The following is a 259,184-nucleotide window of genomic DNA, read 5'->3' as shown; positions in this document are numbered from 1 at the left end:
CTACTCAATCTATCATCATAAGGTAACCCCCTCATCTCCGGAATCAGCCTAGTGAATCATCTCAGTACCCCTTCCAAAGCTAGTATACCCTTCCTTAAGTAAGGTGACCAAAACTGTACGCAGTACTCCAGGTGCGGTCTCACCAATACCCTCTACAGTTGCAGCAGGACCTCCTTGCTTTTGTACTCCATCCCTCTCGCAATGAAGGCCAACATTCCATTTGCCTTCCTGATTACCTGCTGCACCTGCAAACTAACTTTTTGGGATTCATGCACAAGGGGAGTCGCTCGACCCGCAGAAACACAAACAAATATTTATGACACTGTAGATGCTGGGCCGGGGGGTGGCAGCGGGGAGTGGGAGGAACACCCACCCTCGCCCCTTACTTTGGAGCTGGTGCACTTGGGGAGCCTGGGGATTTCCTATGGCCGGGTCTCTCCTTGTTCCCCGGTTCCTGGGGCGGAGGGGGAACCCCTTCCGCTGTCATTTCCCGACCCAGCACCATTTTTAAAAGAGCCCAGTGGGGACTCCTCTGCCGACGATCCTGGGGGTGGGACCGGGGCAGTGCCAGGGCCGGTTGGAGCGGCCGGTTCATTTGCCGTACCTTGTGCGGTCGATGGGCCGGCTGCTGGCGGCCACCTCCCGGAGGAGGACGGGGACTCGGTGGGGGACGCGGGTGAAGACCTAGAGACCACCGCCAGCGAGGCGGTGGATCTGCTCGCGGCCGCCGCCGAGACCATCCTCATTCCTGCAAAGGAACTCCGGGACTTTTTGGCCCAGAGCCGGGGTCGCTGCAACCAAGCCCGACTGGCCCTGGAAAAATGGTCCGAGCCAGAGCTGATCGAGGCGTCCGTCCGCGCCGCCGTCAAAACCTTGGCCGCGGGCGGGCCTTTGACAAAGGCGCAACACCTTGAGCTGCGCGAGCTCGAGGGACTCCTCGCTGGGCTGCGGAGGGAGCGGAGTTCAACAAAAGACTCCGCTCCCTCCCCCACAATAGGTTAAGGTAGAGGTTGCACTATGCTTTTGCCATGAAGATAACCATAGCCAGCCTCAACATCAACGGCGGCAGAGGGGCACGCCGTAGATTTGACAATTTTTCGCTCCTGCGGGAGGGGAAATATGCGGTGTGCTTCCTGCAAGAAACCCACACCGTTCCGGGAGACGAAGCCACGTGGCTCCTGGAGTGGCAAGGAGAGGTCCGCATGAGCCACCTCACCGCCATTTCTAGTGGGGTGGCCATCTTGCTGGGCCCGCATTTTCAGCCGGAGATCTTGGGGGTCGAGGAGCCCGTGCCAGGCCGCTTGCTGCACGTAACGGTTCGCCTGGGGGACGTGCCGCTCCATCTCGTGAACGTGTACGCCCCTCAGCCCGGCCCGCAGCAGACGCGCTTCTTTGAAGAGGTGTCCGCTCTTCTTGGCTCCGTCGACGTCGGCGACTGCATTGTCCTCGGGGGGGATTTTAACTGCACCCTCGAGGCGAGGGACCGCTCCGGTGCCCCGCAGTGCATGACGGCGATGGAGAAGTTGAGGGACCTGGTCGGGTCCTTCGACTTGGTGGACGTTTGGCGAAATCTCCACCCCGACTCCAGCGCCTTTACTTGGGTGAGGCCTGGAGTTGGATGGTCTAGAGTCGACCGCCTTTACGTGTCTCGGGCGTACGTTTCCTGCGTCCCGGCGGCCTCCATGCGGCCGGTGCCGTGTTCGGACCACCACCTGGTGTGGGCGGAGCTCGCTTCGCTCCGCGCGAGGACGGGGTCCGCGTACTGGCACTTTAACAACCGGCTGCTGGAGGACGTGCGGTTCCAGGACTCGTTCCGTCGATTCTGGTCCGACTGGAGAAGGAAGCAGGGGGGCTTCCCCTCCTTGAGGCTATGGTGGGACGTGGGCAAGGCTCACGTTCGCGTCTTCTGTCAAGAGTACGCGAGGGGGTCGACCAAGAGGCGGGCGGCCAGAGTCGGGCGCCTAGAAAAAGAGGTGCTCGACCTGGAAGCCCGTCTCGGTCAAGTCGTCCAGGACCCGGCCCTGCGGACGGTGTACGAAGCGAAGAAGGCCGCGCTGAAGGACCTGCAGCTCGTCGGGTCCCGAGGCGCGTTCGTGAGGTCGCGGATCCGGTTCCTGCGGGATCTGGACCGCGGCTCCCCCTTCTTCTACTCGCTGGAAAAAAGGCAGAGTGTCCGTAAGCAGCTCTTGACGCTGCTGGCCGACGACGGCTCTCTCGTCTCGGATCCGGAGGGCGTCAACAACAGGGCCCGTGAATATTACGGGGCTCTGTTCTCTCCGGATCCGTCCAGCGAGGAAGCGCGTAGAGTTTTGTGGGAGGACCTGCCGAAGGTCAGCCCGGAGGGCGCCGAAAATCTGGAAGCTCCGCTAAGCCTGGCGGAGCTGACCGGTGCCCTCGCCCGGCTCTCGAGGGGAAAATCCCCGGGGCTGGACGGGCTGACCGTGGAGTTCCACAGGGCGTTCTGGGACGTCCTGGGGAGCGACTACGCGCGGGTCCTGGGGGAAAGTCTGGCGACCGGGGAGATGCCCCTCTCTTGGCGCAGGGCAGTCATCGTCCTGCTGCCTAAGAAGGGCGATCTCCGCCTCCTTAAGAACTGGCGCCCGGTCTCCCTCCTCAGCATGGACTACAAAATCTTCGCCAGGGCGATGTCTGCTCGCCTTGGTGCCGTGCTGGACCACATGATCCACCCCGACCAATCCTACACGGTCCCGGGCCGGACAATCCACGATAACATCCATCTGGTCCGGGACCTCATCCATTGTTCCCAGGAGGCTGGTCTGTCGGTCGCCTTCCTATCCCTCGACCAAGAGAAGGCGTTCGACAGGGTGGATCACGACTATCTGCTCGGAACTCTGCGCGCTTTCGGGTTCGGGACGCATTTCGTCGCCCGGATCCGACTTCTGTACGCCGCCGCGGAGTGTCTGATTAAGGATAACGGGTCCTTGACGGCGCCCCTTCGCTTTAGGAGAGGGGTGCGCCAGGGATGCCCCATGTCCGGCCAGTTATACGGCGTTTGCGTGGAGCCTTTCCTGCATCTCTTGCGGACGAGGTTGACGGGACTGGCTCTGCAAGGGCCGGGCGTGGAGGTCGTCCTCTCGGCTTACGCCGATGACGTGCTCCTCGCGGTAGAGGATCCCGCTGACCTGCGGAGGATGCGTGAGTGCCAGGAGATTTACTCGGCCGCGTCCTCCGCCAGGAAAACTGGGAGAAATGTTCCGGACTCCTGGTGGGTCAGTGGCGGGTGGACTCCCTGCCGGAGGAGCTCAGGCCTTTTGCCTGGAGCACGACCCATCTCCTCTATCTGGGAGTCTACCTTAGCCCCGACGAGGGAGCCTGGCCGGCGAACTGGCAGGAGCTGGAGGCCAAGGTCGCCGCTCGCCTAGGGTGCTGGACAGGACTGCTCCGAGTGCTGTCCTACAGGGGTCGAGCGCTAGTCATAAACCAGCTGGTGGCCGCAATGTTGTGGTACCGGCTGGTCACTTTGACCCCTCCCCCTGCGTTTGTCGCCAAGATACAGAAGAAGCTGGTGGACTTCTTCTGGAACAACAGGAAGCACTGGGTCTCTGCTGCGGTCTTGAGTCTCCCGCTTGAGGAGGGCGGTCAGTCGTTGGTGTGCGTCAGCGCCCAGCTCGCGACTTTCCGTCTTCAGACCCTGCAGAGATACCTTTACGTCGAGCCCCCTCCTAGGTGGTGTGCTCTGGCGAGGTATTTCTTCCGCCAGCAGCTCGACCTCAATTATGACACGCAGCTCCTGTTTGTGAACTTGGGGGGTGCCAGGACCGCCCTCCGGGAGCTGCCTGTCTTTTACAGGGAACTCATCAGGGTCTGGAACAAAGTCTCCACCAAGCGCAGCTCTCCGCCGGCTGGAGTGGCGGCCGTCCTGCAGGAGCCGCTGCTCGGGAATCCGTACCTCCACGGCCGAGGTTTCATGTGGCGGTCGGAAGAGAGGGCTGTGGCTGGTGAGGTGACCAGGGTCAGGGACCTGCTCGATGGCGGAGGAGCGGGCTGGATGGCGCCAGACACGTTGGCGCGGCGCCTAAACTCTGCCAACGTCCGCCACGCGGCCGATGCCATCGAGTCGCTAAAAACAGCTCTGGGCCCTGACTCCGTTCGGTGCATCGAGGAGGCTCAAGCACGTGGGGAGATCCCGTCCGAACTGACCCCCGTCCGGACGGAATTCCTCATCGGCGCCAAACCCCGGAACCTCCCTCGGGGGCCGGCGCCTCACAACTTGAGCCGCCTCGGGGAAATCCCCTCCGTGCCTTTCAGTTCCGCGCGGAGGGGTTTCCTGTACGGGCTGCTCCTGCACACCCTCAACTTTGCCATCCTCGCCGGCCGTCCGGACACGCCATGGCGTACCATCTTGCCGTCCGGAGGAGGCGGGGGTCCCCGATGGAGGGCACTCTACGCAGGGGTCCTCCCACTATTCATCGGGGACTTGGCCTGGAGGGTGGTGCACGGAGCAGTGCCGTGCAACAAATTTTTAAGCCGGTTCACGGACTCCCAGGCCGCCTGCAATTTCTGCGGTCTGGAAGAGTCCGTGTTCCATGTTTTTATGGAATGCACGAGGTTGCAGCCCCTGTTTTATTATTTGAAGGGGCTGCTCCTGAAATTCTGGCTGCACTTCAGTCCCACTCTCCTGATCTTTGGGCACCCTGTGCGGAGGGGAGCGGGTAGGTCCGAAGGCCTCCTCGTAGGACTGCTCCTGGGCACGGCCAAGGGTGCCATCAGCCGGTCCAGGCAGCGGGCGGTCGAGGGGGTCGTTCAACCTGACTGCCTGCCTCTCTTCCGCTCTTACATCCGGTCCAGGGTGTCCTTGGAGATGGAGCACGCGGTGTCCACCGGTACGCTCGCGGCCTTCCGCGAGAGGTGGGCACCGGAGGGACTGGAGTGCATCATCACGCCCGGCAACCAAATTTTAATTTGATTTTACGTTTTAAAGTTTATTTTGTTTTAATTGCCGGTGCTTTTAGTGTCCCCCTCTCCTTTTATAGGGGGCACTGGAAAAAAAGGAAAATTTGATTTTAGTGCCCAAAAAAAAACCCCAAAAAAAACAAAAAAAAAGCAAAAAAAAAAACAAAAAAGGAAAAAAAAGGGCCTTGTAAATGTCTGCTGTGTCACCCAGGCGGGTGGCATGGTTTTAATGTTTTTGTTTTTGCAGGTAAACTCAAAAGAGTTTCATGCACAAGGACCCCAGGTCCCGCTGCACTGCAGCATGTTGTAATTTCTCCCCATTCAAATAATCTTCACTTTTACTGGTTTTTTTCCCAAGGTGGATGACCTCACATTTTCCGACATTGTATTCCATCTGCCAAACCTTAGCCCATTCGCTTAACCTATCTAAATCTCTTTGCAGCCTCTCTGTGTCCTCTACACAACCCGCTTTCCCACTAATCTTTGTGTCATCTGCAAATTTTGTTACACTACACTCTGTCCCCTCTTCCAGGTCATCTATGTATATTATAAACAGTGGTGGTCCCAGCACCGATCCCTGTGGCACACCACTAACCACCGATTTCCAACCCAAAAAGGACCCATTTATCCTGACTCTCTGCTTTCTGTTAGCCAGCCAATTCTCGATCCATGCTAATACATTTCCTCTGACTCCACGTACCTTTATCTTCTGCAGTAACCTTTTGTGTGGCACCTTATCGAATGCCTTTTGGAAATCTAAATACACCACATCCATCGGTACACCTCTATCCACCATGCTCGTTATATCCTCAAAGAATTCCAGTAAATTAGTTACACACGATTTCCCCTTCATGAATCCATGTTGCGTCTGCTTGATTGCACTATTCCTATCCAGATGTACCGCTATTTCTTCCTTAATGATAGCTTCAAGCATTTTCCCCACTACAGATGTTAAACTAACCGGCCTATAGTTACCTGCCTTTTGTCTGCCTCCTTTTTTAAACAGAGGCGTTACATTAGCTGCTTTCCAATCCGATGGCACCTCCTCAGAGTCCAGAGAATTTTGGTAGATTATAACGAATACATCTGCTATAACTTCTGCCATCTCTTTTAATACCCTGGGATGCATTTCATCAGGACCAGGGGACTTGTCTACCTTGAGCCCCATTAGCCTGTCCAGCACTACCCCCCTAGTGATGGTGATTGTCTCAAGGTCCTCCCTTCCCACATTCCCGTGACCAGCAATTTTTGGCATGGTTTTTATGTCTTCCACTGTGAAGGCCGAAGCAAAATAATTGTTTAAGGTCTCAGTCAAAACCACATTTCCCATTATTAAATCCCCCTTCTCATCTTCTAAGGGACCAACATTTACTTTCGTCACTCTTTTCCGTTTTATATATTGGTAAAAGCTTTTACTATCTGTTTTTATGTTTTGCGCAAGTTTACATTCGTAATCTATCTTCCCCTTCTTTATTGCTTTCTTAGTCATTCTTTGCTGTCGTTTAAAATTTTCCCAATCTTCTAGTTTCCCACTAACCTTGGCCACCTTACACGCATTGGTTGTTAATTTGATACTCTCCTTTATTTCCTTGGTTATCCACGGCTGATTATCCCTTCTCTTACTGCCCTTCTTTTTCACTGCAATATATTTTTGTTGAGCACTATGAAAGAGCTCCTTAAAAGTCCTCCACTGTTCCTCAATTGTGCCACCATTTAGTCTGTGTTCCCAGTCTACTTTAGCCAACTCTGCCCTCATCCCACTGTAGTCCCCTTTGTTTAAGCATAGTATGCTCGTTTGAGACACTACTTCCTCACCCTCAATCTGTATTACAAATTCAACCATACTGTGATCACTCATTCCAAGAGGATCTTTTACTAGGAGATCGTTTATTATTCCTGTCTCATTACACACGACCAGATCTAAGATAGCTTGCTCCCTTGTAAGTTCTGTAACATACTGCTCTAAGAAACAATCCCGTATGCGTTCTATGAATTCCTCCTCAAGGCTACTCCGTGCGATTTGATTTGACCAATTGATATGTAGGTTAAAATTCCCCATGATTACTGCCATTCCTTTTTCGCATGCCTCCATTATTCCCTTGATTATTGTCCGCCCCACCGTGAAGTTATTATTTGGGGGCCTATAAACTACGTCCACCAGTGACTTTTTCCCCTTACTATCTCTAATCTCCACCCACAATGATTCAACATTTTGTTCATTAGAGCCAATATCGTCTCTCACAACTGCCCTGATATCATCCTTTATTAACACCTCCTTTCCCTTCTTGTCTAACTTTACGAATTGTCAGATACCCCTGTATGTTTAATTCCCAGTCTTGGCCACCCTGCAACCACGTTTCTGTAATGGCCACCAAACCAAATCATACCCATTTGTAATGATTTGTGCCGTCAACTCATTTACTTTATTTCGAATGCTGCGTGCGTTTAGGTAGAGTGTTTTAATACTAGTTTTTAAACCATGATTTTTAGTTTTGACCCCTCCTGCAGCCCCTTTATATTCATGCATATTGTCCCTTCCTATCACCTTGTGGTTTACACTTACCCCAGTGCTACTCTGCTCTGTTGCCTCCTGCCTTTTGCATTCTTTCTTGGGGTTCTGTTCATCTGAGCTTTCACCCACTCTAACTAGCTCAGAGCCCTCTCCTGGGTTCCCATCCCCTTGCCAAGCTAGTTTCAAGCCCTCCCAACTGTACTATCAAAACCACCCGCGAGAACATTGGTCCCGTCTCTGTTGAGGTGTAACCTGTCTGACTTGTACAGGTCCCACCTTCCCCAGAAGCGGTCCCAATTGTTCAGGAAACGAAAGCCCTCCCTCCTACACCAACGGGAGAGTGGAGAGCACCAGTTCCAACTGTCGCAGGAGAGAGAGTGGGGAGCACCAGCTGCAACTGTTGCAGGACGGGAGAGTGGAGAGCAGCAGTTCCAACTGTCGCAGGAGAGAGAGTGGAGAGCACCAGCTCCAACTGTCACAGGACAGAGAGTGGAGAGCACCAGTTCAAACTGTCACAGGACGGGAGAATGGAGAGCACCAATTTCAACTGTCACAGGAGAGAGAGTGGAGAGCACAAGTTTCAACTGTCACAGGACGGGAGAGTGGAGAGCACCAGTTCAAACTGTCTCAGGACAGGAGAGTGGAGAGCACCAGTTCCCACTGTCACAGGAGAGGTTGAACAGGTTCCTATTGGTTCTATAGTTTAGTTCCACTTGAGCGGGGAGCTTGTTGAGAGTGAGGTGGAGCATTGCAGCAAGGAAGATCGAGAAGAGCATTGGCGCGATGACGCAGCCTTACTTGACCCCGGTCCGGATGTGGATTGGGTCTGTGGTGGATCCGTTGGTCAGGATCATGGCTTGCATGTTGTCGTGGAGCAGGTGGAGGATGGTGACAAACTTTTGGGGGCAGCCGAAACAGAGGAGGACGCTCCATAGTCAAAGGCCTTTGTAAAGTCAAAGAAGGCCATGTACAAAGGTTGGTGCTGCTGCCTGCATTTCTCTTGTAGTTGTCGCGCAGTGAAGATCATGTCTGTTGTACCTCTTAGTGGATGGAATCCACATTGTGACTCTGGGAGGAGCTCTTCAGCCACAGGGAGAAGACAGTTGAGAAGGATTCTAGCGATGACTTTCCCAGTGGCCGACAGCAGGGAGATTCCTCTGTAGTTGCCGCAGTCAGACTTGTTCCCTTTTTTGAAGATGGTCACGATTACGGCATCTCTGAGATCTCCTGGCATGCTCTCTGCCTTCCAGATAAGAGAGATGAGGTCGTGCATTCGCGCCAATAGTGCTTCTCCGCCATACTTTAGTGCCTCAGTGTGGATTCCATCTGCTCCTGATACCTTGTTGTTTTTGAGCTGATGGATGGCCTTTTCTACCTTGTGCAGGGCTGGGTTTTTTTTGAGATGGTGGTGGGTAGCATGCTGCAGGATGGAGTCGAGGTCACTCGTATCGAAGGCAGAGTCTCGGTTGAGGAGATCTTCGGAGTGCTCCTTCCAGCGGGCCCTGACTGCCTCGGTGTCCTTAATGAGTACCTCTCCATTCCTGACATGAGACTCCCTAAGCAAGTGCTCTATTCGGAACTCCTACATGGCAAGCGAGCCCCAGGTGGGCAGAGGAAATGCTTCATGGACATCCTCAAAGCCTCCTTGATAAAGTGTAACATCCCCACCGACACCTGAGAGTCCCTGGCCCAAGACCACCCAAAGTGAAGGAAGAGCATCCGGGAGGGCGCTGAGCACCTCAAGTCTCGTCGCCGAGAGCATGCAGAAACGAAGCGCAGACAGTGGAAGGAGCATGCGGCAAACAAGGCTCCCCACCCACTCTTTCCTCCAACCACTCTCTGCCCCACCTGTTACAGAGACTGTAATTCCTGCATTGGACTGTACAACCACCTGAGAACTCATTTTTAGAGTGGAAACAAGTCTTCCTCGATTCTGAGGGACTGCCTATGATGATGATGATGAGGGATAAATTTTGGCCTAAGTCCACAGTTTTTGTACGGTGAAGTTGTGCAGGGTACAGAGGCTGCAACTGCACTTGATGCATGATCTGCAGCATAGAGCAAAATCCCTCCTGACTGGTTTGGGCAGTGGAAGTATCCCTTTAACACTCCAATGCTCCTTTCAGTGAGCACTCTTGAAGAGACATGTGCCTTGCTGTAGTGGTCCTCCTGCTGGTATTGTGACTTGTGTTACTGGGCCATTGTCCATGGGAGCAGGGCGAAAGCATGGTCACCCACAGGCCATCCGTTGACCTAGTTTCCTTCATCTAAAGAAGTCAGGGAGGATGACTGTTATATATTCACAGAACATAGCACACACAGCTCCTAACATGGAAGGCATCTGTCGGAAGCCTCCAGAAATCAGCCTGGTTCTTTTTAATTATTAACTGTGCAATTGCAGTACACAATACGTCCACATCCATAGTGTGGAGCTACAAACATTACAAGCTTACAGACATTACACTTCTCCCTCCTTAATGAAGAAGTTATTACAACAAACATCATACATAGCTTTCATATTTATACATAACACAGGATATAAACTTATTTTTTTCCATATTTACAAATGTAACTTTACCATTTGTTTTCTGTTTCGAAGAGGATACCTTCACTCTCGAACAGAACCTTCCAAACTTGGTGTCAATTTCACACTCATTCGAGGCTCATCCTGAGGAATGTTTTCCTCCACGGAATTTCCCTGATTTTCATTTGAACTCACTCTAACTTCAGGCTCTTTGTTTTCTTGACTCGGACTCAGACTTTCATTCTGATTCTCTCCTGGATTTGTTTCCAGTACATTGGATTTAGGATTTGCTGCTGGTGTATCAAAACTATCTGATGAGTCAGAAATAATTGAATCATTCCCACCTTCAACTCCTTCCATGTCTGTAGGTAAAATATGATCAATATGAACAAACCTAACCTGTCCATTATCAAACATCTGTATCAAATATGTGCGAGGACCACATATCTTCACCACTCTTCCTGGTAACCACTTTTACCATTTATGGTGATGGTTCTTCACTCTCACCTTCTGGTTTAATTTCACACTTCTCTCTTTTACTCTACCTCTATCATGATTCTCTTTTTGTCTTAATTGTGTCTCTTCTACGGACTGTGCCAAATTTGGTTTTAACAACGAGAATCTGGTTCGAGGCTGTTGTTTGAGAAACAACTCTGCTGGTGTTCTCCCAGTAGTTGTATGAAGAGTATTTTGATATGTAATCAAAAAATTAGCCAATTTGTGATCCAATGACACTGTCGTTTCCTTGGATTTGGATCTAACATTTATTTTATGAGGGCACGTTTTACAATTTGTACAGTGCGCTCTGCTGCACCATTTGAAGCAGGATGGTATGGTGGAACCTTGGTATGTTTCACACCATTTTTGCTCGTGAATTGTGCAAATTCTTCTGAACGAAATTGTGGTCCATTATCCGAAACAATTTCTTCAGGGAGGCCAAATGAAGAAAATAATTTTCGTAAAATGTCCAATGTTTTACTTGTTGTTATTTTCCACATTGAAAACATCTCAACCCACTTCGAATGGCTATCAATCACAATGAACAATTGTTGTCCTTCTAACTCAGCAAAATCAATATATAGCCTTTGCCACACCGTGGGATGCCATTTCCATGGCTGTAATGGTACTGGTGGTGGTTGCTTGCTTACCGATTGACATGTTGTTCACTGACTCACGATGTACTCTATATCTTTATCAAGTCCTGGCCACCATAAATAACTGCGTGCAAAACTCTTGGTCAAGCACATTCCCAGGTGCTGGTCATGGAGGTCTCCTAATAATTTGGACCTGAATTTATTTGGTATAACCACTCTTGCACTCCACATGATACAATCTTTATCTACTGATAATTCATTCCTACGAATGAAGAATGGATATGTATCTTTGTCTGTTATCTGGTTTGACCATTCATTTGCAATATACTCATACACCTTTGACATCACTGGGTCACGTTTGGTTGCTCTACCAATCTCTTCAGCTATGACTGGCAATTCATCAATGTATGAAAAATAAAACACTTCTTCACTATCGGGTGTAACTTATGATGGGGAATGCAATCTAGACATTGCATCAGCATTACTGTGATCGTTTATATTCAATATCATATATATATGCTGACAAAATCAAAGCCCATCTCTGCATTCGGGCTGCAGCTAATGTTGGAACTGGGGACTTTGAATGGAGGATTGCTGTCAGGGGCTTATGGTCCATAACGATGGTAAACTTACGACCATACAAGTATTTGTGAAACTTCTTGACCCCAAAAATTAATGCCAAAGCTTCCCTTTCAATTTGCGCATAATTACTCTCACTGGCACTGAGAGTGCGTGAAGCAAAAGCAATTGATCTCTCCTCCCCACTACTTAATACATGAGAGATTACTGCCCCAACTCCATATGGAGAGGCATCACATGCTAGCTTAATCTCCTTAGATATGTCATAGTGAACTAACATGGCGCTCTCTACCAATTTGCTTTTACACTCCTTGAATGCTGTATCGCATTCTTTTGACCACTTCCAATGGACCTGTTTTTTCAAAAGTTCATTCAGTGGATGTAATACTGTAGCCAAATTTGGTAGGAACTTCCCATAATAGTTCAAAAGACCCAGGAGTGTACGAAGTTCAGTGACATTCCTGGGAGTGGGTGCATTTCTAATTGCATCCAATTTTGCCATGGTTGGATGTAAACCATCTTTGTCTACTCTGTACCGTAAGTACTCCACTGAGTTTTTAAATAACTCACACTTACGAGCAGACACTCGTACTCTGTGCTTCTCTAGCTGTTTGAGGACTTCATTCAATATGTTATTATGAATTTGCCTATTTAGTGCTGAAATTAGTATGTCATCCAAATAACATACTACCCCTTCAATACCTTGCAAAATCTGGTTCATCACCCCTTGGAATATGGCAGGGGCGGAAGACACTCCAAACAGTAGCCTATTAAATTGATATAGGCCTAGATGAGTATTTATAGTCAAACATGACTTGGTCTCCTCATCTAGTTCAAGCTGTAAGTAGGCATTCGTAAGATCCAGTTTTGAGAAGATCTGACCACCTGTCAGTGTTGTGAACAAATCTTCTATATTCGGCAATGTATTGGGGACATTACCCTATAGAACGTGGTTTACGGTTACTTTATAATCACCACACAATCTTACCTTACCATCGGAGTTAGGTACAACAACAATGGGCGTAGCCCAATTACATCGATCTATCTTACAAATAATGTACTCAGACTCTAGTCTTTTGAGTTCTTGCTCAACTTTCTCCTTGAATGCATATGGTACAGAACGTGGCTTGTAGTAAACTGATCTAGCGTCCTTCTGTACCCTTACACTCGCCTTGAAGCCTTGGATCGGACTGCCCGTTTCGCAGAACACCTTCGGATATTTCTTGATAACCTCATCCGTTGATGAAAATCTCACTTCCACACAGAAAATCTTACTCCAATCCAGCTTCAGTGAGCTCAACCAATTTCTTCCTTGTCTCCTTTCACTACTATTAGAGGCAAGTTCTGAAATTGATCTTTATATTTCACCAGTACGACCTACCACAGGAATTTTCTCTCCCGAGTAGCCTCGCAGCTCTATCTTGGATTTCTCCAGTTGGAAATCACGCAATTTGTCGCGATATAGTGACTCCGGTACTACACTCATGGATGCACCCATGTCAATTTCCATTGGTATCTTGAATCCCGCAACATCTATGTGGATTTTGATGCTTTCCGAATCGCTGTCCGTTAACCTCGTGCTCCTGATGACGTGTAACTCTAACATCTCCTCGTCATGTTGTTGTTCTTCCATGCTATGTAGTCTCTTGGGATTTCTACTCATAGCTTTGAACGCTGGACTCATAGCTTTAAAAGCTGGTTTATCCTTCAGTCGGCATGCCTTCACAAGATGCCCAGTCTTTCTGAAGAAGATACACTCTGCCTTCACGTATGAACAACTTTGAGCAATGTGTTGTCCCAGGCACCTACAGCATGACTTCGACGCTCTGTTAGAATTTCCAGTCTCTGAGACTTTGGGCCCCCACCATCTTTTACTTTGAACCTGCAGGTGATTTACCTCAGTTGACTGACGACCGTAATTATTATTTAATTCTCGGGAATATTGTTCAGCCATGTCATAGAAACATAGAAACATAGAAAAAAGGTGCAGGAGTAGGCTGTTCAGCCCTTCGAGCCTGCATCGCCATTCAATGAGTTCATGGCTGAACATGCAACCCTATTCCTGCTTTCTCGCCATACCACTTGATCCCCCTAGTAGTAAGGACTACATCTAACTCCTTTTTGAATATATTTAGTGAATTGGCCTCAACAATTTTCTGTGGTAGAGAATTCCACAGGTCACCACTCTCTGAGTGAAGAAGTTTCTCCTCATCTCGGTCCTAAATGGCTTACCCCTTATCCTTAGTCCTTTGACCTCGCTGTCTGACAAGCAATCTCAAATGTGAAGTCATCCGTCATCAATAACTTCCTTCTGATCGCATCATTTTTCACCCCACAAAAAAAAACGATCTCGTAATGCTCGGTTTTGAAAGTTTCCAAAATTACAGTGCAGCGATAGCTTTTTTAATGCTACGATGTAATCACTGGTACTTTCATCAGCCTTTTGATTCCGAATCCCGAAACAATAGCTTTCAGCGATTTCTAACGGTTAAAATCTCTTTAAGCGTTGTGTCCTTTTGTTCATCAGGCACAAGCAGATTTACAAGGATTTCATACAATGCTGGACCCGCCTCCGATAAGAAGATCGCTCTCTTACATTCCAACACAGCCGGTTCTGGACTGCATAGTCTGGAACTTCGATTTTGTTATTTGCAGTGAAATACATTTCTAGCCGATCCACATCTGCTTTAAAACATTCCCGGTCGTGTCTATGTTCCCCCAAATGTCCCAATGCACCTGCGGGTGCCTCCATTTTAATCTCTAGCTGTTCACACCATGTGCTGTATTTTACCTCGGATTTTGTAGCTTTTTCCAAAGACAGAAACTTCCAAAGTCTCTGTGTTGGCTGGCTGAATCCTTCACCAACAAAATTTAAGCTTTAAATCATCCAAAAAAAATCCCAGCTCTCGCACAGCACAGCACACACAGCTCCTAACATGGAAGGCAGCTCTGTCAGAAGCCTCCGGAAATCTGCCTGGTTCTGTTTAATTATTAACTGTGCAATTGCAGTACACAATACGGCCACATCCATAGTGTGGAGCTACAAATATTACAAGCTTATAGACATTACAGTGACACTATCCAGCATGTCTCGTGTTGATGTGCAGGAACCTTTTGTCATCTGCAATCTTTACATTGAGGGCATGGAAGCCCTTCCTGTGGAGATGGTTGAGACTGTTTTCTGCATTAAGAAATAAAGAAAAACTTGCATTTATATAGCACTTTTCACAATCTCAGGACATCCCAAAATGCTTTACAGACAATTAAATACTTTTCGATTTTAGTCACTGTTGTAATGTAGGAAATGCGGCAGTCAAATTGCACACAGCAAGGTCCCAAAGCAGCACGGGTGCCCTGGACCTTTGGGAAGCCAGCTCCCTGTAAAACTGGGTAGCCCCATGCCACTGCTGATTTGCTGTGATGTGAAGTGTGTCAGTCACCTGATGGATGCATCTACTGCAGCCTGGCTGATATTACAGAGATCCCCAGTTGCTACCTGAAATTAGCCCATGCAATAAAAGTGGTCATCACCTTCATAGCCACAGAGAGAGCAGTGCGGGCAGATGAGATGGACTCCAGGTCCTCATGCAGTAGGAGGCAGGGTTGCCCTGTTGCCTCTTTGGTGAAGTGCACTCTTATTACACACATCTATTTAGTAAGACCCTTCTCTGACCTTTGCTACCTGTATATTTTATGGGCAGGGCGGATGGGGGATGGGGTTGTAATATCTGATGGACTACATTCTTCTTGAATGCTGCCTGAGTCTCATTTGCTCCATCCTGTGCCACTCCGTTCCATTGCCCATGATAATGGTATGCCCATAGGGAATGCCATATCTGCTCCTGAGAAGCCGTCACTGTGGGAGGAATGTGGTGGTGGAGAGAGTGAACTCACACTGTCAGAAATAGAGAAGCAAGTCCAGGTCTGTGACAGCAACATGTCAGAAGAATTGTTGCAAGGAGTCATTCACAGCTGCAGAAATTAATACCGAAACTCGTTACACCCTTCACGCTCAGAAACTTCTCACTTCCGCCTGTCGCAGACAATCCGAGCAACAGCTGTGCCCTTTCATTCTAACTTACCCCGAGGGCTTGGCGAGTCCAAAAGCAGAAAATTGGGAAGTGCAGTGCCACTGATGCCCTCCCCCCACCCACGCACCCTGACCCCACCCCTCCCACTACAATATAGTGACTTCAGCTCACTCAGGACTTGGTGGGCGGATCGCAGGAAGTGGCTAAAAAGCACTAGGGAATTTGCGTTGATTTTGGGGTGAAAAACAGATGTATACGACTTTCGTTCCATTGTGCTTTCACGAAAGGTTACTGGCCTCAACTTAGAAACTTTTGGACTCTTGAGGAATCAAAGGATATGGGAGAGGGCAGGAAAGTGGAGTTGAGGTCGAAGATCAGCCACAATCTTATTGAATGGTGGAGCAGGCTCGAGAGGCCATGTGGCCTATTCCTGCTCCCAATTCTTAAGTTCTTATGTTCTTAATGTCCAATCAACAACTTCGAGGACAGTGTACCCAATGGCTTATCTCCCCCATCAATGACAGGGCATGATAAAAAGCAAAAACAGATGCCACAACTCAGGTTGAGGTGTGCCACCAAGAGGTGAGCAACATGCAATGTCTGGAAAGATCTTACATTTTGGTTACTGTTATAAATGTAAACCTGTAAATACCATGTTTAACCACCAGAGGGCTCATCCCCTGGAGTCCCAAGGGATCCCACAATCCCTTGGGAGCACCTGTATATAAGGAGGCTTCACAGGCTGGAGAGGCACTCTGGAGACCTGTAATAAAGGACTACGGTCACACCTTACTTTGAGCTCACAGTATCTGGTCAGATTTTATATTCAATACAAAGCAGTTACAATTCAACAAAAAGTAATTAAGAGTGTTTTGCATATCACCTTTCCACAGAAATGTTTCAGGAGGAATCCAAAACCAATTCTCAGAACGTTGGTGAGGAGGAAGCGTGGGCCCTTCTGGACGAAGTGGAGAGGAGGAGTGAGCAGCTGCTGGGGACCACGAGAGCGAGTGTTCCCCGCAACATCAGTATAGTGTTGTGGATGAAGGTGGCGGAGACCCCCACTGCAACCTCCAGGGTCCCTCAGATAGAGGCCTAATGCAGAAAAAAGTACTCATGCGAGGAGTCGGCAACACGCGAGGCAGTACATATCCAGCAAATTCAAAACGAACAAAAAACAAGGAGGGAAAAATTCGGTACCTCAACGCCTCCCATTAGCGCCAGCAGATGGCGCTAATGGGGCGCGAGAGCATTATCGCCGAGGCGAGGTGAATCAACGCCGCACACCAAATGCCGCCCCTCCTGCAGCGCTGCTGCTAACAGTTATCGTCAGGAGCCTCAATGCCAGGTGGATTGTGACATCACTGAGAATGCAACGCTCCCAGACCGCCCGATTTGCAAAATTGGTTGTCGCCACCTACCTTAGCGCCTAGGGAAAACAGTGACTGGGAGAGCTGGCGTAAAGCACCAGGAAGCCGGTTCCAGGGACATTGTTTAAAGGAATCATCAGCAATAAGTTGCAGCTGTAGGTTAGTGGAGTTTCAGTGCTTTCTTGTCCGTTTCACATAGTGCTACAGTCTCATGCCGTATTTTAAACCTTATTTAGTTTCAGGAGTGTTGTGACAAGTAAAAAGTAGTTACATTTACTCTTTAAAAAAATCAAACTGCTACACTTGGTTACATTAATCGGGGCTGCACAGGCAATCGACCTTGCCCTCCAGGATCTACAGCGGAGGGAGCGGAGGCAGCGAGAAAGACTGGAACATGTGGCCAGAGGGAGGAGGAGGGACATCAGGGTTCTCAACAGGAGGCCTTACCCTTCGAGGGTATTCCGAGAGAACTTCTCCTACCTTCAATTAAGTGAAGAGCAGTACATTAGAAGGGTCCGATTCATCAAGGAGGTGGTCACAGAACTCTGCTACCTCCTGCAACCAGACCTCCAGCCTCAGATCAGGGTGACCATGGCTCCCTCAGTGGCAGTCAAGGTCACCGTCGCCCTCAACTTCTTTGCCAGCGGTTCCTTCCAGTCTGCAACAGGAGACATAGCTAACATCTCTCAGTTCACCATCCATCACTACATCCGGGAGGTCACAGAGGCCCTCTACAGTAGGAGAAGGGATTACATTTCCTTCCGCATCACCGGAGAGAAGCTGGATGAGTGTGCATGTGGCTTTGCCAGGATAGCGGGATTCCTCATGGTGCAGGGCGCCATTGGTTGCACCCACGTGGCTTTGGGGGGCACCGCATAACAATCCTGAGATCTTCCCTAACTGCAAAGGCCACCACTCATTTAATGTGCAGTTGGTGTGCGAACACAGACAACGAATTCTCAATCCTTGCAGCAGTCATGATGCCTTCATCGTGTGCCAGACCAGTGTGTCAGCACTCTTCCAGACACCACATCAAGCTCGCAGCTGGCTGGTCAGAGACAAGAGCTATCCGCTCTCTACCTGGCTCATGACACCCTTCTGAAACCCCAACACACCTGCCCAACACTCATATAATGAGAGTCATGCTGCCACCAGGAACATCATCGAGAAGACCATCTCCGAGAAGACGATTCTGCTACATTGACCGCTCAGGAAAAGCCCCCCCCAGTATTCGGCTGAGTGGGTGTCCCATTTCGTGGTTGTCTGCTGCATGCTCCATAACTTGGCCATCATGAGGGCCCAACGCTTGCTACTAGGGATTGCGGGTCCACCTTAGGAAGAGGAAGAGGAAAAGGGAGAGGAGGAGGAGGATGAGGAGGACGAGGAGGCAGAGGAAGATGTGGAAGATGAGGAGGATGACGAGGAGGAGGAACAGGAGCGAGGAGGAGGCAGCCATTCAATTGGTCTTCCGGAAGGGCAGTCCGTGACCACCTTATCAGACTGCGGTTCAAATGAATTAAACCTCAGATTCCATTGGCTCACCACATCCACATCATGCATCCCTGCCGGAGGCCATATCAGCGCAAAGCTGAAATGAGACACAGCACAAAAGAATCCAAACTGAATCAATAAATTTATTAAAAATCAATGAACACATATTTACAACAAAAATATTAACTATTTACCCTTGTGCAATGCCTTAGAGCCTCTTGTTCCTGTGCATTTGCCTACTCTAGTGCTCCTACGCAGTGTTGCCCAGTGGCTGCAGCAGGGCTGGTGGAAGGCTGCCGAGTGTCCATGCAGGAGACTTCAGACGACTAACTCTGGGCCTGGAAGGCCCGGCTGTAGAGGGCACCACCTCAGCAGCTGGGCTGGCTGGATAATAGGCAGTGATAAGGGCAATGGCAGAGTGGCAGTGGTGGCAGCACCTCAGCATCCCTAGCAATCTGTTGGTGCACAGATTGCTGGCCTGCTGCGACGCCGTGAAAACCCCGATCGATGGTGGTAGACCCAGTCACGATTGGCAGCAGTCAGAGCTTGCGTGGCATCAAACTGAGACTGCATGTGAGCAGTCTGAGATCGGGTGCCACCAAGCATAGATTACATTATAGCACTAAGACGTTGCGTCGTTTCCGCCTGTGCGACAATGGAAGCTGCCAGATCGCCCATCATACACAGCATCGGGTCTGGGTCACCACAGTCTCTCTGGGAGTCTAGTATCCTTTGCAGACTAGAAATGATGGGTGCCATGGTGTGTGCAGAGCTCTGTGCAATGTTAGAGGCGGACTCCTCCAAGCTCTTTACCATTGCTGAGAGGCTCGCGGGCATCCTTGTCATTGCACCTATCATCTCCGTGTGCATGCTCATCACCCTTCTTCTAAACACCTCCCTATTGAGGTCCTCATCTGAGTCCTGTGCAGCAACACTCACGCGCGAACTCGCCATCCGGGGAGCTGACCCCCAAGCAACCCTTTTCCCCTGGCCTTGCTGCAGCCCACTTGTCCCCAGTGCCTCACCCTGTGCAGTTTCTGCTACTATAATAGCCTCTAAAGAATGCGTAATGGCAATATCTGGGCTGGAACCTGGGGATGCGACATGCAGTGACACGGTGTGTCCTTCCTCCTCCTCATCTCCCCCCTCGCTCTCTACAGTGCCCTCAGGGACAGGCTGCTCAGGTGCTTGCTCACTATCAAAGCATAAAGGCACAAGAGTCGGGTTAAGATGAGAGGAGGGGGATAGGAAGGGAGAAATGCATGCATTCTGCTTGATTATCGGGAAAGTGCAAAAGGCTTGTGGGGGCGAGAGGGAAGTGGGATGTGAGAACAAGGAGTAGGGATGAACATACTGTTGTTGTCCCCTAGGGGGTCAATTTTACCGGTGGCCACAGCGCCCACTACCTGTCACCTAATAATCTGCAGCACTTTATTTTCCAGCTCAGACAGTGCTTGGGTGTCGACTTATCCTCCACCTGTGCGCTCCTGCTCCCTCCTGTTGTGAGCACCTTGGCCTGCAAGAGAAAGGAAAGTGTGTGAGTGAGTGTGGAGCAAAGTGTTCAGATGATGTGACTGTCAATAGTTGAATAGTTGTCATTGTGAGCAAGGTGTGAGATGTGGTGTTAGTGTTGCTAGGTTGAGATTGTTGGTGGGTGAGTGCTGGTGGTGTGGTGCATTGAGCAGTGTATGGTTCAGATGGTGGTGTGTATTATTTGTAGAAGCATTCACTCGAGTGACATTGTTAAATTCCTTCCTGCACTGTGTGTGGGTCCTGGAGACCGCAGTTCTGCGCTCCTTCCCTCCTCATGGGCTTCCTGCCATTTGCCGGGTAGAGCACTGGCCTCCTCCTCTCCATAGCAAAGGCCAACGCTTCTAATGCTTGATCGCTCTGTCCCTGGGGCGTGGATCTGGCATGAGTACAGCTGCTTCAGTCCTCCGGCTCTATCTCCTTGTTCTGCTGCTGCTTGCTGAGGCAGCTGCACAGCCAGCAATGCTGAGAATGAACCACCCCTTTAAGAACTGAAAAAAGCCTGTGGCAATGATGAGTTGCGATTAGACTGCACCTGATATTGCTCCACCCTTTGGCCCCAAGTTTCCACACGATAAAAAACGGGCGCCCCTCTGAGCTGGGCACCCGTTTTTCGCGCCGAAAACGACGGCGGAAAAAAACCGCGCGATTCTGGAGCGCCCTGCAGCTCCATGTCTGCTTGGCGCGGCGCCCAGGGGGGGGCAGAGCCTACCACTCGCGCCGATTTTGTAAGTGGGAGGGGGCGGGTACCATTTAAATTAGTTTTTTTCCTGCCGGCAACCCTGCGCGTGCGCGTTGGAGCGTTCGCGCATGCGCAGTGTGAAGGAAACATTGCCACTCGGCCATTTTTGTAGTTCTTTGTAGCTGTTTAATTTTTGAACATTTTTTAATAAAAGCACATTGCCATCAGCACATCAGCACTGAGGCTTCTTGCAGCAGTGAGAAGGCTGCAGGAAGCCTCAGAAGTTGAGGCAGCCGTTTACCGACGGCCTCCACCCCCTGCCGTCGGGAAATGGCTGCTGAACTTGTGAGGCTTCCTGCAGCCTTCTCACTGTCTCCTTCCCCCCCCCCCGCCGCCGTCGGGAACGGCTTCCCCCCCCCCCCACCGCGGGAACGAACGGCTGCCTCCTTCTCCCCCCCCCCCGCGGGAACGAACGGCTGCCTCCTCCCCCCCCCCCACCGCGGGAACGAACGGCTGCCTCCTTCTCCCCCCCCCCCGCGGGAACGAACGGCTGCCTCCTTCTCCCCCCCCCCCCGCGGGAACGAACGGCTGCCTCCTTCCCCCCCCCCCCCCCGCGGGAACGGCTGCCTCAACTTGTGAGGCTTCCTGCAGCATTTTCCCTGGCTGAAGCACTTTCACACAGGTAGGAAGATGGTTTATTTAATCTTTTCTTTGCTTTTAAATTTTTATTCAGGTTGGATTTATTTGTATAATATTTGTATAAGTATAAATAAGGATTTATTATAGAATTTAATGACTTCCCTTCCCCCCCCTCCCCCCATCCCCCCTCGTTCTGGACACTAATTTGTAACCTGCGCCTGACATTTTAATGTGTAGACAAGGTTTTTTCAGTTCTACAAAAATCTTCACTTGCTCCATTCTAAGTTAGTTTGGAGTACGTTTTCACTGTGGAAACTTTCAAATCAGGCGTCAGTGGCCAGACACGCCCCCTTTTGAAGAAAACATTCTGTTCCAAAGTGAAACTGTTCTAACTGACTAGAACTGCAGAAAAAAAAATGTGGAGAATTGCGATTTCTAAGATAGTCCGTTCTCCACCAGTTGCTCCTAAAAACAGGCGCAAATCATGTGGAAACTTGGGCCCTTTGAGTGTAACGCCAATGTGCTTGGGCTTTAAGACTTGAATTAGCGCTCCAATAATTTATTCCAGCAGTGAGTACGAATTTTGTGTGCAGTCTAGAGCATTAGTGCCTGCCGCTAATTCTCCAACTTTTCTAATTATACCACCCATTCCTGGGCTGTAATGAATTTCTAGCCCAAGGAGTGATGTCACAGGACAGCAAGTAGGGGATTGGTAGATGAGTATTAACTTTTTTTTCCCCTCTAACTTAACTAGATAAACTAATTAATATAACGATAAATAATCGTTTGAATAAAGACTTTAACTAAGAGAGCGAGAGAAGCGGCTGGAGGTAAAGGTAGGCTCGACTTTTAAGACTCCATCTTAAGTTTATTACTGTAAGTTAGTTAACAGTTGTTGTCTGCTGAAGGGAACTCTAGCTGCATGTTTCAGACTGAGGCAGCTGCACAGCTAGCAATTCTGAGCAGCTGGCATCACTGTGGTGCAATAGTGAGGCTGCGAGCTACGTGGATAGCACGTTTCAGGAAGAGGTCACGCCACAGCGTAAGAATGTGCAGGCAAAGATGGAATGGGTGATGCCAGATAGACAAGGAGGACCAGGCAGGTAGTGCAGGTGTCCCCTGAGTGCATCGCACTCTTTAACTGGTATTTACTGATGAGAGCGGTGGTTCCTCTGGGCAGTATAGCCAGAGCAAAGTCCATGGCACCATGGGTGAGTCAGCTGTATGGGAGCGGAGGCGAAGTGTGGGGTGAGGAGGAGGAAGATTGGGAAAGCTATAGTGGTGGGGAATTCGATAATTAGGGGAACAGAAGGTGTTTCTCCGGCCGCAGATGTGACTCCAGGATGGTATGTTGCCTCCCTGGTGCCAGGCCAAGGATGTCACCGAGTGGCTGCAGGCATTCTGAGAGGGGAAGATAAGCAGCCAGAGGCCATGGTCCATATCGGTACCACGACATATGTAGAAAGAGAGATGAGGTCCTGCAGACAGATTTTAGGGAGCTATGAAAGAGATTAAAAAGCAGGATTTCAAAGATAGTAATCTCCGGATTACTCCTGGTGCCACGAGCTAGTGAGTATAGAAATAGGAGGATAGAACAGATGAATGTGTGGCTGGGGAGATGGTGCAGGAGGAAGGGCTTTAGATTCCTGAGGCATTGGGACCGGTTCTGAGAGAGGTGAGACCTCTACAGGCCAGACGGGATGCACCTCAACAGAGCCAGAACCAATGTCCTCGTAGTGTGGGGGGTAGGGTTCTAGTGCTGTTTGGGAAGGATTTAAACTAATTTGGCAGGGGGATGGGCACCAGGATACAGCATTAGAAAGGAGAAATATGGTGCACAAAAGAGTGGGAGATGCAGATAACACAAGAGTAAATGATAGTACGGTATTAGGTGGGGTCAGACTAAGAGAGAACACAGCATGGTCTAAGATAGGTTTACAGTGTATGCGTGTAAATGAACAAAGTGTGGTAAATAAGGTTGGTGAACTGTAGGTCCAAATAGCCACATGGGAATATGATGTCGTGGCAATAACGGAGACCTGGCTCAAAAAAGGGCAGGATTGGTTACTAAATTCCTGGATATAAGGTGTTCAGGAAAGATAGGGAAGGAAAGAAAGGAGGTGTGGTGGCAGTATTGATTAAGGAAAATATTACAGTGTCGGAGAGAGAGAATGTCATGGCGCAGTCAAGGACAGAATCTATTAGATTCTTAAGAATCTTAAGAAATAATAGAGGTATATAAAGGAGCAAATTTGTAGGGAAATTACAGAGAGGTGCAAGAACTATAGAATCGTGAAAATGGGGGATTTCAACTATCCTAATATAGATTAGGATAGTAATTGTGTAAAGGGCAGAGAAAGGGAAGAATTTCTGAAGTGTTTTAAGGAGAACTTTCTTGATCGGTACATTTCCGGCCCAATGAGGAAGGAGGCATAGCTGGATTTGATTCTGGGAAATGAGGTGGGTGAAGTTTCAGTAGGGGAACATTTAGGGAACAGTGATCATAAGGTTTAGATTAGCTATGGAAAAGGACAGGGACAAAGAACTTGATTGTGTATTTTAATGAGATAATAGAGCAGGTTGATGAGGGCGATGCGGTTGATGGGCTGTTGATGGACTTCCAAAAGTGCCAATTTCAATGGGTTGAGAACAGATCTGGCCCAGGTAAATTGGAATCAAAGATTGGCAGGCAAAACTGGAATCAAACAATGGACTGTCTTTAAAGAAGAGATGGTTCGGGTACAGTCGAGGTACATTCCCACGAGGGGGAAAGGTAGAGCAACTAAAGTCAGAGCTTCCTGGATGGCAAAAGAGATAGTGAGTAAGATGAAGTGGAAAAAGGGGATGTATGACAGATGTCAGGTTGAGAATACAAGTGAGAATCAGGCTGAATATAGAAAACTCAGAGGGGAAATGAAAAAGAAAATAATCCTCCTTAGATACAGGGGTGGTGACAGAGGACTGGAGAATTGCAAATATCACAACCTTGTTCAAAAAAGAGTGCAAGGATAAATGCAGCAACTACAGAAGAGTCAGTTTAACCCAAATAGTGGGGAAGCTTTCAGAAATGATAATCAGGGACAAAATTAACAGTCACTTGGACAAGTGTGGATTAATTAAGGAAAGTCAGCATGGATTTGTTAGAAGAAAATCGCACTTAACTAACTTGATTGTGTTTTTTGATGAGGTAACAGAGCGGGTTGATGAGGGTAATGCGGTTGATGTGGTGTACATGGACTTCCAAAAGTGCCACATAATAGGCTTGCTAATAAAGTTGAAGCCCATGGAATAAAAGGGACAGTGGCAGCATGGATCCGAAATTTGCTAAGTGACAGGAAACTGGAGGAAGGTACACAGTGATGTTCCTCAGGGGCCGATAGTAGGACTACTGCTTTTCTTGATATATATTAATGACTTGCACCTGTGTAACATAGAAACATAGAAAATATGTGCAGGAGTAGGCTATTCGGCCCTTCGAGCCTGCACCACCATTCAATAAGATCATGGCTGATCATTGTGCAGGGCACAATTTCAAAATTTGCAGATGACACAAAACAACAGCGAAGTGATACATTTTGGTAGGAAGAATGAGGAGAGACAATATAAACTAAAGTGTACAATCCTAAAGGGGTGCATGAACAGAGAGACCTGGGGGTATATCTGCACAAATCATTGAAGGTGCTGGGGAAGGTAGAGAAAGCAGGTAAAAAAGCATTCGGCATCCTGGGCTTCATAAATAAAGGCTATGGGCAAGAATACCGTTTGGGCGATAATCTTTGCGGGATTACAAAGGTATCGCCAAGTGCTACACAATTCCAGCGCACACGAACTCCCGGTTTAGCACTCCAGGAGGGAATGGAGCACTAAATCAAGTGCTATCACCTCCCTTGGAGTGCTAAATGGAGCAAAAAGGGCAGTAGCAGCAAAGCACTGCACAATGGCCTTCCCTCCTAATATGTCCTTACTATACAGTATAACTGCACACGAGGCCCATATTAGAGAGAAGGCCACTCTGTGACCAGTGACCTTTATTTGCCAGCACTGAAGTGGAGAAGATGGGTGTAGCTTCCCCTTTTATACCTGATAGTCCAGGTTAGGAGTGTCTCCCACAAGTTCACCACCTAGTGGTCAGTGTTCTCACGGTGTACAACTTAGGTCAGTTTATCCATGGATTACAATGACAGTAGAATACATGACCCCAAAGTCTTATTGGGATCACAGATTAAGACTCTCTGGTGGTTTACGCTCCCTTGTAGAGTGCCTGAGTTGGGGCTCCGGTTGTTGGGCGCTGGCCTGAGTGTCTGCTGTTTGCGGTGCCTCAGGCCTGTCTGGACTGCCCACAGTGACTGGGCTCTCCTGCACTTGGTTCCGGTGTTCGGTCACCTGTGGTGGAGTGAAATCTACATTGTGTTCTTCCTCTGTTTCTTCTGTGGGGTTGCTGAACCTCGTTTTTGTTTGATCCACGTGTTTGCGGCAGATTTGTCCATTGGTAAGTTTAACTACCAGAATCCTATTCCCCTCTTTGGCAATCACAGTGCCTGCAAGCCATTTGGGCCCTGCAGCGTAGTTGAGGACAAAGCCAGGGTCATTGACATCAATACATCACGCCCTCGCATTTCCGTCATGGTAGTCACATTGTGACCGGCGCCTGCTCTCAACAATTTCTTTCATGGTGGGGTGTATAAGGGATAACCTGGTTTTGAGCATCCTTTTCATTAGCAGCTCTGCGGGTGGAACCCCTGTGAGTGAGTGGGGTTGGGATCTATTGGCCAATAGGAGGCATGATAAGCAGCTTTGTAGGGAATCCCCTTCTGAGCATCCCCTGTTTGATTATCTGCACTGCTCGTTCTGCCTGGCCGTTTGAGGCCGGCTTGAACGGTGCCGTTCTGACATGGTTTATTCCATTGCCTGCCATGAAGTCCTGGAATTCAATGCTTGTAAAGCATGGGCCATTGTCACTGACCAAGACGTCCGGTAGACCATGGGCGGCGAACATTGCCCGTAGATTTTCTACCGTGGCAGAGGATGTGCTTGAATTGAGAATGTCACACTCGTTCCATTTGGAGTAGGCGTCTACTACAACCAAAAACATTTTTCCCATGAAAGGACCTACGTAATCCACATGGATGCGTGACCATGGCTTGGCAGGCCAGGAGCTAAGCGGGGCTTCCCTGGGCACATTGCCCAGCTGGGCACACGTGTTGCACCTGCGAACACAAAATTCCAGGTTTGCATCTATCCCTGGCCACCAAACGTGTGACCTGGCAATTGCCTTCATCATGACAATGCCCAGGTGCTCATTGTGTAGTTCTCGGATGAACGCCTCTCTGCCCATCTGGGGCATGACTACTCAGTTTCCCCATAGTAGGCAATCGGTCTAAATCGAGAGTTCATCCTTGCACCCGTGAAATGGTTTAAATTCCTCAGGACATGCCCCGTACATGGCTGCCCAGTCCCCATTCAGGACACTTTTCTTGGCTAAAGACAGTAGCGGGTCTCTATTTGTCCAGACTTTGTGATCTGACGGGCTGTCACGGGTAAGCCTTCGCTTTCGAAAGCTTCAACAGCCATGACCATCTCAGCAGCATGCTCGGTTGCCCCCTCGGTGGTGGCTAGTGGGAGCCTGCTGAGTGCATCGGCGCACTTTTCAGTGCCCGGTCTGTGCCGAATTGTATAGTCATAGGCGGCTAACGTGAGTGCCCACCTCTGTATGCGGGCCGACGCATTTGCATTTATGGCCATGTTGTCAGCCAAAAGGGACATTAGGGGTTTGTGATCTGTCTCCAGCTCAAATTTCCTGCCAAACAGGTACTGGTACATTTTTTTTACTGCATATACACATGCAAGCGCTTCCTTTTCTACCATCCCGTAACCCCTTTCTGCCTGGGACAGACTTCTGGAGGCATATGCTACCGCTGTAACTGACCCTTGGCATTAACATGCTGCAACACACACCCGACCCCATAGGACGACGCATCGCACATTAACACAAGTTTCTTACATGGGTCATATAGCGTTAACAGATTTTTGGAGCATAACAAATTGCGTGCTCTATCAAAAGCCCTTTCCTGGCTGTCCCCCAGATCCATTCATGACCTTTGCGTAGGAGCACGTGTAGCGGCTCTAACAGCGTGCTCAACTTGGGAAGAAAGTTACCAAAATAGTTCAGGAGCCCCAGGAACGAACGCAGCTCCGTTGTGTTATGGGGTCTGGGTGCTCTCTGGATCGCTTCCGTTTTGGACGCAGTAGGTCTGATCCCGTCTGCTGCTACCCTCATCCCCAGGAATTCTACCTCTGGAGCTAGGAAGACGCACTTCGCCTTTTTCAGTCGCAGACCTACCCGGTCCAGTCTGCGTAGCACCTCCTCCAGGTTGTGGAGGGGTTCTTCAGTATCGCAACCCGTGGTGAGGATGTTGTCTTGAAAAACCACCGTCCTTGGAATCGACTTGAGGAGACGTTCCATGTTTCGTTGAAAGATCGCGGCGGGCGAGCGAATCCCGAACGGACATCTGTTATACTCAAACAACCCCTTGTGTGTTGTGATGGTGGTCAGCTTCTTTGACTCACTCACCAGCTCCTGGGTCATGTAAGCTGAAGTCAGGTCCAATTTTGAAAAATGTTTGCCACCGGATAGCGTCGCAAAGAGATCCTCCGCTCTCGGTCGCGGGTACTGGTCTTGGAGTGACACCTGTTTGATGGTGGCCTTGTAATCACCACATATCCTGACCGAACCATCTGCCTTGAGCACCGGTACAATCGGGCTCGCCCAGTCACTGAATTCGGCTGGCGAGATGATGCCTTCCCTCAGCAGGTGGTCCAATTCGCCTTCTATCTTTTCCCGCATCATGTACAGCACCGCTCTGGCCTTGTGGTGTACTGGCCTGTTGTCCAGGTTTATGTGAATCATTACCTTGGTCCCCATGAAAGTGCCAATGCCGGGTTGAAATAGTGAGTCAAATTTGTCCAGGACCTGTGAACATGATATACGCTCCACAGAAGAAATTGCATTGACATCGTCCGATTTCCAGTTCATGACAGCAAGCCAACTCCTCCCAGCAGTGCGGGACCGTCCCCCGGGACAATCCAGAGTGGCAACCTGTTCTCCGAATCTTTGTGGGTCACGAGTACCGTGGCACTGCCTAGCACCGGAATGATCTCCTTTGTATATGTCCGTAGCTGTGCGTCAATCGGCAATAATTTTGGCCTCCTGGCCTTGGACGCCCACAAATTGTCGAACCGTTTGATATTCATCAGGGATTGGCTGGCCCCTCTGTCCAGCTCCATTTATACTGGGATGCCATTGAGGAGCACTTTCATCATTATCGGTGGCGTACTGGTATATGAACTGTATATATGCTCCACATGAACTCGCTGAACTTCAGCTTCCAGCGATTTCCCCCAGTGTTCATTTGGCCTCGTAGGGCTTACATCAGGCCTGTCCTCCTCGTACATCAACCTGGCTGCAGGCTTCCTGCACATACGTGCCAAGTGACCGCTGACGTTGCAGTTTCTGCAGGTATATTGCTGATACCTGCAAGCTCTGGCTGTGTGTTTGCCTCCACACCTCCAACATGAGCCATTGTTGGAAACAAAAGGTCCATTACCAGTCGATCATCTCTGACTGTCTCTGTAACTGTCCTTAAACACACCATTGACAGGTGTTGATGGCCCCATTACTGGCTGCATTGTCCCTTACGATGGCATGAATCGCCGTTCAGCTAGCCATTGTCTCTGTTGAATTCCCACTTTGGGTTCGACTACATGCTTGGGCATGTCCGATTGCCTCTGCCTACCTGGAGAATTGTGTGCCGCGTTAACAATGTTGACTCCCTGTCCATTTGCTGCATTTAAACCAAGATTTTTGTCAAACATCATTCTGGTCTCTTCCTCCCCTGAGATAAATGTCTGGGCCATCAAAGCCGCCGTTTCCAGGGTCAAGTCTTTGGTCTTAATCAGTTTCCTGAAAACCCCAGCATGCCCGATGCCCTCAATAAGAAAGTCTCGCAACATCTCCGCTCTGGGAACTTACATAGGCTCGCCAGTCGCTGGAGGTCTGCCACGAAGTCTGGAACGCTTTGCCCTTCTCGCCGCTGGTGCTTGTAAAACCGGTGTCTCACCATGTGCATGCTGCTCGCCGGTTTAAAGTATTCCCCGATCAACTTACTGAGCTCTTCAAAAGTCTTGTCCGCTGGCTTCTCTGGCGCTAGAAGGTCCTTCATCAGGGAGTACGTTCTGGATCCACAAGCCATCAGGAGATGAGCCCTGCGTTTGTCGGCCGAATCCTGTCCCAACCATTCCTTGGTGACGAAACTTTGCTGTAGTCTCTCAATAAAATCGTCCCAATCATCACCAACACAGTACCTCTCATCTGTGCTGCTAGTGGCCATGCTCGCGTGGTTTAAATCCCAGTTTCTCGTCAATAATATGTCCTTACTATACAGTATAAATGCACACGAGGCCCATACTAGAGAGAAGGTCACTCTGTGACCAGTGACCTTTATTTGCCAGCACTGAAGTGGAGAAGATGGGTGGAGCTTTCCCTTTTATACCTGATAGTCCAGGCTAGGAGTATCTCCCACAAGTTCACCACCTAGTGGTCAGTGTTCTCACGGTGTACAACTTAGGTCAGTTTATACATGGGTTACAATGACAGTAGAATACATGACATCTCCCTTAAAGGGAAGAGCCAACGCTGACGTGATTTGAAGGTATGCTGGTACTGGTGGGTGACGGGACCTGTGATCTACAATGTGCGGCCCCAAGCTCTGTATAAGAGTGCAGTGCTGCTCAAGCGCACTATGGGAAAATTCAAAAAGCAGCAGATAGGGGTCAGTAAATATTTTTGGCCTACCTGACCAGCAATGCCTTTACTTACCATTCCCCAAGTGGCCAGCCGGCCTCATAACGCCTCCTGTAGCTGCAGTTGTTGATGCCCGGCAATGCTGCAGGGAGCGGAAGTGAATTTAAGATCTGGGGCGATAACGAGGTGCTGTACACCGAATGACGTCACACTCTCCGGGACGCAGGAGATCGGGGGGTTAAGATGTAGCGCCAGCACTAACCCGCCATGCAAGTTCGTGGGCATCGGTAATTTCGCAACGCCCGGTCGATAAGCTGTTAATGCCCCGTTATCACCCCCCGCCCTGCCCCCCGAGATGCTAACGGGAAGCGCAAAAGAGGCCAATTGATCCCACATAGAGTATAAAAGCAAAGAAGTTATGATGACACTTTATCAAACACTGGTTTGGCCCCAACTGGAGTATTGTGTCCAATTCTAGGCACCACACTTTAGGAAAGATGTGAAGGCCTTAGAGAGGGTGCAAAAAAGATTTACAAGAATGGTACGAGGAATGAGGGACTTCAGTTACGTAGATAGACTGGAGAAGCTGGGGTTGTTCTCCTTAGAACAGAGATGGTTGAGAGGAGATTTGATAGAGGTGTTCAAAATCATGAGGGGTCTGGACAGTAGATAGAGAAACTGTTCCCATTGGAGGAAGGGTCGAGGACAGAGCACACAGATTTAAGGTGATTGGCAAAAGAACCAAAGGCAATATGAGGAAAAACCTTTTTTCGCAGTGAGTGGTTAGGATCTGGAATGCACTGCCTGAAAGGGTGGTGGAGGCAGACTCAATTGTGGCTTTCAAAAGGGAATTGGATAAGTACCTGAATGAAAAAGATTTGCTGGGCTATGGGGAAAGGGCAAGGGAGTGGGACTAACTGAAGTGCTCTTGCAGAGAGCTGGCACAGGCTCAATGGGCTGAATGGCCTCCTTCTGTTCTGCAACCATTCAATGGGCCCAAGTTTCTGGCCGCGCCTAAAACGGCGCAGCCCGGACCTGGACGCCCGTTTTTCGCGCCACAAAGTGTGCCTAAAAAAAACTTACCTATTCTCCGGCTCCCTGCAGGTCCTCTGGAGTCGGGTGTGGCGCAGCACGAGCTGTGGGGGGCGGATCCAGGTCCCTGCGCTGAAAACAGTGCCGGGACCTCTGCACATGCCGCTACAGTGGGCGCGGATGTGCAGTAGCTCCAGGCGCCCAAAACTGTGGGAGGGGCCCGAAGCACGCAGCCCCTAGCCCTGACTGAATGGCCTCAGTGGGGCTGCGTGGATAAGGCTCCTCCCACCTGACCGGACCCCTGCTCTCAGCACCCCCCCCCCCCCCGGACCTCCGCGACTCGACCTCTGCTCCCCCTCCCCAGCGACCAGACCCCCGCCACCCCCCCCCCCCCGGCGGACGCGACCTCCGCTCTCCCCCCCCCCCCCACGGACCTCCGCCACTCTCCCCCCCCCCCCCCCCCGGACCTCTGCGACTCTCCCCCCCCACCCCCGCGACTCTTCCCACCCCACCGTGACTCTCCCCCCCCCCAGTCCTCCGTGACTTTCCCCCGCCCCCCCGAGACCCGACGCCACCTACCTGTAAATCCAGCCCGAAGTCTTGAGCCCGGCCGATCATCCTTCTTCTCTCCCTTCCCCCCATCCCCCCCCTCTCTCCTTCCCTCCCTCCTCTCTCCTTCCCTCCCTCCCTCCTCTCTCTTTCCCTCCCTCCTCTCTCCTTCCCTCCCTCCCTCCTCTCTCCTTCCCTCCCTCCCTCCTCTCTCCTTCCCTCCCTCCCTCCTCTCTCCTTCCCTCCCTCCCTCCTCCCTCCTTCCCTCCCTCCATCCTCTCTCCCTTCTCCTCCTCCCCCCACCCCATCCCCACCCCACCCCACCCCCCTCTACCTCCCCCCTCCTTCCTCCCCCCTTCCCCCCTCCCCCCTTCCCCCCTCCCCCCTTCCCCCCCCTCCCCCTCCCCCCACCCCCCTTCTCCACCCCCACCACCCTTCTCCCCCCCCACCCCCTTCTCCCCCTCCCCCTCCCACCCCCCTTCTCCCCTCCCCCTCCCACCCCCCTTCTCCCCCTCCCCCTCCCACCCCCCTTCTCCCCCTCCCCCTCTCACCCCCCTTCTTCCCCTCCCACCCCCCTTCTCCTCCTCCCATCCCCCTTCTCCCCCTCCCCTCGCTGTCAGAAACACAGACACTGACAGACAGAGAGTGAGAGACACACACACAGACAGACAGAGAGATAGAGACACTGACAGAGACACACTAGGGGGGCCGTCCCAGCACGCTGTTGGAGGACTCCCGGTGCTGCAGTCGGTAAGTAGAAAATGTTTTATTTATTGATTTTTAAAATTTTTTAAAATTTATTTATTGGTTGATTTATTGATGTATTTATCATTTATTATTGATGATGGCTCTTTATTTTTAAAACTGAAGTGTTTAATATTTGTAAACTTCCCTTTAAACCACCCCGCCCCCCCCCCATTCCCTACGCCTGATTTGTAACCTACGCCTGATTTTCTAAAGTGTAGACAAGGTTTTTTTGAACATACAAAAATCTTCACTTACTCCATTCTAAGTTAGTTTGGAGTAAGTTTTCACTGCCTAAACTTTGAAAACAGGCGTAAGTGGCCGGACACGCCCCTTTTTGAAAAAAAATTCTGTTCCAAAGGGAAACTGTTCTAACTGACTAGAACTGGAGCAAACTAAATGCCGAGAATTCAAATTTCTAAGATATTCCATTTTAAACCAGTTGCTCCAAAAAAACAGGAGCAACTCAGGCCAAAACTTGGCCCCTATGTTTCTATTCTATGATTTTATGACCTGACCACCACAGGCAAGGTAAGCATTTTCAGAGCCTCCATCAGAACTCACTATTGAAAGTACAAAAGTTGTCTGCTTTTCTAGAGTGGGAGTAGGTTAGTTGGCTATTGTTTGTCTGTTCACATGGAACCTAAAGGCAAGTACGTTGTAAGCGTCAGTTGCTGTGGGAGACAGCTTTACCACAGTAATGAATTTGATAAAAAAATTTCTGCTGAAGGGAAAATTCTAAGGCTTGAAAATAACTCCTCCCACACTAACCAGCCCATGTGATGCTGTCTCTGTTATGTCCCCACAGGGTAAGTTGGGGACACAATGTGCGTGAGACGGGACATAGTCCAGAGGGCAGAATCCCCTTCTTTCATTGGTTCTGTGTCACGAGGTTAGGGCTCTGCTGCTCTAAGTCTTCCACAGTGCAGCAACTGTGCTTCATGTGGACGTTTGAGCCGTTTGGCTAGGTGGCTGTCAAAGCCCCTTGCTTTGCTTTTGGCCAAGAGCCACCCTAGGATGAGAGGAAAGACTGTTGAGATTTGTGAAAAGCAGGTATTCCACGGCCTGCATGTTGAAAACCTGTTTTGTGGCTGCAGGGTGGGAAAGGGAAATGAGAGTGGGAGGCTGATTGTGCAACATGTGAGCACTGGCACACACAGCTTGGGGCTAAGTGCCTTTTTCCATGTTGCTCATTGAATGTGAAGGGCTGGGAGTTGGCGTGATGTGTCAAACAAATATGCTACACGATTGTAACATTTTGTTCTTCTGTTCCACAACCCAACGAGACAGGGGCTGCACAGGGCGCTGAGGCAGGGAGACTGAGCGGAATGAGGAGGATTGGGGGACCAGGAGGAAGAAGAGTAGTGGGGAGGGGGGTGGGCGGGGAGAGGGCAGGTGAAATGGGGTCTGCACTAGTGTCCCCACTCTGCTGGTGTGGGGTGGGACGCTTGGCCACAGCTAACTTCTCCACAACCCTCTTGGGATCCCAGGCTCCTCTCTAACTCCCAGCCCTTCTGGTACTGCACAAGGCACACCCACCACACACGCTCACAGGTTTCAGTGGGTATACCTTGTCTGCTGAAATGCCTCCAACTCCTTGTCCTTCCCTGCTGATCAAGTCATGGATGTTGGAGTGACAAAGAATGAAGGTCTCATGGCCACTTCCCCGATGCTCTGCATTAACATGCAGGATGCGCAGTTGGGCATCGCAGACTATCATAACATACAAGGACTGGTAACCCTGCTTAATAATGAACCTGACAGGTTCATCAAGTGGAGCCTTCACCAGATCCCATCAACGGCCCCCTGAACTCTGGGGAAGCTAACAATTCGATGGGAGCTTCTGCTCTCCTCCCTTTGCTGCCCTGGGGCATGTTATACTTGATGAAGTCGGATGGACCTGTGGAGTAGGCCATCTGTGACTTGGTGAATGCAGGTCCTCATGTCATCTTGGGTAATGTGGCAGAGGAACTGCATGCGTAGCAATTGAGGGCCGTTGTCTACTTCATGGCCACTGACAAGGCCCTGTGGGATGTAGACCGCAGCTTCAGGTCCTCATTTAGCATTTCACAGATGTCATGTATGTAACCTTTATGTAACAACACTGCAATACTGTATAGACGTAAGAAATGCACACCTTGACCACAGGGGATGAACTTGTGGGAGACACTCCTCACCTGGTCACCCAGGTATATAAAGGGAGGTCCCACGCAGGGTCATCACTTCTTGATCCTGTGAATAAAGGTTCAGGTCGTGGAGTGACCTTGTCTATAGAATGTGCCTCATATGGATTTGTGGTATTGTGTAAGGACTTTACATTGGCGACGAGAAATGGGAATCAACGACCCACGAGAATGGCCACCGGTAGCACGGATGAACGGTACTGTGTTGGTGAGGACTGGGATGATTTCATTGAGAGGCTCCAGCTGAGTTTTGTCATGAAGGACTGGCTGGGAGACGCAGCGGCCGACAAGCGAAGGGCTCATCTGCTGACCAGCTGTGGACCTAAGACTTACGTGCTCATGAAAGACCTGCTAGCACCCGAGAAGCCGGTGGACAAAACCTTTGAAGAGCTCAGCAAACTAATCGGTGAGCACCTCAAACCAGCGAGCAGCATACACATGGCCCGACACAGATTCTATACACACCGACGTCGGGAAGGACAGAGCATACCGGATTTCGTTGCGGACCTCCGGCGCTTGGCCAGCCTCTGTAAGTTCATAGATGCCTGCAGGGGGGAGATGCTAAGGGATTTCTTTATTGAGGACATCGGTCATACTGGGATTTTCAGAAAGCTAATTGAGACCAAGAACTTGATCTTGGAAGCGGCGGCGTTGATGGCTCAGACTTTTATGGCGGGGGAGGAGGAAACCAAGAAAATATATGTGCGCAATTCTGCCTCCAATGTGGCGATGGATCAGGGAGTCAATATCATAAAGGCGACACAGAGCCCCCCCAGGCAGGCAAGGGCAATTCGACACACCCCAGGCAGCAATAGACCCAAGAGTAAGTCTCCAACAGAGACAATGGCAGGCTGAACGGACATTTACACCTCCCCAGTGGACAATGCGGCCCGGGATGGGGCCATTGACACCCACTAACAGGGTGCTCAAGAGCAGTCAAAGGGACAATTAGCGAGGAATGCCTTGTAACAGCTCTTTTGTTCACAACAATGGGAATCTCAGTTCATGCTGGGGCTGTGGGGGCAGACATGCTGCCAGGACTTGCAGGTTTCAACAGTTCGTCTGCAGAAATTGTAACCTCAGTGACCATTTAGCCAGAATGTGCAGAAAGCCTGTAACCAGGCTAATATACGAGGCAGATGAACCAGATGAGGGGTCTGCGAGGCAAGATGACGCTTGGGACAAATCAATGGACGCTGAAGTTCAGCGGGTTCATGTGGCAAACATTCACAGCTCATATACCAAGACGCCACCTATGATGATGAAAGTCCTATTAAACGGCATCCCTGTACGCATGGAGCTGGACACAGGGGCCAGCCAGTCACTCATGAGTGTTCAACAATTCGAAAAGCTGTGGCCACTCAAAGCCAGCAGACCCAAACTAGAACGCATTGAGACGCAATTACGGACATACACCAAATAAATCATTCCAGTGCTAGGCAGTGCAATGTTGGCGGTCACACACAATGGATCGGTGAACCGGCTGCCGTTCTGGATTGTCCCGAGCAATGGTCCCGCACTGTTGGGGAGGAGCTGGGCTGAGATGAACTGGAAATGGGGGGATGTGCACGCAATGTCATCTGTGGAGCGAAATTCATGCTCACAGGTCCTACAGCAATTTGAGTCACTATTTCAACCTGGCGTCGGGACGTTCAAAGGTACCAAAGTAGTGATACGCATCACCCCGGACGCCAGATCAGTGCACCACAAAGGCAGAGCGGTGCCGTATGTGAAGCGGGAGATAATTGAGAGCGAGTTGGGCCGGTTGCTGAGAGAGGGCATAATCTCGCCCATTGAATTCAGCAACTGAGCGAGCCCCATCGTTCCTGTCCTAAAAGCGGATGGCTCAGTCAGGATCTGTGGTGACTGCAAGGCCACTATCAACCAGGTGTCCCTACAAGACCAATATCCACTCCCGAGAGTGGAGGACCTTTTTGCCACGCTGGCAGGTGGCAAACTGTTCACCAAGTTGGACCTCACTTCAGCCTACATGACCCAAGAACTGGCCAACGAATCTAAACTACTGACCACCATCACCACGCACAAGGGACTGTTCGTTTACAACAGGTGTCCGTTTGGCATTCGATCAGCGGCCGCGATTTTTCAAAGAAACATGGAAAGCCTGTTCAAATCCATTCCTGGAATAATCGTATTTCAGGACGACATCCTCATCACCGGTCGTGACACCGAGGAACACCTCCACAACCTGGAGGAGGCGCTACGCCGACTGGACCGGGTAGGCCTGCGACTCAAGAAGTCTAAATGTGTGTTTTTGGTTCCCGAGGTCGAGTTTCTGGGCAGGAGGGTTGCTGCAGACGGGATCCGGCCTACTGAATCCAAAATGGAGGCGATTCGACGAGCGCCCAGGCCCTGCAACACATCGGAGTTGCGTTCATTTCTGGGACTCTTGAACTATTTCGGGAACTTTCTGCCGAACTTAAGCACATTGTTGGAGCCGCTACACATGCTCCTGTGTAAGGGTTGTGATTGGTTTTGGGGGGACTGTCAGTAACGGGCTTTCAATCGGGCGCGGAACCTACTTTGTTCAAATAAGTTGTTGACCCAGTACGACCCCCGTAAGAAATTGGATCTGACATGTGATGCATCGTCCTATGGGGTTGGGTGTGTGTTGCAGCAGGGTAATGCTAAGGGCCAACTACAACCTGTGGTTATGCCTTCAGGTCGCTCTCTCAAGCTGAATGGGGTTATGGGATGCTTGAGAAGGAAGCACTCGCATGTGGCTATGGGGTGAAAAAGATGCATCAGTACCTTTTTGGCAGGATGTTTGAATTAGAAACGGACCACAAGCCGTTAACATCCCTGCTGTCAGACAGCAAGGCTGTCAATGCCAATGCGTCAGCTCGGATACAGCGATGGGCTCTCACGCTCGCTGCGTATGACTACACCATACGACACCAGCCCGGCACCGAAAATTGCGCTGACGCGCTCAGCAGGCTTCCACTGGCCACCACTGAGGGGGTAGCGGAGCAAAGAGCTGAGATGGTCATGGCTGTCGATGCCTTTGACAGCGCAGGCTCCCCCATCACAGCCCGCCAAATCAAAATCTGAACCAACAGAGATCCCCTCCTATTCCTGATTAAGAAATGTGTCCTGACTGGGGATTGGGCGCCCGCACACGGAGCATGCCCTGAGGAGGTCAGACCGTTTCACAGGCGGATGGATGAGCTCTCCATCCAAGCTGACTGCCATGCCCCAGAGGGGCAGGGAAGCATTCATCAGGGAACTCCACAGCGAGCACCCAGGCATCGTGCTGATGAAGGCCATTGCCCGGTCACATGTTTGCTGGCCAGGAATTGATTCAGACCTGGAACTCTGTGTTCGCAGATGCCCAGCTAGGTAATGCCCCCAGGGAGGCCCTGCTCAGCCTGTGGCCCTGGCCCACCAGGCCATGGTCACGTATTCATGTAGACTACGCGGGCCCGTTCATGGGAAAAATGTTTCTCATTGCAGTTGATGCGTACTCGAAACGGATCGAGTGCATCATTTTGAATTTGTGCACGACATCCACCACTGTGGAGAGTCTGCGCGCGGTCTTTGCGACCCACGGCTTGCCGGACATCCTTGTTAGCGATAATGGCCCATGTTTCACAAGCTACGAATTCTGGGAGTTTATGTCGGGTAATGGCATTAAACATGTCAGGACAGCACCATTCAAGCAGGGCCGCCAATGGCCAGGTGGATCGTGCAGTCCAAATCATAAAGCAAGGCATGCTCCGGATTCAAGGACCCTCCCTTCAATGCCGCCTATCGCGCCTCCTGCTGGCCTATAGGTCCCAACCGCACTCGCTCACAGGGGTCCTGCCCGCGGAGCTACTCATGAAATTAACACTCAAAAACTCGGCTGCCCCTCATTCATCCAGTCCTGTCCGATATTGTTGAGGGCAAGCACCAGTCCCAAAACAAGTACCATGACCGAAATTCAAGGGGGGATGATGTATAGAAATTGATGACCCCGTATTTGTTCTCAATCACACTTTGGGGCCCAAATGGCTTGAGGGTACTGTAATAGACAAAGAGGGGAATAGGGTCATAGTGGTCAGACTAAACAATGGGCAGATATGCCGCAAGCATCTGGACCAAGTAAAAAAAAGGTTCAGCATGGACAATGAGGAACCTGAGGAAGATCATGAGATGATATTCACACCACCGCCAGTGAACGAGCAACAAGAACATTCAGCAGCATGCACAGTCCCGGCGGTCAGCCCGGACAGGCCGGAATCACCACAGGTGACAGACACGCATACCAAGGCTCAACAACCAGAGCCCCAACTGCGGCGCTCCACGAGAGAGCACAGACCACCCGAGTGACTTAACCTATGGTCTCAATAAGATGTAGAGGGGGAGGTGATGTCATGTATGTAACCTTTATATAACAACACTGCAATACTGTATATACGTAAGAAATGCACACCTTGACCACAGAGGGTGAACTTGTGGGAAACACTCCTCACCTGGTCATCCAGGTATATAAAGGGAGGTCCCATGCAGGGTCATCACTTCTTGATCCTGTGAATAAAGGTTCAGGTCATGGAGTGACCTTGTCCATACAATATGCCTCGTGTGGATTTTTGGTATTGTGTAAGGACATTACAACAGAGGTGGCCGATTGTCTCCTTGCTGAAACACAGTCTGTACATGCAGAGCTCCTCCGACATTATCTCAAAGGACATTCCCTCCCCGTACATTCTCTGGGGGGTGGGTAGTGGTGACATCTGTGTAGCCTCTGACCATGGTGCTTCGCTTACCAGGCTTGCTCCCTCTGCTTGTCTTCCAGGTTGCCCATCCTGATCAGGAACAGTAGGACACCCAGTGGATAGGCCATTCCGTTGCTTTGACTCTCTTTTTGAGTATCAAAACAGCTTTGGCTCCTGAAAAGGATTGACTTCCAATACTAACAGGAGTGTGGTTGGCAATACGAGCATGAAAAGACTGCCAAGACAGATAAAAACATTTTTGAAATCTCTAGGAACAATTCACTATCTTCTGGAGTGAGATTCCACAGCTGCACTGGTCCCTTTGTCAACCTCCAACATTGAATATCATGTGAGGACCATAAATCACATCGTTACTAGGAGTATCCACGGTATTGATTTCTAACCCGGAATGGCTGTGGTGGGATTAGTTTGTATTAATGTCGTAAATCCAGCAATTTCAGGATTTCCATTAAGTTTAACGGGGTGCCTTACAGTGAGAACAGACCTTTCTTGGCTTTGTTGAGACTAACGGTGGAGCGGCACAAATCCTCCAGCAATTAGTGGAGGATCGGAACTCATGACGTATCTCAATTGCTCTGAAAATTGCTGGATTTTTTTAACAAATGAATAATAGCGTATGAGGATAACGTGTCATACTTATGGCGTAACTATCCAGCAATTTCTGGCCTAATTGTGTTATCAGCAGACCTTGATCTATGCAGTTTGGTGCTTGACAATATAAAAACCTGGGGAAGGTGTGAGTGTTTTGCAACAGTCACAGTCTGATGTCAATGTGGTTATGTTAACCTCAGTGGTCTATAAATGTTGGATAAGAGTCACGCAAAGTTGGGCACTCTTGAAACTGAACTTCCTCCATCTTCTGCTATCCTTTATTCCAGTTCTATGAGCACGGTCTTGAGTGAGCGACACTAACAACAAAGTGAAAGACACATATATTTAAAGAGTTGGACAGCGATTCCCCAATCAGACAGCATTACTATTGAGAGTAGCTGAATCAAAGAGAAAACCCAAGAGCTTCTTTTGACAGTGGACCATATTTTTCTTTTACCTTCTGCCATCTTACTTTTCTGGGTGCGGGCATTAACACTGGGAGGAGGGGTGACATCACCTGCAGTCACAATACTTGCTACAAGAATGATGTGAGGAAGATGGCGTGTATTGTGTTGTCTCAAATTATAACAGACATCCGAGCAGTTCAGTAGTTTCTGGATGTGACACTGGCAACAGTAAGTAGGTAGTAGTATCAGGCTTAAGATAGAAGCAAGGGGTGTCAATAGTGCATTTCCTCTCTTGTAGCAGAACCTATGAAAAATGGAATAGATTTAAAATTTAGCAGCATTTACTTAATCTCTTCACTGTCACCTATTTTCAAATCGAATAGAAACCCATCCTCCACTTGTACCTCCTCTTCACGAACAATTCTGTAATGTTTCTTCCTCCTTTTTGTGAGAATTTATATTGTGGTTTAACCCTGAGACTGATGGTTATCTACATACACAAATACCCAGTGCAATGTATAGTGCTGAATGCTAAATCTGTCCTCTTCTGCCTTTCCTGTCTCATGCATATCAAACTAACAACAGCTTCAAAGAAGCTGACACTGCCCCCAAAAAGCAGATTGCTCTAATTTCACAACTTATCATGCATGAAAATCAGAGCCTTAAACTTCTGGACCGTTTTGGGCATCCAATCTAGGCTGGGGATGAGAGGAGGAATTTGGGAAGGAACCTGATTTCACCAGGTTGCCTTTACCTACCTTGAGAAATTCCAATGTGGGGCACGGGGGGTGAACCAGCACTTTGTTTACCCGCCCTCCCTCCCTCCTGATGCCATAGTTGGACGCAGAATGGTGGCGATGCCAGGCTCCCTGGGAAATTGCACCAGTCTTCCTGTGCATACAGCCAACAGGAATTGATGCAGGCATACTGTTATGTCTTTAGATGCTCTGATAATGACTCCATGAGGCAATGTATTGCACTTGAACTGTAGTGAACTTAGTCCATTAATATAATTCCTGAGTGATCTTCACTCATGGTGGCCTGCCTTTTATACTAGGCCTGGCATATCTGTACAGGTAACCTACAAGTCTCCCACTGTAGTGCCTTCTGGTGGCACACCTTAGTGACCACACAGCTGGTGTACAAGTTTCCCATAGTAGTGCCCTCTGGTGGCACATCATATGTAATAGTACAAGCAGTAAACATGTCTGGATACATGACATATACGCTCCATTCAATGGCTATAAGTGGAAAGCACAATGTCATTTTCCAATGGTAATTGATAGATTGTTTGATTGTCGTTAGGAGAAGCATCACAATAACCATGGAGCAGACAGAAGGTAAAAATGGTTCACTTGGGAGATTATGGCCCAGACTGACCTGTCACCCCCTCACCCCGGATGAAGCATCGAGGTGCTGTTCCAAAATCCTGGTCTCCCGTGTGGCTGGTGCCCCAGTTGTGCTGTACATGGTGTGGGCACCTATTCCTTTTAAGGAACTGACTCTGACCCCCACGATTTGGTATGGGGGGCATCACTGGGGCAGACTGGGGGGTGGGGGGCGGCAGTGGGGGGTAGAGGTCCAGCTCAATCGCATTTATCGAGGCGCAGGTGCTATTTCTGAGCTATGTCTGGGAGTTACACTGAAAGTGAAATGGGACACAACATTGTCTGCAGGTATACCCAACACTCTGACAGTTTATTGTAGTGGGAAAAACTAAAATACACAAAACCACAGTTTGAAGCATTAATGTATTTAGAAGTTATTGACAGGGGATCTGGATGCTGAAGGTACAAAAAGTATTTTCTGGGGAGGAGTCAGGGGAGATGCCCCAACCTCCCCCAGAAAATGTAGATTTTTAATTTTCCTAACTGGTGCATTTCCAAACCTTTTAGAGTCTGCTATAATTTTACCTTTTAAGACAATATGGGGAGAAATTCGGCTGCTGGGTGCCTCTCATTAGTGCCTGGGAGGGGGGTGCGCTAACGGGGCGCTCAGGCAATAGCGCCGCGGCGGGATGAATCCTGCACCGCACATCACATTCACCGGGGCTGTAGCGCCGACGATAGCGGTTCACATCTTTCACCATGCAGGTCGTGACATCAGCAAGCGTGCTGCACTGATTCTGCGTCTTTCTTTAGTTTCCCTCCTATCTCCCCTCGTACCCTCGCCAAGCTCACCTTGTCCTTGATAGCCCTGCTCCCTTGACTCATTCCCACTAAATGGCTGACCACCCAACAGTGGAGTGAATTCTTGTCAAGTCAGAATAATATAAGTTACTTATGGAGCTGTGAAGGTCGTCATGCTTTAGTGCATATCCATGACATTGTGAAGCTCCTATATGTTTTGCTCTGTAGAAAACTGTAAATCTCTAATGCCTTTTTCTACATCTATCTGGTACAACCAAATTCTTACCCTGTAGGTAAAAGAAAAAGACTTGGATTTCTATAACGCCTTTCATGACTACCGGGCATCTCAAAGTGCTTTATAGCCAATAAAGTACTTTTGGAGTGTAGTCACTGTTGCAATGTATGTTGGAACATGGAGGTCCTTTCACACTATGTCCTCTTCATGTATTACTTCCACCTTCAGACACTAAGGAGTGGTAAAGTTGTAATGTGTGTACTCAAGCCCACTATAAACTGGATTGAGATGTCCAAATTCATTTAACTTATTAATCTTATAGGCATGCACAGAGCAAAAGAGAGAGATGAGGCTTTCATCTGTCTAAGTTTGACTTAAGCAGGAAAATCATCAACAGCACTGTCCGTGCAGGAATGTGAACCTTCCTAGCTCAGCTATCAGCTTACAGATTCTGCCACAGAGGCATTAGTCAGTTTCAATCACCGACTGCATCATGTTGGAGGTAATTTGGCCCCAAAGAGGCTTTGCTCTCACCCCCACTCCTCTGGCCGAGATTATCCATTATCAGTCAGTTAGTAGAACCAAACAAGTGCAGAGTTTAGCCCTATCTAGACAACCGATAACAGGATTTCCTCCTCGCCATTCTCTTGACCACATAGTCGATGCACACCACATCTCATCGAACTGCGCTCCCGCCAGTCAGAGCACAGGACCAGGACAGCAGCTGCTTGCCTCTTTTTAAAAATATTTGTTCATCGCCAGCATTTATTGCCCATCCCTAATTGCCCTTGAGAAGGTGGTGGCAAGCCACCTTCTTGAACTGCAGAGGGCAATTAAGAGTCAACCACATTGCTGTGGGTCTGGAGTCACATATAGGCAAAACGAGGTAAGGATGGCAGATTCCCTTTCTTAAAGTGAACCAGATGGGTTTTTACAACAATTTGGTAGTTTCATGGGGCCCAAGTTTCGGCCTCAGTTGCTCCTGATTTTTTGGAGCAACTGGTGCAGAACGGAGTATCTTAGAAATTCAAATTCTCGGCATTTAGTTTGCTCCAGTTCTAGCCAGTTAGAACAATTTCACTTTGGAACAGAATTTATTTTTCAAAAGGGGGCGTGTCCGGCCACTTACGCCTGTTTTCAAAGTTTCGGCAGTGAAAACTTACTCCAAACTAACTTAGAATGGAGTAAGTGAAGATTTTTGTACGCTCGAAAAAACCTTGTCTACACTTTAGAAAATCAGGCGTAGGTTACAAATCAGGCGTAGGGAATGGCGGAGGGGGGGGGTGTTTAAAGGGAAGTTTACAAACATTAAACACTTCAGTTTTACAAATAAAGAGCCATCATCAATAATAAATGATAAAAACATCAATAAATCAACCAATAAATCAATCAAAAAAAATTAATAAGAAATCATTTTTTTTTTAAATCAATAAATAAAAAATTTTCTACTTACCGACTGCAGCACCGGGAGCCCTCCAACAGCGTGCTGGGATGCCCCCCCCCCAGTGTGTCTCTGTCAGTGTCTCTATGTCTCTGTCTGTCTGTCTGTGTGTGTCTCTCACTCTCTGCCTGTCAGTGTCTGTGTTTCTGACAGCGAGGGGAGGGGGAGAAGGGGGGTAGAGGAAGAGAGGGGGGGCAGGGGGAGGGGAGGGAGGGAGGCAGAGGGGGAGGGAGGGAAGGGGGAGGGATGGGGGAGAAGGGGGGGAGGAGAAGGGGAAGGGGGGGAGGAGAAGGGGAAGGGATGGAGGAGGAGAAGGGGAAGGGGGGAGGAGGAGAAGGGGAAGGGGGGGGAGAGGAGAAGGGGAGAGGGGGGAGAGGAGAAGGGGAAAGAGAAGGGGGGAAGGAGAAGGGGGGAAGAGGAAGGGGGAAGGGGAAGGAGGGTGGGGGGAAAGGAGAAGGGGGGAAAGGAGAAGAGGGGGGAGGCTGAACGGGCCGGGCCCGGCCGGGTCCAAGACTTCGGGCAGGGCCCGTCCCCAGCACCAGGTTTACAGGTAGGTGGCATTGGGTCGGTCCGGGGTCCGGGGCCGGGAGCGCAGGTCGGGTCGGGGGGAGCGCGGGTCGGGTCGGGTCGGTTCGGTTCGGGTCGGGGTAGGGGGCGGGAGGGAGGGAGGGAGAGGGAGGTCAGGTCGGATGGGGGGGGGGGGAGGAGTGCGAGTCGGGTCCAGTCCGGGGGCGGGGGGGGGGAGCGGGAGTCAGGTCGGTGTCAGGGTCGGGTCCGGGGGCGGGGGGGAAGCGGGAGTCGAGTCGGGTCGGGAGGAAGCAGGAGCTGGGCGTGGGAGGCAGTCTTATTCACACAGCCCCAGTGAGGCCATTCGGCAAGGGCTAGGGGCTGCGTGCTTCGGGCCCCTCCCACATAGTTTTGGGTACCTGGAGCTACTGCACATGCGCGCCCACTGTAGCGTGCATGTGCAGAGGTCCCGGCACTGTTTTCAGTGCAGGTCCCTGGCTCCGCCCCCTACAGCTCGTGCTGCGCTGCGTCTGACTCAAGAGGACCAGCAGGGAGCCGGAGAATCTGTAAGGTTTTTTTAGGCACACTTTGTGGCGCGAAAAACGGGCGTCCAGGTCGGGGCTGCACCATTCTAGGTGCGGCCCGAAACTTGGGCCCATGGTCACCATTACTGATACTAACTTTTTATTCTGGATTCATTTAATTAACTGAATTTAAATTCCCCAGCTGCCCTGGTGGAATTTAAGGTTACCACTATGCTACGAGACCCCATATAGTATGCACTGAAACTTGGATTTATGAACAGATGGCCCCATATCCAGCCTCCATGTAACTCATTTTATGCAACCAATTAAATAATTTTTAACTTAAGAGTTTAAAGATAACAGATATGTGTGGGGTGCTTTATTCCAAAAGGAAACTTGTAAAATGTTTTGTGAGAAACAGACAGACACAGAGAGATAAAATCAGGTCTTTGTCAGATTACAGCCAACATTCTTTTGTGGCTGCTATCAAAACACAGCGATAGTGAGCAATCAACATTTTAACCAAATCTTTCCTGTTTAACAGTAAACATATTTCTTGCTTTAATAAGCACATCTGATCTAATGGGCTCAGTTTTGCCCAAGCCCATTTTCTGTTGTATTGTCAGAGTTACGCCTGTTTTTCTAGGCCAGAAATGAGCCGGAAATAATTTGCCAAAGTTTCCCCGATCTATAATTCAAATTTGGTGCCGCGCAGAGTGTTCAGTCACCTCGAGGGGGTGAAGCCTGCTGTTTGCGCCAAAAAAACGATGCTGCATCTTCTGCGCATGCGCAGGAAAAAAAAGTTACGTTTCTCACGTTGTTGCAATGGACACACAAGCTCAGTACAGCTCTGAGTTGCCAATCGGCCATTTTTAAAGAGCCAGTTGTGTGTGTGAGAAGGAGTGCTGTGTGAGAGCATTGGAAAAATCGCAGCTGCAGCAATACAAGATGCAACACGGCGCAAGGATGAAGAATTTCTTACACGATGAAGTGGAGGCACTAGTTACTGTGATTGAGAACAAATGGCAGGAGCTGGACACCAGCAGAGGTCACATAAAAGATTCACCCAAAGAAATGAAGAAACACTGGGACAAAGTTGCAGAAGAATATTACGCAATGGTGACCACCCCGAGGTCTGGAGGCCAGTGTAAAAAGAAGTGGCAGGACCTTGGTCAAGTAGTTAGTGTAAGTAATATTTTCATTTATTCACTGAATTGCAATTGTAAATGTAACCATTTGTATGTCCCACCCAGCAGAAAGACACCCTCTCTAAAAAGTTAGGTTTTCATCTTTGCAGAGGAAGGTGGCACATAATAAAAGGGAAAGAACTCGAACAGGAGGAGGCCTGGAAAATCTGCACCCACTGACACACTTGGAAGAGAGGGTCGCTGCTATGATGGGTCCTGCCTGGAGAAAAGCAACCACCGCTGCACAAGCTGGGCCCACACTCGAGGGAGAGGGTAACTCCTGCAAATTCATTGTGGTCCTTTAAATCAGCCTGCCGCCTTTCCTGTGCTGTGTGAGCCTACTCATGCCATCCACCCTGCCCCCTCCTCTGCTGCTAACCATTGGTCTGTTCTGTTATATTTTGCAGAACTTGAGGCATACCCTGATGATGCAGAAGAAGATTCAGACGCGGACGAGCCTGAAGAGAACATCTTCCAATCTAACCCTCCAGACCAAAAACATGGGGGTGAGGGGGAGGGGATGGAGCTGGATGAAGCCATCATTGTTTTACTGACTTTGGAGGAGGTGCCGCTCATTGTGGTGATAGCCCCTTCCGTGACTAGTGGTTTGAATGCTGGTGGGACATTCCATGGTTTCCCACCTTCTGAGGTTGTGCGTCCCAGTGGTGGGGTGCAGCGAGGCACACTCAGGGCCCCACCTTCCAAGGTTGCAGGTCCCAGTGTGTGGTGCAGCAAGGCACACCCGGGCCCCACCGCCCCAGGCTGAGGTGCAGGATCAAACAGATGTGGTTCAGATGATGTCATTGAGTACGGAGAGCATTGACCTTACCCAATCACTCCTGGACACCATCAGTGGGGAGAATAATGAGGGAGCCGGACTGTCGGGAGAAGTAACAGCAATGACACAAGAAATGAGAACGATGTCCGGGACCATCAGTGAGGGAATAGTGGCCATGAGGGAGGGAATGTCAGAGGTAGCTGATGCGCTGTCAGTGACCATCAGGGAGGGAATGCCAGAGATAGTTGCAGGTCATTGAGGCAGTTTTGCTCAACATGAGGGAGGGAATGTTGGAAGTCATTGAGGCATTCAGGGAGTATGAGGGACGGCATGTTGGAGTTAGCTGCTGCAATAAGGGAACAAGCCCAGACCCAGTGCCCAATGACAGAATCAACTGCTACTCCCACTCCAATCCCCACACCAGCCTCTGAAGAGCCCAAAGCCGGGATGTCCACATTGCCACCTGGGCCCCCCAACTTGCCGCCTGACGCCGACGCCCCACCTCCCTCCCCGCCCCACAACAGGTGCGCAGTACCCGCGATGTTAGAAAGAATAAGCTTGATACCAAGCCCAGAAACACTGCGAAACCGCCTGCGGGCAGGGATGGTGGAATGCCAAGACCAAGCGCAATGGGCGGTCTTAGAATAAGGGGGAGGAACGATGGGTGGTTGCAGCCTTTCTTTGCTGTTGTTGTTATTATTATTGTTGTTACTGTTGCAACTGTTCTCAAATTAAAAGTTTTTTGTAAGTTATGTAAATTTACAAGTTTAAAAGTTTGTAAGTGATCGTAAGTTTTTAAGTGATCTTAAAGAGCGATCGTAAAGTAAAGTTTGATACGAGAATAATTTTATTAAAATTAAGTTAATGTACAAAAGAACTGTTTGTTAAACTTTTGAATAAAATATATTTTACATTAAAACTGAATCATTTCCACTTTTTGTTTCTCTCTCCCTCCCCTTAACTAATTGCAGTCTTGTGACTTCTCCCCTTCTCTTCCCCCCCACCCACTCATTGCCGTCTGCATAAGCCTTCCGATCGGTACCTCGTTCCCTGGGCTCAAAGCCTTCCAATTGGCACCTCGCTCTTTCTCTCCTCCCCTCCCCCCCCGCCCCCCCCATACAATTTGTTTTCTAGCCGACCCCCGAGCCCCTGTGTCCGGGCACGGAACCGATTCTACCGGCCAAACCTACGACACTCCAGCTCTGCTTCAAGATGTTTGTTGGTGGCGTGTGAGTGAGTAAAAAAAAAAAGAAAACTTCTGAAACCCAACAACTTCCATTTACAACGTTAACAGGTAAAAAAAGTTGAACTTTATTATTGATTTTGACAGCGTTCTTGACTCCTTCCAAAATCTTCAAATTAAAAACAATGGTGTCTTTCAGCGTAGAGTTGTCCATGTGTGCTGGGTTTTTTAAGTGCCCAGAAGGTTTTTTGGGAGTGACCAGATACGCCGACCGAGGAGGAAAAAATGTTGGCAAAACTGCGAAAAATTATAAAAACCGGCGCAGACATGAGGAACGTCAAAGAAAACTGGCCTAGAAAAATCGTAACTAAGTCAGTTACACCGGCGAAGATCGCGGGGGAAACCCTGAAAATAAATACGCCAAAAAAACGACGCACGACAAAAAAACGGCGCAAATGACCCGGGAATATTGAGCCCAATGAATGCAACAAGAAGTCTATATCCCAGAAAAATAAATTGATTAATCTGTTTGACATTAAAATAATTTGTCTCAGAGCTCCCTTTACAGACTTGGTGGGTAACGATAGCATTTAGAAACATAGAAACATAGAAAAATAGGTGCAGGAGTAGGCCATTCGGCCCTTCGAGCCTGCACCGCCATTCAATAAGATCATGGCTGATCATTCACCTCAGTACCCCTTTCCTGCTTTCTCTCCATACCCCTTGATCCCCTTAACCGTAAGAGCCATATCTAGCTCCCTCTTGAATATATCCAGTGAACTGGCATCAACAAGTCTCTGCAGCAGGGAATTCCACAGGTTAACAACTCTCTGAGTGAAGAAGTTTCTCCTCATCTCAGTCCTAAATGGCCTACCCCTTATCCTAATACTGTGTCCCCTGGTTCTGGACTTTCCCAACATTGGGAACATTCTTCCCGCATCTAACCTGTCCAGTCCCGTCAGAATCTTATATGTTTCTATGAGATCCCCTCTCATCCTTCTAAACTCCAGTGAATAAAGGCCCAGTTGATCCAGTCTCTCCTCATATGACAGCCCAGCCATCCCTGGAATCAGTCTGGTGAACCTTCGCTGCACTCCCTCAATAGCAAAAACGTCCTTCCTCAGACTAGGAGACCAAAACTGAACACAATATTCCAAGTGAGGCCTCACTAAGGCCCTGTACAACTGCAGTAAGACCTCCCTGCTTCTATATTCAAATCCCCTAGCTATGAAGGCCAACATACCATTTGCCTTCTTTACCGCCTGCTGTACCTGCGTGCCCACTTTCAGTGACTGATGAACCATGGCACCCAGGTCTCGTTGCACCTCCCCTTTTCCTAATCTGCCGCCATTCAGATAATATTCTGCCTTCGTGTTTTTGCCCCCAAAATGGATAACCTCACATTTATCCACATTATACTGCATCTGCCATGCATTTGCCCACTCACCTAACCTGTCCAAGTCACCCTGCAGCCTCTTAGCGTCCACCTCACAGCTCACTCCACCACCCAGTTTAGTGTCATCTGCAAACTTGGAGATATTACACTCTATTCCTTCATCCAAATTGTTAATGTATATTGTAAAGAGCTGGGGTCCCAGCACTGAGCCCTGCGGCACCCCACTAGTCACTGCCTGCCATTCTGAAAAGGACCCGTTTATCCCGAATCTCTGCTTCCTGTCTGCCAACCAGTTCCCTTTCCACTTCAGTATATTACCCCCAATACCATGTGCTTTGATTTTGCACAACAATCCCTTGTGCGGGACCTTGTCAAAAGCCTTTTGAAAGTCCAAATACACCACATCCACTGGTTCTCCCTTGCCCACTCGGTTAGTTACATCCTCAAAAAATTCCAGAAGATTCGTCAAGCATGATTTCCCTTTCATAAATCCATGCTGACTTGATCCGATCCTGTCACCGCTTTCCAAATGCGCTGCTATTTCGTCCTTCATGATCGATTCCAACATTTTCCCCACTACTGATGTCAAGCTAACCGGTCTATAATTACCTGTTTTCTCTCTCCCTCCTTTTTAAAAAAGTGGTGTTACATTAGCTACCCTCCAGTCCACGAGAACTGATCCAGAGTCGATCGACTGTTGGAAAATGATCACCAATGCATCCACTATTTCTAGGGCCACTTCCTTGAGCACTCTGGGATGCAGACTATCAGGCCCCGGGGATTTATCGGCCTTCAATCCCATCAATTTCCCTAACACAATTTCCCACCTAATAAGGATATTCTTCAGTTCCTCCTTCTCATTAGACCCACTGTCCCCTAGTACCTTCGGAAGGTTATTCGTGTCTTCCTTCGTGAAGACAGAACTGAAGTATTCGTTCGACTGGTCTGCCATTTCTTTGTTCTCCATTATAATTTCACCTGAATCCGACTGCAAGGTACCTACATTTGTCTTTACTAATCTTTTTCTCTTTTGCAGTCAGTTTTTAGATTCCCTGCAAGCTTCCTCTCGTATTCTATTTTTCCCCTTTTAATTAAACCCTTAGTCCTCCTCTGTTGAATTCTAAATTTCTCCCAGTCCTCAGGTTTGTTGCTTTCTCTAGCCAAATTATATGCCTCTTCCTTGGCTTTAACACTATCCTGAATTTCCTTTGTTAGCCATGGTTGAGCCATCTTCCCAGTTTTATTTTTACCCCAGACAGGGATGTACATTTGCTGAAGTTCATCCATGTGATCTTTAAATGTTTGCCATTGCCTATCCACCATCAACTCTTTAAGTATCATTCGCCAGTCTATTCTAGCCAATTCACGCCTCATATCATCGAAGTTACCTTTCCTTAAGTTCAGGACCCTAGTTTCCGAGTTAACTTTGTCACTCTCCATCTTAATAAGGAATTCTACCATATTATGGTCACTTTTCCCCAAGGGGCTTCGCACAACAAGATTGCTGATTAGTCCCTTCTCATTACACAATACCCAGTCTAGGATGGCCAGCTCCCTGGTTGGTTCCTCGACATATTGGTCTAGAAAGCCATCCCTAATACACTCCAGGAAATCCTCCTCCACCGCATTGCTACCCGTTAGGTTAGCCCAATCAATGTGTAGATTAAAGTCGCCCATGATTACTGCTGTACCTTTATTGCACACATCCCTTATTTCTTGTTTGATGCTGTCCCCGACCTCACTACTACTATTTGGTGGTCTATACACAACACCCACTAGTGTTTTCTGCCCTTTGGAATTCCACAGCTCCACCCATACAGATTCCACATCATCCAGGCTAATGTCCTTCCTTACAATTGCATTGATTTCATCTTTAACCAGCAACGCCACCCCGCCTCCTTTTCCTTTCTGTCTATCCTTCCTAAATGCTGAATACCCTTGGATGTTGAGTTCCCAGCCTTGGTCACCCTGGAGCCATGTCTCCGTGATGCCAATCACATCGTATCCGTTAACTGCTATCTGCGCAGTTAATTCATCCACCTTATTCCGAATAATCCTCACGTTGAGGCACAGAGCCTTCAGGCTTGTTTTTTTTAAACACACTTTGCCCCTTTAGAATTTTGCTGTAATGTGGCCCTTTTTGTTTTTTGCCTTGGGTTTCTCTGCCCTCCACTTTGACTATTCTCCTTTCTATATTTTGCTTCTGCCTCCTTTTTATTTCCCTCTGTCTCCCTGCATAGGTTCCCATCCCCCTGCCATATTAGTTTAACTCCTCCCCAACAGCATTAGCAAAAACTCCCCCTAGGATATTGGTTCCGGTCCTGCCCAGGTGCAGACCGTCTGGTTTGTACTGGTCCCACCTCCCCCAGAACCGGTTCCAATGTCCCAGGAATTTGAATCCGTCCATTCTGCACCACTCTTCAAGCCACGTATTCATCTGAGCTATCGTGCGATTCCTACTCTGACTAGCACATGGCACTGGTAGCAATCCTGAGATTACTACTTTTGAGGTCCTACTTTTTAATTTAGCTCCTAGCTCCCTAAATTCGCCTCGTAGGACCTCATCCCATGTTTTTACCTATGTCATTGGTACCTATATGCACCACGGCAACTGGTTGTTCACCCTCCCTTTTCAGAATGTCCGCTCTGAGACATCCTTGGCCCTTGCACTAGGGAGGCAACATACCATCCTGGGGTCTCGGTTGCGGTCTATCTATTCCCCTCACCATTGAATCCCCTATCACTATCGCTCTCCCACTCTTTTTCCTGCCCTCCTGTGCAGCAGAGCCAGCCATGGTGCCATGAACTTGGCTGCTGCTGCCCTCCCCTGATGAGTCATCCCCCTCAACAGTACTCAAAGCGGTGTATCTGTTTTGCAGGGGGATAACCGCAGGGGATCCCTGCACTACCTTCCTTCCACTGCTCTTCCTGTTGGTCTTCCATTCCCTAGCAGCCTGTGTACCCTTTCCCTGCGGTAAGACCAACTCACTAAACATGCTATTCATGTCATTCTCAGCATCGTGCATGCTCCAGAGTGAATCCACCCTCAGCTCCAGTTCCACAACACAGTTCGTCAGGAGCCGGAGGCAGGTACACTTCCCGCACACGTAGTCGTCAGGGACACCGGAGGCGACCCTGATTTCCCACATGGTACAGGAGCATAACACGTGTCCGAGCTCTCCTGCCATGACTTAACCCTTAGATACACTTAAATTGGCAACAACAATGCTAAATATTACTCACTGATATAGAAAAGAAAAAAGAAAAGCTATTTACCAATCACCAGCCAATCACTTACCCCCTTGGCTGTGATGTCATCTTTCTATTTCTTTCTACTTCTTTTTTGCCTTCGCCCTGCAGCTGCACCGACTGGACTTTATAGGCCTCTGCCGATCTCCAGGCTCACACCTCAGCGACCACGAACACCCGCTGCCTCTTGCAGCCTTTATAGGCCTCTGCCGAACCTGGACTCCCGCCTCAGCAACCGCAGACTCCCGCTGCCTCTCACGGCCTTTATAGGCCTCTGCCGATCCCCGGACTCCCGCCTCAGCGACCACGAAATCCTGCTGCCTCTCGCGGCCTTTATAGGCCTCTGCCGAACCTGGACTCCCGCCTCAGCGACCGCGGACTCCCGCTGCCTCTCGCGGCCTTTATAGGCCTCTGTCGATCCCCGGACTCCCGCCTCAGTGACCATGAACTCCCGTTGCCTCTCGCGGCCTTTATAGGCCTCTGCTGATCCCCGGTCTCACGAACTCCCGCTGCCTCTTGCGGCCTTTATAGGCCTCTGCCGAACCTGGACTCCCGCCTCAGTGACCACAAACTCCCGATGCCTCTTGTGGCCTTTAGCGCAGTACTGACAGAAAGCAGTAGGGTCCATCTATGTAAGGAGTTCCCTGATCTCAGCTGAGGCAGCAGTTGGGGTGTTATTTCACAGCCCGTAGGTTAGAAGGGGGAACATTATTCAGGGTTGTGCTCTGGATTGCTATCCTGCCCATCCTGCAAAGTGGGCAAGTGTGGTCAATTGGACAAAGGCAGGAGCAGAAAATGCTGGAAATCTCAGTGAACAGAAACAGAGTTTACGTTTCATGCCTGTGACCCTTCGTCAGAACTGGCAAAAATTCAAAATTAACAGATTCTTAAAGAAGTGCAAGGGACACTGAAAGGGGGAGGGGAGGAAAGAACAACAGGGAAGGTCTGTGATAGGGTGGAAGGCAGGAGAGACTTGAGAGACAAAAGGGATGATGGACCAAATTGAGATGGGAATGCCGCAAGTTAGGAAACATAAGATGAGTCTAGATAGGGTGTTAATGGCGGAATAATTACCAGCTGCCATGGGAAACAGAGAAAAAATAAAAAAATAAAAATAAAAAGGTGGCGGGTTGCTTTGTTAAAAAAAAGGATTCTTTAAGAATCAGTTAAGTTTGAACTTTTGCCAGTTCTGACGAAGGGTCATCGACCTGAAACGTTAACTCTGTTTCTCTTTCCACAGATGCTTGCCTAACCTGCTGAGATTTCTAGCATTTTCTGTTTTTATTTCAGATTTCAACCTCCGCAGTATTTTGCTTTTGTATGAAGGCAGGAGCAGACTTTGCTTAGTTTTTTTTAATTGTTCTTGGGATATGGGCAATGCTGGCAGGGCCACATTTATTGCTGATCCCTAGTTGCCCTGAGAAGGTAGTGATGGGTCTTCTCCTGGAACCGCTGCCGTCCATGTGTTGATGGTGCTCCCCTTCGATGGCCTACTGGTATTTAATGCGTAGACTGACCTCTGGGCCTGCTACCAGCCATTGAACCATTAAGGGGAGGAGAAGAGAGAAAATGTGCTTCAAAGTGGTTTGATACTGTAGAGAAGAGCAAGTGAGAATGCCAGAAGTTAGGATAAATCACCTGGCATTTCTTTTATTCCCTTCTCCTCAACACCCGGTGCAACCTAATCATCTTACCACTGAGAACCAAGGATGTCTTCCCTTTAGCAATAAAGGGCAGAAATTACTGTAGCAAGAACAGTGAATGAAAACTTAACAAACGACATTCATCTGTCCACTATTTTAACACAGGTATTTATCTTAAATGGGTTAACATATTTGCTAAAGTAGGAGCGAGAGTAATAATATATCAATGTGTCAAGCATTTTCTGCTAATATTACCAACAGCAGTTTCTTGATTTAAAGCAGAATGATACCAGGGATGAGGGACTTCATTATGTGGAAAGACTAGAGAAGCTGCGATGTTTCTCCTTAGAGCAAAAAAGGTTGAATGGAGATTTAATAGAGGTTTTCAAAATTATGCTTTGGTGGAGTAAATAAAAAGAAACTGTTTCCACAGGGAGGACTGATACCCAGAGGACACAAACTAAAATAATTGGCAAAAGAACCAGAGATAAGATTAGGTGACATTTTACTATGCAGCGAGTTGTTATGATCTGGAATGCAATGTCTGAAAGGGTAGTGGAAGCTGATTCAATAATAACTTTAAAAGGAAATTGGATAAATACTTGAAAAGGAAACATTTGCAGGGTTATGAGGAAAGAGCGAGGCAAGGAGATTAATTTAACAACTCTTTCAAAGAGCTGGCACAGGCTTGATGGGTCAAAATGGCCTCATTCTGGGCTGTACGATATTACGGCCCAGAATTTGCGGTCAGCAGTGAAGCAAAGGGGTTCACCATTAGCCCCAAAGAAAGTTGCCCATGGAGATCTCATGAAATTTGACACTCCACAAAATTAAAATTAGATTTTCACGGCCATACCCTTTGTTTTAGCTGTTAAAACCCCAGTTACACCTAGTCCAACAAGACCCAACATTTAATGGAGTGTTTAACAACGATATTACTGTGGAAAAGCCCACGTTTTTGCCAGTTTCACTGATTTCGCTGAGTGCCGGCTATGGGGACGGGATGGACCACAGCGCAGCCTGTGTTGGAGCAATGAATGACTGACTACAACTTCAGGATTTCCACGTTTAGATACACATGCAATACATCTTGAAGTTTCGTCAGTGTCAAAGGATTAATAACAGGGTCTAATGAGGGTGAGGAACTTAATGTCATTAATATGAGTAGAGAAAAAGTACTAGTGAAACTAATGGGACTAAAAGCCGACAAATCCCCAGGACCTGACGGCCTACATCCTTGGGTTCTAAAAGAAATGGCTGTAGAGATAGTGGATGCATTGGTTTTGATCTTCCAAATTCCCTCGATTCTAGAACGCTCCCAGTGGATTGGAAGGTAGAAAATGTAACATCTCTATTCAAGAAAGGAAGGAGAGAAAACAGGGAACTATGGGCCAGTTAGCATGACAGGTGAAGTGCTCTCAGACGGCACAACCACGGCCCCATTTTCCATCTCAAATGGAGTGAAACAAGGTTGTGTACTCGCTCCAGTTCTGTTCAACCTATTCTTTACCTGTGTCTTGAACTATGCCATAAAAGACTTGGAGTTTGGGGTCTACCTGAAATATCGATTAGATGGTTCACTGTTCGACTTCCGCCGCCTTGCTGCAAAGACCAAAGTACAGAAACGACTCAGCCTAGAGGCACTCTTTGCTGACGACTGCGCCCTTATGGCACACAAGGAGAGTGACCTACAATTCAAACTCAGCAAATTTGCTGAGGCAACAGAATTGTTTGGCCTAACCATCAGCCTTAGTAAAACCGAGGTTCTCTATCAGCCTGCCCCTGGCACCACAGCATCTGCTCCCACAGTCTTCATCAGCAGTATACAGCTAAAGTCAGTGGACAGCTTCACGTACCTTGGCAGCACCATATCAAGTGATGGGTCCTTGGACAAGGAGATTGATGCAAGGATCTGTAAAGCCAGCCAGGCGCTTGCTCGCTTGCGCACTAAGGTGTTGAGTCACCACCACATCCGACTGTCAACTGTTGGTGTATAGAGCAGTCGTTCTCTCATCTCTCCTTTATGGATATGAGACCTGGACACCCTACAAGCGTCACATCAAAAAGTTGGAAGCTTTCCATATGCGCAGTCTCAGATCTATACTCCACATACGCTGGCAAGACTGGGTGTCAAACTTTGAGGTTCTGGAGAGAGCACAATCAACTAGCATCGAGGCGATGATCATGCGAGCCCAGTTCCGATGGGCTGGACATGTCATCCGCATGGATGAGTCAAGGATCCCTCGTCAGCTTCTTCACGGCGAGCTCTGTGAAGGTCAAAGACACCAGGGGCACCCCCGCAAGCGCTACAAAGATTGCATCAAGGCTAACCTCCAGTACTGTGGCATCTGACCAAAGGACCTCGAGAATACAGCAGCTAATAAAATCCAGTGGCAAACCCTCATGAGGACTGCCTGCCAGACCTTCGAAGAAAGCCGATGTCAACGCCTGCGGGACACTAGAGATAGACGACATCAGGTGGCAGTACTGTCAGCATCAGGCACATCGAACTTCCCTTGACTGACGTGCAAGAGACTATGTGCATCCAGAATTGGCCTGTACAGCCACTTGAAGACACATGCCATTGATGATTAGCACATCAACGTCTTTGTTGGATACGACAGACTACCACGAAGTCGTCAGGAAAATACTGGAATCCATTGTTAAGGAAGTGGTAACAGGGCACTTAGAAAATCATAAGATAATTAGGCATGGTTTTATGAAAGGGAAATCGTGTTTGACAACTTTATTAGAGTTGTTTGAGGATGCAACTAGCAGGGTAGATAAAGGGGAACCAGTGGATGTAATATATTTGGATTTCCAAAAAGGCATTCGATAAGGTGTCACATAAAAGATTATTACACAAGATAACAGCTCATGGGATTGAAGATAATGTATTAGCATGGATTGAGGATTGGTTAATGGACAGAAAACAGAGAGTAGCGATAGACAGGTCTTTTCAGATTGGCAGGCTATAACTAGTGGGGTGCTGTAAGGATCAGTGGTGGGGCCTCAGCTGTTTACAATCTATATTAATGACCTAGATGAAGGGATTGAGTGTAATGTATTCAAGTTTGCTGACGATGCAAAGCTAGGTGGGACAGTAAGCTGTGAGGAGAATAAAAAGCATTTCCAAAGGGATATAGACCGACTAAGTGAGTGGCCAGTATAATATAGGGAAATGTGAGGTTATTCACTTTGGTAGGAAGAATAGAAAAACTGAATATTTTTTAAATGGTGAGAAACTTTTAAATGTTGGCGTTCAGAGAGATTTGGGTGTCCTCATGCAAGAAACACAGACGGCAAGCAATAAGGAAGGCAAATGGCATGTTATCCTTTATTGCAAGGGGGTTATTATATAAGAGTAAGGAAGCTTTTCTACAATTGTAGAGGGCCTTGGTGAGACCACACCTGCAGTACAGTGCACACTTTTGGTCTCCTTATGTAAGGAAGGATATACTTGCCTTGGAGGTGGTGCAACGAAGGTTCACTAGATTGATTTCTGGGATGAGAGGGCTGTCTTATGCTGAGAGATTGTGTAGAATGTGTCTATTCTCACTTTAGAAGAATGAGAGATGATCTCATTGAAACATACAAGATTCTGAAGGGGATTGACAGGGTAGATGCTGAGAGGTTGTTTCCCCTGGCTGGAGTGTCTAGAACCAGGGGGCACAGTCTCAGGATAAGGGGTCGGCCATTTAAGACAGAGATGAGGAGGAATTTCTTCACTCAGAAGGTTGTGAATCTTTGGAAGTATCTGCCCCAGAGGGCTGTGGATGCTGAGTCTTTGAATACATTCAAGGCTGAGATAGATAGCTGTTTGGAGTTTGGGGAATCAAGGAATATGGAGATCAGGCAGGAAAGTGGAGTTGAGGTCAATGATCAGCCATGATCTTATTGAATGGTTCCTATTTCTTATGTTCTTGTGTTCTTCACAGCAAATGCCATGAGTTCGCCATTATTATCCACTGCAAATTCCTGCCCGATTATTCTAAATCTACCATGTCCCAGCATAGGAGGGCCTTTCCTTCATTCTAGAATTCCACACAGTTGCAAATGGCAGATACAAATGCACAGATATTTACAGGGAGCCGGGGAGGGAGCGGGGGCACCTGACAGAGGCCGGGAAACACGGAAATTCCGGGAACACGGAGATCCTGCCAAATTTTAACGGTGGACGCTCATTAGCATTTTCAAGACCCATTTCCCACCCAACAGCTGGCTCGATTGACTCCATCTACCCGCCTTGGTTCCACAACCCTTAATACCCTGAGGGTCGGCAAGGGGGCTCGGAACGCGGGGGAAGCGGATTGCGAGGCGGGAAGAGATTGGGGGAGTGGGAAGCATAATTGCGAACACTATATCCTACCTACTGGCAAGGAACCAGCAATAACTGCATAAAGCCCGCTGTGTAGATATCTGCAACAGCCATGTTGTATTGTGCCGTAACCTTGGAAAGCGTAAAAACATTTGTATAATATAAAGATAACAAAATAATTTGAAATAAGAAGCAGTAGAGCAGCGGGGTGAGAATTTGTTGTAGGTTTGCTTGAGGGGCCATGTGGAAGCCACCTTGCTTCTCCTGGACCACAAGCAATGCTGGAAAAACACTTACCTACTGCCTCCATGTCTCACTGGGTAGCACGCTCTAAGTGGGAGGGGCTAGGACTGAGCAGGTGCTGCTGAATACTGCAGGAGTGGGAGTGAGTTGGTAAAAAGTTGGTGGTGTTTTTTTTTCAAATTTTAGGACCTTTCTGGCCCATAAACATCAGCCAGATGGCTGCGGAGGGGCCTGTAGTGCCGGGCCCCTCAGAAGACAATGCTCCCAATGTGAATTTAATCAGGGGAGAGAATGTCTTGAGAAGGGAGAATAAATGGCCCAAAGATTTGGGCCGAGCCCCCAGGAGTTTTGGAAAAGAAAACACGGTGGTGGTTCACTGCCTGGATAAGGAGATGCGAGCTTGGGATATCATCCAGGCAGTGCATGAGGACTGCGGTGAGGGAAGTTGCTTTGCTTGCCGACCAAAGCTGAATTTCAATTCGAAGTGACGGTTAGTGCCGAGAGGAGGTGGAAAGACTTTTACTCAGCCTGAAAGTTGGTGAGAAGTACTTGGATATATCTTTGCTGTATTCCGAAGAGGTGGTAGTTTCATTCGTAAACCTGCTGGTTTATGTTGAGGACGATGTGCTGATAAAAAAGTTGGAGTCGTGGGACATTAAACTTTGCTCAGTAATAAAGAGGAGCTACTATCCTGGAACGCGGGTAACCGATGGAACCCGTTATGTAAAAGTACGGTTCCCAGAGGGGGTGAAGTCATTACCCTACAGCATGAAATTCGAGACAATGGAAGGAGTGCAGTACTTCCGGGTTCTGCATGATAACCAAGTGAAGGTTTGCTATTACTGTCTTGGACATGACCATTTAGTAAGAAGCTGTCCCAACCCGTACTGTTATAACTGTGGCAAGTCTGGACACATTGCTCGGAACTGCAAGGCAGAGAGCTGTGCGGTGTGTCACAAAGGCCCCACCCGCTGTGAGTGTGAGGCAGAAGGAAGCCCCTTGAGCGACGAGGAGATGGGAGAAGGAGCAGGAGGTGTGAGTGGAGTGGCCAGAAGAGCGGAGCAGGCAGAGGACACAGCCGCGAAACGGAATGTGGAAAGAGCACAAGAAGAGGCAGAAAATTGCGGAGCAGAAAACAGGATGGGGATAGTGGAAAACACACCAAGTATAGTGGAAAAGGACAAAGTCAGCGGAGAACATCACGGGTCAGGGACAGAGACGAGCCTTAATATGGCTCACCTTCAGGTGTCCGTGGGGGGAGCAGAGGCGGGTGTGGGGTGTGGGGTAAGTGTAAGTACTCCAAAGAGAGACGGGGAGTTGTACATCTTGGGGAGCAGGAAGGTGCAAGACCAGGAGAGGGTGCAAGAGGAAGGAGCCTTAAAGGGGCAGCAGGACGGGAGTGGGGAGACAAAGACATCAAAAGGGAGCAAGATAGGTGGAGACGCGCCATTGTCCCAGAGAGAGAAGAAATGGGGAGCAAGGGTCAGTGGTGGAGGTGAGGCCGAAGGGAGTGGCATTGTTGGAGAAACCATGTTAGAAGGAGGACCCTCTAAGGGAGATTCTGTATCTGACAGGGAACAGGGACGGGAAATTACAAAAGAGGTCGAGCGTGATGGAGTCAGAGGAGGAAGGAGACATGGAATTGGGAGATGGGGGGGCATCATGTGGAAAGGGAAATGTTAGTGAGGGGAAGAAGGAGGGAGCAGGGGCAGTTCCGTGGCCTAAATTTAATGTAAGGAAGAGGCTGAAACTGCAGGGGAAGGTCAAACGGGAGGTGAAAAAGAGCTAGAGGCTGCAGGAGAAAGCAACAGCTGCTCAAAAGGTTGGGAAGGAGCATGAGAGGAGGGAAGGGCCAGAGATTAAATGATGATGGGGGGATTATCAGGCACACTTCTTTTATTAGGAGCAATGATTACATTGGTCTCGATTAATGTGAACGGACTGAGGGGGGGGGGAGAAGAAATTGCGGCAATTGTTGCAGTGTTTTAAAGGCACTGACCTGTTGAGGATGAGGATATCCTAGAAAGAGTTCGGAAGGTTTGGAAGGGAGAAGTGTTTGCAAATAATAACTGTAGAGGGGTGACTGTTTTAGTGAGTTTGTCCATAAAAGAGAACATTGCATTGGTGGACAAGGACACTGAGGGGAGATTTTTACAGCTAAAGGTGCAAATGGATGAATTGAATTGTGATCTCTTTAATAGCTATGTGCCGAATAACCATTGCAAGCATCATGAGTTTTTTAGGTGGTTATTCACAGAAGTGGCAGAGGTGGAAAACCCTTGTATAGTGGGGATTTTAATGTATTTTTATCTCAGATGGACATTTCAGCCCAGATGACCTTTAAGGATGATAACTCCAGAGAGATGATTGTAAAAATGATGGCAAATTTAAATTTCAGAGATTATGGAGGGATCGGAACTCCATAAAAAGGGAGTTCTCCAGAAGAGATTGTGTGAGTGATGTTTTATAACAAAGCCGAATAGCTTTTGTGTTAATTCAGGAAGTTTTAAGTTCTGAGGTGATGGAGATTTATTATAAAAAAGTATTTTTTAGTGACCCTTCTGCTTTGGTTCTTAAAATTAGGAACAGCAGAGTTAAGATCGGTCCAGGGGTGTGGGTTAAACAATCAGTACCTGAAAGAAATTGCTTTTAAAGAAGGGATTTTAAATATAATAAAGAATGCTCAAAGGAACCTTTATTCTTGAAAGAAGAAAGAGTTTGGTGGGACAATTTCAAATATGAGGTCAAAGTTTTTTCAGAAAGAAAGAGCAACAGCAAACCGGCGTCAACGAGAGAATATAAACACAATGTTTACAGATATCTGTAAAGCAGTTGACGGAGGGGATAAGGGAGCAGAGACTAAGTGGAAGGTTTTAAAGGAAGAGTGGGAATTATTGCAAGCTGAAAAATGCAAGGGAGCCATTCTCCGCGCAAAGGCTAATGATGCATTGGAGGGAGAAAGATGCACTAGATATTTTCTAGAGCAAGAGAAGTTGCGATAAAGGTTATCATTAATTGGAGAGTTGAAGGTTGGGGAAAAGATCATTAATGAAAGTGGGGAGATTATGGAGGTGACTGGTAGTCTTTTATCAAGAGGTATATACAAAAGAAGACATTTCCAAATTGGCGATGTTAGTGCTTTTATCGAAGAGGGTTTAAAGGAGGATGAGAGAAGCATGTGTGACAAAGAAGTAGAATTAGCGGAAATAAAAATAGCAATAAGTGGAATGAAGCTGGGGAAAGCCCAGAGTCTGATGGACTAAGTGCAGAATTTTATAAAGAATTTTTTAGAGATTTTAAGTCCATTGGTCGTAGAGGTTTTTAAGGAGATTAAAACTGAGGGAAGCCTGGCCCCATCTATGAGGCGAGATATCATAAGCTTAGCTTATAAAAAATAAGGGGGATAGAAAGGATCTGAAAAATTGGAGGCCCATCACATTATTAAATGTGGACTATAAGATCTTGGCGAGGGATATGGCAAAGCGTATGAAGGAGGTGATGCCACAGATCATTTCACCCTCTCAGTCCTATGGAGACATAGGCCGGAACATCGCTGACTTTGTGGTCTCAATTCGAGATGCGATAGAACTCATGGAAGAGAGTGGGAGGGAAGCTTATGTGCTAAAGGTGGATCAAGAGAAAGCCTTTGATAGAGTCTCTCATAAGTTTTTATTGATGGCTTTGGAAGCATTTGGTTTTCGGAAAGATTTCGTTGAGTGGATAAGGATTTTTTATTCAAACACATTTAGCTGTGTTAAAAGTAATGTTTTTTTTAATCCAAGTATTTTCCAATACAGAGATCAGTGAGACAGGGTTGTCTCCTGTCTCCATTGTTGTACACATTGGTAGCAGAACCATTAGGTTACATGATGCGAAAGGAACAAGGCACAGTCGGGATTGCGGTTCCCAGTTCCGGGCAGGTGTCGGGATGACACGACCGTAACGTTGAGAGATGGGGAATCAGTGAGGAAAGAAATGGGAGTAGTGGAGGAGTATTGTAGAGCTTGAGGAGCCAGAGTAAATTATACTAAGTCCAAATGCCTGGTTGTGGGAAGGAGTAGGGGGGAATGGTTGGAGGAAAGCCCTTTTAAGATGGTGGAGGTTTTAGAAGTTCTGGGAGTGCATATGGGGTGCAAGAAGGATAGGGATGAAGTGGGTCGACTAAATTGGGAACCAAAGGTTATGAAAATTAAAAAGATTTTGGGAAGATGGGAAAGAAGGTGTTTGAAAGTGCAAGGAAGAGCGACAGTGGTGTCAACTCTCCTGCTATCTAAACTATGGTACTTATTGATGGTGGAAGATATTCCTGAGTGGGTGGAAAAGTCTATCCGAGAGGCTTGTGTAAAGTTTTTATGGGAAGGAAACTAGCCTTGGTTGCTTACAATACCATAATTGAACAGCGAAATCATGGTTTGGGAGGAGGATCAGGAGGTCGAGGAAAAAGCAATTAAGATCACGTATGAGAAGATTGTGAGGGCAATGCCACAGGATTGGATGGAAGAAATAAATACACAGATCTCCAAAGGAGGTATAATGCGTTCCCGCATTTCCAAGCTTTCGACTGGAGCAAGGGAAGGAGTTGGTCCAAGTTGACAACTGTAATACTCGAGATTTCTATGGGGTATTTAGAGAATGGAGATTTAAGACACCTGCTGGTCAGCAGTTTTAGCAGAATATATATCGTTTTAGCAGAATATATATCTACAGCTGGACTTCAAACAGGATTTGGAAGGGAGTGTGGGAGAATTTTAAATGTCCAGAGTGGATTGAACTGGATTTCAAATTGGCTCATAACTGGATTTTTACCATGATAGTCTTATGTTTGATTGGGCGAGTAGAGGTGGCAACTTACCCAGTGTGTGGGACGCGGGATGAGACTCTGTCACATTTGCTGGTGTTATGTCCGCAGTTAAAGAATTTTAAGTGCTATGTTCGACAGTTGTGTGAGGTTTTCTTGCTGGGTGAGGACCGAAGAACAAGAATGGGAATCCCTTGGGACTTAATTTTGAGATGGGGATTGCAAGAGAGTCTGCCCGAGTCTAGCGGAGCGGCAATTAATGTAATGTTTAGTTTGGCTAGATTTGTGATTATGCAAAGAAGGGATGCTGTTTTTTTAAGGGGAGGAGAATAAACCTAAAAGAGTATATTAAATATAAACTAAACGATCATTATAAAGCTCTGTAAATGTTTTATTCAGAAAAGACTTTAAAGATAGTATTTTAGTACAATAGATTATTATATGTTACAGGAGACAAATTAAACTTCAGCTTTTGATGTTAATATGTGTTGGAGGAACAGCTGTGCAGAGGGGCAACATGGATTTGTATGATACAATGGAATGATCACGATGTTGTAAATGTTCTTAATGTTCAATAAATATATATATTTTTTTAAGTGGGTAGCACTCTCGCCTCTGAGTCAGAAGGTTGTGGGCTCAAGTCCCACTCCAGGGACTTGATCACAAAAAATCTGGGCTGACACTCCAGTGCAGGACTGAGGGAGTACAGCACTGTCGGAGGTGCCGTTTTACAAATGAGACATTAAACTGAGATCCCGTCTGCCTTCTCATGTGGATGTAAAGGATCCCATGGCACTATTTTGAAGAAGAGTAGGGGAGTTATCCCCAGTTCCGTGGCCAATATTTATCCTCAATCAACATAACAAAAACAGATTATCTGGTCATTATCACATTGCTGTCTGTGGGAGCTTGCTTGTGTGCAAATTGCCTGCTGCGTTTCCTACATTACAACAGTGACTGCACTCCAAAAGTACTTCATTGGCTGTAAAGCGCTTTGGGATGTCCGGTGGTTGTGAAAGGCGCTATATAAATGCAAGTCTTTCTTTTCTTCCTTCTTCTTCTTCTCCGCCTCCCTTCAGCGTCCGGGTTTCTCGAACCCCGGGAAAACTGTCCTGCAGCCGTTAAATCAAAATTGCTAGCAATTATAATTATATTATAATTATGGACCTGCCTCTGCAGAATGTGTTGCTCAGCCGACCCCAAAACCGCCACGGTCAAACCGGCCGTTGCAGGTTGGGATCAGGTTTTCATATTTTCTTCAAATTTAACTACCACCCCTGCTGTATTTCTACTAGAAATATTTATTACCAAAATTTATCTTGGATATTTAGGTATTAGACTTTTGTGACTAACTAGAAATTTAGTTGCCTTCAAATGGTTAGCAACCAGAGCGATGGCCCAAGGAATTTCTAAAATGTTGATGAGGGGGCCCTCCAGTGGCTAGCAAGGCTTTAACATTAACATTCCATCTGCAGCCCAGAAAATAGACGGTGCAGATAGCTTGATTTCCTGAAGTTCAGAAAGAGACTTAGATGTAATTTTTGACCAATTGCATAGTATATATTTACTATTTTATGCCTAATTCCACAGGTTAAGTTATTTTATGTTATTTCAGTTCTACTGCTTTTTATTTTAAATTATTTTATTATGTTTGAATTGTACAAAAGTTTCCACTCTCTCAGAGGTTATAGTACAACACAGAGTAACAATACATGGCCGTTGCAGATACTGACACTGAGAGGCTTATGAAGCCATTGCTGGTTCCTTGCCAGCAGATAGAATCTAATGTTTGCAAATGCTGTCACTATTTGACATACTTTTATTGTAAGTTCGCTATAGCTAGTGTGCTGTTGACTTCCACATCTACCTAGTTTGTGTTTACATGCAGGTATGTGTGTGTATGAGGAGTGGGGGACAGGTGGGGAGTGGGGGACAGGTGGCTATGTTCCCTGTCATTTTTTTTTGTCCCTCGCGGTACCTTTCAGGACGACATATCCGCGGTTTAACTAAGACTGTCTATTTCCATCTCCTGGTGAAGCCCTCATCCATGCCTTTGTTACCTCTACATTTGACTATTCCAACGCACTCCTGGCTGGCCTCCCACATTCTACCCTACGTAAACTAGAGGTGATCCAAAAACTCTACTGCCCTTGTCCTAACTCGTACCAAGTCCCGCTCACCCATCACTCCTGTGCTCGCTGATCTACATTGGCTCCCGGTTAAGCAACACCTCAATTTCAAAATTCTCATCCTTAGTTTTAAATCCCTCCATGGCCTCACCCCTCCCTATCTCTGTAATCTCCTCCAGCACCCCCCCTCCCCCGAGATGTCTGCGCTCCTCTAATTCTGCCCACCTGAGCATCCCTGATTATAATCGCTTAACCATTGGTGGCCGTGCCTTCAGCTGCCTAGGCCCCAACCTCTGGAACTCCCTGCCTAAACCTCTCCCCCTCTCTACCTCGCTTTCCTCCTTCAAGACACTCCTTAAAACCTACCTCTTTGACCAAGTCACCTGCGCTAATTTCTACTTATGCAGCTCGGTGTCAAATTTAATGCATAATACTCCTGTGAATTGCCTTGGGACGTTTCACTACAGTAAAGGCGCTATATAAATACAAGTTGTTGTTGTTGTTTTGTGAGCCATTCAAAATAGCGCGCATGCGCGGTTTTTACATTGAGATGCCGGCAAGACGGCTGCACCGGATCCCTGTAACAGTGTGTGGCCACGCATCTTATAGGGAACACTGGCGGCGGGTTCCTCTGTTTTCTCTTGGTCTTTTCTGCTTGAGCGCTGCTGCCCTAGAGTTGAATTTCCTCAGTGAGGTTTGGTTTCCTTTCTGTATCTTCATATTTGAGGTTTCAGTTTGTGCCTCAGGAACAGTGGCCCCAAGTTTCCACATGATTTGCTCCTGATTTTTAGGAGCAACTGGTGTAGAACGGAGTATCTTAGAATTCGGAATTCTCGTCATTTAGTTTGCTCCAGTTCTAATCAGTTAGAACAGTTTCACTTTGGAACAGAATTTTATTTACAAAAGGGGGCGTGTCCGGCCACTTACGCCTGTTTTCAAAGTTTCGGCAGTGAAAACTTACTCCAAACTAACTTAGAATGGAGTAAGTGAAGATTTTTGTACGCTGGAAAAAACCTTGTCTACACTTTAGAAAATCAGGCGTAGGTTACAAATCAGGCGTAGGGAATGGGGGGGGGGGGGTTTAAAGGGAAGTTTATAAACATTAAACACTTCAGTTTTACAAATAAAGAGCCATCATCAATAATAAATGATAAATACATCAATAAATCAACCAATAAATCAATCAAAAAAAAATAATAAGAATATATATTTTTTTAAATCAATAAATAAAACATTTTCTACTTACCAACTGCAGCACCAGGAGCCCTCCAACAGCGTGCTAGGATGCCCCCCCCCCAGTGTGTCTCTGTCAGTGTCTCTCACTCTCTGTCTGTCAGTGTCTGTGTTTCTGACAGCGAGGGGAGGGGGAGGAGGGGGGTAGAGGGAGAGAGGGGGGAGCAGAGGGAGGGAAGGGGGAGAAGGGGGAGGGATGGGGGAGAAGGGGGAGGGGGGGAGAAGGGGAGGGGGGAGTAGGGGGAGGGGGGAGAAGGGGATAAAGGGGAGAAGGGGATAAAGGGGAGAAGGGGATAAAGGAGAGAAGGGGGAGAAAGGAGATGGGGGGAAAGGAGATGGGGGGAAAGGAGATGGGGGGGAAAGGAGATGGGGGAAAGGAGATGGGGGAAAGGAGATGGGGGGAAAGGAGATGGGGGGGAAAGGAGATGGGGGGGAAAGGAGATGGGGGGGAAAGGAGATGGGGGGGAAAGGAGATGGGGGGAAAGGAGATGGGGGGGAAAGGAGATGGGGGGGAAGGAGATGGGGGGGAAGGAGATGGGGGGAAAGGAGATGGGTGGGGGGGAAAGAGATGGGGGAAGGAGGGGAAGGAGATGGGGGGAAGGAGATGGGGGAAGGAGATTGGGGGGGAAGGAGATTGGGGGGGGAGGAGATTGTGGGGGGGGCGAAGGAGATTGGGGGGGGGAAGGAGATTGGGGGGGGGGGAAGGGGGAGGGAGGCTGAACGGGCTGGGCCCGAGACTTCGGGCAGGGCCCGTCCCCAGCACCAGATTTACAGGTAGGTGGTGTTGGGTCGGGTCGCGGGGAGCGCGGGTCGGGGAGGTGGTGGGAGGGAGGTCGGTTCGGGTTGGGGGGAGGGAGGGAGAGGGAGGTCAGGTCGGGGGAGGGAGGTCAGGTCGGATCCAGTCTGGGGGAGGGGGGCGGGGAAGCGGGAGTCGGGTCGGGTACGGTCCGGGGGCGGGGGGGGGGGGGGGGGAAGTCGAGTCGGGTCGGGAGGAAGCAGGAGCTGGCCGTGGGAGGAGCCTTATTCACGCAGCCCCAGTGAGGCCATTCGGCCAGGGCTAGGGGCTGCGTGCTTCGGGCCCCTCCCACACAGTTTCGGTCGCCTGGAGCTACTGCACTTGCGCGCCCACTGTAGCGTGCATGTGCAGAGGTCCCGGCACTGTTTTCAGCGCAGGGACCTGGCTCCGCCCCCTACAGCTCGTGCTGCGCTGCGCCGAGGGCCAGAAGACCTGCAGGGAGGTGGAGATTCTGGAGGGTTTTTTTAGGCGCACTTTGTGGCGCGAAAAACGGGCGTCTAGGTCAGGACTGCGCCGTTCTAAGCACGGCTCGAAACTTGGGCCCATAGGAACCAGAAGTAGGCTGTTCTGCCTCTCCTCGAGCCTGTTCCGTCAATCAATTAGATCATGGGCGATCTGTACCTTAACTCCATCGAGCCGCCTTGGTTGCGTAACCTTTAGTACCCTTACCCAATAAAAATCCATCACGCACAGTTTTGAAATTTTCAATTGGCACAGCAGCTTTTTGGGTGAGAGAGTTCCAGATTTCCACGACTTTATGTGAACAAATGCTTTTAGACATCACCCTTGAGCGGCCTAGCTCTAATCATTGGACCTTGTGGACCACTGGACCTTCTTGGACCCTTTTGAAGTGAGTATGGAATATTTTGTGACGTTGTGAGGGAAGTAACAGCATGCGCGGCTCTACCATTGAATATATGCAGCCTCTGCACGTGTCAGAGCACACATGCCATGCGCCTCATTGTCTCTGAAGCCGGGCGGACAGTGACAAATAGTATAACTTGGGTCTGCTGCCTCCATGTTGTGTTGTACAGAGAGTATTCTGAGCGCAGTAGCTGTGGTGCAAGAGGCTAATGTCAACAGATTCTCGGATCACAATGCTGGTGAAAGAAGGAACAAACGAGTGAGGATTGAAAGCCCCAAAATGTTTCCTCTCCACATTCATTATACTCGCTTTGGTTAAATGGATCATTTTAACTGAAAATTCCTGGGGTTTTTTATTCAGATTATTCATTTTACTCTTCTCTCCGACGGGATTTCCGTTTGTCTCTTTGACCTTGTTCACCTTCATTGCTTTCTGTTTCCCTTCTCGTGTTCGATCAGGAATCTACCTAAACTCGCTTTCACAGCCACACCTTTTCCCTCAGCAACTGACTCGGGCTCCGGCTTATTCCACGTGGATTCCAACTGAAATTCTACCCTTCAAGTTTTGGATCCACCCAGGATTACGGATATCTCTGAGATATTCAGCGCTCCTCGAACCACTGCTCTCACTGCCTCCTAAGATCCCGCTCAACGATATACGCTGCCACATGTATGCTCTCAACTTCGCTCTTCAACAGCGCCGACTCACTCTGTCTCAAAGCTGTCCTGGTCCGCAGTTCCATTACATCCTTCGCCTCATCCGGAGCTTTAACAAAATACTTTTTTTCTTCCTTTCAGGTGTCCAGGATCGTAAACTTCAACAACTTCAACAGCCCTCTGGATCCTTCTTCCCCTTCACTTTCCCTCTGATCCCATCCCTCCTTCCAATTCCACCCCTTGATTTGTTTACACTCTCTCTTCTGACCTTTCCCTCTCTGACCTCGAATGATCAGTCCTCAGCAATGGCCTGAGCTTCATCCCCTTACGCCCCCACCTCAATGGAATTTGTGCTCAGCATGATACTGAGTTCTTCCATCACCTTCGCCTCCATGCCCACTTCTTTGGCCAGGTGTCTTCCCCCCGCATAGCGGACCCTTTCTCCCACCTTCAAAACTCTTGTTCCACCTGGACCCCTCCCTCTGGCCTCTAACCTTTTCACTAGGAACTGCCGGCGTAATATCGGCTGTCTCAATGTTTGTATTCCACTCACTCACTCTAACCTATGTCCCTCTGAACTTGCAGCACTCTGTTCTCCCCGGTCCAACCCCAACATTGTCACTAAATCTGCTGGCAGGGGTGGCACTATTGTTGTTTGGCAAACCGACCTCTACATTCCGGAGGCTGAATGCCAACTCTCCGACACCTCCTCCTACCTCCCCTTGGACCATGACCACAATACCGAACATCAAACCATCATTTCCCAGCCTCTCACTGACCTCACCTTCTCTGGAGAGCTTTGTTCTACGGCCATTAACTTCATCGTTCCCCAGCCCACTCCTACCTTCTTCCCAAGATCCACAAACAGGAACCCTGGTAGACCCATAATTTCAGCCTGTTCTTGCCCCACAGATCTTACTTCTTTCTATATCAACTGTATTTTTTCTCCCCTTTTCCAGTCTCTTCCCACCTACATCCGCGATTCTTCTGACACCCTCCTCCACTTTAACAGTTTCCAGGTTCCTGGCCCCAACCATCTCCTTTTCACCATGGATGTCCAATCCTTCTGCACCTCCATCCCCCACCAGGGCAGTCTGAGGGGGCTCTGATTCTTCATCAAACAGAGATGCAACCAGTCCCCATCCACCACCGCCCTCCTCCGTTTGCCTGAACTTGTTCTTAAATTGAACAACTTCTCCTTTGACACACTCACTTCTTCCAAATAAAAGGTATTGCTATGGAAACCCATATGGGTCCTAGCAATGCCTGCCTTGTCATGCAACATTCTTTGTTCCAGTCCTACTCCAGTTCCTCCCGCATCTCTTCTTCTGATACATTGATGAATCTATCGCTGCCGCTTTCTGCTCTTGCCCCAAAATGGAAAATATAATTCACTTTGCTTTCAATTTCCACCCTTCCCTCGCCTGCTCATGATCGATCTCCGACTCTTTTATTCCCTTCCTCGACTTCTCTATCTCCATTTCTAGGGTTAGGCTGTCGACCAATTTCTTCTATAATCCCACTAACTTCCTCAGCTATCTTGATTACACTTCCTTCCACCCCACTTCCTGCAAGGACTCCATTCCATTATCCCAGTTTCTCCGTCACTGTCACATCTGATCTGATGATGCCACCTTCCATACCAGTGCTTCTGATAGGTCTGTCTTTTTCCTCAGCCGAGGATTCCTTCCATCGTGGTTGACAAAGCCCTCAACTGTGTCCATTCAATTTCCTGCACTTCTGCTCTCACAGGACTATATGCATGCTAAAAAACAGAAGCAGTATGCTATAGACAGAGCTAAGCAACCTCACAACCAACTGATCAGATCAAAACTCTGCGAAAGGAGATGAGGAAAAGTGGAGGGCAGAGAAACCCAAGGCAAAGAACAAAAAGGGCCATTGTACAGCAAAATTCTAAAAGGACAGAGGGTGTTAAAAAAACAAGCCTAAAGGCTTTGTGTCTTAATGCAAGGAGTATTCGCAATAAGGTGGATGAATTAACTGTGCAAATAGATGTTAACAAATATGATGTGATTGGGATTACGGAGACGTGGCTCCAGGATGATCAGGGCTGGGAACTCAACATCCAGGGGTATTCAACATTCAGGAAGGATAGAATAAAAGGAAAAGGAGGTGGGGTAGCATTGCTGGTTAAGGAGGAGATTAAGGCAATAGTTAGGAAGGACATTAGCTTGGATGATGTGGAATCTATATGGGTAGAGCTGCAGAACACCAAAGGGCAAAAAACGTTAGTGGGAGTTGTGTGCAGACCTCCAAACAGTAGTAGTGATGTTGGGGAGGGCATCAAACAGGAAATTAGGGGTGCGTGCAATAAAGGTGCAGCAGTTATAATGGGTGACTTTAATATGCACATAGATTGGGCTAACCAAACTGGAAGCAATACGGTGGAGGAGGATTTTCTGGAGTGCATAAGGGATGGTTTTTTAGACCAATATGTCGAGGAACCAACTAGGGGGGAGGCCATCTTAGACTGGGTGTTATGTAATGAGAGAGGATTAATTAGCAATCTCATTGTGCGAGGCCCCTTGGGGAAGAGTGACCATAATATGGTGGAATTCTGCATTGGGATGGAGAATGAAACAGTTAATTCAGAGACCATGGTCCAGAACTTAAAGAAGGCTAACTTTGAAAGTATGAGGCGTGAATTGGCTGGGATGGATTGGCGAATGATACTTAAGGGGTTGACTGTGGATGGGCAATGGCAGACATTTAGAGACCGCATGGATGAACTACAACAATTGTACATTCCTGTCTGGCATAAAAATAAAAAAGGGAAGGTGGCTCAACCATGGCTATCAAGGGAAATCAGGGATAGTATTAAAGCCAAGGAAGTGGCATACAAATTGGCCAGAAATAGCAGCGAACCTGGGGACTGGGAGAAATTTAGAACTCAGCAGAGGAGGACAAAGGGTTTGATTAGGGCAGGGAAAATGGAGTATGAGAAGAAGCTTGCAGGGAACATTAAGACGGATTGCAAAAGTTTCTATAGATATGTAAAGAGAAAAAGGTTAGTAAAGACAAACGTAGGTCCTCTGCAGTCAGAATCAGGGGAAGTCATAACGGGGAACAAAGAAATGGCGGACCAATTGAACAAGTACTTTGGTTCGGTATTCACGAAGGAGGACACGAACAACCTTCCGGTTATAAAAGGGGTCGGGGGGTCTAGTAAGGAGGAGGAACTGAGGGAAATCCTTATTAGTCAGGAAATTGTGTTGGGGAAATTGATGGGATTGAAGGCCGATAAATCCCCAGGGCCTGATGGACTGCATCCCAGAGTACTTAAGGAGGTGGCCTTGGAAATAGTGGATGCGTTGACAGTCATTTTCCAACATTCCATTGACTCTGGATCAGTTCCTATGGAGTGGAGGGTAGCCAATGTAACCCCACTTTTTAAAAAAGGAGGGAGAGAGAAAACAGGGAATTATAGACCGGTCAGCCTGACATCGGTAGTGGGTAAAATGATGGAATCAATTATTAAGGATGTCATAGCAGTGCATTTGGAAAGAGGTGACATGATAGGTCCAAGTCAGCATGGATTTGTGAAAGGGAAATCATGCTTGACAAATCTTCTGGAATTTTTTGAGGATGTTTCCAGTAGAGTGGATAAGGGAGAACCAGTTGATGTGGTATATTTGGACTTTCAGAAGGCGTTCGACAAGGTCCCACACAAGAGATTGATGTGCAAAGTTAGAGCACATGGGATTGGGGGTAGTGTACTGACATGGATTGAGAACTGGTTGTCAGACAGGAAGCAAAGAGTAGGAGTAAATGGGTACTTTTCAGAATGGCAGGCAGTGACTAGTGGGGTACCGCAAGGTTCTGTGCTGGGGCCCCAGCTGTTTACACTGTACATTAATGATTTAGATGAGGGGATTAAATGTAGTATCTTCAAATTTGGGGATGACACTAAGTTGGGTGGCAGTGTGAGCTGCGAGGAGGATGCTGTGAGGCTGCAGAGCGACTTGGATAGGTTAGGTGAGTGGGCAAATGCATGGCAGATGAAGTATAATGTGGATAAATGTGAGGTTATCCACTTTGGTGGTAAAAACAGAGAGACAGACTATTATCTGAATGGTGACAGATTAGGAAAAGGGGAGGTGCAAAGAGACCTGGGTGTCATGGTACATCAGTCATTGAAGGTTGGCATGCAGGTGCAGCAGGCGGTTAAGAAAGCAAATGGCATGTTGGCCTTCATAGCAAGGGGATTTGAGTACAGGGGCAGGGAGGTGTTGCTACAGTTGTACAGGGCATTGGTGAGGCCACACCTGGAGTATTGTGTACAGTTTTGGTCTCCTAACCTGAGGAAGGACATTCTTGCTATTGAGGGAGTGCAGCGAAGGTTCACCAGACTGATTCCCGGGATGGCGGGACTGACCTATCAAGAAAGACTGGATCAACTGGGCTTGTATTCACTGGAGTTCAGAAGAATGAGAGGGGACCTCATAGAAACATGTAAAATTCTGACGGGGTTAGACAGGATAGATGCAGGAAGAATGTTCCCAATGTTGGGGAAGTCCAGAACCAGAGGTCACAGTCTAAGGATAAGGGGTAAACCATTTAGGACCGAGATGCGGAGGAACTTCTTCACCCAGAGAGTGGTGAACCTGTGGAATTCTCTACCACAGAAAGTTGTTGAGGCCAATTCACTAAATATATTCAAAAAGGAGTTAGATGAGGTCCTTACTACTAGGGGGATCAAGGGGTATGGCGAGAAAGCAGGAATGGGGTACTGAAGTTGAATGTTCAGCCATGAACTCATTGAATGGCGGTGCAGGCTAGAAGGGCCGAATGGCCTACTCCTGCACCTATTTTCTATGTTTCTATGTTTCTATGTTTCTATCCTGTGAATGGTGGTGGACAATTAAACAACGGGAGGAGGGGGCTCCTTGAATATCCCCACCCTCCATGATGGTGAAGCACAATACAAGCAGCTTGTTGGAGCATAAAATGTTTCTGGCTTTCTCAAAAGCAATTACTTGACTTTTTTCCCCATACCCAGTTCTCACCTTTATGCAATAACATACTTCTCATACCCCGGTAGGAAGTTACCAAAATAGTTGAGGAGTCCCAGGAACGACTGCAGCTCCGTGACGTTCTGTGGCCTGGGCGCGTTCCTGATAGCATCTGTCTTGGCGTCTGTGGGCCGAATGCCATCCGCCGTGATCTTTCTCCCCAAAATCTCCACTTCTATTGCCATGAAGACGCATTTTGACCTCTTCAGCCGCAGCCCTTTGCGATCCAGTCGCTGGAGGATCTCCTCCAGGTTTTGTAGGTGCTCAATGGTGTCCCGACCCATGACCAATATGTCGTCCTGAAAAACCACCGTGCATGATACCGACTTGAGTAGGCTCTCCATGTTTCTCTGGAAGATCGCTGCAGCTGACCGAATTCCAAATGGGCATCTGTTGTAAATGAACAGTCCCTTGTGCGTGTTGATGTAGGTGAGGCCCTTCAAAGACTCTTCCAGCTCCTGCGTCATGTAGGCCGAAGTCAGGTCAAGCTTGGTGAACGTCTTGCCTCCTGCCAGCACCGCAAATAGATCGTCTGCCTTAGGTAGCGGGTATTGATCCTGCAGCAAGAAAAGATTAATAATTACTTTATAATCGCCGCAAATCCTGACCATGCCATCACTTTTGAGTACTGGAACAATCGTTGAATTCCACTGGGGAGATGATGCCCTCACGTTACAGCCTGTCCAGCTCGATTTCCACTCTCTCCCTCATCATGTGAGGTACCGCTCGCGCCTTGTGGTGAATGGTCGTGCCTCTGGTACCAGGTGGATCCGCACCCTCGCCCCAGAAAAGTTTCCAATGCCTGACTCAAAAAGGGAAGGAAATTTGTTAAGAACCTGGGTACATGAGGCCTCATTGACATGTGATAGCGCTCGGATGTCATCCCAGTTCCAGCGGATTTTGCCCAGACAGCTCCTTCCAAGCAGTGCGAGGCCATCACCCAGGACAATCCAGAGTGGCAGTTCATGCACCGAGCCCTCGTAAGTGACCTTGACCATGGCGCTGCCCAGGACAGTGATAAGCTCTTTGGTGTACGTTCTCAGTTTCGTGTGGATGGGGCTCAGGGCTGGTTTGAGTGCCTTGTTGCACCACAGTCTCTCAAACATCTATTACTCATGATGGATTGGCTAGCGCCAGTGTCCAGTTCCATGGCTACGGGTAAGCCATTCAATTTTACGTTGAGCATTATAGGTGGACATTTTGTTGAAAATGTGTGCACCCCGTGTACTTCAGCATCTGCCTCCTCTCTCTGAGGCTCGAAATTGCTTTGGTCCACCATGGACCGATCTTCCTCTGCCACGTGGTGATTAGCAGGTTTTGCAGAGCTTGCAACTCGTCTGCAAGCTCGTTGGAGGTGCCCCATTGTTCCACAGCTCTTGCAAACATACCCTTTGAAGCAGCATGACTAGGCTGAATGGAAGCCTCCACAACGCCAACAAGGTGTGAATTGCCTTGCATTCATTCTTTGTTGCAGATTCTGAGTCATCTGGGTCACCTGAGGCCTGCTGGCAGTTGCAGACTCGTGGGTTCTGCCCTGTACATTTCTGCTCGCAAACACAGTTCCAGTTAATTTATGAACATTGCTAGCACTTGTGTGCTGAGAGATTTGTTTGGTGTTATCACTGGTGGACATAAACATCTGTGCTATCGCAATGGCCTTACTGAGGGTCGGTGTCTCTACAGTCAAAAGTTTTCGTAGGATGGTCTCGTGGCCAATGCCCAGTACAAAAAAGTCTCTGAGCATTTGCTCCAGGTAGCCATCAAACTCACATTGTCCTGCAAGTCGCCTTCGCTCGGCCACGTAGCTCATCACTTCCTGACCTTCAGATCGCTGGCATGTGTAGAACCGATACCTCGCCATCAGCACGCTCTCTCTCGGGTTAAGATGCTCCCAAACCAGTGTACACAGCTCCTCATATGACTTATCTGTGGGTTTCACCGGAGCCAGAAGATTCTTCATGAGGCTGTAGGTCGGTGCCCCGCAGACCGTGAGGAGGACCGCTCTCCTTTTTGCAGCGCGTCCTTCTCCACCCAGCTCATTGGCTACAAAGTACTGGTCTAACCATTCGACATAGGCTTCCCAGTCCTCACCCTCCGAGAACTTCTCCAGGATACCCACAATTTGCTGCATCTTTTGCGTTGGATTCATGTACTCGTCGCCAGTTGTTTTGTTCCTAACATAGATGAGACTGCACACAGGGAGGTTAAGGTAACAGTGATCTCAGTCTTTAATAAGACACTCCAGAGTGAGTAACAGGCCTTAGGGGCCGGCTTATATACAGTGCTCCCAAGGGATGCTGGGATCCCTTGGGACCTCAGGAGATACACTCCGTGGTGGCGGAACATGGGAGTGCATGCTTTACAGATACACAACACCTTGTCCTCACCTTCCACCCCATCAGCCTCCACATTCAAAGGATCATCCTCCGCCATTTTCATCACCTCCAGCATGATGCCACCACCAAACACCTCTTCTCCTTCCCTCCCCTTTCAGCATTTTGAAGGGACCATTCGCTCTGTGACACCCTGATCTACTCTTGAATCACCCCCAAAACCAGCTCCCCTTCCCACGGCACCTTCCCATGCAAACACAAGAGATGCAACACACAACCCTTTTGCCTCCTTCCTTCCCAATGTTCAGGACCCCAACTACTCCTTCCAGGTGAAACAGCGATTTACTTGTACTTTTTTCAATTTAATATACTGTATTTGCTGCTCACGATGCAGTCTCCTCTACATTGGGGAGATTAAGCACTTGACTGAACACCACTGTTCAGTCTGCAAGAGTAACCCTGAGCGTTCGGTCGCCTGTCATTTTAAGTTTCTGCCCCATTCCCGTTCTGACCTCTCTGACCTCGGCCTCCTGCACTGTTCTAATGAAGCTCAATGAAAGCTCGAGGAATAGCACCTCATCTTCCAAGTAGGCACTTTACAGCCTTTCAGACTCAACTTCAACAATTTCAGATCACTGCAGTTATTGGTAATGATTCTGCTGTTGTCATTTACACCTCCTCTAGACCCATCTTTTGTTTCTTGTCCCATTATCACCCCCTTTTTCCTTGCCCCTTTTGTCATTTAATCACTTCTGCCTTCCACCCTATCACAGACCTTACATTTTGTTCTTTCCTCCCCTCCCCTTTTCCCTGTCTCTGTATTTGCTTAAAACCTGTTACAACTCTAACCTTTGCCAGTTCTGACGAAAAGTCATCGACTTGGAACATTAACTCTGTTTCTCTCTCCACCAGATGTTGCCTGCTTGCTGAACATTTGCTGTTTTTGTTATACATTTTACTATATTTCCTCCCCAAGTTATGCAGTCACCTTGTGTAGAAATTTCTGCAAATTTGTCCATTGTCTTGTTTGAGTACAAACACCGTACTCCCTTCTTTAGCTATCAATGTGCCCGCGATCCACTTGAAACCATGTCCATAGTTTAGCACATATACAGGGTCATTCAGATCAATTTCCCGTGACACAGTGGTGCGACCATCGTTTACATTTTGTTGCTGCCGCCTGCTCTCTACCTGATCATGCAGGTTGGGGTGAACCAGCGAGAGTCTGGTTTTAAGTGTCCTTTTCATGAGTAGCTCAGCCGGGGACAACCCTGTGAGCGAGTGGGGTCTCGTGCGGTAGCTGAGCAGTGCTCGGGACAGGTGGGTTTGGAGTGAGACTTCTGTGACTCATTTGAAGCTCTGTTTGATTGGTTGCACTGCCCATTGGAGGCTGGTTTAAATGGGGCCGAGGTGACGTGTTTGATCCCATTGTGGGTCATGAATTCTTTAAATTCGGCACTGGTGAAACATGGCCCGTTGTCACTGACCAGTATGTCAGGCAGGCCGTGGTTGGCAAACATGACCCTCAGGCTTTCAATAGTGGCGGTGGCGGTGCTTCCCGACATTATTTCACATTCAATCCATTTTGAAAAAGCATCCACCACCACCAGGAACATTTTACCGAGAAACCGGCCCGCATAGTCGACATGGATCCTCGACCATGGTCTGGAGGGCCAGGATCACAAACTTAGTGGTGCCTCTCTGGGCGCGTTGCTCAACTGAGCACACACGCTGCATTGCCGTACACAGGACTCTAAGTCAGAGTCTATACCGGGCCACCACACGTGGGATCTGGCTATCGCTTTCATCATTACTATACCTGGGTGTGTGCTGTGGAGATCCGAGATGAATGTCTCCCTGCCCTTTTTGGGTAGCACTGCGCGGTTACCCCACAACAGGCAGTCTGCCTGAATGGACAACTCGTCCTTTTACAGCTGGAACGGCTTGATTAGCTCTTGCATTTCAATGGAGATGCTGGCCCAGCTCCCATGCAGTACACAGTTTTTTACTAGGGACAGCAGAGGATCTTGACTGGTCCAAGTCCTAATCTGGTGGGCCGTGACAGGTGATTTATCATTTTCAAACCCTTCCATGACCATCAACAAGTTTGCAGGCTGTGCCATTTCCACCCCCGTGGTGGGCAATGGTAGCCGACTGAGAGCATCCGCACAGTTCTCGGTGCCTGGCCTGTGGCAGATGGTATAGTTATACGCTGATAGCACGAGTGCCCACCTTTGTATGCAGGCTGAGGCATTAGTATTTATCCCCTTGTTTTCAGCGAACAGGGATGTGAGGGGCTTGTGATCGGTTTCCAGCTCAAATTTGAGGCCAAACAGGTACTGATGCATTTTCTTTACCTTGAACACACACGCTAATGCCTCTTTCTCAATCATGCTGCAGGCCCTCTCGACCTTAAACAAACTCCTGGAAGCATAGGCGACTGATTGCAACTTCCCCGCAACGTTAGCTTGTTGTAATACACACCCGACTCTGTACGACGACGCATCACATGCTAGCACAAGTCTTTTACACGGGTTATACAATACAAGCAGCTTGTTGGAGCATAAAATGTTTCTGGCTTTCTCAAAAGCAATTACTTGATTTTTTTCCCCATACCCAGTTCTCACCTTTATGCAATAACACATGTAGGGGCTCTAAGAGCGTGCTTAACGGTAGGAAGTTACCAAAATAGTTGAGGAGTCCCAGGAACGACTGCAGCTCCACGACGTTCTGTGGCCTGGGCGCGTTGCTCATAGCCTCTGTCTTGGCGTCTGTGGGCCGAATGCCATCCGCCGCGATCTTTCTCCCCAAAATCTCCACTTCTATTGCCATGAAGACGCATTTTGACCTCTTCAGCCGCAGCCCTTTGCGATCCAGTCGCTGGAGGATCTCCTCCAGGTTTTGTAGGTGCTCAATGGTGTCCCGACCCATGACCAATATGTCGTCCTGAAAAACCACCGTGCGTGATACCGACTTGAGTAGGCTCTCCATGTTTCTCTGGAAGATCGCTGCAGCTGACCGAATTCCAAATGGGCATCTGTTGTAAATGAACAGTCCCTTGTGCATGTTGGTGCAAGTGAGGCCCTTCAAAGACTCTTCCAGCTCCTGTGTCATGTAGGCCGAAGTCAGGTCAAGCTTGGTGAACGTCTTGCCTCCTGCCAGTGCCGCAAATAGGTCGTCTGCCTTAGGTAGCGGGTATTGGTCCTGCAGCAAGAAAAGATTAATAATTACTTTATAATCGCCGCAAATCCTGACCGTGCCATCACTTTTGAGTACTGGAACAATCGTTGAATTCCACTGGGGAGATGATGCCCTCACGTTGCAGCCTGTCCAGCTCGATTTTTAGATGAGGGGATTAAATGTAGTATCTCCAAATTTGTGGATGACACTAAGTTGGGTGGCAGTGTGAGCTGCGAGGAGGATGCTATGAGGCTGCAGAGTGACTTGGATAGGTTAGGTGAGTGGGCAAATGCATGGCAGATGAAGTATAATGTGGATAAATGTGAGGTTATCCACTTTGGTGGTAAAAACAGAGAGACAGACTATTATCTGAATGGTGACAGATTAGGAAAAGGGGAGGTGCAACGAGACCTGGGTGTCATGGTACATCAGTCATTGAAGGTTGGCATGCAGGTACAGCAGGCGGTTAAGAAAGCAAATGGCATGTTGGCCTTCATAGCGAGGGGATTTGAGTACAGGGGCAGGGAGGTGTTGCTACAGTTGTACAGGGCCTTGGTGAGGCCACACCTGGAGTATTGTGTACAGTTTTGGTCTCCTAACTTGAGGAAGGACATTCTTGCTATTGAGGGAGTGCAGCGAAGATTCACCAGACTGATTCCCGGGATGGTGGGACTGACCTATCAAGAAAGACTGGATCAACTGGGCTTGTATTCACTGGAGTTCAGAAGAATGAGAGGGGACCTCATAGAAACGTTTAAAATTCTGACGGGTTTAGACAGGTTAGATGCAGGAAGAATGTTCCCAATGTTGGGGAAGTCCAGAACCAGGGGTCACAGTCTAAGGATAAGGGGTAAGCCATTTAGGACCGAGATGAGGAAAAACTTCTTCACCCAGAGAGTGGTGAACCTATGGAATTCTCTACCACAGGAAGTAGTTGAGGCCAATTCACTAAATATATTCAAAAGGGAGTTAGATGAAGTCCTTACTACTCAGGGGATCAAGGGGTATGGCGAGAAAGCAGGAAGGGGGTACTGAAGTTGTATGTTCAGCCATGAACTCATTGAATGGCGGTGCAGGTTGGAAGGGCTGAATGGCCAACTCCTGTACCTATTTTCTATGTTTCTATGTTTCTATGATTTCCACTCTCTCCCTCATCATGTGAGGTACCACTCGCGCCTTGTGGTGAATGGGTCGTGCCTCTGGTACCAGGTGGATCCGCACCCTCGCCCCAGAAAAGTTTCCAATGCCTGACTCAAAAAGGGAAGGAAATTTGTTAAGAACCTGGGTACATGAGGCCTCATTGACATGTGATAGCGCTCGGATGTCATCCCAGTTCCAGTGGATTTTGCCCAGACAGCTCCTTCCAAGCAGTGTGGGGCCATCACCCAGGACAATCCAGAGTGGCAGTTCGTGCACCGAGCCCTCGTAAGTGACCTTGACCATGGCGCTGCCCAGGGCAGTGATAAGCTCTTTGGTGTACGTTCTCAGTTTCGTGTGGATGGGGCTCAGGGCTGGTCTGAGTGCCTTGTTGCACCACAGTCTCTCAAACATCTTTTACTCATGATGGATTGGCTAGCGCCAGTGTCCAGTTCCATGGCTACGGGTAAGCCATTCAATTTTATGTTTAGCATTATAGATGGACATTTCGTTGAAAATGTGTGCACCCCGTGTACTTCAGCATCTGCCTCCTCTCTCTGAGGCTCGAAATTGCTTTGGTCCACCATGGACCGATCTTCCTCTGCCACGTGGTGACTAGCAGGCTTTGCAGAGCTTGCAACTCGTCTGCAAGCTCGTTGGAGGTGCCCCATTGTTCCACAGCTCTTGCAAACATACCCTTTGAAGCAGCATGACTAGGCTGAATGGAAGCCTCCACAACGCCAACAAGGTGTGAATTGCCTTGCATTCATTCTTTGTTGCAGATTCTGAGTCATCTGGGTCACCTGAGGCCTGCTGGCAGTTGCAGACTCGTGGGTTCTGCCCTGTACATTTCTGCTCGCAAACACAGTTCCAGTTAATTTATGAACATTGCTAGCACTTGTGTGCTGAGAGATTTGTTTGGTGTTATCACTGGTGGACATAAACATCTGTGCTATCGCAATGGCCTTACTGAGGGTCGGTGTCTCTACAGTCAAAAGTTTTCGTAGGATGGTCTTGTGGCCAATGCCCAGTGCAAAAAAGTTTCTGAGCATTTGCTCCAGGTAGCCATCAAACTCACATTGTCCTGCAAGTCGCCTTCGCTCGGCCACGTAGCTCACCACTTCCTGACCTTTAGATCGCTGGCACGTATAGAACCAATACCTCGCCATCAGCACGCTCTCTCTCGGGTTAAGATGCTCCCAAACCAGTGTACACAGCTCCTCATATGACTTATCTGTGGGTTTCACCAGAGCCAGAAGATTCTTCATGAGGCTGTAGGTCGGTGCCCCACAGACCGTGAGGAGGACCGCTCTCCTTTTTGCAGCGCGTCCTTCTCCACCCAGCTCATTGGCTACAAAGTACTGGTCTAACCATTCGACATAGGCTTCCCAGTCATCACCCTCCGAGAACTTCTCCAGGATGCCCACAATTTGCTGCATCTTTTGTGTTGGATTCATGTACTCGTCGCCAGTTGTTTTGTTCCTAACATAGATGAGACTGCACACAGGGAGGTTAAGGTAACAGTGACCTCAGTCTTTAATAAGACACTCCAGAGTGAGTAACAGGCCTTAGGGGCCGGCTTATATACAGTGCTCCCAAGGGATGCTGGGATCCCTTGGGACCTCAGGGGATGCGCTCCGTGGTGGCGGAACATGGGAGTGCATGCTTTACAGATACACAACACCTTGTCCTCACCTTCCATCCCATCAGCCTCCACATTCAAAGGATCATCCTCCGCCATTTTCATCACCTCCAGCATGATGCCACCACCAAACACCTCTTCCCCTTCCCTCCCGTTTCAGCATTTTGAAGGGACCATTCGCTCTGTGACACCCTGATCTACTCTTGAATCACCCCCAAAACCAGCTCCCCTTCCCACGGCATCTTCCCATGCAAACACAAGAGATGCAACACACAACCCTTTTACCTCCTTCCTTCCCAATGTTCAGGACCCCAACTACTCCTTCCAGGTGAAACAGCGATTTACTTGTACTTTTTTCAATTTAATATACTGTATTTGCTGCTCACGATGCAGTCTCCTCTACATTGGGGAGATTAAGCACTTGACTGAACACCACTGTTCAGTCTGCAAGAGTAACCCTGAGCGTTCGGTCGCCTGTCATTTTAAGTTTCTGCCCCATTCCCGTTCTGACCTCTCTGACCTCGGCCTCCTGCACTGTTCTAATGAAGCTCAATGAAAGCTCGAGGAATAGCACCTCATCTTCCAAGTAGGCACTTTACAGCCTTTCAGACTCAACTTCAACAATTTCAGATCACTGCAGCTATTGGTAATGATTCTGCTGTTGTCATTTACACCTCCTCTAGACCCATCTTTTGTTTCTTGTCCCATTATCACCCCCTTTTTCCTTGCCCCTTTTGTCATTTAATCACTTCTGCCTTCCACCCTATCACAGACCTTCCATTTTGTTCTTTCCTCCCCTCCCCTTTTCCCTGTCTCTGTATTTGCTTAAAACCTGTTACAACTCTAACCTTTGCCAGTTCTGACGAAAAGTCATCGACTTGGAACATTAACTCTGTTTCTCTCTCCACCAGATGTTGCCTGCTTGCTGAACATTTGCTGTTTTTGTTATACATTTTACTATATTTCCTCCCAAAGTTATGCAGTCACCTTGTGTAGAAATTTCTGCAAATTTGTCCATTGTCTTGTTTGAGTACAAACACCCTACTCCCTTCTTTAGCTATCAATGTGCCCGCGATTCACTTGAAACCATGTCCATAGTTTAGCACATATACAGGGTCATTCAGATCAATTTCCCGTGACACAGTGGTGCGACCATCGTTTACATTTTGTTGCTGCCGCCTGCTCTCTACCTGATCATGCAGGTTGGGGTGAACCAGCGAGAGTCTGGTTTTAAGTGTCCTTTTCATGAGTAGCTCAGCCGGGGACAACCCTGTGAGCGAGTGGGGTCTCGTGCGGTAGCTGAGCAGTGCTCGGGACAGGTGGGTTTGGAGTGAGACTTCTGTGACTCATTTGAAGCTCTGTTTGATTGGTTGCACTGCCCATTGGAGGCTGGTTTAAATGGGGCCGAGGTGACGTGTTTGATCCCATTGTGGGTCATGAATTCTTTAAATTCGGCACTGGTAAAACATGGCCCGTTGTCACTGACCAGTATGTCAGGCAGGCCGTGGGTGGCAAACATGACCCTCAGGCTTTCAATGGTGGCGGTGGAGGTGCTTCCCGACATTATTTCACATTCAATCCATTTTGAAAAAGCATCCACCACCACCAGGAACATTTTACCGAGAAACCGGCCCGCATAGTCGACATGGATCCTCGACCATGGTCTGGAGAGCCAGGATCACAAACTTAGTGGTGCCTCTCTGGGCGCGTTGCTCAACTGAGCACACACGCTGCATTGCCGTACATAGAAACATAGAAACATAGAAAATAGGTGCAGGAGTAGGCCATTCGGCCCTTCTAGCCTGCACCGCCATTCAATGAGTTCATGGCTGAACATTCAACTTCAGTACCCCATTCCTGCTTTCTCGCCATACCCCTTGATCCCCCTAGCAGTAAGGACCTCATCTAACTCCTTTTTGAATATATTTAGTGAATTGGCCTCAACAACTTTCTGTGGTAGAGAATTCCACAGGTTCACCACTCTCTGGGTGAAGAAGTTCCTCCGCATCTCGGTCCTAAATGGCTTACCCCTTATCCTTAGACTGTGACCCCTGGTTCTGGACTTCCCCAACATTGGGAACATTCTTCCTGCATCTAACCTGTCTAACCCCGTCAGAATTTTATATGTTTCTATGAGGTCCCCTCTCATTCTTCTGAACTCCAGTGAATACAAGCCCAGTTGATCCAGTCTTTCTTGATAGGTCAGTCCCGCCATCCCGGGAATCAGTCTGGTGAACCTTCGCTGCACTCCCTCAATAGCAAGAATGTCCTTCCTCAGGTTAGGAGACCAAAACTGTACACAATACTCCAGGTGTGGCCTCACCAATGCCCTGTACAACTGTAGCAACACCTCCCTGCCCCTGTACTCAAATCCCCTTGCTATGAAGGCCAACATGCCATTTGCTTTCTTAACCGCCTGCTGCACCTGCATGCCAACCTTCAATGACTGATGTACCATGACACCCAGGTCTCTTTGCACCTCCCCTTTTCCTAATCTGTCACCATTCAGATAATAGTCTGTCTCTCTGTTTTTACCACCAAAGTGGATAACCTCACATTTATCCACATTATACTTCATCTGCCATGCATTTGCCCACTCACCTAACCTATCCAAGTCGCTCTGCAGCCTCACAGCATCCTCCTCGCAGCTCACACTGCCACCCAACTTAGTGTCATCCGCAAACTTGGAGATACTACACTCAATCCCCTCATCTAAATCATTAATGTACAGTGTAAACAGCTGGGGCCCCAGCACAGAACCCTGCGGTACCCCACTAGTCACTGCCTGCCATTCTGAAAAGTACCCATTTACTCCTACTCTTTGCTTCCTGTCTGACAACCAGTTCTCAATCCATGTCAGTACACTACCCCCAATCCCATGTGCTCTAACTTTGCACATCAATCTCTTGTGTGGGACCTTGTCGAACGCCTTCTGAAAGTCCAAATATACCACATCAACTGGTTCTCCCTTATCCACTCTACTGGAAACATCCTCAAAAAATTCCAGAAGATTTGTCAAGCATGATTTCCCTTTCACAAATCCATGCTGACTTGGACCTATCATGTCACCTCTTTCCAAATGCACTGCTATGACATCCTTAATAATTGATTCCATCATTTTACCCACTACCGATGTCAGGCTGACCGGTCTATAATTCCCTGTTTTCTCTCTCCCTCCTTTTTTAAAAAGTGGGGTTACATTGGCTACCCTCCACTCCATAGGAACTGATCCAGAGTCAATGGAATGTTGGAAAATGACTGTCAACGCATCCACTATTTCCAAGGCCACCTCCTTAAGTACTCTGGGATGCAGTCCATCAGGCCCTGGGGATTTATCGGCCTTCAATCCCATCAATTTCCCCAACACAATTTCCCGGCTAATAAGGATTTCCCTCAGTTCCTCCTCCTTACTAGACCCCCCGACCCCTTTTATAACCGGAAGGTTGTTCGTGTCCTCCTTCGTGAATACCGAACCAAAGTACTTGTTCAATTGGTCCGCCATTTCTTTGTTCCCCGTTATGACTTCCCCTGATTCTGACTGCAGGGGACCTACGTTTGTCTTTACTAACCTTTTTCTCTTTACATATCTATAGAAACTTTTGCAATCCGTCTTAATGTTCCCTGCAAGCTTCTTCTCATACTCCATTTTCCCTGCCCTAATCAAACCCTTTGTCCTCCTCTGCTGAGTTCTAAATTTCTCCCAGTCCCCAGGTTCGCTGCTATTTCTGGCCAATTTGTATGCCACTTCCTTGGCTTTAATACTATCCCTGATTTCCCTTGATAGCCACGGTTGAGCCACCTTCCCTTTTTTATTTCTATGCCAGACAGGAATGTACAATTGTTGTAGTTCATCCATGCGGTCTCTAAATGTCTGCCATTGCCCATCCACAGTCAACCCCTTAAGTATCATTCGCCAATCCATCTCAGCCAATTCACGCCTCATACCTTCAAAGTTAGCCTTCTTTAAGTTCTGGACCATGGTCTCTGAATTAACTGTTTCATTCTCCATCCTAATGCAGAATTCCACCATATTATGGTCACTCTTCCCCAAGGGGCCTCGCACAACGAGATTGCTAATTAATCCTTTCTCATTACATAACACCCAGTCTAAGATGGCCTCCCCCCTAAGTCAGAGTCTATACCGGGCCACCACACGTGGGATCTGGCTATCGCTTTCATCATTACTATACCTGGGTGTGTGCTGTGGAGATCCGAGATGAATGTCTCCCTGCCCTTTTTGGGTAGCACTGCGCGGTTACCCCACAACAGGCAGTCTGCCTAAATGGACAACTCGTCCTTTTACAGCTGGAACGACTTGATTAGCTCTTGCATTTCAATGGAGATGCTGGCCCAGCTCCCATGCAGTACACAGTTTTTTACTAGGGACAGCAGAGGATCTTGACTGGTCCAAGTCCTAATCTGGTGGGCCGTGACAGGTGATTTATCATTTTCAAACCCTTCCATGACCATTAACAAGTCTGCGGGCTGCGCCATTTCCACCCCCGTGGTGGGAAATGGTAGCCGACTGAGAGCATCCGCACAGTTCTCGGTGCCTGGCCTGTGGCAGATGGTATAGTTATATGCTGATAGCGCGAGTGCTCACCTTTGTATGCAGGCTGAGGCATTAGTATTTATCCCCTTGTTTTCAGCGAACAGGGATGTGAGGGGCTTGTGATCGGTTTCCAGCTCAAATTTGAGGCCAAACAGGTACTGATGCATTTTCTTTACCCCGAACACACACGCTAATGCCTCTTTCTCAATCATGCTGCAGGCCCTCTCGACCTTAAACAAGCTCCTGGAAGCATAGGCAACTGATTGCAACTTCCCCGCAACGTTAGCTTGTTGTAGTACACACCCGACTCTGTACGACGACGCATCACATGCTAGCACAAGTCTTCTGCACGGGTTATACAATACAAGCAGCTTGTTGGAGCATAAAATGTTTCTGGCTTTCTCAAAAGCAATTACTTGATTTTTTCCCCATACCCAGTTCTCACCTTTATGCAATAACACATGTAGGGGCTCTAAGAGCGTGCTTAACGGTAGGAAGTTACCAAAATAGTTGAGGAGTCCCAGGAACGACTGCAGCTCCACGACGTTCTGTGGCCTGGGCGCGTTCCTGATAGCCTCTGTCTTGGCGTCTGTGGGCCGAATGCCATCCGCCGCGATCTTTCTCCCCAAAATCTCCACTTCCATTGCCATGAAGACGCATTTTGACCTCTTCAGCCGCAGCCCTTTGCGATCCAGTCGCTGGAGGATCTCCTCCAGGTTTTGTAGGTGCTCAATGGTGTCCCGACCCATGACCAATATGTCGTCCTGAAAAACCACCGTGCGTGATACCGACTTGAGTAGGCTCTCCATGTTTCTCTGGAAGATCGCTGCAGCTGACCGAATTCCAAATGGGCATCTGTTGTAAATGAACAGTCCCTTGTGCGTGTTGATGCAGGTGAGGCCCTTCAAAGACTCTTCCAGCTCCTGCGTCATGTAAGCCGAAGTCAGGTCAAGCTTGGTGAACGTCTTGCCTCCTGCCAGCACCGCAAATAGATCGTCTGCCTTAGGTAGCGGGTATTGATCCTGCAGCAAGAAAAGATTAATAATTACTTTATAATCGCCGCAAATCCTGACCGTGCCATCACTTTTGAGTACTGGAACAATCGTTGAATTCCACTGGGGAGATGATGCCCTCACGTTGCAGCCTGTCCAGCTCAATTTTTAGACGAGGGCATTAAATGTAGTATCTCCAAATTTGCGGATGACACTAAGTTGGGTGGCAGTGTGAGCTGCGAGGAGGATGCTATGAGGCTGCAGATTGACTTGGATAGGTTAGGTGAGTGGGCAAATGCATGGCAGATGAAGTATAATGTGGATAAATGTGAGGTTATCCACTTTGGTGGTAAAAACAGAGAGACAGACTATTATCTGAATGGTGACAGATTAGGAAAAGGGGAGGTGCAACGAGACCTGGGTGTCATGGTACATCAGTCATTGAAAGTTGGCATGCAGGTACAGCAGGCGGTTAAGAAAGCAAATGGCATGTTGGCCTTCATAGCGAGGGGATTTGAGTACAGGGGCAGGGAGGTGTTGCTACAGTTCTACAGGGCCTTGGTGAGGCCACACCTGGAGTATTGTGTACAGTTTTGGTCTCCTAACTTGAGGAAGGACATTCTTGCTATTGAGGGAGTGCAGCGAAGATTCACCAGACTGATTCCTGGGATGGTGGGACTGACCTATCAAGAAAGACTGGATCAACTGGGCTTGTATTCACTGGAGTTCAGAAGAATGAGAGGGGACCTCATAGAAACGTTTAAAATTCTGACGGGTTTAGACAGGTTAGATGCAGGAAGAATGTTCCCAATGTTGGGGAAGTCCAGAACCAGGGGTCACAGCCTAAGGATAAGGGGTAAGCCATTTAGGACCGAGATGAGGAAAAACTTCTTCACCCAGAGAGTGGTGAACCTGTGGAATTCTCTACCACAGAAAGTAGTTGAGGCCAATTCACTAAATATATTCAAAAGGGAGTTAGATGAAGTCCTTACTACTCGGGGGATCAAGGGGTATGGCGAGAAAGCAGGAAGGGGGTACTGAAGTTGTATGTTCAGCCATGAACTCATTGAATGGCGGTGCAGGTTAGAAGGGCTGAATGGCCAACTCCTGTACCTATTTTCTATGTTTCTATGTTTCTAATATTTCCACTCTCTCCCTCATCATGTGAGGTACCGCTCGCGCCTTGTGGTGAATGGGTCGTGCCTCTGGTACCAGGTGGATCCGCACCCTCACCCCAGAAAAGTTTCCAATGCCTGACTCAAAAAGGGAAGGAAATTTGTTAAGAACCTGGGTACATGAGGCCTCATTGACATGTGATAGCGCTCGGATGTCATCCCAGTTCCAGCGGATTTTGCCCAGACAGCTCCTTCCAAGCAGTGTGGGGCCATCACCCAGGACAATCCAGAGTGGCAGTTCGTGCACCGAGCCCTCGTAAGTGACCTTGACCATGGCGCTGCCCAGGGCAGTGATAAGCTCTTTGGTGTACGTTCTCAGTTTCGTGTGGATGGGGCTCAGGGCTGGTCTGAGTGCCTTGTTGCACCACAGTCTCTCAAACATCTATTACTCATGATGGATTGGCTAGCGCCAGTGTCCAGTTCCATGGCTACGGGTAAGCCATTCAATTTTACGTTTAGCATTATAGGTGGACATTTCGTTGAAAATGCGTGCACCCCGTGTACTTCAGCATCTGCCTCCTCTCTCTGAGGCTCGAAATTGCTTTGGTCCACCATGGACCGATCTTCCTCTGCAACGTGGTGATTAGCAAGTTTTGCAGAGCTTGCAAATCGTCTGCAAGCTCGTTGGAGGTGCCCCATTGTTCCACATCTTGCAAACATACCCTTTGAAGCAGCATGACTAGGCTGAATGGAAGCCTCCACAATGCCAACAAGGTGTGAATTGCCTTGCATTCATCCTTTGTTGCAGATTCTGAGTCATCTGGGTCACCTGAGGCCTGCTGGCAGTTGCAGACACGTGGGTTCTGCCCTGTACATTTCTGCTCGCAAACACAGTTCCAGTTAATTTATGAACATTGCTAGCACTTGTGTGCTGAGAGATTTGTTTGGTGTTATCACTGGAGGACATAAACGTCTGTGCTATCGCAATGGCCTTACTGAGGGTCGGTGTCTTTACAGTCAAAAGTTTTCGTAGGATGGTCTTGTGGCCAATGCCCAGTACAAAAAAGTCTCTGAGCATTTGCTCCAGGTAGCCATCAAACTCACATTGTCCTGCAAGTCGCCTTCGCTCGGCCACGTAGCTCACCACTTCCTGACCTTCAGATCGCTGGCATGTATAGAACCGATACCTCGCCATCAGCACGCTCTCTCTCGGGTTAAGATGCTCCCAAACCAGTGTACACAGCTCCTCATATGACTTATCTGTGGGTTTCACCAGAGCCAGAAGATTCTTCTTGAGGCTGTAGGTCGGTGCCCCGCAGACCGTGAGGAGGACTGCTCTCCTTTTTGCAGTGCTTCCTTCTCCACCCAGCTCATTGGCTACAAAGTACTGGTCTAACCATTCGACATAGGCTTCCCAGTCCTCACCCTCCGAGAACTTCTCCAGGATGCCCACAATTTGCTGCATCTTTTGCGTTGGATTCATGTACTCGTCGCCAGTTGTTATGTTCCTAACATAGATGAGACTGCACACAGGGAGGTTAAGGTAACAGTGACCTCAGTCTTTAATAAGACACTCCAGAGTGAGTAACAGGCCTTAGGGGCCGGCTTATATACAGTGATCCCAAGGGATGCTGGGATCCCTTGGGACCTCAGGGGATGCACTCCCTGGTGGCGGAACATGGGAGTGCATGCTTTACAGATACACAACACCCTTGTCCTCACCTTCCGCCCCATCAGCCTCCACATTCAAAGGATCATCCTCCGCCATTTTCATCACCTCCAGCATGATGCCACCACCAAACACCTCTTCCCCTTCCCTCCCCTTTCAGCATTTTGAAGGGACCATTCGCTCTGTGACACCCTGATCTACTCTTGAATCACCCCCAAAACCAGCTCCCCTTCCCACGGCACCTTCCCATGCAAACACAAGAGATGCAACACACAACCCTTTTACCTCCTTCCTTCCCAATGTCCAGGACCCCAACTACTCCTTCCAGGTGAAACAGTGATTTACTTGTACTTTTTTCAATTTAATATACTGTATTTGCTGCTCACGATGCAGTCTCCTCTACATTGGGGAGACCAAGCACTTGACTGAACACCACTGTTCAGTCTGCAAGAGTAACCCTGAGCGTTCGGTCGCCTGTCATTTTAAGTTTCTGCCCCATTCCCATTCTGACCTCTCTGACCTCGGCCTCCTGCACTGTTCTAATGAAGCTCAATGAAAGCTCGAGGAATAGCACCTCATCTTCCAAGTAGGCACTTTACAGCCTTTCAGACTCAACTTCAACAATTTCAGATCACTGCAGCTATTGGTAATGATTCTGCTGTTGTCATTTACACCTCCTCTAGACCCATCTTTTGTTTCTTGTCCCATTATCACCCCCTTTTTCCTTGCCCCTTTTGTCATTTAATCACTTCTGCCTTCCACCCTATCACAGACCTTCCATTTTGTTCTTTCCTCCCCTCCCCTTTTCCCTGTCTCTGTATTTGCTTAAAACCTGTTACAACGCTAACCTTTGCCAGTTCTGACGAAAAGTCATCGACTTGGAACATTAACTCTGTTTCTCTCTCCACCAGATGTTGCCTGCTTGCTGAACATTTGCTGTTTTTGTTATACATTTTACTTTTTTTCCTCCCCAAGTTATGCAGTCACCTTGTGTAGAAATTTCATGAGGGGATGTGAGCAGGGAAAAATTTCACTGGTGCCACTGGGCGAGAAACAGGGCCTTAGTAACGCTAAAATGGTGGGGGACAAGCTTACCACTGTGGTCCCGCTCCCGATCTGGTGGACATCACCTTGGGAAGGGCCTGCTACTGGGCGGACGTAGCACCTGCCTGATTCAACCCTTTTACTACGCAAATCGGGGCCCTATGATGTTCAGGATCACCTGCCGGTCCAGTCAAAGGGGAGCCAAAAGAGGTAAGATTTTAATTATTTTTGTAGGACCAGGAGCAGCAGGGGTCATCTTCTGGGAACCAAAAAATGTGGGAGGTTGCCGGACCATTTCCACCCTCCCAGGATAGCCACCTGGACTGAACTAGGGTGTTCAACATTGTGCCGGCCTGGAGCCGGTGAGCTACATTAGGCACATGGGCCACTCATTTGGTGCCTGCAGCTCACTCCAGGTGTTTTTTTTCCCTCCCAAATGCAAAAATTTTCTTCCACCCACAAGCCCTCACTCCCTCTGAACTGAAATGTGATCATTCGCATGAAGTAATCCAGTGTCACATGCCCCAGGCGAACAATGAATCCTTTTTGTTCATTGTTACTGGATAGCAAGTAGGAGTTTCACCATGTCTCGCATCACTTCGGAAGGCAGTTAATATCAGCCATGCCAGACATGTCTCTAACGAGCTAAATTATTAAACAGCTTCAGCCGTGAATAGGTTTTTACAGATGCCAGATGGCTGTCACCAAAAGAAGAAATCTTGGTCGACATGGACCCAAGTGCAAATTTGAGTCTATATTATATAATGTAAGTGAATGCAGGTAAGGTTAGCTAGCAACTAATCGTGAAATTGAACAAATATTGAAGATTATTCAACACAGAGAACGATAGATTTTTGGATACTAAGCTAATCAAGGGATATGGGGGTAATGTGGGAAGGTCGAATTGAGATAGAAGATCAGCCATGATCTTATTGAGTGATGTTAGCTGATATTGTTAATGGTTCTCTCTCCTCAGGTACTGTCCCCCTCTTCTTCAAATCTGTCGTTATCACACTTTTCCTCAAACCACCCCCCCACCCCTTGATTTGACCTCTCCATTCTTGCAAACTATCGCCCCTGTTATGTATGCACGCCTACAATGTTATGATGTGCTGTAACTCTGAATGTACCTTCACCCTGTACATACCTTACCTGTACACCAGAGGGTGCTGCTGCTGGAGACCTAAGGGTTACCTGCACACTGCAGGTAACCCAGTATAAAAGGGAGCTCACCTCTTGGTGCTCTCACTCTAGGAGCTGCAATAAAGGACTACAGTCTTCACAGTTTAAGTACCATACCCTTGCCTCATGGAGTCATTAACAGAGTGCCTATATAATAACTGGCGACGAGGTCACGAACTACACGTACAACATGTCGAATCTCAGCAACTTTCAACAATTCATCGAGGGGGAAGATGTGGATGCCTTCATGGAAAGGTTGGAACACTTCTTCATAGCCAACGACCTGGATGGGGACACACCGAACAAGCGCAGGGCCATCCTGCTTAGTAGTTGTGGGCCAACTATCCATGGCCTCATCAGGGACTTGCTAGCCCCAGAGAAGACAATAACCAAGCGCTATGGCGAACTTGTAACCTTAATACAGGAGCAACTAAAACCCAAAGAAAGCATCCTCACAGCCAGGCACCGGTTCTATACTCACCGGCAACCCAAAGGCCAAGAAATTGCTAAGTATGCTGCAGATTTAAGAAGATTGGCTGCACCGTGTGATTTTGGCAACCACCTTAACGACGCACTAAGGGACATATTTGTTATCGGAATCGGCCACGCGGGCCTCCTCCACAAACTGCTCTCTGCGGACATCACAGTCACCCTGCAGAAGGCAATTAAAGTGAGCCAGGCCTACATGATTTCAGTCGGCGACTCCAAGCGAATGATGACCCACACCCAGGACTCTAAACTGACGAATGCAGTGAACCGAATGGCTACTTCTAAAGGCAGAAAGGCTGCCCCGAGTTCCGCAACCCTGAGTCCGCCACATGGGGCCAACCGGCTAGCCCCGTGCTGGCGCTGTGGAGGAAACCACAGGGCCCACCAGTGCCATTACAAAGACTACACCTGCAAAGGCTGCAATGCGAAAAGGCACCTTCAGAGAATGTGCAGAAAAAACTTTTACTCACCGCGTCGCTGAAGAGTTGGCTCATCACCTGGGCTCCGACACAGATGAAGACGAAGCTGCTCAACCCCTGGAAGAAGAGTATGGAATTTATACCTGCTCCACTGAAAGTTCCCCGTGGAAGATGGAAGTACACATTAACAGAGTTCCAGTTTCGATGGATATCGACACAGGGGTGAGCCAGTCTTTGATGAGCCAGACGACCTTTGAGAAACTTTGGATCAATCCCGCCAAACGACCAAAACTGTCTCCTGTCCAGGCAAAGCTGCTCACCTACACCAAAGGCAAAATCCCAGTCGTTGGCAGCACGGACTTCCAGGTCTCCCAGGGTGGCATGATGAACAAACTCCCCCTGTGGATCGTTGCCGGCGATGGTCCGACGCTGCTGGGAAGAAGTTGGATGAAGCAGGTCCAAGTCGGTCGAAGTGACGACGGCCTCTGGGCTCCAGAAATCCACATACCACGCAGTCCCGAACTTGGATCCATCGCTGCATCTAGAAATCTTACCGTCCAGCTCGACTGCGCGGCGATGACTTCACAACACTGTGGCGAAATTACCAGAACCGAACGTCCAGACTTCACCTTCCGGGCCGTGGCAGAATTCCAAGGGAAGAAAATCGTCGAAAAAAGTGGATTCCCGAGTCTGTGGCTGAACCTGAGAAGGAATAGATCATCACAGCCTACCTGGAGGATAGCGAGAAGATGGCGGCCACACCACGAAGCGAAGAACCTAAAATCAAAATGGCCGTGATCAGACCACGAGGGGCAGCGTTGGAGGATTGACACGTGGCACCAAGCGGCGAACCGGATTGGAAGGCCCCCTTAAAGGAGCCCGGTAACCCAAAGAATTTAAAGGGACAGTTTCACTCAAAAGATGACAAGGACTTTAAAGTTAAAAATGCAGTTAGCAAATGCAGGTATGATAATGTAACGTTGAATTGTGATGCCGGATTAACTGACGCGAAAAATATAATGAATGTTTGTGTAAGTGATGTTAAGAACAAGTTTATAATGCTTAATGATGATGATAGAGATTTAAAATGACTAATGCAACCATGTATGGAAGACCGAGATGCAAGAAAGTGATGTAAATGCTGTAAGTAACAATGTAAAGAGAGATAATAGTGTAGACTCGACTATGTATGTCGGAGCCAATGTGTCATGTATACAGGAAGTAGACTGTTAAAGGACACTGGATTCTACAGGGACAATGTAAATGCCAGAGGAATCCCCCTGTGGGAGACCCCCAGGTCCAGCAGGCTATCTGACCATGTAGCCTGGACTTTGGGACAAATGTGATGCCCCAGGAAAGGCTCACACACACCCAGTGGGAGCAAACCCACTTCAGGGACAGTGGTCAATGGGCAGCACAGCCACCACCACTGGCAACCTGCCCCAGATCGGCTCTACACCCCTGGCCACCAGGGCCAGCACCAGAAGCGAGAGGCCAGTACCCTCCAGCTTTCCTGGCAGACCCTGGGATGACCCAGACTTTCATCACAAATGGAGGACAAGGAGCCCACACAGTTCTGTGGCCCTACCCACCACCACACACTTACCCACACCACAAAGTATGTACCCTACCCACTGCTGCACTGGCTCCCCCACTGAGGGATCCCACAACAGTGACGCCCACATGGTCTGTGTGAGAGTGGGGGGGGGTGCAAAATGTTTGAGGCCAGCCTCAAGCACATGGATCACACCTGGCACCCACACAACCCTCACCACAACCTCCCATAGCCCATTACTGATCACCTCCCCAGGTCATGGCAATAAGGACTTGAAAAATGCTTAGGGGGGTGTGTTGTTATGTATGCATGTCTACAATATTGAGGTGCTGCAACTCTGAATGTACCTTCACCCTGTACACACCTTACCCATACACCAGAGGAGGCTGCTGCTGGAGACCAGTATAAAAGGGAGCTCACCTCTTGGTCTCCTCATTCTAGGAGCTGCAATAAAGGACTACAGTCTTCACAGTTTAAGTACCATACCCCTGCCTCGTGGAGTCATTAACAGAGTGCCTAAGTCTACAATAGGCCCCATCTCTGAACTCCCTTTCCTCTCCAAAGTTCTTGAACGTGCTGTCACCTCCCAAATTCCTGCCCATCTTTCCCGGAACTCTTTTTTTGAATCCCTCCAATCAGGCTTCTCCACCTGCCACAGTACGGAAATGGTTCTTACCAAGATCACAAATTACATCCTAATTGACTGTGACAAATGTAACCTGACCCTCCTCATCCTTTTCAACCTCTCTACAGCCTCTGACGCAGTTGACCACACAATTCTGCTCCAACGCCTCTCCACCATTGTGAAGCTGGATGGGACTGCACTTGCCTGGTTGCATTCCTGTCTTTCCAGCTGTAGCCATAGGGCGATTTCCAGCTGTAGTTATAGGGCAATTTCCAGCTGTCGCCATAGGGCAATTTCCAGCTGTAGCCATAGGGCGATTTCCAGCTGTAGCCATAGGGCGATTTCCAGCTGTAGCCATAGGGCGATTTCCAGCTGTAATTATAGGGCGATTTCCAGCTGTAGCCATAGGGCTATTTCCAGCTGTAGCCATAGGGCGATTTCCAGCTGTAGCCATAGGGCGATTTCCAGCTGTAGCCATAGGGCGATTTCCAGCTGTCGCCATAGGGCGATTTCCAGCTGTCGCCATAGGGCGATTTCCAGCTGTAGCCATAGGGCGATTTCCAGCTGTAGCCATAGGGCGATTTCCAGCTGTCGCCATAGGGCGATTTCCAGCTGTAGTTATAAGGCGATTTCCAGCTGTAGTTATAAGGCGATTTCCAGCTGTAGTTATAGGGCGATTTCCAGCTGTCGCCATAGGGCGATTTCCAGCTGTAGCCATAGGGCGATTTCCAGCTGTAGTTATAAGGCGATTTCCAGCTGTAGCCATAGGGCGATTTCCAGCTGTAGTCATAGGGCGATTTCCAGCTGTAGTTATAAGGCGATTTCCAGCTGTAGTTATAAGGCGATTTCCAGCTGTAGTTATAGGGCGATTTCCAGCTGTAGTTATAAGGCGATTTCCAGCTGTAGTTATAAGGCGATTTCCAGCTGTAGTTATAAGGCGATTTCCAGCTGTAGTTATAGGGCGATTTCCAGCTGTAGTTATAAGGCGATTTCCAGCTGTAGTTATAAGGCAATTTCCAGCTGTCGCCATAGGGCGATTTCCAGCTGTAGCCATAGGGCGATTTCCAGCTGTAGTTATAAGGCGATTTCCAGCTGTAGCCATAGGACGATTTCCAGCTGTAGCCATAGGGCGATTTCCAGCTGTAGTTATAAGGCGATTTCCAGCTGTAGCCATAGGGCGATTTCCAGCTGTAGCCATAGGGCGATTTCCAGCTGTAGTTATAGGGCGATTTCCAGCTGTAGCCATAGGGCGATTTCCAGCTGTAGCCATAGGGCGATTTCCAGCTGTAGCCATAGGGCGATTTCCAGCTGTAGTTATAGGGCGATTTCCAGCTGTAGTTATAGGGCAATTTTAATCTTCATATTGATTGGACAAATCAAATTAGCTAAGGTCGCATTGAGGAAGAATTCATAGAGTGTATCCGAGATGGTTTCCTTGAACAGTACATTGTGGAACTAACCAGGGAACAGTCTATCTTGGATCCGGTACTGTGTAATGAGACAGGATTAATAAATTATCTCATAGTAAAGGATCCTCTAGGAAAGAATGACCATAGCATGGTTGAATTTCAAATTCAGTTGGAGGGTGAGAAAGTTGGATCTCAAACCAGTGTCCTGATCTTAAATAAAGGCGATTACAAAGGTTTCATTTCTTCGGCAGTCCCTAGAAATCGAGGAAGACATGCTTCCACTCTAAAAGTGAGTTCTTAGGTGACTGACCAGTCCAATATGGGAATTACAGTCTCTGTCACAGGTGGAACAGACAGTCGTTGAAGGAAAGAGTGGGTGGGGAGTCTGGTTTGCCGCACGCTCCTTCCGCTGCCTGCGCTTGTTTTCTGCATGCTCTCGGTGACGAGGTGCTCAGCGCCCTCCCGAATGCCCATCCTCCACTTAGGGCGATCTCTGGCCAGGGACTCCGAGACGTCGATGGGGATGTTGCATTTTATCAAGGAGGCTTTGAGGGTGTCCTTGAAATGTTTCCTCTGCCCGCCTTGGGCTCACTTGCCGTGTAGGCGTTCCAAACAGAGTGCCTGCTTTGGAAGTCTTGTATCAGGCATGCGAACAATGTGGCCCGCCCAACGGAGCTGGTCGAGTGTGGTCAGTGCTCTGATGCTGGGGATGTTGGCCTGATCGAGGACACTAATGTTGGTTCATCTGTCCTCCCAGGGAATTTGCAGGATCCTGCAGAGATAATGCTAGTATTATTTCTCCAGCGATTTGAAGTGTCTGCTGTATATGGTCCACATCTCTGAGCCATACAGGAGGGCGGGTATCACTACAGCCCTATAGACCATAAGCTTGGTGCCAGATTTGAGGGCGTGATCTTTGAACACTCTCTTCCTCAGGCGGCCAAAGGCTGCACTGGCGCACTGAAGGCGGTGTTGAACCTCGTTGTCGATGGCTGCCCTTGCTGATAATGGGCTCCCGAGGTATGGAAAGTGGTCCACATTGTCCAGGACCGCGCCGTGGATCTTGACGATTGGGGGGTAGTGTTGTATGGCGGGGTCAGGTTGGTGGAGGACCTTTGTCTAACGGATGTTTAGTGTAAGGCCCATGCTTTCGTACACCTCGATGAAGATGTTGACTATGACTTGGAGTTCAGCCTCTGAATGTGTGCAGACGCAAGCATCGTCTGTGTACTGTAGCTCGACGACAGAGGATGGGACGGTCTTGGATCTGACCTGAAGGCATCGAAGGTTGAACAGGTTCCCACTGCTTCTATAGTTTAGTTCCACTCCAGCAGGGAGCTTGTTGAGTGTGAGGTGGAGCATTGCAGTGAGGAAGATCAAGAAGAGGGTCGGCGTGATGACATAACCCTGCTTCATACAAAGCTATGAAGGCAGAGTTGGCTAAAGTGGACTGGGAGGTCACAGACACATCAGCTGTCTTTGGGCCTGCCCAACACTAGGAGTAACAGCAAGAGCCCTGAGCTCCGGCAACTCGAGCAAAATGAGCTCACCTCGCCCACAAACCCACCAGCATGGGATGCTGCACCGCCACCAGACGACCCGGATCTCATCCGGCCGTGCTGGAACTAGACTGTCCTTGTGTACCTGTACTGATATACCTGTACTGATCATGTAAATGTACCACACAAAAAGAAAAGCAACTGTAATCCACCCAACAAATGTACCAAGATGTAAATGTAAAACCCATGTGATGAACTTGAATGCAACTTGCATGTAACGGACCATTAGCCTGATCTCTGTGTGGGGGGGAGAATGGAGTAGTCATGGACTCACAACCAGAAATCACTGGGACCTCCACTGGCAACAAATCTCACTACCAACCCACCCAAGCTAGAAGCGACCCTCCAAAAGAAGAGCAAAGCCCAGGTCATCGTCAATGTACAAGTCAATTTGCATTAAAGACTTGGGGGGGAAGTGATGTCATGTATATAGACCATGTATACTAACTGTATAGTCATATAAGGTGTGCCACCAGAGGGCACTGTGGTGGGAGACCTGAGGGTCACCTGCATAGGTGTGCAGGGCCAGTATAAAAGGCTACCCACCATGCTTGTGCCTCATTCTGGAGTTAAATGGGACACAGGCCACAATTGCTCAAGTACAATACTAGACTTCGTGGAGTCATTCATAAGAGTATTAAAGACATAACAATCACCATTTAAATAATACTTTGTCTTTATGTTTTTCCTACCAAAGTGGATAACTTCACAATTATCCACGTTATACTGCATTTGCCATGTGTTTGCCCACTCACTCAACCTATCCTAAATCACCTTGCAGCGTCTTTGCACCCTCCTCATAACTCACAATCCCACCTATTTTTCTGTAGTCAGCAAACTTGGAAATATTACATTTGCTTCACTCATCCAAATCATTTATATATATTGTGAATAGCTGGGGCTCAAGCACTGATCCCTGTGGTACCACACTAGTCACTGCCCGCCACCCCAGAGACGAGGGGGTTGACTTATGAAGAAAGAATGAGCAGGTTGGGCCTATACTCATTGGAGTTTGGAAGAATGGGAGGTGATCTTATTGAAACAACTAAGATATTGAGGGGTCTCGACAAGGTGGATGCAGAGAGGATGTTTCCACTTGTGGGGGAATCCAGGACTAGGGGGCATAGTTTAAGAATAAGGAGTCGCCCATTTAGAACTGAGATGACAAGGAATTTCTTCTCTCAGAGAGTCATGAATCTGTGGAATTCTCTGCCCCAGAGAGCTGTGGAGGCTGGATCATTGAACATATTTAAGGTGGAGATAGACAGATTTTTGAGCGATAAGGGAGTGAAGGGTTATGGGGAGTGGGCAGGGAATTGGAGCTGAGCCCAAGATCAGATCAGACATGATATTAAATGGCAGATCAGGCTCGAGGGGTCAAATGGCCTACTCCTGCTCCAAATTCTTATGTTCTTACGTAATTGCATGCAATGACTTCTCTTCCACTCCCGTTCTGTTACCTCTCATGTCCCTCAAGGATCTATTCTTGTCTCCCTCCTATTTCACATCACATGCTGCCCCTCGGTGCCATCATCTGATGACACAGCGTGAATTTTCACATGTACGCTGATGGTACCCAGCTCGACCTCTCCTCCACCTCTCTCGAACTGTTTCTATACTGTCAGACTGCTTATCCGACATCCAGCCCCAGATGAGCAGAAATGTCCTCCAAATAAATGTCGGGAAGACCAAAGCCATTGTCTTCGTTCCATGCCACAAATCCATTCCCTTGCCACTGATTCCATCCCTCTCGCTGGCAACTGTCCGAAGCTGACCCAGTCTGCTCGCAACCTTAGTGTTATATTTGATCACGTGTTGAGCTTCTACCTCATCACTCCGCTCCATCACTAAGACCATCCATTTCCACCTCCGTAACATCGCCCGTCTCCATCTTTGCCTCAGCTTATCTGTAGCCAAAACCCTCATCCATGCCTTTGTTACCTCTAGACTTGACTATTCCAATGCACTCCTGGCCGGCCTCCCTAGTTCTACCCTCCATAAACTTGAGGTCATCCAAAACTCAGCTGACCATGTCCTAACTCGCAACAAGCCCCGTTCACCCATCACCCCTGTGCTCGCTGACCTACATTGCTCCCAGTTAAGCTACAACTCGATTTTAAAATTCTCATCCTTGTTTTAAAATCTTCCATGGTCTCGCCACTCACTATCTCTGTAATCTCCTCCAGTTCTACAATCTCCCGAGATCTCTGCACTCCACCAATTTGGCTTCTTGAACATCACCGATTCTAATCGCTCCATCATTGGCCGTGCATTCAGCTGCCTAGGTCCTAAGCTTTGGAATATCTTCCCAGCCCTCTCCACCTTTCTACTTCTCTTTCCTCCTTTAAGACGCTCCTTAAAACATACCTCTTTGAGCAAGCTTTTGGTCATCTGCCCGAACATCTCCTTATATGGCTCGGCATCAAATTTTGTTTTTTGATAACATTCCTGTGATGCGTCTTGGGATGGTTAGAGGTGCTATATAAATGTAAGTTATTATTGTTATTGTTGTTGAATAGCGGAGAAGGCTTGAAGGTCCACATGGCCTACTCCTGCACCTATTTCTGTGCAGGAGAGTTATCCCCAGTGTCCTGGACAATATTTATTCCTCAATCAACATAACAAAACCAAGTGATCTAGTCATTATCACATTGCTGTTTGTGGGAACTTGCTGTGCGCAAGTTAGCTGCCGCATTTCTCACATTACAAAAGTGACTGCACTCCAAAAGTACTTAATTGGCTGTAAAGTGCTTTGAGACATCTGGTAGTCGTGAAAGGCACTATATAAATTAAAGTCTTTCTTTCTTTTTCTTATTAGTCAAACTCAGTGACATCCTATTTTTGGGGTTCAAACTAATTGAGAATCATATTCAGAGTGCGACACTATCTGAATTGAATAGCTTCACACGGGTGTCTTACGACTTGAATATCATTTGAACAAATAAATGATTTTTGATGTGGCGGGAACTTATATGCAGCTAGTATCTGCTGCCTCTACACCAAAGGCTAATGCCTTTATCATTTAAATTACAACATTCACAAGGTCTTGAAAAGCCATTTTCTACCACATTCTCAAATTGCCCAGTTGATATCAAAACCTGGCTGAACTTCCAGCTGAATTATCGCAAAACTGAAGCTGTGCTTTTTGGCTCCCAAGCAAACTTGCCTCAAGTCAGCAACCTCCCCAAATGCCATGTTAAGCTGAGCTAGGAAGTGCAGAGCCTTGGTGGCCAGTTCAATCCAAGCTCAGCTTTTTCTCCTACCCCCACTCTGTTAACAAAGTCATGAAGCCCTGTGTTACAATTCAAGCTCTACACTATTGCTTTCTCTCCCCATCTGCTGCTGAAGCCTTAGTTCATGCCTCCATCACCATTTCTAGTTATCCTTATCTAAAACACCACAGCCCTCATCCCCAGCCACGCAGAGTCCCATTTTCCCACCACCCCTGCCTCCCTGTGTCTCAACATATCCATTAAAAAAAATCTTGTATTTGTTTTTAAGTCTCTCAATGCTTTCATCCTACTTTTCTTTAATAATTTTTCCTTGCCTTATGCCCCTGGATGTACCCTCCTTGTCTCCACTATTGGATATTTCCTCATTTCTCACTCCCTCCGTTCCATCATTGTTTATCCACTGCGCTCCTGCTCTTTGAAATTCTCTGCTCAGTTTCCTCCATGTTGCCTCCATCCTTGAGATCCCATTCTAGCCACTCCATTCCTGCCCCTTTCCCTATGCTCAAAATCCACTATACTCCTTCCTTCCAAATTGTAACGCACTCTAACATGTCTTCCTGCAGCGTTACATGATTTCCTGTCCTCCAAATAGGTGAGCTCTCATTGATAGCTGTTTATTGTACCTGGAGTTCACCTGTCTTATTATGATTAGGTGCATCTTAGATATCGGTGTCACCACACTAAAGTCAGTTCAAGCACCGCACAAGCCCGGTCATGTTTACATCCAATTGGAGCATTATAGAAGTGTTAGAAGCATTATAGCATTATTAATTTGATCTTAATTAATTGCTTCTGTTATCTTTTAAATTCAAGAAATCCTCATGTGAACTGCATTTTAAGATGTTTCAGGGAAAATGGATTTGTACATCTTGTGAAAACTGATCAAAACAGAATAAAGGGGAAGGTCAGTCTAAGGGTAAGTACAATAGTGAATAGCTTTGGCTGCCTGAGAAAAAGAGTGTTCGAAGTTCAGGCCCTCAAATCTGCCACCAAGCTCATGGTCTACAGGGCTGTAGTGATACCTACCCTCCTGTATGGCTCAGAGACATGGACCATATACAATAGACACCTCAAATCGCTGGAGAAATACCACCAACGATGTCTCCGCAAGATCCTTCCAAATCGCCTGGGAGGACAGACGCACCAATGTTAGCGTCCTCGATCAGGCCAACATCCCCAGCATCGAAGCACTGACCACACTCGACCAGCTCCGTTGGGCGGGCCATATTGTTCGCATGCCTGACACAAGACTCCCAAAGCAAGTGTTCTACACGGAACTCCTACACGGCAAGCGAGCCCCAGGTGGGCAGAGGAAGTCTTTCAAGGACACCCTCAAAGCCTCCTTGATAAAATGCAACATCCCCACCAACACCTGGGAGTCCCTAGCCAAAGACCGTCCTAAATGGAGAAAGTGCATCTGGGAGGGCGCTGAGCATCTCAAGTCTCATCGCTGAGAGCATGCAGAAACCAAACGCAGGCAGCGGAAAGAGCGTGCAGCAAACCAGTTGCACCCACCCTTTCCTTGAATGACTGTCTGGCCCACCTGTGACAGAGACTGTACTTCCCCTTTGGACTGTTTAGTCACCTAAGAACTCATTTTTAGAGTGGAAGCAAGTCTTCCTCGATTTTGAGGGACTGCGTCGAGCTTTGCCGTCATAAATCATTATGGTTATATTTGTTTTGTTTCTTTAATTAAAAACAATAGAAAATCCAAAGCAAGAAATTTGGCTCTTTAAACCTAACGTATTCAGAGCCTCTGTATAATTGTTCTGTCGACAGTTGCTCTGATTTAGGGCACTATTGGTTGGTTTGACAATCTTATTTATGAGGCTTCCCTGTATTAAAAGTCTAGTATACAATAGACCAACAGAGGGAGCAATACACTGATCATCAGTAAAGGGGGAACTGTGCACCATTACTTGTACTTTTCCATACACTGCGGTTCCCTTTCAACGATTCACTAAAGGTCAGCTGTAACACATGCTAAGTAGTTAGATTGGTATCTGCGTGCCATAACATGACCTAGAATCTGCCAGAAATGCAAACTATTTTCTGATCAAGCCTCTGGGTAGCATTACAGTAGGGAAAATCAAAACCAGATGTTGCCAACTCAGTATAAAGGGTCTCATTTGTGGCAGGCAGTATTTCTGACATGCAACGTTTCATGTATATTTTAAAGAAAGCGCCAGGGTAGAGCCCTCCAATTGTCTTACCCTCAAGTGTTTGTCAGCTCCTACCCGTAGCATTTAATTTTGTTTCAAAACTTTGAACTTAGGTCAAAATAGCAGGCTTCCTGCTTGGATGCATTATTTTTGCACTGTTCCTGAGGCTGGAACGCTTCCCGTTCCATTGAATAGATTGAGAGTCAAGGGTTCCTCGCAGTTCAGGCGAGTGTCAACATGTCTTCTTTCAGTGCCCAAGCCTTGGAAGTGATGCCAGCAGCAATTGAAACAACTCTATTCCATATGTGTATAATAGTTAACAGGAATAATCCGCATAATCAGTTAGAGAAGCTGGGATTGTTCTCATTAGAGCAGAGATGGTTCAGGGGAGATATATTAGGGATGTTCACAATTATGATGGGTTTTGATAGCGAGAAACTGTATTCACTGGCAGGAGGGTCGGTAACCAGAGGACACAGATTTAAGATAATTGGCAAAAAGTTAAGAGTGGTGGGTGGGGGGAGGGGATGGGGGAGGAATGAGCAGACATTTATTTTTACGCAGCAAGTTGTTATGATCTCGAATGCAATAACTGAAAGCGTGGTGAAGCAAATTCAATAATAACTCTCAAAAGTGAATTGGATATATAGTTGAAAAGGTGCAATATGCAGGGCTCTGGGGCAAGAGCAGGGGAGTGGAACAAATTGGACAGTTCTTTCTCAGAGCCGGCACAGACACGATAGGCTGAATGGCCTCTTTCTATGCTGTGTTATTTTATGATTAAGAAACACTGTTAAAGAAACACTAGACTGGGTGTTGTGTAATGAGAGAGGATTAATTAGCAATCTTGTGGTGCGAGGCCCCTTGGGGAAGAGTGACCATATGGTAGAATTCTTCATTAAGATGGAGAGTGACACAGTTAATTCAGTGACTAGGGTCCTGAACTTAAAGAAAGGTAACGTCGATGGTATGAGACGTGAATTGGCTAGGATGTAACTAATAGAGTGGACAAGGGAGAACCAGTGGATGTGGTGTATTTTGACTTTCAAAAGGCTTTTGACAAGGTCCCACACAAGAGATTGGTGTGCAAAATTAAAGCACATGGTATTGGGGTAATGTATTGACATGGATAGAGAATTGGCTGGCAGACAGAAAGCAAAGATTAGGAATAAATGGGTCCTTTTCAGAATGGCAGGCAGTGACTAGTGGGGTACCGCAAGGTTCAGTGCTGGGACCCAGCTATTTACAATATACATTAATGATTTAGACGAAGGAATTGAATGTAATATCTCCAAGTTTGCAGATGACACTAAGCTGGGTGGCAGTGTGAGCTGTGAGGAGGATGCTAAGAGGTTGCAGGGTGACTTGGACAGGTTAGGTGAGTGGGCAAATGCATGGCAGATGCAGTATAATGTAGATAAATGTGAGGTTATTCACTTTGGTGGTAAAAACAGGAAGGCAGAATATTATCTGAATGGTGACAGATTAGGAAAAGGGGAGGTGCAACGAGACCTGGGTGTCATGTTACATCAGTCAGTGAAAGTTGACATGTAGGTACAGCAGGCAGTGAAGGCGGCAAATGGCATGTTAGCCTTTATAGCGAGAGGATTTGAGTATAGGAGCAGGGAGGTCTTACTGCAGTTGTGCAGGGCCTTAGTGAGGCCACACCTTGAATATTGTGTACAGTTTTGGTCTCCTAATCTGAGGAAGGACATTCTTGCTGTTGAGTGAGTGCAGCAAAGGTTCATCAGACTGATTCCCGGGATGATAGGACTGACATATGAAGAAAGACTGGATCGACTAGGCTTATATTCACTGGAATTTAAAAGAATGAGAGGGGATCTCATAGAAACATATAAAATTCTGAGGGGATTGGGCAGGTTAGATGCAGGAAGAATTTTCCCGACGTTGGGGAAGTCCAGAATCAAAGGTGACAGTGTAAGGTTAAGGCGTAAGCCATTTAGGACCGAGATGAGGAGAAACTTCTTCACTCAGAGAATTGTGAACCTGTGGAATTCTCTACCACAGAAAGTTGTTGAGGCCAGTTCGTTAGATATATTTAAAAGGGATGTGGGGCCCTTACAGCTAAAAGGATCAAGAGGTATGGAGAGAAAACAGGAATGGGGTACTGGAGTTGCATGATCAGCCATGATCATATTGAATGGTGGCGCAGGCTCGAAGGGCCGAATGGCCTACTCCTGCACCTATTTTCTATGTAAACAGCCCCGTTGTGCCTTTCTTGTGTGCTTGTTTACCTACCCTAGTGCTGCAGGAGGTGTATCCCCAGTGGCTACAGCTTGGGAGGTGGAAGGCGGCTGAGCTTTCATTCAGGACACTTCAGGCAGCTGTGGATGGTCCAGGGCAGTCAATAGCATATTTAACCTTTGAAAATATGATCATCATTAAACCAGTATTACTTGTTCAGGGAAAGTGCTGCCATTCAATAGAATCCAGCTAACTTGGTAATATATCCTTCACACTGTACCACATTAGTCCATACCATAAAACTTTTTTTCTTGTATACCAGAGATTGAAACCAAGATTGGTGAATAAAATGACTTGGGGTGTTGTAATTGTCAATGACATATCACTAGGTTATTTACAGTCCAGTACCCGAGTCAGGGTTTTTTCCAGGGTAAGCATGGGGATGTGACTATGGTGTGTGGATTGGCAATGAGTTCAGCAGTACAAAAGAAAATCTTACGAAGAGACAGAATTGGTGGGCAGGAAAAGACCAGCTCGTCCATCAAGCCTTCCCCACACCATGACAGCTGGAGCATCATGTCTAAACATTAACTCCTTAATTACGGGTGACGTTGGGCTATGGGGAGACAATATCTCAGAAGGCATGCAAATCCATTGGATTGCAAAAGGTAGTGAGGTCTGCCGAAACTGTGATAAAGACTTCCAAAACTCTGGCGTGATTCATGCCAAGGAAGGATGTTGCCAAAACTGCTCAAAGTCCTTCTTCACACGAGTGCTCCCGTGTGGAGCGAACATGGCTGTTATTCACCTTCAAACAATAGAGTGTATACTGCTTTGCTTGCAAGTTCACAGCACGAACAAGTAGCCACTTTACTCATTTCACGAAAACAGCCACCAGCATAGAGACGCCATGGTAGTAATGTGCACTAGACAAGCAGGCACTGGCTGTATGGATGGTCATATTGTCTTCCAGTTTGAAAATGAACGGCAACACTGGTGCAAGGTGCTAGAGTGGGCTGTCTGTGTGATAACGTTTCTCTGCGAACAAGGTCTTTCATTGCGAGGCAGAGACAAAATCATTGGGTCTCCAAGTAATGGTAATTAGCTGTAAATCTCAGTGGGTCAGGCAGCATCTGTGGAAAGAAAAACGGTTAACGTTTCAGGTCGATGATCCTTCGTCAGAACAGGTCATTGACCTGAAACGTTAACTCTGTTTTCTCTCCACAGATGCTGCCTGACCTGCTGAGATTTCCAGCATTTTCTGTTTTTATTTGATTCCAGCATCCGCAGTATTTTGCTTTTGTATGGTAATTATCTGTGTATGTTGGAGGTTCTCGCAAACTATGATGCATTTCTTGAACACATCAAGCAGTTCGCCAACAAAGGCAACGGGCATACTTCAAACTCGTTTTCCACCACTTGTAAACAACTGATTTGTCTGATAGGTGGCAAGGTACTTAGGCGATTATCCAGAAATTGAAATCAGCAAAGTTCTATTCAATATCTGTTGATTCAACACCAGATGTCACAGATCAGCTGACATTTGTCGTCTGCTATGTTCTACCAACTGGTCCGGAAGAAAGGTTCCTAAAGTTCTTGCCAATAATTGGTCATACTGGTCAAGAAATAGCAGAAATAATACTGGCCTTTCTGGATGAGAATGGGATCAACATGCAAAATTGTCATGGACAATCTTATGATAATGCTTCAAATATGAGTGGGAAATACATTGGTGTCCAAACTATCAAAGAGCAATGCCCATTTGCAACGTACATACCATGCACAGTGCATTCACTCAACCTTGTGGGGAAAAACAGTGCCGAATGCAGCCCAGGATTATCAGATTTTTTGACATTGTACAAAAGTTGTACACTTTTCCTTCTGCATCGACATATCGCTGGCGACTGCTTTGTGAAAAACTAAAGCCTTTAGTCTGTCGTCAAACAGCTTTCTGCTACTCGATGGTCAGCCCTGCTCAAAGGTTACACTCCTATATGCGAAGTGTTGGAATCCCTGGCAACTGACGTGGAACAGAATGTTGAATGCCGATCCTTGACAAACTGGGCGATCTGGATTCAGCTATTCTCATTGTTATTTGGAACACAGTCTTGAAGCGCTTTCATCTGACCAATCTCTCGCTTCAAGAGACTGGCTTGAATCTGAATGTCATGGTGTCCATACTCGAGTCTCTTGTCGATTTTGTCAAGTCTCAGTGGAGAGGGTTTGAAGACTTCGAAGACTGAGGGATTAAACTGTGTGGCCATAAGTACAATGCAGCTCAAAGGCGCATCTGGGTATGCAACTGTCGCTATGACGATGGAGATGCTGAAAACACTGTGCTGTCACCTAACGAAAAATTGAAAACTGAAGTGGTCCTTGTCATCATTGATCAACTAATCAGTACCTTGAAACACCACCTTGAAGCATTCAAGCAAATCAACCGTAAGTTTGGATTCCTGTCCGAACTAGCTGTTCTCTCGACTCATGAGATCAAGCAAGCCACAGCAAACCTTGCCCGCTCCTATCCCAAAGATCTGGAACCTATGATTGAAAGTGAATTCATCCAGTTTTCTAGCTTGGTGGCATCCTCAACAGAGCTTCAAATCTCAATTTGTGTAAAACAAACTATGTCAGCAGAGCTGAGAATGTATCAATTTACTCCATACACATGCCCTCACCCACACCTTTTCTAACATTGAAATAGCTCTTCGAATGCAGTGGTGAGCGGTCCTTCTCAAAACTAAAATGCATCAAGGATGAGGTCAGGTACCGAATGGGACAAGATGGATTTAATAGTCTTTCAATCAAGCGCATTGAGAGCAAAATACTGAGAGGACTTGACTTCTCGAAAATCATTGACGAATTTAACTGGCAAAAATCTAGAAAAAGACCAATGTAATGTTATACTTGTAATTGCCTCTGTGGAGAAAATGGATGCAAATGACAAATGATGGTCTTCCAAAAAAATTATCGATTTAGTTTCAAAATGTAAGGATTTTTTTTTTTATTAAAGCATTGTTATTTACTGTTCATACAGGGTTTCATCAATGTCTCCGTTTGATTGGAAACATAATAAAATATTAAGTGAGTGTCGTCATAGTATCAATGAGAACATAACCCGAGATATAGACCTGACCTAACCTTGACCTGACGTATACGCAGTATAATGCCCTGTGACTTAGCTCACTAATGCAATTTACTGCAGGATATGAATGGGAATAGGGGACCCATGGCCGGGGTACCGCTCGGGGCCCGAGGCACCCTTAATCCATCCCTGCTTTCATGACCATCAGATATTTCAAAGCGCTTTACAGCCAATGAAGTACTTTTTGAAGTGTAGTCACTGTTTTAATGTGGAAAATGCAGCAGCCAATTTGTGCACAGCAAACTCTCACAAACAGCAATGTGATGATAACCCTAAATCAACATAACAAAAACAGATTATCTGGTTAAGTAATGGGCAGGATATTGGGGATAACTCCCCCGCTCTTCTTCGAAATAGCGCCATGGGATCTTTTATGCCCACCTGATAGGGCAGATATGGCCTTGATTTAACGTCTCATCCGAAAGACGGCATCTCCGACAGTGCAGCTGGGTAATATACACTGGGCAGAATTTAAGCTGTGGTACCACAGAAATTTGGCACCAGCACAAATGTATTTCTGGGGCTAGCTCTGCCAGATTCTGTCTCCTTGCGAATATCAATGCCATGGAATAAGTGAGATTAGCAGAGTAGATCCATATGAGGATCAATCGCTTTATACACCTTTTTCAGTTCTCTGCTGTGCTGCAAGTTGTGGAGGATACGCTTCTTCAATTTTAAAAAGTGATTTTTTTTGTGCTCTAGGTTGTTCATGCCAAGGACAGACCATTTTCCAATGTTTTGAACTCCATGTCAACATTGATGAGGCCACACCTGGAATACTGTGTGCAGTTTTGGTTTCCATATTTACGAAAGGATATACTTACTTTGGAGGCAGTTCAAAGAAGGTTCACTAGGTTGATTAAGGAAATGAGGGGGTTGACTTATGTGGAAAGGTGAGTAGGTTGGGCCTCTACTCATTGAAATTCAGAAGAATAAGATCACCTCTCATCGAACCATATGAGATTATGGGGGGGCTTGACAAGGTGGATGCAGAGAGGATGTTTCCACTTATAGGGGAGACTAGAACTAGAGTGCATAGTATTAGAATAAAGGGCCACCCATTTAAACTGAGATGAGGAGAAATTTCTTCTCTGAGGGTTGTGGATCTGTGTAATTTGCTGCCTCAGAGAGCTATGGAAGCTGGGACATTGAATACATTTTAGATAGAAATAGAGTTTCTTAAACAATAAGGGAATAAGGGGTTATGGAGAGCAGGCAGGGAAGTGGACCGGAGTCCATGATCGGATCAGCCATGATTGTATTGAATGGAGGAATGTGCTCGAGGGGTTTTATGCTCTTCTCCTGCACCTATTTCTGAAATTGTTAAAGTGCTCCCAGCTTAGAGAAAACACAGAATTGATGCACTATCAAACTGCTTTGTTCCAGCAGTATGTTTTGACCACCTCAGAAGACCACGTACCAATGTAACCTCACCATTGCCCACAACAATTTTGGCTATATTCAAAGCCATGGTACAGAGCTTAAAGGGATCCATCTGCCCACCAACATTGCACCAAATAGTGAATCAATGTACTTGTAAGATCAGGTGAATTGCAATAAGATGAAATAAACACAATCTTGATTAGGCCAACACATACGATACAATACTTTGTTAAAAATCAGCACTTTACTGAAAATTCTATCATTAACATCTGGTAAGTGTCTTCACACAGTATTAATGGAAGACATTTGGAAAAAGGTGCAGCAACAGCAATTTTCAGTTAGACCTAATCGCATTGGTTTAGTCCAGTTATCAAGCATGTGTCCCCTCTTTACACATTAAAGCATTGATCTATATTTGCCACTAGTTCTCCTGGGGTTACATTCATCTCTAAGGATGTGTGCTGGGGTAAGCAACCTCCAAATAAGGAAAACAGAGAGAGATGATCAAGGATTACATGAATATAATGTGTAAAATGATCAGGAAACTCTGATCAATCTGACACCCCATGCCCTAATAACTAGTGTAATATTGTTGAAGTTGCTTTAACAAACGGTAATGGATTTATTGCCATTAAAATGTAGCACACAGTAAATAACATTGGAAATACAAATAGTCAAAGTTTTGCAGCAATAGTGGTTTGGTCCAATTTGCACAAGGAATCTGAATAAAGCAATTACAACTTCATAAAGAGAGACTATTTGTAGACTTAAAATTCAATGTTAAAACTCAGGTGTGAACAACCACATAGTTTAGATGGACACATGTAAACTTTACACATTTGTACAGTAATATTTGTCTTATCTTGCAGCATTCTTTACTATAAGAAAACACTGGCAAATAAATTCTAATGGACACAAATGTACAACGCTCAACTTATACCACACACACACTGTATGGGGCACATGTGGGTTTTCTAGTTCAATTCTGACCTCTCTGAGTTCTTGTGACCCAAGTCTTGTACGACTCCCAGATATGACTCAATCCAAAATGGAAACTGGAGTTTATCAAATGATGCTTGGGAAAAATGTTGAAAACTTAAGATTGTTTTCACTCCCAGGTATGTACAATCATGAAGAAACTCAAACCATATTAAATCCTCATATCTCTAACTAAAGGTGTTTTTGCAATGCAATGTTTCATGGGCCACAATCTTAGCAACACCCAACATAAACTTGATGTGGGTCACCACATCAAAGTCCTGGAGTGCACAGCTCTCTGCATCTACAGAAGCAAGTAGCCCCACCTAGAATTCAACAAAAGCTCTAACTTGGCTAAGCACTTCAATTATGCAAGCAGAAATGTTTTCAAATTCCTACATGGCCTCGCTGGTGCCCATCTCTGCCGCCAGCCCTACAACCCTCCGAGATCTTTGTGCTCCTCCAATTCTGGCCTCTTGCGCATCCCCAATAAATCGCTCCACCAGTGGCAGCCATGCTTTCAACTACCTTGGAATTCCCTCCCGAAACACCTCTCTCCTCCTTTAAGATGCTCCTTAAAACCTGTCTCTTTGACCAAGCTTTTGGTCATCTGTCCCAATATCTCATGTGGCTCGGTGTCAATTTTGTTAGATAGACTTGCATTTATATAGCGCCTTTCATCCCAAAGTGCTTTACAGCCAGCGAAGTACTTTTTGAAGTGTAGTAATGTAGGAAATGCTCCTGTGAAACTCCTTGGGATATTTTAATACCTTAAAAGGCACTATATAAATGCAAGTTGTTATTGTTAATTGCATATTATGCAGTCATATCTCTAGTAATGAAAAATATGGTGGTGTATCAATCACATCTGCTGTGCTCTGCACCTGCAGAACAATGCACATGATCTATTAATTATTACTAAAGCTTTATTAGATTATTGACACCCAAGGTGGCCAAGTCAGTTGGAAAACCACCCTTTGGTCTCTGGGAAGCGGTTTCGGAATCCAACTCGGGCTAATGGAATCCAAGTATCCTCGCTGCCAGCTGTTTAACGTGTAACAAAAAATGCATGAATGATACTATTGGAGAGAGTAAGCACAAAGATGAACAAATTCAAACTATGCTGTGGAGATTGTGGACATTGTCATCCAAAGGATGCGACTGACTCCTGTTGACTAATATGGGCCGGAAGGGTGGACTGATATCCTGGAGCGGGCTACAGAAAAAGTTCACGAAGGATTATGTTGCGGAGGATTTCTGTCTGGTTGTCATCAACGGTCGAGTCGAATCCATGATGGGACAAATAGTCAACTAGCACCTTTTCTTATTCGACCTGAAACGTTAACTTGGTTTCTTTTCCCACAGTTGGAGTATTTCAAGCATTTTCTGTCTTTATTTCAGATTTCCAGCATCCGCAGTATTTTTGCTTTTACCTTTTCTTATTCAATATTTTATTATTTTATGAGTCAGGGCAAGTTCATTCCATCTCAGAGTGTGATAAGTCCACAGCAAAACATTGCACATAATTAGGGATTAATTGGCAGTACAGCTAAGAGGGTCCACAAGGATGGAACATTACACTATGAGTAAGGGGCATTGCTCTGAGTTTGGGATTGAAACAGGTTATGGAATCATGCTGAGGGAATTTTACCTGGTTCCCAAATCTGTTTGATACTGTCCTGGGAATGTTTCATGCTGATGAAATATAAAAAGTAGAGGGAGGGGGAGGAAGTTCAATACCAAATACTGATACCCCCAACTTAAAAAGGCACAAAATCAGTTCAGTGCTTGGTTATATGGCAGGTTCAGTTGCAGTTTTAAAACAATAGATAAACCAACAATACTTTGACACAATATGCTTATATGATTTTATTATACAACCATTCTAATATTTGAACATATGTAATATTATTCAAGCAATACTACAACATCTGAATTATGCCAATTACCCTCATAATATACAAATTTTGATTCAATGAATTTACCCAAAATGCCCTTTGACAACAGCTTCCAAGTAATTATAAAGCACAATGATTGAAATGTGCTCACACTCGGTCTGTGTGTGTGTGGGGAGAGGTGGCGGGAGGAAGGTAATTTAAAGTGACAGAGCAAGACAACACGATTTCCCTCAGTACACAAGCTACACATAGCAGAGTTCAGTTCCTATTCAGTGATTGCACAATGCATCTAAATCTGCTTCCAAACGAGTCGGGTTGAGAGAAGCAGCTCCACTGACCTTTGTGGAGCTGCATAGTAGCAGTTCTCTTCAGTAAACACTTCAACCATTCCTGTTTTTAAGCCATGAATGTAAAAGGCATCAATTCGAAAATACTCGCGCGGCTGCTGTCTATGTTTATTCGGAATGATTTTGTTTCTTCTTTCCCTCTTCAGTCTCTCTGTGCAACTCGTCCAGAGAACAACTGGGAGACCTCTGCCAATGCTCCTTTACAGCAGAGTGCTGGGAAAGGTGCTAACTGTTTCAGCTGTGATGGCTCCTTTAACTTTCCCTCCTTCATTATGTGGAACAACTGGGCTGTGTCAGGTGGTACATCTGGAGATCAGGAACTGGCCACTGCAGGGCACTGGATGATGCAACAGTTCAGGGTTTCAGTGTGTGTCACTGTTAGAACACACAGCCAGCAAACACATCTGTTTTTGTCTTCACTTGCAGGATTGGCGCAACAGCTGTTTGGGATCCTTCCGCATGGGCAGAAAATCAGCTGCTGCTGGACAAAAGCCGGAGATGGGAAAAGCAGAGAATCCCTGCAGCAGAGTTCCTCCTCACTTCAGTCACTCACCAGAAAGGTGTCATTTAACTGAAGGGAAGATTGAAAGGGGGCACAGAGACAAACTAATAGGAAAATAGAAACCCACAATATTTAGCTTTTCTTCTGCCAATTAAAAAAAAATAGAAGTCACCAAACGCAGCATCAGGTTTGTGAAGTGCTAACTAATATCTCGGGAGGAAGTGATTCAGAAAGATTGGTGCCAAACTTACGATGCTCCTGCGATTTACCTCTGCCTTCAGTTTACGGACAAAAATCTATCCACACAAAACATCAAACACAAAATAAAGCAAAAAACAGCATATTTTCATTTTCTTTTTCTTTAAAAAAGGATGCAAAAGAGGCCACTCACAAAAAACGCGTCTTTTTTTTTTTAAATGGCAAGTGGTGAAGCGGTAGCCTTCACAGAAGGGGAAATTAGGCAGATATCAAAACATGTATTTTTTGCAATGCAAGGTAGCTTAAAATAACTTTTTTTCCTTTTTTAAATACAAAACAAAGCCATGCTGCCTCTGCTTTGACCAAAAGGGCTGGAAAAAAATAAGATAACCCGAGATGAGGTTTGCACTTAAAATAGATTTCACAACTCCTTAATCCAGGAACCACAGGGGATGGGGACGGTGGCGGGGGGGGGGAGGAATAAACTCTTTTAAACGTAAGTAATTTACAGTTAACTGCTGAACATGTTTGAAATGTTTACAAGATAATTCCTCTCCAGCACAAAACTTGTACAATATCGTAACAGGCTAAAATAGATTAGTAAATGCACTTGACAATAGAATTGGCCCTATGTTTACTAATGCAACTTCTCCGGAGTCCCATAGGCAGGATTATATGGTGGCTGTGCGGCGGGATTGTATGGTGGCTGTGCAGCGGGATTGTAGGCAGGCTGTGCGGCGGGATTGTAGGCAGGCTGTGCGGCGGGATTGTAGGCAGGCTGTGCGGCGGGATAAGGTGGTTGTCCCGCTGGATAAGGTACGCCTGCACCAGCTGAAATGAAAATGGAAGAGAACATCAGTGCTCAATGTAATTAAGTTTACACACATCTTTCAAAATTAAAGCACAGAGAAACGTCATTCAGTCCAGCCGGTTTGTGTTGGTGTTTACCCTCATACCCAGTCACATATGCCCACTCTGTTCCCACAATCCTTCCTTCAACCACTTATCTAAAAATGGCCTCTTGCTTTAACGGAGTGACTGCTGCCTACGAACGGGAAGCTACCGGAAGCTGTGCAGGTCCCAAATTTAAAAAAACGAATGTTCACCACAACAGACGAAAGATCCGAGAAGCGCTGAAGCACATCACCAATAAAGTCTCATTTAATGTTAGGGATTCCCAATCTACTGTCCCTATGACTGGTTACAGGAATCTCCGAATGCTACTAGTCTCGGAACAGTAAATCGCAAAATATCAACAAACCCAACTACCCGTAGGCCAAACTATCCCTCACCTGAAAACTGGTGACTGTGACCAACCACAATTTAGTGCACAAACGAGTGGCTCATACCTGAATTAATTCTACAATTCACACAATTAATAAATGAAACTACAACTGAACAAGATTTCTTTTTTAATCTGCTACTTCATTCCCCATTGAGAAGTCCGGGGACAACGAATAAAACCACTGGAACTGCGCACGTGTAACCACTTCTGGTTCATTGGCAGCAGTCGCCTCCTATCCTAAATTTATTCTGTTACTTTCGTAGGTGGTACCATTATTTTCACATCTGATTGGCAGTTACTCATTTCCATCCTCGGTAGTCATGTTGAACCGCGCCCCCCCTCCTCGCATTTATTTAACAAATGCAAGAGCTATACGAGAGAACACGGAGTTTTGAGGCTGCTGACTTGCTGATTCCTTCCAGGTTCTCACTCGCAGTTCCACATCAAATCGTCATCATGCAGGTTTTAAAAAAAATATTAACGGCAACTTACTCAGCTGCCTCAAAACATCGTGCTCAAGAACAGTTAGTGGGGAACAGGCAGCAAGAAGTCATAGGAAGAAATAAACCTGAAAGAATTCTCAATAAAGCCCCAACCCAGAACAGTTTAACCATTAATGGAACTTGCAGTATGAGGGCGAAATACATCAGACATACTGGTGCAAGAGCAGCAGTCAAATGTTTGTTCCATTATTGATGTGAGAATACAGTAAGTGTACAGGCTGTTACTGGACTCATAATCCAGAAGTCTGGACTAATAATCCAGAGAATGTCAATTCAAATCTCACCGTGGCAGTTTGAGAATTTGAATTCAGTTTAAAAAGAAACCTGGAAATAAAAAAGCGGGTATCGGAAAAAGGGACCATGAAGCTGTCGGATTATCCTAAAAACCCAACTGGTTCACTAATGTCCTTTAGGGAAGGAAACCTGCTGTCCTTACCCAGTCGGGCAGACCACCCGGCATCCACATCAGCACCAGTTACGGACGTAACAATGGCACACCCATCCCAGTCAACCCTGCAAAGTCCGCCTCACCAACATCTGGAGACTTGTGCCAAAATTGGGAGAGCTGTCCCACAGACTAGTCAAGCAACAGCCTGACATAGTCACATTATACCTTTCAGCCAATTTCCCAGACTCCTCCATCACCATCCCTGGGTATGTCCTGGCCCACCGGCAGGACAGACCCACCAGAGGTGGCGGCACAGCGGTATACAGTCGGGAGGGAGTGACCCTGGGAGTACTCAACATTGACTCCAGACCCTATGAAGTTTCATGGCTTCGGGTCAAGCATGGGCAGGAAACTGCCTGCTGATTACCACCTACTGCCCTCCCTCAGGTGATGAATCAGTACTCCTCCATGTTGAACACTGCTTGGAAGCAGCACAGAGTGGCAAGGGCACAGAATGTACTCTGGATGGGGGACTTCAATGTCCATCACCAAGAGTAGCTCGGTAGCACCATTACTGACCAAGCTCTGAAGGACATAGCTGCTAGACTGGGCCTGCGGCAGGTGGTGAGAGAACCAACATAAGGTGGAAGCAGCATGCTATAGACAAGGCCTACTTGACCTAGTCCTCACCAATCTACCCATCGCACATGCATCTGTCCATTGGTAGCAGCGACCACCACACAGTCCATGTGGAGACGAAGTCCTGGCTTCACACTGAGGACACCCTCCATCGTGTTGTGTGGCATTACCACCGTACTAAATGGGATAGATTTAGAACAGATCTAGCAGCTCAAAACTGGGCATCCATGAGGCGCTGTGAGCCATCAGCAGCAACAGAATTGTATTCCACCACAATGTGTAATCTCATGGCCCGGCATATCCCTCACTCTACCATTACCATCAAGCCAGGAGACAAACCCTGGTTCAATGAGGAACGTAGAAGAGCAACCAGGAGCAGCAGCAGGTGTACCTAAAAATGAGATGCTAACCTGGGGAAGCTGCAACACAGGACTACATGCAGGCTTATTCACAAAAGCAGCATGCTATAAACAAGGCTAAGCGATCCACAATCAATGGATCAGATTAAAGCTCTGCAGTCCTGCCACATCCGGTCATGAATGGTAGTGGACCACTAAACAACTAACAGGAGGAGGCGGCTCCATGAATATCCCCATCCTCCATGAAGGCAGAGCCCAGCACGCGAGTGCAAAAGACAAGGCTGAAGCGTATGCAACCAGCTTCAGCCAGAAGTGCCGAGTGGATGATCCATCCTCCTCCTGAGGCCCCCCACCATCACAGAAGCCAGTCTTCATCCAATTCAATTCACTCCATGTGATATCAAGAAAGGTTGAGCGCACTGGATACAGCAAAGGCTATGGGCCCTGACAACATCCTGGCTGACGTGCTGAAGACTGGTGCTCCAGAACTAGCTGCGCCTTTAGCCAAGGTGTTCCAGTACAGCTACAACACTGGCATCTATCCACAAAAAGCAGGACAAATCCAATTCGGCCAATTACCGCCCCATCAGTCTACTCTCAATCAGCAGCAAAGTGATGGAAGGTATCGTCGACAGTGCTATCAAGCGAAGCTTGCTCACTAATAACCTGCTCACCGAAGCTCGGTTTGGGTTCCGCCAGGACCATTTAGCTACAGACTTCATTACAGCCTTGGTCCAAACATGGACAAAAGAGCTGAATTCCAGAGGTTAGGCGAGAGTGACTGCCCTTGATATCAAGGCAGCATTTCACCGAGTGTGGCACCAAGGAACCCTAATAAAATTGAATTCCATGGAAATCAAGGGGAAAACTCTCCACTGGCTGGAGTCATACCTAGCACAAAGGAAGACAGTTGTGGTGGTTGGAGGTCAATCATCTCAGCCCCAGGACATCGCTACAGGAATTCCTCAGGGCAGTGTCCTAGGCCCAACCATCTTCAGCTGCTTCATCAATGACCTTCCCTCATCATAAGGTCAAACGTGGGGATGTTCACTGATGACTGCAGTGCTCAGTGCCATTTGCAACTCCTCAGATAATGAAGCAGTCCATGCAGCAAGACCTGGATGACATTCAGGCTGATAAGTGGCAAGCAACATACACGCCACATAAGTGGCATCCAATGACTATCTCCAACAAGCGAGAGTGTAACCACCGCCATTTGACTTTCAACAGCATTACCATCGCTGAATCCCTCACCATCAACATTCTGGGGGTCACCATTGACCAGGAACTTAACTGGACCAGCCACATAAATACTGTGGCTATAAAACCAGATCAGAGGCTGGGTATCCTGCGGCAAGTGACTCACCTCCTGACTCCCCAAAGCCTTTCCACCAGCTACAAGGCACAAGTCAGGATTGCGATGGAATACTCTCCACTTGCCTGAATGAGTGCAACTCCAACATCACTCAAGAAGCTCGACACCATCCAGGACAAAGCAGGCCGCTTCATCGGCACCCCATCCACCACCATAAACATTCACTTTCTCCACCATTGGCACGCTGTGGCTCCAGTGTGTACCATCTACAAGATGCATTGCAGCAACTCGCCAAGACTTCTTCGGCAGCACCTCCCGAACCCATGGCCTCTACCACCTAGAAGGACCAGGGTAGCAGGTGTATGGGAGCACCATCACCTGCAAGTTCCCCTCCAAGTTACACACCATCCTGACTTGGAAGTATATCGGCGTTCCTTTATCGTCACTGGGTCAGAATCCTGGAACTCCCTCGCCAACAGCACTGTGGGAGTAAATTCACTACATGGACTGCCATGTATAATGTAAGTCTCGGCACTGTTTAGTAACTTGTAAAGAAACGTAAATGTATTCTCATCCGTTCCGTGTACTGTTTTCATCTGCAAAGTGCTAAATGTAACGTGATTCGTAACCGGTATTGAAATTATCCTGGAATGTAATGTAAACCTGCTCCCATCTGCTCCATGTAATACTCTTATTTGCACAGTACTACATGTAACGTGATTTAAGGATTGTACTAAACTTTACATTGAAATGAAATGCACGCTAGTGCATTGTATGGAGCTGCTGTCAGCATCCAAACGAATTGTCTGGAATAGCTGGCCGCAAGGTACTGAAATATTTTCCAATGTACTGTGAAAATTTTATATGAATAAAGTATATTTTTGGAAAAAAAACATGGACTGCAGTGGTCGATGGCAGCGGCTCACCACCACCTTCTCAATAATTGTTGAAGTTGCCAGCGCTGCCCACATTCTGAGAACAAACGAAAGAAAATTTCCTGTTTTGTTAGCATTTGAATGTTTCAGATACAGGAAGTTAAGTTAAGTGCTTTTTTACTGCTTTATAGATTTGAAAGCCTTTGCTCATAGATGAATGCTTTCAATACACCCTATAATCTCGTTACTGAGCTGTTAAGGCAGCAGGATTATTCATTGTTGACTGTTGAAGCTCTGTTTTGGAAACTTTTGCTACATTGTGCAATTTAATCATATTATACTGTTTAAAAGACATAAATATCTTTAATTGAATTGGTGTGCTTACTGCTCTAAACTGTAGGTTGTACAACATGACAATTTTGTATTTTATGATGGTTCTGAAACTAGGTGAACTATAATTACAAGACTGGCACTGATAAATCAGGAATTGACAAAGGCTAAATGAGTAATAAAGACTTTAAAATTACAGTTGATAACAGCATGTGAAGATATTCATATGAAACACCATGGGGGCGAAATTGGCCTGCGCCCCGATTGTGGGCGGCAACCTGCTGGGGCCAGGACTTCCTGCGCCCGGCGCAGAAGTTTGCCCCCGTTGCTGAATTGGGCTTACCGCCCCCTCAAAAGGAAGCAGAGCGCAATCTCACACATTCAATTTGGTTTAGGGGTGGGTTCCCGGGCGCTACAGGGGCTAGGATACGGATGCTCCACGTAGCGCTGACGTGCTTCAACGCTTAAAGGAGAGGGCCGTTGTGCACTCTGCAAAGCCTCTGATAGTCTCCATTAGGCCACCAGGGCAACGTGGGATTGGGCCTGCAGCCCGGCACCCAAAATGGAGTGGCGGACTGCACAATAGCAGCCTGGACCATGTTAGGGATGAGTTTCTCCAGCCGACCAGAGAGTTGGCACAACAATTAAGATGGCGCTGCAGAATGCTGACAACCTCCCCTGTAACTTCCGCCCTGTGGATGTCGGCCATCCCTGCGGGCCCACGGGCCATTTCCCCCGCGGGGCGGAAAGAGATCGGCGCACGGCGCTGAGGAGTTGCGCGCCGGCCTGGGGCGCACATTGCCGTGGGAGCGCATCCGCAAACTCCCGAGCAATTTCCAAAGAGCTCGTAGCGCGCCCCCCTGCGCCCACCCCCCCCACGCAAAAAGTGTCCTCCGCCCAGTTAGCGCCTCCCGGAGGGCCTCTAAAATAGGGACAATTTCTCCCCTCTTGTCCCTATTTTAGTGAGGACGTTAACTCTTAAATAAAACTGTTAATGCCTCCACTAAAATAATGGACAAGAGAATTGCGTACAAATGCCTCAAGTCTTCATGCACGGTCACAATGCAATTCCCAGGCCAAAACAGTATCTATTAAAGCAATTATAACTAGTATCAGAATTCGCACACATACATTTGGAGGTTTACTCTCTCTTACCTGTATTCCAATTGATAGGCCATCCACTGACTGAGATATTTTAGAATTATCCCCTACTTTCTGGCTTTTGAAAATCAGTTGACACCTATTATGGAAGTGTTTATGACCAGCCTGATTATGACAACAGACTGACATGTCGAAACATTAAATATTTTTAAAGTCATATTTGGTTTCTTGCTTCTTCCTTCAAATGTATACTTCTGTACCAATCTGTTAACAATCTTGCTTATTGAGTGCATTGTATTTTAAATATGTTCATGGCACAACAACAAAAATCAATAAAACACTTCATCACTGTCCAATTATGTTATTATCTCACCACATCACACTCAAACATCTAACGTATCTTCTGGCTCACTGTCAACAATGTCCTAGTTTTATCAAATTTTCTTCTGAAGTGCAGCGATATTCTACTCCGACACACAACCCACACATCTGCATCTCATAACTAGATCATGTTATTCACAGCCTGGTACTGATTGGCGTCGTGCACATAGTTAATGAGCAGATTCCAGAGTACTGTGTGCTACTTTAAGCTTACTTACTTGCCACAGTATCTTGATACGAAGGAGGTTGTCCAGAATATGGAGTTGGATATGGTGGTGGATAGGGACCACTTGCAGGATAGGGACCAGTTGCAGGATAGGGACCTACAGGTGCTGCTGGCTGCATTGGCATAGGAGTATATCCTTGGTACGGAACAAAACCTTGTGCTGGTACTTGTGGTTGCTGTGGATACGCAGATTGGACCACTGTAGTTGTAGTTGAACTTGTAACAACAGCTAAAGAGAATGATAGACAAAATCATCAGTTAGCTCATTAAAAACTAAAATTAAGCTTTTTTCATCAAATTTATTTAGAAATCATTACGATGGAGTGAAGAATAGAACTTTGAATGTAAAATACTTGCCCCAAAAGAAGAGAGGGGTTGGGAACTAGACTGCTGTTCAGCCAACCCAAGTTACAATATCTTCTTTTAAATCTGCTATACAAGAGGAGGAACAGCAACTAAGGTAGGTTGAAGAGCAGTTTATATCATCTACATTAGATGTTCTGACTTGAATGGACTTGCTCATGTCTTACCCGCTGAATTTTGCTCTCTCCAGCTTTTATTGGCCCGAAATGAGCTTTCGACCACATATCTGCAGCATAACTAAGACCACCTATTTCCACCTCTAACATCGCCCGTCTCCGCCCTTGCCTCAGCTCATCCGATGCGGAGGCCCTCATCCATGCCTTTGACATAGATAGAAAGAGGGATGAGGTCCTGCAGGCAGAGTTCAGGGAGCTAGGAGATTAAAAAGCAGGACCTCAAAAGGTAGTAATCTCCGGATTACTCCCGGTGCCATGAGCTAGTGAGTACAGAAATAGGAGGATAGAGCAGATGAATGAGTGGCTGGAGAGATGGTGCAGGAGGGAGGGCTTTATATTACTGAGGCATTGGGACCACTTCTGGGGGAGATGGGACCTGTACAAGCCGGACGGATTGAACCTCAACAGAGCTGGGACCAATATCCTCATGGGGCGGGCAGGCCAGGGGTTGGGGGGGGAAGGTTTAAACTAGCTTAGCAGGAGGATGGGAACCTGAGAATAGATTCAGTAGGGTGGGGAGTAAAGCTGGAATTGGAAAGCAAAAATTTAGAAAGTGAATTTGAAAGACAGAGGAAACAAGGGCTAGAAAGTAGGCAACATGGAGGTCTGGCTATACTAAATAGCATATACTACAATGCAAAGAGGAGAGCAAATAAGGCAGATGAGCTGAGAGCACTGGTAGACACTTGGGAGTATATTATAGCTATTACAGAGACATGGCTAAAAGAGCAGGTATGGCAACTCAACATTCCTGGTTACAGGATTTTCAGATGGGATAGCGAGGGGGGGAGGGGCTTGCTGTATTGATTAAAGCAACTATTACAGCTGTGAGGAGAGATAATGTGTTAGAGGGATCATCAAACAAGGCAACATGGGTCGAACTGAAAAACAAAGAAGGGGCGATCACACTGCTGGGAGTGTACTATAAACCCCCAAGCAGTGAGAGGGAGATAGAAGAGCAAATATGTGGGCAAATTTCTGAGAAGTGCAAAAACTATCGGGCAGCAATAGTAGGGGATTTCAACTAGCTGAATATTAACTGGGACAACATTAGTGTGAAGGCTATCGAGTACGGAATTCCTAAAATGCATGCAAGAGAAATTTTTAGCCAGCATGTAGCAAGCCCAACACGGGAGGGGGCGATTCTGGATTTAGTTTTTGGGAGTGAAGCTGGGCAGGTGGAAGGGGCATCAGTGGGAGAGCATTTAGGTGCCAGTGATCATAATTCAGTTAGATTCAAGATAGTTATGGAAAAGGTCAAGGTTAGACCAGGAATAAAAGTTCTAAATTGCAGAAAAACAACTTTGCTAAGTTGAGAGATGATTTAGCCATAGTGGATTGGAAACAGCTACTTGAAGGTAAATCAGAGTCAGAGCAGTGGGAGGCATTCAAGGAAAAAGGGTGGATTAACAAATCTAGAGCGCACAAATCTAGAGACATGCAGGGTAGAAGGCAGTGCTTTGGAGGCAGTTCAGAGAAGGTTCACTAGGTTGATTCCGGAGATGAAGGGGTTGACTTATGAGGAAAGGTTAAGTAGGTTGGGCCTCTACTCATTGGAATTACTGAATAGTAGTAGTGAGGTTGGGGACAGCATCAAACAAGAAATAAGGGATGTGTGCAATAAAGGTACAGCAGTAATCATGGGCAACTTTTTGATTGGGCCAATCTAACTGGTAGCAATGCGGTGGAGGAGGATTTCCTGGAGTGAGATGGTTTTCTAGACCAATATGTTGAGGAACCAACCAGAGAGCTGGCCATCCTAGACTGGGTGATGTGTAATGAGAAGGGACTAATTAGCAATCTTGTTGTGCAAGGCCCCTTGGGGAAGAATAATCATAATATGGTAGAATTCTTTATTAAGATGGAGTGACACAGTTAATTCGGAAACTAGGGTCCTGAACATAAGGAAAGGTAACTTTGACGGTATGAGGTGCGAATTGGCTAGATTAGACTGGCGAATGATACTTAAAGGGTTGATGGTGGATAGGCAATGGCAAACCTTTAAGATCATATGGATGAACTTCAATAATTGTACATCCCTGTCTGGAGTAAAAAATAAAACGGGGAAGGTGGCTCAACCATGGCATAACAAGGGAAATTAAGGATAGTGTTAAATCCAAGGAAGAGGCATATAAATTAGCCAGAAAAAGCAGCAAACCGGAGGACTGGGAGAAGTGTAGAATTCAGCAGAGGAGGACAAAGGGTTTAATTAAGAAGGGGAAAATAGAGTACGAGAGGAAGCTTGCCAGAAACGTAAAAACTGACTGCAAAAGCTTCTATAGATATGTGAAGAGAGAAAGATTAGTGAAGACAAACATAGGTCGGATTCGGGTGAACTTATAATGGGGAACAAAGAAATGGCAGACCAATTGAACAAGTACTTTGGTTCTGTCTTCACAAAGGAAGACACAAATAACCTTCTGGATGTACTAGGGGACCGAGGGTCTTGTGAGAAGAAGGAACTGAAGGATATCCTTATTAGGCGGGAAATTGTGTTGGGGAAATTGATCGGATTGATGGCCGATAAATCCCCAGAGCCTGATAGGCTACATCCCAGAGTACTTAAGGAAGTGACCCTAGAAATAGTGGATGCATTGGTGATAATTTTCCAGCAGTCTATCGACTCAGGATCAGTTCCGATGGACTGGAGGGTAGCTAATGTAACACCACTTTTTAAAAAAGGAGAGAGAAAACGGGTAATTATAGATCAGTTAGCCTGACATCAGTAGTGGGGAAAATGTTGGAATCAATCATTAAGGATGAAATAGCAGCGCATTTGGAAAGCAGTGACAGGACCGGTCCAAGTCAGCATGGATTTATGAAAGGAAAATCATGCTTGACGAATCTTCTGGAATTTTTTTGAGGATGTAACTAGTAGAATGGACAAGGGAGAACCAGTGGATGTGGTGTATTTGGACTTTCAAAAGGCTTTTGACAAGGTCCCACACAAGAGATTGGTGTGCAAAATCGAAGCACATGGTATTGGGGGTAATGTACTGACGTGGATAGAGAACAGGTTGGCAGACAGGAAGCAGAGAATCGGGATAAACGGGTCCTTTTCGGCAGGCAGTGGTTAGTGGAGTACCTCAGGGCTCAGTGCTGGGACCCCAGCTCTTTACAATATATATTAATGATTTAGATGATGGAATTGAGTGTAATATCTCCAAGTTTGCTGATGACACTAAACTGGGTGGCGTTGTGAGCTGTGAGGAGCACGCTAAGAGGCTGCAGGGTGATTGGACAGGTTAGGCGAGTGGGCAAATACATGGCAGATGTAGAATAATGTGAATAAATGTGAGGTTATCCACTTTGGGGGCAAAAACACGAAGGCAGATTATCTGATTGGTGGCAGATTAGGAAAAGGGGAGGTGCAACGAGACCTGGGTGTCATGGTTCATCAGTCACTGAAAGTGGGCATACAGGTACAGCAGATGGTGAAGGCAGCAAATGATATGTTGGCCTTCATAGCTAGGGGATTTGAATACAGGAGCAGGGAGGTCTTACTGCAGTTGTACAGGGCCTTAGTGAGGCCTCACCTGGAATATTGTGTTCAGTTTTGGTCTCCTAATCTGAGGAAGGACATTCTTGCTATTGAGGGAGTGCAACGAAGGATCACCAGACTGACTCCAGGGATGGCTGGACTGTCATATGAGGAGAGACTGGATCAACTGGGCCTTTATTCACTGGAGTTCAGAAGAATGAGAGGGGATCTCATAGAAACGTATAAGATTCTGAAAGGGCTGGACAGGTTAGATGCGGGAAGGTGGTTTCCGATGTTGGGGAAGTCCAGAACCAGGGGACATAGTCTTAGGATAAGGGGTAGGCCATTTAGGGCTGAGATGAGGAGAAACTTCTTCACTCAGAGAGTTGTTAACCTATGGAATTCCCTGCCGCAGAGAGTTGTTGATGCCAGTTCATTGGATATATTCAAGAGGGATTTAGATATGGCCCTTACGGCTAAGGGGATCAAGGGGTATGGAGAGAAAGCAGGAAAGGAATGATCAGCCATGATCTTATTGAATGGTGGTGCAGGCTCGAAGGGCCTACTCCTGCACCTATTTTCTATGTTTCTATGAATTCAGAAGAATGAGAGGTGATCTTATCGAAACGTATAAGATTATGTGGGGGCTTGACAAGGTGGATGCAGAGAGGATGTTTCCACTGATGGGGGAGACTAGAACTAGAGGGCATAATCTTAGAATAAGGGGCTGCCCATTTAAAACGGAGATGAGGAGAAATTTCTTCTGAGGGTTGTGGATCTGTGGAATTTGCTGCCTCAGAAAGCTGTGGGAGCTGGGACACTGAATACATTTAAGACAGAAATAGACAGTTTCTTAAACGATAAAGGAATAAGGGGTTATGGAGAGAGCAGGCGGGGAAGTGGACCTGAGTCCATGATCGGATCAGCCATGATCATATTAAATGGCGGAGCAGGCTCGAGGAGCCATATGTATGGCCTACTCCTGCTCCTATTTCTTATGTACTTATGTTCTTATAAACAAAAAATGGGAAACTTATGACAGATGTTGAGGGCTAAATACTGCAGAATCTCGCGAGGAATACAGAACGTCCAGGGGTGAGATCAAAAGGGATATTAGGAAAGCAAAGAGAGCATGAAAAATTCTTGGCAAGTAAAATCAAGGAAAATCCAAAGATGTTTTATAAATATATTAAGAGCAAGAGGATGACTAAAGAAAGGGGAGGACTTATTAGAGACCATGAGAATAATCTGTGTGTGGAGGCAGAAGATGTGGGTATGGTTCTTAACGAATACTTTGTGTCTGTTTTCACAAAACAGAGGGGCGATGCAGACACTGTTATCGAGGAGGAGGAGTGTGAAATATTAGATGAAATAAACATCATGAGAGAGGAGGTATTAAGGGGTTTAGCAGCTTTGAAAGTGGATAAGTCCCTAGGCCCGGATGAAATGTATCCCAGGCTGTTAAGTGAGGCAAAAAGAGAAAATAGCAGAGGCTTTGGCCATCATTTTCCAATCCTCTCTGGCTTCAGGTGTGGTGCCAGAGGACTGCTAATGTGGTACCTTTGTTTAAGAAGGGAGAAAGAGATAGACCGAGTAATTACAGGCCAGTCAGCCTAACCTCAGTTGTGGAAAAATTATTGGAAAAAATCCTGAAGAACAGGATGAATCTACATTTAGAAAGACACTGATTAATCAAGGACCGTCAGCACGGATTTATTAAGGGACGACCGTGTCTGACTAACTTGATTGACTCTCCTGGTTACCTTCTCGAAAAATTCAATGAGGGTAGTGCGTTTGATGTACTGTATATGGATTTTAGCAAAGCTTTCAATAAGGTCTCAAATGAGAGACTGGTGACGAAAGTGAAATCCCATGAGATCCAGGGCAAAGTGGCAAGTTGGATCCAAAATTGGCTCAGAGGCAGGAAGCAGAGGGTAATGGTTGGTAGGTGTTTTTCTGACTGGAAGAATGTTTCCAGTGGGGTTCCGCAGGGCTCATTACTCTGTCCCTTGCTTTTTGTGGTATACATCGATGATCTAGACTTGAATGTACCGGGTATGATTAAGAAGTTTGCAGATGATATAAAAATAGGCTGATAATGAAGAAGAAAGCTACGAACTGCAGAAAGATATCAATCAACTGGTCAGGTGGACAGGACAGTGGCAATGGAATTTAATCCAAAGAAGTGTGAGGTAATGCATTTGGGGAGGGCTAACAAAGAAAGGGAATACACGTTAAATGGTAGGACATTGAGAAGTGTAGCGGAACAAAGGGACCTTGGAGTGCATGTCCACAGATCCCCGATGGTAGCAGGCCAGGTGGATAAGGTGGTTAAGATTCTTCCCTTTATTAGCTGAAGCATAGAATACAAGAGCAGGTGGGTTATGTTTGAACTGTATAAAACACTGGTTAGGCCACAGCTGGAGTACTGCGCGCAGTTCTGGTCACCACATTACAGGAAGGACGTTTTTGCACTGGAGAGGGTACAGAGGAGATTTACGAGGATATTGCCAGGAGTGGAGAATCTTAGCTATGAGGACAGATTGGATAGGCTGGGTTTGTTTTCCTTGGAACAGAGGAGGCTGAGGGGAGACCTCATTGAGGTGTATAAAATTAAGAGTGGCCTAGATATAGTGGATAGAAAGGGCCTATTTCCCTTGGCAGAGGGGGGTAACAACCAGGGGGCATAAATTTAAAGTAATTTGTAGAAGGTTTAGAGGGGATTTGAGGGGAAATTCCTTCGCAGAGGATTGTGGTGGTCTGGAATTCATTGCCTGAACAGGTGGTAGTGGCAGAAATCCTCGCCATATTTTTAAAAAGTATTTTGATGTGCAGTTGATGTGCCATAACCTGCAGAGCTGAAAAGTGGAATTAGGCTGGATAGCTTCTTGTTGGCCGGCGCAGACACGATGGGCCGAAATGGCCTCCTTCCATGTGTAAACTTCTATGATTTTTTGTTATCTCTGGACTTGACTATTCCAACCCACTCCTGGCTGGCCTCCCATATTCTAGTCTACGTAAATTAGGTGTGATCCAAAATTCGGCTGCCCATGTCCTAACTCGCACCAAGTCTCGCTCATCCATCACCCCTGTGCTCGCTGACCTACATTGGCTTCCGGTTAAGCAACGCCTCGATTTCAAAATTCTCATCTTATTTTTAAATCCCTCCATGGCCTAGCCCCTCCCTATCTCTGTAATCTCCTCCAGCCCCACAACCCTCCCGGATTGTCTGCACTCCTCTAATTCGGCTGTCCTGAGCATCCGGGATTATAAATCGCCATACCAGGAATTCATAGAATGCATACGGGATTGTTTCTTAGAACAGTATGTTACAGAACCTACAAGGGAGCAAGCTATCTTAGATCTGGTCCTGTGTAATGAGACAGGAAAAATAAATGATCTCCAAGTAAAAGATCCTCTCGGAATGAGTGATCACAGGATGGTTGAATTTGTAATCCAGATTGAGGGTGAGGAAGTTGTGTCAGAAACGAGCGTATTATGCTTAAACAAAGGGGACTATAGTGGGATGAGGGTAGAGTTGGCTAAAGTAGACTGGAAACACAGACTAAACGGTGGCACAATTGAGGAACAGTGGAGGACTTTTAAGGAGCTCTTTCATAGTGCGCAACAAAAATATATTCCAGTGAAAAAGAAGGGCGGTAAGAGAAGGAATAACCAGCCGTGGATAACCAAGGAAATAAAGGAGAGTATCAAATCAAAGACCAATGCGTATAAGGTGGCCAAGGTTAGTGGGAAACTAGAGGATTGGGAAAAGAATGACTAAAAAAGCATTAAAGAAAGGAAAGATAGATTTCGAAGGTAAACTTGCGCAAAACATAAAAACAGATAGTAAAAGCTTTTACAGATATATAAAACGGAAAAGAGTGACTAAAGTAAATGTTGGTCCCTTAGAAAATGAGAAGGGGGATTTAATAATGGGAAATGTGGAAATGGCTGAGACCTTAAACAATTATTTTGCTTCGGTCTTCACAGTGGAAGACACAAAAACCATGCCAAAAATTGCTGGTCATGGAAATGTGGGAAGGGAGGACCTTGAGACAATCACTATCACTAGCGGGGTAGTGCTGGTCAGGCTAATGGGACTCAAGGTAGACAAGTCCCCTGGTCCTGATGAAATGCATCCCAGGGTATTAAAAGAGATGGCGGAGGTTATAGCAGATGCATTCGTTATAATCTACCAAATTTTTCTGGACTCTGGGGAGGTACCAGCAGATTGGAAAGCAGCTAATGTAACGCCTCTGTTTAAAAAAGGGGGCAGACAAAAGGCAGGTAACTATAGGCCGGTTAGTTTAACATCTATAGTGGGGAAAATGCTTGAAACTATTATTAAGGAAGAAATAGCGGGACATCTAGATAGGAATAGTGCAATCAAGCAGACGCAGCATGGATTCATGAAGGGGAAATCATGTTTAACTAATTTACTAGAATTCTTTGAGGATATAACGAGCATGGTGGATAGATGTGTACCGATGGATGTGGTGTATTTAGATTTCCAAAAGGCATTCGATAAGGTGCTACACAAAAGGTTACTGCAGAAGATAGAGGTACGCGGAGTCAGAGGAAATGTATTAGCATGGATAGAGAATTGGCTGGTGAACAGAAAGCAGAGAGTCAGGATAAATGGGTCCTTTTTGGGTTGGAAATCGGTGGTTAGTGGTGTGCCACAGGAATCGGTGCTTGGACCACAACTGTTTACAATATACATAGATGACCTGGAAGAGGGGACAGAGTGTAGTGTAACAAAATTTGCAGATGACACTAAGATTAGTGGGAAAGCGGGTTGTGTAGAGGACACAGAGAGGCTGCAAAGAGATTTGGATAGGTTAAGCGAATGGGCGAAGGTTTGGCAGATGGAATACAATGTCGGAAAGTGTGAGGTCATCCACCTTGGGAAATAAAACAGTAAAAGGTAATATTATTTGAATGGGGAGAAATTACAACATGCTGAGGTGCAGAGGGACCTGGGGGTCCTTGTGCATGAATCCCAAAAAGTTAGTTTGCAGGTGCAGCAGGTAATCAGGAAGGCGAATGGAATGTTGGCCTTCATTGCGAGAGTGATGGAGTACAAAAGCAGGGAGGTCCTGCTGCAACTGTATAGGGTATTGGTAAGGCCGCACCTGGAATACTGCGTGCAGTTTTGGTCACCTTACTTAAGGAAGGATATACTGGCTTTGGAGGGGGTACAGAGACGATTCACTCGGCTGATTCCGGAGATGAGGGGGTTACCTTATGATAGATTGAATAGACTGGGTCTTTACTCGTTGGAGTTCAGAAGGATGAGGGGTGATCTTATAGAAACATTTAAAATCATGAAAGGGAGAGACAAGATAGAGGCAGAGAGGTTGTTCCCACTGGTCGGGGAGACTAGAACTAGGGGGCACAGCCTCAAAATACGGGGGAGCCAATTTAAAACCGAGTTGAGCAGGAATTTCTTCTCCCAGAGGGTTGTGAATCTGTGGAATTCTCTGCCCAGGGAAGCAGTTGAGGCTAGCTCATTGAATGTATTCAAATCACAGATAGATTTTTAACCAATAAGGGAATTAAGGGTTACGGGGAGCGGGCGGGTAAGTGGAGCTGAGTCCACGGCCAGATCAGCCATGATCTTGTTGAATGGCGGAGCAGGCTCGAGGGGCTAGATGGCCTACTCCTGTTCCTAATTCTTATGTTCTTATGTTCTTATTTAAAATGCTCCTTAAAACATACCTCTTTGGCCAAGTTTTTGGTCATCTGCACTAACTTCTACTTGTGCGGCTCGGTGTCATTTTTATTGCATAATATTCCTGTGAAGCGCCTTGGGACGTTTCACTACATTAAAGACGCTATATATAAATAAAAGTTGTTATTGGATTGCTAGTATCTGCCAGCTTGCTTAAACTTGTTCTTTGACACTGCTGAAGAAAGAAACTTTTGCAGCTTCAGGGTGTCCCAAAGCACTTCACAGCTAAAGAAGTACCTTTGAAGTGTAGTCACTGTGGTAACACAGCAGCCAATTTGCACACAAGGTCCCACAAACAGCAATCCGATAAATAACCAGATAATTTATTTTCAGTCGGGTGAGGTAGGGAGAGAGGCAGGTAACATTTTGAAGGTGGAAGCAGGTTCTGTCACCAAGACCCATGATTCCACCGTAAAATTTTATTTGCCCCTCTCTCTACCTCCCCCGACTCCGCTGAAGCTCTTGTGCACCTCTGTCACCTGCACATTTGGCTTTTCCAGTGCGCTCTTAGCTGGCTTCCCAAGCTCCAATCTCCATTAATTCCACTCCTGTCGACCTCCACTCGCCATATCCTATCCCATACAATGTCCTACCTACCCATCAGTCCTGTACTGGTTGACCTCCATTGGCTTCCTGTATCTCCGTGCAATAGCTTCAAAATCCTTGTCTTCATCTATATATCCATCTGTAGCCTTGCTCCTCCCTACTTCACATGTCTTGAGGCCTACATCCCTGCCTGCACCCTCTACTTTGTGTGCTTCTCTCTCTATCTTCCTCCTCTCCACCATAGCATTGGTGGAATAATGTTCATCCATCTCACCCCCACACTTTTTAACTAAGCAACTTGCACTCACTGGATACCTAACTCGTGCAGTAACAACTGTCTACTTGAAAAGAAGTTTGACTTGATGGGAGGGAAAAATCCTGTGTACGTTTCGGTGGATTAAAATGTCATTGTATGCACCAGCCACAATGGAGCTATTTTCTATTTTAGTGAAAGGGTGTGTACATATTTTATGTTGTACACTTTATCATGTAACTAGTAGGTCCAGTGATATTACATTATCAAGGTATATCAGCTTGGTAAACATAATGAAGGCCTATGAAGGTTACTCCCGGTTGCTGTGATTGTAATGGTCATTGTGACACCATAAACTTAGCAAATGAACGTAACAACTATGCTGTTAAGTTAGCAGTTTCATAAAAGGCAGGTTTTTGCACTATTTTTAAGTATTCTCTGGTCTGGATGGCATGCGTTCAAAATGGACACTTCCTCACCGTTTTCAATTACTAACATGAACTTTGAACTCATGAGTATTTACCATGTACCATTCACTGCTGTAGCCACTGAATATAATGAAGGGAAGCAGAAAGGTGCCAATCCCCATTCAACAACAACAATTGTATTTATATAGTGCCTTTAACATAGTGAAACATCCCAAGGGGCTTCACAGGAGTATTGAGAGTATTTAAAAAATTGACAGCGAGACACATAATTAGAAATTAACACAGGTGACCAAAAGCTTGGTCAAAGAGGCATGTTTTAAGGAGCGTCTTGAAGGAGGAAAGCGAGGTAGAGAGGCAGGGGAGGTTTAGGCAGGGAGTTCCAGAGCCTGGGGCCTAGGCAGCTTGAAGGCACAGCCACCAATGGTTAACATAAGAATTAGGAACAGGAGTAGGGCATCTAGCCCCTCGAGCCTGCTCCGCCATTCAATAAGATCATGGCTGATCTGGCCGTGGACTCAGCTCCACTTACCCGCCCTCTCCCCGTAACCCTTAATTCCCTTATTAGTTAAAAATCTATCTATCTGTGACTTGAATACATTCAATGAGCTAGCCTCAACTGCTTCCTTGGGCAGAGAATTCCACAGATTCACAACCCGCTTTCCCACTAATCTGTGTGTCATCTGCAAATTTTGTACACTACACTCTGTCCCCTCTTCCAGGTCATCTATGTATATTGTAAACAGTTGTGGTCCCAGCACCGATCCCTGTGGCACACCACTAACCACCGATTTCCAACCCGAAAAGGACCCATTTATCCCAACTCTCTGCTTTGTTAGCCAGCCAATTCTCTATCCATGCTAATACATTTCCTCTGACTCCGTGTACCTTTATCTTCTGCAGTAACTTTTTGTGTGGCACCTTATCGAATGCCTTTTGGAAATCTAAATACACCACATCCATCGATACACCTCTATCCACCATGCTCGTTATATCCTCAAAGAATTCCAGTAAATTAGTTAAACATGATTTCCCCTTCATGAATCCATGTTGCGTCTGCTTGATTTCACTATTCCTATCTAGATGTCCCGCTATTTCTTCTTTAATGATAGCTTCAAGCATTTTCCCCACTACAAATGTTAAACTAACCGGCCTATAGGAGGAAAGAGAGGTAGAGAGGCAGAGAGGTTTAGGCAGGGAGTTCCAGAGCTTCGGGCCTAGGCAACAGAAGGCACGGCCACCAATGGTTGAGCGATTATAATCAATGCTTGAAAAACAATTCCATCTTAAAACATGTACCACAATTTTAACTAATGTTACCAATAAAGAGCAGGCAAATAGTTTAAGTTTAGTTACTGAGTATACTTTGAAGAATTGTATATATCTCAGCTTCTTACATTCAATTTGATTAAATAATTCAAATGGGTTAATGGGATGGAATGTTGTTTCTGAAAAAGGTTGCAAATAGAAATGTTCTCACAGGCTGCTACTTCCAGTAATAAAGTGAAATATGTTCCTCTTTGCCCCATGTGATGCAGCACATGTAGAGTCAGCTGAATGAGTCATCTATGACAAATGCACCAATGGGAAGGAGGCCACTACACCAGTGACAGAAAAATAACCATTTTCCCATGAGTACTGCCCAGAACATTTAGAGATACAGAAAGCTAAAGTTTAAAAAGAAACAGCTTGTTTGTTTAAAAGAGGCGTAAAACAGGGTTCCATAGACCAAGAACACGGATTTCTCCTGTTACACTTATATAAACAGAGGCCATGGTATTTTCTTTTACAATCGTTATTTAAAGTTAAATGTTTACTATTCAGCATGCCCACACAATTTCTGACTCTACTGGTGCCAGTTGAATTTCCACCCAGTACACATGGGAATTGATGGCATAGACCTGTAACCCGACCCTTATGTAAACCGCTTCCTCTGTACAAGCACTGAAATCTATTGACCATATTCAGCATCACAAACAGGAAATAAGCTCCCTTGGAAGCCTGCACTTTAGATGAATATTGTTTATAAAATATTTTAATTTCTTGACTTCATCAGTGACCCAAGGGGATGTGAAAGGGGACAGTTCCTTTTGCTAATGATCCTGAATTGATTCAATTTTTTGTAAGAATTGTATTGTTCCCATCTTCTATGAAAAACCTGCATAGTTGGTATGAGATGTAGCTTCAGTCACCAAGTGCAGCAAAAAAAAGACAAACGATATAAAAAAAGCCCATATTCTGCACTCATACTGCCAGTTTTGCATCAGTGCAAAGTAGGGTTTGCCAACCCTCCAGGATTGTCCTGGAGGCCCCAGGAATGAAAGATTAATTACTTGGGAGAAAAATTATAGTCCCATTTTAAAAAAATCTATTTTTTACATTTTCTTTTGAACACTTTCATTTATTAGAAATTGGGAGAAGAAAGGCTGTTTGATTGGTGGAGGGGGCGGAGGGGGAGACAGGTTGAGGTGGGTGGTCATGTGATGAAACCTCCAGCAATATGTCCAATCAGTGTTGTCAACCCTAGTGCAAAATGGTTTCCACTTCACAGCGATGCGTTGGTGACAGTGTAACTCTGGAGTGCGGTCCTAAGCTAACTTAGGAGTGAGAAAGTGCTCAAAAAGGTTCTCCTCGGACCTCTGGGTACTTTAACATAATTGGGGGTGGCAATGTTTTTGGAGAGTGGGCAATATCACCCACATTCTCACAGTACATGAAGCTTACTGGTTGGTCCAGAGAGTCCAATTCAGAGCCAGCCAGGATAAATCAGGTAGTACCAGGCTAGAATCAATTCTGTAGCTACCGGTAAAAGGTCAGCCCAAGAACCACTTTCTTTTTTGTACCTTTATTGCACAGGGCATTGTTTTTCTTTAAATTGATCACCATGGTACACATTCTCAGTTGTATTTACAGTTCACAGAGTTGGGTTCAGTTTCCCCACTCGCTACCTTTGATGTTCTTGCTTCCCTGCACAAGAGGTTGAATTGCAGACAGATGTGCAATTAGGGGGCACCCACTATAGCTTAGTAGAAATTCTGGAAATTGTGCAGTAAAGCCCCAAAGCAGCTATATAAAAATGTAAAATTTTAGATAAAATGTTTATGTGCAAGGGGTCAACTATATATAGCCATCAAGATGATCCATACGGACTGTGGTGCGCCCTACGATATGGTGCACCGCGACTTCCAAAAGGCTGAGAAACTCAACACAAAGTGGTCAAGTTTGGAGATGATACCAAACTAGAGGGACAATGGAATCGAAAAAGGCACCTCAATGTACAGAATGAGTTGGACAAGATATACAAGGGCGGAAAACAATGGCAGACGACATTTAATGCAGACAAATGTAGAGTGCTACACATAGCAAGAACAGGTGGCATACATACTCCATAAATGGTGCTGGAATGGCTAAGGATGAAGCTGAAAGAGACCCAAGAGTCTTAGTACAGGCAACGCTAAACATGTCCAACCAATGCAGAGCAGGAATCAAGAAAGCCAATATGTTGTTGAATTATATAACCAAAACACCACAATATGTCACAGGAGGTAATGATCACATTTTATGATGTTCTGATCAGACTGGACCTTGAATACTATGCCCAGTTCTGGTCACCAAAAAATAAGACACATTCTAGCATGGGAGGCACTGCAAAAGAGCAATGAGGCTTATCCTCAGTGTCAGGAATCTGAGTTATGAGGAAAGACTGGAGAAACTTGGGATTTTCAGTTCAGAAAGGAGGCATCCAAGTGGTAATCTTATAGACGTGTTTAATAGTTATGGGCATAGAAAAGTATACCTAGAATATTACTTTAAGTTGAACTGCGAGTAGAATTAAGAGACACAGATTTAAACTAGAGAAGGGTATGTTTGGGACAGATATCAGGAAATTCTTCACACCAAGACTGATCAATATGTGGAATAAGCTTCCAGATAAAGTAGTGGAGCCAAAAACCCTGGAATAAGAATAGAAGAAATGAGTGCAGGAGTAGGCCATTCGGTCCCTCGAGCCTGCTCTGCCATTCAATAAAATCATGGCTCATTTTCTACCTCAGCTCCACTTTCCTGCCCTATCCCCATAGCCCTGGATTACCTCAGTATCCAAAAATCGGTCTTGAATATAGTCAGTGACTGAGCAACCACAGCCCTCTGTTCCAAAGATTCACATCACTTTGGGTCAAGGCATTTTTCCTCATCTCAGTCCTAATATTGAAGGTCTACTTTTTCGATACCCAAAACATTATCAAAACAATTGGATGGTACAACAGAAGAGGAGGGGCAGGGTAACATCTCTCTGAATGGATGAATTAAATGGTCCGAATAACCTTCTTAATCCATTATTATTTTGTGCTCAACATTACTCCAAGCAGAAATATGTTATTCTGTGAACAGCGGAATGAGAGAACATATAGCAAGTCCAGGACTTCACTGTATCTGTATATATTTCTAGCTACACATTTTATTTGGTGAAAAGCACACCAGTACAAATGTTCAGTTCTATGCAACCACTAAAATTACATAATAAAAGGACCGAGAAACTTCCTTTAACCAGAAGGCTGAGCTACTTACGCTGGCGTCCTCTTCGTGCCATCTTGTACAAAAGACAACAAGGGCAGCATAAACAGATCACAAGTGAGAAAAGGAAAATCCCAAAGAAGCTCACTCCGATTGCAACGACGGAGCCAAAACTGAAATAAAAGCAAAACAACAGAGGTTAGCAAATGAATTGTGGTGGGTCATCGCAGCGAGGAAATTGCCATAAAGCACAGTATAGTACACACATATCTCTAGCATATTCACTATTAAAGATGTATTAAAAAAGGGTATAACTGTTGAATATTTACAAATTTAGAACATCTGTATGGTATAAACAAGCTGGAGACATTGCTTCCAGCAGCACACACATAATCTACATTGTCAGAGACTATCTGAACTACCTAGTCTTCTAAAAAGGTAAAATTACCAGAGAGGAAACTGTGAAGTAACATTTTTCAATTCTGAACATGTACATCCCACAGACAACCTTTATGTGCTCCCACCAGCAACATGTACTATATTGATCCATAGGATATTTTACCCTCGATGTCTATACCACCACTGCATATTCAATATTTTTTTTTAAAGCTGTTGATCACAATACAAAATGCTTGACTTGATGGAAGTTTGCTTTACTTACTGACTACTAGGGAGTGGAGGGGAAGGGGTCGAGTAAAATTCTCACTTCTACGTGCCTTCTGACTCATCTACATTCAAAACAATCACCAGAGTCTATAACTCCTAGGATTCAATGTTATTACAAAGGTCAGGCATACAATATTCTAACTACATGGCTTCACCAATGAATTGTCAGGGTTAATCCATTTCGTGACAATCCAGCAGCCACAAGATTCATCTTTTATTGATTCAATAGATGATAACCACATTCGCCATTGCTGATCAACATCCAGTCTTTAAAGTTTTTTGTTCCTTGCCGCCCTCTACTCCCGCCCCACTTTGTTTTTGCTAATCTAGTTCATAGGATGAACTAAATGAGGGGACCTCATGGTGCATCTGATACTGGACCTGGTTATGTCTGCCATCCACAGGTCTATGATGAGTAGGATTGCCAGGCAGGGCTCCCATTACTATAAGAGAGGAGGAGCAGACATTGCAATCAGGGAGGAGGAGTGTGAAATATTAGATGAAATAAACAGTGAGAGAAGAAGTATTAAGGGATTTAGCAGCTTTGAAAGTGGATAAATCCCCAGGCCCAGATGAAATGTATCCCAGGCTGTTAAGCGAAATAAGAGAGGAAATAGCAGAGGCCCTGACCATCATTTTCCAATCTGCTCTGGCTACAGATGTGATGCTGGAGGACTGGAGGACTGCTAATGTGGTACCTTTGTTTAAAAATGGAGAAAGGGATAGACAGAGTAATTACAGGCCAATCAGCCTAACCTCAGTGGAGGAAAAATTATTGGAAAGAATTCTGAGGGACAGGATAAATCTTCATTTAGAAAGACACTGATTAATCAAGGATAGTCAGCACTGATTTGTTAAGGGAAGGTTGTGTCTAACAAACTTGATTTAATTTTTTGAGCAGGTAACAAGGAGCGTAGATGAGGGTAGTGCGTTTGATACAGTGTACATGGATTTTAGCAAGGCTTTTGATAAGGTTCCACATGGCAGACTGGTCACAAAAGTAAAAGCCCATGGGATTCAGAGCAAAGTGGCAAGTTCGATCCAAAATTGGTTCACAGGCAGGAAGCAAAGGGTAACGATTGATGCGCGTTTGTGTGACTGGAAGGCTGTTTCCAGTGGGGTTCCACAGGGCTCAGAACTAGGTCCCTTGCTTTTTGTGGTGTATATCAATGATCTAGATTTGAATGTAGGGGGTACGATTAAGAAGTTTGCAAATTATACTAAAATTGGCTGTGTGGTTGATAATGAAGAAAGCTGTAGACTGCAGGAAGATATTAATAAACAGGTCAGGTGGGCAGACCAGTGGCAAATGGAATTAAATCCGGAGAAGTGTGATTTCATGCATTTGGGGAGGGCTAACAAGGAAGGGGAATACACATTAAATGGTAGAACACTGACGTGTAGAGGAACAAAGGGATCTTGGAGTGCAGGTCCAAAGATCCCTGAAGATAGCAGAGCAGGTAGATAAGGTGGTTAAGAAGGTTTACGGAATGCTTGCCTTTATTAGCTGAGGCACAGAATACAAGAGCAGGGGCTGTTATGCTTGAACTGTAAAAACACTAGCTGGGTCACAGCTAGAGTACTGCGTACAGTTCTGGTCACCACATTACAGGAAAGATGTGATTGCACTAGAGAGGGTACAGAGGAGATTTATGAGGCTGTTGCCGGGAGTAGAGAATCTTGGCTATGAGGAAAGATTGGATTGGTAGGTTTGTTTTCCTTGGAACAGAAGAGGCTAAGGGGAGACCTTATTGAGGTGTATAAAATTATGAGGGGCCTAGATATAGTGGATAGAAAGGACCTATTTCCCTTAGCAGAACAAAACCAGGGGGCATGGATTTAAGAAATTGGTAGAAGGTTTAGAGGGGCTTTGAGAGGAAATTTCTTCACCCAGAGAGTTGTGCGGGTCTGGAACTCACTGCCTGAAAGGGTGGTGGAGGCAGAAACCCTCACCACATTTAAAAAGTACTTGCAATTGAAGTGCCGTAACCTACAGGGCTACGGACCAAGAGCTGGAAAGTGGGATTAGGCGGGATAGCTCTGTCAGCCGGCACAGACACGAGGGGCTAAAATGGCCTCCTTCCAAGCTGTAACTTTCTATGATTACAGGTTGCCACAGCTTATAACTAACGTTAGCACCTGGATAAACCCTGAATACCAACAGCCTGTGTCTGCCAGTTGACTGAATATCTCCTATGACTGATGGGCAAGGCTTGATTTGTTTTGCATAATTTTCATTGATATTACTGTTTTAATTTGACATTTGTTATTTTTTTCTTGTTTATACCATCATGTTGGATGTGCCAACCCCTGCACACATTATTAGTCGTGTCAATCCTTTATGGGAAGGCAACTGATGTATCCCATGGGACTGACCTTCACCCAATACCATAACCACTGGCCAATGCAAATTAGACCCCAAATTAATTCATGAGAAACATAAAACATTTATACTTATTGATTACTTTGCATTTATCACACTAAATACCACTTGTGACTCCTTATCTCATTCACTTAAAAGGTGTAGATCCCTTTTGTTTACAAAGGTTGAAGTGCATCAAACGGAACGTAGTCTAGAATCCCAAACTGTTGCAGCTAGGACAACACAATGCTCCTGCGCAGACTTCAGTTACCATCAACCAAGGCCAACTACTTTTGCTTTGATTGTACCTGTAGTTCAACACATATTCTACAGCGTTAATCCTAAGTGCATAGGAACACAACATTAAAATAAAATTTGTGTCAAGTCATGGCTCAGTGGGTGGCACTCTCGCCTCTGAGTCAGAAGGTTGTGGGTTCAAGACCCACTCCAGAGACTTGTGCACAAAAATCCAGACTGACGCTCCAGTGCAGTATTGAGGGAGTGCTGCACTGTCGGAGGTGCCGTCTTTCAGATGAAACGTTAAACCGAGGCCCCAGCTGGCCTCTCATGTGGACGTAAAAGATCCCATGGCACTATTTCGAAAAAGAGTAGAGAAGTTATCCCCGGTGTCCTGGCCAACATCTATCCCTCAATCAACATCACGAAAAAACAGATTATCTGGTCATTGCTGTTTGCGGGAGCTTGCTATGCAGAAATTGGCGGCTGCGTTTCCTATATTACAACAGTGACTGCACTTCAAAAAAGTACTTTATTGGCTGTAAATCACTTTGGGACATACGGAGGTCGTGAAAGGTGCTATATAAATGCAAGTCTTTCTTTCTAGATATAGCAGGTACACATGTCTCACTGCGCACAATTATGCAATTGGAGTCAAATTCACACCTCCCTTCACTGTACACAAAGCAATATTTTGTACATCTGTTGGTGTAGTCATATCGTGGAGCAATGTGGTGGCACTCTAGACTCTGTCCCATTTACATTGCTGGGCAAACTTCAGAATATCAGCAACAAAAAGGGAAATACACACACAATTCAGTACTTCACAAATCATGACCACAACCTTTTGACTGTGTGGACTTCCCTGATGTTAGGGGAAGGCAACCATTTCTGCCTAACCCGTGGGCCTGTTGTTCCTGGAATATCATGTGGGACAAAGTCCACCTCTAAACCCAAGCTGTGGCGGTCGCTAGTGACATGCTGTAGTGCAGGCATGGCCGACCTTAACCATGTTAAAATTCTCCATACAATCACTGTGTTTGCTAACCAAATCATAGTGCTGCAATGTAGATTTAGACGCGAAGTGAGAAGCACATGAAATCCTTTATGTATTATAGTGCTTAGTCATCGGCATAAGGCAAACAGCTAACCCATTTTCTCAAACACAGCAACACGACACTTATCTAGAAACATAGATTTTGAAAACGTGATTATAAATGGTTTCTGTTAAATAAGGTCCCGGAGGATGTTGAAAACACAAATGTTGCCAGATCTTCACCACAATTTCTGAAATGTCGAAATTATCACCAAAAATAAAGCTGCGAATAATTCCTGTTGAAAGTGCTGCCAACATTATCTCCACCATGGGGACACTGGCAACAGGGCTGCCTCCACCCCGGGCGTCAATGGCTATGTCGCTGCTCCAACCTTTATTGCAACTACTGATGATTCAATCTGTAGAAATGTAGCTCTTGTAACCATTTGTACAATAGTTACCACGTATGTGAACCATTCAAATGATCTAAGTTGAATTTGTACAGCTATGAGCTTTACAGTAGTTTATAATATTGCACCATTACAGCTATGGTCACCGCAGCAATTCAAACCATTCATTTCTCTGCCAACTGCGTCAGACTGTCAGCTGAATAGGGCGGGGGAGGGGAAAGGAAAAGAAGGAACTCTTATCCATTATATCTCATTAAAAGGAGCTGAATCATGCTATTGGACGGAGTGAGAATCTCGCATTGGGTAGTTACACAAGGATGCACAAAAACGACTAGAAACAGGAAGGAAGACAAGGAATTAACTAAACTCAAAATCATGATCAAACATAACTAGCTGATGCCTTGTTCCATCATAAAAGTTTGAAACAATACATATTTTTAAATCAGTTAAAACATGCTGACAAGCCATCGACCTCGATTTAAAATAGTCTTGATTCCCTGGGTAGCCATATTTTCACTATGCATACGTGACCAAGTTCAAAGTCTGTTTATAGATGATGCATGTCGTAGAGAGAAGGTATACAATACAGAAACCCTGATTTACAAGAAATCCCAGCAGTGTTTTCTATGTTGAATGCCATGATCTCGAATACCCTCCCTAAACCTCTCCATCTCTCTACCTCTCTCTCCTCCTTAAAAATCTACCGATTTCACCAAGTTTTTGGTCACCTGCTCTACTATCACCTTCTGTGGCTCAGTGTCCAAATTTGTTTGATAATGGTCCTGTGACATGACTTGGGATGTTTTACTACGTTAAAGGTATGATATAAATGTTGATCACACCAACTACATTGAATATTACTGCAGTGTAAACAAAGGATTAGATGTGCCCTCACCAGCACTGTGGGTTGGGGACACAGCACTCTCTGATAATGGGGACATGGACACAACACTCTCTGATAATGGGGACATGACCACCTCAGTCTTTGATCACATCCAAGACTACTATAGACACTCAGGATCTACAGTAATAGCAGAAGCATTAATCTGATTGATCGTTCCTTTAGATTGGAAAATTGCGCCTGTCACTCCGCTATTTAAGAATGGTGAGAGGGGAAAACCAGGGAATTATAGACGAGTTAGCTTAACATCTATTGTCAGAAAATTGCTAGTGTGTAATTAAGGATAGGCTGACTGAACACCTCAAAAAATTTCAGTTGATCAGAGAGAGCCAGCACGGATTTGTTAAAGGTAGCTCATGCCTGACAAACCTGATTGAATTTTTTGAAGAGGCGACTAAAGTAGTGGACTGGGGAATTATCTATAGATGTTATTTATATGGACTTCCAGAAGGTATTTGATAAAGTCCCACATGAGAGAGTGTTAACTAAAGTAGAAGCCCACGGAATTAAGGGCAAATTATTGACCTGGTTAGGAAATTGGCTGAGCGGTAGGAGAGAGAGAATAGAGATAAACATAAAATCATAAGAAATAGGAACAGGAGTAGGCCATACGGCCCCTCGAGCCTGCTCCACCGTTCAATATCATGGCTGATCTGATCATGGACTCAGCTTTACTTCCCCACCCGCTCCCCATAACCCTTATCGTTTCAGAGACTGTTTACTTCTGTCTTAAATTTATTCAATGTCCCAGATTCCACAACTCTCTGAGGCAGTGAATTCCACAGATTTACAACCCTCAGAAGAAATTTCTCCTCATCTCGGTTTTAAATGGGCAGACCCTTATTCTAAGATCTGGCCTCTATAGTTCTAGTCTCCCCCATCAGTGGAAACATCCTCTCTGCATCCACCTTGTCAAACCCCCTCATAATCTTATACGTTTCTATAAGATCACCTCTCATTCTTCTGAATTCCAATGAGTAGAGGCCCAACCTACTCAACCTTTCCTCATAAGTCAACCCCCTCATCCCCGGAATCAACCTGGTGAACCTTTTCTGAACTGCCTTCAAATCAAGTATATCCTTTCGTAAATATGGAAACCAAAACTGCACGCAGTATTCCAGGTGTGGCCTCACCAATACCTTATATAGCTGTAGCAAGATTTCCCTGCTTTTATACTCCAACCCCTTTGCAATAAAGGCCAAGATATCATGGGCCTTCCTGATCACTTGCTGTACCTGCATACTATCCTTTTGTGTTTCATGCACAAGTATCCCCAGGTCCCGCTGTACTGTGGCACTTTGCAATCTTTCTTCATTTAAATAACTTGCTCTTTGATTTTTTTCTGCCAAAGTGCATGACCTCACACTTTCCAACATTATACTCCATCTGCCAAATTTCTGCCCACTCACTCAGTCTGTTTATGTCCTTTTGCAGATTTCTTGTGCCCTCCTCACACATTGCTTTTCCTCCCATATTTGTATCAGCAGCAAACTTGGCTATGTTATACTTGGTTCTTTCCTCCAATCGTTAATAAAAATTGTAAATAGTTGGGGTCCCAGCACTGGTCCCTACGGCACCCCACTAGTTACTGGTTGCCAACCAGAGAATGAACCATTTATCCCGACCCTCTCTTCTCTGTTAGTTAGCCAATCCTCTATCCATGCTAATATATTACCCCCAGCCCCATGAACTTTTATCTTGTGCAGTAACCTTTTGTGTGGCACCTTGTCAAATGCCTTCTGGAAGTTCACATCCACTGGTTCTCCTTTATTTACCCTATTCGTTACATCCTCAAAGAACTCCAGCAAACTTGTCAAACATGACTTCCCCTTCATAAATCCATGCTGACTCTGCCTGACCGAATTTTGCTTTTCCAAATGTCTTTAATAATGGACTCCAACATTTTCCCAACCACAAATGTTAGGCTAACTGGTCTATAGTTTCCTGTTTTTTGTCTGCCTCCTTTTTTAAATAGGGGCGTTACATTTGCAGTTTTCCAATAATGGGCAGGTACTCAAACTGGTAGGATGTGGCTAGTGGTGTCCCACAGGGATCTGTGTTTGGGCCTCAACTATTCACAGTATTAACGACTTAGATGATGGCATAGAAAGTCATTTATCGAAATTTAGCGATGACATAATGATAGGTGGCATTGTAGGTGGCGTAGATGGAAGCATAAAATTACAAAGGGATATTGACAGATTAAGTGAATGGGCAAAACTGTAGCAAATGGATTTCAATGTAGGCAAATGTGAGGTCATCCACGTCGGACCTAAAAAGGATAGAACAGGGTACTTTCTAAATGGTGAAAGGCTACAACAGTGGAGGTCCAAAGAGACTTGGGGGTCCAGGTACATAGATTAAAAATGTAATGAGCAGGCGCAGAAAACAATCAAAAAGGCTAATGGAATGCTGGCCGTTATATCGAGAGGACTAGAATACAAGGGGGTAGAAATTATGCTGCAGTTATACAAAACCCTGGTTAGATCACACCTGGAGTACTATGAGCAGTTCTGGGCACCACACCTTAGGAAGGATATAGTAGCCTTGGAGGAAGTGCAGTGTAGGTTTACCAGAATGATACCTGGACTTCAAGGGTTAAGTTATGAGGAGAGATTACACAAATTAGGGTTGTATGTGTTATGTATGTAACCCTTGGCAACCTGTATCACACAACCACCAGAGGGCATACCTGTTGGAGTCCCAACGGATCCCAGCATCTCTTGGGAGCACTGTATATAAGCAGTCCTCCCACGCTGTACCAGCACTCTGGAGTTTAATTAAAGGAGCCAAGGTCACACTTACTCATTGCATACAGTACTCAGTTGTATCCTTTATTATGAGCTTAATAATTGGCGGCGAGGTAACGAACAACCACGCAAAAATGCAAAGAACTGTTGGTATCCAGGAGAAATTCACAGAAGGGGATGATTGGGAGGCCTTCGTGGAGCGACTCAGCCAATACTTCGTGGCCAATGAGCTGGAAGGGGACGAGTACGCTGCCAAATGAAGGGCGATCCTCCTTACCGTCTGTGGGGCAATATGAAGAATCTTTTAGCTCCGGTGAAACCAACAACCAAATCCTATGAAGAATTGTGTACGCTGGTCCAGGAGCACCTAAATCCGAAGGAAAGTATTTTGATGGCGAGGTATCGGTTCTACACGTGACAACGGTCGCAAGGCCAGGAAGTGGCGAGCTACGTCGCCGAACTAAGGCACCTTGCAGGACATTGCGAATTCGATGGATTACTTGAATAAATACTAAGAGACTTTTTTGTGCTTGGCATTGGCCATGAGGTTATCCTTTGCAAACTATTAACTGTTGAAACACCGAATCTGAGCAAAGGCATAACGATAGCCCAGGCATTTATGTCCACTAGCGATAACACCAAATAAATGTCGCAGCATAAAGATGTTTCGGCAGCTACTGTACACAAAGTAACGTTGTTTCCAAGCAGGAATGGATCAGGCAGAACGTACACGCTGGCAGCTGCACGACCTCAGTTGACCCAGAATCCGCCATCAATCGTTAATGCGAGGCAGTTAACACCTTGTTGGTGCTGTGGAGGTGATCATTGGGCCCATCAATGCCGCTTCAAACACTATGCGTGCAAAGGCTGTAGAACAATGGGACACCTCCAGCGAATGTGCAGACGAGCTGCAAACCCTGCAAGCCACCACGTTGCAGAGGAAGATCGATCCATGGTGGATCAGGCTGAACTAGAGACTCGAACAGAAGAGGCAGAAGTGTATGGGGTACAAACCTTCACCATGAAATGTCCACCGATCATGTTAAAAGTTGAACTGAATGGAATTCCAGTATCCATGGAACTGGGCACAGGTGCGAGCCAGTCTATAATGAGCAAAAAGGCCTTCGACAGGCTGTGGAGCAATAAGGCACACAGGCCCAAGCTTAGCCCTATTCACACCAAGCTAAGAACTTACACCAAAGAGCTGGTCCCTGTTATTGACAGCGCAGAAGTAAAAGCTTCCCATGATGGAGCAGTGTACGAACTCCCACTATGGATTGTACCAGGAGATGGCCCCACACTGTTCGGCAGAAGCTGGCTGGGAAAAATTCACTGGAATTGGGACGACATCCGAGTGCTTTCGTCCATCGACGACGCCTCGTGTGCCCAGGTTCTGAGCAGATTCCCGTCGTTGTTTGAGCCAGGCATTGGAAGCTTCTTGGGGGCGGAGGTGCAGATCCACTTGGTTCCCAGTACATGACCCGTCCACCACAAGGCACGGGAGGTACCGTATATGATGTGAGAGAAAGTGGATATTGAGCTGGACAGGCTGCAGCGAGAAGGCATCATCGCGCTGGTGGAGTTCAACGAGTGGGCCAGTCCAATTGTCCCTGTTCTCAAAAGCGACGGCACGGTCAGAATTTGTGGGGACTATAAAGTAACAATTAACTGTTTTTTTGCTACAGGACCAGTACCCTCTAGCCAAGGCAGACGACCTATTTGTGACCCTGGCTGGAGGGAAGACGTTCACAAAGTTGGACCTGACCTCGGCCTACATGACGCAGGAGCTGGAGGAATCTTAGAAAGCCCTCACCTGCATCAACACACAAAGGTCTGTTCATCTATAACAGATTGCCGTTTGGGATTCGTTCGGCTGCGGCAATTTTCCAACGGAACATGGAGAGCCTGCTAAAGTCAGTTCCACACACCGTGGTTTTCCAGGACAACATACTGGTAACAGGTCGGGACACAATCGAACACTTGAAGAATCTGGAAGAGGTTCTTAGTCAGCTAGATCGCATGGGGCTCAGGTTGAAATGCTCGAAGTGTGTTTGCCTGACGCCTGAGGTCGAGGTCTTAGGAAGAAGAAATGCGGCAGACGGTATCAGACTCACCGACGCCAAGATGGAGGCCATCAAGAATGCGCCGAGACCACAGAACATGATGGAGCTGCGGTCGTTCCTGGGACTCAACTATTTCGGTAATTTCTTACCCGGTTAGGCAAGGGAGAAATGGGGGAAATCACAAGAGGCTGCTTTTGAGAAAGCCAGAAATCTGTTATGTTCCAACAAACTGCTTGTTCTGTATAACCATGTAAACAATTAGTGCTAGCTTGCGATGCATCATCATACGGAGTCGGGTGTGTGTTACAACAGGCTAACGAATCGGGAACATTGCAACTGGTCGCCTATGCATCCAGGAGTTTGTCCAAGGCCGAAAGGGCTTACAGCATGATTGAAAAAGAAGCTCTGGTGTGTGTTTTACGGGGTGAAAAAAATGCACCAGTATCTGTTTGGTCTCAAGTTTGAGCGAGAAACTGACCCTAAGCCGCTCATATCGCTATTCTCAAAGAGCAAGGGAATTAATACCAATGCCTCTGCCCGCATCCAAAGATGGGCGCTCACGCTGTCGGCATACAATTATGTAATCCGCCACAGATCAGGCACAGAGAACTGCTCTGATGCTCTGTCGGCTACCACTGCCCACCACCGGGGAGACTTGCTCTTGGTGATGGATGCATTCGAAAACGAAAAGTCACGTGTTATGGCCTGTCAGATCAGAACCTGGACCAGTCAGGATCCTTTGCTGTCCCTGGTAAAAAAAAACTATGTCCTCCATGGGAGCTGGTCCAGCGTCCCAGCGGAGATGCAGGAAGAGATCAAGCCGCTCCAGAGGTGCAAAGACGAAATGTCCTTACAGACGGACTGTCTTTTGTGGGGTAATTGCGTGGTTTTGCCCAAGAAAGGCAGGGAAACATTCATACGCGACCTACACAGTACCCATCCAGACATAGTAATGATTAAAGCCATAGCCAGATCCCATGTGTGGTGGCCCGGCATCAACTCAGACTTACAGTCATGCATGCGCTAATGTAATACTTGCTCTCAACTGAGCAATTTCTTCTTATATTAGTCAGTAACTTTTAACATTGTTGTTGCCAATTTAAGTGCATCTAAGGGTTAAGTCATGGCAGGAGAGCTCGGTCGGGTGTTATGCTCCTCCTGTACCATGTGGGAACTCAGGGACACTTCCGGTGTCCCTGGCGACTACGTGTGCAGGAAGTGTATCAACCTCGAGCTCCTGACGGTCCGCGTTGCGGAATTGGAGCTGAGGGTGGATTCACTCTGGAGCATCCACGATGCTGAGAATGACGTGAGTAGCACGTGTAGTGAGTTGGTCTTACCGCAGGGAAAGGGTCCACAGCCAGATAGGGAATGGAAGACCAGCAGGAAGAGTAGTGCAAGTAAGGTAGTGCAGGGGTCCCCTGTGGTCATCCCCCTGCAAAACAGATACACCGCTTTGAGTACTGTTGGGGGGGGATGACTCATCAGGGGAGGGCAGCAGCAGCCAAGTTCATGGCACCGTGGCTGGCTCTGCTGCACATGAGGGCAAGAAAAAGAGTGGGAGCGCGATAGTGATAGGGGATTCAATGGTGAGGGGAATAGATAGGCGTTTCTGCGGCCGCGACCGAGGCTCCAGGATGGTATGTTGCCTCCCTGGTGCAAGGGTCAAGGATGTCTCGGAGCGGATGCAGGACATTCTGAAATGGGAGGGAGAACAGTCAGTTGTCGTGGTGCACATTGGTACCAACGACATAGGTTAAAAAAAGGGATGAGGTCCTACGAAACGAATTTAAGGAGCTAGGAGCTAAATTAAAAAGTAGGACCTCAAAAGTAGTAATCTCGGGATTGCTACCAGTGCCACGTGATAGTCAGAGTAGGAATCGCAGGATAGCGCAGATGAATACGTGGCTTGAGCAATGGTGCAGCAGGGAGCGATTCAAATTCCTGGGGCATTGGAACCGGTTCTGGGGGAGGTGGGACCAGTACAAACTGGACGGTCTGCACCTGGGCAGGACCGGAACCAATGTCCTAGGGGGAGTGTTTGCTAGTGCTGTTGGGGAGGATTTAAACTAATATGGCAGGGGGATGGGAACCAATGCAGGGAGACAGAGGGAAATAAAAAGGAGGCAAAAGCAAAAGACAGAAAGGAGATGAGGAAAAGTGGAGGGCAGAGAAACCCAAGGCAAAGAACAAAAAGGGCCACTGTACAGCAAAATTCTAAAAGGACAAAGGGTGTTAAAAAAAACAAGCCTGAAGGCTTTGTGTCTTAATGCAAGGAGTATCCGCAATAAGGTGGATGAATTAACTGTGCAAATAGATGTTAACAAATATGATGTGATTGGGATTACGGAGACGTGGCTCCAGGATGATCAGGGCTGGGAACTCAACATCCAGGGGTATTCAACATTCAGGAAAGATAGAATAAAAGGAAAAGGAGGTGGGGTAGCATTGCTGGTTAAAGAGGAGATTAATGCAATAGTTAGGAAAGACATTAGCTTGGATGATGTGGAATCTATATGGGTAGAGCTGCAGAACACCAAAGGGCAAAAAACGTTAGTAAGGGTTGTGTACAGACCTCCAAACAGTAGTAGGGATGTTGGGGAGGGCATCAAACAGGAAATTAGGAGTGCATGCAATAAAGGTGTAGCAGTTATAATGGGTGACTTTAATATGCACATAGATTGGGCTAGCCAAACTGGAAGCAATACGGTGGAGGAGGATTTCCTGGAGTGCATAAGGGATGGTTTTCTAGACCAATATGTCGAGGAACCAACTAGGGGGCAGGCCATCTTAGACTGGGTGTTGTGTAATGAGAGAGGATTAATTAGCAATCTCATTGTGCGAGGCCCCTTGGGGAAGAGTGACCATAATATGGTGGAATTCTGCATTAGGATGGAGAATGAAACAGTTAATTCAGAGACCATTGTCCAGAACTTAAAGAAGGGTAACTTTGAAGGTATGAGGCGTGAATTGGCTAGGATAGATTGGCGAATGATACTTAGGGGGTTGACTGTGGATGGGCAATGGCAGACATTTAGAGACCGCATGGATGAATTACAACAATTGTACATTCCTGTCTGGCGTAAAAATAAAAAAGGGAAGGTGGCTCAACCGTGGCTATCAAGGGAAATCAGGGATAGTATTAAAGCCAAGGAAGTGGCATACAAATTGGCCAGAAATAGCAGCGAACCCGGGGACTGGGAGAAATTTAGAACTCAGCAGAGGAGGACAAAGGGTTTGATTAGGGCAGGGAAAATGGAGTACGAGAAGAAGCTTACAGGGAACATTAAGGCGGATTGCAAAAGTTTCTATAGGTATGTAAAGAGAAAAAGGTTAGTAAAGACAAACGTAGGTCCCCTGCAGTCAGAATCAGGGGAAGTCATAACGGGGAACAAAGAAATGGCAGACCAATTGAACAAGTACTTTGGTTCGGTATTCACTAAGGAGGATACAAACAACCTTCCGGATATAAAAGGAGTCAGAGGGTCTAGTAAGGAGGGGGAACTGAGGGAAATCTTTATTAGTCGGGAAATTGTGTTGGGGAAATTGATGGGATTGAAGGCCGATAAATCCCCAGGGCCTGATGGACTGCATCCCAGAGTACTTAAGGAGGTGGCCTTGGAAATAGCGGATGCATTGACAGTCATTTTCCAACATTCCATTGACTCTGGATCAGTTCCTATCGAGTGGAGGGTAGCCAATGTAACCCCACTTTTTAAAAAAAGGAGGGAGAGAAAACAGGGAATTATAGACCGGTCAGCCTGACCTCAGTAGTGGGTAAAATGATGGAATCAATTATTAAGGATGTCATAGCAGCGCATTTGGAAAATGGTGACATGATAGGTCCAAGTCAGCATGGATTTGTGAAAGGGAAATCATGCTTGACAAATCTTCTGGAATTTTTTGGGGATGTTTCCAGTAAAGTGGACAAAGGAGAACCAGTTGATGTGGTATATTTGGACTTTCAGAAGGCTTTCGACAAGGTCCCACACAAGAGATTAATGTGCAAAGTTAAAGCACATGGGATTGGGGCTAGTGTGCTGACGTGGATTGAGAACTGGTTGTCAGACAGGAAGCCAAGAGTAGGAGTAAACGGGTACTTTTCAGAATGGCAGGCACTGACTAGTGGGGTGCCGCAAGGTTCTGTGCTGGGGCCCCAGCTGTTTACATTGTACATTAATGATTTAGACGAGGGGATTAAATGCAGTATCTCCAAATTTGCGGATGACATTAAGTTGGGTGGCAGTGTGAGCTGCGAGGAGGATGCTATTAGGCTGCAGAGTGACTTGGATAGGTTAGGTGAGTGGGCAAATGCATGGCAAATGAAGTATAATGTGGATAAATGTGAGGTTATCCACTTTGGTGGTAAAAACAGAGAGACAGACTATTATCTGAATGGTGACAGATTAGGAAAAGGGAAGGTGCAACGAGACTTGGGTGTCATGGTACATCAGTCATTGAAGGTTGGCATGCAGGTACAGCAGGCGGTTAAGAAAGCAAATGGCATGTTGGCCTTCATAGCGAGGGGATTTGAGTACAGGGGCAGGGAGGTGTTGCTACAGTTGTACAGGGCCTTGGTGAGGCCACACCTGGAGTATTGTGTACAGTTTTGGTCTCCTAACTTGAGGAAGGACATTCTTGCTATTGAGGGAGTGCAGCGAAGATTCACCAGACTGATTCCCGGAATGGTGGGACTGACCTATCAAGAAAGACTGGATCAACTGGGCTTGTATTCACTGGAGTTCAGAAGAGTGAGAGGGGACCTCATGGAAACGTTTAAAATTCTGACGGGTTTAGTCAGGTTAGATGCAGGAAGAATGTTCCCAATGCTGGGGAAGTCCAGAACCAGGGGTCACAGTCTGAGGATAAGGGGTAAGCCATTTAGGACCGAGATGAGGAGAAACTTCTTCACCCAGAGAGTGGTGAACCTGTGGAATTCTCGAGCACAGAAAGTAGTTGAGGCCAATTCACTAAATATATTCAAAAGGGAGTTAGATGAAGTCCTTACTACTCGGGGGATCAAGGGTTATGGCGAGACAGCAGGAAGGGGGTACTGAAGTTTCATGTTCAGCCATGAACTCATTGAATGGCGGTGCAAGCTCGAAGGGCTGAATGGCCTGCTCCTGCACCTATTTTCTATGTTTCTATGTTTCTAATGCACCCAGAGAGGCACTGCGAAGTTTGTGGTCGTGGCCCTCCAAACCGTGGTCTAGGATCCACGTTGACTTTGCGGGCCCATTTCTAGGCAAAATGCTTTTGGTTGTTGTGAATGCTTATTCAAAATGAATTGAATGTGTAATAATGTCTGTAAGCACATCCACCACCACCACCATCGAAAGCCTACGAGCCATGTTTGCCACACGCGGCCTGCTGAATGTCCTTGTCAGCGCATATGGGCCGTGTTTCACCAGTGCTGAATTCAAGGAATTCATGACCCGCAATGGCATCAAGCACGTCACATCTGCCCCGTTCAAGCCTGCATCCAACAGCCAGACAGAACGGGCAGTTCAAACCATCAAGCAAAGCTTGAAACATATGTCGGAAGGCTCCCTGCAGACCCGACTGTCCCGCGTACTGGTCAGCTACTGCACCAGACTCAACTCGCTCACCGGGGATCCCCCAGCCGAGCTGCTCATGAAAAGGGTGCTCAAAACAATGCTCTCTCTTGCCCACCCTGATCTCCATGATCATGTCGAGGGCAGGCGGCATCAACAAAGCATGTACCATGATTGCGCAAACTTGTCACGCGATATTGAAGTCATTGACCCTGTATTTGTACTCAACTATGGACATGGTCCCAAATGGCTTGCTGGCACGGTCATAACCAAAGAAGGGAGTAGGGTGTTTCAGGTCAAATTGGCCAACGGACTAACGTGCAGAAAGCATTTGGACCAAACCAAATTGTGGTTCACAAACATCCACGAGCAACCCGAGGAGGATACCACCAACTTCGACCCCCCAACACACATACACAAGTGGCAACCGATATCACGGTTGACCACAAAGCCGAACTCACCATCTCCAGCAGCCCAGCAAGGCCAGCTGCCCAGCGAAGAACCAACTAACTCACCCGCATTTGTATGAGACGATCGACAAGAGAGTAAGAAGCCCAGATCGTCTCACCCTGTAAATAAGTGTACTACTGACTTTGGGAGGGAGTGATGTGATGTATGTAACTTGACAACCTGTATCACACCACCACTAGAGGACCTACCTGTTGGGAGTCCCAAGGGATCCCAGCATCTCTTGGGAGCACTGTATATAAGCAGTCCTCCCACGCTGTACCAGCACTCTGGAGTTTAATTAAAAGAATGAAGGTCACACTTATTCAGTGCATACAGTACTCAGTTATATCCTTTATTATGAGCGCAACAGTATTCCCTAGAATTTAGAGGGCGAAGGGGTGATCAGATCGAAATTTTCAAGATATTCACGGGAACAGATAGGGTAGATAGAGAAAAACTATTTCTACTGGTTGGGGATTCGAGGACTAGGGGACATAGTCTAAAAATTAGAGCCACACCTTTCAGGAGTGAAATTAGGAAACACTTCTACACACAAAGGGTGGTAGAAGTTTGAATTTTCTTCTGCAAACAGCAGTTGACGCTAGATCAATTGTTAATTTTAAATTGGAGATTGATAGCTTTTTGTTAACCAAAGGTATTAAGGGTTATGGGCTAAAAGCGGGTATACAGAGTTAGGTCGCAGATCAGCCATATGGGCTCATTGAATGCTGGAGCAGACTTGAGGGACCGAATGGTCTACACCTGTTCCTATATTCCTAACACCTACTGAAGCACTTCGAATACTTAATAATGACAGTGTGCAGGTCAGGAAAAAATGCATCTTGATCAGAGCAGGATGATGCACAAGCCTATTTGAGTTCGTACCAAACAAGAGAACCACTGAGATGGCTAAGTTCTTCAACAAATGGAAACCATAAGGCTTTTAGAAGGAAAGACAGAACCACGACCAAAGCTAGAATCAAAACCTTAAGTCTGCGTTTGGTTGTAAAAGTGCATCTCAACTTATATTCCCATCTCCATCCAGGATGGAGAAAAATTGTTAAATAGAAGTTATCGTTTTTGGCTTGGTACCAAGGTATATTGGTTTCAAAAATGGTCAATATTTTGATATTTTCAGTGCAAGTGTGTATCTGCTTATACTAGTCAATTCAAGTTTGTTTCAGCAACTGGACTCTAATTTGGGGAAAGTTATTTCATGGGCAACTGAAGACAATGCTGGAAAATGTTAAACAGGGAAAAAGGCAAACAGACCCTGAACAAAAACAAACTCCAGCAGCACAGTGCTAGCACAGGACTGTCCAAACATTTTGTCTGTGCGTGCTGCATGGGCAGGTACCATAGGACAACAGGAGGAATTCCAAATGGAACTTTACTAATTTTTGTTATTTGAGATATATGCAAATTAATGGGAATGGGAACTTAAAAGGCACTTTTGAACCTCATTCCCAGTAACTTACTTACATCTCAACTTCCTGTGCTAACGGTCCTTGGCGTTCCCTATCAAATGAGGCAATGGCGCAAAGAACATCCTTTTTTGGATGTTCAGACCCACAAATTTCAAAACAGGCCAAACCAGCAAATAAGAAATATAAACACAAATCGCCTGGGCTTTGAGATCCAGATTGCCAGGGCTTGTGGACTGCATATGGTCCCCAGGCTGCAGTTGTGACACCCCGGTCTGGTATAATTGTGGTTTTGAATATCTTTGGTTGCAATTTCCTCTACCCTTGACTAAATAGGAATACAGAGGCTGTCTGTGTGCACTATTTTGTGCATCTTGCGACAGTGCAAAAACTGGTTCTCCCGACTGTTCACTGCTGTCAGGCCCGAGCGCTCCATGATTCTGCAGCTGTGGGAGTTTCCCTGTCGCTGGACTGCCTGACCAGCAGCAGGAGAGCAGGCAAGACCAGGAGACAATCAGCCTTCAGAGTAACTGTTAACAGAAGTGGGTGCAAGACTTTGATATTTATAGTGTTTACTGAAAAAGCCCGCACAAATTAGAATTTACAGTACAGAAACAGGCCATTCAGCCCAACAACAATGTTGTTGTGCGAGGCCCCATGGGGAAGAGTGACCATAATATGGTACAATTTTTTATTAAGATGGAGAGTGACAGTTAATTCAGAGACTAGGGTCCTGAACTTAAGGAAAGGTAATTTCGATGGTATGAGACGTGAATTGGCTAAAATAGACTGGCGAATGATACTTAAAAGGTTGACGGTGGATAGGCAATGGCTATCATTTAAAGAACACATGGATGAACTTCAACAATTGTGCATCCCTATCTGGAGTAAAAATAAAATGGGGAAGGTGGCTCAATCGTGGCTAACAAAGGAAATTAAGGATCGTGTTAAATCCAAGGAAGAGTCATATAAACTGGCCAGAAAAAGCAGCAAACCTGAGGACTGGGGGAATTTTATAATTCAGCAGAGGAGGACAAAGGGTTTAATTAGGAGGGGGGAAATAGAGTACGAGAGTAAGCTTGCTGGGAACATAATAACTGACTGCAAAAGCTTCTATAGATATGTGAAGAGAAAAAGATTAGTGAAGACAAACGTAGGTCCATTGCAGTCAGATTCAGGTGAATGGGGAACAAAGAAATGGCGGACCAGTTGAACAAATATTTTGTCTCTTCCTTCGTGAAGACAGAACCAAATAACTGTCCGAAAATACGAGGGAACCGAGGCTCTAGAGAGGAGGAGGAACTGAAGGATATCCTTATTAGGCGGGAAATTGTGTTAGGGAAATTGATGGGATTGAAGGCCGATAAATCCCTGGGGCCTGATAGTCTGCATCCAAGAGTACTTAAGGAAGTGGCCTTAGAAATAGTGGATGCATTGGTGATCATTTTCCAACAGTCTATTGACTCCGGATCAGTTCTTATGGACTGGAGGGTAGCTAATGTAACACCACTTTTTAAGAAAGGAGGAAGAGAGAAAACGGGGAATGATAGACCGGTTAACCTGACATCAATAGTGGGGAAAATGTTGGAATCAATTATTAAAGATGAAATAGCAGCACATTTGGAAAGCAGTGACAGGATCGGTCCAAGTCAGCATGGATTTATGAAAGGGAAATCAAGCTTGATAAATCTTCTAGAATTTTTTGAGGATGTAACTGGTAGAGTGGACAAGGGAGAACCAGTGGATGTGGTGTATTTGTATTTCAAAAGGCTTTTGACAAGGTCCCACACAAGGGATTGGTGTGCAAAATTAAAGCACATGGTATTGAGGGTAATGTACTGACGTGGATAGAGAACTGGTTGGCAGATAGGAAGCAAAGCGTCGGGATAAATGGGTCCTTTTCAGAATGGCAGGCAGTGACTAGTGGGGTGCCGCAGGACTCAGTGCTGGGACCCCAGGTATTTACAATATACATCAATGATTTAGATGAAAGAATTGAGTGTAATACATCCAAGTTTGCAGACGATACTAAGCTGGGTGGTGGTGTGAGCTGTGAGGAGAATGCTAAGAGGCTGCAGGGTGCCTTGGACAGGTTAGATGAGTGGGCAAACGTATGGCAGAGGCAGTACAATGTGGATAAATGTGAGGTTATCCACTTTGGGGGCAAAAACACGAAGGCAGAATATTATCAGAATGGCGGCAGATTAGGAAAAGGGGAGGTGCAATGAGACCTGGATGTCATGGTACATCAGTCATTGAAAGTTGGCATGCAGGTACAGCAGGTGGTGAAGAAGGCAAATGGTATTTTGGCCTTCATAGCTAGGGGATTTGAGTATAGGAGCAGGGAGGTTTTACTGCAGTTGTACAGGGCCTTGGTGAGTTTGGAATATTGTGTTCAATTTTGGTCTGCTAATCTGAGGAAGGATATTCTTGCTATTGAGCGAGTGCAGCGAAGGTTCACCAGACTGATTCCCGGGATGGCAGGACTGACATATGAGGAAAGACTGGATCGACTGGGCCTGTATTCACTGGAGTTTAGAAGGATGAGAGGGGATCTCATAGAAACATATAAAATTCTGACAGGATTGGACAGGTAAGATGCAGAAATGTTGGGGAAGTCCAGAACCAGGGGACATAGTCTAAGGATAAGGGGTAAGCCATTTAGGGCTGAGATGAGGAGAAACTTCTTCACTCAGAGGAGTTGTTAACCTGTGGAATTCCCTACCGCAGAGAGTTGTTGATGCCAGTTCATTGGATATATTCAAGAGAGAGTTAGATATTCTTTTTATTGTTATTACCAATTTAAGGGTATCTAAGGTTAAGACATGGCAGGAGAGCTCGGCCATGTGATATGCTCCTCCTGTACCATGTGGGAACTCGGGGACACTTCCGGTGTCCCTGGGCGCTACGTGTGTGGGAAGTGTATCCGCCTCGAGCTCTTGACGGTCCGCGTTGCGGAATTGGAGCTGAGGGTGGATTCACTCTAGAGCATCCACGATGCTGAGAATGACGTGAGTATCACGTGTAGTGAGTTGGTCTTACCGCAGAAGGGTCCACAGCTAGATAGGGAATGGAAGACCAGCAGGAAGAGCAGTGCAAGAAAGATAGTGCAGGGGTCCCCTGTGGTCATCCCCCTGCAAAACAGATACACTGCTTTGAGTACTGTTGGGGAGGATGACTCATCAGGGGAGGGCAGCAGCAGCCAAGTTCATGGCACCGTAGGTGGCTCTGCTGCAAAGGAGGGCAGGAAAAAGAGTGGGAGCGCGATAGTGATAGGGGATTCAATGGTGAGGGGAATAGATAGGCGTTTCTGCGGACGCAACCGAGACTCCAGGATGGTATGTTGCCTCCCTGGTGCAAGGGTCAAGGATGTCTCGGAGCGGGTGCAGGACATTCTGAAATGGGAGGGAGAACAGCCAGTTGTCGTGGTGCACATTGGTACCAACGACATAGGTAAAAAAAGGGATGAGGTCCTACGAAAAGAATTTAAGGAGCTAGGAGCTAAATTAAAAAGTAGGACCTCAAAAGTAGTAATCTCGGGATTGCTACCAGTGTCACGTGCTAGTCAGAGTAGGAATCGCAGGATAGCGCAGATGAATACATGGCTTGAGCAGTGGTGCAGCAGGGAGGGATTCAAATTCTTGGGGCATTGGAACCGGTTCTGGGGGAGGTGGGACCAGTACAAACCGGACGGTCTGCGCCTGGGCAGGTCCGGAACCAATGTCCTAGGGGGAGTGTTTGCTAGTGCTGTTGGGGAGGAGTTAAACTAATATTGTAGGGGGATGGGAACCTATACAGGGAGACAGAGGGAGACAAAAATGAGGCAAAAGCAAAAGACAGAAAGGAGATGAGGAAAAGTGGAGGGCAGAGAAACCCAAGGCAAAGAACAAAAAGGGCCACTGTACAGCAAAATTCTAGAAGGACAAAGGGTGTTAAAAAAGCAAGCCTGAAGGCTTTGTGTCTTAATGCAAGGAGTATCCGCAATAAGGTGGATGAATTAACTGTGCAAATAGATGTTAACAAATATGATGTGATTGGGATTACGGAGACGTGGCTCCAGGATGATCAGGGCTGGGAACTCAACATCCAGGGGTATTCAACATTCAGGAAGGATAGAATAAAAGGAAAAGGAGGTGAGGTAGCATTGCTGGTTAAAGAGGAGATTAATGCAATAGTTAGGAAAGACATTAGCTTGGATGATGTGGAATCTATATGGGTAGAGCTGCAGAACACTAAAGGGCAAAACTCGTTAGTGGGAGTTGTGTACAGACCTCCAAGCAGTAGTAGTGATGTTGGGGAGGGCATCAAACAGGAAATTAGGAGTGCATGCAATAAAGGTGCAGCAGTTATAATGGGTGACTTTAATATGCACATAGATTGGGCTAGCCAAACTGGAAGCAATACGGTGGAGGAGGATTTCCTGGAATGCATAAGGGATGGTTTTCTAGACCAATATGTCGAGGAACCAACTAGGGGGGAGGCCATCTTAGACTGGGTGTTGTGTAATGAGAGAGGATTAATTAGCAATCTCATTGTGCGAGGCCCCTTGGGGAAGAGTGACCATAATATGGTGGAATTCTGCATTAGGATGGAGAATGAAACAGTTAATTCAGAGACCATGGTCCAGAACTTAAAGAAGGGTAACTTTGAAGGTATGAGGCGTGAATTAGCTAGGATAGATTGGCGAATGATACTTAGGGGGTTGACTGTGGATGGGCAATGGCAGACATTTAGAGACCGCATGGATGAATTACAACAATTGTACATTCCTGTCTGGCGTAAAAATAAAAAAGGGAAGGTGGCTCAACCGTGGCTATCAAGGGAAATCAGGGATAGTATTAAAGCCAAGAAAGTGGCATACAAATTGGCCAGAAATAGCAGCAAACCCGGGGACTGGGAGAAATTTAGAACTCAGCAGAGGAGGACAAAGGGTTTGATTAGGGCAGGGAAAATGGAGTACGAGAAGAAGCTTGCAGGGAACATTAAGGCGGATTGCAAAAGTTTCTATAGGTATGTAAAGAGAAAAAGGTTAGTAAAGACAAACGTAGGTCCCCTGCAGTCAGAATCAGGGGAAGTCATAACGGGGAACAAAGAAATGGCAGACCAATTGAACAAGTACTTTGGTTCGGTATTCACTAAGGAGGATACAAACAACCTTCCGGATATAAAAGGGGTCAGAGGGTCTAGTAAGGAGGGGGAACTGAGGGAAATCTTTGTTAGTCGGGAAATTGTGTTGGGGAAATTGATGGGATTGAAGGCCGTTAAATCCCCAGGGCCTGATGGACTGCATCCCAGAGTACTTAAGGAGGTGGCCTTGGAAATAGTGGATGCATTGACAGTCATTTTCCAACATTCCATTGACTCTGGATCAGTTCCTATCGAGTGGAGGGTAGCCAATGTAACCCCACTTTTTAAAAAAGGAGGGAGAGAGAAAACAGGGAATTATAGACCGGTCAGCCTGACCTCAGTAGTGGGTAAAATGATGGAATCAATTATTAAGGATGTCATAGCAGCGCATTTGGAAAATGGTGACATGATAGGTCCAAGTCAGCATGGATTTGTGAAAGGGAGATCATGCTTGACAAATCTTCTGGAATTTTTTGAGGATGTTTCTAATAAAGTGGACAAAGGAGTACCAGTTGATGTGGTATATTTGGACTTTCAGAAGGCTTTCGACAAGGTCCCACACAGGAGATTAATGTGCAAAGTTAAAGCACATGGGATTGGGGGTAGTGTGCTGACGTGGATTGAGAACTGGTTGTCAGACAGGAAGCAAAGAGTAGGAGTAAATGGGTACTTTTCGGAATGGCAGGCGGTGACTGGTGGGGTACCGCAGGGTTCTGTGCTGGGGCCCCAGCTGTTTACATTGTACATTAATGATTTAGACGAGGGGATTAAATGTAGTATCTCCAAATTTGCAGATGACACTAAGTTGGGTGGCAGTGTGAGCTGCGAGGAGGATGCTGTGAGGCTGCGGAGTGACTTGGATAGGTTGGGTGAGTGGGCAAATGCATGGCAGATGAAGTATAATGTGGATAAATGTGAGGTTATCCACTTTGGTGGTAAAAACAGAGAGACAGACTATTATCTGAATGGTGACAGATTAGGAAAAGGGAAGGTGCAACGAGACCTGGGTGTCATGGTACATTAGTTATTGAAGGTTAGCATGCAGGTACAGCAGGCGGTTAAGAAAGCAAATGGCATGTTGGCCTTCATAGCGAGGGGATTTGAGTACAGGGGCAAGGAGGTGTTGCTACAGTTGTACAGGGCCTTGGTGAGGCCACACCTGGAGTATTGTGTACAGTTTTGGTCTCCTAACTTGAGGAAGGACATTCTTGCTATTGAGGGAGTGCAGCGAAGGTTCACCAGACTGATTCCCGGGATGGTGGGACTGACCTATCAAGAAAGACTGGATCAACTGGGCTTGTATTCACTGGAGTTCAGAAGAGTGAGAGGGGACCTCATAGAAACGTTTAAAATTCTGACGGGTTTGGACAGGTTGGATGCAGGAAGAATGTTCCCAATGTTGGGGAAGTCCAGAACCAGGGGTCACAGTCTAAGGATAAGGGGTAAGCCATTTAGGACCGAGATAAGGAGAAACTTCTTCACCCAGAGAGTGGTGAACCTGTGGAATTCTCTACCACAGGAAGTAGTTGAGGCCAATTCACTAAATATATTCAAAAGGGAGTTAGATGAAGTCCTTACTGCTCGGGGGATCAAGGGGTATGGCGTGAAAGCAGGAAGTGGGTACTGAAGTTTCATGTTCAGCCATGAACTCATTGAATGGCGATGCAGGCTAGAAGGGCTGAATGGCCTGCTCCTGCACCTATTTTCTATGTTTCTATGTTTCTATATGGCCCTTACGGCTAAAGGGATCAATGGGTATGGAGAGAAAGCAGGAAAGGGGTACTGAGGTGAATAATCAGCCATGATCTTATTGAATGGTGGTGCAGGTTCGAAGGGCCGAATGGCCTACTTCTGCATCTATTTTCTATGTTTCCATGTAATATTTATGCTCCACTCAAGCCTCCTCCCACCCTACTTCATCTCACCCCATCAGCACATCTTGGTTCTGTAGTGTATGAATGAAGAGGCTGACCAGATACTGTGAGCTCAAAGTAAAGTGGAACCATAATCTTTAATTGCAGGTCTCCAGAGTGCTTCTCCAGCCTGTGAGGCCTCCTTAAGTACAGGTGCTCCCAAGGGATTGTGGGATCCCTTGCGACTCCAGGGGACGAGCCCTTTGGTGGTTAACCAAGTTATTTACAGGTTTACATATATAACAGGCTTCATTCCTCGTTTATGTTCAGTTAGCTGATTTTAGCCAGGTCAGCAATTAGGACACCATAATCAGCCTCAGTTCACCGAGGCTACGGCCAAAAAATATATATAAGTTCGCCAGGGCTTCTCCCATTCCCAATTACTATCATGTGAGCTTCTGCAGGAAACGTGCATGTGCAATCGTTCGGTGAGAGACGGACTAGAATTGGTTGCGATGCCCTGCGCTTGGAATAGCCAGACTCACACATAAAGTATGGTCACTTGGGCAAGACACTAGAGGGCTGCTCATGGATTCATATCCCAGCAAGAATCAGCACGTTCAGGAGAGGAGAGGGTAAAATTATTGGGGGGGGGGGCAGGGGAAAAGAAAAGAGAAATGAAAAATGAGACCCTTTAAAGCAAAAATGACCTAGAAAAATAAAAGTTAAATAAAAATAAACTGAACATTGAAAGCAAGAGAAATAATAAATAAATGCACAAGAATAAGCAATAGCCACAGAAAGTTTAGAAAAAAAGTTCGAAAATTGTGTTTTCTTTTATCAAATAGTTTTCTGATAAATTGTTGTGTTCACTAAGGTCGGCCACCGATGGGGAATTAAATAGATGTCGCACAGCAGCAAGTGTTTCCGGGTCAGGTACGACGTGCCAGTAAAGTTCCTGCTACTCTGCCGCAACCTCCTCTGCTGCACGTCATATTTTCCATTTCCCACACCAGCTTGGTGTCTTTAAGAGAGACTGCCAATTTGTGCAACTTGAAGTAATTATCGACAATTGTGTGCCGTGGACTCAAGCCCATACACAAATTTGGTTTCATTCCCCAAACTTATTTCATCTATAACAGGCCGACGAATAAGTTCTTTAATGGGGAAAAGAGAAACTAAAGTAGGGTGATTTTTTTTAAAGAAGTTTTTAAATTTAAGAGCATGTTCTGTGCATTGCTGATGCTACGTATTATAAAGTGGAATTTAAGAAGTACACAGAGGAACCACATTAAAAAAAAATCTTTATTTTCAGTGTTTTCTAATTGCCATTAAATCTTTATAGTAGAAACTATGGCCCCAAGTTTCCACATGATCTGCTCCTGATTTTTAGGAGCAACTGGTGGAGAACGGAGTATCTTAGAAATCGGAATTCTCCACATTTAGTTTGCTCCAGTTCTAGTCAGTTAGAACAGTTTCACTTTGGAACAGAATTTTTTTTTCAAAAGGGGGCGTGTCCGGCCACTTACGCCTAATTTCAAAGTTTCGTGAGTGAAAACTTACTCCAAACTAACTTAGAATGGAGTAAGTGAAGATTTTTGTACGCTTGAAGAAACCTTGTCTACACTTTAGAAAATCAGGCGTAGGTTACAAATTAGGCGTAGGGAACGAGGTGGGGGGTGGGGGGGGGGGGGGGGAGGGCGGGGGGGGAAGGGAAGTCATTAAATTCTACAATCAATCCTTAGTTATACTTATACAAATATTATACAAATAAATCCAACCTGAATAAAAATTTATAAGCAAAGAAAAGATTAAATAAACCATGTTCCTACCTGTGTGAAAGTGCTTCAGGCAGGCCTTTCATGTTGGAGACAGGCAGCGGTGTGGCGTCAGTGTCTCGACGGCAGCGGCAGCAAGCTTCGAGCTGAGCTGCGGTGCTTGAGGCAGGCCTTCATTCTCTTCGTGGCTGGCCGCGAAGAAGCAGCACTGGACGGACCAGAGGCCATTCGGCCATGAGATATCAGCGGCGTCAGTGGCTGGCCGGCAGCCGAAGATACAGCAGCAGCCTTCGAGCTGTGAGGGGGACGGAGGCCATTTGGACAGGGAGAGGCAGCCACATCGACAGTTTTATATTTAAATTTGCAGAATGGGTGCTGCATTGTCAACACCACGTATTATTGCAAAGTTGAATTGGCACTCTTATTTCTCCAAACACACAGTCCTTAATTTGCATGCACCAATGCAGCACCGGTTCTGCAAGTTTAGCAGTGAAAAGCTGAACTCACTGATTTCAGCAGGTGATTTATTCAGCAGTGCTGCTAAAAGCACTCCCTCACACACAGAAATATCAAAAAAAATTAAATTACAAGCCTTTGCAGGGGTCCAAGAAACAAATCTTCACTTTTTCTGCAGTATTTTTCAAAATGGCCGAGTGCCAATGTTTGTGTGAGACTGCGCATGCGCGCACGCTCCAACGCGCACGCGCAGGGTTGACGGCACCACGAAGGCCAATTTAAATTGTACCCGCCCCCTGCTACTTAGAAAATCGGCGCGAGTGTTAGGCTCCGCCCCCTGCTGCGAAGAGCGCGCCGCGCCAATCAGACATCAAGCTCCAAGGAGCTCGAGAATATCGGACTTTTTTTTAGGCGCAGTTTTCAGCGCGAAAAACAGGCGCCCAGCTTGGAGGTGCGCCGTTTTCGCCGCGGCACAAAATTTGGGGCCTATATAACCAGTCACAAGATGTGCACACTTTGCAGCAAAGTTGTTTCCCTGTATAAACTGTTTTCCTATTGTTTTAATAGGAAAATAACATTACAACAAAACTAGTTACACCAAAGTGACAGCTATTAAAGACCCAAAGGCGCACACTCGCTCAGTGAGACAAATTTTAGTTGTTCTCAGATACTCAGGGCTGTCTGTTGAAAGCACCATTGAATGGAGTATTTGTTTACTATGCAGCAGCTGGGAACGTCCTCCTGAGCATCAGGTGGGCAGATTAGAGGCAATAGCAAAGTACTGTGAAAAGTAAAAGAAGAGAGCAGACTTGCATTCACATAGCATCTTGTCACGTCCTTAGGACGTTCCAAAGTGTCGCACAACAAATCAATTTATTTTGAAGTACAGAACTGTTACGTAGGTAAATAATTTGTGCACAGAAATCAAATGAGTTTAACCGTCAGATACTCGGTTTTTAGTCTTCTTGATCAGGGAGCAATGTTAGCCAGGAAAGCAGGAGAACTCCATACTCCTATGGGGCATTTACAACCATCTAAACACCTCCAAAAATAAAGTAACCTGAATTAGCAAAGATTGCATCTAAGTTAATAATGTTTTTGGCTACAGCAACTTGATTATAAAGCAGTTTACAATGTATGTAATCACTGAACAGTTAAAGTGACCATTAAAGAGCACGTTATAGCACTTCAATGTAACATCTCGGACGCTGCTCGAGATTTATATCCCTTTAATTTTCTTTGAAGGTTGCTTTTCCACATATTTGCCACCCCTTAAAGAATAAAAGGGAAGAACTTGGATGTTACTTATTCATATAAATTCTGCTAAATATATTAAGGATATTTTTACTGACCTTGTGGGGAAACTACCACTCGTATTTGAAGGTTTTTTTTACAAAAACTTTAATTCAGGCATTTTCCTTCTGCCCCAAATACAATTAGTTACATTGTACACACTTTTCCTTCCTTTTACAAAACAGCCACTTTTAGAGAAGCAGAACAATGCCACGGATCTCCGAACCAGATGAAATTTGATGTGGAAAGTGACTCACTTGCATCATCCCGACTATTACAGTAAGTCACATTGTTTAGCAGAGCTAATTAGACAGCAGTAATGTAGGGACACAAGGAAGTTGCAGACCTATTTGGTTTCTGATCAATGGAAGCACACAAAAATTACACCACTTTTTACCAAAAAATAGAAATGAAACTGCGAGGGAGTGCAGCACTGGTTGGAGAACGGAGAGATTAAAAGCTGGAGGGAATCATCTTGAGCCACATTCTTGTGGTCAGCTTAAAGAGTGATAGTGAAGGTGTAGGAACCAACCCTGGGCCTGCCCTCTCAGCCAGAGATTGGCCAAAGACGAGGGACAGGTGGTCTACTTGTCTCCTCAGCCAATAAATGGTGGGAGGCAACACATACAGGTGCAACGTCGAGAAACTGGAGTTCCAGAATCCGGAATGTTCCCAAAATCCGAACCGATCGGTGGCAGAGTCGTCCGGAATCCGTAAAATATTCTGGAATCCGGACCAGACGATCCTGCCAACATCGGGCCTCACCGCTGCCCGACCCTCGGGCCTTGCCTTGCCGCTCTCATCTCGGGGCCTTCCTCACCGGCCTGCCCGAACACCACCTCAGCGGGGTCTGCCCGCCAACCTGCTTGGCGGGGCCCACCTGACAACATCCTCCTCGGCTAGGCCAGACGGCCCGAACAGTTCTTCGGCAGGAACCCTTCCCCTCCCCCCTTTCTGATGTTCCGAAATCCAGAAATACCCAAACCTGGGCTCGGGTGTTTCCGGATTCGTGGCGTCAGAAAACAAATCGAAAGTCCGGAAAAGCCCAGAATGTGGAACGATCTCAGTCCCGGATTTTAGGCGCAGCACCTGTACTAAAAAGAAATGATTTGGAAACAGATTGCAATTGTAACTCGATAAATCTTCAATTTCATAACAGCAACTGGTGTAGAACATGACATTTATCAGATTTTGCATTGGATTATCTCTTCAGACCTGTCTCAGTGAGGAGCTGCTCAACTGCGGACATATGCTACATCACACAGCAAGATTTCAATCTAAGAAAGAATCCCAAAGGGCTACCTGCACACTGCATCTTGGTTGCGAAGTAAATTCAGTGGTTGCTTTTAAATACAGAACCCATCGTTACAAGTGATCCTTGCTATCTGCCTTCTGCAATAATTCGGTGAGCAATTAGCAGGATTTTTTGTCAGCGTTATCAGATAGATTATGTTATATATGTAAACTTGTATTTACTCTGTACAGCCACCAGAGGGCTCATCCCCTGGAGTCCCAAGGGATTATGGGATTAAGGGAGCACAGGTATTTAAGGAGGCTTCACAGGTTGGAGAGGCACTCTGGAGACCTGCAATAAAAGACTAAGGTCACACTTTACTTTGAGCTCACAGTGTTCAGTCTGACTCTTTCTCCATACACAACAACTGGCGATGAGATACAGATAGCGAACCCAAAGGTGCAGAGAACAATGGGCATCCTGGAGAAATTCTGAGAGAAAGATGATTGGGAAACTTTTGTGGAGTGACTCAACCGATACTTCGTGGCCAACGAGCTAGATGGGGAAGAGAGTGTTGCCAAACGAAGGGCGATCCTCCTCACCGTCTGTGGGGCACCAACATATGGCCTCATGAAGAATCTGTTCACTCCAGCGAAACCCACGGAGAAATCGTACGATGATTTATGCACACTGGTCCGAGAGCGTTTGAACCTGAAGGAAAGCGTTCTGATGGCGAGGTACCGGTTCTACACCTACTAAAGGTCTGAAGGCCAGGAAGTGGCAAGTTATGTCATCGAGTTAAGATGCCTTGCAGGACATTGCGAATTTGAAGGACATTTGGAGCACATGCTCAGAGACTTTTTCATACTCGACATTGGCCACGAAACCATACTTCGCAAACTTTTGACTGTAGAGACCCCAACCTTGAGTAAGGCCATAGCGATAGCCCAGGCGATCATTGCCACCAGTGAGAATACGAAGCAAATCTCTCAGCATACAAGTGCTGCTACAAGAACTGTGATCAAAGTGATGTTATTTTTGAATTGTAACGTACAGGACAGGTCACACATACCTGCAGCTACACGTCTGCAGATGTCTTAAGAGTCCACCATCAAGGGTGATGAATGCAAGGCCATTAACACCTTGTTGGCGCTGCAGGGGGTGATCATCATTTCCATTCATGCCGATTCAAAGAGTACGTTTGTAAGGGCTGTGGGACAATGGGATACCTCAGAGTGTGCAGGCAAGCGGAAAAGCCTGTTAAACCTGCAAACTACCATGTTGCAGAGGACCACCGATCCACGGCAGATCACGATGAACCAGAGCCTCACATCGAGGAGGCAGAGGTACATGGGGTGCACACATTCATCATAAATTGTTCCCCGATAATGCTGAATGTTGAACTAAATGGACTCCGTGTCAATGGAGCTGGACACGAGCGCAAGCCAGTCCATCAAGGGCAAAAAGGCTTTCGAAAGGTTGTGGTGCAACAAGGCCTCAAGGCCAGTCTTAACTCCAGTTCACACGAAACTAAGAACTTACACGAAAGAATTGATTCCTGTAATCGGCAGTGCTACCGTTAAGGTCTCCTACGATGGAGCGGTACACAAGCTACCACTCTGGGTGGTACCGGGCGATGGTCCCACGCTGCTTGGCAGGAGTTGGCTGGGAAAGATACGCTGGAACTGGGACGACGTCAGAGCGCTATCGCCTGCTGACGACACTTTGTGTGCCCAGGTCTTAAACAAATTTCCTTCGCTGTTTGAACCAGGCATCGGGAAATTCCAAGGAGCAAAAGTGCAGATCCACCTAATTCTGGGGGCGCGACCCATCCATCACAAGGCGAGAGCAGTACCGTACATGATGAGAGAAAGGGCAGAGATCGAGCTAGACCGGCTGCAAAGAGAGGGCATCATTTCCCCGATCGAGTTCAATGAGTGGGCCAGTCCTATCATCCCAGTCCTCAAAGGAGACAGCACCGTCAGAATCTGTGGCGATTACAAAGTAACTATCAATCCTTTCTCCCCGCAGGACCAATACCCACTACCAAAGGCTGACGACCGCTTTTCAATGCTGGCGGGAGGAAAGATGTTCACGAAACTGGATCTGACTTCGACGTACATGATGCAGGAACTGGAGGAACCATCGAAGGCCCTCACCTGCATCAACACGCACAAAGGTCTTTTTGGAATCCGATCAGCGGTGGCGATATTCCAGAGAAACATGGAAAGTTTACTGAAGTCAGTCCCACACACCGTGGTCTTCCAGGACGACATCTTGGTCACAGGTTGAAACACAGTCGAGCATCTGCAGAACCTGGAAGAGGTTCTTAGTCAACTCAACCGCGTGGGGCTCAGGTTAAAATGCGCCAAGTGCGTTTTCCTGGTGCCTGAAGTGGAGTTCCTGGGAAGGAGGATTGTGGCGGACGGCATCGGGCCCACCAACGCGAAGACGGAAGCAATCAAGAACACATCGTGGCCACAGAACGTGACGGCGTTGCGGTCCTTTCTGGGACTCCTGAACTACTTTGATAACTTCTTACCGGGTCTCAGCACACTGCTAGAACTACTCCATGTCTTCCTATGAAAAGGGGACAAATGGGGTTTGGGGCAAAAGCCAAGAAAATGCCTTTGTAAAAGCGAGAAAATTGTTATGCTCAAACAAATTGCTTGTGTTTTATGATCCATGAAAGCGTTTGGTACTAGCTTGTGATGCGTCGTCACATGGAGTCGGGTGTGTATTGCAACAAGCTAATGATTTGGGGAAACTGCAACCGGTTGCTTATGCATCCAGGAGTCTGTCTAAGGCTGAGAGAGCCTAAGCGTTAGCATTAGTATGGGGTAAAGAAAATGCATCAATACCTGTTTGGGCTAAAATTCAAATTGGAAACTGACCATAAGCCACTTAAAGCCCTGATCTCCGAGTGTAAAGGGATACATACCAACACATCGGCCTGCATCCAGAGATGGACGCTCACGTTGTCTGCATACAGCTACACCATCCGCCACAGGCCAGGCACAGAAAACTGCGCCGATGCTCTCAGTAGGCTGCCATTGCCCACCACAGGGGTGGAAATGGTGCAGCCCGCAGATCTAGCCATGGTTATGGAAGCATTTGAGAGTGAGCAATCACCATCAGTGCTCAACAGATCAAAACCTGGACAAGCCAGGACCCCTTATTATCTCCAGTCAAAAGCTGTGTGCTTCACGGGAGCTGGTCCAGTGTCCCAGTGGAAATGCAGGAAGAGATAAAGCCGTTCCAGCGACGCAAAGATGAAATGTCTATATAGGCAGACTGCCTTCTATGGGGCAATCGAGCAGTGGTCCCCAAGAAGGGCAGAGACACCTTCATCAATGATCTCCACAATACCCACCCTGGCATCGTAATGATGAAAGCGATAACCAAATCTCATGTGTGGTGGCCCAGTATCGATGCGGACTTCGACTCCTGCATTCACAGATGTAATACATGCTCGCAGTTAAGCAATGTACCTAGGGAGGCGCCGCTAAGTTTATGGTCTTGGCCCTCCAAACCGTGGTCCAGGGTACACGTCGACTATGCAGGCCCGTTCTTGGGTAAAATTTTCCTTGTGGCTGTAGACGCGTACTCCAAGTGGATTGTATGTGAGATAATGTCGACTAGCACATCGGCTGTCACTATTGAAAGCCTGCCGGCCATGTTTTACCAGTACTGAGTTCAAAGAATTCATGACCCATAACGAGATCAAACATGTCACATCTGCCCCGTTTAAACTAGCGTCCAATGGTCAGGCAGAGAGAGCAGTGCAAACCATCAAGCAAGGCTTGAAGACGGTAACTGAAGACTCACTACAGACTCACCTATCCCGAGTCCTGCTTAGCTACCGCACGAGACCCCACTCACTCACTGGGATCCCACGTGCTGAACTGCTCATGAAAAACGCTCTTAAGACAAGGCTCTCGTTAGTTCACCCTGATCTACATGAATAGGTAGAGAGCAGGCGGCTTCAACAAAGTGCATACCATGATAGCGCAAATGTGTCACACGAGATTGTAATCAACGATCTTGTATTTGTATTAAATTATGGACAAGGTCCCAAGTGGCTTCCCGGCACTGTTGTGGCCAAAGAGGGGAACAGGGTGTTTTGGGTCAAACTTTCAAATGGACTCATTCACCGGAAACACTTGGACTAAATCAGACTCAGATTCATGGACTATCCTGAGCAACCCACCTTGGACCCTACCTTTTTTGATCCCCCAACATACACACCAGTGGCAATCGGCACCACGGTTGACCACGAAGCAGAACCCATCATCCACAGCAGCCCAGCAGGAGCCAACAAATGATTCAATACCAGCTTTCACACCGAGATGATTAACCAGGACAAGAAGGGCCCCAGATTGACTCACATTGTAAATAGTTACACTATTGACTTGGCAGGTGGGGGGTGGGTGTTGTTATATATGTAAGCTTGTATTTACTCTGTACAGCCACCAGAGGGCTCATCCACTGGAGTCCCAAGGGATCCCATAATCCCTTGGGAGCACAGGTATTTAAGGAGGCTTCACAGGTTGGATATATATTTTATTTATAGATATAGATCACTTTGGGATCACTACTTACAATGGGGATCTAATGTTGCTTAGATAAACTACACAAATACAATTACTAAAGCTTTGCTATAAATATTGAATGCTAATAATTTTAGCCAATCAGGTTCAGAACAGTTCATGAAACAACAGCCAAGACGGAGCAGTGCATGACTAGTGATAGTCATTTGTTACCCAGGATGCTTTGCCCAAGGGAGAAAAACAAATCCCTCAGTCGAAGGTCAGTGTCAAGCGGTGTACATGCCTGCTTCAAAACAGCCAGACTAGAGTGCATCCATGATGCCCCTGCATTCTTGAACTTTCGTTTCAAATCCCTGCTTTGCTACCTCACTTTCCATTTTCCAAAGCTTTATCAAAACCCAGCATTTTGACTGCACCTTCAGTAACCTTATCAAAATCTCCTCTCAGCTTAGTATTTAACTTCACCCCACCCCTCTTGCTGAAACACTTTGGGATGTTTCCTTACATTAGAGGTGCAGTATAAATGCAAATTGGTCTCGAGTACCGACAGAAATGAGGGAAGCAGTAGAGTGTGTGTGGTGGTAATTTTGTGAAACTTATTGGATACAAAGGTAGTATCACAACACCAGTCAGTTGATGGGATTCCAATCTTCAAATAAAGGTCAGGAACATAATCCTGATAATTATTGACTTGTTAAATTGATGTCCATGGTGGGGGAAATGTAATTTTCTTATAAAGGAATCGATCAAAGAACACCCGGCAAGAATCAAAGTAACATTGACTGACGTTGAAACTTACTGAAATTCACAGAGACAGAGTTGTCAGTTTATATTCTTGCAATTAAGCTTCATTCTAATAACCTGCAGTTGAAGGATTCAGCACTAAACACCATTACATCGTCTTTGAGCAGTGGAGTACTCCAAATTCACAGCATGAAAATGATAATTAAGATAAGTGGTCAGCAATTTGGAAAACAAAACCACCAATTAAAAAAAGTGTAAACTTACAAATGCAAGAAGAAATCCATTAGCAAACATAGTCAGACTCACAAATAAGCCTTGAAAAAAAATTCTCCTAGGTAATTTATTGAACTGAACTGGGCAAATAAATGCATGACAACTGTACTCAGCATGAAAAGGAATGCAATGCGTGTTGGTGCTAAAAATAAAGACAATACACAGTGAGGCATGTGTGGTTATATAAGGTGCTTCTTGGCATGCTAGTTGACAGTTAAAATGCAACATCCCACCAACACCTGGGAGTCCCTGGCCAAAGACCACTCTAAGTGTAGGAAGTGTATCTGGGAGGGCACTGAGCGGCGAGTCTCATCGCCGAGAGCATGCAGAAGACAAGCGCAGGCAGCGGAATGAATGTGTGGCAAACCTATCCCACCCGCCCTTCCCCTCAATGGCTGGCTGTTCCACCTATGGCAGGGACTGTGGCTCTCGTATTGGACTGTTCAACCACCTAAGGATTCATTCTAAGAGTGGAAGCAAGACTTCCTCGATTCCGAGGGATTGCCTATGATGAGTTGACAAAAGGTTAAAGGTGTCAACATTACATTGTAGCAAATGCCAAAACAAATTACATTAGGATGTATTTACACATCTCCCAACTGGAATCCTAAGGAGATACTCCTGACATTGTGAGACACTGATGAGACCATGTTCGACAACTTGGAGAGTTATATGTTAGACATCTTGGAGAGTTACAGGTTAATATTCAAATTGCCTTGTATCTTTCTCGTAGAAAACCCATTGCAGTAAGAAAAACAATGGGGTGCCTCAGCAAGGAAGTAAGTGGCTGGGACAACATTGACCATGAGTGATTAAATTATAACTTTATTGACTATTGTAATAAACATAGGCAGAGGGGTCAGTTAACTATAGTATAGAATCATAGAAATTTCTGGCACAGGAGGTCATTCGGCCCATCGTGTCTGTGCCAGCCGAAAGAGAGCTATCCAGCCTAGTCCCACTTTCCAGCTCTTGGTCTGTAGCCTTGTAGGTTGCGGCACTTCAAGTGCACATCCAAACACTTTTTAAATGCGATGAGGGTTTCTGCCTCTATCACCCTTTTAGGCAGCGTGTTCCAGACCCCCACCACCCTCTGAGTGAAAAAAGTTCTCCTCAACTCCTCTCTAATCCTTCTACCAATTACTTTAAATTCATGGCCCCTGGTTATTGAGCTCTCTGATGAGGGAAATAGGTCCTTCCTATCCACTCTACCTAGGCTCGGAAAGAATGCTTAGGAAGATAATATAAAGCTGTTAATAAAACTATTCCTCAAAGGATTTAAGAACACATAGATCAGGAAGTCTAGTTTGAGAAAAATATCTGAAGTAATCAACTAAGACGAACCAATATATCATGAAGTCTTATGTCACACTTTGATGTAGGCAAAATATGATTTATAAAGGAGCATGGTTTTCAGCAGTCAGTTGGAGAGAAAAGACGACTTGGATTTATATAGCCCTTTCACAACCACCAGACATCTCAAAGCACTTTATAGCCAATTAAGTACTTTTGGAGTGTAGTCACCATTGTAATGTAGGAAATGCGGCAGCCAATTTGCATACAAGCAAGCTCCCACAAACAGCAATGACCAGATAATCAGTTTTTTTGTTAACTCGAAAGATACAAAAAACAAAAGCTTCTCTGTGTATGTATAGATTGATCAACTATACTGCATATGAATAAAGTCTGTTGCATATACTCCACCCATCAAGTGTCTCATGCTTACTCGAAACACGTCATTGTGAATCATAGAAGGAAGGAGATTGACTAACAGTTGATCCAACAGACCACACAAAGCACCATGCAGAGTCTTGGCCCAGTTCTTTTGAAAGACACAAAGGGGTCACTTTAACTTTGGGTGACCGTGTAAAATGGGCGATATCGAACTGGCCGCCTAATTTTCCCTTCTATTGACTTCAATGGGAAGAAAAATCTGATGTGGTGTGTAATGGCCAGAAAATTCAATATCGCCCAGTTTGCACCATCGCTGAATGTTAAAGTTACCCTGAAAGACATTGGATAGAGTTCAATGAAGGCCAACAAGGCTGGTACTGGCTCCCACTTTAAAAAGGCAACTTAGTGGAGTTGTAGCAAAGTTCAAGTTTGTTTATTTAATTTATTTAAAGATCAGATTGTTTTTTTGATGAAAAGATGAAACTGGCTCATGTCCATGATTCCAATTACAACGTTCCTTTCAAATAAAGAAAATTGCTTTGTTGAATTGTGACTATTTTGACATATATGGTATTCATATCTTCCTGGATTTTCACCATTGTAATTTTATCTGCTCACTATTATTAATTGTATGGTTGTGTATGTATGTAGTACTGATGAGCTGGTCTGGTAACCTTAGGATCAAGCAGTTATATAAATATTAGATGTTTTTTGACCCATTATGGACATTCTTAAACATATCTTTGAGTCTTCCACTTTTTTGTTTACTACTATTTATTTGTAAGTAAAAGGTATTTATTATTTTAGTCTGTGCACATCTGGTCTATGTTAATGTGTGCCATATTGAAGCAAATTTAGTAGTGATATGCAAATCTATTTTAAATCCAGTAAGCAGATTATTGCAGTAGAATCAAAGAAAACCCAAAGATGTTTTATAATGATATAAAGAGCAAGAGGATGACTAAGTAAAGAGCAGGGCCTATTAGAGACCAAAATGATGATCTATGTGTGGAGGCAGAGGATATGGGTGAGTTACTAAATGAATACTTTGTGGTTGTCTCCACAAAAGAGCAGGACGATGCTGACGTTGAAGTTAAGGAGGAAGTGTGTGAAATATTAGATGGGATAAACACAGTGAGAGAGGAAGTATTAAGGGGTTTAGCATCTTTGAAAGTAGATAAATCACCAGGACCGGATGAAATGTCCTAGGTTATTAAAAGAAGCAAGGGAGGAAATTGCGGAGGCTCTGACCATCATTTTCCAATCCTCGCTGGCTACAGGAGTGGTGCCAGAGGAGTGGAGAACTGATAACGTTGTACCATTGTTTAAAAAGGGAGGAAGGGATAAACCAAATAATTATAAGCCAGTTAGTTTAACCTCAGTGGTGGGAAAATTATTGGAATCAATTCTGAGGGACAGTATAAACCTTCATTTAGAAAGACACAGATTAATCTGTACAAACACATTAATCACTACAAAGAAGTATCACCATACAGACTGCAGCTGTTCAAGGCGGCGGCTTACTACCACCTTCTCGAGCGCAAGTAGGGATGGGCAATAAATGCCGGCCTTGCCAGTGACATCCACATCCCATGAACAAATAAACAAAAAAAAAATCAAGAACAGTCAGCATAGATTTGTTAAGGGAAGGTTGTGTCTGACTAACTTGATTGAATTTTTAAAAGGAGGTAACAAGGAGGGTCGATGAGTGCAGTGTGTTTGATGTAGTCTACATGGATTTTAGCAAGGCTTTTGATAAGGTCCCACATGGCAGGCTGATCAAAAAAGTAAAAGCCCATGAGAGAGTGGCAAATTGGATCCAAAGTTGGCTCAGTGGCAGGAAGCAAAGGGTAATGGTTGACAGGTGTTTTTGCAATGGGGTATATATTAATGATTTAGACTTAAATGTAGGGGGCAGGATAACGAAGTTTGCAGATGATACAAAAATTGGCCATGCGGCTGACAGTGAGGAGGAAAGATTTAGACTGCAGGAAGATATCAATGAACTGGTCAGTTGGGCAGAAAGTGGAAAATGGAATTCAATCCGGAGAAGTGTGAGGTAATGCATTTGGGGAGGTGCAACAAGACAAGGGAATACACAATAAATGGGAGGATACGAAGAGGTGTGGAGGATGTTGCCATGACTGGAAAATGTTTACTATGAGGAAAGATTGGACAGAGGAGGCTGAGGAGAGAATTAATTGTGATGTATAAAATTATGAGGGGCCTGGATAGAGTGGATAAGGAGGACCTATTTCCCTTAGCAGAGGAGTCAAGAACCAGGGGGCATAGATTTAAAGTAGTTGGTAAAAGGATTAAGAGGGGAGATGAGGAAAATAATTTTCACGCAGAGAGCGCTGGGGGTCTGGAACATTCTGCCTGAAAGGATAGTAGAGGCAGAAACCCTCACCACATTTAAAAAATACTTGGATGTGCAGTTAAAGAGCCGTAACCTACAGGGCTTTGGACCAAGTGCTGGAAGATGGGATTAGGTTGGATAGCTCTTTTTTGACTGGCAGGGACATGATGGGCCGAATGGCCTCCTTCTATGTCGTAATTTTTCTATGATTCTATTCTATGGGGTTAATTTTTAGAACCTCAGGTATACAGTTCTACTAGGGGAGCATAGGGGTAAAAATCCACTTACAAGAACTGGTGTTATATCGTTCTTTAGTAAGCATGTATTAACTTCCCTCACCCAAAATTATATTTTCTTGTTCATAGCTTCTTGTGCTTTAATGTTCAGACAATACCAGTCTTCACATAACATCACATCCAGTTACTTAGCTCTACATGAGTGATGCTGGTAATGGTCCAGTGAGGCTCTGCTGGAGCAGTGACCGTCCTATCTTCAATTAAGATATTAAGGGAGGCTGAATAGTGATTGATATAACCCATCATTTCTCATTTACTCAAAGCTTTTATAATATGAAGTTCAGATTGGTATACTAAACACAAAAAAAATACACGCTGGCATTTGCCTATAGTGCTACTTGCAGCAAATCCTCCTTTATTTGTACGATTATCCACCAACGATTTTCACAAGACCAATCTTTGCGCAAGTTATCGCCTCATTGCACAATGTTCTGCTATTTGTTCTTTTAACTCCTTTTCTTCAGGAATAAAAATGTTTCTTCTGTCTTTAGTACTATGCTCGTCTCCCTTCCTTTCCTGTGCCTGGACTATTGTCGAACCACATGAGCATGACCAACGTTTGAGGGCTATTGATCAATTTCCATGTTCCTACCAGGCACATAATGGAGATTCCACCATGGTCTGCTCAATTTTAATATCCGCTTTCAAAAAGGAGAATCAGTCCTTTAACAAGTTCAAGGCCATCATAATTAACACAATACGTTCTCTGCTTAGCAACAAGCCTTCCTATTGAGTAGCAGTAGGCAAGCTGGTTTTTCCAGTTACGTTGTTGCAGAGGAAGATGATGGACAGATATGGAAAGCACGAAGACACAAAAAGCAACACAAATATTTGTAGAACTCTCCACATTTTTAACGATGGCGATGTATATCCCGATAAATAGTTAAAAACCATGTAGAATACTGTTTTATGTTCTCTGCGCTTTACTTAGATCTCCGTGTTATACATCATATAGTGGGTAGGAGAAAAGACAACAAGTGACCATGCTCGCGGGCCTCTATCAAAGTATGTAACTAGGTACTGGACAATGCAGGCCATGCCCAGGGTAACTCAACCAAGTCTACTTAGCTCCACTTGGGGAAACACTTTCCACCTCTTCCTAGAAAATATCAGAACTCCTGCAAACCAGTTTCCACAAGAAAGAAACTGAATCCACATCTTTACCTCATCATTAGACTTTTGTTGCTCTTTTAAACTAAATGGACGACAGTATATATTAGCCAGAAGCTCATCACTACATAAGAACATAAGAAATAGCAGGAGTAGGCCATTTGGCCCCTCGAGCCTGCTCCGCCATTCAATATCATGGCTGATCTGATCTTGGGCTCAGCTCCACTTCCCTGCCCGCTCCCCATAACCCTTTACTCCCTTATTACATCAAAAATCTGTCCATCTCTGCCTCAAATATATTCAATGACCTAGCCCCCACAGTTCTTTGGGGCAGAGAATTCGATAGATTTACAACCCAGAGAAGAAATTCCTCCTCATCTCAGTTTTAAATGGGCGACCCCTTATTCTGAGACTATGTCCCCTAATTTTAGTTTCCCCTATGACTGGAAATATCCTTTCTGCAACCACCTCATTATCTTATATGTTTCAATCAGATCACCTCTCATTCTTCTGAACTCCAATATGTGTAGGCCCAACCTATCTTCATAAATCAACCCCATTATCTCTGGAATCAACCTAGTTAACCTTCTTTGAACAGCCTCCAATGCAAGTATATCTTTCCTTAAATACAGAGACCAAAACTGTACGCAGTACTCAAGATGTGGCCTCACCTCATTAAGTCTTGAATGAGTCACATCTTCCTCCAACTGTTAGTTAGCCAATTCTCTATCCAGGCTAATATATTACCCCCAACCCTGTGAATTTTTATCTTGTGCAGTAACCTTTTATGTGGCACAACTGTTCAGGGTATTGGTAAGTAACAGGGCTTCTCTGCTTTTATACTCTAGCCCCCTTGCAATAAAGGCCAACATTTCATTTGCCTTCCTGATTACTTGCTGTACCAGCATACTCACATTTTGTGTTTCATTGTACAAGGACCCCCAGGTGCCTCTGTACTGCAGCACTTTGCAATTTTTCTCCATTTAAATTATAATTTGCTTTTCTATTTTTCTGCCAAAGTGGATAACCTCACAGTTTCCCACATTATACTCCATCTGCCAAAGTGGATAACCTCACAGTTTCCCACATTATACTCCATCTGCCACTCACTTAGCCTGTCTATATCCCTTTGCAGATTTTTTGTGCCCTCCTCAAAATTTGCTTTCCCATCCATCTTTGTATCGGCAGCAACCTTGGCTATATTGCACTTGGTCCCTTCATCCAAGTTATTAATATAGATTGCAAATAGTTGAGGACCCAGCACTGATCCCTACAGCACCCCACTAATAACTGTTTACCAACCGGAAAATGGCCCATTTATCTCAACTCTCTGTATTCTGTTAGTTAGACAATCCTCTATCCATGCTAATATATTACCCCCAACCCCGTGAGCTTTTATCTTGTGCAGTAACCTCTTATATGGCACCTTATCGAATGCCTTCTGATAATCCAAATACACCACATCCACTGGTTTCCTCTTATCCATCCTGCTCATTACATCCTCAAAGAACTCCAGCAATTTGTCAAACATGATTTCCCTTTCATAAAACCATGCTGACTCTACTTGACTGTATTATGGCTTTTCCAATGGCCCACTACTGCTTCCTTAATAATGGACTCCAGCATTTTCCCAACGACAGATGTTAGGCTAACTGGTCTATAGTTGCCCGCTTTTCGTTGGCCTTCTTTTAAAAAAAAATAGCGGTGTTATATTTGCGGTTTTCCAATCTGCTGGGACCGCCCCAGAATCCAGGGAATTTTGGTAGATTACAACCAATGCATCCACTATCTCTGCAGCCACTTCTTTTAAGACCCTAGGTTGTAAGCCATTAGGTCCAGGGGACTTGTCCGTCTTTAGTCCCATTATTTTACCAAGTACTACTTCATTAGTGATAGTGACTGTATTAAGTTCTTCCCTCTCTATGGCCCCTAAATGGGTATATGTTGTGCACAGTGTGACATAAGAGGATGATAATAATGATACAGAAGTCGAATTTAAAAAGGCATGTGTTATACCATTTCCTTTCATTCTTATGTCATAATGTGTGATTTCAATCAACGATCATAGTGGGAAAGCCTTCCATTATCCCAGGTACTTCCACTCACCTTATCTGCAATCATAAAATCAAATCCTACATTACAACAGTGACTACATTTCAAAAATACTTCATTGGCTGCAAAGCACTTTGGGACATCCTGAGGTTGTGAAAGGTGCTATATAAATGCAAGTCTTTTTTCTATTTTAAATCATCTTCCCCCAAGCACAAAATCTCAATTGTAAAACATTCTTTACAGGAAAAATATCTAGAGAACTGCTTCAGTTGTCAGGAAAGGAAATAGGAAAAAAAATTGTATTTCTATAGCATCTCACATCCTCAGGACCTGCCGAAGCACCAATGAATTACTTTTGAAGTACAGACACTTGGTGCAATTAGATCTTATCTAAAAGACGGCACTTTTGTCAAGGCAGCACTACCTCAATACTGCACTAAAAGGTGAACCTTATTTGTGCATTCAACTTCATAATGAGGCTCGAACCTACAACGTTCTGGCTAAAGCTTTGCAACTGCAGTGGACCGTACTGGGTGAATGAAGTCTATTCTCTGTCCCATATTTTAACAGCATTATAGTATCCCAAAACAAAAGAACACAACACAGTAGGAGCAAGGGTAGGCCATATGTCCCCTTGAGCCTTTTCCGCCATTCAATAGGGTCATGGCTGATGATCTACTTCAACTTCACTTTCCCGCCCTATTCCTATAGCCCTTGACTTCCTTAGTGCACAAAAATCTATCAATCACAGCCTTGAATATACTCAATGACTGAGCATCCACAGCCCTTTGAGGTAAAGAATTCCAAAGATTCACAACCCTGAGTGAAGAAATTTCTCTCTTCTCAGTCTTAAATGGCCAACACCCTATCCCGAGACTGTGACCCCTGGTTCTAGACTCTATCCAGGAGAAACAGCCTCATTATCTACACAATCAAGTCCAGGGAGAGAGATTTATGGGAGCGTAATCAAGTTCTTAAAATAGTTTCACACAAATACATTTACACATGTACTCAGATTCTAAATACAACTACAGCAAGGAAAATAAAAGTTTTCAAGCCAAATTACATTAATAGCCATCAATGTTGTGCCAAGACATGTTCTTTCAACCCTTCCCTCACATTTTTGGATACATAATCAAGTTACTATTTCTGTAGATACATAAAAATTGAGACATGCTTTTTTATCAAGGTGTTCCTTAAAAAGTATTCCAACTTGGATGTAGAGAAGGATATCACATCAATAGCACTCTGTGTTCTAATCATAATGATCGTATTTGAGCAGACATTTTTTCCAACTGAATATTGGGAAGACCGAAGCCATTTTCGGTCCCTGCCACAAACTCTGTTCCCTAGCCACTGACTCCACCCCTCTCCCCAATTTCTGTCTGAGGTTGAACCACACTGTTTGCAACCTTGGTGTCATATTTGAGCCTGAAATGAGCTTTCGACCACATATCTGCAACATAAATATGACCGCCTATTTCCACCTCCGTAACATTGCCCATCTCTGCCCTTGCATCAGCTCATCCGCTGCTGAAGCCCTCATCCATGCTCGTTACCTCTAGACTATTGACTATTCCAACACACTCCTGGCTGGCCTCCCACATCCTACCCTACATAAACTAGAGGTGATCCAAAACTCACACCAAGCCCCATTCACCCATCACCCCTGTGCTCGCTGATCTACATTGGCTTCTGCTTAAGCAATGCCTCAATTTAAAAATTCTCATCCTTGTTTTCAAATCCCTTCATGGCCTCACCCCTCCCTATCTCTGCAATCTCCTCCAGACACACAACCCCGCCCCCCCCCCCCCCCACCCCAGAGATGTCTGCGCTCCTCTAATTCTGCTCTGCTGAGCATCCCTGATTTTAATTGCTCATCAATCGGTGTCCATGCCATTGTTGCCTAGGCCCCAAGCTCTGGAATTCCTTGCCTAAACCCCTCTGCCTCTCTACCCTCCTTAAACCTACCTCTGAACAAGCTTTTGGTCACCTGCCCTAATTTCTTCTCATGCAGCTTAGTGTCAAATTTTTTAATCTCATAATACTCCTGTGAAGCATCTTGGGACATTTCACTACTTTAAAAGGTGCTATATAAATACAAGTTGTTGTTGTTGTAGTAAACTGGAAGACAGACAGTCTTGGATTTATAAAGTGCCTTTCACGACGATAGGACGTCTCATAAGAATTAGGAGGAGTATTAGGCCATATGGCCCTTCAAGCTTGCTTTGTCATTCAATAAGAGCATGGCTGATCATCGTCCTCAATGCCACTTTCGTGCCCGATCTCCATATCCCTTGATTCGCTAGACCCCCAAAATCTATCAATCTCAGCCTTGAATATATTCAAAGACTCAGCATCTACAACCCTCTGGGGCAGAGAATTCCAAAGATTCACAACCCTCAGTGAAGAAATTCCTCCTCATCGCAGTCTTAAATGGCCCACCCATTACCTATAGAGAATGTGTACACTCGACACTCCAGCCAGGTGAAACAACCCCTGTCAATCCCCTTCAGAATCTTGTATATTTCAGAGAGATCATCTCTCATTCTTCTAAACTCTAGACTATAGAGCATTCTACCAAATCTCTCATCATCGGACAGCCCTCTCATCCCAGGAATCAATCTAGTGAACCTTTGTTGCACCGCCTCCAAGGCAAGTATATCCTTCCTTAGATAAGGAGACCAAAACCAAGGTGCACAGTACTATTGGTGTGGTCTCACCAAGGCCCTGTACAATTGTAGCAATACTTCCTCACTCTTATACGCCAACCCCCTTGCGCTAAAGGACAACATGCCATTTGCCTTCCTTATTGCTTGCTATATCTGCATACTAGCTTTCAGTGTTTCTTGCATGAGGACACCCAAATCTCTCTGAACACTAACATTTAAAAGTTTCTCACCATTTAAAAAATATTGTGTTTTTCTATTCTTCCTACCAAAGTGACTATCCTGACATTTCCCTACATTATACTCCATCTGCCACCTTACTGCCCACTCACTTAGTCTGTCTATATCACTTTGAAGACGCTTTGTGTTCTCCTCACAGCTTACTGTCCCACCTAGCTTTGTATCTTCAGAAAACTTGGATACATTACACTCAGTCCCTTCATCTAGGTCATTAATATACATTGTAAACAACTGAGGCCCCAGCACTGATCCTTGTCGCACCCCACTAGTTACAGCCTGCCAACCTGAAAAGGACCCATTTATCGCTACTCTGCCTTCTGTCCATGAACCAATCCTCTATCCATGCTAATACATTACCTCCAATCCCATGAGCCCTTATCTTGTGTAATAATCTTTTATGTGGTACCTTATCGAATGACTTTTGGAAATCCAAATATATTACATCCACTGGTTCCCCTTTATCAACCCTGCTAGTTGCATCCTCAAAAAACTAATAAATTTGTCAATCACAATTTCCCTTTCATAAAACCATGTTGACTCTGCCTAATCATGTTATAATTTTCTAAGTACCCTGTTACCATTTCCTTAACAATGGATTCCAGCATTCTCCCGACGACTGGTGCCAGGCTAATTGGTCTGTAGTTTCCCGTTTTCTCTCTCCCTCCTTTCTTGAATAGTGGTGTTACATTTGCTACTTTCCAATCCACTGGGACCGTTCTAGAATCTAGGGAATTTTGAAAGACCAAAACCAATGCATCCACTATCTCTGCAGACACCTCTTTTAGAATTCTAGAATGTAGACCATCAGGTCCAGGGGATTTGTCGGCTTTTAGTCCCATTAGTTTCTCTCGTACTTTTTCTCTACTTATAAGAATTACATTAAGTTCCTCACCCTCATTAGACCCTTTGTTCCTCACCATTTTAGGTAAGCTTTTTGCATCTTCTACTGTTAAGACAGATACAAAATATTATCTCAAAGCGCTCTACAGCCAATGAAGTACTTTTGGAATGTAATCACTGTTGCAATGTAGAAACGGTTCTGCTACATACTTATCTGGCAAACTCACTTTTTTTTTGTTTTGCATCACTTTCTAATATCCAGTAAAGCTTCACTTCCATTCATACATAACCAAAAGCAACTGAAGTTGAGCTCACTCTGGTTACTGGGTGAATGAAATCTGCACTTCATCCCCACATTCATAGTATCCAAAAGCAACAGGGAGATTTACTGGAGCATGATCAAGTTTTTAAAATAATAATCAATAGCGTGGATATAGGGATGCATTTTATGTGGAAAAACAAAGCAAAAGGCAGCAATGTAATCTGAAGAAGCTATCATTTAAAATTTAAGGACAACAAGGATTACCATTTAAAGGCAGTGCTCCCAACTGTTGTGCAAGATTTGCTTCATCAATGCCTTCTACCATTGCACAAAACAAACCACACATCTATGTATCTCACTAGTCTTTAAATCAAAAATACAATAATGTTCCCCCCCCCCTTTTTCTCCTTGTCTCTAATGGCAGTTGGTCATTATCCCACCATTCACACCCTATCTTGACTAATGTTTTTCTAACTCCTGGCATTACCATTTGAATTTGGGCCATCATCCCTTTTGTCTCTCTAATCTCCCAACCTATCACAGACCTTCCCCTCCCCCTTTTAGTGCACGTGAAGAATCTGTTCTGACGAAGGGTCATCGACCCGAAACGGTAACTCTGCTTTCTCTCCACAGATGCTGCCTGACCTGCCGAGATTTCCAGCATTTTCTGTTTTTAATTCCAGATTCCAGCATCTGCAGTATTTTGTTTTTGTGACAATAATGTTTGCGATCACTTTGTTTCATTTTTAGGTTCCCTCTGTCTCACATTTCCCAACTGGAAGGGCAGGCAAGTTTCTAGGGCCCAGATTCTATGTTTCCAAACTTCCTCTGAAGAAATACCTGTATCAACTTGTACTTTGCCTCCTCCGATGACTCGAGATAAAGAGGAGACTACATGGGATTTACGAGGATGTTACCGGGACAGGCGAATTTTAGCTATAAGGAAGATTGGATAGGCTGGGTTATTTCTTTGGAACAGAAGCGGCTGGGGGGAGATTTAATTGAGGTGTATAGAATTATGAGGGGCCTAGATAGAGTGGATAGGAAGGACCTATTTCTCTTAGCAGAGGGGTTAACAAGCAGGGGACATAGAGTTAAAGTAATTGTGGGGAGATTTGGAGGGGATATAAGGGGAAATTTCTTCACCCAGAGGGTGGTGGGGGTCTGGAACTTACTTTCTGAAAGGGTGGTAGAGGCAGAAACCCTCACCACATTTAAAAAGTATTTGAATGTGCACTTGAAGTGCCGTAACCTACAGGGCTATGGACCAAGAGCTGCAAAGTGGGAATAGGCTGGATAGCTCTTTGTTGGCCGGCACGGACAGTGGGCCGAAAGGCCTCCTTCCGTGCTGTAAATTTCTATGTTTCTATAATTCTATGAAAAATATGGAGCCAAAATGCATCTTTATACTCAGATTTTCCAATGCGGGAGAATGACCCGTGCTGCTCTCCGCCAGTGTAGGTTTGTTGTTGGATGTCAATCTTTGTGTAACATTGACTGCAGAGAGTCGGTGTTCAAGATCAGCTCCCTACATTTTAACGTATAATGAACGAGAAGTTGTTTCTTCAAATGGCTGATTCATAGACCTATATTCTTAAAGGTCCACAATGCTATAGTCTTCTGCAGATGGGGTCATTTATACTGAGGAGTGCAGTTAACACATCAGCCTGCTGCACTTCTCCAGTGTAAAACTGTCTAAATTCTCCCCCCACACTGTGATGGAAACAGATACCAACACTTCCACACAGCGTCACAGATCAGTGATTACTCTCATTTGACTCTGTTGTTTTGGTTGCAGAGCTGGTGGAAGGGACCACTGCACTGAACTGGGAGGACGCAAAACAAACTTTTACCCTCAAGTAGATGGTTGACAGTAATTGTCAGTATACGAAAAGGACAGGACAAGACAAGACCATCAGGCCAATCAAATCCATCCCTTGCCTTTGAGGGAGTGCAATGAAGATTCACGAGACTGGTTCCTGGGATGAGGGGATTACCCTATGGAGGAGGGATCGAGTAGACTTGGCCTATATTCCCTAAAGTTCAGAAGAATGAGGGGTGATCTAATTGAAACATATAAAATTCTTAAGGGGCTTGACAGGGTTAATGCTGAGATAATGTTTGCCCTGGCTGGAGAATCTAGGACACGGGGTCACACTCTCAGAATAAGGGGTCAGCCATTTAGGACTGAGATGAGCAGAAATGTCTTCATTCAAAGAGTTGCAAATTTTTTGAATTCCCTACCCCAGAGAGCTGTGGATGCTCAGTCGTTGAGTATATTCAAGGCAGAGGTCGATAGATTTGGGAGAACTAGGGGAATTAAGGGATATGGGGATAGTGCAGGAAGGTGGAGTTAAGGTCAAATCAGCCATGATCTTGCTAAATAGTGGAACAGGCTCGAAGGGCCAAATGGCCTACTCTAACTCTTATTTCTTATGTTCTTATATGTTCATATACATATTACACCATCATGTGTACCATTTACTAAGCTGACCTAAGCAATCGCCTGGGAGAAGCAACGAGAGAGTAAAATCTATGGCTAATTTGGGGAAAAACTGGAAAATTATTCTCTAACTCCCTAAAGCAATTAAGCAACGCTCCAGGAGACCATAATAGCCCATTCCTCGTCATCCCAGATAACTAACTATAACTGCCAATGTCCTCATTACTCAGGAACTTGTCGAGTTCTCCTTTAAAAGATTACCCAATTGAGAAGGAAATAATGACATCATACTTACATAGTAATGTATTACAGCTCAGAAATATCCAAAAGCACGTTATGTATAATGAATTACTTCTGAGGTGCACTATTGCTATGTATGCAAAGACAGCATTCAATTTGTGCACAGCATAATCCCACAATTAAATTACATAGGATATACGGCACAGAAACTGGCCGTTCGGCCCAACCAGTCCATGCCGCATTTATGATCCACTCGGGTCTCCTCCTGTTTTTCATCATCTAAATCTATCAGTGTAACCCTCTATTCCCTTCTCCCTCATACAATTGTCTAGCCTCCCCTTAAATGCATCGATACTATTTGCTTTAACCAATCCCTGGGGTAGCGAGTTCCACATTCTCACCACTCTTTGGGTAAATACTTCTCTTCTGAATTCCCAATTGAATTTCTTGGTGACTAACTTATATTGATGGCCTCTAGTTATGCTCTTCCCCAAAAGTGGAAACATTGGACCCAAGTTTCCACATGATAAAAAACAGACGCCTAAAATAGCACCTAAAAAAAACTCGCGATTCTGGAGCGTTCTGCAGCTCCTTGTCTGCCTGGCGTGGCGCCCAGGGGGGCGGAGCCTACACTCGCGCCGATTTTGTAAGTGGGAGGGGGCGGGTACTATTTAAATTAGTTTTTTTCCTGCCGGCAACGCTGCGCGTGCGCGTTGGAGCGTTCGCGCACGCGCAGTGTGAAAAAAACATTGGCACTCGGCCATTTTTGTAGTTCTTTGTAGCTGTTTAATTTTTGAACATTTTTTTAATAAAAGCACATTGCGATCAGCACATCAGCACTTGCAGCCTTCTCACTGTCTCCTTCCCCCCCCCTCCCCGCGGGAAGAACGGGCACCTCCTCCTCCCCCCCGCGGGAAAGAACGGGTGCCTCCTCCTCCCCCCCCGCGGGAAAGAACGGGCGACTCCTCCCCCCGGGAAGAACGGGCGCCTCAGGCTGACTGCAGCATTCTCTGTGCCTGAAGCACTTTCACACAGGTAAGAAGATGGTTTATTTAATCTTTTCTTTGCTTTTAAATTTTTATTCAGGTTGGATTTATTTGTATAATATTTGTAGAAGTATAAATAAGGATTTATTGTAGAATTTAATGAGTTCCCTTCCCCCCCCACCTCGTTCTGGACACCTAATTTGTAACCTGCGCCTGATTTTTTAATGTGTAGAACAGGTTTTTTCAGTTCTACAAAAATCTTCACTTGCTCCATTCTAACTTAGTTTGGAGTACGTTTTCACTGTGGAAACTTTGAAATCAGGCGTCAGTGGCCGGACACGCCCCCTTTTGAAGAAAAAATTCTGTTCCAAAGTAGAACTGTTCTACCTGACTAGAACTGCAGAAAAGAAAATGTGGAGAATTGCGATTTCTAAGATAGTCCGTTTTCCACCAGTTGCTCCTAAAAATCAGGCGCAAATCATGTGGAAACTTGGGCCCTTTCTCTCTGTATCTATACTATCCATGCTATCAAAATCTTTCATAATTTTAAAGACCTCTATTAGGTCACCCCTTAGCCATCTTTTTTTGAGAGAGAGAAAAGAGATCCAGCCTGTTCATTCTTCCCGATATGTATACCCTCGCAGTTCTCATCATCCTTTTAAATCTTCTCTGCACTCTCTCCAGTGCCCCTATATGCTTTTTCTAATGTGGCAACCAGAACTGTACATAGTACTCTAAAGTGTGGTCTAACCAAGGTACGATACAGTTTTAGCAGAACTTCCCTAATTTTCAATTCAAATAAATCCTAGTGCTTGGTTTGCTTTTTTTTTTAAACGGCCTAGCTAATATGTATCGCAACTTTTAGTGATAACACTAAATGAATGACCAGTTATTTTGGTTTTGGTGGCATTGGTTTGAGGGATAAATATTGGCCAAGAAAATCCGTGAAACTACCCAGAAACCATTTCAAACATCCTGATCCTCAACTATTTATAATTTGCAGCACCAGTCAGATACATTCGGGAGATGATTTCCTCTGTGCACCATGGATAATGAAATCGTAAACACGTTTATGAACAAACATATGTATGGTTATAGTACAAAGGAAAGCTTCTCTCTTGTTTGCCAGAGGGTTAGGGTTTGGCTTAGGCTACAGAAGGACGGCAGGAAGCATCAACTGAACTTGGACACTAAAACAATGGGACTTTTCCATTTCGATCTACTGTCTTTGAAATTCTAAAGTAGGGGAAACATTGCCAAATACAGTCAATTTTATTTTCCTTCTCTGCCTAGCCTGGAGGCGTGTTATGTAAGCACTGGTTGGTACAAGAGTGGAAAAGTATTCAGTTTCCCAGCCCTGACATCTACCTGAAACACAAAAATTCACCCAAACAAGTACATAGAACGAGAAACCCTGAAGTAAGGGAGTAAAGAAAAATATTAACAAGTGCAGCTTAGACATGTGCTTCCTGATAAAGGTTTGAGCTACTATAGTGGTGATCTTTTATCGCAGGAAGTCACACACAGAATGCCTCCTGCTTTGTTCCAAGCTCGCTCCACATTACTCTTAAAGACTGTCACCTCTTTGTCAAACAACAACATGTTGCTGCAAACTACATGCAGGACACAAAGGGCGAGACACGAGGAACGTTCAAACTTACCTAAAGCTCATCTTGAATCCAAATTAAAACAAGCAGAGTACAGGATCTGAAATCCTTTTGTGCTCACGGCAGTTGTTCAGGGCTCTCTGGTGTGCAGACAGAGCTCATTACAATGCGGCAGCATCGGTGATTCAACTCAGCACGCCCTTTTCTGGTACAAATCATCCAGACTATTTGCCTTAAAGATAATGAGCGTTCATGGTGTCCTTAAGCATTAACAGCACAGAGCAGCACAGACACAAGGTCCGTTGCTACGTTGGCAGCATACAAATGACAGGGTTAGCCACGCCTGCTGCAACACACTTGGGTATCAGCCAGTTAAAGTCAGGCAGCCCTTTCTCGCATTCATAAAAAAACAATGTCACTGGCTCAGAGATGAAATTACTGCTATCAGCTTTGAGAAACCACTATTTACTGCCTGCTAAAACAAAAATACACCATTTTAGAAAACTACAGTTGAATCAGAGGCAAGAATGTGAAATCCTCCTTCAGAAAGTGCAAATCAATTAACACTGCCCCCCCACCCCACCAATCCCCTCCCTGCCCCACTTGTAGCTCAACAGCTCCTCAAACTGCAGTGAAATTTGTAGTCTTAAGAGCAACAAATCCATCTTTCAAGCAGAGAAACTTTTCGATTCATCACCCGGAATCAACTCTGCAATCACTCCTCTGCATATTTCTGGTCTTGCCAACAAAACCACGGCAACAGCAGATTTGGGCATTCCTTGCTGTTTGAATGCGTGTGCAGTGGGGAGGAGAGCAGCAGAAAGAGCCTGCCTTATGATTCCATGATGTTTAGCCCCTGTTTCTTAAATCACAGACAGATGAGATGGTAAAGAACCAGATGGGGCTCACAGTAACATCTGGCTGTTTTGTTTTTGGCACAACATACTGCTTATAACAACTGCAAATACAATACATCTCAGTGCAGGGAAAATTAATACATCCCGTTTCCTGTCTATCTGTACAGGAGATTAATGTTCAAATTCCTCCAGGTCTGAACAAGCGTGCTGGGATGGGCAAAGAGTATCTGCATCCCTCAGTAGTCACATAGAGTGTATCATGGTGACTCACCAGGGAGGCTGCTCTGGTGACATCAAGCACAGGGAACCACCCAGTGTATCACAGCACTATTCCACTGCAAAACGCAGGGAGGCATAATCTTGTGGGCCCAGTCCAGACGCACCCAAGTTCAGGAAACCATGCCACGGCCTGGGAAGTTTATCAGGCAGCTCTGCAGAGGTTCCGGGGTCAGTTTGAAGTCACATGCTCCCTCCACGGTTTGCAGTGGAGTCACTCCAGGACACACATGGCAGCTTATCATAGAAATTTACAGCACGGAAGGAGGCCATTTCAGCCCATCGTGTCCGCGTCAGTCGACCAAGAGCTATCCAGCCTAATCCCACTTTCCAGTTCTTGGTCCGTTGCCCTGTAGATTATGGCACTTTAAGTGCACATCCAAGTATATTTTAAATGTGGTGAGGGTTTCTGCCTCTACCACCTTTTCAGGCAGTGAGTTCCAGACCCCCACCACCCTCTGGGTGAAGAAACTTCCCCTCATATCTCCTCTAAACCTCTCTCCAATTACTTTAAATCTATGCCCCCTGGTTGTTGACCCCTCTGCCAAGGGAAACAGGTCCTTCCTATCCACTCTATCTAGGCCCCTCATAATTTTATATACATCAATCAGGTCTCCCCTCAGCCTCCTCTGTTCCAAAGAAAACAGACCCAACATCTCCAATCCTTCCTCATAGCCAAAATTCTCCAGTCCAGGTAACATTCTTGTAAATCTTCTCTGCACCCTTTCCAGTGCAATCACATATTTCCTGTAATGTGGTGACCAGAACTGCACACAGTACTCCAGCTGCAGCCTAACCAGTGTTTTATACAGTTCAAGCATAACCTCATTGCTCTTGTATTCCATATGCCTTCTTAACCACCTTATCTACCTGTCTGTTACCTTCAGGGATCTGTGGACCTGCACTCCAAGGACTCTTTATTCCTCAACACTTTTCAGTGCCGCAACTAATGCCACCGTGTGGCCTAGTGAGGAGGGGCAAAACCTTACTATGCGTTCCCATGCCAGTAGGAAAAATGATAGACAGAGTTAAAAGATTTTCATCTATAAAAAAGGAGTTTGTTTGAAAAAGTGTGAAGGAAACCCCAATGGACTTTCCTCCCGCATTAAGTGAGCTCCCACAAGCAGCATTGTGATAATGACCAGATAATCTGTTTTTGAGACACCTAATTGAATCAGAGACTTAAGGCAACTGCTCAGTTTTAAACGAACACTGCACAGGCAGTGCCACTACATAGAAACATGGAAAATAGGTGCAGGAGTAGGCCATTCCGCCCTTCGAGCCTGCACCACCATTCAATATGATCATGGCTGATCATGCAACTTTAGTACCCCATTCCTGCTTTCTCTCCATATCCGTGGATCCCTTTAGCCGTAAGGGAATATATCAACAACTTTCTGTGGGAGAGAATTCCACAGGTTCACAATTCTCTGAGTGAAGAAGTTTCTCCTCATCTCGGTCCTAAATGGCTTACCCTTTATACTTAGACTGTGACCCCTGGTTCTGGACTTCCCCAACATCGGGAACATTCTTCCTGCATCTACCTACTAGGGTTGCTTATCCTCCAGGATTGCTCGGGATATTCCAGCAATTGAAGATTAATCTCCTGGACACTGCTGCGAGCGGCAGGAAAGTAACTTAACAAAACCAATTATTGTACTTTTGTTCTTTTTGGCAGGAGAAAAATCGCAGGGGTATGAAAAAATTATGACTTTTATTCCCCCTACAATTTCTTTGAACACTTTTGTTTATACATTCTAAAAAATATTAGAGATGTTTGACTGGGCGGGGCAATTCGAGGCAGGAGGTCATGTGATGAGACCTTCAGGAACACGACCAGAGTTAGTAAACCCAGCTACTGCCAATGGGGAAAATCCCATGGAGTTATAAACCTCAGATCACTGTTAATAACAGATCAGAAATAGTCTGCTGTTTAGTAATTTCATGCTGAGACTGAAGAGAGCTATGAAAACAAGCAGTCTGTGCTATTTAAAGCTGAATGGAATAACACACATCACATATTAATTACCTCTCGACAAAATGTAGTTTGTTAGCATGTGTCGTGTTATACGGGCTGGAGAATTTTATTCACAAGGGTTTTATTTCAAATGCATTGCTCTTCTGTTTCACTCAGCTTCTGTAACTCCAGGTGCTTGCATATTTACTGGGAAATCACTGGGCATGAAGCACCCCAATAAGTGTAGAGGCTATATTATTAGACGAGTAATCCAGAGGCCTGGGCCAATAATCCAAAGAACACAAGTTTAACTCCCATCGTGGCAGGTTGACAATTTGAATTCAGTTTAAAAAAAATCTGGAACTAGAAAGCTTTTATCAGTAAAAAGTGACCATGAAGCTGTCAGATTGTTCTAAAAATTCAACAGGTTCACTCGTGTCCTTTAGGGAGAGAAATCTGCTGTGTTGAACTGGTCTGGCCTATGTGACTCCAACCCCATGGTTAACTTTTAACTACTCTCTGAAGTGGTCTAGCTCGCCACTCAGTTGTATCAAACCTCCCCAGAACTTCTAGAGATGGGCAATGAAAGGCAGCTTTGCCAGCATCACCCATATCCCGAGACTGATTAAAAGAAACCTCAATAAGAAATTATTTCCGTTAGTCAAAATCAGTCAAGTATACATAACTGAGCCTGTAGATAAACATGTTTACAACATCAGTTGGAGGTAAAGAGTGATGAGAAACACAATAGAACATAACCAACTGAGCCAGTTATTACATTGTACCCCTGGGTTATGGTGACATCCAATCCAGTCACCCTCTTCACAGCTGTCGCTCTCCTGCACCAGCACGCGCTGTACTTTAAAATGGTATTCCTCCACACGCCGCACCTTCGAAGGCCGTGACCTGCTGGTGGTCCTTGCAGGTCAGCCCACCGCGCCAATTAGACGTCACCATAACCAAGGTCAGAGATTGGAGCATGGGCAAGTACAGCAGGAGCGGTGAGTGATCGTGGAGAGACGTGATCGGGGCCCAGGTGAGGCGCGAGTTCGGGACCAAGAAGAGGCATGGCGGGGCGGGGGGGGGGGGGCGGTCTGGATATGGAATTAGTTTACACGAGTTACTGCCCACAGCAACATCGTGCCTGAATTGACGTCAGCAGACTAAAAATAGTCTGCATCAGTGCAATGTTGTTTTTAGCTTTGCATCAATGCAAACAGCGTGCTCCTATTGGGTGGGGACGTTACTGGATTGACTGTAGGTAAATAGTGAGAGGCCAGCTGCAGGAAGTACTTTCAAAGCACTTGTACTTTGCACCAGCTACAGCATAAATCAAGGAACTTGCCGCAGGTTTTGGTAAAGCAACGCTAGACTCTCCTCTGCATGTTGTTCTCCCCTTTTTATATACCATTCCGTGCCTTGGAAGCTGATTTAGAAAACATGGAGCTCATCAGTCCACGAACAGAAAATTGGGTCTTCGAAAGTATATTCCCCATTTTTTATTTTCATAAAAAAGCATTAAAAGTTCCATTCGAAAACCACAATGCCAGCTCACTGAGAATTACAACTTGTATCAGTGCATGTGATTTACTAAACTGGCTCAGCCAACCAATGAGCTCCCTTCACTCATGTTAAATAAAACTAAAAATATACAGTACAGCAATAAGCCAACCAGCTGTTCATGTCTGTGCTCCAAAACCAATCCCCCTGCCCCAAGCTCTCCCCAACACCCTGTATCTTCCTCCGATTCAAGTATTTATCTAATAAATGCTCCGTAAAACATGCAATGGTCTCCGCCTCCACCCTACCCCAAGGCAAAATCTTTTGTTCCAAAAATTCTTTTGTGTAAACAAATTCCTCCTAACTAGTCTCCTCACTCTCTGTGGCAATTTTAAATGGATGACCCCCTCAGCATTGCGGACACAGGGGGCGAAATTGCCTCGTTTGGGGCACACAATTCGAACTAAATAAAAATTTATCGCCGGGCATAAGCGGAACCTAAAAGACCCGGAAATGGGGTCTTGGTGCATTAAAAAAATATCCGGGCAGTATTGGATGCCCCTCCACGGCGCGGCAGCGGGGAGGGGCGGAAGCGCGACGTGGTCCATGCCACGCGGACGTGCCGCGTCACAACGCCCCTCCCCTTCTCTTCAAGGAGAGGGCCGCTGTGAACTCTGCAGCCGCTTCCGTGGCGCCCACTGGGCCACTTGGGAGGGTTTCGGCACGGCCGGCAAACAAAACTATGGCGGCCGCGGCGAAAGACCCTCTCCAAGGGCGAATGGGGCGCCCCAGCCACCACAGCTTCACGACCCACAAAGCTGTCGGTGGCATTGCCACGTGCCAACCTCGCTCCCACGGAGCAATTTCCCCCATGGGGCGTAAAGGGGTCAGCGTGGGGCGATACGGCGTTGCCGTGCATGCAGAATACAGCATCACTGCCCGGGACGAAAACTACAGGGCGTGGCGCAAACTCATTTCCACCGCCGCCATCCCGAGCCAATTCCAGGCGGGTCGCTTGCGCTGCCTGTCCCTGGGTAAATGTCCTTACCGCCCTGTAGCACCTGCCGGAGGCACCAACGGTATTTTCAGAAAGCGTCAAATTTGGCCCCATCGTCTTTTCCTATTCACTCAATCAAAACCCTTCATAAATTTTTAAAAGCCTCTAATGGACGTTTTCTTACCTGTTGCTGCTCCAATGGGAATAATGCCAGCATCTCAAGTTTCCCCATCTATGGTATCATCCTGCTGAATGTACACTGTATGCAGTCTTATGTCTTTAAATCCTTTTTATAATGGGGCACTCAAACCTGCACATAGCACTCCGATTGTGGCCGAACCAATCTTTGGTATAAATTTAACCAGCAGAGGCATGGAAAAACAGAATCCCAAGGTGAAAAAAATTAAACAACACATTTTAATCGGGGCTAAGTTTTCTAGTGAGCTATGCACACTGATCATGATTAATAATCCATGATCAGATAATTTCTGGGTGCAGATATACTGCCACTGTGAAGTAAAAACCAACTTGGAATGATGCAGCCACAGTGAAAGGATAACTCTGGAGTTGGCCTTAATTGGACTATGGAGTGGAGAAATGCACAATCCCCGTGGAAGCTCCACCTACTTACTCCATGTGGGATCAGGCCAAGTTTATAAAAGTGCTCGAGGGAGTACTGGACCTTCCGCACACCTGATTAAGTAAGCTGTGCATTAGTCAAACGCTTTGAGTGTGGGGGAATTCCTGGCCATGCGGTTACATGTATTTAAATCACCCTGCCTTCATCTGCCTCGGCCCAATCTGGAAATCCCTCCCTAAAGCTCTCTGGCTCTCTCCTTTAAAAAGACGCTCCTTAAAACTGCCTCGTTGACCAAGCATTTAGTCATATGTCCTAGTATCTCCTTATGCGGCTTGGTGTCAAATTGTGTTTGACAACACTTCTGTGAAGCACCTTGGGATGTTTTGCAACTTTAAAAGTCACTATACAAATGCAAGTTTTTGTTGTTGCTGGCTGGGAAGGGAGTTGTGTGTGAGTACACGGAGTCCTTTCCTGACTGGGGAGTCAGATTCACAGTCAGGGAGGATGAATAAAGTACGGACAACTTTGAATCAACACCAGAGTTATCTACTGCAGAGCCACAGTCTTTGACTCTTGTCAAATAGAACTATGGGCTGATTATGTGGAGGTGGGCCAGCTGTACAACAGGCTGTAGTTGAGAAACACTTATGATTTTGCAAGTTCAGCTCATTTGAATAATATTGCAAAACTGCGCAGATCAACGGCTACACGGTGTATATAATGGCTTCAATTCTACCATAATAATATGGTAGAATTCTTCATTAAGATGGAGAGTGACACAATTAATTCAGAGACTAGAGTCCTGAACTTAAGGGAAGGAAACTTTGATGGTATGAGACATGAATTGGCTAGGATAGACTGGCGAATGATACTTAAAGGGTTGACGGTGGATAGGCAATGGCAGACATTTAAAGATCATATGAATGAACTTCAACAATTATACATCCCTGTCTGGCATAAAAATAAAACGGAGAAGTTGGCTCAACCATGGCTTTCAAGGGAAATTAGGGATATTGTTAAATCCAAGGAAGAGACGTATAAAGTGGCCTAAAAAAGCAGCAAACCTGAGGACTGGGAGAAATTTAGAATTCAGCAGAGGAGGACAAAGGGTCTAATTAGGAGGAGGAAAATAGAATGCAAGAGTAAGCTTGCAGGGAACATAAAAACTGACTGCAAAAGCTTCTACAGATACGTGAAGAGAAAAAGATTAGTGAAGACAAATGTGAGTCTCTTACAGTCAGAATCAGGCGAATTTATAATAGGGAACAAAGAAATGGCAGACCAATTGAACAAATGCTTTGGTTCTGTCTTCACTAAGGAAGACACAAATAACCTTCTGGAAATACTAGGGGACCGAGGGTCTAGCGAGAAGGAGGAACTAAAGGAAATCCTTATTAGTCAGGAAATTGTGTTAGGGAAATTGATGGGATTGAAGGCCGATAAATCCCCAGGGCCTGATAGTCTGCATCACAGAGTACTTAAGGAAGTGGCCCTAGAAATAGTGTATGCATTGGTGGTCATTTTCCAACATTCTACTGACTCTGGATCAGTTCCTATGGACTGGAGGGTAACTAATGTAACCCCACTTTTTAAAAAGGAGGGGGGAGAGAAAACAGGGAATTATAGACTGGTCAGCCTGACATCGGTGGTGGGGAAAATGTTGGAATCAATTATTAAAGATGTAATAGCAGCGCATTTGGAAAGCAGTGACAGGATCGGTCCAAGTCAGCATGGATTTATGATAGAAAATCATGCTTGACAAATCTTCTAGAATTTTTTCAGGATGTAACTAGTAGAGTGGACAAGGGGGAGCCAGTGGATGTGGTGTATTTAGACTTTCAAAAGGCTTTTGACAAGGTCCCACACAAGAGATTAGCGTGCAAAATTAAAGCACATGATATTGGGGGCAATGTACTGACGTGGATAGAGAAATCGTTGGCAGACAGGAAGCAAAGAGTAGGAATAAACGGGTCCTTTTCAGAATGGCAGGCAGTAATTAGTGGGGTACCGCAAGATTCAGTGCTGGGACCCCAGCTATTTACAATATACGTTAGTGATTTAGACGAAGGAATTGAATGTAATATCTCCAAGTTTGCAGATGACACTAAGCTGGGTGGCAGTGTGAGCTGTGAGGAGGATGCTAAGAGGCTGCAGGGTGACTTAGACAGGTTAAGTGAGTGGGCAAATACATGGCAGATGTGGTATAATGTAGAAAAAAGGTGAGGTTATCCACTTTGGTGGTAAAAACAGGAAAGCAGATTATCTGAATGGTAACAGATTAGGAAAAGGGGAGGTGCAACGAGATCTGGGTGTCATGGTACATCAGTCATTGAAAGTTGGCATGCAGGTACAGCAGGCGGTGAAGGCGATAAATGGCATGTTGGCGAGAGGATTTGAGTATAGGAGCAGGGAGGTATTGCTGCAGTTGTACAGGGCCTTGGTGAGGCCACACCTTGAATATTGTGTACAGTTTTGGTCTAATCTGAGGAAGGACATTCTTGCTATTGAGGGACTGCAGCGAAGGTTCACCAGACTGATTCCCGAGATGACAGGACTGACATATGAAGAAAGACTGGATTGACTAGGCTTATATTGACCGGAATTTAGAAGAATGAGAGTGGACCTCATAGAAACATATAAAATTCTGACGGGATTGGACAAGTTAGATGCAGGAAGAATTTTCCCGATGTGGGGGAAGTCCAGAACCAGGGGTCACAGTCTAAGGATAAGGGGTAAGCCAGTTAGGACCGAAATGAGGAGAAATTTCTTCACTCAGAGTTGTGAGCATGTGGAATTCTCTACCGCAGAGAGCTGTTGATGCCAGTTCGTTGGGTATATTCAAAAGGGAGTTAGATGTGGCCCTTACGGCTAAAGGGATCAAGGGGTATGGTGAGAAAGCAGGAATGGGGTACTGAAGTTGCATAATCAGCCATGATCATATTGAATGGTGGTGCAGGCTCGAAGGGCTGAATGGCCTACTCCTGCACCTACTTTCTATGTTTCTATGTTTCAATTGGCGGGATATCCAGCAAGAGCAAATGTTAAAGCGCTATTGCTGGCTCTGCTAAAGCTGGTCTCCATGTTGTTGAAGACAACATTTTTCCCCCATTAAAATTGATAATTTCAGAAAGGAAGGCAATAAGCATGGCTGTTCTAGATGAAATGGCTTTCAGAGGTTTTGTTCCACGTTGTCCTTCAATATTCCTCTTGGGAGCAGTCTCCCATAAAGGTTGACTCTCCACAATTTTTGGGTGGAGGTGCCAGAGAACGAGTCTCAAACTAGCTATAAAGGGCCTTTCAGACAGCATTCTTTTTATATGGTCAATGGAGGCCCTCAGGACGGCATCAGCACTGATCGTGTTCTGAGGCCAGTAGCTCATTAGCATTTTTTAAGCCTTAAAAGGAGAGAAGTGCACTTTGACTCATTCTCTCGAACTTTCTCCCCAACGCTCCTCTCTTGAAACGGCCCATTAGAAGCTTCTTAAAATTCATTATTTTTGACCACGCTTCTGGTCACCGCTTCTACCGTGGCTAGCTATTGGTTCCTTTTTCCTGCAGTGCTGAAATCATTACTTGAAAAATGCTACAAATGTGCTGTCAAAAAGAGTTCAGAGGAATGAACAGCAGAGTTGAAGAATGTGACGAGGGTGCCTGTACAGGAGCAAGGATGGCCATGAGGACAAGGCCAAATGTCTTTAGTCAGTAGGAATTCCACTTGCTTTAATTAGTCATAGTTTACAAGTCAAAACTTGCACCCATTGTAATATCGTGAGCTCTCCTCTTTCAACTACCAAGGCCCCAAAGTAGTGATTCACTTTGTGGTTACACTCAATAGGAATCAGATAGTGTTTCAGTTAAGCCACTAGCCTGCAGAGCAGCAGCAATAAACAGAGGTTTCAAATCTTAGCCAGCAACATTTGTAAACTGTACCAACTCAAAGCAGTAAACCCCATGTTTAGACACCACCTCCAGATCAGAGTACATCATAGAGCGTGCAAAATTAAAGGGTGGAGTAGATTAAGCACACTTAATGATTAGCAAGTACAGCTCTTTTTTGACATGTTCTTGTGCAGTGCAGTGGAAACGGATTGTAAATCATTGAAGAGTTAAACTGACCGTATCTTATGGAGCTGTGGCCAACCTTTCCACACTTAGCACATCAGATTATCTGCCCATTACACTCTCAAAGCTAAACAAAGGGAAAGTTCAGAAAGTTTATCAATTGTTTTACTGATGGCCATGCCATGGCCAACATTATACTTCGTGTTTCTGGAGTAAAAATCAAAACTAAAACAGGCGTTCGCTCAAGACATTGGCTCAGATTCTGTGGCAGGAATAACAGTGATGTGATCAGTGCTCACCGTTATTAAGGAGCAAAGCAGACAACATTGCCGACGTGCGCAGTTAAACACAAAAACCAGGAAAGTTGCTGTCTGATTTGTCTTGCCCCTCCACAAGCTTCGCTTCACCGATACCTTGCCGAGAGACTCAGCATTCAAACACACGAAGGGCATGAAGTTGTGGTACTTACCCATTAGATACCAACTAAACACGCCAGAAAAGGTTAGGGTTTGTCCATTCAAATGCAAGTGAATTTTTAACACCCTAATAAGTCTTAATTACTGCCTAACAACCTCTCTGCCGCTGATAATATACTTTTACAAATGAGCAGTCTCATTCCTTCAGATGTTAATTATATTAAAAAATTAAAAATTATTTAAAAAAAATTTCCTCTCTCTAAATCCCACCTTTCTTTCCCTCTCTATGTCACTTTCTGAACATGATTCTACACTGAATTTAATATTCAAACTGACACTTCCTGGTTTAGGCTCTGCGTGCCTAAGTCATGATTCGGGTTGGCAGGCTGTAACTAGTGGGGTACCGCAAGGATCAGTGCTTGAGCCCCAGCTATTCACAATCTATTCAACATTCAGGAAAGATAGAATAAAAGGAAAAGGAGGTGGGGTAGCATTGCTGGTTAAGGAGGAAATTAAGGCAATAGTTCGGAAGGACATTAGCTTGGATGATGTGGAATCTATATGGGTAGAGCTGCAGAATACCAAAGGGCAAAAAACGTTAGTGGGAGTTGTGTACAGACCTCCAAACAGTAGTAGTGATGTTGGGGAGGGCATCAAACATGAAATTAGGGGTGCGTGCAATAAAGGTACAGCAGTTATAATGGGTGACTTTAATATGCACATAGATTGGGTTAACCAAACTGGAAGCAATACGGTGGGGGAGGATTTCCTGGAGTGCATAAGGGATGGTTTTTTAGACCAATATGTCGAGGAACCAACTAGGGGGGAGGCCATCTTAGACTGGGTGTTGTGTAATGAGAGGATTAATTAGCAATCTCGTTGTGCGAGACCCCTTGGGGAAGAGTGACCATAATATGGTGGAATTCTGCATTAGGATGGAGAATGAAACAGTTAATTCAGAGACCATGGTCCAGAACTTAAAGAAGGGCAACTTTGAAGGTATGAGGCGTGAATTGGCTAGGATAGATTGGCGAATGATACTGAAGGGGTTGACTGTGGATGGGCAATGGCAGACATTTAGAGACCTCATGGATGAACTACAACAATTGTACATTCCTGTCTGGCGTAAAAATAAAAAAGGGAAGGTGGCTCAACCGTGGCTATCAAGGGAAATCAGGGATAGTATTAAAGCCAAGGAAGTGGCATACAAATTGGCCAGAAATAGCAGTGAACCCGGGGACTGGGAGAAATTTAGAACTCAGCAGAGGACGACAAAGGGTTTGATTAGGGCAGGGAAAATGGAGTACGAGAAGAAGCTTGCAGGGAACATTAAGACGGATTGCAAAAGTTTCTATAGATATGTAAAGAGAAAAAGGTTAGTAAAGACAAACGTAGGTCCCCTGCAGTCAGAATCAGGGGAAGTCATAACGGGGAACAAAGAAATGGCGGACCAATTGAACAAGTACTTTGGTTCGGTATTCACTGAGGAGGACATAAACAACCTTCCGGATATAAAAGGGGTCGGAGGGTCTAGTAAGGAGGAGGAACTGAGGGAAATCCTTATTAGTCGGGAAATTGTGTTGGGGAAATTGATGGGATTGAAGGCCGATAAATCCCCAGGGCCTGATAGACTGCATCCCAGAGTACTTAAGGAGGTGGCCTTGGAAATAGTGGATGCATTGACAGTCATTTTCCAACATTCCATTGACTCTGGATCAGTTCCTATCGAGTGGAGGGTAGCCAATGTAACCCCACTTTTTAAAAAAGGAGGGAGAGAGATAACAGGGAATTATAGACCGGTCAGCCTGTCATCGGTAGTGGGTAAAATGATGGAATCAATTATTAAGGATGTCATAGCAGTGCATTTGGAAAGAGGTGATATGATAGGTCCAAGTCAGCATGGATTTGTGAAAGGGAAATCATGCTTGACAAATCTTCTGGAATTTTTTGAGGATGTTTCCAGTAGAGTGGACAAGGGAGAAGCAGTTGATGTGGTATATTTGGACTTTCAGAAGGCTTTCGACAAGGTCCCACACAAGAGATTAATGTGCAAAGTTAAAGCACATGGGATTGGGGGTAGTGTGCTGACATGGATTGAGAACTGGTTGTCAGACAGGAAGCAAAGAGTAGGAGTAAATGGGGACTTTTCAGAATGGCAGGCAGTGACTAGTGGGGTACCGCAAGGTTCTGTGCTGGGGCCCCAGCTGTTTACACTGTATATTAATGATTTAGATGAGGGGATTAAATGTAGTATCTCCAAATTTGCGGATGACACTAAGGTGGGTGACAGTGTGAGCTGCGAGGAGGATGCTATGAGGCTGCAGAGCGACTTGGATAGGTTAGGTGAGTGGGCAAATGCATGGCAGATGAAGTATAATGTGGATAAATGTGAGGTTATCCACTTTGGTGGTAAGAACAGAGAGACAGACTATTATCTGAATGGTGACAGATTAGGAAAAGGGGAGGTGCAACGAGACCTGGGTGTCATGGTACATCAGTCATTGAAGGTTGGCATGCAGGTACAGCAGGCGGTTAAGAAAGCAAATGGCATGTTGGCCTTCATAGCGAGGGGATTTAAGTACAGGGGCAGGGAGGTGTTGCTACAGTTGTACTTGGGTGAGGCCACACCTGGAGTATTGTGTACAGTTTTGGTCTCCTAACCTGAGGAAGGACATTCTTGCTTTTGAGGGAGTGCAGCGAAGGTTCACCAGACTGATTCGCGGGATGGCAGGACTGACCTATCAAGAAAGACTGGATCAACTGGGCTTGTATTCACTGGAGTTCAGAAGAATGAGAGGTGATCTCATTGAAACATACAAAATTCTTACAGGCTTGACAAGGTAGATGCAGGGAGGAGGTTCCCTCTGGCTGAGGAGTCTAGAACCAGGGGTAACAGCCTCAGAATAAGGGGTCGGCCATTTAGAACGAGATGAGGAGAAACTTCTTCACTCAGAGGAATGTGAATCTTTGGAATTCTCCACCCCAGAGGGCTGTGGAGGCTCAGTCTTTGAGAGTATATTCAAGGCAGAGATCGCTAGATTTTTGGATATTAAGGGAATCAAGATATATGGGGATAGTGCAGGAAAGTGGAGTTGAGGTAGAAGATCAACCATGATCTCATTAAATAGCGGAGCAGGCTCGAGGGGCTGAATGGCCTACTCCTCCTCCTAATTCTTATGTTCTTATGATTCTTCACTCCAATTGGTTAAAGAGACACACTGTTTTTTGGGCTGCTCACACACACCACAAATTCCTTATAGAGAGTGCTGCGTTGAATCAGACACCCGATGGCAGTAAGTTCCCGCTCAACAGCCGCGAAAGATCTGTGGGCAGTTGTCAGTGTGATGAATGGCAAGCGCCATTCTTTTGCCGCTGACTTCAAAATCCGGGCTAATCTATTTTCCAATTTATTTTCAACAGGTTGATGTTGGGGTAGGGGGCAGAGCTGAGCTGCCAGATTGAGTGCATTTCATGGGGGGGTGGGGGGGGGGGGGAAAGAGAGAGAGAGAGAGAGAGAGGGGAACAGATTGAATAGCTCTGTGAGCCATTGCTTAGAAAGCTCGTAAAAAGATCTTATAAAAATATACATGCATTTTTTTCTGAAAAATTCTATGAAAATACCACAAAAGCTCCCGTTTATTGCAGTTTTCCAGGTTGTTTCATAAGAATGTGCAAACAGCTTTTTGTAAAACAGATTCAGAAGAGCCAATTAAGACGAAGTCACAGCTCCAGAAAAAGCAATGCTTTCTCCATGCTCTGAGCCTTTTACACAATCGTTTGCAAACATCCCGTGAAATCCTGTGACAGCGTTCAGAATTCACTGCTGAATACACAAGTGATGTTTGCTGGACTGTTAATACTGTACCAGACAGTTTGTTACAGCTTAGAAGCACATATTAACTTTGTAATGACAGCTAGCAATGTTTCCAGGGACTGCAGTCACAAATCCACAGGCAACTCTTCGTTCTTTTCATCTTGGTCCAGTTTGCATAATTATTTGTCTCCAGCCCGAGACTCGACATCAACGTTTTTTGGGCAGGTTTACATCCCTAAATGTCAATTTAGTGAGCGTGGCAAGATTTGGCAAAGAGACTGGAGAGCATTGTAGATTAAGACACTGACTGCCCTGGATTAAATTCCAGATCAGATTGGTGGAGTGAAAATCTACACTCTGTTGTAAGGATCTTGTATAAAAAGGGATTTGAACAAACTCAACTTAGTTCCACAATATTGAACTATCAATGATTGACCTCTTGACCCTATCTCACTTAGAGCAGGTGCTTCAGACATTGTTGGGGGAGAATTGATCCCTTAATTGTATACGTGTGACGGTATACTCAAAGCACTCAACACTAAAGCATTTACATTCCTGACCTTCACAAGCACACACAACAATTCCCCCTTGGACATCGCCAACTAAATGCACCTAGATTTCCAAATATGGCTACACAACGTGACTGAATGTGGCCAGTCCGCCTCTGGTGCAAGTGAACCTGCCTTGTATCACCCTCCTTTCATCCTCTCCTCCAAATAATACAGAAAAATAATTCCCATATTGTTAATTGTAGTAATCAAAACTATTGCTAGCTAAAATCCAGGACAAAAACCCCAAAAATGTCAAAGAAATGTTTTGAAAAGATATGTATTTTTGCTATACAGTATTTATTACAGCACCATTTCTGGAGAAAGTAGGTATAATAGGGATTATCATTCTAGTTAACCACCGATTTCACTTCACTGAGGGTGTAACACTATTACCAACTTAAGAATTTTAATATATCATATGTAGATGATGAATTTAAATAAGTAGTTGAAACAGTCACATATTTTTTACAAGAGCACTTTTGGTCTACTGAAAGGTTGATCCCTGATCACAGAATGTAACATGGGCAGGAATCTGGTGGCTGTGGCTTCGGCTTCAACAAGTGCGTAAAAAGGAAGAGACTAGAGGAAATAAACATGGTCCATTAGAGGCAAAGACAGGAGAATATATAATGGGGAATAAAGAAATGGCAGAGATGTTAAACAATACTTTGTGTCTGCCTTCACAGTAAAAGGCACAAAAAACATACTGGAAATAGTGGGGAAACAAGGGTCGAATGAGTGTGAGACATTTAAACTAATTAACATCTGCAGAGAAAAAGTACTGGAGAAACTAATGGGACTAAAGGCCGACAAATCCCTTGGACCAGAGTGCCTACATCTTAGGGTTTCAAAAGAGGTGGCTACAGAGATAGTGGACGCATTAGTTTTGATCTTCCAGAAATCACTACATTCTAGAACGGTCCCCGCGGATTGGAAGGTAGCAAATATAACCCTGCTATTCAAGAAAGGAGGGAGAGAGAAAACATGAAATTATAAGCAGTTGGTCTCTTCATTAGTAGGGAAAATGTTAGAATCTATCATTAGGGATGTGGTAACAGGGCACTTGGAAAATCATAATATGATTAGAAGAGTCTCCACGGGTTCATGAAAGCGAAATTGTGTTTGAAAAATGTATTAATTTTTTTTTTTGAGGGTGTTACTAGCAGGGTAGATAAGGGAGAACGAGTGGATGCAGTATATTTGGATTTTCAAAACGTATTCAATATGGTGCCACACAAGAGGTTGTTACACAAGATTAGGGCTCATGGGATGGGGTAATATATTAAGCATGTATTGAGGATTGGTTAATGGACAGAAAGTAGAGAGTAGGAATAAACGGGTCATTCTCGGGTTGGCACGTTGTAACTAGAAGGGTGGCGCAAGGATCAGTGCTTAGGCCTCAGCTATTTACAATCTGCAATGACTTTCCCTGTGGTTGACAGCAGGGAGATGCCTCAAATCTGGCACCAAGCTTATGGGCTACAGGGCAGTAGTGATACCCGCCTTCCTATATGGCTCAGAGACGTGGACTATATACAGCAGACATCTCAAAGCGCTGGAGAAGTACCACCAGCGCTGCCTCCGCAAGATCTTGCAAATCCATTGGCAGGACAGACGCACCAAAGTCAGTGATCTCGCTCAGGCCAACATTCCCAGCATCAAAGCATTGACCACACTCGATCAGCTCCATTGGGCGGGCCACATCGTTCGCATACCCGACATGAGACTCCCAAAGCAAGCGCTCTACGCGGAGCTTCAATACGGCAAGCAAGCCCCAGATGGGCAGAGGAAACGCTTCAAGGACACCCTCAAGGTCTCATTGACAAAGTACAATATCCCCACCGACTCCTGGGAGTCCCTGGCCTACAACTGCCCAAATTGCAGGAAGAGCATCTATGAGGGCGCTGAGCACCTCAAGTCCCTTCAAAGATTACTACACAAGATAAAAGTTCACGGGGTTGGGGGTAATATATTAGCATGGATAAAGGATTGGCTAACTAACAGAAAACAGAGAGTCGGGATAAATGGTTCATTCTCTGGTTGGCAAACAGTACCTAGTGGGGTGCCACAGGGATCAGTGCTGGGACCCCAGCTATTTACAATCCATATTAACGACTTGGAAGAAGGGACTGAGTGTAATGTAGCCAAGTTTGCAAAGATGGGAGGAAAAGCAATGTGTGAGGAGGACACAAAAAATCTGCAAAAGGACATGGACAGGCTGAGTGAGTGGGCAAAAATTTGGCAGATGGAGTATAATGTTGGAAAGTGTGAGGTCATGCACTTTGGCAGAAAAAAATCAAAGAGCAAGTTATTATTTAAATGGAGAAAGATTGCAAAGTGCCGCAGTACAGCGGGACCTGGGGGTACTTGTGCATGAAACACAAAAGGATTGTATGCAGGTACAGCAAGTGATCAGGAAGGCCAATGGTATCTTGACCTTTATTGCAAAGGGGATGCAGTATAAAAGCAGGGAAGTCTTGCTACAGCTATACAAGGTATTGGTGAGACCACACCTGGAATACTGCATGCAGTTTTGGCTTCAATATTTACGAAGGGATACACTTGCGTTGGAGGCAGTTCAAAGAAGGTTCACTAGGTTGATTCCAGAGATGAGGAGGTTGAGTTATGAGGAAAGGTTGAGTAGGTTGGGCCTCTACTCATTGGAATTCAGAAGAATGAGAGGTGATCTTATCGATTATGAGGGGGCTTGACAGGGTGGATGCAGAGAGGATGTTTCCACTGAAAGGGGAGACTAGAACTAGAGGACATGATCTTAGAATAAGGGGCCGCCCATTTAAAACAGAGATGAGGAGCAATTTCTTCTCTCAGAGGGTTGTAAATCTGTGGAATTTGCTGCCAGAGAGCTGTGGAAGCTGGGACATTGAATAAATTTAAGACGGAAATAAGACAGTTTCTTAAACGATAAGGAGATAAGCGGTTATGGGGAGCGGGCGGGGAAATGGAGCTGAGTCCATGATCAAATCAGCCATGATCTTATTGAATGGCGGAGCAGGCTCGAGGGGCCGTATGGCCTACTCCTGTTCCTATTTCTTATGTTCTTAGCCGAGAACAAGCAGAAACCAAGCGTAGACAGCGGAAGGAGTGTGTGTCAACCCAGGCTCCCAGCCCACACTTTCCTTCAACCACTGTCTGACCCACGTGCGACAGAGACTGTAGGTCCCGCATTGGACTCCTCAGTTACCGGAGAACTCACTTTTAGAGTGGAAGCAAGTCATCCTCGACTCCAAGGGACTGCCTGTGATGATGATGATTTACAATCTATATCAATGACTGAAATGAGGGGATCGAGAGTAATGTATCCAAGTTTGCTGATGATGCAAAGCTAGGTGGGAAAGTAAGCTGTGAGGAGGATGCAAAGAGGCTGCAAAGGGATATAGACTGATTAAGATAGGCCAAGAAGGTGGCAGATGGAATATAATGTGGAGAAATGTGAAGTTTGTTATTTTGGTAGGAAAAATAGAAAAGCAGAATATTTTTTTAAACGGAGATTGGTATTCAGAGGGACTCGGGTGCCCTTGTACATAAATCACAGAAAGTTAACATGCAGGTACAGCAAGCAAGCAGGAAACCAAATGGTATGCTCGCCTTTATTGCAAGAGGGTTGGAGTACAAGAACAAATAAGTCTTGCTGTAATTATAAGGACTTTGGTGAGACCAAACCTGGAGTACTGTGCACAGTTGTGGTCTCCTTACCTAAGGAAGGACATATTTTCCTTAAAGGGGGTGAAACAAAGGTTCCAGGGATGAGAGGGTTGTCCAATGAGGAGAACATGAGTAGAATGGGCCTATATTCTCTGGAATTTAGAAGGATGAGAGATGATCTAATTCAAATGTACAAAATTCCTAGAAAGCACGACAGAATAGTTGGGGAGAGGCTGTTTCACCTGGTTTGAGAGTCTAGAACCAGGGGTCATAGTTAAATGGTCAGCCATTTAGGACTAAGATGAGGAAAATGTCTTCACTCATGGTGTGAATCTTTGGAATTCTCTACCCCAGAGGGCTGTGGAGGCTTAGTCATTGAGTATATTCAAGACAGAGATCGAAAGACTTTTGACACTAATTGAATCAAGGGATATGAAAGTGCGGGAAAGTGGATTTGAGGTAGAAAATCAGCTATGACCTTATTGAATGGCGGAGCAGGCTCGAGGGGCTGTATGGCCTACTCCGATTTCTTTTCTTTGTCTTCCAAGTTTCCTGGCTGCAATTCACCTGATCCTACACCACGGGGATGAAATTCCTCCTTTAAATGAAAGCAACTTACCAATGAAATTGCACATTCAGAAATTGACTATGCATTGCATCAATTTTGTTAGCAGATTATGGAGAATAATAGAAAAATCTGCATTTTGTTGAGAATTTCACCCCCCACCACACTCTTGGTGCAGCTCAGACCACAAGTTGGGGACCAGCAACTCACAGCCGTTAGCTCCAACTGATGACCGCTACTCTTAATTGGTCCAACTCAAAGAAAATACCCAGTTTAGAAAAGGATTCAAGTTCTGCCCAATGATTACTAAAATAAAATTCAAATACTTACTGATTTTGGGAATTACAAATTTCTGCATTATCCTCAGGATCGTCACAAAAGCTGTATGCTGAAATTGGGGAGGGGGGAAAAAAGATAAAATTGTATCAAAATGGATATTCCGGAAAGTAAAAGTGCAGCTATCAGACAATCTCCCAGATGGGAGAATATGACATTTTAATGAATCTGGAACCAATCAATCTGTAACTTAATGAGAAGCTGAAGGTCATTACAGGGTCCAGAGGTTCAACAAGTTTGAAAGTTAGATCAAGATCCCTCAGTTCCGTTTCCACAACAGAACTCCAACTTCAGGTAGGTTTAGTGACTTCATTTATTACTATTTGCAACGCCAAGTAGGTGTTAGTTCTCTCTGAACTGTCTATAACCTGCTCTCTCCAGTCACAAGGACACAGTTCTTTTCTCAGAAGATTTGTGCAAGTTTTAGTGTACGCCCAGTACCCCAGTTATTCTAGGGGTTAGACTTTCCCTTTCATTTTTGGCGCTTTTCTCGGGGGTTTTGTTTGGTGAAAAACCATCTGACTCTGGATCAGTTCCTATGGAGTGGAGGGTAGCCAATGTAACCCCACTTTTTAAAAAAAGGAGGGAGAGAGAAAACAGGGAATTATAGACCGGTCAGCCTGACATCGGTAGTGGGTTAAATGATGGAATCAATTATTAACTTTTACAGAAAAATAAAACGGAAAAGAGTGACTAAAGTAAATGTTGGTCCCTTAGAAGATGAGAAGGGGGATTTAATAATGGGAAATGTGGAAATGGCTGAGACTTCAAACAATTATTTGCTTCGGTCTTCACAGTGGAAGACACAAAAACCATACCAAAAATTTCTGGTCATAGGAATGTGGGAAGGGAGGACCTTGAGACAATCACTATCACTAGGTGGGGGTAGTGCTGGACAGGCTAATGGGACTCAAGGTAGAGTCCCTGGCCCTGATGAAATGCATCCCAGGGTATTAAAAGAGATGGCGGAAGTTATAGCAGATGCATTCATTATAATCTACCAAAATTCTCTGGACTCTGGGGAGGTACCAGCGGATTGGAAAGCAGCTAATGTAACACCTCTGTTTAAAAAAGGGGGCAGACAAAAGGCAGGTAACTATAGGCCGGTTAGTTTAACATCTGTAGTGGGGAAAATGCTTGAAACTATTAAGGAAGAAATAGCGGGACATCTAGATAGGAATAGTGCAATCAAGCTGACGCAGCATGGATTCATGAAGGGGAAATCATGTTTAACTAATTTACTGGAATTCTTTGAGGATATAACGAGCATGGTGGATAGAGGTGTACCGATGGATGTGGTGTATTTAGATTTCCAAAAGGCATTCGATAAGGTGCCACACAAAAGGTTACTGCAGAAGATAGAGGTATGCGGAGTCAGAGGAAATGTATTAGCATGGATAGAGAATTGGCTGGCGAAAAGAAAGCAGAGAGTCGGGATAAATGGGTCATTTTCGGGTTGGAAATCGGTGGTTAGTGGTGTGCCACAGGGATCGGTGCTGGGACCACAACTGTTTACAATATACATAGATGACCTGGAAGAGGGGACAGAATGTATTGTAACAAAATTTGCAGATGACACAAAGATTAGTGGGAAAGCGGGTTGTGTCGAGGACACAGAGAGGCTGCAAAGAGATTTAGATAAGTTAAGCGAATGGGCTAAGGTTTGGCAGATGGAATACAATGTCGGAAAGTGTGAGTTCATCCATCTTGGGAAAAAAAAACAGTAAAAGGGAATATTATTTGAATGGGGAGAAATTACAACATGCTGAGGTGCAGAGGGACCTGGGGGTCCTTGTGCATGAAACTCTTCCAAAATGTTAGTTTGCAGGTGCAGCAGGTAATCAGGAAGGCGAATGGAATGTTGGCCTTCATTGCAAGAGGGATGGAGTACAAAAGCAGGGAGGTCCTGCTGCAACTGTATAGGGTATTGGTAACGCCGCACCTGGAGTACTGCGTGCAGTTTTGGTCACCTTACTTAAGGAAGGATATACTGGCTTTGGATAGGGTACAGAGACGATTCACTAGGCTGATTCCGGAGATGAGGGGGTTACCTTATGATGATAGATTGAGTAGACTGGGTCTTTACTCGTTGGAGTTCAGAAGGATGAGGGGTGATCTTATTGAAACATTTAAAATAATGAAAGGGATAGACAAGATAGAGGCAGAGAGGTTGTTTCCACTGGTCGGGGAGACTAGAACAAGGGGGCACAGCCTCAAAATACGGGGGAGCCAATTTAAAACCGAGTTGAGAAGGAATTTCTTCTCCCAGAGGGTTGTGAATCTGTGGAATTCTCTGCCCAAGGAAGCAGTTGAGGCTAGCTCATTGAATGTATTCAAGTCACAGATAGATAGATTTTTAACCAATAAGGGAATTAAGGGTTACGGGGAGCGGGCGGGTAAGTGGAGCTGAGTCCACAGCCAGATCAGCCATGATCTTATTGAATGGCGGAGCAGGCTCGAGGGGCTAGATGGCCTACTCCTGTTCCAAATTCTTATGTTCTTATGTAATTATTAAGGATGTCATAGCAGCGCATTTGGAAAGAGGTGACATGATAGGTCCAAGTCAGCATGGAGATGTGAAAGGGAAATCATGCTTGACAAATCTTCTGAAATTTTTTGAGGATGTTTCCAGTAGAGTGGACAAGGGGGAACCAGTTGATGTAGTGTATTTGGACTTTCAAAAGGCCTTCGACAAGGTCCCACACAAGAGATTAATGTGCAAAGTTAAAGCACATGGGATTGGGGGTAGTGTGCTGACGTGGATTGAGAACTGGTTAGCAGACAGAAAGCAAAGAGTAGGAGTAAATGGGTACTTTTCAGAATGGCAGGCAGTGACTAGTGGGGCTCCGAAAGGTTCTCTGCTGGGCCCCAGCTGTTTACATTGTACATTAATGATTTAGACGAGGGGATTAAATGTAGTATCTCCACATTTGCGGATGACACTAAGTTGGGTGGCAGTGTGAGCTGTGAGGAGGGTGTTATGAGGTTGCAGAGTGACTTGGATAGGTTAGGTGAGTGGGCAAATGAAGTATAATGTGGATAAATGTGAGGTTATCCACTTTGGTGGTAAAAACAGAGAGACAGACTATTATCTGAATGGTGACAGATTAGGAAAAGGGGAGGTGCAACAAGACCTGGGTGTCATGGTACATCAGTCATTGAAGGTTGGCATGCAGGTACAGCAGGCGGTTAAGAAAGCAAATGGCATGTTATAAGAACATAAGAACATAAGAATTAGGAACAGGAGTAGGCCATCTAGCCCCTCGAGCCTGCTCCGCCATTCAATAAGATCATGGCTGATCTGGTCGTGGACTCAGCTGCACTTACCCGCCCTCTCCCCGTAACCCTTAATTCCCTTATTGGTTAAAAATCTATCTATCTTTGAGTTGAAAACATTCAATGAGCCAGCCTCAACTGCTTCCTTGGGCAGAGAATTCCACAGATTCACAACCCTCTGGGAGAAGAAATTCTTTCTCAACTCGGTTTTAAATTGGCTCCTCCGTATTTTGAGGCTGTGCCCCCGAGTTCTAGTCTCCCCCACCAATGGAAACAACCTCTCTGCCTCTATCTGGTCTATCCCTTTCATGATTTTAAATGTTTCTATAAGATCACCACTCATCCTTCTGAACTCCAACGAGTAAAGACCCAGTCTACTCAATCTATTATCATAAGGTAACCCCCTCATTTCTGGAATCAGCCTAGTGAATCGTCTCTGTACCCCTTCCAAAGCTAGTATATCCTTCCTTAAGTAAGGTGAGCAAAACTGCACACAGTACTCCAGGTGCGGCCTCACCAATACCTTATACAGTTGCAGCAGGACCTCCCTGCTTTTGTACTCCATCCCTCTCGCAATGAAGGCCAACATTCCATTTGCCTTCCTGATTACCTACTGTACCTGCAAACTAACCTTTTGGGATTCATGCACAAGGAAGCAGTCAGTGTCAGCCGTGGCTCAGTGGGTAGCACATGCGCCTCCGAGGCAGAAGGTTGTGGGTTCAAGTCCCACTCCAGGGACTTGAGCACGAAAATTCTAGGCTGACCCTCCCAGTGCAGTGCTGAGGGAGCGCTGCACTGTCGGAGGTGCCGTCTTTCGGATGAGATGTTAAACCGAGGCCCCGTTTGCCCTCTCAAGTGGACATAAAAGATCCCAGGGCACTATTTGCCCCTGTTTTGTTATTTAAAGGGGCTGCTCCTGAAATTCTGGCTGCACTTCAGTCCCACACTCCTGATCTTCGGGCATCCTGTGCGGAGGGGAGCGGGTAGGTCAGAGGGCCTCCTCGTAGGACTGCTCCTGGGCACGGCCAAGGGGGCCATCAGCCGGTCCAGGCAGCGGGCGGTCGAGGGGGTCGTTCAGCCAGACTGCCTGCCTCTCTTCCGCGCATACATCCGGTCCAGGGTGTCCCTGGAGATGGAGCACGCGGTGTCCACCGGTACACTCGCGGCCTTCCGCGAGAGGTGGGCACCGGAGGGACTGGAGTGCATCATCACGCCCGGCAACCAAATTTTAATTTGATTTTATGTTTTTAAGTTAATTCGTTTTAATTGCCGGTGCTTTTAGTGTCCCCCTCCCCTTTTATAGGGGGCACTTGGAGAAAAAATATGTTTTTTGTGCCCAAAAAAGACCCCCAAAAAAATACCACAAAAATGTTTTTAAAAGGGCATTGTAAATGTTGGTGTTTCCCCCAGATCGGGGGGCACGGTTTAATGTTTTTTGTTTACTCCTAAAAGAGTTTCATGCACAAGGTCCCCCAGGTCCCTCTGCACCACAGCATGTTGTAATTTCTCCCCAATCAAATAATATTCCCTTTTACTGTTTTTATTCCCAAGGTGGATGACCTCACACTTTCCGACATTGTGTTCCATCTGCCAAACCTTAGCCCATTCGCTTAACCTATCCAAATCTCCTTGCAGCCTCTCTGAGTCCTCTACACAACCCGCTTTCCTACTAATCTTAGTGTCATCTGCAAATTTTGTTGCACTACACTCTGTCCCCTCTTCTAGGTCATCTATGTATATTGTAAACAGTTGTGGTCCCAGCACCGATCCCTGTGGCACACCACTAAACACTGATTTCCAACCGGAAAAGGACCCATTTATCCCGACTCTCTGCTTTCTGTTCACCAGCCAATTCTCTATCCATGCTAATACATTTCCTCTGACTCCGCGTACCTTTATCTTCTGCAGTAACCTTTTGTGTGGCACCTTATCGAATGCCTTTTGGAAATCTAAATACACCACATCCATTGGTACACCTCTATCCACCATGCTCGTTATATCCTCAAAGAATTCCAGTAAGTTAGTTAAACATGATTTCCCTTTCATGAATCCATGCTGTGTCTGCTTGATTGCACTATTCCTATCCAGATGTCCCGCTATTTCTTCCTTAATGATAGTTTCAAGCATTTTCCCCACTACAGATGTTAAACTAACCGGCCTATAGTTACCTGCCTTTTGCCTGCCCCCTTTTTTAAACAGAGGCGTTACATTAGCTGCTCTCCAATCCGCTGGTACCTCCCCAGAGTCCAGAGAATTTTGGTAGATTATAACAAATGCATCTGCTATAACTTCCGCCATCTCTTTTAATACCCTGGGATGCATTTCATCACGACCAGGGGACTTGTCTACCTTGAGTCCCATTAGCCTGTCCAGCACTACCCCCCTAGTGATAGTGATTGTCTCAATATGTTGGCCTTCATAGCAAGGGGATTTGAGTACAGGGGCAGGGAGGTGTTACTACAGTTGTACAGGGCCTTGGTGAGGCCACACCTGGAGTATTGTGCACAGTTATGGTCTCCTAACTTGAGGAAGGACATTCTTGCTGTTGAGGGAGTGCAGCGAAGGTTCACCAGACTGATTCCCGGGATGGTGGGACTGACACATCAAGAAAGACTGGAACAACTGGGCTTGTATTCATTGGAGTTCAGAAGAATGAGAGGGGATCTCATAGAAACGTTTAAAATTCTGACGGGTTTAGACAGGTTAGATGCAGGAAGAATGTTCCCAATGTTGGGGAAGTCCAGAACCAGGGGTCACAGTCTAAGGAGCAGGGGTAAGCCATTTAGGACCGAGATGAGGAGAAACTTCTTCACCCAGAGAGTGGTGAACCTGTGGAATTCTCTACCACAGGAAATTGTTGAGGCCAATTCACTAAATATATTCAAAAAGGAGTTAGATGAAGTCCTTACTACTAGGGGGATCAAGGGGTATGGCGAGAAAGCAGGAATGGGGTTCTGAAGTTGCATGTTCAGCCATGAACTCATTGAATGGCGGTGCAGGCTAGAAGGCCTGCACCTATTTTCTATGTTCTATGTTTCTTTGAAAGTTTCCTCTATATTTATTTATTTATTTTTTATAGAGTTCCACCGACATTTTCTAAATACACTGGGGAGCAGACCGCCCACGTGCACCGCGAGAAAACCGAGGTCAGAGTTTTGCCGCAGCGGGGACCCACACACACCGCCGAGGAAACTGCCCACGAAAAGCTGCTGGAAACAGGGCAGTAGGTGAGTACCCTGCAAAGAAAGGTAAGTTAGAGGTTTTTTTATAATTATTTTAAAAATTCTATAATGACGATTATGTTAAAAATGGCCTCGAGAATGTTTTCTAACTTTTTATTTTTTGTTTAATTGAAAATATATTTTTTGAGTTTCCCCCCCTCCCTTGGCCCAACCACAGCCTCAGACTAAATTTTAGTATTTACCATCCATTCCGGTAAGAACTGCCCGTTTCACCAAGTTTCGCCTTTAACTGCCGAGAATCTACATGCAAGATCCATTTTCTCGCCGGGTGGTATTTTCCCCTTTTTTTATGGAATTTATCGCCAGCGTTATTTGAAGAATCTTAGCGGTCTTTCTGGGCGGCTTTAGGAAAAGTCTAGCCCCAACTTTCCTTGATAATTGATATATATCAATTGTGGATTAGTACTAAATTGGTTATCTTTAGAATCTGACCTAATAATTGCTCTTTGAATCAGAGGTTTGAAAAGTTGATTTATTTTTAACAATTACTTCTTCTGCTTTCTTTTTCTCCACCATCTTCTCCTGAAGGTCATGATTCCTGTTGGGGTACAGTCTACAAGTGCTCGAAGCCTCATTGCTGCTTGTGGGATCTTGTTGTGCGTAAATTGGCTGCTGCATTTCCTACATTGTAGCACTTCAAAAGTACTTCATTGGTTGTAAAGCACATAGAGGTCTTGAGGTTGTGAAAGACAATATAAATGGGAGTCTTTCTTTCATTCAAGTGAACATCTGAACAATGAGATAGCGGAGGTGGGAAATCACAGTAAAGTCCAATTCTGGCCTCACCCAGATAGTCACACACGTGTAACATGGGTCATTAGAACTGAGCCTCGGCTGATGTTTCTTCCTCTCTAGCCCAAGCATACAATGTAACAAACTCTACTTCAGCCCAGGCAAGATCCACAGTCTTAGCACAGACCAGCAATCAAAGGGAGAGCTTCCTGATCTAATTGTCTCAGCCGCACACCAGAAATTGGGTCATTAATTCTATTCTACTTTAAATGGAAATTTCTTACAGAACAAGGGGATTCTACCTGGCGTTTTTAAACTGGACAAAAAAAAGAGTTCCATTTTGCCAGCCTGGTTTCTTAGGCCGCAACTTCGAGACCAAAAACGCAGGCAGTGCGATTCACAGCAAGCAAGACCCCTGTTAAATAGTAGGCCTGTGCATCCGCTAAAACAGGTAAAAGTGGGCTTACTATGTCCCTCATCCAAAGGACCCCTTTGGTCACAATGACACACAGTCTGTCCTGGGGGACGGCCACAGTGCGACACAGTCTGTCCTGGGGGACGGGCAGATCACACTCCGACGACCATGACGGGACCATAATTACATATATTCACAAACCACCACTTCTAATGTTAGATTATTAAATGTTTTGATAGCACACTCCTTAAGCAATGTAACAAAATACTCTCAACTAAGTTTATAAAATATCCCAGGACAGACTGTGTGTCACACTGTGTCAAATGGACTGCCTGCATCCTTTTAAAATCTGCTTTGGCACTGTATTGCAATTGCACTCGAGTGTTAAGCTCAAGTGATGAGACACAACCCAGTATTCTGGAGTCAATTCATGCCAAGCAGGAGTTAAGTAGCCAATTATGTGTCAGCGATAATATAACTGTACCCCTACATAAAGAAAACAAGACTTACATTTATATCATGTTTTATATAGCTCAAAAGTCTTCAAATACTTCACATGTAATTAACTACTTTGCATGAGTTATCATGCAAACAGATGTTTTTGCACATGGCAAGGTCCCACAACAAATAATGAAGTGACCAGTTAATTTGCTTTTTGGCATTATTAGTTGAGAGAGCAATATTGGCCAGGACAGACTGTCTGAAGACTCCCATGGGATCTTTAACATCCACCAGAACAAGTAGAAGCTGGCTAATCTTATCCCTCATCCAAAGGCCAGCACCGTGGACAAGGCAACATTTCCTCAGTACTATACTCGAGTGCCAGCTTAGATTATGTGCTCGAACCCTGAAACAGGCTTGAAACAACAACCAGGTGATCAAAAGGGAAAGTGTTACCAACTGAACTAAACTGATACTGTACCACTATTTATATTTTCAAATGCCAAAATTGCACAGTAGCCATGAATTCCACAACCAACACAGAATGTTTTTAAGTGTTTGCTAAGTACTTCAAAGGGTAGTTAAGAGTCAACCATGTTGGTGCACTATTGGGGTACCATATGAGGCCTCTTTGATAAAGTGTAACATTCCCACCGGCACCTGGGAATTCCTGGTCCAAGACCGTCCAAGGTGGAGGAAGAGCATCCGGGAGGGCGCTGAGCACCTCGAGTCTCGTCGCCGAGAGCATGCAGAAACCAAGCGCTGACAGCGGAAGGAGCGTGTGGTAAACCAGTTCCACCCACCCTTTCCTTCAACCACTGTCTGGCCTAGCTGTTACAGAGACTGTAATTACCGTATTGCACTGTTCAGTCACCCGAGAACTCACGTTAATAGTGGAAGCAAGTCTTCCTCGATTTCGAGGGACTGCCTATGATGATACAAGCCAGACCAGGTAAGGACACCTGGATTCGGTCCCTAAAGGACACCAGTGAACAAGATGGGTTTTTACAATAATTCGACAACTTCAGTCACTTTTATTGATACCAGCTTTTTTTCCTCTATATAAACTGAATTTCCAGATTTTTTTTTAATTAACTAAATTCAACTTCTCAAACTGCCATGGTGGGATCTGAGCTCTCATTCTCTGGATTATTAGTCTAGTAACATAGGGCTCAATTTTGACCAACCACTTTTTCGGCGCACTTACCTTAAGTGCGCCGACTTTGCGGGCTGGGAAACATTGCCGGAAAAAAGTCTCCCCATCCTGGCCACTCTTCTGAGTCCCAGCATGGCGTGCATTCTGAGTGGGGGGTGTGAACAACAGGACAGCGCCCCCCGCTCCCCCTCTCCTCCTCCTCCCTCCCCTTCCCCCACCCCTTCCTCTTCCCCCACCCCCTCCTCAACCCTCTTTCCCCCACCCCCTCCTCCCTTTCCTCTTCCCCCACCCCCCACTCTTCCCTCTCCCCTCCCCTCCTCCCTCCTCCCCCTTCTCTTCTCCCCCCTCCTCCCTCCCCCACTCCTCTTTCCCCACTCTCCCCTCCCCCTCCTCTTCCCCCACTCTCCCCTCCCCTCCTCTTCTCCCCCACTCCCCTCCTCCCCCCCTCTCTCCTTCTCCCCCCCTCCTTCTCCTCCCCCCACCTCCTTCTCCTCCCCCCACCTCCTTCTCCTCCTCCCCCCACCTCCTTCTCCCCCCCCACTCCTCTTCCCCCCCCCACTCCTCTTCTCCCCCACTCCTCTTCCCCCCCCCCCCCCCTTCTCCTCCCCCACTCCCCTCCCCTTCCCCTTCCCCCTCCCCTCCTCCTCCTCCTCCTCCTCCTCCTCCCCCCTCTCTCCTTCTCCCCCCACCTCCTCTCCCCCCTCCTCCTCCTCTCCCCCCCTCCTCCTCCTCCTCTTCTCTCCCCCCTCCTCCTCTTCTCTCCCCCCCTCCTCCTCTTCTCTCCCCCCTCCTCCTCTTCTCTCCCCCCCTCCTCCTCTTCTCTCCCCCCCTCCTCTTCTCTCCCCCCCTCCTCTTCTCTCCCCCCCTCCTCCTCCTCTCTCCCCCTCCTCCTCCTCTTCTCTCCCCCCTCCTCCTCCTCCTCCTCCTCTCTCCCCCCTCCTCCTCTTCTCTCCCCCCCTCCTCCTCCTCCTCTTCTCTCTCCCCCCTCCTCCTCCTCTTCCTCCTCTTCTCTCCCCCCTCTTCTCTTCTCCCCCCTCCTCTTCTCTTCTCCCCCCCTCCTCTTCTCTTCTCTCCCCACTCTTCTGTCCCCCCTCCTCTTCTCTTCTCCCCCCCTCCTCTTCTCTTCTCCCCCCCCTCCTCCTCTTCTCTTCTCCCCCCCCCTCCTCTTCTCTTCTCCCCCCCCTCCTCTTCTCTTCTCCCCCCCCCCTCCTCTTCTCCCCCCCTCCTCTTCTCTTCTCTTCTCCCCCCCCCTCCTCTTCTCTTCTCCCCCCCCCTCCTCTTCTCTTCTCCCCCCCCCTCCTCTTCTCTTCTCCCCCCCCTCCTCTTCTCTTCTCCCCCCCCTCCTCTTCTCTTCTCCCCCCCCCTCCTCTTCTCTTCTCCCCCCCCCTCCTCTTCTCTTCTCCCCCCCTCCTCTTCTCTTCTCCCCCCCCCTCCTCTTCTCTTCTCCCCCCCCTCCTCTTCTCTTCTCCCCCCCCCTCCTCTTCTCTTCTCCCCCCCCCTCCTCTTCTCTTCTCCCCCCCCCCTCCTCTTCTCTTCTCCCCCCCCTCCTCTTCTCTTCTCCCCCCCCCTCCTCTTCTCCCCCCCCCTCCTCTTCTCTTCTCCCCCCCCCCCCTCCTCCCCCACGACATCGCGGCCAGCAGCTCGCATTTCTCTGGTCGCTCTGGACTCCCGGGCCGAATGGCCTCACGCACAGGCCGGCCCGCTGCCTTTCCGGGCCAACTTCAAAGATTATGGTAGGATTTACTTCATTTTTATTAGTATTTTAATTGTTTGAGCTTTTTCTTGCAATGTTTAGTGCTAGGTTGTTGGGGTCCTCTCCAGTTCCCTGCCCTCCCTAATGTCTGCCGAATGTGCACTGCTTTTTCTTCACTGCCCGCAAGGTTTTTCAGAGCTGGCCACATACGCTGACCTAAGTCGATTTGGAGTAAGTTTTTGCTGATCAAAGTAATATAAATGGCATAAGTGGCATAAGTGTCTGGGAACGCCCCCTTTTGAAAAAAAACTTTAAAAAATCATACCTAACTGACTTACAGCAAATTTTGGGGAGAAAATGGCTTTTTTTTAAAACTTACGCCAGAAAAACCAACTTACTCCAAAAAAATTGATGCAAGTCATGGCCAAGATTGGGCCCATAACCACTAGACTACCCTACCCTAATCTACAGCTGTTTAAACTGAACAGTGCAACGTGATTCCAACTCTTCTTACCAGTGCCAATTTCACAACAGTTGTCAGTTACACAACAGTTGTCAGTCACAATGACTGGCATGATACTGACGTGAATCAGGTTTGTGCTTCGGGTGAAATTATTTCACACAAAATAAAACTCGAAGCAAAAAAGGTTAAAACAAAATACAGTAAAGGCTCGAGCCAAATTCTATACCTGATAGCATAGGTATCGAGGTGCATATAGATACATCGTCTGTTTTTAGAATTCAAAGCAAATATCCCATGCTAATGTGGGAAATGGGGGGGGCGGGGAAAGAGGTCAATTTAAAATAACATTTAAAAAACTGCACTGCAATGCAAGGAAGGCTTTTTACAGTGCACAGGTTATTGTGCAATGCCCACAGATTACTGAAAGTTTCGCACAAAGCAGCGGGTCACCAGAAGTATGCACCAAACAAATGCAGAAACTGCAACATTTCTGGAACAAGATGCTGCCTAAATCCTTATGGAGACAAAATTAATTTCAATAGATCAGGCATGTAGAATCAAAGCTCATCAACCACGGGATAAACACATGTGCAGGCACATCCATGCTTCTTCTGCAGTTTTGGGATTGAAAATATCATGACGATTTTAAACAGAGGTTGGAATTCTTACAAGATTTAACCTGCCCAGTGACCAAGTCACAATCTTATTTTGAAAGCGATGTTTCAGTAATAAGAAAATAATGCCTAGGCTTCTTAAAAGTTTCAGTCAATATATACGACTATACTTTTACTTTAATTAATGTCTTTCACACTTCCAATTTCTCTTTCCCCCATTCCTATTCCTTTCCTGCTCATGGATATCACCCTCACCTCATCTCTGGTACGCTCCAGAGGACCCAGTATTAAGCAGATGCAAACATGTTTATATCTGCTGCTGTGCAACAAGGACAGCTAGACTTTGTGCACTCATCGATTTCCACACTTTTGACACGTCAACAAGAATGTCAAATCCCATCTAGAATACAGACCCTTCCAAATTCATTCTCACTTTCAACTAAACAATATTCTTAAGTTACTTCCAAAAGGCCATCCATATTTGCCAGCATTTTCACAGAAGTACTTGATGGAGGCAGAGAGTAAAGGACTCATTATTAACACATGTCTCAGTCATTATTTATATTGCCACCCTGGTTCTGGGAGTGATCCGAAAACAACCTCTCTGCTTTCATAGTTAACTCAGTTGCTGGTCACTTGAAGTCCTGTTGGAGGCTAATTGGGTACAAAGACTCCAGTTCTTGTGCACATGTGCAGAGTATCCCAACCTCACGATGTAATTTCATGTCATGGCACAGCAGGAACTAATGGTGGGCTGGTTCGGTACATACGATGCCTGTGCCAGACAAACATAACCAGCTCGGTCGGCCTGGTTAACTGTCCAGAGGAATATATGGTTATTCCAAAAACAGTTCGTTAGAGCCCTGATAGAAAGTTGGTCTCAACTTTCATTGGTTAAAAGGAGATTGGATCAATGCGTCAGCATTCTACAAAGGCAAAAAGGTCAAAACACAGAAAAAGCACCGCACTGGAAGCACATACGCAATGGGAACTTATAAATGCCCATGTGTGGTATTGCCTCAATTTTGATTGGAATTAAGTTGCTTCCTTACAATATTCCAAGCATTAATGCCCTTTTAACCCCGCTCCACTCTCCTGCTCCCTTCCTCCAAGCAAGCAGAGTTAAGGTACCTTGTATCGTCACAAAGGGCCCCAGGGTAGGCACATTTAAACACAAATCTGCAACCTCCACTACGTGCAGTTGCACTAATCAGAGATCCAAGATTCCCATGGCTTAAAGAGGGAGAATCAGGCATTTTCTTTATATTGAAGAGTACCCTCGTCGGCAGGGGTACTGCGAGTCTGCTATCGAAAGACGCCGTCGACATTAAAAACACACCTCCCCTTCGCACAGCTTTTGGTATTTATATTTTGGTCCTGAAGTTGCGGTCGCCATCATACAGCCTTTGAAACTGACCGCAACTTCGGGCTTTGGCCCATGTGGAAATCCCAAAGTTGTGATCTGTCAATGTCCGCTCCGAAACTGGCTGCGCTGTGCCCCCCTCTTCCCCCACAGAGCCGGCAATCAGTACAATATCGTAAATCATTGAAACGAACAAAAACTTTAGCTCTTTCGCAGCAAGTACGCTGTTAAATTCCCCATTAAAAGTTAGACCCAAAAGGATTAGGTGTAACTGGGTTTTAACGGCGTATTGACTGCTAAACAAATGGCAAGAGCCCGGAAAACTAATTTGAATTATGTGCAGTGTGAAATTTGTCCATTTTAATAAAAATTTAAATTAAGAAACTTTTCATAAAAATGCTTTTAAACTTTAAGTTTGCGCCTCTTTATTTTAGGTTTGCCTTTTCTCCATCAGAGCGCTCCAATCTTTCTTTGGCTCCATTTTAGAAAGTTAGAATTTTAAGGGCTTACCCACTTCCTTGTTCGCTGTCCGTGGGAATGCTACCTTTTGATTGGCTGCTTACGACAGCCTGGTGATGTCACAGCAGTTCACACAAGGGAATCCCCATTAACCTCCATTGATTTGAATTGAAGGTTGTAATACTCGAAGTTCTCGACACAGGGATCTTGAGATCCTCGTGCGCAGCGTATTCGGAGCCAGCAGCGAGAGCCTTCGCTTCACTGCTGACCACAAATTTAGGGCCTTCATATTTTCTTTGTGAATAAAATGCTTGTTACTGGTGTTTCACTTGTCTTCATTGCCTACCAGGGTGCTGGTGAGCCATATATGCAAGATCAAAATTTGTGGATTCTAAATTATCTGTAATTTTCCATTAACTGTTGTGGAGGGGGGAGGGGCGGGCTATTATGACAGACAGTAGAGGTTACCCCACTGTCAGTGGAACACAGCAGAGAAATTTGGAGTAAATAGAAGAACATTAAGTGCAACACTAATCCAGGACTCAAGTACAGGGACTGCATCGAGTGGCTCTGCAGTATAATTGGGATATTATTCATGTTTGAGTGGCGCCAGTCCAGGCTAATCAAAGTGGGTCAAGAGACATACCCCACAGGAAATCTTGCAGAACACTTCCCCTAATTTAGAAAAAGGCGAGTTCTGCAACAATATCATGGTATTGATCACAACTTGTGCTACAGATTATGTAGAAAAATTAAAATCAAGTTTAATAATGGGAAACTGGAAAAAATTAACACTGCAGTAGGTTTCTTTAGCCAGTCCATTTGCAGCATCGCATGGAATATGAACTGCTACAGGAGCTGGGGATAACTGAGAATAGTTGAGTGCATTAGGAGGTATAAATTCTCCTATCTGCTAGCTCACATGTGGAGTCAATACCTAGAGTACAGGAGGGGAAACCAAGTAGCAAGTTAAAAAAGGATGCAACTGAGCATCTGGCAGTGAGGGTGGTGCCAGAACAAATCTTAGCAACAAACTGTGCTTCCCCACCCAGAGTCAATTGCAGGCTGCTTGTCAAGCAATTTTGTTAACTAAGAACTGCAGGAAGTAGCTTTGTGCTAACCCATTTCCTGCATCTCATGAGCTGCAAAAATCACAGCACTGTTTGAAAACCCATAATCTGGTCACATGCTAATCACAATTTTTTTTTTTAAAAAGAAAACACCTTACAGACCTTGCCCAAAAGTTAACGTTAAACTCCTTCTTTTAACAAATCACCATACAGCAGGGAATGCCTTGTCTTATGAGTTATGGTCTACAGGGCTGCAGTGATACCCACCCTCCTGTATGGCTCAGAAACGTGGACCATATACAGTAGACACCTCAAATCTCTGGAGAAATACCAAAGGTGTATCCGCAAGATCCTGCAAATCCCCTGGGAAGATAGATGCACCAATATTAGTGTTCACAAATCAGGCCAACATCGAAGCACTGACCACACTCGACCAGCTTCGTTCGGCAGGCCACATTGTTCACATGCCTGACACGAGATTCCCAAAGCAAGCGCTCTACTCAGAACTCCTACACAGCAAACGCGCCCCAGGTGGGCAAAGAAAACGTTTCAAGGACACCCTCAAAACCTTCTTGATAAAAATGCAACATCCCCACCGACACCTGGGAGTCTTTGACCAAAGTTCGCCCTAAGTGGAGGAAGAGCATCCGGGATTAGTGTTAAATCCAAGGAAGAGGCATATAAATTGGCCAGAAAAAGCAGTCAACTCGAGGACTGGGAAAAATTTGGAATTCAGCAGAGGAGGACAAAGGGTTTAATTAGAAGGGGAAAATAGAGTATGAGAGGAAGCTTGCCGGGAACATAAAAACTGACTGCAAAAGCTTCTATAGATATGTGAAGAGAAAAAGATTAGTGAAGACAAACGTAGGTCCCTTGCAGTCAGATTCAGGTGAATTTATAATGGGGAACAAAGAAATGGCAGACCAGTTGAACAAATACTTTGGTTCTGTCTTCACAAAGGAAGACACAAATAACCTTCCAGAAATACTAGGGGACCGAGGGTCTAGTGACAAGGAGGAACTGAAGGATATTCTTATTTGGTGAGGAATTGTGTTAGGTGATTGAAGGCCGATAAATCCCTGGGGCCGGATAGTCTGCATCCCAGAGTACTTAAGGAAGTGGCCCTAGAAATAGTGGATGCATTGGTGATAATTTTCCAACAGTCTATCAACTCTGGATCGATCCCTATGGACTGGAGGGTAGCTAATGTACCACCACTTTTTTAAAAAGGGAGAGAGAAAACAGGTAATTATAGACTGGTTAGCCTGACATCAGTAGCGGGGAAAATGTTGGAATCAATTATTAAAGATGAAATAGCAGCGCATTTGGAAAGCAGTGACAGGATCAATCCAAGTCAGCATGGATTTATGAAAGGGAAATCATGCTTGACAAATCTTCTGGAATTTTTGGGGCTGTAACTAATAGAGTTGTCAAGGGAGAACCAGTGGATGTGGTGTAATTGGACTTTCAAAGGTGACAAGGTCCCACACAAGGGATTGGTGTGCAAAATTAAAGCACATGGTATTGGGGGTAGTGTACTGACGTGGAGAGAGAACTGGTTGGCATACAGGAAGCAGAGAGTCGGGATAAATGGGTCCTATTCAGAATGGCAGGCAGTGACTAGTGGGATGCCGCAGGGCTCAGTGCTGGGATCCCAGCTATTTACAATATACATTAATGATTTAGATGAAGGAATTGGGTTTAATATCTCCAAGTTTGCAGATGACACTAAACTGGGTGGCGGTGTGAACTGTGAGGAGGATGCTAAGAGGCTGCAGGGTGACTTGGACAGGTTAGGTGAGTGGGCAAATGCATGGCAGATGCAGTATAATGTGGATAAATGTGAGATTATCCACTTTGGGGGCAAAAACACAAAGGCAGAATATTATCTGAATGGCAGATTAGGAAAAGGGGAGGTGCAACGAGAGCTGGATGTCATGGTACATCAGTCATTGAAAGTTGGCATGCAGGTACAGCAGGCGGTGAAGGCGACAAATGGTATATTAGCCTTCCTAGCTAGGATATTTGAGTATAGGAGCCGAGAGGTCTTATTGCAGTTGTACAGGGCCTTGGTGAGGTCTCACCTAGAATATTGTGTTCAGTTTTGGTTTCCTAATCTGAGGAAGGACATTCTTGCTATTGAGGGAGTGCAGTGAAGGTTCACTAGATTAATTCCCAGGATGGCTGGACTGACATATGAGGAGAGACTGGATCGACTGGGCCTGTATTCACTGGAGTTTAGAAGGATGAGAGGGGATCTCATAGAAACATATAAAATTCTGACGGGACTGAACAGGTTAGATGCAGAAAGATGTTTCTGATGTTGGAGAAGTCCAGAACCAGAGGACACAGTCTAAGGTTAAGGGGTAAGCCATTTAGGACTGAGATGAGGAGAAACTTCTTCACTGAGAGTTGTTAACCTGTGGAATTCCCTGCCGCAGAGAGTTGTTGATGCCAGTTCACTGGATATATTCAAGAGGGGGTTAGATATGGCCCTTACGGTTAAAGGGATCGAGGGGTATGGAGAGAAAGCAGGAAAGGGGTACTGAGGTGAATGATCAGCCATGATCTTATTGAATGGTGGTGCAGGCTCGAAGGGCCGAATGGCCTACTCCTGCACTTATTTTCCATGTTTCTATGTTTCTATGGGAGGGCGCTGAGCACCTCGAGTCTCGTCGCCAAGACTATTCAGAAACCAAATGCAGGCAGCGGAAGGAGCGTGCGGCAAACCAGACCCCCCACCCATTTCCTTCAACGACGGTCTGTTCCACCTGTGACAGACTGTAATTCCTGTCACCTAAGAACTCACTTTTAGAGTGGAAGCAAGTCTTCCTCAATTTTGAGGGACCGCCTATGATGATGTTGTTAACCTCCCTTCTCTTCCCCTGATTCTCCAAATCCTGGAATCTCCCCAATGCCTTCACCTTCCCCTCCCGGAGGTATGACTGTAGATGATTTGTATTTTTAAAATGAGATGCACTTCCCTGGGCCCGATTGTTAAAAATTAAAAATTAATGGCAGTGTCACAGTTTTTACACCATCATACCTACAGTAGCCAAGTGGCTAAGAAATATGCTACGAGAGACAGCTTAGATTCAGATGTCGCACTCGGCATAAAAGACACCAGCTCTCGGAGTCCCACTACGTAAAGTCAGAAAACATTGAGCCTATGATGGCCTATTTACTAATGTTTGACATTGCCGATGCCCTCCCTCCGCCCCCCACCCCCCCCCCCCCCATAGCCGGCAATGTTAATTGCTCCCAGAAAACCTGCAAGAAGTTGACCAAGCTCTTGATATGCCGTCAGTAAAGCAGCAATGATTTCCCCCAACTTCAACTGATCCAATTCTTAACTTGTGCTTGCTGACCTACATTAGTTCCTGGTCTGGCAACAACTCTTAAAATTGTCATCTTTTTTTCAAATCCCTCCATGGTCTCACTATGTCTGCAATCTACTCCAGACCTACAACCCTGTGAGATCTCTGCACTCCTTCAATTCTGGCCTCTTGTGCATCCCTGATTCACTCAACCATTGGCAGCTGTGCCTGCAGCTGCCTAGGCCCCAAGCTCTGGAATTCACTCCCTAAACCTCTCTCCCCCCCTCCTGTAAGACGTTCATTAAAACCAACCTCTTTGACCAACTTGTCCCAATATCACATATGGCTCGATGTCAAACTTTGTTTGATAATTGCTCCTGTGAAGCAGCTCGGGATGGTTTACTACATTAAAAGGTGCTATATAAATGCAAGTTGTTGTTGAAAGATAAACTCAATAGAGCAACACGTTTCAAAATTTGGATATGTTGTGTTCTCAGCAATTTCTAGGAATACTCCAGGATAATATCCGTTGTTTCTTAAATTTCTAGGTATTTTTTTCTGATCAAGTTGAGGGATGCCAGCGCAGGGAAATCAAAGTCGATTTCCCAATTTATCACCCAGTGTCCATACAACAACAACTTGCATTTATATAGTGTGTTTAATGTAGCAAAATATCCAAAGGTACTTAACAGCAGCATTATCAGACAATATTTGACAATGAGCCACATAGGACAGGTGGCCAAAAGCTTGGCCAAAGAGGCAAGTTTTAATGAGCACCTTAAACAAGGAGAAAGCAATAGAGAAGTAGCAAGATTTAGGGTGGGAATTCCAAATCGAAGGGCCTAAGACAGCTGAAGCCATGGACGCCAATGGTGGTGTGAAGGAAATCGGGGATGCAGAGAGGGCCAAGTCAGGTAGAATGTGGTCAGTTACAGTATAATGCTCTGTATTTAGGGCTAGGGCTGGGGCTTGGGAAGTTTAGACAGTGGGAGGGTGGGGGGGGGGGGGGGGGGGGAGAGGTTGAAGGTGCAACCCTAATAGGGGGTCTTAAAGACTTAAATCCCCACCCTAACCCCAACCCCGCGAATCCCAAAAGTTCGGGCCTACCTCAGCCCTCCCGCCACACCACACATCGGCGACTCCTGGCTGGACCTCCTGCAGCGACTGGATGTGACCTGGACCTCCCGGCTGGACCTGGCTATCGTGCCCCACCCCCACCTGGAGCTCTCCTTCCCCACTGATGTGCTGGAGGAGGAGAGGAGGCCAGGCCGTGGTGAGCACAATGGCTGTGACCCTCCTGCCCCCCCATTCTGAACCCTAGTGCACCATTGGTACCCCCAATACCTGCCCCCAATCAAGCCTTGGACCACCTACCATCAAGGGCACTACCCAGCGCCGAGCCTGCGGCCAACACCTTGCTGTAGGCAATTAGGCCCATATAGCAGTGCCTGGTCTCCAGTCGTGCTGGACCCCCTTGCCACTGGGCCAAGACCTCGCTCAGCTAAGCCCGGGTGGTAGCCAGTGTGCAATGACCATCCCACGTTGAAAGAAATCACGCACAGGTATCTTCCACTCATCTAACATGAATTTCGGGACCTGGAACGTCAGGACCCTCAACAGCGACAGGCCGGAACGCCGCACCGTCATAGTTGCCCGGGAACTTAGACACTTTGATATCGACATCGCAGCCCTAAGCGAGACCCTGCGGGCAGGGGAAGGCCAGCTCAAGGAACAAGGTGGAGGTTACACCTTCTTCTGGAAAGGGAAACCAGAGCTAGACGCCGCCTCCACGGAGTCGGTTTTGCCATCAAAAACGAGCTGGTCGACCGCCTCAAAGACTCCCCCTGCGGGGCTAACAAATGCCTCATGACACTTCGACTCACCCTATCCCGGAATCAGTCGCCACAACCATCAGTGCTTGCACCCCAACATTTGATGCAACAGATGAGGCCAAAGAGGGTTTTTTCTCCAACCTTGAAAAATCCCTGAACTGCGTCCCCGCGGACGACAAACCCTTATCTCGGGAACCTCCTATCAACAAAAGCAGGCATTGACGACGAGATCCAACACCGCCTCCAGTGCGCCAGTGCAGCCTTTGGCTGCCTGAGGAAAAGAGTGATTGAAAACCAGGCCCTCAAAACTGTCACCAAGCTCATGGACTGCAGGGCCGTAATAATATCTCGCTTAGGGCTGCGATGTCGATATCAAAGTGTCTTAAGTTCTCGGGCAACTATGACGGTGTGGCGTTCCGGCCTGTCGCTATTGAGGTTGTCCATGAGGGTCCTGACGTTCCAGGTCCCGAACTTCATGCTAGAGGAGTGGAAGGTGCCTGTGCGCGATTTCTTTTAACGTGGGGTGGTCATTGCACACCGGCTCAGAGAATGTGGACCATGTACAGTAGACACCTCAAGTCGCTGGAGAAATACCATCAGCTATGTCTCCGCAAGATCCTACAAATCCCCTGGGAGGACAGACACACAAACATTAGCATCCTCGTCCAGTCCAACATCCCCAGCATTGAAGTACTGACCACACTCGATGAGCTTTGCTGGGCAGGCCACATAGATCGCATGCCAGACACGAGACTCCCAAAGCAAGTGCTCTACTCGGAACTCGTTCACGGCAAACGAGCCAAAGGCGAGCAGAGGAAATGTTACAAGGACACCCTCACAGCCTCCCTGATAAAGTGCAACATCCCCACTGACACCTGGGAGTCCCTGGCCAAAGACCACCCTAAGTGGAGGAAGTGCATCTGGGAGGACGCTAAGCACCTCGAGTCTCATCGCCGAGAGCATGCAGAAATCAAGCGCAGGCAACGGAAGGAGCGTGCGGCAAACCAGTCCCACCCACCCTTTCCCTCAACGACTATCTATCCCACCTGTGACAGAGACTGTGGTTCTCGTATTGGACTGTTCAGCCACCTAAGAAATCATGCTAAGAGTGGAAGCATGTTTTCCTCGATTCCGAGGGACTGCCTATGATGATGAATGCTCTGTACTCCAAAATCATATGCCTTTCTTAACACTGCAATCCTAATGCAGTTGTGCCAAACTGAGTAGTTTTAAGCTGTAAACCCACACTTATTAAAGGCGTAGTCACTAAAGTCTATTTCATGTAGAATCTTGCAGCCAGCAAAGAGAAAAAAGGTATTATCTTAGGAGTGCAGACTACATTTGATCCCAAGTCCCAGAGGCGAAACATCAATCTTCCTAATCATACGAGATACCCACCCAACTTAATAGTCACAATGCAGATTGAATATAGGGGATTTTCTATGTTACAAGGCAGACTGTATATTGTTTCCTTCGGTTTACAATAGTTATACTGTTTGAGCACACAATCATGGCAGAATGGAACAGAAACACATATCTGAGCGGGAAGAAATAAGCAAAACTGGCAGGTGAGAGTCTTGACACACAGAAAGCGAAGAGGTCAAAGATTCAAAGTTGGACGTATTCATCCACTACAGCTACATTGGGACATATTAAAAAAGAGAAATCAAACATTTTTTTTTGATTACAAGGGATGGAAAACCACATGGTAATAAAGCTGGCACCAGGCATTCAGGACTCTAGATGCCAACTCTGGGCAACTTACTGAGAGTCAGGAAGATAGGCAACCCAAGCGATGAACAGCCAACAATACATGTGTTATACCAAAGCATGGTTCACATTAGTGTGACCACATCCATCATGGTAGAAAATATGCAGCTGTTTAACTTGGCTCCTGGACAAAGGGCATTCCTTGTATGTTGCCCAGGCTAGCCAAATTGCTCCACGGACATCGCAAAGCAATTTGAGGAGATTTTTTTTTATCCCTTTAACTGCAGTAAGGAATGCAAGCAACAGCAAGAAATATTTCATGTTTCTTTGCAAATGTTGTATTTTCCTACAGGTCTAGAGGCAGCAGTCACTCTTCAGATCATTTCGTGTGTGCAGTAAAGCCTCGGCATTGAGTACCCAGGCTATTTGACTGCGTGGGCCATCACAGCTAACCCCAATCCTGGGTCAAGGAGCAGGGGCAGGGGCAGAAATGATGGCCGATTTTCCCACCCCTCGCGAACAAACAACAGCTGCCTGGTGAAGATTTCAGCCAACTGAGTACAGAGGGAAGCGGCGAATCGAACCTATACCTTCAGCTGGTCAACATGGCTCAGCCTGCAGCTATTTTAGGAGCCGACTTTACTTTAAAATATATTTTCTAATATATCCTGGATTCAGAAAACCTGGGAGTGGAGAAAAGCGACAAGGTTAAAAAAAAACGAAAATTCATTAAAAGCGGTCTTGAGTCAAATATTTAATTAGAGGGAAAGAGCGAAACAACATCTTAACAAAGAGACTGGAACATAACCCCGCCTCCAAGGCTTTCAAGTCTCCATGGAACATTATTAATTATAAACGGATGTTTTAGATTTTTTTTAAAAACTCACCGAAAGGTAAAATTATCACTAAACACCACAGGACGCTAGCAGTGAACAAGCATGTAGACGCCATTGAGTTTCTTTAACTTCTCAGCTCAGCTCCTGGGACACACCCGGCCAGACAGCGCCCCAGCCAAGGCACACCAAACCCTGCACCGTCCGCCCGCAAACACACTACTGAACAAAAGTCACGGATCTTCAGAAACCATAGGCGTGGGCTGACGAGCTCACTCCCGTTGTGAGAAGTATCCTGTGAGTCATCCCTGAAGGGGCTCTCCACAAACATCTCAAAAGTTCAGATAGTGCCTCCCGGAGGTCACAGATGAAAATTACAGTATTATTCGACAAGCAAATAGATAGGCTTTTAAACAATATACATAATAAAATAGATTACATCACACCGTGACTCTGCAATGCACATATGTTGTTGAAGTTCTATTCTAAAGTAGAATTGACACCAACAGCACAACTTGCATCTATATTGTGTCTTTCACGTTAAAATAAATCATCCCAAGGGCCTTCACAGGTGCTATTGGGAGGGATGACCAAAAGCTTTATCCAAGAGGTGGGTTTTACAGAGGGTCTTAAAGAAAGAGACAGAGGTGGAGGGGTGGAAAAGTTTGGAGAGGGAATTCGAGAGCTTGGGGCCTAGACGACTGAAGCCACGGCCACCAATGATAGGTTGTGGGGAATGCACAAGAGGCCAGAGTTGGAGAAACACAGTTCTCAAAGGGTTGGAGGGCTGGAGGAGGTGACAGAGATAGAGAGAGGCAAGGCCATTTGAACATAGAAACATAGAAAATAGGAGCAGTAGTAGGCCATTCGGCCCTTTGAGTCTGCACCACCATTCAATATGATCATGGCTGATCCTCTATCTCAACACCATAGTCCCGCTTTTTCCCCATACCCCTTGATGTCCTTTGTTTATAGAAATCTATCTCCTTAAATATATTGTGACTTGGCCTCCACAGCTTTCTGTGGTAGAGAATTCCACAGGTTCACCACCCTCTGAGTGAAAAAATATTCCTCATCTACGTCCTAAATTTCCTACTCAGTATCCTGAGACTGTGACCCCTTGTTCTAGACTTCTCAGCCCGGGGGAAACATCTTCCCCGCATCCAGTCTATCCAACCCAGTCAAAATTTTATACATTTCAATGAGACCCCCTCTCGTTCTTCTAAACTCTAGTGAATACAGGCCGAGTCGACCCAATCTCTCCTCATACGACAGTCCTGCCATCCCAGGAATCAGTCTGGTGAACCTTCGCTGCACTCCCTCTATGGCAAGTATATCCTTTCTTAGGTAAGGAGACCAAAACTGCACACAATACTCCATGAGCAGTCTCACCAAGGCCCTGTATAACTGTAGTAAGACATCCTTGCTCCTGTATTCAAATCCCTTTGCAATGAAGGCCAACATACCATTTGCCTTCCTAACTGCTTGCTGCACCTGCATGTTTGCTTTCAATGACTGGTGTACAAGGACACCCAGGTCCCTCTGTACATAGCCATTTCCCAAGCCATCACCATTTAAATAATACGTTGTCCTTATGTTTTTCCTAACAAAGTGGATAACATCACATTTATCCACGTAATACTGCATCTGCCATGTGTTTTCTCATTCACTCCACCTATCTAAATCGCCTTGCAGCATCTTTGCATCCTCCTCACAATTCACAATCCCACCTAGTTTTGTGTCATCAGCAAACTTGGAAATATTACATTTGGTTCCCTCATCCAAATCATTTATATATATTGTGAATAGCTGGGGCCCAAGCACTGATTCCTGTGGTACCCCACCAGTCACTGCTCGCTACCCCGAAAAAGACCCGTTTTCTGTCAGTTAACCAATTTTCAATCCATGCCAGTACATTACCCCAAATCCTATGTGCTTTAATTTTACACACTAACCTCTTATGTGGGACTTTATCAAAGGCCTTCTGAAAATCCAAATACACGACATCCACTACTGTCCTCCCTTATCTTTTCTATTAGTTACATCTTCAAAAAACTCCAGTAGGTTTGTCAATCATGATTTTCCTTTCATAAATTCATGTTGACTATGTTTAATCCTGTTGATATTATCTAAGTGTGCCGTTATCATATTCTTTATAATAAGCTCCGCATTTTCCCTACTACTGATGTCAGGCTAACCAGTCTGTAGTTCCCCGTTTTCTCTCTCCCTCTTTTTAAATAGTGGGGTTACATTTGCCACCCTCCAATCTGCAGGAACTGTTCCATGATCTATAGAATTTTGGACGATGACAACCAATGCATCTACTATTTCCATGGCTACCTCTTTTAGTACTCTGGGATGCAGATCATCAGACCCTGGGGATTTATCTGCCTCCAGTCCCATTTGTTTCTCCAGCACTATTTTCTTACTAATAATCATTTCCTTTAATTCCTGTAGACTCTTTGTTCCCTCGCATTTCTGGGACGTTATTTGTGCCATCTTCCGTGAAGACAGAACCAAAGTATTTATTTAATTGTTCTGCCATTTCCTTGTTCCCCATTATAAATTCTCCCGTTTCTGTCTGTTAAGGACCTACATTTGTCTTCACTAATCTTTTTCTTTTTACGTACTTGTAGAAACTTTTGCAGTCGGTTTTTATGTTCCTTGCAAGTTTATTCTCATACTCTATTTTCCCCTCTTAATCAATCTCTTGGTCCTTTTTTGCTGAACTCTAAACTGCTCCCAATCCTCAGGCTTGCTACTTTTTCTGGCAACTTTGTATAACTCCTCTTTGGATCTAATACTATCCTTAATTTCTTTTGTTAGCCATGGTTGGGCCACTTTTCCTTTTGTCTTTTTACACCAGAAGGGGATGTATAACTGTTGCAAGTTATGCATTAGTTCCTTAAATATTAGCCATTGCCTATCCACCGTCATGCCTTTTAATGAATCTTCCCAATCTATCATAGCCAATTAATTCCTCATACCATCGAAGTTTCCTTTGTTTAGATTTAGGACCCTAGTTTCGGATTGGACTACTTCACTTTCCATCTTAATATAGTATTCAATCATGTTATGGTCACTCTTCCCTAAAGGACCCCGCACAACAAGACTGTTAATTAACCCCTTCTCATTACACAATACCCAATCTAGGATAGCTTGTTCCCTAGAGGGCTCCTCAACATACTGGTCTAAAAAACCATCTCGTACACACTCCAGGAATTTGTCTGCCACAGTATTATTACTAATTTGGTTTGACCAGTCTATATGTAGATTAAAGTCACCTACGATTACTGTAGTACCCTTGTTACATGCATCTCTAATTTCCTGTTTGATGCCGTCCCCTACACTACCACTACTGTTTGGAGGCCTATAGACAACTCCCAACAATGTTTTCTGCCCCTTGGTGCACCTTAGCTCCACGCAGACTGATTCTACATCTTGATTTTCTGAGCCAATATCCTTTCTCTATTGCTCTCATTTCATCCTTTACAAACAACACCACACCACCCCCTCTTCCTTTTTGCCTGTCGTTCCTAAATATCAAATATCCTTGGATATTCAGTTCCCAACCCTGGTCACCCTGCAACCATGTCTCCGTAATTGCAACTATATCGTATCCGTTTACATCTATTTGCGCTGTTAATTCGTCTATCTTATTACAGATGCTTCGTGCATTCAGACACAATGCTTTTAAATTTGTCTTTTTAATATTAGACATCTTAACATTATTTTGTACTATAGCCCTATTTGTCTTATCGCTATTTTTTCTTACGTGGACCCTATTTGTTAGTACACTCTTTTGTTTGTATGCTCTGTCCCTTCCTGATATAATCTGGTTATCCTTAACACAATCACTTTCCTGCATTGCTTCCTTTTCTTTTCTCTTTAGCATTCTAGATTGCTCCCTACTTCTGCCCCTCCGCTAATTTAGTTTAAAGCCCTGTCTACCTCCCTAGTTAGTCGGTTCGCTAGGACTCTGGTCCCAGCATAGTTCAGGTGTAGTCCATCCCCACGGAACAGCTCTCTCTTTCCCGAGTATTGGTGCCAGTGCCCCACGAATCGAAACCCACTTCTCCCACACCAACCTCTGAGCCACGCATTCATCTCCCTGATTCTATTGACCCTATGCCAATTTGTTCATGGCTCAGGTCATAATACAGAGATTATTACCTTTGTGGTTCTCCTTTTCAATTTAGTTCCTAGCTGATCAAACTCTCTCAGCAGAACCTCTTTCTTAGTCCTACTTATGTCATTGGTACGTACGTGTACCACGACAACTGGATCCTCCCCCTTCCACTCCAAGTTCTTCTCCAGCCTGGGTGGCGGTGTGAACCGTGAGGAGGACACTAAGAGGCTGCAGGGTGACTTGGACAGGTTAGGTGAGTGGACAAATGTATGGCAGATGCAGTAGAATGTGGATAAATGTGAGGTTATCCATTTTGGGGGCAAAAACATGAAGGCAGAATATTATCTGAATGGCGGCAGACTAGGAAAAGGGGAGGTGCAATGAGACCTGGGAGTCATGGTTCATCAGTCACTGAAAGTGGGCACGCAGGTACAGCAGGCGGTAAAGAAGGCAAATGGCATGTTGGCCTTCATAGCTAGGGGATTTGAATATAGAAGCAGGGAGGTCTTGCTGCAGTTGTACAGGGCCTTAGTGAGGCCTCACTTGGAATATTGTGTTCAGTTTTGGTCTCCTAGTCTGAGGAAGGACGTTCTTGCTATTGAGGGGGTGCAGCGAAGGTTCACCAGACTGATTCCAGGGATAGCTGGGCTGTCATATGAGGAGAGACTGGCTCAACTGGGCCTTTATTCACTGGAGTTTAGAAGGGTGAGAGGGGATCTCATAGAAACATATAAGATTTTGACGGGACTGGACAGGTTAGATGCGGGAAGAATGTTCCCGATGTTGGGAAAGTCCAGAACCAGGGGACATAGGATAAGGGGTAGGTCATTTAGGACTGAGATGAGGAGAAACCTCTTCACTCAGAGAGTTGTTAACCTGTGGAATTCCCTGCTGCAGAGACTTGTTGATGCCAGTTCACTGGATATATTCAAGAGGGAGCTAGATATGGCTCTTACGGTTAAGGGGATCAAGGGATATGGAGAGAAAACAGGAAAGGGGTACTGAGGGAATGATTAGCCATGATCTTATTGAATGGCGGTGCAGGCTCGAAGGGCCGAATGGCCTACTCCTGCACCTATTTTTCTATGTTTCTATGTTTACCTTGGCACCGGATAGGCAATACAGCCTTTGGGACGCACGCTTTCGGCTGCAGAGAAACCCATCTATCCCCCTAACTATACTGTCCCCTACTACAACCACCTGCTTCTTTACTCCCCCAACTTGAATGGCCTTCTGCAGCACGGTGCCTTGGTCAGTCTGCTCATTCACCCCGCCAGTCTGCACACTTGTCCTCAAGGGTTGCAGGAACCTCAAATCTATTGGACAAGTGCAGCGACTGAGGCTCCTGCAATACCACCTCCTGGATCCCCTTACCTGCTTCACTCGCAGTCACACCCTCCTGTCCCTGACCACGTGTCAAATCTAAAGTATTTAATCTAGAGAGTGTGGCTGCCTCCTGGAGCAAAAGGTCCAGGTAACTTTCTACCTCTCTGATGTCTCACAATGTCTGTAGCTCGGACTCCAGCTCCTCAACTCGGAGCCGAAGTTTGTTGAGTCGCAGAAACTCACCGCGGATGTAGTTGCCCTGGACCAAAACGTCCAGAAGCTCCCACGTATTGCAGCAGCAACACATCTCCTGTTTTCCCATTATTTTATTTAATTAATTGGTTTACCGTTAATCAAGCATTTACCCTATATAGTTTATTAAATTAGTTAAACAAATAAAGGTTAGTTTTTAGTATTTAGTTATATGCTATATGTTAATTTAAAAGAAAAACAGCCCACAATCACTACCAATCACTTACCTGCCTTACCTGTGATGTCACACAGCAGAGTTCTCCTCACCCGGAGCCATGCGATCTCCTGGGAGAGGCAAAAAACCAGATAAAAACCCAGGCCAATTGAGGAAAAAAATCTGGGAAAATTCCTCTCCAACCCAACCAGGTGATGGAAACTAGTCCAGGAGATCACACTAGCTGTATGCTGTGGTCTACTGTGGCTTTTATTCCCACTCTCGGGCCTCGGTCGGCTCCCGTTCAGGTACGCCGCCGCTCTGCGGAAAAAGTTAGGAAAAATAAGGCAAAGCAACACCTCCCACCCCCACTTCACCTAACTCTCCCACTTAACAAACTCTTGTTTTCTCACTCGGAGCTGATACACTCATGAGGAAGAGAATTTTAAAATTGCAGAGTTGGTGGACCATGAACCACTGTAGGTCAGTGAGCAAAGGAGTGATGGGTGAACTGGACTTGCTGCAAGTTAGGATGGGGCAGCAAAGTTTTAGATTGAGCTCAAGTTTATGCCTAGCAGATTTTAATAGGCACTTTTACAATTGTATTTAGACTTTCAGAAGCCATTCGACAAAGTGCCACACAGGAGGCTTTTTAAGAAGCTGGTAGCCCATGGAATTAAGGGAAAAGGGGTCGTATGGATACAGAATTGGCTCAGTGACAAGAAGCAGTGGATGGTGGTGGATGGGTGTTTTTCAGGCTGGGAGATGGTTTGCAGTAGTGTTCCACAAGGGTCAGTTTTGGCTGCATTACTCTTTTCAATGTTTACAAACTACGCAGACTTGGGTGTAGGAACAGGATTATAACATTTGCAGATGATACAAAACACGGCAACGTAGTTGATAATCCTGAGGATAGTTGTAGACAGGATAGTTAAATGGGCAGGAGCATGGCAGAAGGAGTTAAATGCAGAGAAGTGTGAAATGATGCACTTTGGGACGATTAATATAGAAAGACAGTATACTATAAATGGCACAATTTTGAGAAGTGTAGATGAGCAGGGAGACCTTGGTGTCCATATACACAAATCCTTAAAGGTGGCAGGGCAAGTTGATAAGGTGGTTAAAAAAGCATGTGGTACAGTGTTACTTGGGTTTATGAACAAAAGCATAGAATATAAAAAAGAAAGAAAGACTTGCATTTATATAGCGCTTCTCACGACCATCAGACATCGCAAAGCGCTTTACAGCTAATGAAGTACTTTTGGAGTGTAGTCACTGTTGTAATGTGAGAAATGCGGCAGCCAACTTGCACACAGCAAACTCCCACAAACAGCAATCTGATAATGACCAGATAATCTGTTTTTGATATGTTGATTGAGGGATAAATATTGACCAGGACACTGGGGATAATTCCCCTGCTCTTCTTCAAAATAGTGCCATGGGATCTTTTACGTCCACCTGAGAGGGCAGATGGGGCCTCGGTTTAATGTCTCATCCGAAAACAAAGAGATCGTGCTAGAATTTTATAAATCATTGGTTAGGCCTCAGCTGGAGTATTGTGGACAATTCTGGGAGACAGAATTGAAAGCTATTATTGTCAGCAGTTTGTGTAACTGTCCTTGTACACCGACATCAGGAGATGTTTTGTCTACTGTGGTTATCTTGCGTTATGGGATCAGCAGGGGAACTGTTGGTTGACTGTGTCTGTGTATCTTGGAATGGTTACGAGGCTGTTTGGCTTGGGGAAATATTGAAATCTATTGACATACCGGCACAAAAGCAGGCTCAAGTTCCCATAATATAATGAATGATTTAATGTATTTAAAGAAGACATAAAGCCTAGTTTAGTTAGAATGTTCTCGGAGCGAGACGGGACACGCTCACATGTTACCACAAGGCTATTTCAAGTTCGATCACCTCAAAACCTTGTAGTCGTTGACAGGTTGTATCTCTTATTTTACTTTGCTATAATTATAATCTTTGTATTTTAACTCTTTACTTCTTGCATTGTAGCTTTTTTTTATAACTGTAATAAAATACGTATACTTTGTACAAGGCTCACATATTGTTGCACTAACGTGGGTCTCGAGATGCAGCTTTATACAAAGGATCTGTGTATGTTTATGTGTTTTGGTTGTTGCACCTGTTAGGAAGTTTTGGGGTCGTAGAGGATCAGTACCAGGGACGGTACCGTGGTAGGTTTACAGACAGACTCACAGGATGGATTGTGTAACGTGATGTCACGAACACACAATTTGGCAAGAGATATCCTCGCACGGTTTCACGATTTTGAACGAAAAAAGAAAAATAAGGGATGGCAGATGCAGACTTTGTGTGAGGTTGAAGACAAAAGATAGGCTGAGAATGAAATGTTGAAAAATAAAGCACAGAAGGAGGAGGAGAGGTTAACATCAGTCTTTTCACAGCAGGCAAAGGGCATCAGAAGGGTGACAGGCTGGTCCCAAGGCTAATGCAGCCGATGTGGGGGTCTTGAATGGATCAGACCACACATGTCATTATTAATGACTGCCTTACATGTGCCCAGTATAGCCATGTCCAAGCATCCATGGAGACATTTTCTGATTGATTACATTGGCCTGTTTCAAATGGCTCAGAAGGGTAACCAGTATGTCTTGTTTTTCCAAATGGGGTTAAGTAGCAAACATCAGAAATTGTAAATTAGGTTGAGAGAAAAAGGATAATTTAGTCTATGATGGAATAAAAAAGGAGAAAGGCAAAGATTCTGTCCCTTTTTTTTACTGTTATAAGCTGCTGGAGTCCTTTTGCTTTCAGCGTACTGTCTCTTTAAAAAGTCTGTGTGAATGTTTTGGTGCCAGTGCGTGGCTCTGCCCTCTTTTTCAATGTGTAAGAAATTTACAAAGATTTTGTTTAAGAACATAAGAAGATAAGAATTAGGAACAGACGTAGGCCATATGGCCTTTCGAACCTGCTCCTCCATGCAATAAGACTATGGCTGATCTTTGACCTCAACTCCACTTTCTCACCCGATCCACATTTAGTGAAGACAAACGTAGGTCCCTTGCAGTCGGATTCAGGTGAATTTATAATGGGGAACAAAGAAATGGCAGACCAATTGAATAAATACTTCGGTTCTGTCTTCACGAAGGAAGACACAAATAAACTTCCGAATGTACTAAGGGACAGTGGGTCTAGTGAGAAGGAGGAACTGAAGGATATCCTTATTAGTCAGGAAATTGTGTTAGGGAAATTGATGGGATTGAAGGCCGATAAATTCCCGGGGCCTGATAGTCTGCATCCCAGAGTATTAAGGAAGTGGCCCTAGAAATAGTGGATGCATTAGTGATCATTTTCCAACAGTCTATCGACTCTGGATCAGTTCCTATTGACTGAAGGGTAGCTAATGTAACATGACTTTTTAAAAAAGGAGGGAGAGAAAATGGGTAATTACAGACCAGTTAGCCTGACATCAGTAGTGAGGAAAATGCTGGAATCAATCATTAAGGATGAAATAGCAACGCATTTGGAAAGCAGTGACAGAATCGGTCCAAGTCAGCATGGATTTATGAAAGGGAAATCATGCTTGACGAATCTTCTGGAATTTTTTGAGGATGTAACGAGCAGAGTAGACAAGGGAGAACCAGTGGATGTTGTGTATTTGGGCTTTCAAAAGGCTTTTGACAAGATCCCGCACAAGAGATTGGTGTGCAAAATCAAAGCACATGTTATTGGGGGTAATGTACTGACGTGGATAGAGAACTGGTTGGCAGATAGGAAGCAGAGAGTCGGGATAAACGGGTCCTTTTCAGAATGGCAGGCAGTGACTAGTGGGGTGCCGCAGGGCTCAGTGCTGGGACCCCAGCTCTTTACAATATACATTAACGATTTGGATGAAGGAATTGAGTGTAATGTCTCCTAGTTTGCAGACGACACCAATAGATATCTAGATAGGAATAGTGCAATCAAGCAGACGCAACATGGATTCATGAAGGGGAAGTCATGTTTAACTAATTTACTGGAATTCTTTGAGGATATAACGAGCATGGTGGATAGAGGTGTACCGATGGATGTACATAAGAACATAAGAACATAAGAATTAGGAACAGGAGTAGGCCATCTAGCCCCTCGAGCCTGCTCCGCCATTCAACAAGATCATGGCTGATCTGGTCGTGGACTCAGCTCCACTTACCCGCCCTCTCCCCGTAACTCTTAATTCCCTTATTGCTTAAAAATCTATCTATCTGTGACTTGAAAACATTCAATGAGCTAGCCTCAACTGCTTCCTTGGGCAGAGAATTCCACAGATTCACAACCCTCTGGGAGAAGAAATTCTTTCTCAACTCGGTTTTAAATTGACTCCTCCGTATTTTGAGGCTGTGCCCCCTAGTTCTAGTCTCCCCTACCAATGGAAACAACCTCTCTGCCTCTATCTTGTCTATCCCTTTAATGATTTTAAATGTTTCTATAAGATCACCCCTCATCCTTCTGAACTCCAAGGAGTAAAGACCCAGTCTACTCAATCTATCATCATAAGGTAACCCCCTCATTTCTCGAATCAGCCTAGTGAATCGTCTCTGTACCCTTTCCAAAGCTAGTATATCCTTCCTTAAGTAAGGTGACCAAAACTGCACGCAGTACTCCAGGTGCGGCCTTACCAATACCTTATACAGTTGCAGCAACACCTCCCTGCTTTTGTACTCCATCCCTTTCGCAATGAAGGCCAACATTCCATTTGCCTTCCTGATTACCTGCTGCACCTGCAAACTAACCTTTTGGGATTCATGCACAAGGACCCCCAGGTCCCTCTGCACCACAGCATGTTGTAATTTCTCCCCATTCAAATAATATTCCCTTTTACTGTTTTTTTCCCCAAGGTGGATGACCTCACACTTTCCGACATTGTATTCCATCTGCCAAACCTTAGCCCATTCGTTTAACCTATCCAAATCTCTTTGCAGCCTCTCTGTGTCCTCTACACAACCCGCTTTCCCACTAATCTTAGTGTCATCTGCAAATTTTGTTGCACTACACTCTGTCCCCTCCTCTAGGTCATCTATGTATATTGTAAACAGTTGTGGTCCCAGCACTGAACCCTGTGGCACACCACTAACCACTGATTTCCAACCGGAAAAGGACCCATTTATCCCGACTCTCTGCTTTCTGTTCGCCAGCCAATTCTTATCCATGCTAATACATTTCCTCTGACTCTGCGTACCTTTATCTTCTGCAGTAACCTTTTGTGTGGCACCTTATCGAATGCCTTTTGGAAATCTAAATACACCACACCCATCGGTACACCTCTATCCACCATGCTCGTTATATCCTCAAAAAATTCCAGTAAGTTAGTTAAACATGATTTCCCTTTCATGAATCCATGCTGCGTCTGCTTGATTGCACTATTCCTATCCAGATGTCCCGCTATTTCTTCCTTAATGATAGTTTCAAGCATTTTCCCCACTACAGATGTTAAACTAACCGGCCTATAGTTACCTGCCTTTTGCCTGCCCCCTTTTTTAAACAGAGGCGTTACATTAGCTGCTCTCCAATCCGCTGGTACCTCCCCAGAGTCCAGAGAATTTTGGTAGATTATAACAAATGCATCTGCTATAACTTCCGCCATCTCTTTTAATACCCTGGGATGCATTTCATCAGGACCAGGGGACTTGTCTACCTTCAGTCCCATTAGACTGTCCAGCACTACCTCCCTAGTGATAGTGATCATCTCAAGGTCCTCCCTTCCCACATTCCTATGACCAGCAATTTTTGGCACGGTTTTTGTGTCTTCCACTGTGAAGACAGAAGCAAAATAATTGTTTAAGGTCTCAGCCATTTCCACATTTCCCATTATTAAATCCCCCTTTTCATCTTCTAAGGGACTAACATTTACTTTAGTCACTCTTATCCATTTTATATATCTGTAAAAGCTTTTACTATCTGTTTTTATGTTTTGCGCAAGTTTACCTTCGTAATCTATCTTCCCTTTCTTTATTGCTTTTTTAGTCATTCTTTGCTGTTGCTTAAAATCTTCCCAATCCTCTAGTTTCCCACTAACCTTGGCCACCTTATATGCATTGGTCTTTGATTTGATAATTTCCTTTATTTCCTTGGTGTATTTAGATTTCCAAAAGGCATTCGATAAGGTGCCACACAAAAGGTTACTGCAGAAGATAAAGGTATGCAGAGTCAGAGGAAAAGTATTAGCATGGATAGAGAATTGGCTAACTAACAGAAAGCAGAGAGTCAGGATAAATGGGTCCTTTTCAGGTTGGAAATCGGTGGTTAGTGGTGTGCCACAGGGATCGGTGCTGGGACCACAACTGTTTACAATATACATAGATGACCTGGAAGAGGGGACAGAGTGTAGTGTACAAAATTTGCAGATGACACAAAGATTAGTGGAAAATCAGGTTGTGTAAAGGACAAAGAGAGGCTGCAAAGAGATTTAGATAGGTTAAGCGAATGGGCTAAGATTCCAGAGATGAGGGGGTTACCTTATGATGATAGATTGAGTAGACTGGGTCTTTACTCGTTGGAGTTCAGAAGGATGAGGGGTGATCTTATAGAAACATTAAAAATAATGAAAGGGATAGACAAGATAGAGGCAGAGAGGTTATTTCCACTGGTAGGGGAGACTAGAACTAGGGGGCACAGCCTCAAAATATGGGGGAGCCAATTTAAAACCGAGTTGAGAAGGAATTTCTTCTCCCAGAGGGTTGTGAATCTGTGGAATTCTCTGCCCAAGGAAGCAGTTGAGGCTAGCTCATTGAATGTATTCAAATCACAGATAGATAGATTTTTAACCAATAAGGGAATTAAGGGTTATGGGGAGCGGGCGGGTAAGTGGAGCTGAGTCCACGGCCAGATCAGCCATGATCTTATTGAATGGCGGAGCAGGCTCGAGGAGCGAGATGGCCTACTCCTGTTCCTAATTCTTATGTTCTTATGTTCTTATGTAAACTGGGTGGCGGTGTGAGCTGTGAGGAGGACGCTAAGAGGCTGCAGGGTGACTTGGACAGGTTAGATGAGTGGGCAAATGCATGGCAGATGCAGTATAATGTGGATAAATGTGAGGTTATCCATTTTGGGGGCAAAAACACGAAGGCAGAATATTATCTAAATAGCGGCAGATTAGGAAAAGGGGAGGTGCAATGAGACCTGGGTGTCATGGTCCATCAGTCATTGAAAGTTGACATGCAGGTACAGCAGAGGGTGAAGAAGGCAAATGGTATGTTGGCCTTCATAGCTAGGGGATTTGAGTATCGGTGCATGGAGGTCTTACTGCAGTTGTACAGGGCCTTATCGAGGCCTCACCTATAATTTTGTGTTCAGTTTTGGTCTCCTAATCTGAGGAAGGACATTCTTGCTATTGAGGGAGTGCAGCGAAGGTTCACCAGACTGATTCCAGGGATGGTTGGACTGTCATATGAGGATGGACTGGATCAACTGGGCCTTTATCCGCAGGAGTTTAGAAGGATGAGATGGGATCTCATAGAAACGTATAAGATTCTGACGGGACTGGACAGGTTAGATGCGGGAAGAATGTTCCTGATGTTGGGTAAGTCCAGAACCAGGGGACATAGTCTGAGGATAAGGGGTAGGTCATTTAGGACTGAGATGAGGAGAAACTTCTTCACTCAGAGAGTTGTTATCCTGTAGAATTCCCTGGCACAGAGAGTTGTTGATGCCAGTTCATTGGATATATTCAAGAGGGAGTTAGATATGGCCCTTACGGCTAAGGGGATCAAGGGGTATGGAGAGAAAGCAGGAAAGAGGTACTGAGGGAATGATCTGCTATGATCTTATTAAATGGCGGTGCAGGCTCTGAAGGGCCAAATGGCCTACTCCTGCACCTATTTTCTATGTTTCTATGTTTTTATGTTTCTCTCACTTGATTCCACTAGAGTCTAAAAATCTATCTATCTCAGCCTATTCAGAGACTCAGCAGCCACATCATTTTGGGGCAGAGAATTCCAAAGACTCACAACCCTCTGAGTGAAGAAATTCCTCTTCATCTCAGTCTTAAATGGCCAACCGCTTATGCTGAGACTATGCCCCCTAGTTCTAGACTCTCCAGCCAGGGGAAAGAACCTCTCAGTCCCTGTTAATCCCCCTCAGAATCTTTTATGTTTCAATGAGATCACCTCTCATTCTTCTAAACTCCAGAGAGTATCGGCCCAATCTACTTAATCTCTTCTCATAGTACAAACCTCTTATCTCAGGGATCAATCTAGTGAACCTTTGTTGCACCGCCTCTAAGGCATGCATGTCCTTCCTTAGATACGGAGACCAAAACTGTGCATAGTACTCCAGGTGTGGTCTCACCAAAGCCTTGCACAATTGTAGTAAGACTTCCTTACTCTTGTACTCCAACCCCCTTGCAATAAAGGCCAACATGCCTTTGGAAAGGTGTCTGAAGAAAGAACATAAAAAAGATAATGTAATATACTGGGTTTTTGTAAGCACATGCTATTTTGATCATTTTATCTGTTCTGTATTGTGTTATGTTTAAGATATTGCTGAATTAAATTAATGTTGAGTTTAACTAATGTATTAAATTATGAAAAACAAACATTTATTGTGGCCACAGTGAAATTCTGGTAATTGTTAGTTATGCGGAGGTCTCTAATTCTAAACATGAGACTGTCATGTATGAAAATTGCCATTTTTTGAAATTCTTAAATGCATAATAATTTGAAGTAGATAAGGAGTTAACGTTGAGTGTAATTGATGTGTTTGGAGTTCTGTTGCGTGTCGGACAGTGTAAATATTGTTGTTAAAAGTTTGGATGATGTGAAGGGGATTCTCCTTGTTTAATAATCTTGGCTGTACTGGAATATGATAGCAGTCAGCAAACAGATGGCATCCTTTGATCTTGTGACTGACCGAGTTAAAAAGTGACCGAAAAAAAATAAAAGAATGAGTAAAGGAACAAAAATTGGAGTTTAATCTGAAAAATGCTGTCTTCCCTGAAAGAAAGTGTTTAAAATTAATCCAGAATTTAATTGTATTAAAATCATTTTGCAAGTGTTAACGGCACAACATTTTTTTAAAGTAAAATGGAGTTTGGTTCTTTTTTTTCCGGCAACATTTTTTAAAATTTATGTGAAGTGGCGCAAGTGCGTGAGTCAGACAGTATCTTGCTCCATCTTCTTGTAAACATGCAAAGAGGTTAATCCTTTCTGCGGACAGCTGTTTTTAATTCACAGAACACCAACTCTTGCATTGCTGAATGTAAACATATATTGGGCATTATTACATTTTAAGTTTCTTAATTTGAGTGGATATTTCCCCACAGTGACAGAAGAAAATCATGAATTGGCAAAATTAACTCCTTGGGCTCTCAAGCAGAGCCACAATGCATTTTCTGTTTCTCTTTTCTTTTAACAGGAGACCATGGTTTTTGGGACCACATGAGTGTTGATAATACAGGATTACTGAGAGTAGTTCTTTGACATAAAAATGACTTCATAGAGTTACAAAGCAACCTTTGCTGGAAAAGTGTTGGTGTAAGTGGAGATCCAGTACTGTTAAGAATTAAAGATCTTAGTGGCCGGCATTAAATATCACAGTGTGTTGATGATTTGGACAGACACTTTGCCTCTCAAAGGCTCGGCTTTATCCCATTCAGGATCATTTGTTATCTTCCAAGACCGCGTGCTTGAGGCGGGCGGGGCGGGGGGGGGGGCGGTGCTGGCGGTGGGGGAAAGAGATACAGGAGTCACCTCCGATAGTATTTGCAAGCACTTCTGTCTCTAATGTAAAGCCACCAAACCTGGGGATGATGTATTTCTGGAATTTTAATTGATAAGATAAATTGATATGAGCTACTGTTTCAAGCACTCAAGAAGGGAATATTTACCTGAAGTATAAGGGGATAATGACATTTTTATTTTTTTAAAAAAGAGGCGTGCAGTCTAGGTTAGAAGCATTTGCAACCATCTTCAGCCAGAAGTGCTGTGTGGATGATCTGTATCGGCCTCCTCCTGAGGTCCCCACCATCACAGAAGCCAGTCTTCAACCAATTCGATTCACTCCATGTGATATCAAGAAATGGCTGAGAGTGCTGCATACAGCAAAGACTACGGGCTCTGACAATATCCCAACTGTCGTGCTGAAGACTTGTGCTCCAGAACTAGCTAAGCTGTTCCATTACAACACTCAAGAAGCTCGACACCATCCAGGACAAAGCAACCTGCTTGATTGGCACCCCACCCACCACCTTAAACATTCACTCCCTCCATCACCAATGTACCGTGGCTGCAATGTGTACCATCTACAAGATGCATTGCAGCAACTCACCAAGGCTTCTTCGGCAGCACCTCCCAAACCTGCGACCTCTACCATCTAGAAGTATAAGGGCAGCCGACGCATGGGAACACCACCAACTCCAAGTTCCCCTCCAAGGCCCCGATGTTGGTGGCCTTACCATCCACTGCCGCTGACTGCCACCGAGTTTTGCCTCCGGTCTCCCCTCTGTGCCAGTTTCCACTTGGGTTGGAGTGGGCTGGTGGGGGGTACTGCCCAATGATGGCTGCTGGCGGCCAAGTAGCGTAAGTGACCTCCTGCCAGCCGAGATGCCAGATTGGTGCAGGCGGGAGTCGGTGCTAGCAGGGGGAAGGACCACTGCGTGGAGGCAGGTCTAACCCCGACAGTAAGTACGAAAACCTGCAAAAAAAGGTAGTGAACATCTTAAAAAAAAATTTTTCACAGCGACCTATCTGGATGGGGTCCCCTGAAGGTGTTCCGGTGTTTTTTTTTGTAATGATTTTTATTTTCAGGTCTTCCACCCTCCCTGGGCCCGACTCCATCCTCGGCAGCACTTGGGCGGCAGGAGCCTTTGCCGCTGATATTGAGAGCTCCTGCCCGCTACCACCAAAATTGATGGCGTAAGCCTATATTTTGCCACCAGGCGGTACTGTCACCACTTTTAGTGGAATGTTCCTGGCAAAGTACCACCCGGTCTCTCGGTGGCCATCGGTGGTCCTTTGGGCAGCACTTGGATGGGCCTTGGCTTCGACCAAGTTTGGGCCTCAAGTCACACACCATCCTGATTTGGAAGTATATTGTCGTTCCTTCATCGTCGCTGGGTCAAAATCATGGAACTCCCTCCCTATCAGCACTGTGGGAGCACCTTAACCACATGGACTGCAGCGGTTCAAGAACTGGCTCACCACCACCTTCTCAAAGGCAATTAGGGATGGGTATGCCCACATCCCTTGAACGAATAAACGAAAGGTAATTCCTGCCCAATGCTGTTTTTTAAGGAAGAACACTTTTTGGGTTATAAAATTAAACATTGCAAGTCCTGTCAGTTCAATAATAATGCTCTTTGGATTTGGGATCATTTTGAAATGATAAAATGGACTCGAGCACAATAAAACAGGTTATACTGGGAAATAAAAGGTCCAAGAGTAGGTTAAGTATTTGTTTTAATGTGTTGATAACTTGGACCAAGTTTGGAACTTTAATCTCTGTTTTAAGGGCTAATGATACGGTATTGGACAGTAAAGTTCCTCCAGGACTCATGAATGAGATGAAATGGTAATTACTGGGATGTGCAAAATTGGATGAGAGTAAGTGATTGAGGATATAAGATAGAAACAAGAAAATTACACCAGCAAATAGGAATCTTTCCAAAATAATTTTCTTAGGTGATAATGGGTGATTTGAAATCTATCTAAAGTGGGTCGGGAAAGATGTGTAAGTGCATCCATGAGTAATGTAAATCACTAGGGCACAATTCACCAAAAAATCTCAATCTGGTATCAATGTGCATTCCAGTGAAAGTCAGGAAAATGTAATTGAGAATAGTCAATTTATAGCTTTCTTTTGGAAATGTTCATGTCCTTGCTTATACTGAACAATAAGAAAACTGCATTTGATAGCCTAGCTACTATCCGAGACTTTGGGACCATGCAGGAGGAGATGAGCAAAGATCTCCAGATACTCCTTGATCTTTTGAGAAGTTAACTTGAAAGTCCAAGGATGGCTTGTATCCAATGTCACATGAGCATGATCTTGGGATACCGATGAGTGTGCAAATGTAATATGTTGCATGTGAGGCAACTAACATGTGTGAATGGATGCACTGAAGAACAGGTCTCAGACATGCTCAGTTACTTGAAAACCGCACAACATGAAATGGTTTACGTGCCTCAAGAGACTGAGAAAACCTTTTAATCAAGACACTGAAATTGCTCCTTGGAGAAACCAACTTTTTAATGAAGCAATCAGGATGGAATTAAAGACGCTAGTACCTATCAGAGGGATTAAAATTAAAGAAGAAAGGCACATAGAATTTGGATCTCTAAAATTGAGGGCAGGGTTCCTTTGAGTTAACAACGAAATTGGATTAATTAACGGTTGGGAGAAAAAATACTTAGCCAGAATTATAATGGTATAAGGAGAGTTGGAGAATCCATGATTTCTTGATAATATGGTACACTGTAGCTTTCTGTGCATGTAAAATGTATTCGTTCATGGGATGTGGTCATCGCTGGGAAAGCCAGCATTTATTGCCCATTCCTAGTTGCTCTTGAGAAGGTGGTGGTGAGCCACCTTCTTGAACCACTGCAGTCCGTGTGGTGAAGGTACTCCCACAGTGCTGTTAGGGAGGGAGTTCCTGGATTTGACCCAGCGACAATGAAGGAACGGCGATATATTTCCATGTCAGGATGGTGTATAACTTGGAGGCGGTGGTGTTCCCATGCGCCTGCTGCCCTCGTCCTTCTCGGTGGTAGAGGTTGCGGGTTTGGGAGGTGCAGTCAAAGAAAATATGTAATTATTATGATTTTCTTTGTCTGCATCATGATATGTAATGTTGGCCAGATGAAACTTAAACTAAAAGAGCAAATGGCTGATGAAAGGAATGTGATTCTAACAAGATAAAGACCTTAAACAAGGCCATGCGGGGTACCCAGGGGCTATTGGAGATTGAAATGAGAAGTGGTAAAGGAAACCAATTTCTTGGATAACTTCTGCAGTTTAAAAACCCTAATATTGAAAAACTGATATGCATATGAAACACTGTAATGCTGACAGTAAAAAGGGGACATCTACCCTTGAGGATCATGCATGGTGGTGGATGGTTTATAATACATAGGCTAGAATAATATCAGTGGATTTTATCATAGCCCATATAATTGTCCTCTTAATTATATTGGTACAATGTGTTGGTTCAAACGATTCATTAAGAGATTTCACAGAAAATCCCAAACTTGGAATTGGCTGCTTTGATTAAAGATTGAGGGTTAGTTTGAATATTCTGAACTCTCCCTACCTGAGGGAATAAGTGACTAGGTGAAAACCTTAAAAACACAAAACAAAGGATTAGGAGTTGGAAATTCCCCATGCACATCTGCACGTTGGGTTGAAAGGGTTAATTTCAAAACATGCTGTCGTTTACCAGCTCCAAAGGAAAGAGAGAGTTCTAGGCTCTCGCATGTTGCTGCCTGCTAGCCAGTTCCAAGAGATGCAGAAACCTTGGGAAATAAGTCAGAGAGCTAGTGTCGCATGTTTTTTTCTGGGTTTGTTTCAGTTAATGAGATTATTCTTTAAAATAGATCATTTAGTGATATTGTGGCAGTGCTTTAGTCAAGTGATTGTATATTTTATGCTTGCAATCAGACGTTATATAACAATATGAGATTTGGGGCTAGAAATTCGGCAGGTTTGCACCCGTTTATTGCCATGGGAAGCTGAAAAGTAATTTTTTCTGGTGCTAAACGAGTCGCATAAAATTTAGCATCTGATCGGAAAATTCAGCATCGGTTTTGCGGCGACGCTAAAAATTAGCGTCGGCCCGTTTTATTTCTGTTTTTATACTGTCAATCGGTGTGCAATGCTGTGCTATCGCTGGGGGTGGAAAATACACCGATATCGACATTTTTATGGCCGGCCCAAAAACACGCCCGAAAAAAATCAGGTCTTATCAGTTTGGATCCAGGGGGCACCCAGCACTAACGGAGCAGAAATTCATTGCATAAAAGGATTTGAAGGGAAGACTGCATTTTAGACAGTGAGCTTTATGTGAATTCATAGTTTGTTTTTAAGGATATTTAAGGACAGTTAAAAGAATGGGGGCTATAATATCTCTGGAAGCTGGAAGAAGGCTTATTCAAGAGCATTTTGAACGTAATCGAAGAGCTCGCAGACATATGGGGAGGAGGCCTTACCCCCCACGAGTTTACAGAGAACAGCGCTCATACCTGCACCTGTCTGACACACAGTGCGTTCGAAGGCTGCGCTTCCGAAAAGAGCTGGTCACAGAGATGTGCCAGCTTAAAAAGGCAGACCTACAGCCTACCAGCGGGAACAGGACTGCACTGCCCGCCAAGGTGAAGGTGACTGCGGCACTTGCCTTCTATGCCTTTCAGGCATCAGCGGGGGACATATGCTCCATCTTGCAGTTTGCTACACATTGCTGCATTCGCCAGGTGACTACGGCACTGTATGCAAGCAGGATGGACTTTATAAAGTTCCCAATGATCAAGGAGGCACAGAATGAGAGGGCTGTAGGTTTTGCACGAATGACTGGCTTCCCCAAGATTCAGGGTGCCATTGACTGTACGTACATCGCCATGCGAGCACCTTTGGAGGTTTACCAAAACCGAAAGGGATTCCACTCGCTGAACGTACAGATCATCTGCGACCATACTCAGCGCATCATGGCAGTAAATGCCCAATTTCCAGGGAGCATCCATGATGCTTTCATCTTGAGTGAGAGCACTGTCTCATACCTGTTCAAGCATCAGACACAAGGCTAGAGCTGGATGCTGGGGGACAAAGGTTACGGCCTCACCACCTGGCCCATGACCCCGCTCCGGAAACCTCAGACAGAAGCCGAGCATCGTTATAATGACAGCCATATAGTCACACGCAACATCGTCGAAAAGACAATTGGAGTGCTCAAGCAGCGCTTCCGATGCCTGGACCACTCTGGAGGCTGCCTGCATTACTCCCCTCAGCAGGTCTTTGAGTTCATTGTAGTGTGCTGCATGCTACACAACTTAGTCATCATGAGGGGACAGGAATTGTCACTGGGGACTGCAGGACCACCTCAGGAGAGAGGGAAGGAGGGGGTGGGGGCAGAGGGGGAGGATGAGGAGAAGGACGAGGATGTGGAGCCTGGAGATGAACCCATGCCACCACCCCCACCACCATCGCAGGGAAGGCCTCGTGGAGCTTTCGCCACTGCAAAAGCCTTACATTAGCAGCTCATAATTCAACGCTTTGCTTGAACAGTGAACGGCACATGTGACTGTTGCCTGCCCACTCTACCCCAGCATGTTGGCTATTCTCCCTCTTATTCTGCAAATGAGACACTACACAGGAATGGTTTAGGTGAACTACAGAATGTATTTAACATACAGTAACTTGAACAAGATTTATTAAACATTGTAAACGTAATTTTGAAACTAGAATAACATTTATTAAACATTATTGTGAACTTTAATAACTTAACAGAATTGGGAAACTTTGAAAACTTTTATAAAACAACAACAAAACAACGAAAGAACAACGCCTGCACTGAATGTCTTTTACCTTTGGCCCCTCCTCCACCCTCTTCCTAACCCCCCTCCCTCGCCCCATGACTGTACCCAAGGTGGTACCAACATGTTGTGCCACAACGCGACCAGAGTCCTGCTGTAAAAGGGGGTTAGACAATGGAGATGCCATGTGTGGATCCCCTGGAGATGCTCGGGGTATGGAAGGCCCAGCTTCTGAGTGGTGAGCCTCTTGCTCAGCCTCGCCACTCACAGGTGATGCGGGTCTGGGTGCTGTGACACTGGGGACTGCAGTGCCAAAGGTCGACACCATCAATTGGGCGTGGTTGTTGATTGCCGCGACAATTTGTGCCATGTCCTCCCTCGTGTCCGCCGATAGTGCCGCAGTGCTCGCGGGAAAAGCACCCAAGACCTCCAGGAGATGTCGGCTGAGCTGGATGCTCTCCCTGGACAGTTCCACCATGTCCAGGTGTGCGTCTGCCTGTCTGTCAGCAGACCGGCTTTGCCGACTTGCCCTCCGGAGAGATGGCATACGGGATTCAACCCTGGGAGCGTGGCTGCACACCACTTGGACCTGGGGCCTCGGATTGGCCAAAGCCCGAGAATGTGTCTTCCTGGTCAGAGCTACTGACCGCAACCAACAGAGGTGTCGATTGCATTGGCCCCCCCTCCCCCCCCCGCCCCGGAATAGCTTCCTGAGTTTCCTCCTCATCCTCACTGTCTTCGTGGTCCTCGTCCTGCACCCCCACATGATGAGCTGAGGTGGAGGCTTCCATTGGTGGATCGGCGCCTCCTCATCTGGAAATAGAAAGCAACAGATGAGTGATTAGCAGCAGGGGAGAGGATAGGGTGACATGAGGAAGGTCACGTAACACAGGCTCATTTGAAGGACCGGCGCTACTGCATTATATGTAGCCCACAGACACTGCATCACATTGCCCCAACCCTAGCCCACAGACACTGCAGGACATTGCCCCAACCCTAGCCCACAGACACTGCATCACACTGCCCAACCTAGCCCACAGACACTGCATCACATTGCCCCAACCCTAGCCCACAGACACTGCAGGACATTGCCCCAACTCTAGCCCACAAACACTGCATCACATTGCCCCAACCCTAGCCCACAGACACTGCAGGACATTGCCCCAACCCTAGCCCACAAACACTGCATCACATTGCCCCAACCCTAGCCCACAGACACTGCAGGACATTGCCCCAACCCTAGCCCACAGACACTGCATCACATTGTCCCAGTGCAGCCCGGTGATTTTGCCGCACTTACCCTCATGTTTGAACAGGGGATCAGCACCCCTACAGGTAGTTAACCACCCTGAGGCACCGATCAGAGCTGCCATTCTTTCGTCGAGGTCAGTTAACGGCAGTGTCTGGTGTGGACCACCGCCTGTGCGCCGCTGCTCCCGATGGTTATGCGACAACATTCCCTGCAAAGATGACAATGGGAATGGTTACCAGAGGGCCCTTCTTCTCTTGTGGTACATACAGATAGCCACCAAGCACGTATACCATATTGTGTGCATTTAATACAGTCCTCTGTTTAATGGCCCTGGTAGTTGCACATGGTTCATGAGGAAGACATCGAAATGCAGAAACATCTTTTAAGATGTCATAAAGCAATCTTAATAATGTGTAATGATCATTCATGGTAAATAAGGTGCAACACTAAGCCTACCTATACTGACCTGTGCCAGATTTACAATTTAAGTAATGAACAAGTGCATAAATAAAAATATTACTTACTCTCACGACCCTGCAATGGTTCTTGAACTTTTCCTGCATTGTTGATGGTCCCTCTTGGTATTATCATCGCCTTTGCACAGCTGGGAGGGGTTTACCAGCACCCCTCCTATTAAATTCCCCCCACCTGGTTTGCACAGCTGCAATGAAGGCCTCATTTGCTTTATAGCTAAACTTCCATCATGGCTGCTTGGTCTGTGAAAAATATCTGCTTCAGCCCTGGATGTACTGTGCATGTGCGTGTGCACCCTGACAGCTAACCAGAATCGCGAGAAGAAGAAAAAAATCAGAAAAAAACAAATTTGCGCGTGTGCAGAAAGTCCCCCGCAAAATTGAGCTCCAGTTCACAAAATTCCATCATGCAAGGCCGGATTTAGCACTCACACCGGTTGCCAATTTTGTGACTTCCAGTGATAACGCTAACCTGGCACTAAAAAGAAAATAACTCCATGATTATCACCCAAAAACAGGAGAAATCGCAAATACCCGAATTTCTAGCCCTGAAGATTTTCCTTGCTCTGTTTGATTTTTCAAAAATTGCTTTGCTATCAGGTTTGTGTAATAAAACTTATGAGAGGTTCTACTAACAGATGTCCGTGAAACTTGGACAGTTTATGGAGAGAAATTCAAGTTGAGATATAGATGCAGTTCCAAGGGATAACACCACACCACACTCGATCTAATGGGCTATTAGATAGAGAAGAAAACGGGATAGAGCTGAATGGGTACAATTCTAAAGTGTGCGGCTGAACAAGGGGTATATGTGCACAAATCATTAAAGATGGCAGGGCAGGTTGAGAAAGCAGTTAAAAAACTTACAAATTTCTGGGCATCTTGAATAGAGATATAGATGTGGGAATTATGATGAACCTGTATAAAACATTGGTTTGGTCTCAACTGGAGTACTGTGTCCAATTCTGGGTACCGCACTTTAGGAAGGATGTGAAGGCCTTAGAGAGGGTGCAGAAAAGATTTACGAGAATGATTCCAGGGATGAGGGACTTCAGTTATGTGGATAGACTGGAAAAGCTGGGGCTGTTCGCCTTCGAACAGAGATGAGTGAGAGGAGATTTGATCGAGGTGTTCAAAATCATGAGAGGTCTGGACAGAGTAGATAGAGAGAAATTGTTCCCATTGGCAGAAGGGTCAAGAACCAGAGGACACAGATTTAAGGTGATTGGCAAAAGAACCAAAGGTGACATAAGAGAAAACTTTTTTACGCAGCGAGTGGTTAGGATCTGGAATGCACTGCCTGAAAGGGTGGTGGAGGCAGACTCAATCACGGCTTTCAAAAGGGAATTGGATAAGTTCCTGAAGGACATTTTTTTGCAGGGCTACGGGGAAAGGGCGGGGAAGTGAGACTAGCTGAAGTGCTCTTGCAGAGAGCCAGCATCGGCTTGATGGGCCAAATGGCCTTCTTCTGTGCTGTAACCATTCTGTGATCTATGGTGCTATGGTTGGGTATCGGGGCTACAGCAGGGACTGCCCCTTGTGATAGGATAGACATACAAAGCATGTGGGAACATGATTAAGCTATGCGAAAGCCATTAAAACATTGTGGCCCAGAATTTGCAGTTGTTGGCAAGTTAAGGAGTATAACGCCGACATCTGAACAAAGTCTGCACTTACCTCGTGCGAATCCCCTTCATGAAGTTGCTTTAGAACTCTGCAGAGCTGTGCGTAGCGTAGTGAGTCACGATCCGAGGGATGCACCGTTGTATGTATGCCAACCTGGGATCATGTGGGACAGTGCTCCTTTCACTTCCTGTCTCTTAGCCAATCAGAAAACAAAAGAGATTGCTGTTGTAAATCTGTGTCAATCGAAGACAAAGGTCTTCTACTGGCATATATTTACAATCTACATGGCATTTAATAGCCACTCTTAATTGGAAATATTGGTGGAAGGGGTTTTAAAAGGTAGGCACAGTATATATATTTTTGTTATGTATATTATATATAGTATATTATATAGATATATATTTGATCAAACATCTTTTATAAGATGTTAGGTGTACACACTGTCAAAATGACTGCAAATTCAGGGCCATTATAAAGGGGAGAATAGGATAGTGACAGGGCTTTTGAATGAACAGCAACACATTTTAGTGTAATTGAAGGAGATGGCTGACAACTTTCGTCAGACTCAGGAGAAAGTTAATGAAGTAATAAGTGACATGATAGAGTTTGGACATCCAATTCCACCACTGCCACAAAGTCTTAAAAGTATACTTGACTGGACGGTCACATCAGAATGCCACCTAATTGATTTACAACAACGAAATGTAGCTATAAAAAAGGACAGAGGGCGGTTAGGAGAGCATAGATAGTGGGAGGCAGTGTACAATGTAGGTTAATATCCCTGGGCTAGAATTCTCTCACAGGTTTTAATCCTTATGTAGTCTGTTCTCATTGTAATTGCTATTACAATGCTTTGTGTAGTATCTGTTTTGTATGCAATAAAGGTTCAAACTGAGTACTGTTTAACTAAGCAAGGTGCAACCTTGCTTCTGCTTTATTTTGGCCCAAAGTGCCTGACTCACAAAATGGCTGGCCTTTTATATCAGAGCAGCACCGTGTGCGTGCTGCTAAGTGGCCTCCAACAATGACACCATCTGGTGGCTACAAACAGCATGTACATACACGACAATACCCACCTCTGAGATCTTATCACATTCTTTCACAGGTTTAGACGGTCCGGTTCTTTATGCTCCCAGGTTGACCATCTCAGTTCGATTCCGGCCTTGGGTGAATGTGCGGAGGCTGTTGTGGCTGGTGGCTGGATGGCTGACTTATTGGAGGGTGGCAGTGGCCATGTCAGGAATTGCAAGTCCATTTTTATTGAACAAGTCCATGATGGAAATTCCAGGTTCACTGATGACTATTGAGTCCACTGAAGACTGCTGGTAGGTTGGTTGGTCGTCGACAGTTTCTTTGTCCGACTGCTCTGGCTCGTCTGTGTGCCTCAGCTTTGTTTGATCCATGTGTTTCCTGCAAGTTTGCCCATTCTTGAGCTTAATAACAAATACTCTGCTGCCCTTCTTGGCCATGACCGTACCAGCGATCCATTTGGGACCTTGACCATAATTCAACACATATACAGGATCAATAACAGAAATCTCGCATGACACAGTTGCGCGATCGTGGTACACTTGTTGACTCTGTCTTTTGTATTTATTGTGTCCTTAGATGCTCTAACAATGACTCCATGAGGCAGTGTGTTGTACTTGAACTGTAGTGACCTTAGTCCTTTATTAATTAACTCCAGAGTGAGGATCACACCTGGTGGCCTGCCTTTTATACTAGGCCAGGCACACCTGTACAGGTAACTTACAAGTCTCCCACTGCTGTGCC

General features: G+C 45.9%; 2 protein-coding genes across 3 annotated transcripts; both read right to left on the bottom strand.

The window, feature by feature from the left end:
- Positions 1 to 97,095: 97,095 nt before the first annotated feature.
- LOC139276761 (prisilkin-39-like) lies at positions 97,096 to 115,045 on the bottom strand. The gene is made up of 2 exons (XM_070894770.1): positions 114,996 to 115,045; positions 97,096 to 98,017 (listed from the first exon to the last, which is right to left on the bottom strand). The coding sequence occupies exons 1-2, from the start codon at positions 115,043 to 115,045 to the stop codon at positions 97,096 to 97,098; spliced, it is 972 nt and encodes a 323-aa protein (XP_070750871.1).
- Positions 114,601 to 233,018, bottom strand: LOC139277223 (protein shisa-5-like). Of its 2 annotated transcripts, XM_070895381.1 has the most exons (5): positions 232,784 to 233,018; positions 210,108 to 210,165; positions 138,654 to 138,772; positions 123,099 to 123,335; positions 114,601 to 116,535 (listed from the first exon to the last, which is right to left on the bottom strand). In XM_070895381.1, the coding sequence occupies exons 1-5, from the start codon at positions 232,845 to 232,847 to the stop codon at positions 116,342 to 116,344; spliced, it is 672 nt and encodes a 223-aa protein (XP_070751482.1). In that variant the 5' UTR covers positions 232,848 to 233,018; the 3' UTR covers positions 114,601 to 116,341. The 2 variants fall into 2 exon arrangements, with proteins under 2 accessions (XP_070751482.1, XP_070751483.1); XM_070895382.1 differs by lacking the exons at positions 210,108 to 210,165; positions 232,784 to 233,018 and adding an exon at positions 190,594 to 190,837.
- Between the last annotated feature and the right edge of the window lie 26,166 nt (positions 233,019 to 259,184).

The sequence above is a fragment of the Pristiophorus japonicus genome, chromosome 12 (assembly GCF_044704955.1).
Source record: "Pristiophorus japonicus isolate sPriJap1 chromosome 12, sPriJap1.hap1, whole genome shotgun sequence".
NCBI classification, from domain to species: Eukaryota; Metazoa; Chordata; class Chondrichthyes; family Pristiophoridae; genus Pristiophorus; species Pristiophorus japonicus.
The sequence above is the reverse complement of the archived record's forward strand: the minus strand, read 5'-3'. Positions and strand labels throughout refer to the sequence as shown.

Excerpts from the sequence above, each read along its gene's own strand:
- LOC139277223 (XM_070895381.1), bottom strand. The coding sequence starts at position 232,847 with ATGGCGTCTACATGCTTGTTCACTGCTAGCGTCCTGTGGTGTTTAGTG. Across the intron at positions 210,166-232,783 it reads AGTGATAATTTTACCTTTCG|CATACAGCTTTTGTGACGAT; the intron begins GTGAGTTTTTAA and ends CCCCAATTTCAG. Across the intron at positions 116,536-123,098 it reads GTATCAAGATACTGTGGCAA|CTGGTGCAGGCGTACCTTAT; the intron begins GTAAGTAAGCTT and ends TTTTCATTTCAG.
- LOC139276761 (XM_070894770.1), bottom strand. The coding sequence starts at position 115,045 with ATGGTTGAAGTGTTTACTGAAGAGAACTGCTACTATGCAGCTCCACAA. Across the intron at positions 98,018-114,995 it reads TACTATGCAGCTCCACAAAG|CTGGAAATCGCCCTATAACT; the intron begins GTCAGTGGAGCT and ends CTATAACTACAG.